Raw genomic sequence first — 288,358 nt, 5'->3', positions numbered from 1 at the left:
TAGAATCTGAGGCACCGTTCTCAACCTCCTGCTAGAAAAATGATCATGCAAATTCACAAAATTTGCTAACTCTTCTGCTTCACTTGTCAAGCTTGTCAAAAAAAAAAAAAAGATGTAGCTTTTCTTTATCTCCACTTTATTATGCCATCAGCCCTCTCTAACTCCCCTGAGCCCACTCCCCTGAAAACACAGCCACTTTGAGCAACTCCACTCTGGTACAACATGACACATTCTAGTTGGAGCGCAAAATGCATTTCTGTGTCATAGCCCAACCATATTTCTCCTGATCTCCAGACCCACCCAAGTGACCGTTTCTCATTCAGATGCTTCAAAATCACCTCAACTCAGTATGTCCAAAAAGGAATTAATAATATTCTCCTAGGGGGAACCTGGGTGATTCTGTCATTAAGCATCTGACTTTGGCTCAGGTCAAGCTGTGCCTTGGGTGAGCACAAGCCCCACTTCAGATGAGCCCCACTTCTCTCTCTCTCTCTCTCTCTTTCCCTCTTCTACTCCCTCCCTCTTTCTCTCTCTCTATCCCTTTGCCCCACCTGGGATTCTTGCTCTCTCTGCTCCTCACTCATTTGAACTGTTGAGCCCAGATTACAGAATCCCAAAATCCTGAGACTACCAGGGAACCAAAGACATGTATGCAAAGGCAAAGGGCATTTATTCGGGCTTAAGCTCAGACCCTCAGACTTCACCAACGCAGTGGATCTGTGCTGAGAGCCCCGAACAATAGCAGGGTAGGGTTTTATGGGTTTTGGAGAGGGGAAGGTACAAGGGTTGGTGACATAGACACAGCAATCCAATCATGGTTATACATTAGCCCAGCAACAGTCTCAACCATATAGAATCTTTAAGGTGTCCATTACAATTGGTGGGACCCAATCATAACACCTTGAATACCTTTGAAATATCCAATTGTGGGGTGAGTTGAGGGCCCCCACATGGGGTTTAGGTGAGCGGCAAGCCATTGGCTAGTTAACACTGAGCCACTATCTAAGATTCTGCCCCTAAGCCCCCCAACCTCAGGAATGTTATACATCTCTTCTAGTTTTCCCTGATTGGGTGTAGTGGAGATACTTTCCTTTTTAGGTAAAAGTCTGACCCTGCTTGGAGAAAACAAGACTCCAGCCTGCTGTTTCTGGGAGAATCTAAAGCCTGTCATGGCGTCAGCCAGGCCTTTCAGAACCCTCTCTCTCTCTCAAAAAAAAAAAAAAAAAATCATCATCATCATCTTCTTTAGCTGAACTCAGGTCCTCTTCTTGTATTCCCCATTTCAGTAAATGACATCACCATGGACCTAGTCTGGTATAAGAATGAAAGCTGAAGCTTATCCAAGTCTGATCAGTTCTGTTTTCATCATCTCTCTTAAATCTATCACTTATTCCGGTCCCAATTTCCAGGACCTCACTTCAGACTGTTCTTAATATTTGCCTGCCTTTCTGGAACCAGCCTCCTATCTGGTTTCCCTGGATCCGTTTTCCACCCCAGTGGCTATACAGTCTTTCTAAAATGCAAGTCTGATCAAGTCACTCCCCTTCAATGGTTTTCCTTTGCCTTCAGGCTATTTACCAACATTTTGGCATACAGTAAAACCTTAGATTGTGAGTAACTTGTTCTGTGGGTGTTCCACAAGATAAGCAAACATTTCTAATAAATTTTAACTTGATAAACGGGCAACATTTTGAAATAGGAGTAGTACGTGATGCCAAACATCACATGATCACAATTGAGCCAAGGGCTCTTGATAGTTGCTTTGATATACAAGTGCTTTAGATTATAAGCATGTTTCCAGAATGAATTATGTTCACAAACCAAGGTTTTACTGTACTCTGCTTTCAAGATCCTCCTCTCTCCCCACCTACCATTCTTCTCACAGGGAAGCCACATTGCTCAACTCTGGAAGGTGCCATTTATCTTAGCCTCTGTGAATCGTGACTGCTGGGTAGTGAGTACACAACGTGTGAGACTAAACATGGCAGCTCTGCATCTTTATCACACTTTATACACTGCGAACAACAGCTTTTCTGATGCATCATATTTCTTCTCACTTTGAGCATTTGCTTACTTCTGTTTCCTGCCTATAATTTACATCCACCCGAATCTTCATCTAGCTAATTCTACCTGTCCTTCGGATCTCAGTCTAGATATCGCTTATCCCATGGAGCCCTTCCTTACTCTACCTCCGAGGCTTGGGTTAAGGGTTTCCCTAAAGTTTATGTTTGGTCCCCTCTACTTAACCTCAATTATTGGACTTATCCCTTGATCCTATAATTGCCTGTTTACTTTCCTGACTCCTCCTTTAGATTGTTGTTTAAATCACCCTTGTGTATCTAGTTCTGGTGCATGGTAGATGCAAAGTAAATACTTTTCAATGAATGCAACTTTGAGGAAATCATTTAACCTAGGTAAGTTTTAATAAGGCTAAAGATTTGTAGGCCTGGCCTCAGTAATTTACAGAGTAATATGACAAAATGTATATACAAATGCACTAATGGGTGTCTGGCTGGCTCAATCAGTAGAGCATGGAACTCTTGATCTCAAGGTTGTAAGTTCACGCCCCATGTTGGACATGGAGACTACTAAATAAATATGCATTGAGAAGTGGGGAAAAATAAATAGATGAGAAAGAGAACAACTAGTATGGCATTATCATAAAAAAAAAGTGACAAGTAATGGGATGAATCTAAGGAAAGGCATGAGAGATACCTTACTACTCTATCAAGGCCTCTCTACTCAAAGGCATTAACACTTGTGCTGTTGAAGTGAGCACAGATTCCGTGGCTCATCTGTGAATGAGCAACTAGGACAAGTTAGGAATGAGAAATATAGTAATGAATCATGCCTTCAATTCATTAACTGGCCATATAATCTGTGATTTAAGATACATATAAGTTTTTCAAAATGATGTAGCAAGGGCTCAGGAATTCACAGGATAAACAGCTTTTCTTCCTGGAGCATCAGTTTCACTTGGTGATTGAGAGAGTTAAATCATTTAACTTGGTAAGCAACTTGAAGCAGTACCTTCATAATTACATAAACAGATATATTATAGCTTGGACTGCAGCATTTGCATCCAACATCTTGTGTTTGCAGTAGACTACTCCACACCATCTCCCTCCACCATGCCTACCAAACCTTCACACTCCCAAGCCCTAGGAGTAAGTTTTTACCCACCTGTGCTCTTCGGGTGCTTAGCAAAAGTTAAATAAGTACTACTTTTGGAAGTTTGGTAAGCTTCCGTGCTGCTGCAATGAAAGAGAAGAACCGTCAGCAAATATGGCAGGTGCCCTTACATCAGGCGCCAAGTTTATAGCTGAGTATTGATTGGTGGGTATGTTCTCTGTTCCTAGATTGCCCACTGCATTGGTAAGCAATTTTGTAAAACTGGTCACTAGTCCCTAGAAGAATCAAAAAGAATTTTAATGCAGAAGAATTAATACTAACCTATCGCTCCACAAGGGAAAATACCTAAATCCATATCCCCTTGATATTTGGCCAGTGGCATCATAGTCTTTGCATATGAAGGTCAACACATTATACATAGCTGATGGAAGAAGAGAAGGGAACTAGCTCTTATTGAGCCTCTACTATGTGCCAGACACAGTGCCAGGTGCTGTGCATTCCCTCACCATTTTCCCTCACCGCCCAGACACAGTTAGTCCTGCCCTTCTTTGGATGATATCTGTACCTTGTACAGGCTCTTACTATTGGACGTGACACTAATTTTTTTAATTTAAATTTATTTATTTTGAGGAAGAGAAAGAGCACAGGAGAAGCAGAGAGAGAGAGAGAGAGAGAGAGAGAGAGAGAGAGAGAATCCCAAGCAGGCTCCACACTGACAATGCAGAGGCTAATATGGGACCTGAACCCATGAACCATGAGACCATGACCCAAGCCAAAACCAAGAGTCAGATGCTTAACTGACTGAGCCACCCAGATGCCCGGGAACATGACACTTTGATGACTTATTTGTCTGTCACTCTACTGGAAACTCCTTGAGGGCAGGCCCCTTTCAAATTCATCTCTGTATCTCACATACCCTCAGTGCCTTGTCACATCATATACCCTCAATTAAATTTTATTAACTGAACTAAAATGATTCCTTCTAATGATTAGGAAGTTAATGTCTTCATACTCCAAAATTTCTTTCTCTAAATCATCTTGTACAATTACATCATCCACTAAAGAAATACAAAGCATAGGAGCTATGTCATTTTCTGCTGTGTGTTCAGGTCTTGGAACATTTCCAAGTCTCCCTCCGAACCCCCAGGCCACTCCCCTGCCAAAAAGATAGGATCAATCTATATAACATATACTATACATACTTGTTGATTATCTTTGCACAGCACTCTTTTCAATAATATATTAAATAATCTATGAAATATATAACAAAAATGAATCACTAAGTGTAAATGTCCCCATTTCAGTGACTTTAACAAGTGACAAAAAAGAGGACCAAAGTCACATTCCTCCAAGAGGATTAAATATGCATTCTGATTTTCCAAGTCTGTAGCCTCAGGATTGTTTTTCTACCCTCCTCACATCCAATGTAATCAAAATATAGAAATTTCTAGGGCCCCTGGGTGTCTCAGTCAGCTAAGCATCCAACTCTTGATTTTGTCTCAGGTCATGATCTCACAGTTCATGAGATTGAGCCCTGTATCAGGCTCTGCACTGACAGCACAGAGCCTGCTTGGGATCCTCTCTCTCCTTTTCTCTGCCCCTCCCCACCCTCTCTCTCTCAAAATAAATTTTAAAAAGTATATAGAAATTTCTTCTTCTCATCACTTCACTTTAAAATGCAGGGGCGGGGCGCCTGGGTGGCTCAGTCAGCTAAGCCTCCGACTTCGGCTCAGGTCAGATCTCACGTTCGTGGGTTCGAGCCCCGCGTCAGGCTCTGTGCTGACAGCTAGCTCAGAGCCTGGAGCCTGCTTCCGGTTCTGTGTCTCCTTCTCTCTCTGCCCCTCCCCCTCTCATGCTCTGTCTCTCTCTGTATCAAAAATAAAATGCAGGGGCACTTGGGTGGCTCAGTTGGTTAAGTTCCAGGTCATGATCTGATGGTTTGTGAGTTTGGGCCCCATGTGCTGACAGCTCAGAGCCTGGAGCCTGCTCCAGATTCTGTGTCTCCCTTTCTCTCTGCCCCTCCCCCATTCATGCTCTGTCTCTCTCTCTCAAAATAAACAAACATTAAAAAATGTTTTAAAAACTAAAATAAAATGCATACAAAGTAGACACTGTACAAACACACACACACGTACACACATGTATTAAAGAGGAAAAATAATTAGATACTAGGGGATTCATCAATGCCCTGACCTAGAACCAGCTCAAATTTATGAATTCAAAAGTTTTAAACCTATTCAAACTTCTCTCAAGTTCAAATTCACTCGACATTGATTATATTGTGACTTCCTGTTTTTGCAGATGAGGAGTTTCGAAAATGGTTCAGTAAGCTCTCTGGACAACATCTAACTCCCAGAATTCAAGCTTTGGAACACTCAGTGGTAAATGGATAAAGAACATATGCAATACATTTCTTAAGATGTGGATATTTTCAAAAACTCAGGGGAAAAAGTGGTTGGCTAAGTCTATCTGTGGTTTCATTGAATACTTGAAAATTAGCTAATGACATTTAGAGACACAAAGATACAGTTGGGTTTTCCCATTCAGTCTACAGAACACATAGCTGTTAACCAGTGATGATTGAACCCATAGGAAAGTACCCTCAATTTTTGTAGAAACGGGAAAGAATTAAGATTTTGTGTCTGGAACTGTGGTGCTGGGATGCATCATTAACAAGAAAATCAAGAACAAAACAAAAGAATCTAAAAATATGCTTGGGTGTTTTACATTGACTAGTTCTCTGTTGTGTAATTGCTAGTGCGTGACCTGTGGTGAAAAATATGCTGGCAAATATCAAACCCACCAACTAGTTTACTGGCAAGTCTTTTTTCTTTTAATATATTTGTTTGTTATTTGTTTGTTTATTTTGAGAGAGAGAGAGAGAGAGAGAGAGAGTCCCAAGCAGGGTCCACACTGTCACTGAAGAGCACAATGTGGAGCTTGACCTCACAAACCGTGAGATCACGACCTGAGCCAAAATCAAGAGTCGGATACCTAACTGACTGAGCCACCCAGGTGCCCCAAAATTTATTTCTTTTTAAGTAAGCTCTGTGCCTAATGTGGAGTTAGAACTCATGACCTGAGATCAAGAGTTACATGCTCTGCCAACTGAGGCAGCCAGGCACCCCTCACTGGTAAGTCTCTAGGAACCTTGGTGAAAATCTACAATAAGTCTTATTGACATACAAACATTTTTATCCCTGGGAAGTCACCAGGGTGTCTCACAAGTGTTCAGGAGTAAATCAACACACACTAAATGCTATTGTTCTCTCTTGAGGGCTTGCTGGGTACCCACTAAATCTGCTGAGCTTCTACAATTTCCTGCCAGCTCTGTGGCTTTACTAATGTTCTGCTGAAGCTCATACAAAATATCCTGCCCAATTTTCCTATAAACCCTCTTTTCCTATGAACCTTTGATGTACCAAATGCCATTGCTTCCTCTTCAGGCCACACTGTGCCAACACTGTGCTCTTTGCCATGCAGAAATGCAGATACCCTGCCTCCTTCCAGAAAGTGCACATCTACTGGATAGGCCTGGCGGGAAGAGGGAGTGGAGGACAAGCAGTGTGCTATTCTCTCGCTCCCCCTACACCCCTTTCTTATCTGGCTCTAGGAAACCACTAACAGAACTTCCTGCGGTGGAATGTGAATTGACACCACTTAACCAATCTCAGCTCAGATACAGCCAGAATCATCCACTATAGTTGTTGCCAAGAGGTTCATTTTAATTTGATAACTTTGTGTAGTTGAACAGAATTGAAGTCTTATTGTGGAAGAATGTAAGGAAAAGGAAATTAGAAAAATACAAATAAATTGTATCCGTTCTAATGACTCCTCATACTATAATACACAATGGTCAAATAATCAAAAGAAAAGCATATAATCAGTAGGTATCCAATAGATATATATAGAAAAAGCATTTAATAAACTCAGCACTCATTGATGATTACAAAACAACTCTTAATACTATAAATAGAAAAGTAGAAGAGAACTTCCTTAACGTGATATTTGGTATTTACCAAAAAATTGAAGGCAAACCTATTAATTAATGTTATAAGATTATAAGCATCTTCTTTAGAGTCAGGAACAGGGGCACCTGGATGGCTCAGTTGTTTAAGCATCTGAGTTTGGCTCAGGTCATGATCTCATGTTTGGTGGGTTTGAGCCCTGCATTGGGCTTTGTGCTGACAGCTCAGAGCCTGGAGCCTGCCTCAGATTCTGTGTCTTCCTCTCTCTCTGACCCTCCCCCACTCATGCTCTGTTTCTGTCTCAATAATAAATAAAAACATTAAAAAAAAATTAGAGTCAGGAACAAAGCCAGGAGGCCAGCTGTCACTGCTTCTAATCAACATTTTTCAAAAGAACCAAAAAGAGGGGTAGCTGGCTGGCTCAGTTGGGGGACCTGGGTGGCTCAGTCAGTTGAGTGCCAGACTCTTGATTTTGGTTCAGGTCATGATCCTAAGGTCATGGAATCAAGCCCAGATTGGGCTCCACATTCAACGTGGAGCCTGCTTAAGATTCTCTCTTTCTCCCTCTGCCCCTCTCCCCGACTTATGCACTCTCTCTCTCTCTAAAAATAAAAAGAACTTAAAAAATTAAAAAAGATTTATTGTAACAGTAACTAAGGCAAGATAGTATTGGTAAAGAGACAGATAAATTGATTAAAAGAATAAAATATAGGGACCCAGGCATAGACCCACTCATATATGGAATATGATATTTGACAGAGATAGCACTGAAGATCAGTAGAGTCAAAATTGAGCATCCAATAAATGGTACATAATAATCACTTATTGCATGGTAAAAACCTGAAGTTCTATCCTAACCTCACATTATGCACAAAAATCAATTCCAGGTTGATTAAATATCTAAGTAGAAGTCATCAGAGTCATTGATCCCAGCAATGATCAGAGAAATGAACTTTAAAATCCCAATGAGCCAGTCATCAGATGAACAAATAATTTAAAAGTCTTACAATGCCTCCCAAAGTAGACAAATGGATAAGAAAGATGTGACACTCACACACACACACACACACACACACACACACACACACACAGGAATATTACACAGCCATTAAAAAGGATGAGATCATAACATGTGAACAATATCGATGGACCTAGAAAATATTATACCAAGTGACATAAAGTCAGATTGAAAAAGACAAATACCATATATACACTCATAAAAAAATGAAGAAACAGAAAGCAGAATCAGACCTATAAATATAGAAAATAAACTGATGGTTGCCAGAGGGAAGGGGTCTTGAGGGATAGGCAAAATGGGTGAAAATGAGACAGAGATACAGGCTTCCACTTATGGAATGAAGTCATGGGAATAAAAGGCGCAGTATATGAAATATAGTCAATGATACAGTAATAGTGATATATCAAGAAAGATATTCACTTGTGAGATTGCTTCTTGGCCTTTTGGCTAAGATCAAGTACAGATGTTCCCTTGTGGTAAATGTAGCATAATGTATAAACTTGTCAAATCACTAATTTGTACACCTGAAACATACTATAACATTGTATGTCAACTAGAGTCAAATATAAATAAATAAGCAAACAAACAAATAAATAAAATCTGACAATGCCAAATGTTGGTAAGCATGTAAAGCAACAAGAACTGTCCTGTTTGCCCCTGGAATTATAAGCATTTATAATTTTGTAACATTTAGTAAAGTCACCAGACATTCCACTCATTGCAGCCCATTTATAATAGTGAAAAAAATGAATACAATCTAAATGTTCACCAACAAGAGAATGGATAAATAAACAATTAAATACTATACAACAGGAACACTTGGCTGACTTAGTCAGAAGAGCATACAACTCTTGATCTTGTGGTTGTGAGTTTAAGTCCCACCTTAGATTTAGAGATTACATAAATAATATAAATACATACATGCGTACACACATACACATATATACTTTTAAAAAAACTTTTCAATACTGTACAACAGTGATAATGAATGAACTAGTCTCATGCATCAACATGGATAAAAGCATACAACAATATGATATATTTCATATGAAGTTTGAAATATTCAAAAAATACTTCAAACATAATAGTAGAAATATATACTATAGTATAGTAGCATAAATATTTCTATAGTAGTAGAAATATAAATATATTCATTAGAATGGTAAATATAAAATTATGGTCAATGATTGCCTTTGGGAAAGGAAGGGAGAAAGATGGAGTCATGGAAGGTATACAGAGGCTTGAATTTTAATTCTAAAATCTTAACTTCTTAAACTGGGTATTTGGCACACATGTCACTATTCATCCTTTAATCTTTTTTTTCTTGCATGCTTGAAATAGTTCATTAATTAAAAAAAGAATTAGCCAACAAGAGATCATTGAGAGTTAATTCTACGCTGACACTGTGCTAGGCAATGAGACATATAATTCCAAGATAATAGAATGCCCAGTGACAGGCACTCAATGAACATTCAATTCATTCATGAAATGAATGACTGTAAGATAAGACAGTCAATTCCTAATTGCAGAAACCAGAATAATAGGCATGAGCCAAATAGAGAAATGTGCATGATTCTCAGTGGTCGCTAAGAGAGAGATTTGTAACAAGAGGCAGGTTTTGGGAATGGAGATGATGAGCTCAGTTAGAACTGGGGTGTCTTTGGGACATCCAAGTCAGGACATACATGGATAGAGCTGGAGAGGAGATTCAGAAATGAGATTTGTCAGCATAAGGTTGATAATGAAAGCCATAGGAGCCAATGAGATCATAAAGGGAACAGGAAAAGAATGAAAAGAAAGGAGGCCTAGACTCCTGATACTGGCTCAGGTCATGATCTCCTTGTCATGATCTTGGTATCATGAGATCGGGCCCGGAGTCCAACTCTGCGCTGAGCATGGAGCCTGCTTGAGATTCTCTCTCTCTCCCCCTCTGCCCCTCCCTGCTCACTTTCTCTGTCTCTCTGTCTCTCTCTCTCTCTCAAAAATAAATAAATAAATATCTAGAAGAAAGAAAGAAGGAAAGAAAGGAGCCCTGAGGACAAGTAACAGTAAGAATGGGGAACAAACTGGAAAAGAGAAACGGTCAATATTCCAACTCCTTGAAAAAAAATACTAAGGTGAACCATCCTAAGTGCTGCCCAAGGACATAAACAATATAACTTTTTGTTGTAGTGAATTTTAAGCAAATACTAAAATGGAGAGAATAGCAAAATGAACTCCTATTTATCCATCACTTGGTTTCAACAATTATCAACTCAGGGATAATTTTACTTCTTACATAACCCCGTCTGCTACATCACCTCTTCTTATTCTGAAGCAACCCCAGACATCTTACTTCCATCCACAAACATTTCATTATGGCTTCTTAAAAAGTAGTGACTCTTATTCTAACTATAATCACAGTACTATTAACATCACTGGTAAAATCAATAGTAATTCTTTAATATCATCAAACATTCAGTAGTTAATTTCCAATCATTTCATAAGGGTCATAAATTTATTTTATAATTTGTTCGATTAAAGCCTACATTTTTTTAAGTAGGCTTCACACCCAGCACAGAGCCCAACACAGGGCTTGAACTCACGACCCAAGCTGAGATCAGAGTCAGACGCTTAACCAACTGAGCCACCAAGGCACCGCTAGCCTATATATTGCTATTGGATGAAAATGTCTTTAAAACTGCAAGTCTCCCATCCTTCACCCCATCATCTCTTTTCTTTATTGCTGTTTTAAACTATAATTTTAGGGGCCCCTGGGTAGCTCAGTCCATTAAGCATCAGACTTCAGCTCAGGTGATGATATTACAGTCCGTGAATTCGAGCCCCACACCAGGCTCTCTGCTGTCAACACAGAGCCCACTTTGGATCCTCTGTATCCCTCTGTCTCTGTCCCTCCTCCACTGACACTCTCCCTCTCGCTCAAAAATAAACAAACATTTAAAAAATTAACCAATCAGTAAATAAGCTACAATTTTAAAGTCCAGTTAAAATAAGTCAGGACAAGAGGTCATCCCCATGTTTCCTGGAGAGCCATTTTGATGGAAGATGTTTGAGCGGTGTGGCCAACTCATTTCTGAGCTGAAATTGGAACTAGGACTGTGATTGCACAGAGCACCATCTTGCATTAAATCAAAAGCTTTGATTCTGTTAGACTATCATGAAAAATCCAGAAGGTCCGTAGGATAACTTTACCACTACAGTTATTTCTTCTGACAAATTAAGGAGCATTCATTAAACCCTTCTTTAAAGAACAGAAGAGACTGGCTTTTGAGGTATTCCTTTTATACTGACAGATTTCCTGAGGATTTATGTCTCCTAAATGAAGCAACTACAAGTCAATTTGACTTTAATGTAGATAGTTGTCTTCAGTAAAAACCGTTAGTCTAACAATAAACTCAGAATCATTTTGCATTATTTACTAAAACTGTGGATAGCAATCCAGCTCCACATAGCAGTTCTTAACACACATTTGATAGTTTTGGCTTTTAAGGCAATGATGAATTTTACTTCTAGTATTTAGTAGCTTTTTTTTTAAGATGCTTAAACATATGTTCACTTTAGCAACTTTCCTTGAGTCCTTAGAAATGCTTATCACACAACTACCATAGGGTTCCTTACTGACTCTGAATTCTGGTTTTCCATATAAGAAGTCAGTATCTTTGAAATTCTTACTGTTTAATCCCCTGGGTGGCTCAGTCAATTAAGCATCCAACTCTTGATTTCAGCTCAGGTCATGATCTCACAGTTCATGAGTTCAAGCCCTGTGTAGCACTCTACATTGATAGCACAGAGCCTACTTGGATTCTCTCCCTCTCTCTCTGCCCCTCCCTTGTTCTCTCTCTCTCTCTCTCTCTCTCTCTCTCTCTCTCTCTCTCTCTCTCCATTTCCTGTTTGGTATTTTTCTGTTTTGACTGACTTCTCCTTAGCCCAAACTTATACAGGCCCCAGAAGCTCCAGGCTCATATTAGGCTGACTCTGGCAATCTCAGCAAAAAGCATACATTTCTTTCCATTTAGTTAAACTAAAGCCCCAAGATTGGAGCTCATTGACTCAAACTGTATCCCTGTTTGTGCATGCACCAATGATGGTTAGAAGAACGGAAGAGTGGTCGGGCCAGTAACACAGAGGATGGCATCTACCCTATCCAAATGCATGAACTGAATGTAAAGGAGAGGCAGCTCCTCCTAGGAAATCAGGGCACATCTGCCTGGAAGAGGGGAGGGTAAACAATGAGTAGGCAAAACAACAAAGGTGCACAATAGCCACCATGTGTAAAATGTGTGATGTTTTTAAGCTCTTCACAAGTGGTCAGGTAGGGTGTAGAGTAAGAGTGGATGCAGGTCTCTCCCCAGGAGCAGATGGGGCTGGTGTAATTATGGTTCCTTGTGTAACGGGGAGGGTTTGTATGGAGAAGAAGGAATGCACGGGGGAGCAGAGAGCTAGAGATGGTGAGATCAGGAGGTATTAACGAGGCTGCCCTGACATTCTAACTAGAAATGGGATGTATGACACTGGGCTGAAAGAGATGAAGGCAGATTCAGAAAATGTATCAGTTAATATGCTTTTGGTTACATCGGCCAGGACACACAAGTGAGAACATCGCATTATTCCATTAGACGATTACAGAATTGGTTGATGCAGTGACATGACAATGTCCAGGTCTCTGGATGGCTTTTGTGGGATTCTCCTGGCTTTACCCTCAAGGTTGCAAGATGACCACCACAGCTCCAAGCACCACATTCTCACACATCAGCATTCAAGGACAGAAACAAAGTGAGGGCATAGGCTCTCTTCTTGCTTGTCTCTCTTTCAAACACACACACACACACACACACACACACACACACACAAATCTTTTCTAGCTACTCAGCAAGTTTCCTTTTATATTTTAATAGCTACTTTGAGTAGTATGTCCAGGTTCTTACTGCAAGGGAAGCTGAAAAGGAAAAGAGTATTTAGCCCTTTTGGTGGGTAGGAAGGCTCTGCCAACAAGGAGATCAACTGAACAAAACTGGGAGTCAAGGCCCAGGAATCGGCTGGGAACATGCTGCCCAGTACAGGAGGCGGGACTCCATCAGGCCCGGAGATGTTGCCACAACTGCTGTTCACCCCCCTCCATCTTCCATGGTCCTCATATTGTGGATGGTTCATGAGGGCAATTAGTTCTGTTGTTCTAAGTTGTCACATAATTGCTTGTAAATAGTATATACATTCTCACAAACTATGAAATACAGGAATAAGGATATCTTTATTAAAAATTTGCATGGTATAATTTAAAAATTTTTATTGATGTTTATTTATTTTTGACAGAGAGAGATGGGGTACCAGCAGAGGAGGGGGAAAGAGAGAGAGGAAGACACAGAATCCAAAGCAGGCCCAGGCTCTGAGCTGTCAGCACAGAGCCTGATGTGGGGCTCAAACCCATGATCTGTGAGATCATGACCTGAGCCGAAGTAGGATGCTTAAGCGACTGAGCCACCCAGGCGCTTCCCCATGGCACAATGTTTAATGCAAATCCAAGTTAAAGAGATACATGTATTTGCATAATTGCAGAGACATATTATGTTTTTAGATATAAAAATGAATACTGTTGGTATGTCTCTAAAGGCAAGGGCAATAAAAGCAAAAATAAACTATTGAAACTACATCAAAATAAAACTTTCTGCACAGCAAGGAAGCAACCAACAAAACTAAAAGACAATCCCTGAATGGGAGAAGATATTTGAGAATATCCAACAAGGGGTTAACATCCAAAATAAATAAAGAACTTCTACAGTTCAACACCAAAGCACCCCCCCCCAAATAATCCAGTTTAAAAATGAGCAAAAGACATGAACAGACATTTCTTCAAAGAATCCATAGATGGCCAACAGACACATGAAGAGATGCCAACATCACTCATCTTCAGGGAAAAGCAAATCAAAACCATAATGAGATATCACCTTACCCTGTCAGAATGGCTATAAACAAAAACTCAGGGGGCTCCTGGATCACTCAGTCAATTGAGCATCCAACCAACACGTGATTTCAGCTCAGGTCATAATCTCTTGCTTGTGGAACAAAGCCTGCATCAGGCTCAGCGTGGTGTGTGTTTAGAATTCTCTCTCTCCCTGTCTCTCTGCCCCTCCCCCACTTGTGTGTGCTCTTTTTCTCTTTTTCAAAACAAACAAACAAAAACTCAAGAAACAACAAGTGTTGGTGAGGAGGTGGAGAAAAAGAAACCCCTCATGCACTGTGGGTAAGAATGCAAACTGGTGCAGCCACTGTGGAAGACTGTATGTAGGTTCCTCAAAAAATTAAAATTAGAACTATGCTATGATTCAGTAATCTCACTAGTAGGTCTTTATACAAATAAAAAAACACTAATTCAAAAAGACATATGCACCCCTATGTTTATTGCAGTGTTACTTACAATAGCCAAACTGTGAAAGGTAGCCTAAGTGTTTGTCGATAGATGAATGGATAAAGAAGGTGTGGTACACATATACAATGGAAACAATGAAATCTTACCATTTGCAACAACATGATAAACCTAGAGAATATAATTCTAAGTGAAATAAGCCAGTCAGAGAAAGACAGATCCATATGATTTCATTCATATATAGAATTTAAGAAACAAAACCAGTGAACAAAGGAAAAAAATGAGAAAGAGACAAACTAAAAAAGGACTCTTCGTTATAGAGGACAAAGTGATGGTTACCAGAGGGGAGAGGGTGGGGGGATGGGTGAAATAGGTGAGGGGATTAAGTAATGCACTTGTGATGAGTACTGAGTAATGTAAGGAACTGTTGGGTCACTATATTGTACTCCTGAAACTGATAAAGCTGTGTTCAAAAAAATAAAAATAAATAAAAATGAATAGTGTTTGGACATCAATTTACCACAGATTTACAGGTTTAACATATTTCCACTTTTTAAATCTCATGGAACTTTTGAGGAGATAATGACAGAACTCAAAAATTCATCTACAGGGGCACCTGGGTGGCTCAGTCAATTAAGCGTCCGACTTCGACAAAGGTCATGATCTCATGGTCCGTGGGTTCAAGGCCCGTGTCAGGCTCTGTGCTGACAGCTCAGAGCCTGGAGACTGCTTCAGATCTTGTGTCCCCCTCTTTCTCTTCCCCTCCTCCATTTATGCTCTGTCTCTCAAAAATGAACAAACATTTAAAACTTTTTTTTAATTCATCTAGAAAAAAGGAAATGTCAAAGAAAATTCAGTAAGTACTTTTTCAAAAACTTTTAAATCTTAGAGTGAGCCTACTGAAAACCTTTGGTGGTTAAGACATTTTTTATGTGGTTCAGAAATTTCTTGGGTTTTACTAAAGCATTTCCTTTTGATAAATTCAGGTAAAATTAGATTCAATATTAGTTTTGCTTAATGGGAAACGTATATACTTCCATCCCATTTTTAGAAAACTATTTGACTTGTCCATTCATTGGACAAGCATGCCAGTGCCCTGCTCTGTGCGGGACACGGTTCTGGGTGTGGAGATAGGCAACGAACAGAACAAACGTAAATCCCGGCCCCATCTCTCCATCCAGTCAGTTATGCCACTTTGTCTACTTACGTGGTAATGGGAGTGTTCAAATGGTACAATTTAGTTTGATTGTTCTTTTCCCTGTTGCATCTCTGAATTGCTTTATTATTTAATAAAAATTGTCATTTGTATCCTCCAGGAAGCAGATGTTAAAATGAAGAATAAGGTGCCAGAGATTTGCTGTGGGTAAAACGTGTGAGGAGCCAAGGGGAAGAGGGGGCAGGAATGGGCAGGGAAACCCTTCAGACTGCAACATTAGTCTGACACTCGTGTGAGAAGGGAAGGGAGCAAGACAGGGAGACCAGAATGCACCGCTCACAGAGGAGTCCTGTGTAGGGCACAAAAGGCGGGCCCAGCCACCCGGCCCTGCTCAGGTCACTGGCGGGGGGAGGGGCGCTGCCTGGAAGGAGAGTGGCCTCCCAAATGCTGTGGCAGAGCCTGAGGTGCTGCCGCGAGAGAGCCAGCTCCCAGAACCCCTTGGAGCTGGAAGGTGAGCTGCTTCTGGAAGCAAGGCCCAGGCAGTCTCCATGGCTGCCACACTAATGATGGAAGATTTCTATTTTTAAAAACCATTTCTTCAAAACAATTTTTGGAGCCCACACATAAAGGTAAAAGAGCAGAAAGTAGGTCTGCCTTATTTTCTGCTAAATTATATGAGCTGTGAAAGAAAACACAAATTCAACGGCATAACATTTTATACTTCCTGTATCCCCAAAAGAACAATAAGCAGAGTTGGGAGCGAGCGACCAAGTTGGGGAAGACATCTGAAATAAATACGACAGGCAAACGAACAGTCTTTCATTAGAGAAAATTCATAATACAGATTCATTTTAAAAATCGACTATATCCCAGTAAAGATAATACATAAAAGACATAACTAGAAACGTCAAAGAAAAGAAGATACAAAACAAATCGAACTAGAATATTTTCAACCTTACTGGTAATCAAAAATAGGTAATTTTAAACAGGATTTTTTTAACCTGAGAAATTAACAAGAGTTTAAAAAATTGCATTAGTGATATGTACTGAAAAAAAATTTTTTTAAGTAGAAAAAAAGCTTTAGGCACAAAGATGTTATTTTTAGTGAGGACTCTTGTGAAAAAATCAAGTTTTTTAAGCCAAAAAGGGGAAATTAGATATTCATATAAACAAACCATAAGGCCATGGAAAGTAGGGTTTAGAACAGGCCTCAGAGTAGACTAGAAAGGGGAACTCCACATCATTAAGTCTTTCTCTCTAACACACACACACACACACGCGCATGCGCACACGCACACAAACACCATACCCCTTGTTCTCAAAGCTTTGAGAGAAAAACAAAATGTAAGTGATGGGGTATGTTACTGTTAGGTATTGAAAGACTGTCTTTCCTAGCAATAATCAAAGTGTTTAAAAGGAGCCCATGTAGGATCTCTCCACTTGGTGGGGAATAAGGTAGGCACTAACTTTGGGATCACATCTTTACAGTTTGTGGTCAGAGAATGAGACTCTGCTCTACTCAGCCTGGGTCACAAGCCAGTTCCTGGCCACATTTCCTTGTTCCATCTCTCTTTCAATAACCCCTGCTTGCTACAGTCTCTTTTAGATCTTCATGTTCTCTCACCTAGACTGTCTGTACGATCTCCTAAGAGGTCTCACAGAAAGAGGACATGTCTGTAACAATTTCCATAACAACCACCACCCTCCTCCTCACATGCTCCACACACCCCATTAATCCTGTGCACTGTGACTTGTGTCGTTTGCTTTTTTCCCTTAAACACAAATCTGACTGGGTCGTTCTTTTGCATTAACTTTTCACTGACTCCCTGTTGCTTTTAGGATGAAGTCTGTAAGACTGCACAGTCTCACTCAATGTTCTTTTCTCTGTCTGTTCTCCTTGACATACACAATCCAGGCAGACACACTGCCATTTCCCAAGAGTCTCTGCTCTTCTATGTGCTGTTTTATATGCTACCGTTAGGACAACCCGCTCTGAGCAAGTACAGCCCAAGGCCATCTTGTTTCTGTTCCACACCAGGAGTCTTTTACTTTATGCCTGTGGCCTCTCTAACCTCATGAGGTAGGATGTCCACGAGAACCTGCTGTTAAGTTAATTAACCAAGGAGGCCATTGGACTGAGATGGCTCTAAGGCCATGACAGCCTTAGAACAAACCAAAATCTAAACCTACAAAAGCTCAAGGTTAAGAAATGGAAACCTAAGGGCAACCAATCACGGCCAATAGGCTTTACAAATAATTTCCTTGCTTTGCATCCACATCTTCTCTATAGACATCATTCCCCTAGATCAGATGGCAGACTGTTCCTAACCTCTTCTGGTTTGGTGCTGCCTAACTGGAATCAGTTTTTGCTGAGATAAGCTCTTAGAAGTTTAGAAGGTTTAAAAAAAAAATTTTTTTAATGTTCATTTATGACTGAGGGAGACAGAGCGTGAGCAGGGGAGGAGTAGAGAGAGAGGGAGACAAAGAATTTGAAGTAGGCTCCAGGCTCTGAGCTTTCAGCACAGAGCCAAATGGGGGGCTCCAATTCACAAACCACAAGATCATGACCTGACCTGAAGTCAGACGCTTAACCGGCTGGCCACCTAGGTGCTCCAAACTCTTAAAAGTTTTAATATGCCTCAGGGTTCCTGGATGGCTTGCTCAGTTAATTGTCCAGCTCTTAGTTTCGGCTCAGGTCATGGTGTCACCATTTGTGGGTTCAAGCCTGTGTCAGGCTCCGTGCTAGCAGTATGGAGCCTGCTTGGGATTCTCTCTCTCTCTCTCTCTCTCTCTCTCTCTCTCTCTCTCTCTCTCCTCTCTCTGCCCCTCCCCTACTCATGCTCGCTCGCTCTCTCTCTCTCTCTCTCTATCTCTCTCTCTCTTTCTCTCTCTCTTTCTCTCTCTCTCTCTCAAATATATAAATAAGTAAACTTTTTTTTTAAAAAGTTATAAAATGCCTCAGTTTAACTTTTAACATTGGTAAACTGTCAGGGGAACACAAGCCAAAAGCCCAGATCAGTGAATGCCTATGAGGCCACCCTTGACCATTAGAATATTGGAGCCAATGGAAAATGGTTTCCCTTTTTGTTCCCTAGGAGGACAGTTTTGAGAAACATTTCATAAAGCTCTTCAGAAGCTCCCACAGGATCGAACATCAGTCACCCATCCCAGTGCTGGCCTCAGTGGTCACACACATGTACTGGCTGATTCTTCCCTGTTTTATTTGCTCTGGAATCGCACTCCCAAATAATCTACTTGAACTCAAATCTTTGCCTCAGGATCTGCTTTGGGAGAAATCCAGGCTAACACACAAAACTACTTCCTGGCCAACAACTTCCTGGAAGATCATAATCTGACAAAATCAGGATGGAAGCTCCACAACCTGTGGAAAGAAGAGACTTCAGTGGGGGAAACAACTGCCTTGTTCCAATATAAGACTCAAAGTCAGAACTGGAGTCCTAAGAAGCCCAATCTCAGAGCTGCTGGGCACTCAGAGAAAACAGTTCAGCAACCAAACTGATGTAAATAAAATCATTACTATCATCTCTCTCAAAAAGCATCAAGGATATGAGAGTATATGTCTGATACAAAACACTGCTTTTTAAAATTCCTATCGGGGTGCCTGGGTGGCTCAGTCGGTTAAGCCTCCAACTTCGGCTCAGGTCATGATCTCACATTGGTGGGTTCAAGCCCCACGTCAGGCTCTGTGCTGACAGCTCAGAGCCTGGAGCCTGCTTCAGATTCTGTGTCTCCCTCTCTCTCTGCCCCTCCCACTCATGTTCTGTCTCTCTCTGTCTCAAAAATAAATAAAACATTAAAATAAATAAAATAAACAAAAATAAATAAATAAATAAATAAAAACCCTCTCTCACCGCTGTGCTTTCAGTGGTGTCCACATGGAAAAGATCTGCCCTCCAGTCGATATTCTCTCTCCTGACCCTCAATTCTGTTACAAAACTCTTTAGGGAACAACATAGTCCTGGGCTTTCCGTTCTCCTCCTGCCCCCTTTAGCCCTGCTCTTTCTCCTCTCCAGTAAATAAATCTTGCCCTTTTTCCATGAAAATACCCCACTCCATCTCTTCTATGTTCCATCTATTTTCTACCATTGTCCCAATTCTGCATCTAAAGACCCAGAAAACAACCTTGCAAAGACAAAATCTCCCTCGGTGCTCAGGGGAAAAGGAGAGATGGAGGTTGCCAGACTCAGAATTCTCCTTCGTGGGCAAAAGAGGCTGTGAAAAGAGGCTGTGAACCTCAACATTAATATGTGTGTTCCTAGTCACCTGAAACATTAGCTAAACTCAGAGGAAAGTGCATCTCAAAGCTCCTCATTCCTCCACAAAGAAAAGAATAAAAGATGGTGAAGCCAACAGCCTGTAAAGATTGAAGGTAACCCAGGAATTATCACGGTACATGTGCCATCTACCTATACTTTTGGATTATATATTAAATATTCTTTATTTTTTATATTCATTATATCTCTTAATGTATCTTTGACTGAACTCATTGTCTGGTAATTCAGATATTCCCAGACTTGCTGGAAGTGGGGACTCTCTTATGCCACAATATTCCAATAGCACTAAATGGGAGGTAGGCAGGACCTGGCTCACTTTGCTGCCAACACTGGAAGTCAGGTTATAATCTCATGCTGCCTGTAGAACTCAAACCCAGGACCATGTGAGCATCAAGGAGCTATGATCACTGGACACTTTTAACTCATCTCTAGGGTTTGACCTGCCATACAGGTGAGCTCTGCATCCCAGGTCAAGGTGTACGCCGTGCAGAAAAGAACTTGCCAGCGTCCACCTCCCCATTTCCCTTCTTTCAAGGCTAGCAAATCTCTTTCTACTTGGATCTTTCTTTGGATAGATGAGTATCTTTAGTCAGGCCTTGTCCTATCAGGGACAGAATGGGGTGTGGCTTAGGCATCACTTTCACAAAGGGCTTCAAGTGGAGGAGGCTGGGGCTGAAGAAAGACATGTATAATATGCCTTGAGGCTTGAACCCCAGTACCATTCCACCGTGCCTGAGTGTACCAGGGAAGAATAATTTAATAAATCCTATAATTATCTTGTGAGTAGCAAATTATATTGTATTACATGTTAAAGTGTTAACTGTCTCAATGTAAATAAACATTTAAAGTAGCACAATTTTTCTAATTGTTTTGCATATGTTTGTTTCTTTTACTGAGTGGGAGTCACTTAGGCCTCTCAAATTCTTAAAACAATTTTTAATGTTTTATTTATTTTTGAGAAAGAGAGGGAGAGGGAGAGACAGAGTATGAACGGGGGAGGGGCAGAGACAGAGACAAAGACAGAATCCAGGAAGCAGGCTCCAGGCTCTAAACTGTCAGCACAGAGCCCAACACAGATCTCGAACCTGTGAACCATGAGATCATGACCGGAGCCGAAGTCTGACATTTAACCAACTGAGCCACCAGGCGCCCCAGGTCCTCTCAAATTCTAAGCAGTCCTGGGTCAAGTAGCTCTTGTCTGGACATTATATCTTTACAGATGGACTTTGTAGATCTCCATACTCTTCAGCTCTATCTTAACTAATGAGCAAATGAGAGAAATTAAACAATTATTACCTGAGTGCCTACTCTTTGTAAGACAGTTGGCAAAAATGAAAAAAATGAAAAAAATAATGAAAAAGTTCACATTCCAGAGAGAGAGAGAGAGATGGACATGAATCATGGAATCACATAATTTATGTAAAATTATATTCATGTTAAGTTAAAATAGGGGAATTTGACCTTTGGTGGGAATCAGAAAAATAATCATGAAGAAAGGACAGATACCTGAGAGGAGACTAGAAATAAAGTAGGAAAAAGTGGCAAGGACAGGGAATAGCATCCTGAACAAAGGGAAGAATATGTTCAAAGGCCCTATGGTAAGAAAGAGCAGCACAGATTTTGAGACATTGAAAGATGATCTGACCCCCTGGAGCAGAAAGAACAGGGTCTAGATGAGGCTGGTTGAAAGGTATTACTTTGGGGGTGCCTGGGTGGCTCAGTCAGTTAAGTGTCTGGCTTAGGCTCAGGTCATGATCTCATGGCTCATGGGTTCGAGCCCCATGTAGGGCTCTGTGCTGACAGCTCAGAGCCTGGAGCCTGCTTCAGATTCTGTGTCTCCCCCTCTCTCTGACCCTCCCCTGCTTATGCTGTCTCTCTCTGTCTCTCAAAAATAAATTTTAAAATGTTAAAAAAATATTTAAGAAAAGTATTACTTTGAATCTCCAGGTTTTTGGTTGGAGATACTATTTGCACACACACATCACCTTCAAGCCCTACCCAGAAAACCACTGCTCCCTACCCCATATCCAAATCCTAATTATCTTTCAGAGCTCAACTTGAGCCTGAGCTTTCCAGAATAAACCAAACTAATAACTTATTGCCTTTGAAGCAGGACTTTATCCCTGTGCTTCAGGTTTTGAACAGCAATAAAACAGAGAAGTAATGTAATTGGGAAAAGTATTATCCAAAGGAAGGGAATTCAAGTAACAATAGTAAAACAAGTTTATAGAAGCAGACAGAAAACAAGGAAATACACCCACACAGGAAATTTTTTTAAGTTTTTCCAGATAAGGGGACTTTTCATTCATTCAGAGCAACAGTTTTGAGTTATGAGGGGAGTTTTCACATACAAATATTGCAATGCATGCCAAGGCATGTGGTGTAAAGATGGATTATAAAAAAGCTAATGTAGAGAATCAACCGAGCCAAAATGTGGCTCTTTTAGAAGACATTTTTAAAAATAGACAAAACTGGCTTTTAGAAGACATTTTTAAAAATAGACAAAACTCCGGGCACCTGGGTGGCTCAGTTGGTTGAATGTCTGAGTTCAGCTTAGGTCATGATCTCATAGTTCATGAGTTTGAGCCCCACATCAGGTTTGCTGCTACCAGCCTGTCAGCACAGAGCCTCTTTGGATCCTCTGTCCCTCACTCTCTGCCCATCCCCAACTTGTGCTTTCCCTAAAATAAGTACAATTTTTAAAAAAATAGACAAAACTCTGTCAAGTTGGTAAAGAAATTTAAAAAAGCATAAATAGGCAATATAGGAGTAAAAAGGGAACATGGAGATAAATTATTTTTCATGTTTATTTTTATTTTTGAGAGAGAGACAGCCAGACAGACAGACAGAGAGTGAGAAGAAGAGGAGCAGAGAGAGAGGAGACACGGGATCCAAGCAGGCTCCAGGCTGTGGGCTGTCAGCACAGAGCCTGATGCGGGGCTGGAACTCATGAACTGAGAGATTGTGACATGAGCTGAAGTCGATGCTTAATGACTAAGCCACCCAGGTGCCCTGGAACATTACTATAAATACAAGGATTTTTAAAGATAAGAGAATACTAAGAACATCTTTTTGGCAATAAATGTGAAAACAGATTAAGTGAATAACGGACTAAAAAATATATAATTCACCAAAACTAATTCAATAAAAAAATTAAGTAGAGAATATGTAACTGAAATTAGGTAGAGAAAGTAGACCTGACCTCAAATAATATAGCACAGGTTAGCACAAATGACAGAAAAGACATTCAGGAATTCCTTTAAATGCAAAATGGGTCTTTTCCCCCCATGCCTATACTGTAATGTACAAAAAGACTTAGTAACTAGGATTCTCAATAACTGAGGCAGACGTTTTCCCAGAAATTTCCACTAATAACATTACCTTTAAGGGCCTCTATTTTAAGCAGGTGTGTGCATTGTCACTGGCCTAAAGCATTATGGTGGCATCCTGAAACTTCCTGGTTTACAGGACAGTTTTGAATACCAATGGCACACTTGAAAAGAGTCTCAGACAACACTAGACGAAACAGCAATAATTATACCACAATCATACTAGAGAGTAACAATGTCACTGTGGTTGTCAAAGCAGCCACAGTTACAATTGTCACCCTTCAGCACCATGTTACTATTTGAACAAACCCTTTTAATGCCCAACCATGCTCCGTTATATGTTTTTAAGGCAATGGCCTTGTGTCTCACATCCAAGCAACAGAAGAGCATTCTCTGGCACTGGCTTGCACTCTTCTGTCTTACCCACAGCGAGTTCTGTGCCGTTATGTATCAAACGTGATGTCTCTGTCAACTGGAATAAGGTGCAACGGAGATTCGTTTTCCAAAGCATGGAATACACCTTATCGGGGGCCAATGAGATGATTGTGGACAGAATTTTTCCCATTTTGATAGTTATAAATTTATCTTTAATATGTATTAGGAAGAAATGTAACTAGCCCCTCAGACTGAGATTTTCACACATACTAATTTAATGGAAACAGCACAGCAGAAAATAGAAACAATAGTAGAAGGCAAACTTGGTATTAAAGATGCAAATGCGCCTCTTAGGAGGATGATGACATTAACAAATTTTTTAGCAAAGCAATAAACCAAGCGTAGCCTTTAAAGAACCTAGGAAAGGAAGATATATACTCACAATCCGATGAATCTCTGTTACATTTTGTTACAGAGAAATGTGGAGAAGGGCTGCCTATCACGGCAACCAAAGGGAGTAGCAATTGCCAAATCCTTCAGAAGTGTTGAAAGCAATTTCAAAGCAACAAGAGGCTAATGTGACTGATCAATAATGACACAGAACTATCAGGTGTCACAGGTCTTTCTGCTTTCTGGTATGTATAATAATGGTGAATCTCACAGTCATGTTGTCTTAGATTCGACAACGCTACAGTCATGCTTCGCTGTGCCCTGGAGCTGATAGTGCCGGGCAAGGTGGGAGGAAATGATGCCCCCAGGAAGAGGCAGGACAGAAAGGCCAACCTCATGCACCTCACCCTGGGTGGCAGCAGAGAGCCAACATTGGAACTGGCTTATGACTGATGCGAAGGAAACCTCTAATGTATAAAATAGAATAGCTAGACATGGACTATAGCAAAGCTATAAACTCTAGGGCAGGCAGCCCGCCTCAGTCCTGTGATCACCAGGCATTTCTTCTTCTCAGGGGTGATATGCAGAGAATTAGTGATCCCCACACTGCCCAAACAGAAGGCCCTGGAAGGCTTCTGAGGGGCCTCGCTGGACCAGGTGTGGCCCCTCTCGTTGCCACATGGGGGATGCTGGGTCCTGGAGAAGGGCAGTGGAGGAGCACAGGGGAGGCGGGGAGAGACTAAGGCAGCACTTTTTACCAATTAGTGTGGAAATATTTTAATATTTAGAAAGCCACTGTGGCCACATTGTGTGTTTACCAGTTGAATATACCCCTGCTAATACGCTTTCCTCCACATCTCTCCTTTCCTGGGTAACATGCAGGGCCTGTACTACAACACAGAAAGAGCCAGCTGTGGACACTGCCGTCGGCCAGAATCCCTACTGGATGGCCTTAAGCAAGCCATTAACTTCTCATGGTCTCAACTTTTCTATTTATGTAATGGAGACAGCGCTTGATTCTGTAGGCTTCTTAGAATTAAATGAGATAAAGTGGTGCCCACCACATAGTAAATTCTCCACAAATTGGAGTTATCGGCATAGTTACCTGTTTCTCATGCTCAAAGGATCCGAGCGGCCTTGCCCGGGCATTACTGGATGACTCACATTAGCCGGGCCAGACTGAGGATGTGGGTTTTAGGGTTTGACTGCTGATAGCCATTAAATACAATCACAATGAGAACATCTGGTTTCAACTGAAATTCTAGTCCCTGTGTTCTGTGGATCAGGTTAGGGTTTCTTCCCGCCCCCCTCCAAAACAATTGAAAGCTTTGTACTAAATTTACCATTTCTAAATGGGTTTAAATATGTTCTTCATTTAAAAACAAACAGGCCCCAGGACAATATGGGAGACAGCTATCTATTTGGCAAGTCGCCTTTCCATTAAGTGCATATTACCCAGTCAGCTCACCATGGTAAAGCCGTTAAAACATTTCTCACTGACCTTTCTGGCCCCGAGTATCTAATGCACAGCAAAGCTTTATGGAAAATATCATCACAATTTATAGCTAATGGGTGAGCTGGGCACGCCTATATCTTTAAAATATGCCTCTTTATCCTACATTAATGCTCACTTAGTACTATTTTTTACTATGATACATACTGTTACAGTGAACGTGCTTGTAGTTATGTCTTTCTGCCTTTGTCTAGTTATTTCCTTAGAAATTCTTAGAAATAGGATGCCTGGGATAATGTTAAACAGATTTTTTTAATTGAGCATATACTGCCCTCCATAAAGTTTTTAGCAATAGCATATTATAGTGCCTTTCTTCATGCTTTCATCAACATTTAAATCTTTACCAAACTGGTAGGTGAAAATATCATCTATTTCAATTTGTGTTTCTTCAGTTACTCATTAGTAACTGAGGCATCTTTTTGCTTGTTTATTAACCTAATGGATTACTTGCTCTGTTTGGGTCCTTGTCTTATTTTTCTATAGATAATGGCATGTTTATTGTTATAAACACTTAAAATATATATATAAAACAAATATAAATAAATATTATTTATAAAGATATAAATACAAATGAAGAACTCATAATTATATAGAAAGGGTAATTTAATATTTCAGTTATTATAATCTTGTAGAAAGAAATTAAAGTCATTCTTCCATTTTCATTTCAAATATATTATTTATAGTAATATAAATAATTTTTAGTAAAACCCAGATAATTTTGTACTAGTCAACAAGACCTAGCCACAATGTACTAGTTAGTCCTTTAGGAATCAAGATAAGCCAATGAGCCAGTAGTAGTTAATCTTTGTTCCTCTGATTAGGTCAAGGAGTAAATAAGGTCCTGCCTTTGACGGAACCACTTCAGGGAAGGGAGAAGGGAACAGACCGGCAAAGGTCCGACCTGACTCGTATGTCTCTGCTCTTAATTGATCAGGACATAAAATTAGCACCTCTTGCCCCATGTCATGGATCCTTCAGTACTTGTCACTGGGGGGAGGGGTATGGTGGCACTCATCCACCACCTGGTTTCATCTTGAGTGAGGAGGAGCAGGTGAGGCTGGGAGGAGAGATAGGACAATTCGGATCCTCTCTGGGGAGACAGGAGGTTGAGAGTAGGAGGAGCAGGAAGGAGGAGGGCTCAGGTGAGCGTCCTGCATACCCAGCAGCTTCCTCCAGCTGCGTGGTAGGAGCCAGTGAGCCTGGGCGATGGCCATCCTCCACAGAACCTCAAAGCTCTGGGTCGTCTGGTAGGGCCGAGGTGGTAGAGGTAGGTAATGTGTCTCATTCTCCATTGATTAAGTCCCCTGAAGAGTAAATCTGTGTAAGGTCATGGGTCCTTCTCTGGTCTTGTTTCTGTGTAGTGATGAAATTATCATTTTGGTTTTCTTTTTATTGCTCACCATGTCATTCATCAGTTTATATGTGACTCTCCATTCCTTTGCAGCTGGATTATGAACGACTTTAAGGTGGAATTTCTTTGTAGAATTCTTACTATTTAGCAAAGTTATAAGTACACAATAAATAATCAAATATTTATATCTACATATCACCGAGCCCACTAATATAAAAGAATTTTTAAGATTAAATAAAACTATGTAAATTAAATATTTTATTAATGAACTACCATTTATTTACCAGATGTGTAAAATGCTAAGAAAGAAGAGAGACCACATAGGAAGCCAAACGGAAAACAAGGCATTCTTTCTAGGTCACAGAATTTTATAATTAGAAGGAGTTGTAAAAATTAACAAAATGAGGGGGCTCCATAGGTGAGCCTGCAACTTACAGCCCCACACTGGGTGTAAAAATCACTTAAAATTAAAAAACAGGGGTACCTGGGTGGCTCAGTCTGTAAAGCATCTGACTCCATTTCAGCTCAGGTCATAATATCCTGTTTCATGGGTTCGAGTCCCACATCAGGCTTCATGCTGACAGTGTGGGGTCTGCTTAGGATTCTCTCTCCCTCTCTCTCTTTCTGACCCTCCCCCACTTGTGCTTGCATGTGCACATACACATGCTCTCAAAATAAATAAACTTTAAAAATAAATAAAGATTAAAAAATAAAATTCATAAAAGGAAACCTCATTCAGAATGGAGTCAGGAGGCTGAAAGGGAGATCTCTCACACACCCCCAAACTCATTGTCAATTGCAAATCCAACAGGAAGAGAAAGATCTTGCACATCCTTCTGACTTTACTACCCCAGCAGGAGAGAGGAAGGCTTTCCTCCTCCACCACCAGCAGCCTAGCCAGTGAGAGAGCCAGTTAGAACCACTGTCGTCCAAACTCCCAATTTACTCCAAGGGACCTTTTGTTCATAGGCCCTCCCAACTTCCCCCTTTTCTCCATAAAAGAGTGTTTCTCTCTTTTGTTATGAAGACTTGCTTGTGGTGCTGCTGTAGCTTGCCTGTTCTGGATTGTAATTCTCGCTGTCCCCAATAAACTCCTCTTTTGCTAGTAAAATAACTGGTAGTTTTGATTTTGAGGATAACAGAGTCTTTGACATTATTAATCTAATACCTTTATTTATTGGTATGGAATCTGGATTATGTGGCTTCCTTTAAAAGTGTTGAGTTTTTTCTGGCAAGTGGTTAAATTACTGCCAATTCCTCTTTGTCAGGTCAGATTTAATTTTAGGAGTTGTTGGGGTGGGATTCTTTTTGTCCTGACTCTACTGTGATTGTTATTCCTATGGCGTGGCGTTTCCAGGGCCTTAACTGAATCCCTGAGGTTTTCAGAGACATCCCTCCACTGGCTTACCCAGAGCTCCAGCCCCTGCAAGCCCTGCCCTGTGTCCAGTAACTTTGGTTTTCTCCACCCTCATCTCTATCTCTCTCTCTGTCTCTCCCGCCCCCCCCCCCCAGGCACTGTGGAGTCTGGCCTGTGAGTGAACGCTCTCAAAGATCTCAGACGCCCTCCCCTGTGTCCAGCTCCCTCCTCAGTTTTCTGCTGCACAAACTCTCCCTCAGCAGTTCTGGACACTGATCTCTGCCTTCCCAACTCACTAAACAGATGCTCAGGGAGAGAATCACTCTGTCTGGGCCCCACCTCTGCACCACAGTCCAGAACATGTTCCCACACAGAAAGCTGGGCTGAGGCTGAATGGGGAGTCATCTTTCATGTTTCTATTAAGGATCACAGTCCCACACTGTCTGAAGTGTAATCCAATGACTGAAAACAGTTGCTTCATATTAATTTGTCCAGTTTGATCACCATTTACGGCAAGGGAGTAAGCCCATTATCAATTCTTTTTTCTTAATATGAGTAGGCTTCACACCCAGCGCAGAGCCCAATGTGGGGCTGGAACTCATGACCCTGAGATCAAGACCTGAGCTGAGATCAAGTCTCAGATGCTCAACCAATGGAGCCACTCAAGCACCCCTCTAATACTTTTATTTTACTGAAGAGGAAAATGAAACTCAGAAAAAAGTGTTGACTAATCCTTTTTCCTTTTTTTAAAAAATAAAATCATAGATACCGTACTGTAGAACCTCTCCCCCCACGTATACAACATGAGCTATTCCCCACGTCATCATATATTCTGTCGTGGCCTCATTTTTAATGACTGTGGTATTTTAGTGTAAACTTATTTAGCCAATCCTGGGAAAGCATTTTAACAAACAATAGAAATATTACAAATTCTGAGTCATAAAAAAAAACAATAAATAATGAAAAACTGTTTTTAAGAGAATGAATATTTTGTCACCTTAGTATAAAGATTTAAGCTAGGTCCACACAGAATGCAGACTGGTATAGTCACTCTGGAAAACAGTGTGGAGGTTCCTCAAAAAATTAAAAATAGAACTACCCTATGACCCAGCAATAGCACTACTAGGAATTTATCCAAAGGATACAGGACTGCTGATTCATAGGGACACATGCACCCCTACATTTATAGCAGCACTTTCAACAAAAGCCAAATTATGGAAATAGCTTAAATGTCCATCAACTGATGAATGGATAAAGAAGATGTGGTTTATATATACAAGGGAATACTACTTGGCAATGAGAAAGACTGAAATCCTGCTATTTGCAGCAATGTGGATGGAACTGGAGGGTATTATGTTAAGTGAAATAAGTCAGAGAAAAACATATCATATGTTTTTACTCATATGTGGAACGTGAGAAACTTAACAGAAGACCATGGGGGAAGGAAAGGGGAAGAAATAGGCTCAAACAGAGAGGGAGGGAGGCAAACCATAAGAGACTTTTAAATACAGAGAACAAACTGAGGGTTGATGGGGGGATGATGGGGAGGGGAAAATGGGTGATGGGCATCGAAGAGGGTACTTGTTGGAATGAGCACTGGATATTGTATGTAAGCAATGAACTACAGAAATCTACCCACCAAAACCAAGAGAACATTCTATACGCTGTATGTTAGCCAATTTGACAATAAATTATATTAAAAACAAAAACAAAGACCTAGGCCCACCAGTGTTTCCTAGCAGAGGCCATCAGAGCTTTTCTTTCACAGAAGATGACCAATACGTAGGGGATGATTATCTGTGTATAAAAGAAAACCATGGGTTCCCACCGGTTTTGTTTTGCCTTCTGTCAGTCCCTCCACATCTCATTCAACCCTACAGCTTAATTTGCCCTAAAAAAAATTACCCTAAAAATAAGAGCAAATACTCATTTGCTACTATTTGAAAGTTCTTTGTTCACCTGGCTGGGCCCACCTCTCACCCACACCTGTCCCCTCACTACCCGCTAGAGTCCTGCACTCCAGCTCCTATGATGTTCCCAACACCCCCAGCAATCCACCAGGTCACTTGGTACCTGCTGATCACATTGCCAGCAAGCCCATCCCCGAGCCTCACATGCCTGTATTCAAGCCCAGTTCACACATTCCTTTGACTGAAGGCCTTCAGTGGCATCACACCAATTCCCACCTGGGTGGGAGCCAGCTGCGCCCACCCTTTTCTGCACTATGTGCAGCCTGTGCTTTCTCTCCACGACTTAGCACATGGAATTATAATGTTCCCTTGTCCTTCTCACCCATTTAATTATAAATCCTGGGTACTGGGGTCCTCAGCATCTTGTGCATGCCTAGTGTGAAGTGAGGTGCTCAGTCAATGTTAGGTGGATGAACTGGCAACTGCTCTTTTAAACTTCTCACATCTTTTGAGTCTTTAGCTCCTTACTGCACTGAGTGCAAATATCCCTGTCTGGTTTTCAGTGTCACAGTGGGTCCATCCAATAATCGTATTCCCCTCCACCCCCACCCGGGCAATCTGCTTGTCATTCCTGATCCCACCCACCTCATTCCCACCTCAGCTGCCTTTCAGCCTAGTTTGTTCTCTGCATAGCCAACATGCAAGGGCAAACTCAAGACCCTCCTCCTATGTAAAGTGGTCCATGATGATTCTTTTCAATTTGTTTAATGATTATACAGATTTTCTTTTTCTAAAAGTCTGGATTCAAATACTTGGGTTAGTAATCTTTGATTTGCATTCTGATATTGTATTTGTAAACCATGCTGTCACTATATTCACTTGCCCCCCCTTTTATTCTTATTGAGTTTTTCTGACAATTAGCACATTATTTTCTAATTTCACTCAATTTTGTAAATACTTAAGATACAAATAAACATAACTTCTGTTTCACTTATTGCCTCATGATTTATCAGATTTTCCTATATCAACTTTGACTACTTTCTAGGGAATGTATTTTTCTTCTACATTCTTTTCTTCCAATTTACAGTTGTAAAATATATTTCCATTTATTTGCATCTTCTTCAATTTCTTTTATTTATTTCTTACAGTTTTCAGTATACAGGTATTTCAGTTCCTTGGTTAAATGTATTCCTAGGCATTTTATTCATTTTGATGCAGCTACACTCTGTTATTGCTCCATAAAACTAGAATACTGCTATATACATAATCAATAGTAAATTACCTTATTAACTGATTTTAGATGGCTAAAATCTAAAATGCTTCTAAAATATTTTAGAAAACAGTTTAGAAAATGCTATAAAATAATATTATAAAATGTTATAAAGGAATTCATCCCACCCTACTAATAGGATTTATACTCATTCTATTTTTTTACTTTTTATTTTTTATTTTTAAACATGTTTATTTTATGAATATAATTTATTGTCAGATTGGCTTACATACAACACTAGTGCTCATCCCAACAAGTGCCCTCCTCAATGCCCATCACCCTCTCCCCCACCCCCATCTACCCTTAGTTTGTTCTCTGTATTTAAGAGTCTCTTGTGGTTTGCTTCCCTCCTTCTGGTTGTAACTATTTTTTCCCCTTCCCTTCCCCTATGGTCTCCTGTTCAGTTTCTCAAGATCCACATATAAGTGAAAACATACGATATCTGTCCTTCTCTAACTGACTTATTTCACTCAGTATAATACCTTCCAGTTCCATCCACGTTGCTGCAAATGGCCAGATTTCATTCTTTCTCATTGCCAAATAGTATTCCCTTGAATATATAAACCACATCTTCTTTATCCATTCATCAGTTGATGGACAGACATATGGGCTCTTTCCATAATTTGACTATTGTTCAAAGCACTGCTATAAACATTGGGGTACACGTACCCCTATGCATTAGCACTCCTAAGGATTTATACTCATTCAAAATCAATGGAGGCCAAAATAATGGAGCCTCCATTACATATATATATATATATATATATATATATACACATATATATGTGTATGTATATATGTATATATTTTTTTTAATTTTTTTTAAGAGAAAGTGAGAGAGAACATGTACAAGTAGGGGGAGGGGCAGAGGAAGAGAGAATTCTAAGCAGGTTCCATGCTCGGCACAGAGCCTGAGATGGGGCTCAATCCCATAACCCTGGGATCATGACCTGACCTGAAATCAAGAGTTGGATGCTCAAGTGACCGAGCAACCCAGGCACCCCCAGTAGGGTTATATTTTATTTCACAAAATCAGAGACTTACAGTAGGAAGGGAACTTTAAAACTACCTAATCCAACACACCCATTCAGTAGTTAGTTCCCCTCCTACAGCTCCGCCATGAAGCTTTGCAGCAAAACATCCAGTGACAGGGAGCCAAGACAGCTCAGTTAAAAAGGGCTTCCTTTATTTTTAAGTAGGCTCCACGGCCAACATGGGGCTCAAACTCACAATCCCAAGATCAAGAGTAACATGCTCTACTGACTGAGCTAGCCACGTGCTGCAGAAAGGGCTTCCTTATGCTGATACAAATTTCCCTGCAACTTCCTCTCACTTGTCCTGGTACTACTTTTTTGGGAGCAGACAAGTCTAATTCTTCCACATGGCAGCACTTCTGGTATTTGGAGAGAGTTAGGGTGGGCTTTTATCCACTGCCCCTGGCCCATCTTCTCTAGACTAAATCTCTAAATCCCTCAGATGGTGGCTGCTGTTTCTCTTCCTTTGCCATCTGTGTTGTTTTTTCCTGAATATGATCTAGTTTGTCCAGATTCCTCGAATGCTGGGCCCATAACATTCTTGAGCAGGGGTTGCAAATTCAGATACTTTCAGAAGCCAGATCCCAAGGAAAGGTAAATGTGTGGCACAATGTAAAGACAGGAGTTGTAGGAACTGGACTTAAAGCCCCGACTTCAGGCTTTCATGTTCAAAACCTTAAACCAATGCGCTGGCAAATACTATTGAGGCCTGTAAGCCATAGCTGCTCAGGGTAGGTAATCTGACCATGACCTCCCTGAGGCTAAAGAGGCAGCTGATTACACTATACTAGCTATTATATGTACGTGTGCATGTAACATATATGTATACCTTATATACATATTTTATACATAATACCTATATATTATAAAAATTGTGTACTATGCATTACATAATTTATATGAATTTATATAAATATAAATGTTGAATTTTACCTGACCCCCTATGATCCTGGAAAACAATGAAGGTTAAGAAGCCTCCTTCTTTTGTTCTGGAGAATAGTTTACTATAAAGAACCACCTTTTCCCATATGACTTTGATAAGACCCATGAATGCCCCCTTGTTTACAAGGCCAAGCACAGACCCTCAAAATTCCCTTTGCCTCATAAATGATTAGCTGAATTGCTCTTCCCAAGTAAACTTTGGTTCTCTCCTTCCTCTGGGCCTCTGAACTTTGGCCCTTCTCCACCTGAGCCATGCTGAGCCAGCATATAGCCCCTCCTGAGGACTGACGGGCCTCAGGGTAAAACATTTTCTCCTCCTCTACCCACCATACCACCCCTTCTTACATCCCAATTCCTCACACTTGGTTCTTGTTTACTTCTCTCAGTGAAAGGAAACTCTTTTCACTCAACTCTGGAGACGCTGTGGTCAAAGCATTCTCTCTATGGCAGCAATGGTCTCCCTCCCCTAGTTGCAATTATCTCTTCCCCGCCTTGCAATAATCCTTTTGAATAAAGTGTCCCCTTACTAAGTTTGGATTTGTTTTTTAGTTAAACATAGTCATGAAAATATATTAGCAATTAATAATATAGCAATTATTAGATTAGCCCTAAGTTTACTTTCATCTTAATAAACATAGCATACCACTGAGTCACAGGGATTGTAATTCTAAATGTTTCCCAATATGTTACCAAGAAACCTAAGTTCCCTCTTAGAGCAGGTTCTTTTACCAAATAATTCTTTCTCTTTGGTAGGACATCTCATTACTTCATGCTGGTCAAGACATTTTAGAATCCTGATTCTATATAATATCACTGCATTCAGTGGTTCCCCATCATTTACTAAATTGGTCATGAAACAGAGCCAAAAACCAAGACCTAAGGAATGTTTAGAAACCTCTCTTTTGGTCCCTTTTATTAATAGTTAATGTAGAGTTAACTCTATAGGGAAATATAGCTATAACACATTAAATATGAAAAATCATTGGCACTTCCTTAAAGCAGAGGTACTTCATAAATACTTGTTAAATAAATAGTTTAGGAAGGAACCACATTTCAATGTAAAATTATTTGATTTACTTGAGAATTTTTATTAAGTTTTATACTTATAAGTAAAGTACCAGTATATTCATGAAAAAAATAAACACTGCCCAACTAGCTGTGATCCACTCATTAGTCTTCTGAATAGATGATAAGTGAATCATTTTTTGAAGCTCTTATTCATTCAGCCAAAAAATATTTATTAATAAATATTTACTACTGATGCCAGATGCCATTCTGGACGCTAAGGGTAAAGAAGTGAACAAAAACTTTTTTAAAAAATTAACAAAATTGATAAACCTTAGCCAGATTGACCAAAAAGAAAAAGGACCCAAATAAATAAAATTACAAATGAAAGAGGAGAGATCACAACCAAGACTGCAGAAATACAAATAATAATAAGAGAATATCATAAGCAATTATATGCAAAAAAATTGGGAAATCTGGAAGAAATGGACAAATTCCTAGAAACATATAAACCACCAAAACTGAAACAGGAAGAAGTAGAAAGTTTGAACAGACCCATAACCACGACAGAAATGGAATGAGTAATAAAAAATTTCCCAACAAATAAGAGCCCAGGCTTCCCAGGGGAATTCTACCAAACATTTAAAGAGTTAATACCTATTCTTTTGAAGCTGTTCCAAAGAATAGAAATGAAAGGAAAACTTCCAAACTTGTTCTATGAGACCAGTATTACCTTGATTCCAAAACCAGACAAAGATCCCACTAAAAAGGAGAATGACAGACCAATCTCCCTGATGAACACAGATGCAAAAATTCTCAGCAAGATACTAGAAACCAAATCCAACAATACATTAAAAGAATTATTCACCACGATCAAGTGGGATTTATTCCTGGGCTGTAGAGATGGTTTAATATCCGCAAATCAATCAATGTGATACTTTACATTAATAAAAGAAAGGATAAAAACAACATGATACTCTCAATAGATACAGAAAAGCATTTGACAAAATACAGCATCCTTTCTTGATAAAAGCTCTCAAGAAAGTAGGGATAGAAGGAACATACCTCAAGATCATAGAGGCCATATACAAAAGACCCACAGCTGATATCCTTAATGGGGAAAACTGAGAGCTTTCCCCTTAAGGTCAGGAACATGACAAGGATGTCCACTCTCACTACTGTTGTTCAACATAGTGCTGGAAATCTTAACCTCAGCAATTGGACAAGAAGATGAAGTAAAAGGCATCCAAATCATCAAGGAAGAAGACAAACTTTCACTTTTTGCAGTCAACATGATACTCTACATGGAAAACCTGGAAATCTCCACCAAAAAACTGCTAGAACTGATACATGAATTAAGCAAAGTCTCAGGATGTAAAATCAATGTACAGAAATCAGTTGTGTTTCTATACACCAATGATGAAACAGCAGAAAGAGAAATCAGGGAATCAACCCCATTTACAATTACACCAAAAACCGTAAAATACCTAGAAATAAACTAACCAAAGAGGTAAAAGATCTGGACATTGACAACTATAGAAACCTTATGAAAGAAATTGAAGAAGACACAAAGAAATGGAAAAACATTCCATGCTCATGGGTCAGAAGAATAAATATTATTAAAACATTGATAGTACCCAAAGCAATGTACACTTTCAATGCAATCCCTATTAAAATAACACCAGCATTCTTCACAGAGCTAGAACAAACGATTCTAAAATTTGTGTGGAAGCAGAAAGGACCTGAATAGCCAAAGTAATGTTGAAAAAGAAAACCAAAGCTGAAGGCATCATAATCCCAGACTTTAAGCTGTATTACAAAGCTGTAATCATCAAGACAGTATGGTACTGACAAAAACAGACACTCAGATCAATGGAACAGAACAGAGAACCCAGAAATAGGCCAACAAATCTATGGCCAACTAATCTCCAACAAAGCAGAAAAGAGTATCCAATGGAAAAAAGTCTTTTCAGCAGATGGTGTTGGGAAAACTGGACAGTGACATGCAAAAGAATGAACCTGGGCCACTTTCTTGCCCCATACACAAAAATAAACTCAAATGGATTAAAGACTTAAATGTAAGACAGGGAACCATCAAAATCCTAGAGGAGAAAACAGGCAACAACCACTTTGACCTCAGCTGCAGCAACTTCTTATTAGACATGTCTCTGGAGACAAAGGAAACAAAAACAAAAATGAATGGTTAGGATCTCATCAAGATAAAAAGCTTCTGCACAGCAAGCAAGGGAAACAGTCAACAAAACTAAAACACAATAAGAGAATGGGAGAAGATATTTGCAAATGACATATCAGATAAAGGGTTAGTATCCAAAATCTATAAAGAACTTATCAAACTCAACACCCAAAAAACAAATAATCCAGTGAAAAAATAAGCAAAACACATGAATAGACACTTTTCCAAAGAAGACATCCAGATGGCTAACAGATACATGAAAAGACGCTTAACATCACTCATTATCAGGGAAATAGAAATCAAAACAACGAGATACCACCTGTCAAAATGGCTAAATTTAACAAGTCAGGAAACAACAGGTGTTGGCGAGGATGAGGAGGAAGGGGAACACTTTTGCACTGCTGGTGGGAATGCAAACTGGTGCAGTCACTCCAGAGAACAATATGGAGGTTCTTCAAAAATTAAAAATACAACCACCTTACAACCCAGTAATTGCACTACTAGGTATCTGTTCAAAGGACACAAAACTGCTGATTTGAAGGGGTTCATTCACCCCAATAATTATAATAGAACTATTGACAACAGCCAAATTATTGTAAGAGCCCAGATGTCCATTGACTGACGAAGGGATAAAGTTGAGGTGGTATATATACACAATGGAGTACTACCTATGATCAAAAAGAATTAAATCTTGCCATTTGCAACAATGTGGATGGAACTAGAGTGTATTATGCTCAGTGAAATAAGTCAGAGAAAGATAAATATATGATTTCACTCATATGTGGAATTTAAGAAAAACACTGATGAACATAGGGGAAGGGAAGGAAAAAGAAGATAAAAACAGAGGGAGGCAAACCATACGAGACTCTTGAATACGAAGAACAAACTGAGGCTTGCTGGAGAAGTGCTGGGTGAGGGGATGAGCTAAATAGGTAATGGGCATTAAGGCAGGCACTTATTGAGATGAACACTGGGGACTATATGTACGTGATGAATCACTAAATTCTACTCCTGAAACCATTTTTATACTATGTGATAACTAACTTGGATTTAAATAAAATTAGAAAAAATAAGAAAAAGAAAAAAGAAAATAAATAATAAATTAATATATACAAAAAAAAGAGAAGTGAACAAAACCAAGTTCCTTCCCTTGCTGAGCTCATATTCTAGAAGAGAACATATAATAAATAAGTCAACCAATAAATTTATAACATAATGTCGGCTTTAAAAAGGGGTCTTGAGGAAACATGAAGCAGGTTAGAGGACAGAGAATGGTGGTGGTGGGGTATGGGGGGGTGATACTTTCTTCACACAGGGTGGTCAGGAAAAAACTCCCTTAGAAGGTGACATGCGAGCAGAGACCTGAATAAAGATAGGAGCAAGCTGGTGGCTCAGTCGGTTAAGCATCTAACATAGACTCAAGTCATGATCTTATAGCCACATTGGGCTCGACACTGTCAATGCTTAGGATTCTCTCTCCCTCCCTCTCTCTCTTTCCCTCTCTCTCTCTCTCTCTCTCTCTCTCCATCACTTCCACACGCTCTTTCTCTCAAAATAAATAAATAAACTTGGGGAAAAAATTGAAGCAAGCCACATAAATACCTGAGGATAGAGAATCCCAGGCCAAAGGAAAGGCAAGGGCAAAGGGCAAAGGCCTGAGATGGAAACATGGTTGGCTTGAGGGACCAAAAAGAAAACCAGAATGGTCACAGGCAGAGTGAGGAGGGGTCGAAAAATGTGAGAGACAGGCGGAGCCCGGATCACATAGGGCCCTGAAAGTTATCGGAAAGAGGATGAATGACTAGACGCCACTGGAGGACTGAGCACAGAAGCATGCTAGCCTCCTTCTTGTTTGGAAGGATCACTTTAGCTGTTGCATAGAGAATAGACAGAATATATGGAGAAGAACAAGAAATGATTTTTGTCTTTGCACCTTTCTTCTTTTCATCTCTTTTACAAGTCTAGTAACAACACTTTTAGAGTTTTTAAATATTTAGAAACCAATGAAATGGATGGGATTAGTCAAGTGTCCAATCAAAGATGGATGAGCTTTTAGAATAGTTGCTTGAAAAGTGATTGTAAAGTTCACTGATCCATGAAATGTGAAATGCTTAGGTTGAAAATTACTTCCAGCTGTTCATGAAGATATATGTACCAGGAAACTAATGACATGTGCATGTCAGAACCCTCAAGGCAAACAGCTGGGGTTGATCTTGACAGTGCTTTCTTCTTTCTTTTAAGTAATCTTTGTGCCCAACGTGGGATTTGAACTTATAACCTGAGATCAAGAGTCATATGCTCTATCTACCAACTGAACCAGCCAGGACCCCATTAACAATGCTTTTTTTTTTTTTTTTTTAAGAAAGTAGGTGCCAATGACTATTTCAAAGAAAAATGTACAGAAATCATAAGGCTATCAAACTATAAGGCTATTTACCTTTATCAGAGGTAAAGAAGCAAGGAGAAATAGTAAGAGTCTCTGCATTTTAAATATGCAGTACTGGGGTGCCTGGGAGGCTCACTCGGTTAAGCATCCTGCTCTTGGTTTTGGCTCAGATCATGATCTCCCATCTGTAAGTTTGAGCCCACAATTAGACTCTGTCCTGACAGCATGGAGCCTACATGGGATTATCTCTATCAAAAATACATAAATAATATAAAACAAATATGCAGTGCTAACAGTAACAATCACATTGTATACACTAAATTGGAACTCCATTGTGTGATATATAGTGCTAGTGATTACTCAAAATCCACGGCTACCCTCCATCTTCTACCTTGTTGACAGAACCCTGATTTGGCTTAGAGCAGAAATGTTCCCAGTCTCAGGTGGATCAATATTGGGCTAAATGAATCATGATAATCTCTCCTTGCTTTCCCACCTTCGTATGCAGGTGGAAGTGGTCATGCGACCCACTTCTGGCCAAAGAGGCATAAGCAGAAATCTGCTGGGGGGCATGGTCTGAGAAAGCTTTAGCTTTCTGAATAAAAAGCGTTGGTCACAGCTGGCCTCCCCTTACCCTACCATTCTTCCTGCCTTCTGTTTGGGCATTTTGGTCACTATTTGATGTAGTGCAACTCTAAGGGAAAGGCCCAGAGATTTACCAGGTCACTGGCCACCGTCTTCAACTGCTAAACCACCTCCTCAAACTCCTACCTCAGAATTATGATTAAGTAAAAAATTGCAACTCATGTGTTTCTAATAAACTGGGTTTTCTGTTACTTGTGGTCAATAGATTTTTTTAAATTTTTTAATGTTTATTTTATTTTTGAGAGAGAGAGGGAGAGCGTGGGTAGGAGAGAGGCAGAGAGAGAGGATTCACAGCAGGCTCCTTACTGACAGCAGTGAGTCCAATGTGGGGCAAATCCACAAAACGTGAGATCATGACCTGAGCCAAAATTGGTCTCTCAACCAACTGAACCACCCAGGAGCACTGGCCAAATAGATTTTTAGTTGACATGCTTGAAATCACCAATACTGTAGGTGAATAAAATATCCATCACTATCACTTAGATCTAAATGAACAAAATACATCTGCCCATGTTTAGCAATAATTGAGAAATCTCATTCATACTAACTAAATCTCTTTAGAATATCATCAAAGAGCATCTATTTTGATCTTCCAGGCTTCTCTTAGATTTCTTCTGGCTTATTTTTTGTTTTAAATGCCCAGTGGGAAAGGTAGCTAACTACAGTGGAAATTTACTGCCAGGCTGAACAGGGCATGGGTACCTGGTATAAAGAGACAAATCCAAGAGTAGACTTTCATCTGCTTTGACTAGCTTGGTAGGGTCAAGTCCTAATCCTCTGACAGCAACTAATTAAATTCCAACCCCTCTCTATACTGAGGATTCCGAGTCTGATTCTAGATTTGTGAAGAAAGAACCTGTAGGTCGTGAGCACACACTCTGATTAGTCAGAACTAGGATGAAGAAATCTTCTGAATACAATGCACATGTCATGTGTACTCCATTGTCATCTGAAAGTGAATACATACTCAAGGATTCTAGTGGACATGTTATTTATTAGCATTTGGTTTCTTTTACCTGGTTGATATGGAAGGTGGAAAGGTATACCCTGATTTAAAACTGCCTTTTTCTGTTTTCTCTTTTCTTTCTTTCTTTCTTTCTTTTTTTTTTTTTTTTTTGGTGTGTGGCCTCTGTAAAGCGTTTCAGTTTCTAATTGTGGATCACATGGTGTTTTCATGGGTCATGTTACAGTCTTTCAACTTGCAGTCCCTTTCCCCCCCCCCCTTAAATGAGAAATAAAATGAAAAAGGAAGCCAGTTGGAATTTATTCTCCTCCTTCTGTTGCAGATGTTCAATGAAAACTTTTTAAATGGGGGAATATTAAAAGAGCCTTCACTTTATCCTAGAGCAACTGCCCCTGTATCCAAAGCCCCAGTCTCAGGAGGAAATCTCACTGCTCTTTTTCTCCAGGGAGCAGACAGAGGACCCTGGAGCTCAGTTCTGGCTCAGCCACCTTCCCATCGAGCGCCTTTGGCTAGACTTTGAATCTCTCTGGGTCTCAGTTTCCTCACTGGAGTGGGGTTGGATGAAAGAATCTTTAAAGTTATTCCAGCTCCTAAGAGTGAATGAATTGCCTCCAAAATTCAAATGTAAAACTACTGACCATTTTTATGAGAAAAGTCACTTTCTCTTCTTTTTTCCCAGTTCCTTTTCTCAATAACCAGAAACCATCTCATTCATTAATTTGGTTTTATGAGGGATTTGCTGTTAATCTCAGTCACTTGGGGTGAAGACTTGCTGTTAAAGTAGAAGTTTGAGAAGCTGCCTCTTTAATTCGGATATGTGGTTTTAGTCTGTTGAGAGCTTTACATGACAAATATCAATACATCTCTGCTCTGTTTGAATACTTTTGGTGTAAGAGCTTTTATTGTTTATACTTGATCAGAGCACCTGTATGTTATTAAATTCTACTCCCTCCCCCCATACACACCCACACTTTTGTCATGATATTTCTAGCTAATTCAGTTTTCCAAATTGAGGTCAAGAAGCATTTGATTTCCCTCCTGCCTAGCAGCTCCATCTGATTCACAAGCATCTGTCCTGTTTTCTTCATTCACGGTCTCTGATAAATACCATTACCTGACAACCCTCAGACTCTAGATCCTCATGGATGGAATTTCTGGAGTGTGCCTTTCTAAACACCCTAGCCATATCCTTCCTGAAATGGTGGGCTAGTGAGGAAATGAAAGGTTAAAGAACTTTCTTTGCTCTTTCTCTTTAAAGATTAGAATTGTAAGTTTGAGCACTTTTGCATATGGTCTCTGCCCGCTGTGGTTGGAGACAGTAAGAAAAAGCAAGATCCTCATTCCTGCAATTCTTTTTAATCCAGAAAATGCCCTAGGCCAATTCACTTAAGACTTACTTAAATTTTATAGCTCATTTTTACTACAGCATCCTGAAGCTCTGACTCTGCCCAAATTTGTCACATTTCAACAAATGAGATGTGACTTTGCAGTTAAGCTGCCTAAAGAACAGGAACATTTGCTCAAGAGAAAAACAAGAAGTCAAGGAACACAGGCTTGGCTCATATTTTTCATCATCCTCACCCAAGAACATCTAGCACACTATTTTTTCTTCTTCCTTGTGGGGAAGCTTCAAGGCCCAAGTCAGAGCCACACGGTTTTCATTTCCTGGCCTCCTCCCTCAGCGCCTGCAGCGCCCACAACACACAAAACCCTCATCCTCTATCTGCAGACTCAAGATACCGCCACTTGTGCATTTTTCACAGAAGCAGATGAAGCATAAAAAGTCAATACTCCGCATATATATCAGCCCAAATAATAAATAGCTGCCTGCTGGCTCCATTTGGTCCCTTGATTTGTACTAACCCTTGCATTTGCTCAGAGCTTCACAGCCTACAAAGCACTTTTACATTCATTAATCTCACAGAGTCCTCACCCTGAGCCCAAGAGAAGGGCACACCCTTCTCTTCACGTTATAGACACGCAAATGGTTGTGTGAAGGTCTGCACAAAGTCACACAAGTTTGGGGCAGACCCAGGACTCAAACCTCAGTTCTGGCTCCAGGTCCAGTGCTCATTTTTCTGCCCCGACCATAATCTGTACAGTGCTCTTTCTTGTTGGATATGAGACATACCTGAACAGGGCCTGACTGGGCAACGTTATGTTTTAGAAAAGTTGTCTTGAGAAATGTAGTATGAAGGCGCACTCAGAACCTGGGCTGTGAAGCCAGGCAGCCTCGGTGTGCATCTGAACTCCGCCTCGTAATCATTTTGTGCCATCGCATCATTCTAGGGGGCTTCCCTCACACGGGGCTTCGTGTGGATGGCATCAGTGCAGCTAGCCTGGGAAGTGCTTGATTGTACCGTGACTCAGTAGTCCCATCTGAGAAATGGGCATAATGATACCTACATCCAAGGCTGTTGTGGCAACTGAATAATATAAAGTACATAATCCTGGCCCAGTAAAAGACACCCCAAAATGTTCAGTGCTCCTGGAAGACCATCTGCCTGATCTTCACCTTCTTGGTCATGCCTCCACCCAAATCCCTTTCCGTCAATATCCTCCATGATCTCTACTAATCCCATGGCTGGGACACCTCATAATCCCCGCTTTGGCACTGTGCCACATACTGAATACAGCACTGAGCCAGGGACCGCACTAAGCCCAAACATGCGTATCTCCCCTTGATCCTGTATTTCAGGATCTCCTCCATGCACTGCTGAACCAGGCCCAATTGATGAGCGAGCATCAAGAGCTGCTCCAGAGGAGTCTGGATAAAGGGATTCTCACCCCAGTCCTACCAGTCTAGGCGACACACAGGCCCAGAACATCCCCTCTCTGAGTCTCATGTAACTCATCTGCCAGGAGAGACTTCTTAACACGAGTCCAGTCCCTTAAAAGAATCCCTGTCTCTACAAACAGGATGAATCATGTGAAGCTGCTATGCAAAGGAAAACAAAAAAAAGGAGAAGTCAATGTAAGAGGCTCTGAGCTATTATTATAAGAAATGGTCAGGGGCGCCTGGGTGGCTCAGTCGGTTAAGCATCTGACTCTTGGTTTCAGCTCAGGTCATGATCTCACAGTTCGTGGGATTGAGTCCCATGTTAGGCTCCAATGCAGAGCCTGCTTGGGATTTCCCCTCTCTCCCTCTCTCTTTCTGCCCCTCTCCAGCTGTCTCTCTCCCCCTCTCAAAATAAATAAACTTGGAAGGAAGGAAGGAAGGAAGGAAGGAAGGAAGGAAGGGTCAGCCTCTTACTAGCTGGCAAGAACCCAGTTTTGAAATCTGCCTCTGAGAATTATGAAAAGAACCTAACAGACAGGAAAGTGGGACAAAGGTCTAACCATCAACATAATAAAGGGATAAAAAGTGGAAAGCCCTGGGGCACCTTGGGTGGCTCATTTGGTTAAGTGTCTGCCTTCGGCTCTGGTCGTGATCTCATGGTTTGTGGGTTTGAGCCCTGAGTTGGGCTCTTTGCTGACAGTTCAGAGTCTGGAGCCTGTTTCAGATTCTGTTTCTCCCTCTCTCTCTCTCTCTCTCTCTCTGCGCCTCCCGGGCTCACCTGCTGTTTCTCTCTCTCTCTCTCTCTCTCTCTCTCTCTCTCTCTCTCTCTCTCTCCTCTCTCTCTCAAAAATAAAAGTAAAAACATTTAAAAAAATAAATAAATAAACCAGTTCTGTAAGCCAAATTACCAAATTATTGAACCCAAGGAGAAATTTGTAGGAACCTTGATTTGTAGCCAATAGGTCAGAAATACAGTAACAATTTGGGACTTGAATCTGGCATCTAAAGAGGGGCGGGGGTGTCTTGTGAGACTGAATCCTTAACCTGTGGGAGCTGTGACAATTCCTGGTAGGAGGTGTCAGAACTGAACTCAGAATTGTTTGGTGGGGGAAAAACTCATACATACTTAGTGATGGGAAGTGTCTGAAGTAAAGTGTTCTGTGTAAGTAGTAAAGGAAAAACACACAGGAAGAAGGATGAGTTTTTCCTACTTAGTAATAAAGTAAGAGATATGGTTATTTGCATTAAACAATAATAAACAGGTTTCTCTAAAAAAACAAAGACAAAAACAGTAAATCCTTTGTAGTGTCTTCAAAGAATATTGAATTAACAAAAAGCTAGCCTTTACAGACTTAAAGTTTGTAATTCCACAGTGAGGTTTGTCAAATATCAAGGGCTGGTTTTTGCTGAAAACTGTTAAATAAAGGTCTGGCTCCAAAGTTTTGCAAACCACCAGTTAAAAGCAGTAACTTTTGTTTTCGTGGGCTTTGCTGCCCCCTGTCAGAAGCTAAGAATGTTACAGGAAAAAATGTTTTAAACAAAGCTTTTCATAGAATAGCGATGATTTCCTCAATCACATGATGACACAGGATATTTTCACATCTTATGAATTAATATCAAAGAATTCTTTGTCTGGAAATGTGCCTGCCTTCATACAACTGTCTGAAATAACTCAAGAGGCTGTCTCTTGCACTGAGCAGCAGACAAGCGTTGGGCCCCATCCACGGGCTCGCGCCTTTCACAGACCACTGGGGAAGACACACGAGCAAATGAACAACTTTATCACAGAGGAAGAAGGGGCATGTGGACAGCAGGTGCTGGGAGCACATCAGTGCAGCACCTTGACCAGTGGGCTCCTTCATTCCCAAAGACAGAGCAGGATCCAGACAAACGAAGAAGGAAGGGTTTTGTTTTTTTTTTTTTTTTTTTTACCAGATAGCACCAACCATATGTACCAGGGAAGGGAGGCCCAGAAGAGGGTGGCAAGTTCAGGACGCAACAAGAGGGGACCTGAACCGTGTGGCGAGCTTACTGCCAGCAGCGCAGGTGCTCAAGGACAACTGGCCGGGGAGTCGCTTCATCTTCACTGCCTCAGAGGACAGCTGGGCCAAAGGAGAGCAGATAGAATTCCTGAGGTGGCCATTTGAGCAGAAAACCCTAATAAGAGGCCAGCAATTGCCCTGTGTTCTGCATGCATTCCATTTACAAGAGGCAAAATATTTTGCTAGCTAACTTAGGACACTATCTTCAGACCTGAATGGCGAAAGGGGGCCATTCATTAGTCCAGAAAGGTTTGCACATCATCAGAGCTACTGTTCACAAGGCAGTAGAAAGAAATACCAAGTGAAAAGAAACCCAGTGATCGTCCATGGCATTTGAAAACTCAACCTATGGGAGATCCTTAAAACTGAGTGCTCGTTTCCCCTACCTTCCCTCAGTGCTGGGCGTATTGCTTCACTGCATCAAAGCAGTTTTGTCTTTGTCAGAATACACGTGCACCAAGGCATTAATCATTTACAGACTTCCATTATTTATCTCTTTTCCATGTAGCGCTTCATCTTTCAATGAGTCCTATGTTTTCCCTTTGGACAGCCTTTTGGCAAAATTTTTCCATTATTTTTTCTTTCCTTTTAGTTCACTCTGTATCAAACATTAAATATGCATTTATTTCTATACTCTATAATAAGGTTTTCCATTATTCTGGTGTCCTAGTGGCTTCTTTGACTTTATCCGTTCTAAAGGATTTTGGTAAAAAAAAATGACACTCCTCCAAAAAGGAAAAAGTAACAACATACTGTATTTCTTGTTAGCCCAGAACAAAAAGATCAAAACTTATTTCAATAGTTAAAAAATTACACTGAACAGATGCATCCATAGAAAGAGCAGCGGCCTGGAGTCAGGCCAGCCATGATTCACTGCCATTTAACCTCACTGAGCCTTAATTTTGTCCTCTGTACAATGGGCATAATAAATGCCTACCTCATAAGGCTGTTGTGAGGAACAAATGAGCAAAGAGACGCTGAAGTGCTTTGGAAACTATAGAGCACTAATCACATGTAAGGTATCGTTGTCAGATTGCTTGCTTTTTGAACACCAAGGTTCTAACCATGACATCATTGTTTGCCCATACCTCACTGTTTTACGATCTTGCCAAAATCAAAAATGATTCTCTTCTCTCTACTAGGCGTGTGTGATTCAAGTGATTCCTGTTAAAACTAGCAAGACAAAAATTTCAGCACACAGGAAGAAAATATTGCATTCAAACAGGGGTTTTCTTCATGTCCTTTCCTGCATTTATTTTTATTTTAGATAAAGAGAGAGTGTGTGAGCAGGGGATAGGGGCAGAGGGAGAGAGAGAGATGGAGGGAGGGAGGGAGAGAATCTTCAGCAGGCTCCACACTCAGCACGAAGCCCAGCACGGCCCTGGGATGGTGACCTGAGCTGACCTCAAGAGCTGGATGTTTACCTGAGAGTCACCCAGGTGCCCCTGTGCCCTTCTGTATTTTATACAAGATAATATTAAGTGATATTAAGCATCCATCCCTTTTCAGGCCACTTTTTTCCAAATCATTTGAAACTCCTGAGTGGACAGAGAGTGTAGGTATGCCATGGTAAACCGCTGAGGACTGAACTCAGTAACTGCATCAAAGAGACGAATAATAACATTCGCATCTGATTACAAACTTCTTTTCCTTTTAGAGCAAAAAGAGGATTTATTTTCCTCTAAGAGAAATATTAAAAGTAGGATCCATATATAATTTCGCATGGCGACAGAGAAATATCATTGACATTTGCAAAGCATTAACCGCTTCTGTTTCCTTACCTTGTTATGACAGGTACACACGATCTCTTGGGGCGGCTGGCCAGAGAGAGCTGAGGTTCCACGCTCCAAGAACAGCACGGACAGCTCATCCATCCCAACACCTCGCGGGGAAAATGTCCAGGAAGCCTCTCAGTCTGCAAGTCTAATTAGCCATGATCTTTGGAAGGTTTGCTATCTACCACTTCTGCCTGAAATATTCAGAATATTCTAGATCCCTTTGTGACAAAAAGTAATCATTTTTCTAACACCCTCCAGAGCCCCCAAAAACATTAGACTTTTAGGAAAGAAGCAAACAGGAAAGTAACTTGAAGAACACAAGCCCAGCTTGATCATCGATTTCTGCCACAACTGGCCCATAGTGCTGGGCAATGACCAACAGCCACTGTGCCACAGTGAAGGAGGGAAAAGGATGTAGGGTAAGGGGCATGATTTAAGCAGCCTGAGTGTCTTCTTTGAACTAATTCTGCCAAGAGAACGCTTGCTGAATATACTCATATAAATCCATGCTTTGGATCAAAGAAATGAACCTAGGGATATTAATCTCCCCATAGGATGATTCAATTCATGGTATTTCCCTACTTTAAAAACTTCAATAAATATTTGTTGAAAAAAATGAATGCTGACATATTAGTGATTACTCAGTTCCTCTAAAGTTTACAGAATGCCCTTGGAAGCTTTCCATAAACTGAAGCCAATAAATATTTTATTCATTCATTTGTTCAATAGAGATGTATTGGGTAGCAAGTAAGGGCGGAACGTTTCTCGGGCTGGAGATCCAGATATGAACAGACACAACACACTTGGACGTCTCTTCTTGGGACTACATCCAGCCTTCCACTATTCGTTATCACTAGGGCTGCCCGCCCAACCACACTTCCTTAGACACAGCCCCAGCTTCCACTACTTTGCCAACGTTCTTCATTCTTCCCTTGCAAGACCATGTAACTCCTAATTTTTCCTCAAAAATTAAGTTCAATGCACCTTCCTCCTCAAGCTCCCCCCAACCACACTCTCTCCCCTCCATCTCCAACACGAAGGAAGCTCTGTTCTCTGAACTCACTGAGAACTTGCCCTGCAGCTTTCTTTGGCATTATCTCCTCTATTAATGTTACTTTGATATTTTCTCCACTATCTTTCAGAGAAGGACCTTTTCAACTGTACTTAAAGCAGCTGGCCTAGTAATAGTTGGAACTTAATAAATAGATAAATGTCTCATTGCCATGTATGAGAATGAAATCTGGCCATTTGTAGCAAAGTGGATGGACCTCGAGGGTGTCATGTTAAGCGAAATAAGTCAGGCAGAGAAGGACAGATACCACATGTTTGCACTCATAGGCCGAACAGGAGAACAGGAGAGACCTAATGGAGGACCAGGGGGACGGGAAGAGGGAAAGAGAGTTGGGGAGAGAGAGGGACGCAAAACCTGAGACTATTGAATACTGAAAACGGACCGAGGGTTGAAGGGCGGGGGGAAGGGAATGGTGGTCATGGAGGAGGGCACTTGTGGGAAACAGCACTGGGTGTTGTATGGAAACCAATTTGACAAAAAACTATTAAAAAATGTTTTTAGTGAAACAAAACAAATAAATAAATAAATGTCAAACAAACGAATGAACTACTAAAGTCCTTGTGACTTAAGTTGTAGATACTGTTTACACACTTGAGAATACATTCCTAAAATCCCCTTAAAGGTATGATTTCATAAACTCAAAAGCCAAATAGTCCTTTGTTCAAGACTATTCAATGCGACAAAAGTGTAAAAATGCCCATAAGAAAATAAAAATATGTTGGCTGCGTATCTCATTAAAGTAGTTGAGGCAGAATCATACACTTCGCACCAGAGAAATAAAATTTGAAGAATGTGCTTCTAACTGCTGAGTGACACCAGTTCTTTCTGAAATAATTTGAAGGTTTGACAGCAAATCGGTACTTTCGAGACTTCAACTGCAGCCATGCCAAGCCCCAGTCCTCTCACTTTAGCTGCACCTGCAGACCAGTCCAACCAAATACCTTCTCCATCCACTTGGGCTGTTAAGCAATACTAGAGAATACTCTGCAATACTGTCAGGCCCTCTTCTATCCCTGACGAGTTTCTTGTGTCCTCAAGAGAGTTTTTCCCCAAAGTACTTCTTCTCAAGCCACCTACCAATCTCTCTCTAACTTCAGCAATCACAACACAGCTCCCCTCCCTCATGATAATAAAAAAAGTACATAAACAGCACTTAAGCACTATGTTTAGACATTTTACCTTAGAGGCAGTATCTCAGTTAACCTTCAGAAGGACTGTCAATCATTGAAGTGGGTGCCATTATACCTATTCTATAAATTAGGAACCTGTGCCCAAGGTCACAAAGTCACTAAGTGTGAATCCAGGACTTGGATTTATAAATTTGGATGTGACTAACTCCAGGGCCAACTGATAAGCCTATATACTATGTTGCCTCCTTGTTCTCTTCCTCCCTTGGGACATGATAAAGGCAGGGAGATGGTTCTTTCCTTCTTTCCTTTCCTTCCTTCCTTCCTAGAGAGAAAGAGCATGAGCAGGGTGAGGGGCAGAGAGAGAGAGAGAGGGAGAGAGACAGAGAGAGAGAGGGAGAGAGAAGTGCCAAGCAGGCTCCATGCTGTCAGTGTAGAGCCCTACATGGGGCTTAAACTCACACACTGTGAGATCATGACCTGAGCCAAAATCAAGAGTTGGACCCTCAAAAAGCCAAGCCACCAGGTGTCCCCAGGGAGAGGACTATTAATAAGCCATGTGGCTCTGCCCTAGCTCATACTGGCCTCTGGAGAATGACTTCCATCTCTTACGTACACAGTCCTTCTACAACCAGTATCGAGTAGTCCGTAGGAGGAGAAACCATGTGGCTATACACCTATGAGTTTTATTAATTGCATTGAACCTAACTAGCCTTAGTTCAGGTTGCTATAGCAGAATATAACAGACACCATAGACTGGGTAGCTTAAACAAACATTTATTCCTCACAGTTTTGGAGCCTGAGAAGTCCAAGATCAAGGTGCCAGCAAGATCCAGTGTCTGGTGAGGGCGGACCTGCCTGCTTCCTGGTTTACTGGCCATCTTTTCCTGACAAGGCAGAGTAGAGACAGCGTCAGCTCTCACAGCTCTTCTCATGAGGGCACTAATCCCATTCACAAGGGCCCCATCCCTAGGACCTAACCACTTCCCAAAGGATCCATCTCCTAATACCAACATATTAGGGATTAGTTCCAACAGGAGTTTGGAGGGGGACACAAGCTTTTAGTTCATAGCCTCGCCTTATTGGAAAAAGCAATTGATTTTACACAAAAACAAAAAAATTTCTCCTTTTGTTCCTTCTCTTCTAATCTCACCTAGGAAAGAGTGTTCTACCTGTGTCATTAGGCCCACTTACTCCACATCTGTTTCCATCCCTTTTATTAACCATATCCTTACCACACTGGGAATGGAGTGGTGCCCTAGACAATCACTTCTCAAACTTAAACGCATATATAAATCACCTGAGGATCTTACTAAAATGTAGATGCTCATTTGGTAGGTCTGGGGTGACCAGCAAGTGACACTATGCTGTTGATCTCCAACTCACACTTTTGAGTAGTGATGCCCTAGATAGTTGGCAAACAGTTCTTCCTTGGTGACCCTGTGAGTGCTAAGTGATCTTCTCCCCATATGTGTAATTACATTTGATGATCAAAACTATGCAGAGTAGCAGTTGCATGTATGTAATACACTATAGATACCAGTGGTTAAGCTTCATCACATTTTAATTTTTTTGAATTTTTTATACAAGTTTCACTTTCTTCATTTAGGTCTAATCGTTTCTGAGGTAGCAGTAACACTGATTAGATTTTGCTACTTTGATAGGCCACGGGTGATTTTCCATGCCTACATCCCACCACCACACTGTCTTCCTTATGGACTCAGGGAAAGATGTTCTCTTCCTGTGCAGGAAAATCCACGTGTGTCCTGACGTGCACCTCTTCCCACCTCACAGGAAACTCATTCGGCTAGCTACCTTCTTTCTCTTGCTCCTGGGCCCCCTTGTTTTATAGTCCCAAATTTCTCTACAGTAACACTGACAGAAAGCCTTCCTAAAAATACACTATTTAAAAAAGAATAGTTTAGCAAAATTTTAAGTGCTGAGTTTAGGTGGAGGATACACAGGTGTTTGTTGTGCTACTCTTCCAACTTTTCTCAATACTTGGAATTTTAAAGTTTAGGTGTAGTTGGAACCAGGAACAATTATCAATTTTTCCTATTTGCAAGTTTCTTCCCAGGGAAAACGTATTACAGGATAAGACTTCAGACTCTATAGATGTTCTTTCAGAGTTTCTCAGTCACTAACTTATTACAAATCTATCCAAAAAAAATGTATTAGGCCATTAAAAAAAAAAGCCTGTGTCCAACATGACATATAAGCATAGTCTTCCAGTTATAAAGTGTTAAGAAATTTTAACTTAGTTTTTCTAGAATGGACACTAGAAATGTTACTGACCTACACTCTCTAGTTTACTTACTCCTTCCTGCCTATGAACCTTGAATGCCTTGCAAATCTAAATTCTCTTACCAAATCTGCTCTGAGGACCAGATGCTGCTGGTCAGTCAGCATCTTACATGCTTTCAGCTTGCTTTCCCCAACACTGATGAGGCACTTAAGCCAAGGAAGGTGTTTAAGTATTTGTGAAATAGCATTTCTAGTCACTTCCTAGGCAACTGCTGCCCAAAATAAAAAATGCTTTTTACATCATGCTTTATCACAGGAATCCTGTTTAAACAAGTCTTACTCAATCTAGGGAAATTTTGCCCCACAAGACAGGAGGCATGATCTGGAGGCATTTTTAGTTGTCACAACCCAGGGTGGGTGCTACTGGCATCTACCTGAGCAGCACGCCCACAATGAGAAGGTTATCTGACCCAAGATGCCGGTCAATAGTGCCCAAACTGAAAAACTGTAATAGCTGCAATTTCTATTTCTTTTAACCTAAGAAGCACTAGAAATCAAAGAACCAATTAAACCCATAGGGCTATACATATTGTTTTCAGTTTCTTATTTAAAGAAAAAAGTTCTTTGACTTTGCAGTATTAAGTTCCCGTCTGGAAAACAACCCGAAGAGCTCAGTATTATTTAAATGACACACCACAACACTGCAGCACAATAACGATACAGTCAACTAGAATTAAAAATTGGTCTAAGACTTTAGATATAGTAAGTTTTATTCATCTGGTGGTACTTGATGCTCACAGGGCACCGTACAACAAATTTTAAAAATACAGTATGAAAAAATTGAACAGCCAAAGAGATCAATTCCATTAGAGGGCCCACAGAGAAACCAACAAAAGCCCACAGAAAAACCCACCCAGTCACCCCTTAAGAACATTTTCTTCCTGCTTAAGTTTGGCTTTAAGAAACACCAAAAGAGAGAAAGAAAAAGTCTTTGAACGAGTTAAAACTTCACATAGCGTCTTTCACATGGGTATATCACAAAATGCTTTCCTTGTTCAATAATAAGGATATAAAATTATCCAAACGTCTATGAGCCTCTATTTGGTCCCATCCTTTAAGGTCATAGCTGTATTTCCTTCACCTGTCTTCAGATTATTTGCCATCAGTAAAAGTCATATAAAGCAGTCTCCTTTGCTCCATTTTGCCACTACAAAGCAAATATATTTTCCATAAATAGTAAGGCCCAAGCAAATTGAAGTTACTCAACTACTTGAAGTGAAACTGTAACTAAATTTTTTCAAGACCGGTTTAAAACCAAATTCTGGCTTGAAACCATTTTCTTCAGTTTTCATGATTAGAAATTACTGAACGTCATTTGATATTAACTACAAAGAATAGCAAAATGTAAAGTTACAGGGGGGCTACTGTTACAAAAACTTTCAAGAATAAAAAGGGGATCTGGAAAATTGTTTTAGGACACACTGACACGTTGTCACAACATTACACAAGGAACAGTAAGGAGTTACAACTTTCTGCCTGAAGAGTCCCTTACTGCTCAGTATTAATTTTGTAAAAGTCAGCCAATTACAAAAGGTCATGTAAGCCTCCAACACAGGGTGTTAACAGCTAGAGGCACAGACCCCTAGTCGCAGTGTTAACAGTTTTACTTAGAGTAGCAAAGCCATCCCGTATTTACTCAGCTGCAGAATCTCATTTCCCATTCGAGTTCACCAAAGTATTAAAATAAGGAGGTAAAACTGCTATGGGTAAAGGACTAAAACGAAGAAATTTTTGGTCAGGAAATTTCTAGGAAAAACTGAAAATATAAGTAGTTGCCAAAACATGGTAAGCACTACCTTAATGTTTGGTTCCTCTAAAATTAAATGGTTTCCAACTTATGGTTGACATCTACAGATCCATTTACATAAACCTAGACATTTCAGCTGCTGCCAGTGTGTAGTATCACAGCACATGAGTAATATGCAACTAGATGTGTCTTCCCTTTTCCATTATATTGCATTTCTTAAGGGCAAGGGGCAGGTCAAAAGCACCTTTGCATCCCCCACACTAAGCACAGTGGCTGGTATACAGTAGGTATTCAACAAGTATTTACTGAATACATTGTTGAGTACTGGCTTATGACATGGGAAAGAGCCCAAAGATTGTCTTATTCTATTAGCAATACTTAGGTAGAAAGCAGTTTCAAAGTAAAGATACATTCCCCACTTTCTAAACAGACTCAAGAGTTAAACAGGACTTGAATCATTTCTCCTTAACATGTTCATAAAGCATTTTGAGAAATCAAGAGATGAAAGGCGCTATGTAAGTGCAAAATAGTATTATTCAAGACAGGTTAGCAAAGGTGCTATATTCTCTATGGTGATGGGACAGTTGTGCTAATTTGAGGTGAACACCTCCAAAGCTACTAGTCTTCTTGATGTCATTATCAACAGAACAATGGAATTTGACAAAGATACCATCACTTTATATAGTTTATATTCTGCTAACTACTTTCTATAAACCAGGTAACAGAAAATAAAATTAAGCCGCTTACTCTACACAAACCAATACGTTATCAAAGTTCCGCATTTTACAAGTCATGTTCAAAAAACACACACAAGTTAGCATTTTGTACACAAATGTTTATTTCTCAATTAAACATTCCCTTTAAACACAAGGAATGAATTCTAAGTTTTCATAAAGATGATTAAAAATGAAATCCCTCCAGTATAGTGTGTGTAATCGCTGTGTTCTTGGTCACTACTGGCATTTACTGTTTAACATCAAAAACAAAGACAGGTTATTTAAAAATCATGCTACTGGATTTCTAGCTCTTCCTCTATGACCAGTTCTACACTGATCTGCAATGTTTAAAAGTTTACATCACCAAATCGAAGCAAGTTTAAGAGGTGAAACAGCTGTGCATTAAACACAAAATAAACAATAAAGTTATAAGATATAGTCGAGTTCATAACGAATATAGGTGTTCTTATCATCATTGTAGATTCTTGGGTAATGTGCTATGAGAGCATCCTGGGAACCAATGTAGATGGAGTTGTAAATTTTCCAGTACACGTCTCTGACTTTCCGGGCCGGGTGAAACAAACCCTGGAGTAATGAGAAGGTTGTATTATTTCAATTTTCAATAAATTGGTTAGTGCACCTAACCAACAAACCATAAAGACAAGATTCCAAACCGGTCTCTTTGAGAGAAAAAACCTGACAAATGCACAAAACTGCAACAAGCTAAGATAAAATCTAATTTCTTCTCCACCCCCACCTGTTTTCCCATATGGTATAAACTACTCTACTGATAATTGTAACAGCGACTTAATTCAACTAAATTACTTTTTTCACTGAGTAACCCTTTAAAAATCTTAAACTTACCTGTAAACAGTACTGTAACATTCTACATGGTCCAATAGCAACTCTCAGGCCCTCCAGGGCTCCCATAACTGCCTGAATTACATGGGGTGAGGTCTCAAACACATTGGGCCATACATAGTTCAACAAGTGATTCAGTGAATCTTCACAACCAAATCCATAAACCCCAAGTGACATGTGTTGCACCACTGCGCTAGCGGTCTGTCTGTGTACAAGGTCCCTGTAGTGGGGTGAAAAACATGCTTTGTTAAAATAGTCTTAGTTTTACAGGAAATACTTGCCAGTCCTAATTAGAAACTAAATTACAAATTCAGTGCAAGAAGCAAATACAAACCTCTCGTACTTATGTACCTGATATAAAATGCCTTTGAATACACAGCATTCTGTATCAGATACAGGATTCCCTTTGAGATCTTTTACTTTAATGACTCACTGTGGTTCAGAATTAAACCATCATTCCCAATTAACCTTTGAAAGAAATATGAGCAAGAGAACCCTGAGCAGTGCATTTCACTACACTACTGAACATGGAATACATGACTCTTGGATATGAATAACAGCAATCTCATTTTAAGCTCTAACAATTTGATAGATTTGAAAAGTAATTCAATACTGCTATATAAGGTAACTAAAATTAAATCCCTTCCCTTGTAAATTTAAGTTTCATTCAAAAAAGCAATTTGGAGAGAAGGACCAAAATTTTTTTCCAAACCTACAGATTAAGAATTCTATCATCCCATGTTAACTGATTTATGACAAATCATTGAGTTATTTATTCTATAGTGACTCAACTGGGACAAACACCAGATAACGAGTACGTGATTCACACACTTGGCCCTCAAAGGTAACAACACCTTAGAGACATTAAAAAAAAAAAACAACACTGAATTTATTAGCATCTTTATTTCTTATTTACTATAACACTTAATTGATCAGACTTCATAGTAAAGTAGTATCACTCATTAATAAATTTCCCAAAAGTATTGTTTCTTTTCATTTAGTTTTCGACAAGTTGCACCTCAACTTAATATAGTATACAGAGGGGCGTCTGGGTGGCTCAGTCAGTTAAGCAGCCAACTTTGGCTCAAATCATGATCTTGCAGTTCATGGGTTCATGCCCTGTGTCAGGCTCTGTGCGGACAGCTCAAAGCCTGGAGCCTGTTTTGGATTCTGTCTCTCTCTCTCTCTCTCTCTGTCTCTCTCTCTGCCCCTCCTCCAATAGTGCTCTCGCTCTCAAAATTAAATAAATGTTAAAAAAAATTTTTTTTTAATAGTACACAGAATAGAAATTTTAACTGCAGGTCACACACTTTGATAGCTGCACTCTGAATAACTTGCTTCTGACTTACTAGGCTCCAGGTGGCCAGGCTTTTAAGAGCCCGATTCTTATTCTGTCACTATGTCTTGCTTTTATACCTTGCTGGTAACCTGCTGATCTTGTTAAGTCTCCCTTTTGGAAAGTCATGAGTGAGTGACTTTAATCTGTACACAAAACTAATTGAATGGTTTCTAATTTGAATACCTTATCTTTCCTGAAATATAAAGAGCCAAAACAGTCATTTCCCTTACTACTTGGACTTTAAGTTTATTCATTTTGAGAGAGACAGACAGACAGACAGACAGACAGACACAAAGGGTGTGGAGGAGGGAAGTAAAGAAGGGAAGAGAGAGGATCCCAAGCCGTCGGTACAGAACCCAACATGGGGGCTCGAACTCATGAACTGGGAGATCATGGCCTGAGCCAAAGAACAAGAATCAGATGCTCAACTGACTGAGCCACCCAGATGCCCCTCCCTTACTACCTGGACCTTAAACCTTTCTTTACCTTATTTTTGTGTTTAAAGCTGTATGTCCGTCCAGATGATTAAAAGTATCTGTCAAATAACTCAAGCAGTACTGTATCAGTGTCACTGTCTGAATAGCTGAGGGCCTGAACTGGGAACAGTATAGCCATGTTCAGTAATTCCAAAGCCTAATGATAATCTCTGCTTCACATGCACTAATATAAAGCTAAAAAGAGCAGGTCTGTTTGCCACACCATTAAACTCACTCATCATTTCTTCTAACTATATTTGACTTTAATTTCTTTCATTTTCCTTTTTTGTTTGTTTATAGAGAGTGAGCACACGCATGGGAGAAGGAGAGAATCTCTAGCAGACTCCACGCTAAGCGTGAAATCAAGGTTTGATCACATGACCCTGGGATCATGACTTGAGCTGAAATCAAGAGTCGGATGCTCAACCAACTGAGCCACCCAGGCACCCCAAGACTTCTATTAGTTTTTAAAACAAAAGTTTACCAATTACTGCTTTTCAAAATGTATTTAGTATAAAGATATGAATGGGGGGACTAAAAAGAGGAGGGGCACCTAGAAGAGAAAATTTGGGAAACCACTACAGCATATGTATTATTTGGAGAATGGTCTATTCACTTTCATAAAAAAATCCAGTCTTGTATACCCCCTTCTTTAACTGCATCATTAACAAGTAGATCACTTCTTAATTATTTCAATAAGCTTTAAAATAAAGGAAGAATTATAACTACTTTCTTGCATTTAATTCAGGTCACTTACCTATCCATTAAAGCATCTTCAAGTAATGGTGTTACAGCATAAATGTAGTCCTTTCCCATCTCACCAATATATTCAAATAAGAAGGAAAGGGATTTTAACACTCCATTTTGAACATTCAGCTCAGGGACTCTGTATTCATTCATTAAGGCAGGTAGTACCGTGAAAGGCGAACATGTTTCAGCGACAATAGCTATTGCTACAGTGGTACAAACTCTGTTCTGCCTTTCCTGAACTTTGAGGTTGTTTAAGAGTGTAGCCAATACATCATGAGGGCTGAAAAAAATAAATGTGTCAGCAAACTGTCAGATTGTAAGTTAAATTTTGGAAAGAAAAAAAATGCAAAGGAATAAAACTTTATGGTAAATAATTATTGGTAACTTTGTAACTTTATGATAAAATACAATAAAGTCACTTGGCACTAGCACTTGTTTCTACTTAAAAACTTCATTTAAATTAAAGTATCTGTTGAAGAAAGAAATCCAAATGGAATCATTTTCAAATGTAATTCTGTCTTTAGTGAACTTCCTAAAATATAGTTTAGACTGAACAATTCTAGAGTGGTCAAAACATTGCCACTGGAGTTAGGCAGCAGTATCTGAACTATGGGCTCTCATGCCTCAATACACACAATCTAGTTTCCTTTACTTGCCTTCCCTCCCACACAGCTTTGTTACATCTATTCATTAATCATTTACTTCACCACAAACTTAAGACACAGAAGCTAAAAAAGCACAAAGGCTACTCATTGCAAGTCTGAACTATATCATCGCTGAGATAAATTATTCTATTACTGCTATCAAGGGAGAGTGACAGGGTAAAGAGATTCTAATTAATCTGGCTTTTATGTTTTATTGCTTAAAAATATTTTCTTTGTTATTAAACCACATGTATGTGTGGTATCTCATTTTGACCAAGATGACTTCTTCCAGTTTGGTTCTGATTAGATAAAAGCAAATAACCACAAATCATCTAACAGTTATAATTTCAGTTGTCTGGGGATTCACTTCAGAAAAACATTTTAAAAATACAAAGCATTAACATGACACCTGAATTATGTTGTTTTAAGAACTGGCCTTAACATTTTAAATGCCTAAAAGGGACCAACTAAGATTTAAAATTATTCTAAAGATGGTACTATTTCCCTCTCTGAAAATTCCTGAGGTGTGATTAAAATAAATTTTAAAACTCTCTATGTACTTTAATTCAACTGGAAACTTAAGAAAACATCTCAAAAACTGGAGGTCAGTAGTTAAACAATGTGCTTTCTCAATTGCATTTCTCACACCACACCTCTAGAGATTAATATAGAAATATAGAAATAGAAGCATTTTCCAACACAGTGGGTTTCTTATAAAGTTAAAATACATGCATAAAAGCAAATAATACTCACCCAATGGCCTTTGCAATATAACCAAATGTGTTGACTGTAGCTCTACGAATAGCTTTTTTGTGAGCTTTTAAGAGCTCCAGAAGCTCAAAACAAATCCTCATCCATTCTCTTGCAGACACATATTCAGCTCCCCTATTTTAAAAAGAAAAAAGTTAATTTTGATGATAATTTTAGAAGATAAACTTGCAAATTCGGTTCTCAAAACATGACTACCTACTCAGTTTAAAGAGTAAATAAAAATATAAATCTTCAGAAATGATGGTATAACCTTAAACTATATTGCCACTTCCCATCACCATCTAAAATTGAAATTTCACAGAAAATTTCAGTGGATAGTCTTACCATATATGTTTATACTAGCAACATTAAGTATATTCGCAAAATGAATAAAAAAGTAGCTAAATGTAAAATCCTATACTGTTCATAAAAATGTTCAGGTAATCTGCTTACCTGTCAGCAATACGTCCAACAAGATCAATACAATTCTCTTGTACTTTTTCATGCCTGTTCTTTAAGATGGGGGTGAGTCTAGGCAGGAGATCTTTAATTGGTGGGGTCATCTTATGCATACCTATTTAACAAAAGTCAACACACTATCAGTAAACATTTGAACTATACATAACTTGTTTGTTTTACCTTTTACTTAGCAATTTAATATACAAGACTAGGCATAAATATAAACTTACAGCTGCCTATGGAAAGAAAAAAAAAACCATATTCTGATCAGGCTCAGAATTTTTTTAACTTTTCATTAACAACTTCTGATTATGCATAGAAATGAAAGAAATTAGTGAAGTGATTTAAAAAATGATGGATACTCAACAACAAAAGAGTTTTATTTGGTTCTGAAATGTATTTGCAAATTCATATTTAAATATGGGGACAGTTTATGTTCCGGCCATACACAACAATATAAGCCAGAGGTAGACATGTAAATTAAAGCAAAATTTTCCAGAAAAGGGCCCCCTTACCCTTTAACTGCAAAACAAACAGATCTCCAGTCTCCCTGCAATGCAGGGCATACTTGGATGGTATTTACACCTATGAAGAGAGAAAAAAGGAGGCAGCTGGCAGGGGCTCTTGCTCTAACTAGAATTGCTTGTTCTGATTCTCTCTCCATTTCCCTAACCAATAATATGGTTTACAACTCCCTGCAAACCAGAGCCCCGTAAATGGCCAAGTAACTGATTTTTGGCAAGTAGCTATCTTCAAGTATAGAAGACAGGGCTAAGTTGGGGATTACGTGTCAATGCAACGGTTCAAAGATCTCCTACACTGCATAAAAACCCCTTACTAAAATGAGAAAATGTCAGCTATTCTGACCTACTGCTAGGTTATTTTGGCTCCTCTTAACCACACAGAAAGTTACTTCTGCAGGAATCATGTTCGACCACAACGAAAGATTAAACAAAGAGACTATTCATTTGCTACATCATAATGTTCTTAAATAACGAAAGCTTTGCTCTCCATGCCCAAAAGGGCATTTGTAATATACTTGTGTTTTTGCTTTGGGTTAGAAAACTGAATGGATACAGAACTGGATATAAATATAGATGAAACAACTCGAAAAATTCACTTTTCTCCCTGGTTATGTTCCTGAAACATGAGAGCAAACAGAAAAACCTGCCATAATCATTCACTAATTCAAGGTTAAAGAAATCTACAATATTGTCCTAAAACTAAAAAAAAACTTCACTGTTTCCTCACACTCCTCAAACACATTCATGTGAGACACTGTTTTTATTAGGATTCTCTATTTCATAACTTCAAAGATTTTGGGGTTGGCAACTACTCCCATCTCTCTTTACAGGTCCTCAACTTGCTCTCCTTTCTCTTTTTGAAGTATAATATTAATGAGTTTTAGAAAACATGACTTTTGTGACATCCTGAGTTAACTCTAATTTTGAGGTACTTAAAAAACGCTATCAGAAATCATTACTCAATTCCTAAATACGATTCTATGTATTACTTAAAAAAAAAAAGTTAAAAAAACAAAACTAAAAAATTCTTTCATGACCAGCAAATTCCATACCTATTACATTTACAATGGCCTTCAGTGCTCCAAGAATGCTGCCCAATACTTCAGGGTACTCTTCACCCAAATACTCATACAAAACAACACCCAAGTGCCCCATCAATTTTTCCTGTAATAATAAAAAAAAAAAAAAGGTTAAATGTTACCATTCACATGAAACTATTTGGTGAGAAAATAAGAAACTGACAGAAAAGTTTACCTCTTGACAAGTCTTCATGACAACAGCAGTTCGAGAAATCAAGTCAGCTGCCTGTTGCCTAACTTTCGCTGATTTGTTATTTAAACGCCACAAAACTGTACCACAGATCTGGGGCAAGTACGGTTTGACTCGTTTGCCAAGAGCATTGACCACTGTGCCAAAGCCATTCAACATTACAGAGTCCTAAAAAAGAAAAGCGAAGTTAAATTTAAGAACTACATTCACTGGAAACTAAAATTCAGTTTGTGACTGAAGAGTTTAAATATACTAATATTCAGAGGCCCCTAGGTGGCTCAGCCGGTTAAGTGTCTGACTTCGGTTCAGGTGATGATCTTATGGTTTGTGGGATCAGGGCCCGTGTTGGACTCTGTACTGAAAGCTAGGAGCCTGGAGCCTGCTTCAGATTCTATGTCTCCCTCTCTCTCTGCCCCTTCCCTGTTCGTACTCTCACGCAAAAAAACAAAACATTAAAACAAAATTTAAATATACTTTTTTAACAAAATCAAATATAAAAACTTTAAAGCTAAAAAATTTAAATCATAGACAACTGAAAGAATATAAGCATTTTTCAAAATTCAATTACTTTTAGTAATAATTATTTGCTTGAAAAGTAGTATGTTTTACAAACATGAAGGCCAGTAGCAATTTGTTGTAATAATCTGTATCATTACCTCTGTTGTCTGTTCTTGGAAAGCATAAAGAATACCATCAATCAGCTGTTCTTCAAGTTTATGATCGATATCTGCTGCTCCCAAGTTGCCCATAATTTTCTCAATTGTCTCCATCACCATTTTTCTGTACTGTTCAGCTTCATCTTTCAGATCATCCACAATCCTGGATATAATTTCTGCTGCACCTACTTTGTTTGCCAACTCCACGGTAGTATCAACTAACTAAAGACAGGAGGAAAGAAACCCGTTAGACATGTTCAGGCCAGCAAGTAGGCTGAGAACAGTTAACTCCTGTTTTAGAAACTTTTAAGAGAAAGGTAAGTCCAAAAAAACAGAAATGTGAGTATAAGTCAAAATGATTTAAGGTAGGATTATAGTCATGTTTCACCTAGCCCAGATTAAGTACTTCTTTTAACCAAAGATTAATTCATAGCTGAGTATTTATCCTAGTATGCAAAACCAAAATGGAAATTAATTAGCTGACTAAAATACACCTCTTTCGAAAAGCAAGCACATATTTTGAGACCAGGGCAAAAAACAATGTGTTATAGTCACTCAAACTGACCAAAGAATTAGTTGAAAAGGATATTTGGAAAAAAAAAATGTTTTAGGTAGCTTCCATGACCAATATGAAGCTTGAACTCAGAACCCTGAGATCAAGAGTCACATGCTCTACCAACTAAGCCAGCCAGGCATTCCTTGAAAATATTTTTTACGGGGCACCTGAGTGGCTCAGTTAAGTATCCGGACTCTTCTTTTTGGCTCAGGTCATGATCTCACACTCCTGAGATGGAGCCTCTTGAACTCCAGTGGGCTCTGCGCTGGGGGCTCTGCACTGGGTATGGAGCTTGCTTAAGATTCTCTCTCTCTCTCTCTCTCTTCTCCTCTGCCCCTCCCTGACTTGTGTTCTCACTCTCAAAACAAACAAAAACAATATACAATATTTTTTACAGTAAGTTTACCTGTCGGTAATTTCTTCTATCCAAAGCCATTCTGTGTTGCCAGAAGTGTTTAAAAAAAGGAGGAAGAATCTCTGTTTTAATGTAGTTTGCTTCTACACCATCTGTTCCACAACACTGCTTTACCACCTAAAAAGTTATTAAGAAGTAATAGTAAATACAGCCTTGGTTTAATGATAAATAGTTTTGGGCTTAACATTCTCTCTGAAGCATCCAATTTAGATGAGCCAAACCAGGACAATAATTTGGAAAAATTACCTTCAGCACGATTTTCTTCATTTCTTCATCAGGTGACTGAAATTCTCGAATAAGGATTAACATCACTTCTCTAGTATAGTAGTTGGCATATTCTGCATCCATAAGAGGAATAAGATACCCAATAGCCTTTAAGAAAGCAGCCAGACCCTATTTTAAAATAAAAGATATGTATACTTAGTAAATTAGATTTTAGATGCCTTAAATTCAATGAGTGGAAATGCAAAGAGAAATAAAATCGGTCTGGTGAACCAAACCCACCTTTCCTCTGTGTTGACGGATACCCTTCCATAGAGGCTTTAACACAGAATCAAAAGATTCAATACCATAAGGAGTTGCTGCTTCAGCCAAGGCAGCAATGGCCAAAGCACTAATGGTCCGAACTTTCTGTTGCTCATCCACAAGACCTAGAAAACCAAACACAGGTTGTAACTAAGTGACAACATAAGCCAATTTTCACAATCTCATCATTTAGTCAAAATGCAGAAATCTGTTCATATTAGACACAATTAGGCAAAAGCCAGTATGAATCACAGCCTATTAGCAGATGATGTTATAAGTCCCATCACAAATTATATCAAATTTTTGTAGGTAGCACCCCTCCATTTACCTCTCTAAATCAATAGCCCAAATATCAGGAACCCTGTCTTAAAAAAGATGAAGTTATAGGTTATGGGGCATCTCGGTGGCTCAGTCAGTTAAGTGTTCAAGTTTGGCTCAGGTTATGATCTCACTTCTCCTGAAATCAAGCCCTGTGTTGGGCTCTGTGCTGGTAGCTCAGAGCCTGGAGCCTGTGTCACATTCTGTCTGTCTCTCTGCACCTCTCCTGCTCAAACTCAATCTGTCTCTTTCTCTCTCTCTCTCAAACATTAAAAAAAAACTTTGTAATAAAAAAAATTTTTTAAAGATGAACTTATATCACAACTTACCATGCTCAATGATTTCAACTAAACTTCTGAGATGAGGCAAGATGGCACAGCCCATAAGAATAGCTATCTGCTGCACAATCTTAATACCAGTGTGCCTCGCTTGCCAGGACTTCTTGCTTTTACACACAGCTTTTAAGAAGGGCAACAGTGAAGGAATGCCCAGGGCAGAGGCTACAACAGCAAAAGCTCTAGCTGTTGTGTTACGAACATACTCATCCATGTTATCTATATCAGGTCTCATGGTAGAGATCATAGTAGCCAGACCAGCAGCCTAAAAAGTCAAGAAAAAAGGACAGTCATCAGCTGATAACATTAACCTTCAATGCTTTCCTTCTAAAATTAAATATATCCCCATCAATGGATACAAAACTTTCTTTTCTAGAAATATAACATAAATACCTTTGCCAAATTAGAAATAATCTCTCGACCTTCCACTCTAGCATAGTAATCTTCATCAATCAGCAATGGTTCGATGACCACAAGGATCTGAAAAAGAAAAAAAGCTACATTTTCACACCAATTACTAATGCCATACTCCTGTAACAAAATTAAGCACATATTGAGAAAATTTTCTTATTAAAGGTCATTTATGTAACAAACACACAAGCATACAAAATATATTTTGCTAGGATACTTAGAATTACGGGACTCTGTAAATCAAGGGACAAATTAAAATTTTTAATTACATAATTTCAAACCCCATACAAGAACCGGGGAGAACTATTCATCACACAGAGTAACAAATATCCAATATTTTAAAAAATAACTTCTACACTGATCTTCATTTAACAATTCTAAGCCATTATTACCGCCAGCAAAAAGATGGGTCCTCAACACTAAATGGCATGGTCCAGACATGTAATTTTCCTTATCCTAACATAATACCAATAAAAGCAAATGAAAAAATAGGAGTAATCTGAATCCATTTTAGCAAAGATGAGAAAAAGTTCCTTCAATATATGCATATGCAATATACGCACACACACATCTGTGTACTTGTACAAAGAAAAAGGTCCAAGAGGACATGTAAATGTAATACTGGTTAATCCGAGTGTCACGGAAGGGGGTGAAATTTCCCTTTTTTTGTTGTGAAAACATGCATCAGCTATTACTTTTTAAGAATTTTTTAAATTTCACAAATAATAAGTGGCTTAAGAAATCCATTAATTCTTTTTATATTAAAAAATATCCAACCATTAGAAATACTACTTGAGGAGAACAAACCTTGTGCACATATGGTCGAACTAAGTCATCAAGTTTGTATAATATTCGATCAATAACTTTCACAAGTAAGTGACGCTCTTGATCCTCAAGTGTGGGAGACATCAGTAGAGGAAGAATCTGATTAAACAAAGGACCAGCTCCAAATTCACGAGCTTTGTCAGTAATCTGACGCAATGCGGCCTGGGGAAAAAAAAGAGTAAAGCATACTGAACAAACTAATTACTCCATGATTTTCTTTTTTTTTTTTTAAATTAAGTGTTTACTTAGTTTTGAGAGAGAGTGCGAGAGAGTGTCCACGCACGCGAAGAGGGGCAGAGAGAGGGGGAGACAGAATGCAAAACAGGTTCCAGGCTCTGAGCTGTCAGCACAGATCCTGAGTGGGAGTTGAACTCAGGAACAGAGAATTCATGACCTAGGCTGAAAACGGACATGTAACCAACTGAGACATCCAGGCTCCCCTCATGATTTTCTTTAACTTACTATTTATAACGTGAACTTCACAAAACATCTTACAAATAGCAGCATTAAGTACATTCCCATCGAATTACTCTGAAGTTAGAAAAGTGTCTGAGTGGCTCAGTGTCACTTAAGCGTCTGACTCTTGATTTTGTCTCAGATCACCATCTCACAGTTTCTAAGATGGAGCCTACATGAGATTCTCTCTCCCCTTCTCTCGGCCCCTCCCTGGCTAGTGCTCTCGCGGATCTATCTCTCAAAATAAATAAAAATTTTAAAAATTTTATGAAAAGGCCCTCAGAACAAAAAGGAGAATCTCATTTTACAGCATAAAACTATTTGATTAAAAAAGTAAAATCTTTCATACTACACCTTTCTTTCTCTTATACTATGCCCTTGGTAAAGATAAAGAGATTATTTATTTCTAAACAAAAAGTTATAGTGAACATGAGGATGTAGTGAACTGGTACTCACCTTTCTCATTGGAGGTGTTCCATTCTTAATTTTTAAAAGCAGCTTCATTATTTTTCTCTCTTTTTGCTCCTCTGGACTAAGTGTTGATTCATCAACATCAACCTAACAATAAAAAGAAAGAAAATGTAGTTTGATTAAGATACTGCAATTTGTAAGTCCTAAATAAAAAGTGATATTTCAGTTATGCTATTTTCACTTACCAAAAGTTTATCAAAGTACTGAATATCATCAGGTTTTAAAAATGGAAGATTTCCAGATGGTTGGTCATTAACACTTTTCATTGTTCTGTCTTCAGTTTGCATGTGGAAACCAGTCATACCACCCAAAGGCGTTGGAGTGGCCGTCAGCTTTCGAGCTGGAGTTCGAATGGGAACATAACCAGCTGGAGGGGGAAGTACCTAATACATTAAAAGACAGTTTAGGATTTTGACATTATAAAATAACATAGTAATATTTGTACTTAAAATATCTTAACAGTTTATTGGCTACGAAGTTTTCTGCCTATTCTGTATGACAGGGGTGCCTGGGTGGCTCAGTCAGTTAAGCCTCCAACTTTATCTCAGGTCATGATCTCACAGTTCATGGGTTTGAGCCCCGCGTCAGGCTCTATGCTGGTAGCTCAGAGCCTGGGGCCTGCTTCCTGGTTTAGAGTCTGTGTCTCCCTCTGTCTTTGCCCCTCCCCTGCTCATTCTCTCTCTCTCTCTCTCTCTCTCTCTCTCTCTCTCTCTCTCTCTCTCAAAGGAATCAATATTTTAAAAAACCTTTTTAAATCTGTACAACAAACATTTCTCATTTGGTGATTAAAATACACATTAAGAATATTAGTAATGTTGGGAAATGAGGAGATACACGAAGCAGGCTTCTAAAATTCTGATCACTCTCAAACATTCATCTGTATGAACATGTTGGTGAGCTGACATGTCATAAATGGAAATAAGTTCACAAAGTGCACGTGATATATAAAGAGTTAATTTTAATAAAATTAAGATTTAAAATCACATAAATCTCTGCACTGTAAAAGCAAGAATCTTAAGTTGCTTGACAAAACTCATAAAAACTAAATCTGGGGTGCCTGGGTAGCTCAGTCAGTTGAGCATCTGACTCTTGATTTCAGCTCAGGTCATGATCCCGTAATGGGATCGAGCCCTGTGTTGGTCCACTAAGCACAGAGCCTGCTTAAGAGTCTCTCCCCCTCTACCCTGCTCATGCTCTCTCTCTAAAATAGTAAAAACAAAAAACAAAAAAACTAAAACCAAAAATATTTACCAAACCCCTATAAAATACACCATTTGATTAAACCAAGAAATTCACTTAAGATTCACTAAGAAAGACTTTTCTCTCCTATGGATACTAAGGAAATCAAGCAGTCTCAACACTAAGTTGTAGAAATGTTTATACCCACAGCACTATGTGGAAGATACAAGAAGTGTAAAGCAGAAATTCATGCACACTTGAAACACTCTAATATAAGCCTAACAACCGGGGAAAACACACATACAAACTCTTAAAAGCAATGGGCACTGGCAATATAAGGCTCTGTAAAGGCCACTGGAACCTAAGTTCTAGCTATATGACTACCTTTAGACCAGCAAAATGGTCCCTGAGTACCAGGTACCTAGGAAATTTTGTAATTCAAAATAAACTTCCAAGTTGATACAGTGAAAACAGAATATTCTTTGTGTTCATTTGCAATCCATGAATTTCAATACACAAAACCTTGTGAAGCACAAAGTAAAATAACCATGATCTAATATGATCTTAATCCTGGTACTATAATAAACTGAAGCAAGAAGCTATTCAATATCCCCAAGGCCCCAGCAAGTTCTCAAAGTATGGTCCTAGAAGTCCAGGAAATTCCTCACCTTCCAAAAGTAATAAAAGCTTCGTATCATTCAGTTTTTTCATCTCTATTACTTTTTGGAACTGAAAAAATACTTGGAAATAGCTGAAAGAATTAGTAATAGTAAATTTGGGCAAAGCCAATGCAAACCTGACCAATTAATTTTTTTGAAGAACATTTAAAGAAAATTTACATTCTAAATACCACTGTCATTACCTTATATCCTTCTGGAAACATGGCATCTAATTCTTCATCAGAAAGTGGGCGGTTTCTCTCATCAATTTCTCTTTCCCACCTCCAAGCCTGAAGCTGTTCAGGAGTCATACTCATTATATGACCTAACAAAAAAAGCAGATTTCTGTAACAATCTACAGCATTAAGTCTTTATTGTTACATAGGTCCCTGGAAGATAAAACAGTTAACCTCAATTCTAATTGTTTTATATTATAAACTCAAACAAAGATTTCTTTTTATATCTGATTATTCTTGCTAATAATAGGCATTAATAGCACACAGAATACCTCAGATAAAAACACTCAGCATATTTCCAGGAGAAAAATATTTCCACTGGGAGAGTTTCTACCTGGAGTAGGGGTAGCCATGTTCATGGCTGGCGTGCCAATCGGTGTCTTTCCAGGCGTCAGAACAGGAGTGCTTCCACCCATCTGACTAGCTGGTGTTTCGTCCCAACGGGACTTCCGTTTACTGGCTCCAGGAGTTGGTGTTTCACCAATTGAATCTCCACCTCGATCTGTTCGAGGAGTCTCAGCCCATCCACTTCCATGCCCAGGAGTATCTTTAAAGAAAAAAAGTAAATAAATACAAAATTTTAACCAGTCAAAAAATTATTTTATTCTCAAAGAACTAACATACTGAAACTGATCAAATTCAAAAACAGGATATTCTTAATATGGAGGCCCATTTATTTTAATTTTTATTTCATTTTTATTCTCCTTCATTTTTTCTTTCCCACTGATTACCACTGAGGAATAGGAAGAAAAAGTATTTTTTTTAACCATGCACAGTATCACAACCCAGAGACAACCACTTTATGCATCATGAGCCTCTATTCATTTGTCCATATAGTTTAGATTACTCTGCGCACAAAACTCTATACTGCTTCTTTCATCTACTGTATGTTTAAGCACTCTCCCACAGCACTAAAAATTCTTTATGAAATTTTAATACAGCAGATGTACTTTAAGTTTTAACATGCCATGCCTTAGCTCATAAAGAACTAACAAAACACATGGCAAACTGGTGCAGCCACTCTGGAAAACAGTATGGAAGTTCCTCAAAAAATTAAAAATAGAACTACCCTACAACCCAGCAATTGCACTACTAGGTATTTATCCAAGGGAATTAGGTATTTATCCAAGGGATACAGGTGTGCTATTTGAAGGGGCACATGCATCCGTATGTTTATAGCAGTGCTATTGACAACAGCTAAAGTATGGAAAGAGCCTAAATGTCCACTGACAGATGAATGGATAAAGATGTGTTGCACACATGTGAGCGCACATACATGTGTACGTGTACACACACACACACACACACACACACACACACACACACACTGGAGTATTACTCAGTAATCAAAAAGACTGAAATCTTGCCATTTGCAAGTATGTAACTGGAACTAGAGGGCATTATGCTAAGCGAAATTAAACACAAATATCCTATAACTCCACTCATATGAGGACTTTAAGACACAGAATAGATGAACGTAAGGGAAGAGAAGCAAAAATAATATAAAAACAGAGAGGTGGACAAAACATAAGAGACTGTTAAATATGGAGAACAAACAGAGGGTTACTGGAGGGCTTGTGGGAGGGGGGATGGGTTAAGGCTAAATGGGTAAGGGGCATTAAGGAATCTACTCTTAATATCACTGTTGCACTATATGCTAATTAACTTGGATGTAAGTCAAAAAATTAACCAATTTTTTTAAAAAAATGAATGTACTTAACACCAATGAATTAAAACGGTTAATATGGTTTATGTTATATATATTTTATCACAATAAAAAACGAAATGATGGTCTACAAGCTTTTCTATGTTCTTCCTAAAATAAATCTTAAACATTTTCAAAAAGGTAAAAGAATTAGGCATATGATCTGCTTAGTCCTTTATCTGTCCCCAAAGCAGCTGATTATTTACCTGTCTTCCCAGGACTAGAGATGGAACAGATAATCCTCTTATAAACATACCACTCATCAAATCAGTATTTAACTCAAACACACCCCCCAACTCCACTAGAAGTACCTCGTTCTGTTTTGGGGGTCTCATCCCATCTGTTTTTGCGAGCACTGGAAGTTGCACCTCCATGGCCTGGTGTTGCGTGGCCTGGCGTATCGCCGCGTCCAGGAGTAGCAGCTCCCGCTGGTGTGTGACTAGGTGTAGGATCCCATATTTTTGAGCCTGGGGTTGCTCCAGGAGTCTCACTTCCCTTTGCACGACCTGGTGTCTCATCCCATCTTAAGGAAGGGGTATGGCCAGGGGTCTTAACAAAACAAAAAAAAACCTTTTATTTCATATGTACACATTCACATAACAATAACTAGAAAATTGCTATTAAAAAACAGTAAACAGATAAACAGTTTGTCTTCTGGATAAATGAATGTTAAATTACCCTATTTAAAAGATACCTACTTCATAGCAAATACATTTAAGGACAACGTAAGGTTTTAATTTTGGGCAGTTTTGAAAAAAGCTCTAGCTTTAAAAGAAATGTATTTTGAGTATGAGCCTTGGATATGCCACTAATAGCTCTGTAGCTTTGAGAAAAATCACTAAGCTTTCTTTTTCTTTGTCTACATCTGCAATCTGAAAATTACAGCTTTAATGATACCATCTCCACTTCCCAAACTGGGCTGAGAGACGTACACCTAGGTGTTCTCATTGAGAAATACTATTTCTGTGTTTGTGTTCAATTTTGTGTGTGTTTTTAATGTAAGTATGTTTTGTATCACCTGGGTCATTATAAATAGATATTGCCACATGATTTCAATCCCTGAGATGTACAATCACATTTGTAGTATAACTATGAAGCTGCCAATATCGGTGAAACAAGATCAGAAGTAGAGTGAAGTAATCAAAGGTTCCATTACAGTTTGAACAGAGCCAGGTGGTGGGCAATGCAGGGCATCAGACAGCTCATGATAACAGAAGAACCTGCCCAGTGGAGACAACAGAGTATCAAACTATCAGGTGGTTCAGTGTAAGTCAAACAAAATTTGGCTTAAGACTCAAATATTCCATATAGGTTTTGAAATATACCTTTATGTATGTATTTTAAAGTTGGATGCTTTCTATCCAACACAAAAATTCTATCCAGCTTTACACCTGCAAATTTGCATAAACACTATAACAAATTTAAGCCTCAGGTTTTTTTTTTCTTTTAAAAAGATTTTATGTATCACTCAGGGTTGAGAAATTTTCATTTAGGCGAATGAAGCACATAAATTATTCAAAATCTCATTTTGGCAACTGCTTCTCCTGCTGAATCAGGTAAGAAATAAATTTTTTCTTTATTTATTTTGAAAGAGAGCACACTACACACACAAGTAGGCTGAGAGAGAGGGAAAGAGAATCCCAAGCAGGCTCCATGCTGTCAGCACAGAACCAGATGCAGGGCTCAATTTCATTAATCATGAGATCATGACCTGAGCTGAAATCAAGAGTTTGATACTTATGTGACTGAGCCACCCATGTGCCCTAGAAATAAATTCATTCTATTATTCATTATAATTCCCACAGTCTTGGGGCACCTGGGTGGCTCAGTCAGTTGGATGTCCAATCTTGATTTCAACTCAGGTCATGACCCCAGGGTCACAGAATCAAGCCTTATGTTGGACTCTGCACTGAGCATGAAGCATGCTTAAGATTCTTTCTCTCCCTCCCTCTGCCCCTCTCCCCAACTTGTGCTCTCTCTGAAATGAATTAAAAAAAAAATTAAATGCCTATTAAACATCTAAATAAAAGTGTTAAGTTCAAGGAACTGAGGACATGTATGGGATAGATTTGTCAATCTGGGAGTAGTCTCACAGAGATGGTATATGAAAGACAGGAATGAGAGAAAGGAGTATATTTAGACAGAAAAGAGGTCAAAGGACTGAGCACTAGAATACCCCAAAGTTAAAAGAAGCTGAGGAAGATCTCACAAATAAGACAGGAATCAGTGAGGAGAGTATTAGGAGAATCAAGAGAAACTCAAGTTCAGAATCTAAGAAATGGTATATCAGGTGATAGCAAATGCCACTGACATATGATACGATACATGAGATGGTATAATGATATATGTAGGACATGAGGATCGATGTTATGATGATACATATAGGGTATAAGGATTGAGGCTTGATCTTTGGATTTACCAAAAGGAGGTCAAATGACCTTGACAAGAGATATTTTGGTGGAGTGGTGCAAGTAATAGACCAGATAAGGAAAAAGCACAAGTACAGACAACTCATCCAAAGCATTTTGCAGTGAAGAGACAGAAATGGGATGGTGGCTGGAAGGGGATGTAAAAATCCAAGGATGGTTTCCTGAAGTTTCCCACTTTTTTAAAGGAAAACAGGTAAAATGTGTTTGTTGATAATAACCCAGAGAAAAAACCTGATGTTACACAAAAGTCTCTGAGTAGTAAGAAGGCATGGGAAATAGTGTATAAGCAGAAGTTGTTCAACCTGCATCAACAACTCATTATAGAAAGAAAAGAGTGGATGAAACCAGATACAGGCATACTGGTAGATTTCATACTTGGAACATGTTGAAGTTTTTAAATTATTTATACTTTTACAAAGAAAAATAGAAAACAGTATCAAAGGCTGTTTAGAAGACATTACAGGATTGAAATAACATAAAGCAGTTCTCCAGGAGTAGGGGGGGACAGAGAATTATTGCTTTAATGATTAGAGTTTGCTGAAGGTAATGAAATTTTGAAAATAGTGGTGATACCTGTACAACACTGAGTATAATTAATGCCACTACATTGTACACTTAAGCATGATTAAAATGACAGATTTTACATTATTAATGTTTTATCACAAGTTTTATACATTTTAAAACAAGGGTGCTTGGGCTGCTGAGTCAGCTGGGTGTGTCCAACTTTGGCCCAGGTCATGATTTCACAGTCACGAGTTCTCATCCCACATGGGGTCAATTGCTGTCAGCAGAGCCGGCTTTGGATCTTCTTCCACCACTCTCTCTTCCCCTTCCCCATTTGTGCTCACTCTCTCTCAAAAATAAATAACATTAAAAAAAATTCTGATGGGCACCTGGGTAGCTCAGTTGGTTAAATATCTGACTTCAGCTCAGGCCATCAACTCATGGCTTTTGAGTTCGAGCCCCGTGTCAGGCTCTGTGCTGACAGTTCAGAGCCTGAAGCCTGCTTCAGATTCTATGTCTCCCTCTCTCTCTCTCTGCTCCTTCCCTGCTCATGCTCTCTTTCCTTCAAAAAAAAATTTAATTGTTTTTTTTTTTAACAAAAGTAAAAACAACCCTCAAGTAGGTTCTCTAGGAAAATAAACTGACCAAGGAAATGCAGTAGCATTGCCCATGTGACCATGTGACACCTGTGGTCAGATGCTTAAATTGTCCACCTAGAAAAGAAATATTACTGTATTGTACTTAACCTCCACAATGTAATATACTAAAATATCTATTTTAATACTCCAAAAGAGACATTCAACTCCAAGTTATGGACTGAACTGTGTCTTCCCCAAAAACTTAGGTTGAAGCCCTTAACCACCCGTGTATATTTAGAGATTGGGTGTTTAGTGAGATAATTACGTTAAATAAGGTCATAAGGTTAGGGCCCTAACCTGATAGAACCAGTGTCATTAGAAGAGACACCAGAGGTCCCTTGCTCTCTCCACGTGCACACAGAGAAAAGGCCACGTGAGGATACGGCAAAAAGGCAACCTCATCTGCAAGCCAAAAAGAGAACTCTCACCAGACATCAACCCTGCTGGCACCCTGATGTTGACTTCAAGCCTTGAGAACTGTGAGAAAACAAACAACTACTATATAAGCCAGCCAGTCTGTGTTATCTTGTTATGTCACCAAGAGGAGACTAATTAACTCCTTGTGAGAGGGAAAAACTAAAACTGAGAACAATCATAAAAAAAAAAAATTACCTCTGCTTGATCCCAACTTGATAGCTTTTTGGGAGTGGCACCAGGAGTCTGATCGGCAGTTTGATCCCAACGACGTTTTCGTTTTGAGGGAGGCTGGGACGCTGCTGCTCCATTGACAACTTTTAGTTCTCCAGCTTTAGCTTTTTCTGCTAGCTGCTGCCTAATTTCTCTCTAAAAAATAATTGAATAAGCACTGAGTATCTCTTAAAATATTTTCAACATATTCCCACATAATTAGCACAATCATTTCCATTTAAAGGTCATTTTCTTCCTCATTCTCTGTTCTATACTACTAATGGTAGTCCCATTCTTTATTTCTCTTTCTCTTCTGTATTTCTAATCTTATACAATGTCTTTCAGCACAACAGGTAAGTATAGAATTTATAACACAGACCACCTTATTTTAAATACAGTTAAGTGAAGTGAAATCTTCAATGGTGGAAAACCAAAATTTTTTTTTAATGTTTGTTTATGTATTTATTGAGAGACAGAGTGAGCAAGTGAACAAGTAGGAGGGGCAGAGAGAACTGAAGCGGGCTCTGCACCAATACGGGGCTCAAACCCATGAATTGTGAGATCATGACCTGAAGTGAAACTAAGAGTTGGACGCTTAACTGACTGAGCCATCTAGGTGCCTCCAAGATGCTTTCGTTGAAAAATAGTCTTATTTAAGTTTGATTTAAAACTCACATAAATAGCAATTGAGATCACACAGTAAGATAGAAAAGTGGCATAAAGCAAAAACTTTAAAATTCTAACTATGCAAAGGTGCCTGGGTGGCTCAGTTAAGCATCTGACTGCTGATTTCAGCTCAGGTTGTGATCTCTTGGTTCGTGAGTTCAAGCCCTGCATTGGGCTCCGTGCTAGCAGTGCAGCACCTACTTGGGATCCTCTCTGCCTCTCCTCTGCTCACACTCCTGCTCTTTCTTTCAAAATAAACAAATATTTAAAAAACTATATGTATATATTATACATAATGTAGTCATAATAAATGCATTTAACTTATCCTACGATTTTAAAGTTAAAATTTTACTTTTACTCCACTTAATCCACATAACAAATTATATAATCATAATGAAGTTATGAAGATTAACTATTAAAACAAACTGGAGCAATCATTATAGGCCATTAGGAATCCTTCAGACTTCTCCACCCATATCCAAACTGAATCTTATGGGAGAATTGAAGAGGTTTTTCAAGGAATGATTTAACTATCTGACTTTGCCTTTACACATCTATTTTGAATATACACCATCAATCCTCCCTACAAATATGGCCACCATATGACACATGTCTTTGTGTGTGTGTGTATATACATACATGTGTGCACATATACATACAGCCAAAAGGCCAAGGGCTAGAAAAAAATATAGAAATATGTAAAGTTTAATTTGGGAGGAGGCAGAATTTTGCATAAGGTTTCCTTCTCAACTTGATTTTTCTTAATACTATTAAAATATTACTTGTATAGCAAATAAAAAAGAAACATAAAAGTACCAATTTGAACTTTCTTTACATTCTTTCACACCATCAAAATAAAAATCACATACCTCTTCTTTGGTTAAATGCTGTTCTCGCATTACATCCATGTAAGTCCTAGCATTCATTTTAGGATCAGGGGTCTTCCCTCCTGCAGAAAAGAACAGCAACAGGACAAGAGTACAATAAATAAAAGACAATTAGGTTCAACTGATTTATTTTCCCTGCTCTAATATTATGTTATTCCATAATCATTTAATTTATTTTTTGATGGAAAACTTTAATAATTATACATCTTACTTTTTATTGAGTTTGCTGATCAATTTAACCTGTTTGAACACAAACATATCTACGGCAGTTTAAAACAAATATTTTAATGCATATAAAAACAAAATGACAGCACAGTTTAGAGTCTTCAGTAGTGATGGGTTCCTGGGTTGCTAATCCGGAATACGTACACTTTCGTGCCTTTGTCTCCATCAGCAGTTCTGACTTCAAGCAGCAGAATAGAAGCCTAGAAAATTATCTCTTTACCATTAGTAACACTTTGGAAAGATATTTATATTCAAAACATTACCTGTTGCAAGCTGTTAAAATCCTGACTACAAATAACTATAACTAGATAAGTTCTCCATACAATGTTCTAAAAGTTATCGTTTAGAAAATCTGACTTTTAAAAATACACCTGTGATCTGATTCTGATCCCATGTTACTAAAAAGGGCTTCATTCTTTGTAAGTTTTGTTGACTCCAAAACATTTTTATTTTCTTAGAAAGTATAAATTACATCTGGAAATACATTACTTGAAATATATTACTTCTACCAGTTATGTTGCACACAGGAGAAAAGTGGTATACAAAGAGATGTGTTAGTCTCTTGGTCAAAGTTTCAGTATTTGCTTTTCAAACTTCAAAATATCTTAAAGAAGCCCAAACAGTACATAATAAGACTCAAAGAGGCACACTGTGTTTTAGTAATGTGATAATTTGCTATACAAGTAGTATAGCATCAAAATTTAGGAAAAAATAATAAAATTCTAAGACATTTCCTATGCTGAAGATCATGCCCAATTGATAGTGTCATTCTTTCTGACACTAGCTCTGATAAGACTTCCTTTGGAATACTTTTTCACCATAATCTAGAGAGGATGTGTTGAACTGCACCCTTAAGAATGCAGACAGGACTGGCATATAGCAGTACTGCTGTAGGAAAGAAATTAAGGACAGTTAGTATGGGCCTGTGAATTCTGACATACATGTTTAAATCAATTACAATTATGCAAGTAAAAAAAGAATATCCCTACTAATTCATGCAGGCTGAAAGTCTAATTTGTAACCTGCAGCAGAATCTATTCTAAGAAACAGGCACCTAATTCTGCTTTTGAAACTCACTCACCTGAGGAAAGCTTCCATCAGGCTCACTATGCCCCTTGTGCTGACCTGCACACTAAAATTACCAAAACAGACTCCAACTATTAAAAATATCAAAGTCTTTTTGTATACATACTTTTCTGTTAACTTTAAGTATGCTTAGAGCAAAGTAGGTGCATTTACTAAACTATATTTAGAGCAATACAGGGGAGCTCTAACGTGAGAAACAGTTCCTCAAAAGTAACAAGCCTAAATGTCTAGGATTTGGAATGAAAACTTTCAATAGTTTGAAAGTATTTTGAGCAGAAAAACACATTTGTTCAAAGTATAGAAAGCGTACCCAAAACAAAAGTAAAAGAAAAACCTTTAACCCTTTGCGTTTCTATGGCATTGGCTCATTATTTTCTTGTCCTTCTACCTGGAAAGAAAACTTGCATTATAAAGATGAAGAATATGGCATCTGTGACTTCAACCAAATCTATACAAATCTATAATAAGGGGGATTTTAAAAAAGAAAAGCAAATTCACAAGCATGCCAAAAAAAATCAAAGGGCTAAAGACAACTTAAGACAAATAAATTCCTGAAAACTTATAGAAAAGTGGGAAAGAATTACCATCTGCAAAAGGATCAAGACGCTCTGGGGATATTATCATGGTCCGCCTGTGCTTTTTGTATTCATCTTCCCGGTCAGCAATCTTTGGAGGTCGATGCTCAGCAAATGGATCATACTGAAAAGAGGTAGGTCTCATTTAATATCCACTTTATTAAATACCGGAAGAATATCATAAACAAACCCAGAACATTATAAAACATGTAAAAATGTTTAATAAATGCCCACTAAAAAGAAAAATCTTATATTTTATGGATATTAACATAAAAAAATAGGACATGGAAATTAGACAAAACATGTCCACATTTCCATAGTCCAATTCTTCATGAAATGATTACCTTTATAAAATAAACTATTATTTCTATTCCTCCCAAATCAACTCAAGACAATACATTCTAACCTGCTTTCTAAAATATGTCAGTTTCCATGGGAATTGAGACAGTTTTCTTTATAAGTAAACTCTGATTTTAATTTTTAAAAGAGGGAAGAAGAAGAACAAGAGAAAAGAAAAGAATCACCTGTTCTGTTGATTGTGGTATATCATTAAGCAATGCCACAGGGGCATGATATCCTGGCTTCTTCTGACCAAGCAAACTTGTAGATGATGAGTAGTCATCGTCATCCTGCAATGAAATGCCCCCCCCAAAAAAACACACAACAAAAGTCAGAACTTAAAAATGAGAAAGAACATGCAGATTTAACATGGTATCAAAAGATTTACTGACAGGGGTGCCTGGGTGGCTCGATCAGTTAAGAGTCTCTCGGTTTCAGCTTGGGTCCCGGCTTCAAGCCCTACATCTGGTACGCACTGACGGCAAGGAGCATGCTTGGGGTTCTTTCCGCCCCCCGGCCCCCACCTCCTCAAGTGTGAGAAGCCACTTTCTCTCTCTCAAGATTTAAAAAAAAAAAAAAAAAACCTGAAAAACTTGGTTTTTTTAAAATGTGATTTAATCACACAAATAAAATGTGACTCATTAAATGTATTTGTTTCCCTAGGGGTATGTTTAAACAGACCAACCAACATTATATTCCACAGAAGGCTTCTGGAAATTGTGCCTTTGGAACTTTTATTAAATTTTTCTGAAAAAAGTGCCAACTATAAAATAAAATGTGGCTTGAATTTCATAAAAACAAGTTTGATAATCTATATACACAAAATGGTTGCTACTAAATCACACAAAAACAAGTAACTGTTTCACACAATATGGGTGTCTGACATGGTTTGACAAAATAAGCTTTGTGGAATATATAAAAACATTTTGAGGGATGGATTTCAAAATGAGAGGTGGGTGGTCATCCTCCAGAATAAATGAAAAATGTCCATTAGCATCATTCCATTCATATTAAGACACCAAGGAAAAAACACACAGCATTGAGCACAAGTCAGAAGTCAAAAGTGGCAAGGACAGATGGCTATCTACAATAAAGTTGACTCACACTTGCTACTCTAGAGCTCAGTGGGTCACAAGAGGGATTTATTTTACAACGGTTAATGATTTGCAGGTCCTTTGCTTAGATAATTTAACATAAAGTCACATAACTTAAGTGTTTATGTGCTTAACATAAACTACCTTCAATAGTTTTATCCTTCAAAAGAAAGATTTCCCAATGCCCCAAATCTTCCTAGATTAAATGAGAGGATTAAAATAGAAAATTCTTTTATATTTCTTGCTCTTCATTAAGAAAAGTTCTTGACCCCTGTACACTCGGTAACTCACATCTTCAAGTTCAGTTGCAGCAATTGATGTCACGTATCCAGCAAATCGGCTGTCACTTCCACCATAAATTTCCTGGTCATAATAACCTGTAGAATCAAGGCCCACTCCTTGAGCTTCATCAAGAGCTGCTTTCTTGCCTTGAATTTCTCGAATCTGTGCTTCAATATCTGTAAGAAAGTTAATACGGATTTTCTTAATTTCCCAAAGAGACCCAATACAATTCAGTTCTCTAGTAAAAATAATCAAAGTAGTCTTCTGGATACTTCAAAATAATTATATAAGGAATTAGTAGAACTATTCCTAGTACTGATTTTTAATACACTTAATATACCTCAACAGACAATACTCATATACTGAAGAAATGCTTACCATTTCATCAACCTCAAACTATTCTTACCTTAAGAATGGGTTATCAAAGTTTAAGTTACCAAAGTTAAAGTTATTGTTGAACAAGGACCAAGAATGATAATCAAGATCATTTAAACTCAACAATAGCAGAAATGCAAACCAACAGTACTATGGAATGTGGTTCTCAAACTAGACAGAATGTACAACAAATTGTCTCTAGATTCTGTCAAAATGCAGTATACCTGGATCAGACTCGTTTCTGCATTCCTAACAGCTCCCAGATGATGTCCTAAACATCTAGGATTATACTCATAAGTAAAATAAAAAAGAGTAAAGTCTAGGGGCGCCTGGGTGGCTCAGCTGGTTAAGCCTCCGATTTCAGCTCAGGTCAGATCTCACGTTCGTGGGTTCAAGCCCCGTATCAGGTTCTGTGCTGACAGCTAATCTGGAGCCTGCTTCTGGTTCTGTGTCTCCTTCTCTCTCTGCCCCTCCCCCTCTCATGCTGTCTCTCTCTGTATCAAAAATAAATAAAATATTAAAAAAAAAAAGAGTAAAGTCTAAATTCTTTAGCCTAGAATTTAGAGCCCTACAGTTTGGCTGCAACTACATGACATTAGTTTTATGATTAACTGTCTGAGCTCTGGAACCAAAATGTCTGCCTTCAAATAAAGGCTTTCTCTACTAATTAATATGTTACTTCACCTCTATGTCTCAGTTTCCTACAACTTGGAAGTGTTTTTTAAAAATTAAATGATATATTGAACATGAAGCACTTAAGCACTCCACGAATGAATGAACTCTTGCCATCTCTCACCCTCTAAGCACTGTGTTCTATCCATTGGTTTGACAGAGAAGATGTACATTTGATGAAGTTATCAACTCTTCTCAACTGATTTCCCAAACTTCCCACCATTTTTTAGTTTTGAAATCTTTCAAGACTAAAAAAAAAATTAAAACATACAATTAATACCCACATAGTCTTCACCTATTTTCAACAAGTGTTTATGTATATGATATAGCAAATATTATGTACATACATATGACTTTTCTACACCATTTAAAACACCTACTACTTCAGCAAGTATTTACAGACCTAAGACACTCTCCTATATTATCAAAATAGTATTAACAGGCTCAAGAAATCATCATCCTAGTAACATATCCTTTCTAGATGTTCTCTTCATTGATCCATGATCCGATCAAGAACCTGGCAAGGCACAGAATTGTAGTCTCTTTTAAATAGACTAGTCTTCCAAAATTTTTTTGCGGTCTTTCCCAATACCAAGTAAATTTCAATTCCAAACTAACATCATAATCTGAATACTTAGATGTTTTAAGAAACAAAGATTTTCTACAGCTTCTGATTTCTTTTGTGGCCTAACAAATCAATGCTTCAATTCTTGCAGGCTCATTACCTTCAAGTGAATTAAAAAAAAAAAAACCTTTGACACCAGGCATTTTAAAAAAGCTCATTTACTAGTTTACAAATACCAAAAGAAAAAGATTCAAATCACACAATGCAATGCCCAACTCCACACTCTCAGCAAAGGAAGAAAACCCTCCATTGTTCAATTGGGTATGGTTTAAAGTAGAAAATATAATAATATGATCTAGTCCCAAGTACAGCTGGGCCATCTAACAGTGGGACCAAGTCTCAGAAACTCAAAGTAATGGAATACGGTTTACCACCGAACTTAGCAGCTCCAGTTTGTAACCACATCTCAAAATTCTTATGATGTATCCACAGCAACACCACCTCCACAGTTACTACTTTTTCCTGCATCTCTCCCCTCAAAACTGCTACAGTGGCCCAGGTGGCCAGTGGCCCCCACAGTGACTAATCATGAACAGAAATACTCTCATGTGAGCTGGGTGATTTATTTTACTATTATTTTACTGTTCTACTTTTGTTTCTACTTTTAGCATTATATTTTTTTAAAGTCTTAAATCCACATTTGCTCTCCTCTGAAACTTTTTGTCCTGGAGCACAGAAGAAACCTCAGTGGTTAACAAGACTGGCTAAAGAGTGAGTACAGATTAAGCCTTTTTTTTTTCTTTCCAAACATTTCCATTTCTTAAATGTTTGAGAAAACCATTTAAAATGTTTTTTCAAGAAAAACCACTAGATGCATGGATCACCTTTAAGTAAATAGGTTCTTTTCATGGACCACAAATGCTACATCAGAAACCAGACAGGACACCAAAAAGTGAATTGGGCCAGGCAAATAATCTGCAATCTCCCCTCTACAGCACCAGTGTAATCTACTAACAACCTACATTAAAGTCATCTGGGACACCTGTTACAAGGCCTGACTCCCATTCCTCGGACCCATTAAGTTGGAACCACTAATGTAAGAGCCCAGATTTCTTCATCAGTATCTATTTTGTGAATAAATCCTATTTTACATTTCCATATTTCTTTACTTCTTTAGCATTTATTTTTGAGAGACATAGACAGAACATGAGTGGGAGAGGGGCAGAGAGACACAGAATCTGAAGCAGGTTCCAGGCCTTGAGCTGTCAACAGAGCCCAATGCAGGGCTTGTACTCATCAACCACAAGATCATGACCTGAGCCAGAGTCAGTGAGACGCTTAACCAACTGAGCCACCCCAGGTGCCCCATATTTCCATTTTTCTTAAAAAAAAAAAAAGAAAAAGAAAAAGAAAACAAAAAAACAAGAGCCCAGGTTTCTACATTAGCAACAAACACCCAAGGAAATGTGTATGGCTCTCGACTTCCAGCTCAAGCCCATCTTTACTTTAAAATTTTCAATTTAGGACATGTTATACTTTTTTCTAGCTTATACACAACATTAAAAGCAGGAAAAAGGTGTTGTTTCCCAAAACTACATCACACCATACATATTGGGCAGCTTATCCTCCCCCGTTCACACACACATTACACACTGCAGTTTTATTTTCCTTTGAAAGGATTCTAGTCCAGAATTTGGATAATGCACTTATTCAGAAACTACTTTCATCTATTCAATCTTACCTACTGATTTTATGTACTTAAGGATTAGCAAGAGAGCTTTCTAATTATAAAAGTACTCAAATATAAATTCTACGTATTTCATGACTGGATTCCTATTAAATGTAGCAACAAAATTACCTAAGGTCTAGGCAGCTCTTTGTAAATTCTGAAGGAATTCATTACTAAATTTCTACAAGTTGTATATGCAAACCAGGCACTATATCTATATCTGCTTGAAGTTATGAATAAAAAGTCTACATAGCTAGTAACTTTTGTTTATGCATTGTAAACTGCAGCACAATTACACAAGGATCACATTATCCACAAAATTAACACAACAGATTCCCCAACATTCAGCAGTTACGCAAATAAATGACAGAAAATCTAGTAGTTTAGTAAATTATGTGCCAAAATATGAAATAGAACACAATATTTATAAGCAAGCAAATGTGTATTACATTTATAAAATGTATAATCAAGTTATTATGAGTGATTGTTTACACAGTAAGTAAAAACTGTGGCACAAATATAGCAAAATATTGAGAACTGGTAAATCTGAAAAATATTCATTATTTTCCCTGTACTTTTCTGTAATGTTACATTATTGCATAATTAAAGGGTAACTTTTAATCAGAAGTCACTAAAGTAATTTTTCCAAATTTTATAGACATTTTGCATCTCTGGGAAAGACAAGGTTGTCCCTAATTTCTCATTTTCAAAACTGTCACACACAAAATTATGGCTACTGGCATGCAGTACTGGCATGTACTTTCTTTAATATGAATTGACTAAAGGTGAGTAAATAGATCATTTCTGACAACAATGCTAGGATTTGTTAGCAACAATGGGGGGAAAATGAGGGAACATACCAAAAGAATAACCAAAGGGCCGAAATGTTAAAAGACTTAATCTCTCCCTACTTCAATTATAACCAACATGAACAAATCCTTGGTTCCTGCCTAATCCCTTTCCAATTTAGAGTCCCTGTAGTTGGGACATTCAGATGTGAAGGTGAAAAATGGATATGATCTGCTAGTGACTGGACAAGAGTCTAGGAGCTCCTCATGGGCACACATACAACTGCCAAGAGCTGGCACTCTAATCCATCTGAACCCTTAAATATTCCAGTCTTCAAGATATGTTTATCAGTATTTCTCATTATCAAGTGGTATTCCTATGTACAACAGCATTCAGGTTGCTTACAGTCTGTAAAGATTGTAAATAAGGCTGCTATAGAACATTCACATACAGGTTTTTATGTTAACACGGGATTTAATAGCACTTGGGTAAATACCTACTCATAAATATCTAGTCTGCTAGGTCTTAAAACAGTACGTGTTTAAAAGAAACTTAAAAGGATGTCTGGGTGATTTGGTCGGTTAAGCATCCAACTCTTGGGTTTTGGCTCAGATCATAATCTCACAGTTCATGAGTTCAAGCCCTCCTCTCTGCGCTGACAGAGCTCAGAGCCTGCTTGGGATTTCTCTCCCCTTCTCTGACCCTCTCTGGCTTTGAGGTCACATGCTCTCTCCCTCTCTCTCAAAAAATAATTAAAAATTTAATAAAAAATAAACTTATAAAGTCCTTTTGGTGAATTTACTTACACAAGTTTGAGCACAGAAGAGAGCTGAACTATTCTGTATAACAAAAAAAATCATTTTAAGAGATGAAATGAAGACATTAAGAGAACAAGCAAAATGAAGAAAAGCTAATTCCAGTTTAATGGTGTTGAAAAGGGGAGGTTATCAGGAGGCAGATATATCTAGTGTGAATTCCTAAATTATCTCATTTTCCAGATCAAAGCTTCACTTCTATTCCCCATCCAGCCCTCACCCATTTTAAGTAAAATCTATGAAGAAGTGAGAGGAGGAGCAGCATATACTGTAGGACTCTTGGTTACTGATGCTGAAAACATAAAAGCAAAGTAGGAATTCCCTATCTTGAGAGCAGATTTGGAATACTAAAACTGAAGAAGTTATGGATTGTCCTTCATCTCCAGAGATGGCATCGTCTGGTAGTGGTTTAAAAATAAAGAAAAAAAAAGTCTTAGACAAGAAATCAAAGTACTAGTTAAGCACTAGACTTGCATACAAGTCTGTAAGAGCCTCACTAAAGGAGGATCCCTGGGTTGAGAATGAGGATTTTCTTAAGTTGATATTCCTATTTTTAAGTACAAATATCTTAGGGACTCAGGCAAAACTACTTCAGGTAGAAGGTAAGCCTGTTAGAAAAACAGTGACAGTACATTCATTGCCATTAGAATTACAGAGGGAGGAGCACCTGACTTCACAAATCTTTTTAGATTTCCTTGCCATGGCTAGTCCAACCTAACCTTGAAGTACTGATTTCAGACCTGTGTTCATTCCTAAATCCAATAATTTTCTTAGCACCTCCCTTGCTTGGGGGCCTCCAGACATCTTAACTGCAGCAGTAAAGAGGAGAGAGTCTAAGAGGCAGTCATGGGAGTTTTCACTGTCCTATTCCCATTTCCCTGCAGACTATGGGAAACTACAAAGCAAGGGTTCTGCAACAAATAAATTGTTAAGGAAAAAGAAAGACGGAGGAGGAACAAAAAGGTTTAAGACTAATCCTTGTATGGGGCTTTATTTGGAATTTAAACTGAAAAATAAAATTTACAAGGCACTCAACAAAAGTGAATACTAACTGGATATTTTGTTACATTAATTTTAGGTGCAAATATGGTATGTTTTTTAAAAAGTCTTTACATTTTAATTGCCTGTGTGGCTCAGTCAATTGAGCATCAGACTTTTGATTTTGGCTCAGGTCATGATCTCACCGTTCAAGGGATTGAGCCCTCTCCCCGTCAAGTTGGGCTCTATGCTTACAGCACTCAGGCACGCATGCTCATTTGCGTGCGGTCTCTCAAAATAAATAAGCATTAAAAATAAAGTCCTTAAAATTTTTTAAGTTTATTTTGAAAATAAGACTGCAGGGGCGGGAGCCTTGGTGCCTCAGTCGGTTAAGCATCCAACTTTGGCTCAGGTCATGATCTCACAGTTCATGGGTTCGAGCCCCACACTGGGTTCTGTGCTGACCGCTCAGAGCCTGGAGCCTGCTTCAGATTCTGTGTTTGTCTCTCTCTCTGCTCCTCCCTTGTTTGCACTCTCTCTCTCTGTCTCAAAAGTAAACATTAAAAAAAAGTTTTTTTTAAGGTAAAGTGTATAAAAAAAAAAGAAAGAAAATGAGACTGCATGTGCAAGTGAGGGGCAGAGAGTGGGGAGACAGTATCTCTGAGCAGTCAGTGCCAAAGGGGGGGGGGGGGAGGTGCGGCCATGACTCCAGGAACCAAACCACAGCATCATGACCTGAGCTGAAATCAAGAATCAGACGCTCAACCAATGGACCCACCCAGGTGCCCCCAAAGTCCTTACATTTTAGAGACACACACTGAAAAATGTATGCATAATATGTCTGGGATTTGACTCAAAATAACGGGAAGAGTGATAGGGATCAGAATACAGATTAAACAAAAGCAGGCCCATGTTTATAACTGTTGAAGCTAGGTGATGGGTGCAACATGCAGGTTCATTTCACTGTTCTATTTTTGTTATGTTTGCAGTTTTCAATAAAACGTAAAAAAAAAAACTTAAGCACGTTTTTCTAAAGTTTCTCCCTTTTTCCTCATTTTTGGTTCTTTCTTCTAGTCCCTTGAAACCAAAGCCTCTGACCCCATGAAACAAAAATTAAAGCTCTCTCTTCTTTGAAATGGAAACTTCTGCTGGATGTAAACATATTTTTAAGCTTTTTAATGTAGTATCTTCAATGTTAAAAGTCCCAACTCTTCTCAATCTTTGTCATTCCTCTTCTAACTTTACTTTGTTGAAAATGTAAAATCTTAACAAACGTTAAGATATAAACATACATTTCAAAAGTGCCAATGATCTACAGAAAATAAATGTCATTATTTAATCGAAACTCTCTTCTTTTTGCCAGGGATTTCGGATCTTTTGCATGCTTTCAACTATCAAAGAACAAATCCTTCCCTAGAATAGAGACATTAATTAACTGTGTATATTAGTGAATTTGTGAGGTAGCTCGCTTGGTTTAAAATTCATTTAAAAATAATTTCCACTTTTCATTTTCTTAAAAATCACCCTATTACTTTTATAATCAGAAAAATGTGATGTTAAAATTACAAACATTTTTGACATAAATATGTCAAATGTTTTATCTAGGAATTGACTATGACTATTGTTCAAGGAGTACTGCAGAACTAGGGGTCTTTTAAAAGAGGGTCAACATGTAACCTACTGTCTATAATCTAAACTAAGACCTAACTATCAAACTCTGAGATAAGCCACTGGCCACAGTCTGATACAACTGTTTAACTGCTCCCCACCAATTCTGTCTCTCTAGTGGTTTCTCCTTCTATGCCTTTTTTCCATGCCCCTGATATTACTAAGTCCAGCATGTAGCACTTTCTACTGCTTGATGTGTCTTTTTTTTTTTAATGGTTTTTTATTTACCTGGGGGAGGGGGAGGGCAGAGAGAGAGAAAGAGCGGGCCTGTCTGCGCAGAGCTTAACACGGGGCTTGATCTCACAAGCTGTGAGATCATGACCAGAAATCAAGAGTTGGATGCTTAACCAACTAGGCTACACAGGTGTCTCAGATGTGTCTTTCATTCTACATTTTTAATTTGGATGATCTGCAATATTCTAGTCACTGTTCATTATATGTTACAGATATGCAGCCTTTGGATGTTACTGACACCTCTGTCTGGTCCATAAATGTTACCTATTCTCCCAAAAGGCAGAAGTAAGTAGTGAGCAAAGATTTCTTCCATGTGATGCCTCTAAAAGACATCCAGAAAACAGCAAGTATATTCTGTATCGCAAATTTCAGCCTTTTCCTTAAACAAAACCCCAACATGAAAACACACTATAGTGGCAAATTATTTTACTGAACACTAGAGGTATCAATTTATAAACAATTAATTCCTAACTAGTGTTACTTATATCAATCCTTAAATGATTACACAGGAAAAAATGTTTTTCAAAATCTTTAAGCAATTTGTTTTCATTTTATTTTTACTAGCAACATTCACACTGGTAGTCTACAAAACCAAAAGAGTATTCTGAGCACAAAAAAATAAAAATCTCAGAAAATGAAAAGTAAAATGACCATTCTGGACATTCTGAATACAAAAATTTAAGGGAAAATAAAATTCAGCTTTGGGATGCCCCCCCCCTCCAAAATCTATTCAAGAGACAGTGGCAAAAAAAAAAAGCCAATATATGAGATTTTAGGATAATCCACTTTCCCCTTTCAGGAAGTAAAGACTATGTTTCCTTGTTTGCTACAGTTAACAATATACGAACTGCTGGATAGCAACATATTACACATTAATAACTGTATGCCCCTGACACAACTTAATATGCAGAAAGGTCCAAAAGACTTTATTGATTTGAACAAGTCCAGCTCTTTTTATAGTAAATGCAAGTCACCAGGATAAAAAAAAAAAAATTAGGTTGGTTAAAAAGGATGTCAAGGGCTGAACCTAATAGAAATATTTAAAATTAATAACACAGCCAAGAAAAAAAAAGTTATCAGTTTGGCTCAATGATGGGAACTAAATGTTGTGTGGAAAGAACAACAACCTACTTCAGTTTGAATACAATATTACTGGGGTGCCTGGGTGGCTCAGTCAGTTAAGAGTCCAACTCTTGGTTTCAGTCCAGGTAATGGTTTTGTGGCTTGTGAGTTCAAGCCCAATGTTTGGCTCAGAGCAAGCGGTCTGCAAGCCTGCTTGAGAGTCTGTCTGTCTCTCTCTCTGCCCCTCACCTGCTCAAGCTATCTTTCTCAAGATAAACTTTAAAAAGAAACAGGAGGGGTGCCTGGGTGGCTCAGTCGGTTAAGCATCCGGCTTCGGCTCAGGTCATGATCTCACAGTTTGTGGGTTCGAGCCCCGTGTCGGGCTCTGTGCTGACCGCTAGCTCAGAGCCTGGAGCCTGTCTTCAGATCCTGTGACTCCTTCTCTCTCTGACCCTCCCCTGCTCATGCTGTCTCTCTCTCTCAAAAATAAATAAAAATATTAAAAAAAAAATTTTTTTTTAATAAAAATAAGAGGCGCCTGGGTGGCGCAGTCGGTTAAGCCTCCGGCTTTAGCTCAGGTCAGATCTCACGTTCGTGGGTTCGAGCCCCGCGTTAGGCTCTGTGCTAACAGCTAGCTCAGAGCCTGGAGCCTGCTTCCAGTTCTGTGTCTCCTTCTCTTTCTGCCCCTCCCCCTCTCATGCTCTGTCTCTCTCTGTATTAAAAATAAATTAAAAAAAATTAAAAAATTTTAAATAAAAATAAAAAGAAACAGAAATACAATATTATTTAACTAACAATTCAAGGGGTGCCTGGGTGGCTCAGTTGGTTGAGTGTCCAACTTCGGCTCAGGTCATGATCTCAACAGTTCATAGGTTCGAGTCCCACATGAGGCTCTGTGCTGACAGCTCAGAGCCTGGAGCCTGCTTCCGATTCTGTGTGTCCCTCTCTCTCTCTGCCTCTCCCCTGCTCATGATCTGTCTCTCAAAAATTAATAAATGTTAAAAAAAATTTTAAGTTACCCCACTGAGGCTCAAATTCAAGTTCTTCTATCAACTACTTCTCTAGCCTAAGAATTGTTCCTCTGTCATTCTTTACACTGCAGTCAATGACTTTCCTGAAGTGCAGAAGTAACTTATGTGGGAGGAGGTGGCATTATGTTCCATAGTCACTGGAAAGCCAAAGCAAACCGAGATCAGTGTTTAAAGCCTTCTTGAATTTGACGATTACCTGACCTTTAACCCAGAAGGTTTCCAATACATGACTAAGTCCTATTTCCCACCTACCTCAGCCAAACATATATATCCAAAACGACTCAATCAAAGGTCAGTCACCCCCTTCCGTGAAACTTTTAATATTTCCAGCATAATCTCTCAATAAATCAGTACCCATTATGCACTAGCTACTGGGGATATGAAGCTACAGTTCCTGTACACAACAATCTCAAAGTGGAAGAAACAAACTTAAACTCAATATTCTAATATAATATTTATAAGGTTTTATAGTAGCATCAAAATGAAAACAAACAAAAACCTCACCAAGAATTCTGCTTCAGATTATCAGAGATGACTTAGCAAGGGAAAACAGAGATGCACGATAAAGGACTACGGTTGTCCAGGTATATATCATAAGGGAGTAAAAAACTATATAAATATTATGTGTATTTCCAGTAAACAGTCATCATCTTCAGTGTCTTACTCAAAGTGATGGACAGTGTCTTTTACACACTGCTCTGATGTTAATGGAACACTCCTATACTTTTTTTTTTTTTACCAGCATCAGTTATTTCATGTTGACAGCATAGTTCCAAATAAAAGGACAAAAATTTGGCCAATGAATTTCAATCTTCTGCAGATCAAAGCTTTCAACTGAGTTTCAAAAAAAAAAAATGCAGCAAAACTGATCAGAATTTTCATTTTCCTGTTCAAAAGCATCTTATAAGGATACCTATAAACAAATAATCAAAGCCACAAAATGCCCCAAATGAACAACTACTCCTGAAGAACAAGAATAGCAGTATCTTTATATTTTCTAACTATTTAGCAAAAAGTACGTCTGAGTTAGTCTAAAGAAGAAGAGTAAATGCCTAAAAACACTTCTGAGTTACAAGTGTATAAATCCTAAATACCTACCAAGAATAAGAATATTTAAAGCCACTGCCAGTTAATTAGCATGTTTTAGAAGTTGCAGAAAGCTGGATTTCAGTTCTAGCGGGTAACACTATTTGATGCCATTCACATTCTGGTCCCAACCAACCTTTCCAGATCCATCTACATTTGCCCTCCCTGTACCCTCTTTTCAAACACAACTTTCATGACTCCCTGCTTCCTTACAAGATGTCTCTCAGACTCAAATGTCCTCCCCTATTTTAAAACGAACTCATCTTTTATACACCAGGGACACGTCACCTCCTCTATGGAATAGTCCTAAGCATAAATTAATCACTCCGTTACCCAGGATCCCAGAACATGTTACTTATATTTCTATTTAAGCATTCATCTGCCTCATTAAAGGATGAAAACGTACACTCTTCTGTTTCCCTACTAGACTGTAAAACTTCTGACGGTCTTCGTCTTTGTTATTCCACTATACCGAGCCAGACACCTGGAAACGACGAGTCAAATAAGTGACTCTCTTAGAAGCCTCGTGTTTTATGAGCACTTCAGATTCCACGTTAGAAATCAAGGAATGCAGCTTCAAAATTCCCACGCCTCATCTTTTCTGAAGTGACCCTATTACCTGCCATTTCTGGATGTTCCCTAAAGGACTCCAGCATATTCTCAACATTCTCCTAATTTTATATTCTCCATCTTTCATAAAACGATTAACTACTAGGAAGCTTTCGCCATTAATATAATGTGCCTTTCCCTCTTCCACCAATAATCCAGTCTCCAAAGAAAACGACCAATATACCACAAGCTATCAAGGGATTAAAAAGGTACCAGATTTTATTCCCAAACCAGTTCGTACAAAAATATCAAAGTATCTTAGACACCTGAAGACACACGAATTAGCCAAGGTTAAAAGTAATGGTTAGGTTAAATGCGATTGGGGGCCGCCCAAACTGCGGCTGCTGTTACCTCAGGGCTTTCCTGACTCTCCTTTGCACAAACGGCGAATAGTACTGAGAGGCGAGGAAGACTTTCGCTTCCACGCCCGTTTCCCGATCCCTTGCCCTGGACCACTTCTTAGCGAGCCGTTTAAACAAGGCCTCTGGTCAGAATAGAGAAGCAACTCTGAAGGAGCCAGATCAAAACACGGAACAAAGCGCCTGCCGGCGGTGTTTAAGCAGGACGCCATTACGTGGGGCAGTGGCCTGCGCCGCTTGAGGGAAGGAGACGGCCAGGGCCCCAAAGAGCGGGCTCGGCACCCTACAAAAGATACCACAGGACGAGGCGAAGCCAAGGAAAAGTGACTCTTGGCAGGCTGGGCAGCAGAGAAAACACATAACCAGGCTAAGACGGCTTACCTTCGTGAGTCTTGGCGATCTTCGCCATTTTGTCCACTCGAACACACAGACGGAACTGGCGCTCCCAAGAACTTCCGCTCGCCGCCGCTGCCACGGAGAAAAATAGCTGGTGGATGCTCTCTGCGCATGCGCCAAGCGGGAGCGCGCTCTGCTGGCTGACACGTGACAGAGCTGCCACCTAGAACAGAGAGATGCATTGTGGGGGTGAGGGAGGAGCTAATGTTGGGTCGGAGGCGGTTTTCGTGGTGACGGAGAAAATGGCCTGGCGAGCCATAAAGCCTTTAAGGGAGTAACTTTGCCCTGGAGGAAGGTGGATTGCGCGAGAACAGTTTACAGTTACTGCAAGAAACACTACGGGTTTCATGCCCGAAAGAAACCTCAGACCTCCAATTTCTTTTCTCCAAATTGACCAGAAGGTGTCTTGGTGCAAGACAAAAGCTTTTTTTTAGCATCTGTGTCAGCTGTTGCAGTGGTTAGTTGTAGAAACAGTTTTTTAACAGTAACATCCTACGCGCTGAAATTCAAGATCATTTTTCTTAAAAAAAAAAAAAAATTACCACTTGGGTAGGAGTTTCGTTTACAACATATTTCCAAGCACTATTGTACCTTACAAACAACCTGGTAGACAAGTAATTGCTAATCCCATTTAAGAAATGAGAGAAAAACTAGAGCGGGGAAATATGTAAGACGTGCAAGGTCACACAGTTGTTATATTACACGGAAGGAACTTTGCCACCCTTTTAAAGCCTTTTAACGTTACAGGTTCTTAGAAAACCACTGGTCATCAGCATTAACACTGATGAAATACCTCTCAATGCTAAATGTCATTCTTAAATCAGGAATTTTTAAAAGATCAGAATATGGCTGTCTTTTTTTTTGACAGTTCATAAAGGTTTTATTGTTGTTGGTATTATATTGGTTTATTACTCTGTGTAAAGGGTGATTATTCATTTATTTTAATTTAAATCCAAGTTAACATATAGTGTAATAATTTCAGAAATAGAATTTAGTGATTCATCACATATAACACCTAGTGCTCATTCCAACAAGTGTCCACCTTAATGCCCCTCACCCCTTTTGCCCATCCCCCACCCAACACCCTGTATTTGTTCTCTGTACTTAAGAGTCTGTTATGTTTTGTCAACCTCTCTATTTTTATATTTTTATTCCCTTTCCTTATGTTCTTTGGTGTTGTATCTTAAATTTCACATATGAATGAAATATTTGTCCTTCTCTGACTTATTTCACTTCGCATAATAGACTCTAGTTTCGTCCACGTTGTTGCAAATGGCAAGACTTCATTCTTTTTGATTGCCAAGTAATATTCCAGTGTGTGTGTGTGTGTGTGTGTGTGTGTGTGTGTGTGTGTGTGTATGTACCCCACATCTTCTTTATCCACTCATCAGTGGATGGATATTTGGACTCTTCCCATACTTTGCCTATTGTCAATAGTGCGGGTGCACGTTCCCCTTCAAACCAGCACTCCTGTGTCCTTTGGATAAATAAATATACCTAATAGTACAATTGCTGGGTCATAACGTAGTTCTATTTTTAATTTTTTGAAGAACCTCCGCACTGTTTTCCAGAGTGGCTGCACCAGTTTGCATTCCCACCAGCAGTGCAAAAGGGTTCCTCTTTTTCCACATCCTTGCCAACATCTGTTGTTGCCTGAGTTGTTAATTTTATGGCTGTCTTTTTCTATGCATCATTACACTAATATAACTTTGAAGTGTCAACACTGGCCTTGGACTTTAGAATTCAAAAAGAACATAACTGAGAAGGGAAGTTGGTACAGGCTGGAAGCAGCCTAGGAAAACAGGTAAGGATTCAGGCCAGAGCCTTCACAAAGAAAAGTTTAGTTAAACTACTAAATACTTAGTAGAACTTCAGTAACAAATCAGTGAAAAAAAATCAATTGATGAGATGAAATTTTCAAATTTTAATTTGTTTTAATTAAGTTATAGTTAGGGGAGGATGGAGATGAGAGAATACGTAGATTATCATACAAATTATCGATAAATTCTAGTTCTTGGATTGGAAGAGGGCCCACAGATATTCCTTACATGGTTTATAACCTAAACATTGATTACATATACTTCCATATGTACAAAATAGCATGTTTTAAAACAATTAAAGGAGGGGTGCCTGGGTGGCTCAGTCGGTTAAGCGTCCCACTTCAGCTTAGGTCATGATCTCACAATTCATGAGTTTAAGCCCTGTGTCGGGCTCTCTGCTGACAGCTCAGAGCCTGTAGCCTGCCTCAAATTCTGTCTCCCTCTCTCTCTGCCCCTCCCCTGCTCATGCTCGGTCTCTCCCAAAAATAAAATTTTTTTAATTTTTAAGATTTTTCAATAATGAAAGGAAAAAAGAATGAATGGGAAATAAGGAATTACAGAAGGGTGTTACTTTCCATCAATAACAATTATCGAAAAAACTCCATCCGCATTGACAAAAAGAATCACAAAAACATTGCATTTCTTGGCTCTACCTTTTAAAAAAAGAAAGATGAATTTGTATATCCAAGGCAGTTACTGTCCTGTAAAATATGCAAAGGAAATTCACTGTAGCATTAATAGTGGATGTTTATGATGATTATGAATTTTTAAAATAATTTTTGGTATTTTCTAGATATTCTGCCAAAAGCACATATTATTTTTATAAACACACACAAGAAATGTATTAAAGAAATGAAAAGCATCTGCGAAGTAGGTATCACATGTCCTTTATCTTTCCAAGATAGAAGCTGCACCTACTGGCCACTTTGTATTATATGCATATTTCTCTAGGATTCCTAGGTATTTGGTTACTTCTATAGGGCAAAGGCATATATGAGATAGTAAGATATGAGAAAATTTGCCAAAGTATCTAGGAAGATTCCCTTCTTGTAGTCTTTTTTATTCTTTTATTCTTCTTCTAAAGACTAGTCTTCAATAAAACAATGACTTGGACATTCAGACAATAAGTAACAAGGGTTTTTCAATAAGCACTTTTTACTTTCCATTTTCAATATTAATAAATAATACTCAGACATCACTTAAAATACATTTCCTGCCCTTTTCTGGTGAGGTTTCTTTTTTGTTTCAAAAGTTAGAAAAGGTGATCTAGGTTTTATAATCTAAACAACTGACAGTGATGACATCCAATTAAAAGGAAAATCCATTCCTTTTCTCCCTTTGTTAAGTATTTTAAAAAAATTTTTAATGTTTATTTTGAAACAGAGAGAGCATGCACGCAAGCACATACACGTGGGGTAGGAGCATGAGGGAGAGGGAGACAGAATCCAAAGCAGGCTCCTTGCTGTCAGCACAAAGCCGAACCCACAAACTGTGAGATCATGACCTAAGCCAAAGTCAGACATGCAACCAACGGAGCCACCCAGGTGCTCCAATTCCTTTTCTTTTCAAGTATGCTCTACACCCAATGTGGGGGTTAAACTTAGGAACCTGAGATTGAGAGCTGTATGCTCTACTGATGGAGCCAACCAGGTGCCCTCATTACTTTTCTTATCAGGAACACTAGGAGGCTGGCTTTTCTAAGACTCAAAAAAATATTGCAAAGCAGCAAACATAAAAACAAGATATAATGATTTTTCAGAATGTTAAATGCTAGCTGTAACTTGCTCAACTTACCTCTGGGAATAAAACTATAAAGGCCATGAAGTTCTATGCTTTAGGAAAAACACCGACAGTTTATCCAGCCCATTTTTTCTTAGGTAAAAGAAAGACTGTCATGGATAAATAGGTCCACAATCTTGATGTGCAATGATTCTTAAAAGTCCCTATGACAAAGAAGTATCAGACTCTACCTGCTCTAGGCCAAAAATCTAAAAACTTCTATCTCCCTTTCAGTTATACCTAAAATCTCCAAACTATAGTCTTATTTCTGAAATTTTAATGCATTACTTAATTTAAAAAGAAGATAATGTTGAGACGATGTTCTAAATACATCCATCGATGTACCTATCGTGCCTGACTTTCCCTTCTAGCTTCAACTTCACTGACCAAACTCTTGGCTCAGGGAAACAGCACTGCGTTGTTCTCCTGGAAGAGATAGGCACCTGGCCAGTTACCTAGAACCTGGCCTAGAATACAGGAAATTCTACCCACAGAAATAGAAGTTACTGGCTAAGCCAGGATTCCTTCTCTTGAAAATCTGAACTGGAAGTATGAAAAGAACTTGCTGGTTGCCTTTGAAACAGAAAGAATCAAAGGAAAATGTCACTTGAATGACATAAGACTGAGGAATCATAAACTCCTGCTCGAGTTCCCACAGCTACCCTAAATCCAGAACTATTTCCAGCTCCAACCTTATTAAGGCCAATTCTTTAAATAATACTGATTTTCTTGAACTAACTTGGGTAGATGTCTCTACCTTCCAGATATACCAGGCCTAGCTAGAATAGAAGAGTAACATATTAACATCTTACTGTGAATTAATTAACTAGCTTCTTTTTCTAGTTAAAGGACAATAGGGAGCTCTCTCTGATTCATAATAGCAAATACCTAGTTAAAGCAAATATAAATCAAGTCTGAGTAGGTGTCCCAAACAGCTAAGAGACTGGGATTGTGGCACAGAAACATTAGGTGCCTGGAATGCTGTGATGTCTTCTAATGAGAATTTGGCTGAGCTACAGTCCTTACTTATTCAAACAAATACCAATCTAGGTGTTTGCTATAAAGGCTTTTATAGATATGCTAAAAGTCCACAATAATGGACTTTAAGGAGATTGTCTTAGATAAGCTGGGTAGATCTAATTCCATCAGTTGAAAGGCCTTAACAGCAGAACCTAGGTTTCCCTGATGCAAAAGAAATTCTACCTGTGGACAGCAACTACAGTGTCTGCTGGAAGGTTCCAGCCTGCCCTTACTGATGGTCTGCTCCTCAGATTTTGGACTTGCTTAGCCAGTGTCCATAACTGCATAAACCCAATTCCCTGCAGTAAATCTCTTAATATGTATCTCCTACTGGTGTTTCTCCAGTTAAAACCTGATTAATATAAATGCTAAAGGTAAACTTCACCATTCATTCATTCAAAAAATATTTATTGAGGATCTACCAATAAATATTTAATGAGGACCTAGTCTATACTAGACATTATTTTATTTTCTTTTAAATTATTGAGCACATTGTATCCACAAAGAGTGTGTACAAATTCCCATGCAGGTCCTACTACTCAAGAATAGTATCAGTCTCCTGTGTGTTGAACTCCAGTGTGCCTTGCCTCAATTATCATTCCACCAGGCGTATTTGAAATACCCACTGTTTTGAATTTTTTGTTAATTATTCCCTTGTACTTCTTTATACTTTTACGATATATGTATGTAATCATCAAGTATATTGTTTAATTTTACTTTAACTTTTATGTAATAGAACCATCCTAGTTACAGTCTTCTATAACTTGTATGTAGCTATCACTTGTTCTTTTCTTAATTCCAGTATAATTAATATGCAGTGTTATATTAGTCTCGGGCGTACAATACAGTGATTTAACAATCTGTACATTACTCAGTGCTTATCACAGTAAGTGTACTCTTAATCCCCTTCACCTATTTCATCCATCACCTACTCACCTTTCCTCTGGTAACCACCAGGTTGTTCACTATAAGAGTCTGGTTTTTTGTTTGTCTCTTTTTTCTTTATTTCTTAAATTATACATACCAAATGAACTCATATGGTATTTGTCTTTCTCTGCTTTATTTCACGTAGCATTATACCCTCAACATCTATCCATGTTGTTGGAAATGGCAATATTTCATTCTTTTTATGACTCAGTAATATTCTATTGTATATATACAACCACATCTTTTTTATCCATTCATCTATTAATAAGGGATAGATGCTTGGGTTGCTTCCATATCTTGGCTATTGTAAATAATGCTGCAAGAACACAGGAGTGCATGTATCTTTTAGAATTAGTGTTTTCATACTCTTTAGGTAAATACCCAGTAATAAAATTACCAGACATTATTTACTTTATACTTTATATAAAATTTTTTTAACATTTTTTATTTTTGAGAAACAGATACAGAGCATGAGCAGGGGAGGGGCAGAGAGAGAGAGGGAGACACAGAATCCGAAGCAGACCCCAGCTCTGAGCTGTTAGCCCAGAGCCCGATACGGGGCTCGAACTCAGAGTGTGAGTTCATGACCCAAGCAGAAGTCGGACACACAACTGACTGAGCCACCCAGGCACCCCGCCAGACATTATTTTAGATGCTGGGAATACAATGCTGAACAAGACGCTGTCCTCATGGAGCTTACATTCTTTGAGGGAGAGAGATTAAAACCTGGGGGGTGGGGGAGATGAGCCTGGGTGTTCAGTCGGGTAAGCCTCCGACTTCAGCTCAGGTCATGATCTCATGGTTCTTGAGTTCAAGCCCTGCATGAGGCTCTGTGCTGATGGCTCAGAACCTGGAACCTGCCTCAGATTCTGTGTCTCCCTCTCCTCTCTGCCCCTCCCCCACTCATGCTCTTGTCTCTTTCTCAAAAATAAACAAATATTAAAACATTAAAAAAAACCGTGTGTGTGTGTGTGTGTGTGTGTGTGTGTATTTGCATAATTTCAGGTACTGTCAAACACTATGAAGAAAAAGCACAGTAAGTGGGAGAAGTTGGCAGGATGAAAGGATAGGGTGGGGGTACTAGCCGCCTCAGTCAGTGGAGCATGCTATTCTTGATCTCGTGGTCACGAGTTTGGGCCCCATGTTAGGCACAGAGATTGCTTAATAACAAAAAAAATTTTTAAGAATAGGATGAACAGAAAAGGCAAGATCTCTGAGAGGATGACATTTGAACAGATACACTTAAATGAAATAAGGAAATGAAGAGTGGGGAGAAGAGTATTCCAGACATAGAATGAGCAAATGTTGTGCCAAGTTGGGAATAAGCTTGGGGTCTGTATGTGTCCAGTGTGAAGGCGGAGGGGGAGAAGAATGGCATGAGATGAGATGGTACCACAGGTGCCTGGCAGTATTTCATTGTTGAATGAATGAATAAATGTTGAATGAAAGTTATCTTCCAAACTTTCCTGCTCTATACTGCCTTTGTTAGCTAATAGAGAGAGCAGCCACATAGTTTTTGCTACTAGATTCTCAATGATAGATGTACATTAAGAGCAGAAAACATTCTCACTAATGATTCACCTTAGGCTGACTGTTTTCACTAGCTAAACTAAGAAATTGGTAGAAGGGAGAGGAAGGTGGTATGTGAGGACCAGAGAAATAGGATTTGTGAAGGAGGGTAAAGAATGTTGGGCAGATTAGGGCCTTGGGTCAATGACAGGTGTTGTATAATCAGCAAGTACCAGAGTCAACAAGTTGGCAATAGCAATGTTAACCATAACTACAGTACATCAGTTTTTGATGCCACCTAGAACCCAAAGAAACCTACTATGCATAGGAGATACAAGATGCAATAGTTATCCATTACTTTAGAAGGGATGTCCAGGCATGCCCCAGGCCACTATGGCCCTAAAACAGTGTTTCCCAACTAAGAGTGATTTTTGTCTTCCAGGGATACTTTGGCAAGGTCTAGAGACATTTTTGGTTGTCACAACTCTATCATCTTTCTAGAGGATCCTCCTTCCTTTTTTTCTTTTAATTTTTTTTTTTTATTTTTGAGAGACAGAGAGAGATAGCGCGAGCAGGGGAGGGTCAGAGAGAGAGGGAGGCACAGACTCTGAAGCAGGCTCCAGGCTCTGAGCTAGCTGTCAGCACAGAGCCCGATGCAGGGCTTGAACCCACGAACTGCGAGATCATGACCTGAGCTGAAGCCAGACGCTTAACCGACTGAGCCACCCAGGCGCCCCAGAGGATCCTCCTTCCTATTCCCACCCCCATTTCCTCTATTCTCTGTCACTTGGTTAAGTTCTCATCCTGTAAGACTGGCCCATGTCACCCCAGCCAGAAACCTCATGCTTTGATATCTGTGCCATGCTCCTAAAATACCACAGATATCTCTAAGTAATTACTTTGTATTATCATTGTTTCTGTGTCTATCTCCCTCAACTGCACTGTAACACCCACAGCAACTTAAAGGGAGAGATTGCTGGTATCTAGAGGTCATGGATACTGCTCAACATCTGTTGTTGCACAGGAAGCGACCCCAAACTAGAAATTTTCTGGCCTAGGATGTCAGTTGTGACACAGCTGAAAAACCCTGCCCTAAAAATATCACCAATGGGATAGACCCTTTCTTTCCTTTGAGTTTATCTTCCACCTTCTGGAACCTATATGTCTTTCCAAGCCCTCCAAGTATTGATTATTTCCTGGTCATTTAGTCTTATTAACAGGATTAACACAATGCCATCAATATAGTGGACCAATGTTTCACTGTATGTCCAGATGTCCATGTTGCTTAAGACTACATTATGATAGTTATTATGATAGACTCTATCAGTGGGGGAGTTAACATAATTCAGATATAAAAGTTAAAATGTATACTGTAGTCTAGCCCAAGAGAATGCACAGTTTTAAATCCTCCTTATTGTTGGGAATGGAAAACAACTCTCATCAGATCAATACTTGCCTACCATGTACCTGAGGTCATGTTAATCTTTTCTATTTTTATTTTTTTAATGTTTTATTTATTTTTGAGAGACACAGCGTGTGCAGGGGAGGGTCAGAGAGAGAGGGCAATACAGAATCTGAAGACAGTCTCCAGGCTCTGAGCTAACCATCAGCACAGAGACTGATGTGGGGCTCAAACCCACTAACCGTGAGATCATGACCTAAGCCTAAACCGGACGCTCAACCGACTGAGCCACCTAGGCGCCCTATCCTGTTAATCTCTTAATCTGCTCTAGTTACCCCATCTGCCACAGTAACTGCAATTAAGGCTACTACCTGGTTGAATGCGATAATTCACTGTCATCCTCCAGGATCTGTATAGCCTTTGTAAAGGCCTGACATTACTGTAAATATACTGTGGAGCACCATCCTTGCATGCTTTAGGTCTTTAAGGCACTCATCTCTGCCACATTTCTAGGGTATAATAGTGGTTTTTATTTACTATCTTGGCAGGGTGTTGGGGGAGCTATTCGGTATCCTTCCCTGCTATGTTCTTATCCCATAGGCTATGGAACCTATATGAGTTTAACAACTGTTAATTATGTTCATCACAATTATACATTTAGCAACTTGGGAAATGACACTTGGTATTGTGCACCAGACCTGGGCCAGGACAACATTTATGACCCTATTAACCACCATTCTTTTTTGTTTTTTTAATCTTAAAAAAAATTAATTAATTTTTTTTTAATGAGAGAGAGATACACACACACAGAGCATGAGCAGGAGGGGCAGAGAGAAGAGACACAGACTCCGAAGCAGGATCCACGCTCCGAGCTGGGGCTCAGACTCATGAACCGTGAGATCATGGCCTGAACCGAAGTCAGACGCTTAACTGAGCCACCCAGGTGCCCCTGTAAACCACCATTCTAACAGAGGCCACTATAACACTTTGGGTATTAGTATCAACTTGGACACTGTGTCTACAGCCCTCAAAATATTTGGTTATTCCAATTTTCCCAATGTATAGTTATAAGAACAAATGATAGGTACTTTTGGAGAAGTACTAGGAGATTTCACTAACACATACTAGCTTCACTTTCAATCACATGGTGTATAACCAAATCATTCTAAGTTTGAAAACTAGCACAGGTCTGAAAACTAAAGGACCATTTTTTTTCCCCTAACTGGAGTAATTATGTTCAACCTCCTGAACATCTATCTCTGATTTCCCTTGGTTGTAAGAGATTGAACAATACCCCTGTACACTACCCATCAATTTGCCTCTAAGGAAAGCCTACTGTATCAACCATCTAAATATCATTCTGCAGGTCAGAACTTTCCAGGAAGCCATTCCAACCTCCTGCTAATCATAATTGTGCCCACCTTGCTTCTAATAGTTAAGCATCACCAGGTGGCCTCTATTTGGGGAATCCCATCATCCCATTGTTATCATGGAGCTCAGCTCTATAACTTTATCTGCTACTATCACCAAAAGCCTACAAATAACAGTCACCATGACTAACAGTGCGTTGCTGGGCCATATTGAGTCTGACGCAAAAAGAAAAATCAGAAATACTGACTCTTTCAGATTTTGATATCTTGTTCATATGGATTTTTCTGCATGACTTTTTAATGTTTATTACTTATTTGGTTTTTTTTTAACATTTATTCATTTTTGAGAGACAGAGTGGGGTGGGAGAGGGGCAGAGAGAGGGAGACACAGATTCTAAAGCAGGCTCCAGGCTCTGAGCTGTCAGCACAGAGAGAGAGAGAGAATGAATGAGCAGGGGAGGGGCAGAAAGGGAAGGGGACAGAGGATCCGAAGTGGGCTCTGTGCTGATAGCTTGAACTCACAAATTATGAGATCATGACCTGAGCTTAAGTCAATCACGTAACCAACTGAGCCACCCAGGCACCCCTCCATTAATTTTGATTTTTAAAAATATATTAAAGGATTATTTATATTGGTTATTGGACTTTTCGGTACTCTCTTAAATTGTGCACCTGAGGCGAGTACATCATTCACTTCACCTTAGTCTCAGTCTTGTTCTCAGTCTTGTTCTGCTGGTGCGTCTGTCACATTCCTTACTGCTTTAGGAAACAGAGTATCCTCTGAGCCTTCCCATGGAACATCGTTTTCTGCTAAGTTTTCTGGCCTTAGCATTGAATATCTACTCTAGCATAGCCACTTCTTTGAGTCTTTTGATCATTCTTTCTTCCACCATATGCCACAGTAGTCCTGCCATTCCTGTCACGTAATGTGTGCCACTACTTTCTCTGAGTTTCTAAGAGCCATCCTAGTAGAGGGTTAGCACTGCCTTTCCAGATCCTTGTCAGGGTATTTCATATCATGGAATAATGCTATCCAATGTTCTGGTATCTACCCCTGCCCCTTGATTTAGGACCCTCAGAATTTAGTTATGCCATCTTTCAGCTATAGCTGATACCTGATACCTATTGGCTTGGTCCTACCACCTCTTTGAGGTGCCCCTTTCCTCCCTTAACAGCTCCAGCATTTGCTTGGACAGGGAGAGTATGATTTAACCCTGTTACTGGTCTAGGGTCCAGGAGGGAGAGTAAGGAAAGTTCCTCAGCATGGTACCTTTTATTTTGTAAGTCAGAAGTCTCTGTATAGTCCTCAAGTTAAGAGGAAGGACTAGTTTTTTTTAACAGGGACTTAAATATATAAATGTTTTAGAGAGAAAGTATGGGCATGAGGAGGGGCAGGGAGAGAGAGGAGGGCAGAGAGAGAGGAGTATAGAGGATCCAAAGCAGGCCCTGCAATGACAGCAGTAAGCTGATGCAGGGCTCAAACTCATGAACCATGAGATCATGACCTGAGCTGAAGTGCAACTCTCAACCGACTGAGCCACTGAAGTGCCCCTATCCAGAGATTCTTAAAGGGAAGACTGTGTAAGAAGGAAGTGTTGGCAAAAATTACACACTATAAAAATCACAAATTATTGCAAAAAAAAGGAAAGAGTCTGAGCATAAAGATGCTAATATGAATTAAAAACTTCTTGATAAAGTCACTTTAACAAAAAGGAGAAAAGATGAAAGGCCTGCATAAAAAATAAATCAGGAGCTTCTGGGTTGGTAAACATTGGCCACTAGAAAGAGCGGTACACTCAGCATGGAAACTCCAATTCCCTTCCCACATATTTTGCCCTATGCAGTTCTTCCCTCTGGCTGTTCCTGAGATATCCTTTTACAACGAACTGGTACTCTAAGCACGTACTGAGTAAAGATGCTGAGCAATGTGCAATACGCCTTGAAGAACTACAGCAGTGACATTATACCATGAGCCTTATCTATACATATCTGTCTTGTTTGTATATCATAAAGGCTGCACTGATGGTTCGAGATAAAGAAATCTTGCCCTCATCTCTTTAATAGATGATGCCTGAAAAAGTGAAAAGATATGAAGATCTGCTACTAGAAAAATGAAAACAGAAATGAAAGCATACTCAGCCAGAAATCTGAGGTCTCTAAGATTCGGTAATAGAGAGATGGACAATCATACAGAACTGAGTAACATGCATACAAAAGACACATGGGGATGTAGATAATTCTGCATATCCCTTGATAGTCATCTACATAAGTAATACTGATAAACATTTTATATTCAGATGCCAATAAGAACGGATTTAAAACTTCATTTTTTGGGGCAACTGGGTGGTTCAGTCGGTTAAGCAACCAACTGCTGCTCAGGTCATGATCTCATGGTTTGTGAGTTCGAGCCCCACATCGGGCTCTGTGCTAGCAGCTCAGAGCCTGGAGCCTGCTTCAGATTCTGTGTCTCCATCTCTCTCTGCACCTCCCCCACCTCATGTTCTACTCTCTCTCCTAAAAATAAATAAACTTTAAAAACAAAAAGGTAAAATGAGATTTTCTTGAGTGGGGGAAAAAATTAAAAACAATCTTTATGTTTATTTTTTGAGAGAGAGACAAAGTGTGAGCATGGGGGGAGCAGAGAGAGAGGGGTACATAGAATCTGAAGCAGGATCCAGGCTCTGAGCTGTCAGCACAGAGCCCAAGGCAGGGCTGAAACTCACAAACGGTGATATTAAGACACAAGCCAAAGTCAAAAGCTTAACCAACTGAGTCACACAGGTGACCACCCCCCACCCTGCAAATAACTTTTAACATGGCAGAAACATCTAAAAACAGTGTAAGAAGGGCTAAACTCTCAATGAGCTGAGGCTTATGGTAAAAAGCTAAAGAAAATACAAAGACTTTTGTTTGGAACAAGAATAATGAAATTAGTTCTGTTACCTCAGGTAGATAGCTCAATATAACAGAAGACAAAGTGCACTCCCCAGTTTCTTTCTTTTTTGTTAAGAAAAATAATCAACCCCAGGGGTGCCTGGGTGGCTCAGTCAGTTAAGCATCTGATTTCGGCTCAGGTCATGAGCTCACAGTTTGTGAGTTCGAGACCCGCGTCGGGCTGTGCTGACCTCTCAGAGCCTGAAGCCTGCTTCTGATTCTGGGTCTTCCTCTCTCTCTGCCCCTCCCCTCCTCAGGCTCTTCTCTCTCTCTCTCTCTCTCTCTCTTTCTCTCTCTCTCTCTCTCTCTCTCTCTCAAAAATAAACGTTAAAAAATTTTAAAAACACGAAATGAAAAATAATCCCAAAGGTAAAAGGAAAAAATGTAAGAGGGGAAACAGGCTTAATTTAAATGAAATGAGGTGACAGTAGTAGGAGACTAACTGACAGTTTTAAGTGAGGGCAGGTGTCCTGGCCTACCCAACCACATCCCAGGTGCCAACAGAGTTTGCCATTGTAACAAAAGCATCTTTAAGAGCAATCTCGACAAAATGTACTAGTTGTGAAGGACACAAGAGCTGAAAAATCTGAAACCCACATGATATACAAACTGACAAAAGAAATAATGTTTAAGGGGCACGTTGGTGGCTCAGTTGGTTGATCTGATTTTGGCTCAGGTCATAATTTCACATTTCATGAGTTCCAGCCCCATATCAGGCTCACTGTTGTCAGACTGTCAGCACAGAGCTCAATTCAGATCCTCTGTCACCCTCTCTCTACTCCTTTCATGGTTGCACTCTCCAAAAAATAAATATTTTAAAAAAGAAATAATGTTTCAAAAAAAAAAAAGAAAGAACATTTCACACCAAAAAGAGACGACAGGAGATCAAAACAATGTCTCAGAGTTTTAAAATGGTAATCCTAACATAAAATATTTTGCCTATTGTTTTCATATATTACAGAAATACCACAGAAACCACAGTATTTCAGCTGCTTTATAGTCCAATGCTGCAAAAAAGACACATTGAAACAATTAAAATACAAAGTGATTAAAACAGATATATTTGTAGGATTTTAGGACTGTACAAAAATATCAAACCACGCTATCTGTAACTATATGTAATTCCTAAGGTGAGACTTTCTGGACGGGGCTACCCTTGATCAGTTTCATAGGGTGAAGAAAGAATTAGCCAGGTGAAAGGGAGCAGAGAAGATAGAAGTGGGAACAGGAAGGAAGACCCTCTAGGAAAAGAGGACAGCATAGGCAACAAACACCACGGGGTCTGTAGAATCTGGAGGTAATTCTGTGACTAGATGCCACGGTGTGCGGCAGGGAGTTGCAAAAGGGGAATTCTAGGGTTGGATAAGAGGGTGGTCATATAACTAGGAAGATCTATTTCTAAACTCTGAATGCTCTAAACTAAAAACCTCTGAAACTGGAAAGCTGAGAAGAGCCCCTAAACTATATTGTTACCTTCTGTGGCCCTTCCTGGGTAGTCAATTATACTCTTTTCTCTTGTTCACGTTTCTAGTTTGAATCACTTGCTCAAGTTTCCAATTTTGACTCACTCTAATTGAGCGGTTTTAAAAATCAGCTCTAATATTTTAGTATTACAAAATTGCTGCTTCATCTTTCAAGAAGTCATATAATACAAAGCACCATTCTCTTAAATTTTTTAATGTTTATTATTTTTAAGAGAGAGAGAGGGAGGGGGGGAAAGAGAGAGAGAAAGAGAGGAGGAGAGAGAGAGAGAGAGAATATGAGTAGGGGAGAGGCAGATGGAGGGAGACATAGAATCTGAAGCAGGCACCAGGCTCTGAGCTGTCAGCACAAAGCTCAAAGCGGGGCTCAAACTCACAAATTGTGAGATTATGACCTGAGCTGAAGTAGGACATTTGACCAACTGAGCCACCCGGGGACTGCTACAAAGCAGCATTCTTGAGTCAGGGTCAGAATAAATGTTCACTTGTTGGCCACGCTGGTTTCTAGTTTGTGCAAGTCACTTATTTTTAAACTGTTTCCTATGTTCTTAGTAAATGTGTGAAGGATTGAATGAAAAAGGCCTCACTGATCCCATTAGATGCCCCATTATCAAGCAATGTCTCCTCCTTGGAAGCCTGAGTCCCAGTTCCGTGGGGTTTGAGAGTAGGAGACATGTGTCCTTTATGCTTCTTAGGCAGTATCATCAGCCCAGCACTGGCCTCCCCTCAAAGATCTGAGTCCCAGCATTTTGGGATGCTTCCACTAAGTTTCTAAGTTCTGATAACCCTGAATTTTTCCTTGTTCCCTCAGTAGGAGGGGAATATGAAGAAAAGTCACCCTGGCCTGCTATTCTTTGAAAAACTTGCTTAGAAGGTTGGTCTTTGGCCAGCATTTGGAAACTTGTATTTCAGGTAAGTTTTACTTACATGAGCCTCACTGCTCCTAAACTGTGCAAGCAGTATGGTTTGTGGAGTCTGAAATTTGGGTATGTGCAGTCTCTAATGAGCTTATCTGGTTGGTAACATTTCATACATGTGGTCAGAATGTCAGAAGCAAGTATAACCTGTGTGACTGTACAACTTCACAGGGAAAGGACCCTTGAAGTTTCACCCAGTTCCTCTAGACAACCCACATGCTCCTTTTCCCTTTATTCATTTTGCCTTATACCCTTTTGCTGTAAGAAATTATAGTTGGGAGTACAACTATATGTTGGGTCCCATGAGTCTTCCCAGCAAATCACAATCTACCAGTGGTCTTGGGGACACAGGGTGGTACCTACTTCTTGCAGTTACCACTGCCTTCTTATAGCGGTATCCACTTTCTGTCACTATAGTTTTGGATTCCCTGTTTAACAATATCCCTATATTAAATTTTCTGTTTAAAATAACTTGTATAATTTTCCTGACTAGTCCCTGACTGACACAGCCAGTCAGTAAGGGTAAACTATCTAGTTAGTCCCCTTTCAGAGTCTAATTTCATCAGCAACTAACATTTGTAATAGCACTAATCTCTTGTAACACAGTTCCTAATTCAGTAAAGGAATGTGTTCTTTCAACCATTTTCATGAAGATAATCCCTGCATAAAATATTTAGCATACTGGAAATATTATTTTGCTGATCAAGAAGGTACCAATAATGAGATTAATATAAAAATTTTTGCTTTATTTCATGAAAACATAAGAGATGTTTATATAGGTAAAGGTTTTGTTCTGTGGTTAAAATTTATTCAATATTCATTTGACTGGAGGATTGATTATAAATAGTATTAGCACAAAGTCATAGCCATCTCTATTTACCTGAAGCCTTTTTGGTTCTATTCAGTCTACATTCAAGGTTCTGAAATGAATAAAAGATCAAACAAAGTGATATTCTAAGTAGAAGTCAATCAGGAGGATTTCATTTGGCAAGATCACATGAAAACAGAAATTAAATGTGTGTATATATACATATATGGTTTTATTATAGAAGATTTCAAACATCCATGAAATTTAGATTTAATATTATTATACACTCCATATTTACTCATCATCCAGATCAATAATTATTAACAAATGATCAATTTTGTTTTACCCACTCTATTCCTCCCCCCCATTGGATTCTTTAATCTATTTTCTTTAACGTTTTTTATTTATTTTTTGAGAGAGAGAGAGTCAGTGTGAGCAGAGGAGGGTCAAAGAGAGAGGGTGACACAGAATCCAAAGACAGGCTCCAGGCTCTGAGCTAGCTGTCAGCACAGAGCCCAATGTGGGGTCAAACCCATGAAATCAGGAGATCGTGACCTGAACTAAAACCAAGAGTCTGACACTTAAACTGACTGAGCCACCGGGCGCCCCCCTGACATTATTTTAAATCATATTTCAGACATCATATTTCACTTGTAAAATCTTCAATATAAATCTTTACTGAAGTAGAGATTCTACTTTAATTTCTTAGGCTTGTATACATGTCTTTTTATATTTAGTTTGTTTGAAACAAAATCCACGGGCACCTGTGTGGCTCAGTTGGCTTAAGGGTCTGACTTCGGCTAAGGTCATTATCTCACAGCTCGTGAGTTCAAGCCTTAGGTCAGACTCTGTGTTGACAGCTCAGAGCCTGGAGCCTGCTTCAGATTCTGTGTCTCCCTCTCTCTCTGTCCCTCCCCTACTCATGCTCTGTTGCTCTCAAAAATAAACAAACATTAAAACATTTTTTTTTAAATCCAAATAATGCCTGTTTAAATCTTTTAAATCTGGGGCGCCTAGGTGGCTCAGTCCGTTAAGCGTCCAGCTTTGGTTCAGGTCATGATCTCACAGTTCATGGGTTTGAGCCCCGCATCGGGCTCTGTGCTCACAGCTAGCTCAGAGCCTGGAGCTTGTTTCAGAATCTCCCTCTCTCTCTGACCCTCTCCTGCTCATGCTGTCTCTCTCTCTCTCAAAAATAAATGAAAACATTTTAAAAATTAAAAAAAAAACTAGTTAAATCTTTTAAATCTAATCAGTATGGGTGGTAGCTACACTTATGGCGAATATACCATAATGTATAAACTTATCCAACTTATCTAATGTAACACTGTGTATCAACTATACTCAAAGGAAATAAAAATCTACCTCAGTCCCATGCCCCCTTCTTCCTTACTTGACATTTGTTGAAGAAATTGGGGCATCTGTCCTGTAAAATTTCTCATATTATTTGGCAGATTGTATCTCCATGGTGTCATTTAACGTATTTTTCTATCCCCTATATAAACTGGCTTATTTGAAAGGCTCACCAGATTCAGATTCAATTATTTTGGCAAGAATATTTAATATGTCATATTGTATCACATATATTTTTACAGCATAGTTGGTTTGGACTCTAAGATATTGCTTCCCATTGGTCTCTGCTGAGTTTGAATTTATTACCAATCTTTTTATGTTGGTAGACCTTTTGACCCCTAATTTATGGAAGCACTGTCATCTACTGAAACTGAATATAGTTTATTATCAACTTTAAGCTTATGACATTATTTCCTCCTCTGAGAAGTCAGATGAGTACCATACACTGTCATTGATTACAACAATTCTTTTATTTGCCTTAAAAGTTTTTTTTTTAATTGGGGGACACCTGGGTGACTCAGTTGGTTAAGTGTCTGACTTTGGCTCAGGTTCATGGGTTTGAGCCCTATGTTGGGCTCTGTACTGACAGCTCAGAGCTTGGAGCCTGTTTCAGATTCTGTCTGTCTGTCTGTCTCTCTCTCTCTCTGCCCTCCTCCACTCATGCTCTTTCTCTCTCAAAAATAAACATTAAAAAATTTCTTTTTAAGTTTTTTTAAATTGGGAAACTATCCAATTGAGTGATCCAATTCAGTAGGTATTTCCATATGACTGGAAAGAGTTGAATGGGAATATGTTTGGCAAATTTAATAAAAGAAAGCCTTGGGGCATCTGGGTGGCTTTGTCAGTTGACCATCCAACTCTTGATTTTGCCTCAGGTCATGATCCCAGGGTCACGGGATCAAGCCCTGCGTTAGGCTCTGTGTTGAGCATAGAGCCTGCTTAAGATTCTCTCTCTCTCCCTATGCCGCTCTCCCCAACTTGAGCTCTCTAAAATATATATATATGTTAATAAAAAGAAGGTGTTGCAGCACTTGGGTGGCTCAGTCAGTTAAGTGTCCAATTTTGGCTTTGGCTCAGATCATGATCTCACAGTTCATGAGTTCAAGCCCCACATCAGGCTCTGTGCTGATGGTGCAGAGCCTGTTTGAGACTCTCTCTGTCTCTCTCTCTCTCTCCCCCTCTCTGTCCACTCTTCCCCTACTTGCATATATGCGTGCTCTCTCTCAAAATAAATAAGTAAACAAACAAGGCCTTATATTAAGTACTTAAGCACATCAATTACTGATAAATATATTTAACAGGCTTTCTAGTTAACAATACCAATAGTTTGAAATAGAACTTAGAAGGAAGGTGGCAGTGTAATGCTTATTTTTTTTTTAATATTTATTTTTGAGAGGCAAAGAGAGACAGTGTGAGCAAAGGAAGGTCAGAGAGAGAGAGGGAGATACAGAATCTGAAGCAGGCTCCAGGCTCTGAGCTAGCTGCCAGCACAGAGCCCGACACGGGGCTTGAACCCATGAACCGTGAGATCATGACCTGAGCCAAAGCCGGATGCTTAATCAACTGAGCCACTCAGGTGCCCCACTGCTTATTATTTTCTAGACAACTGGTAACAACTGATTTGTGAGCAGAGGAATAATATGATAAAAATGTGTTTTAAGAAAGACATTAGTGGAAATATTGCAGTCAAGAGTAGCAGGGATTGTGTATTTGAAGGTAATTTAATATAGAATCATTTGGATGCAGCTACACAACCACCTCAGCAAGTCCATTATGTGTTGTACTGAAAAATGTTTGATAAATGTTGTAGCTGATGATTTACACTCATTCCACAAAGCATCTAGTAAGGGATGACTGCAATGAACAAAGCAAGAGTAGAAAAATAATAAATAATAATAACAAACTCCTTATATCATTATTATCACACCCCAAAATAATCATATATGCACAGAGCAGCTGGAATATTTCTGTGAATGTAGATCAGATCAAGTCACTATTCTGCCCTCAAACTTGCATGACTTCCCTTCACACTTAGAATAAAATCCAAAGTTACTACCATTGCCTCCAAAGCACTATGGTAAAGTCCTCACTATCTCTGACCTCATTTCTTACCACACTCCTCCTCACTCACTGTGATCCAAAGCCCTTGTGCTTCATAAAACTAGGCAACATTATTTGTTTGGGGCCTTTGCACTTGCTATTCCACCAGCAGTTACTTTCCCCCCAAATACTCACATAGTTCATTTCCTCACTTTAGGCCTTTGTTCAGTATCACCTTCTCACAGGCCCATTTGACCACCCTATATAGAACAGCACCCCACCTTACCCCTGTCCACCTCCTTACCCTGATTTTTTTTTTCTACAACACATGCCCGATATTTGTTGATCATATTTAATCAACTCATTTACTCCTCAAAACTATATTCAGTAGGTAGTACTGCTTTCCAGTTTACAGGACATTGACGTACAAAGATCAAATGACCTGGGAACAATGGAGGAGAAGAAAATGCCAGGACTTGATTACTAGTTTCTGAAATGGGTAAATTAAAGCAAGTTGTCTGGTTCATCTGGACTTTGGGAAACCCGCATTATACACGAACAGCAATTAAAATGTTGGCCACACACAGGAGGAAGGCATGTCTTCCCTAGGGACATGACCTTATGCTGACCTTGCAACAACCTCATGGTGTACGTACAGCAAGTACTGTATTAGACAATCATTAAACAGCAAGACTGACGGCCAAACTTCGCAGCCAGGAATGATGGCGGTCCGACTCAGCACTCACCGGTTTGGACAGTTACGTAATGAACACACAGAACCTCGAGCTTTTTCCCGCCCTTGGGCTGGGCTCACGTGCGGAGCCTCGCGACCTGAAGCAGCGCCCAAGACAACGATGGCCGTTGGCGAATCCGGAGAAGAGTTCTAGCGCGGGAGGTAAGGTGAGAGGTCACGGTCAGTCTTACGTAAGAGACGCTGAGCGCGCGGCTGGAACTGGCGTTCACCCAGGGAAGAGGGGTGTGTCAGGAGGCCCTGCGCTCCCTTTGATTGGCTGGAAAGATGACGAGGCGTTTACAGTCGCCCTCACGGCAGCGGAAGCTTGCGTCAGTTATGCGCTTTCGGGGTGGGACGAGAGGGCGTGTCTGGCGGCTCAAGGGGCCTGTCGATTGGTTGGAAGGTGCGGGAGCCGGGCGGCTCCACCCGCCGCAGGAGGGCGGTGCCCGGGGCCAGGTCCCGGAGGTGAGGACCGGCTTCAGTGAGACGATCATGGCAGCTCGGGCCGGACAGAGGGCCCTGAGAAAGGTGGTTTCGGGATGCCGTCCAAAGTCGACAGCAGCGGCCGGAACCCCGGCTCCAGCGCAGGGGCCTACCCGGAACATCAGGTAATAAACAACAGGGATGCCGATGTGAGGGTAGCCTTCGGCCCCGAGGTGCTGAGTTGGGGGACCGAGGAGACTTGGGGCAAGGTAGATGTATTTCCGTGTCTCCAGAGGATCTCCTGCTTTCGGCATTTGAGGGATTCAGGCTTTGCGCCCATCACCCCGGGCCGAGGTTCACGGGCCTGTTCCAGACGGCCCGTCTGGGTTGGTGGCTTGCTACCATCGCGAGAGGTAGTGAATCATCGGCGGAGCGACTTTAGCAGCAGCTGATCGAGCAATTTGGCCACGGGTAACTTGGTGCTCTTCCGGTCTCCTCCCCTAACGCCGGCTGCTGTTGCTGCTCTTTTATCTTTGGGACACAAGAGTGACTAGCTGCCCTGGCTGTGGGAGTTTGTGGCCGGGCGGTGAGCCCCCTTTTCTTCCAGCGTGCCAACTCGCCTGACGTACTTTTCCAGTTTGGGCGGTGGGGGGGGGGGGGTCTTTGCTTCCACCCTTCGGTGCTTACAAAACTAAATGTAGCCATAGTAGGGGACCTGGGGTTTTTTTTCTCTCCACTCGACTGTAACTTAGAGGTCCTGTAACCTTGAACCAGCCTTGGATTTTCCTGATTGGCAGGTGGAGACATGAATGATCCCATACTTCCACCAATTAGTTTCCTTTTACTGACGACTTTGTAATAAATTAATGCTCGAAAATTAAAGTTAGTGTTTAAAATGTATTCAGTGGTAAACAGTACGGGATGAAGGGAGAAAGCACAAGCGCAAATATTGAACTCCAGGAATTTAGATTTAAAGAAGAATTTTTCAAGTATCCAACCCCTAGCCGATTCTAAATCCTTTTCAGTAAATATTGGTTGGAACCGAATTAAAATAATCTCATATTTAGATTTAGTCCTGCTAAAGGAAATAACTTGAGAAAGTAGTTCTAATCAGTTAGTTTTAAGAAAAATAATTGTTTTAGTGATCACATTAAGGTTTAAATTACAACACAAATATTTACTGTTTATAATAATGAAGAGGGAGGCAGTTTATGAGATCATTTTTAGGCGGAAGCATTAACATAGATTGTGGCATTTATTATGGTAGAGTGAGATATAGTATTGGAAGGTTAGTAGCAAAAAACTGCCCTTCCTCTGATTCAGTTTTGATTTCATGGTTTAACGATATATATGACTGTATGGCTCTTTCTTACAGCTAAAGGCGTTATTCTTTCTTTCTGTCTGTCTTTCTGTCTTTCTTTCAAGACGTCATTCTTGATAGTGTGTGAAAATAAATGTGCGGTCCAGGGCTTGTAACCATAGAAACCATCAGGAAAACAATTAGCTTGCTTTAAACACAGGTATTTCCTTTACAATTGTAATCAGATTGTATAAGGGTGTGTGTGTGTGTGTGTGTGTGTGTGTGTGTGTGTGTTTTCTTTTGGGGGAGGTAAAGGGGGAGGTTGGGGCCATGGTATTACATAAACTTGATACAAAATTCAAAATCATATACAGTGAAAAGCTTCATAGGCAATCAGTTCATCTATTTAGGAACAACGGTCTTTTTTAAATAAAGGTTTATCTCAGAGATGCTGCCGTTTCTGATAATGATTTATCAGAAAATTATTAATCAGTGTGTTCAATATCTTCTGATAGTAGGTGACAGAGTACACAAAAAGTGGGGAAAATAGGTAAAACTGTTATAACAAAGCCCTCTAAAGAATGTCCTAGAAAGGAAACAGGTGATCAGGTATTTTGTATACCAGATTTGGTTTGTAATCAACTTAGCTAACAGATCCTAAATTATTTTATGTGGCTTCTTTTTTTAAAGGGAGAAGCTGTGGTACCTGGGTGGCTCAGTCAGTTGAGTCATGATATCACTAGTCGTGGGTCCAGGCCCCACGTCAGGGTCCATGCTAATGGCTCAGAGCCTGGACCCTGATTCAGATTCTGTGTCTTTCTCTCTCTGCCCTTCCTCTGCTTGTGCTCTGTCCCTCTCAGTCTCTCCGAAATGAATAAACGTTAAAAAAAATGTTTTTTTCTTAAAGGGTGAAGCTAAATTTATTACCGAATTATGTTATTTACTCTGAGCTGCTTCATTTAGCAGAGTAACTGTCATTCACTTACATTGGTATAATTCCACTTTTTTTTTTTTTATTCTTGAGTGAGAGAGAGAGAGAAAGCCAGAGCGTGAGCAGGGAAGGGGCAGAGAGAGAGGGAAACATCAATTCCGAAGCAGGCTCCAGGTTTCTGAGCTGTCTACACAGAGCTTGCTGTGAGTTCTAATTCACAAACTGGGAGTTCCTGACCTGAGCAGAAGTCAGAAGCTTTACTGACAGAGTCACCCAGATGCCTCCTTATTATCCCACTTCTAAGAAAACTCTATAGGCTTACTCTTAAAAAAAAAAAAAAAAAAAGCCTTCGTTTATTTCTTTATTTTGAGAGAGAGAGGAAGACACAGGATCCCAGGCAGGCTCCATGCTGTCAGCGCAGAGCCCAGCGTGGGACTCTGTCCCCCCACCCGTGAGGTCATGACCCTAGTGAGATCAGGAGTCAGATGCTTAACTGACTGAGCCACCCAAGTGCCTTACAATAGGATTATTTTAACATTATCTCTGCCTTTAAAATAAGATTTACATAACTAATCATATTTTTAAAGATTTTTGGAAACACTTAACATTTTTATTGTTTCTAGATAAATTTATCTAAATTGGTAATGTATTTTTCTCTCTAGGAGATGAATTTATCTAAAATCTCCTTTGATTAAAAAAATAGAGATATCTTTAAAATATGCTCTTACCATCATTATAAAATCAAATACCACTTGTGATGTCCTAGAAAACCTAGAATTCCCAAAGCTATTTTGTTTTGCAATATTATCCCCATTGTTCACATATTGAAGTGTTATTTACAGTTGGATGAACAATTTTAAAGTCGTAAAAGGGGCCAATAAGTTCATCTATATAGTTTGTATGTTTGATTCTTTACCATTACATTTGAGAAATAGTCATGCAGTGTTTAACTTAACCATTTTCATTGACCTCTGTTTCATTGTCTGGAATAAGACCACCTAATTTTTATAAAGAGTATTATTGTTCACAAGTTCTTTCTTGGAGCACCTGGGTTAGTCATTTAAGCATCTAACTTCGGCTCAGGTCATAATCTCACAGTTTGTGAGTTTGAGCTCCACGTCAGATTCTGCTGCCAGCACAGAGCCCACTTCAGATCCTCTGTTCCCTCTCTCTGAAAAAATAAATTAATTTTTAAAAAAAGAAATCTTCAAAAGTTCTTTCTTGTACTATGGAGCTTAAAGTTGTCTCCCTCCTATTGGGCTTCTTTTTTATATTTTGGAACCATATCCTCAGGTATCATCACTATCTTCTGGCTAAATATTCCCAATTTCTTCAGCTATTCTTCGTTTAACTTGATTATTTCTTCCTCTCCAGCCAAATTGTAGGATGTCTGTCCAAAGAAATTTATTTATGTATAAATCCTATTTTGTAAAGCAAAGTTTATGTATGATAATCTAAGGAGATTTCACCAGGCCATCCATTCCCTTTTTTAAAAATAGTTTGGAAGATTTGATCTAATGAAGTAGCACTCTTTTACTTGGAATTCTTCAGAAGCTTTTCATTGAGGATAAAATCCAAATTGCTTTATCCTGGCTAATAATTCTCAGCATGACCTAGCTCCAACCAGTTTAATATTATTTCATGGTACTCTCCTGGCTTGCTATACTGCTGCTACACTGTTAGTCTTCTTCGGTCTGAAGATACTGCCAAGCTCTTTTCCTACTACCTGAAGTGCCCCCTCTCTACCTCCCCTCCTTCCATATACTACACTCACATATACTGTGTGTGTACGCACACATACATTTATTGTGTACATACATACCTATTTCTCTTTACATGGCTAACTCCTTCCATTGTGTCTCAGCTGAATATAACCTCAGAGGACTTCCTAGACTGCCCTGTCTAAAGGAGCTCCTAATTACATGACCCCAACCCCACTTCTTTTGAATCCTCAACTACAAAGTAATCCTCATACAGTTAATTTTTATTTTTACCATTATATCCCTAATGCCTAGCACAGAACAAGATCTCAGTAAGTATGTGAACTAATACATGAATAGTAGTATAAAATAGTTATGCAATAATCTTATTAGGGAAAGGAAAAATATTCAGGTGAAAAAAGTGTATCAGGCATCTGTATTTAGAAGTACCCAAATAATTAATATTCTAATTTCTTTAACATGTGTTTTTACATATATGCATTGAAAGGGAGACTGAAAGGTAAAGGAGTGTACAGCAACAGTCCTGAGAGGGCCCCTAGATCTCCAATCTCAAGTCTCAAAGTAGATCAAGAATTAAGAAACCTGGGGCACCTGGCTGGATCAGTCGGTTAAGGGTCGTACTTTGGCTCAGGTCGTGATCTCAAGGTTCTTGAGTTTGAGCCTGTATTGGGCTCTGTGCTTATAGCGCAGAGCCTGCTTGGGATTCCCTCTCTCTGCCCCTCCCCCACTTTTGTGTGCACACTCTCTCTTTCCCTAAATAAATAAATAAACTTAAAAAAGAAAAAGAAAAGAATTAAGGAACCTCTGTGGATCCAGCTGAGAAAACAACCTGGATAGATGAGTTAGAAAATAGATGATGAGGGGCACCTGGCTGGCTCAGCCAGTAGACCGTGAGACTCATGGTCTCGAGGTCAAGAGTTCAAGCCCCACATTGGGGATGTAGTTTACATTAACGAAGAAAGAAAGAAAAAAATAGATGATGAATATTCTAGCAAGTGTATAGGAAGAATATGTTGGAATACGTGACTGTAGACTGAAAGTCAACTTTCTGGGAGAGATCCCTTTTGTGTCAGGAACTTCTAACCCAAACTGTAAGCTGTTATTTTCAGTTTTCTTTATGATGCTTAATAAATTTTTTTCCTGCATGCCTGTGCATGCACATGCACACAACTCTGCATGTGTGTGAGTGTGTGTGTGTGTGTGTGTGTGTGTTTCAGGAATATTCTAAAGTTGCAAAGCCTTCCAAAAGTGTGATAGTCTGGCTCACATGGTGGACCATGCAACTTCTGATCTCATGGTCATGAGTTTGAGCCCCATGTTGGTGTAGAGATTACTTTAAAAAAATCAAGTGTGATAGTATTTTACAATCTATAATTTGTGTTTCCTCTTAATTTTCAGTGCCATTCTAAATCAGGTAATTTTTGTCTTTTTAGATATTTAGCTTCCTGTGGTATACTGATGAGCCGAACTCTTCCACCACCTACCGTAGTTTTGCCTAAGGAGATATATGCAAGAACTTTCTTCAGAATTGCTGCGCCATTAATAAACAAAAGAAAAGAATATTCAGAGAGGAGAATTATAGGGTTTGTATAAAATAATAGTTCTACTAAAAGAGCATGTTCACAACTTTCTTATATTGTGACCTTTTTTTCCTGGATTTTCTTCTTACAGACTAAGCTCTGATTTTTCTGGATTGGCCATACCATAGCTTTCACTGTTTTATAAATCTGTGTTGAATGAACATAATTATATGGTGACTTTATAGGATAGATTTAAACCTTGACACATAAAGGAAGTAACTGAACTGTTTATGACCTGAATTTTTGTACACTGTCCCAACATTAATGATACATTGGGCCCAATGTTTTTATATAGCTTCCTCACATACATGCGTGCATAGATAAGTCACATACAGATGTGCTGACAGGCTCCTATCACCTAGAGTGTAGGTTGGCAAGTTTTTTCTGTAGAGGGCCAGAGAATAAATTTAGGTTTTGTGGACCATACTATCTCTGTAGCAACTACTCAACTCTGTCTTGTAATTGTAGCCCCAAAGACATAGTGCTATCGACAGTAGTTAATAAATGGGTGTGGCTATGTGGGAATAAAACTTTATTTACAAAGCCAGGCACTAGGCCAGGTTCGACCCCTTATCTAGAGGCATACACAGGAGAGAATACAGAGACTGCAGTTCTGCCAACCAGAAATATGGCATCTGTTCATAGGGCAGTTTCTACAAGGGGGTCTTCATTCCCAACAGGTTATTAAGTATTACATGAATTCTTGTAAAAGTGCATTTCATGAATTTTTTCACTTGTTTTTTCCTTTCTGATTTTTCTGTAGTAAAGGACTTTCAGCAGACTCCACTTTTGTCACTGAAATTACCTTTATTACTGGCTGAGTCACTGTGTTGGTTAGGGTAATGCTAGCAGCCATATAGGTAAAACATGAAAGTTAATTTCTTCCTTATGTAAAGTTCAAGTGAGTATTCCCCATCTATGGGCAGCAATTTAGGAACCCAAGCTCCATCTAACTAGTGCCTTTGTAATTCCTTAGTCCTCAGAGTCTCTTGAAAAGATATACCTAATTCTAAACCATATTGATTTGGAAGGGATTATTGGAAAAAACTAGTTTTTTCTCTTCTAAATGTAAGAGAGGTACTGGGACTAATAGCCTCCTTTTTAATTAATTAATTTATTGTTTACTTTACAGCCAAGTTAGTTAGCATATAGGGCAGCAATGATTTCAGGAGTAGATTCCTTAATGCCCCTTACCCATTTAGCCCATCCCCCCTCCCACAATCCCTCCAGCAACCTTCTGTCTGTTCTCTATATTTAAGAGTCTTTTATATTTTGTACCCCTCCCTGTTTTTTATATTACTTTTGCTTCCCTTCCCTTATGTTCATCTGTTTTGTATCTTAAATTCCTCATGAGTAAAGTCATATGATATGTCTTTCTCTACTAATTTCGCTTGGCATAATACCCTCCAGTTCCATCTACATAGTTGTGAATGGCAAGATTTCATTCTTTTTGATTGCTGAGTAATATTCCATTGTATATATATGCCACATCTTTATCCATTCATCCATTGATGGACATTAGGGCTCTTTTCATGCTTTGGCTATTGTTGATAGTGCTGCTATAAACATTGGGGTGTATGTGCCCATTTGAAGTAGCACACCTGTATCCCTTGGATAAATACCTGGCAGTGCAACTGGGATGTAGATAGTTCTATTTTTAATTTTTGAGGAACTTCCATACTGTTTTCCAGAGTGGCTACACCAGTTTACATTCCCACCAGCAGTGCAAAAGAGATTCTCCTTCTCTGCATCCTTGCCAACATGCCAACATCTTTTGTTGCCTGAGTGGTTAATTTTAACCATTCTGATATGTGTGAGGTAGTATTTCATTGTGATTTTGGTTTGATGAGTGATGTTAAGCATTTTTTCATGTGTTGCTTGATTATCTGGATGCCTTCTTTGGAGAAATGTCTATCCATGTCTTTTGCTCATTTCTTCACTGGATTATTTATTTTTTTGGTGTTGAGTTTGGTAAGTTCTTTATAGGTTTTGGAAACGTACCCTGGTATGTCATTTGCAAATATCTTCTCCCATTCTGTCGGTTGCCTTTTAGTTTTGCTGATTGTTTCCTTCGCTGTGCAGAAGTGTTTTATTTTGGTGAGGTCCCAATAGTTCTTTTTTACTTTTGTTTCCCTTGCTTCCCGAGATGTGTTGAATAAGTTGTGGCTGAAGTCACAGAGGTTTTTGCCTGCTTTCTCCTCTAGGAGCTTGATGGTTTCCTGTCTTACATTAGGTCTTTCATCCATTTTGAGTTTATTTTTGTGTGTGGTGTAAGAAAGTGGTTCAGGTTCATTTTGCTACAATCTTTGTCCAGGTTTCCCAGAACCATTTGCTAAAGAGACTGTCTTCTCTTCTATTGGATATTTTTTCCTGCTTTGTCAAAGATTAGTTGGCCATATATTTGTGGGTCCATTTCTAGGTTCTCTAGTCTGTTCCATTGATCTGAGTGTCTGTTTTTGTGCCAGGGAATAGTAGCCTTCTGATGAGCTTCTTCTTCCCAGCAAGAACACCATGTAAAGTGAGCCTAAACAATTGGATAGATAGATATCTTTGCCAGAGCTGGTATCAGTTAAAGAGAGACATGGCAATAAAAAGATAAGTAGTGAATTGGTCTACTTTTTTTTTTTTTTAATGTACATTAATTTTGAGAGAGCGTGTGTGTGAGCAGAGGAGGGGCAGAAGGAGGGGGAGAATCCCAAGCAGGCTCCACACTGCCAGCACAGAGCCTGATGTGGGGCTCAAACCCAGGAACTGTGAGATCAGGACCTGAGCTGACAAATACTAAACCAACTCAGTCATCCAGGTACCCCTGGGTACTTTACTTTTGAATCACTATTAATATCTTCTTTTCACTGTGTACTTGGTATTTGATAGCTATTACTGGGTACTTCATATTTATTGTTTCATTTAATTCTCACAGTAGCCATGTATATTAGGTGGTGTCATTCCCATTGTAGAGATGAGGAAACTGAAGCTCAGAGAGATAAAGTACATGAAGTATGATTCCAAAGATTATAAGATGATTTTTTTCAACATATTTACTTATTATTATATTTACTTATTATTGCTTATTCTTTCTCAGGCTAAAATTATTTTTATTACTAATTAATGTAATCCAGTGATCTCCACCTTATCTTTTTCCCCCATATTTGATATAAACACATATTAGCTACTTAGTTTATTAAGTCCTTATTAAGCATTGTGAAGTATGGCAAAATGATTTCACTTAACCCTCAAAAGAACCCTGTAGAGGTACTTTTCAGTTATGGATGAAGAACACAAAATTGAGAGGTTAACCAGCCTACCCAGGGTCATGTGACTTACTATGTTTTCAGGTTGATATTTGAGCACAATCCTTTCTGACTATGTAGTCCATCCCCTTGACCACTATGCTATATGTACTGCTTTCTTAGTTGTTGTAGACTACTTTTATTACAATTAAGTTCCAGGCTACAAGGTTTCATACTTCTTCATGTGACTTACTCTGGCATTTATTTCAAAGTAACTGAAAAACTAGGTTGGTAGGGTTATTTTCCCTCCCTTCTGCTGTGGGCCTCATTTCATGGTCATAAAGATTAATTTAAACATTTATAAAGACTCATTCTCTCTTATTCCAAAACTTGCCTTTTGTAATTTAGATTGGGATCATTTAAATTACTGTATAATTTTTCTTTGTACACTTTTCACATATTACTGGCCACGGGAAAGAGGCGTCCTCCCTGCCACTGGAGGTGCCCACAGTTTCTTCAGCCACTCCAGGCTTGGGCCCTGAAGGTCCTGGGGGTGGCTGGACACCTTGGGCATGTTCCCATCATCTGGGAGGGGCACTGGGTAGTTGTAGGGCATGGCCTGGTTTATTGTGACCATGTACTTGTTGAAGGGATTGAAGAGGGGCAGAATTATAGTCACAGCCATCATGGTCTTGGTGGTGGTCTAAATTCCTTTCATTATTTTGAGGTGAATTATATTTTTTAACAGTGTTGAGTTTTTATAAGAATAATATGTATCTGGCTCTCATTATTCACTCATCTTTTACCTGTATCCATAGACTGTTGTTGTTTCTGTTTGTTTGTTTTCCATTTAGGGCCTTAAGGTTTTTTGTTGAATTTATTTGTAGGTATTTTGCAATTCTATGCTGTTGTATAATTGGTTCTTGTTACTATAGGAAAGGTATTTATTTTTAAAGTTCTGTAACAGGTTACCTTACTGAATTCTGAATTGCTTCTCTTCTGAACTGATAGTCATATCACCTGCCACCTGATAGTCTTGCTTTATTCTTTTCCATACATATGCCTCATATTTCACACTCTTATTTACTTCAGCTAATACTTTCAGAACAGTGTTACATAACAATGATAATTAGCATCTTTGTCTTATTTCTAACTCTAATGAGAATGCTTTTGGTATTTTACCATTTATGGATAGAATCACAGTTTTTCTTCTTTTGGTTAATATGGTTGTAATATCATTTTTAGTGTTAAGCCACCTGTGCATCTTTAAAAGGGTTGCATTTTTTTGCTAATGGTTTTTTAAATGTATTTCTGGATTTTATTTGCTGATAATTAGAATTTTTGCCTGAGTAATCACAGGTGACATTGTTCTATAGATATTATTTTTTATGTTCTTTGTCAGATTTGGTTTGATGGCGTGTTATGCTGGCACATAAAAAGAATGAGAGAGTCCCTTGGTGTCCTAGAGTAGTTTCTTCTTTATTTTTTTAATTAGAAGAATACTACATACTTTTATAAAAACCTAAAAATATAGAAGAATATGTACTCAGAGAGTCTATCTTTATTCTTACTTCTTTTTCTTGAGTTGAAACTGTTTTTTAATCTGTGTTCTTCCAGGGCTTTTAAAATATATTTTTATTGCACATATTCTGTTACCACAACAGTTTTAGGAAAAAATAAACATCAAGTATTTAAAAGTTAGAAATAATCATATTTATTTATAATTTTTCTTAAATGAATAATAGAATTACACATATCCTGCCTGCTTTGTAATGTGTTTTTTTCCATATAACAATATATTGTAAACATCTTTGCTCTAAAGTATATATTTGATCTTAAAAAAAAATAAACTTAAAAAAAGGGGGGATGTCCAGCTGGCTCAGTCAGAACAGCATGCAACACTTGATTTCAGTATTGTGAGTTCGAGCCCCACGTTGGGTGTAAAGTTTATTAAAATAAATGAATAAACAAACTTTTAAGTATGTATATGACTGTAATTCTTTTATTTTTTAATTACTTTTTAAAAGTTTATCTATTTTGCGAGACAGTGAGTTGGGAAGGTGTAGAGAAAGGAGATAGAGAATCCTAACCAGGCTTTGGACTGTCAGTGCAGAGCCTGATACAGGGTTCAATTTCACGAACCACAAGAGTCAGATGCTTAACTGACTGAGCCATCCAGGCGCCCCTCATTTCAAATTAAAGTATATGTATGCCATATAACTAGGTGCAGTTAATACCTCTCCTTTTTTTTTTTTCAAGATATTCTATGCAGGAAATGTATGATGTGGTATCAGGAATGGAGGATTACAAGCATTTTGTTCCTTGGTGCAAAAAATCAGATGTAATATCAAAGAGAACTGGATACTGCAAAACACGATTAGAAATTGGGTTTCCCCCTGTGTTGGAGCGCTATACATCAGTGGTTACCTTGGTGAAACCACATTTGGTCAAGGTAATAGTTTAGATTTTTGTTGTTTTTAAATCTTTCCCAAATGTTGATTGTATCAAGTGAGTTAAAAGTATAATAGCTTAAAAGAATCAGAGAAGAAAGGAGAAAACAAATGATTTCTTACGTTTTCTAACTGTGCTGTTTTATCCAATATTAGTGTTTTCTTTCCAAATAGAAATTTGACTAGAATATGGAAATAAAGTTTCCTCTTTTTTTTTTTTCACTTGAGGACTACTGCCCCTTAGGAAAGATCGGACCACACATGTAACAAATGTTTTAATTTTTGCACTAGTTATTTTTTAAATTAAGGAAGGAAAAGTGGTGAGAGGATGAAAAAAGGTAGAGAAGATATAAATGAGAATATAAACCCTGTCTAGGTCATACTGCCATTTGGTTACTGAAGTGCCACATACTGTAACGCGCGTTCTGTTGGTCATCTTCCTTGTCAGAGGAGAGTATCTGTATAGAAAAGGTACCAAGGCTTAAATACACAAAATGGCAGAATTCCATAGAGTTCTTTTGAATTCCTAGAGTTTGGTGGCTGAAGACTTAAAGTTTAGTTGTGTTTTATGCCCACCAGATGCCATTTCTGGTAACTGGCCAGTTAGTCTTCATCAGCTCATTGTTAGGCATTAAATGAGGTGCAGCCCTCATATCAGAGAGTATACTGTCCAGGGAGGCTAAGACTTTGGAGTCCACCCTCATCTTACTCTCAGAACTTGAACTCCAAGTAAAAGGGCTGTGCCTCACTCTGGGACTTTGCCATTATGAATATTTCCACCTATATGCCTTATAGTTTTGGAGTTTTTTACTATTATACTTCACTTCTTCTCACATTAACTAACATTTATTAGGCTCTTTGTAGTGCTTTATTTGAATTACTTGTTTAGTCCTCAGAACAGCCATTTGAGATTCACTGCTCTCCATTATACAGTTGAGCAAATTTAAGGTTTAGAAGAGTTAGATAACTTACCCAAGGTTACAGATCCAAGACTCTAGCTCAGTCTTTCTGACACCACTGAATATCTATATAATCTTAAAATGTTTTTCTGTTCCCTGACCTCAGTCTCTCTTTTTTTAAATGTTTATTTATTTTGAGAGAGAGAGAAAGAGCATGAGCAGGGGACTGGCAAAGAGGGGCGGGGGGAGAGAATCCCAAGCAGCCTCCATGCTGTCAGCACAGAGCCCAATGTGGGGTTTGATCTCACACACCGTGCATGACCTGAGCCAAAATCAAGAGCTGGATGCCCAACTGAGTAAGCCACCCGGGTGCCCCTGACCTCAATCTCTTATAACTTAAATCCTCATATTATGCTATATCTAAGTAAAAGAACTCTTGGGGAAAAAAATAACGCTCAGTTTTCTCCCCCTGGCTTTTTTTTTCCCTTCACTGGTTTCTTTTTATTTTATTGAAGTATAGTTGACACACCTTTCCTTGCTTCTTAATATATACAAGTTTAAGTCTGCTTTATTTTTGCATGCACACACACACACACACACAGAGATAATACTAAATGTTCAGGTAATACCTTCCATCTTCAAGTTCCATGAATATGAAGTACTCCGTATAGTACTTACTATGCAGCCCTGTGCCTTTGCATACTCCTCACTTTTCCCCCTGTAATGAACTTAACTCTTTGCCTAGTAATCCTTCAAAATCTAGCTGTCTGGTGTTTCTTTCTCCCTTAATGTAAATAATCAGTCCTACTTTGGTGATTCTTTAGTGTATGTGTTTTGTTTGTCCTTTCACTCTGTAATTTAGTTCTTCATCTGATTTCTGCTTGACAAGGTTGAGCTACTGGAGTGGGTGGAAGCTCTTCTTTTTCATCTTTGTGTTTCCTTAGCACCAATACTACAATGATAGGAGTCATGAAAATCTTTGTGCTTAAGTTCTCACGACTGTCTTCTTGGATTATTACAGATCCAGAGATGTTTCTCATAATCTTGGTATCTTTTAGCACTGCCAAGGAGAGAGGAAACTGTATTAGAAAAAAAAATCTTGGGGTGCCTGGGTGGCTCAGTCGGTTAAGTGTCTGGCTTCAGCTCAGGTCATGATCTCATGGTTCATGGGTTCAAGCCCCGCATCGGGCTCTGTGCTGACAGCTAGCTCAGAGCCTGGAGCCTACTTCAGATTCTGTCTGTCTCTCTCTCTCTGACCCTCCCCTGCTCGCACTGTCTCTCTCTGTCTCTCAAAAATAAAAAACATAAAAATAAAATTTAAAAAAATTATTTAAAAAAATCTTTATAATAACATGTATGAAATGATCATTGCTATCTCAATTTTATGAAGCTTAAGAAAATTAAGAACCTTATGCAAATACACACTGTATGTGTCAGATTCCAAAGCTATTTTTCCATTAAAATAAGCTGCCTCATAGGGATGCCTGGGTGGTTCAGTCGGTTGCATGTCTGACTTCAGCTCAGGTCATGGTCTCATAATCTCTCAGTCTGTGAGTTCAAGCCCCACATTGGGCTCTGTGCTGACAGCTCGGAGCCTGGAGCCTGTGTCTGATTCTGTCTCTCTCTGTCTCTGCTTCTCCCCTGCTGACGCTCTGTCTCTCTCTCTCTCTCAAGAACAAATAAACATTAAAACAATTTTTTTGAAAAGATATATTTGAGCTTAACACACAACTATATGTGTTCAAATTTCAGTTGTCCCTGGATTCACGTTTTGGATTTCAATATCTCATACACACATGTGGTATAGAATAAAAATCATTATAACCAAGGAAGCAGGAAAAGCTGTGTGACATTTTCTGTGAATCACTAGTTGCCCTGTGATGTGTCACTAGTTGCCAAGTATGCCTGTGATATAATTCTACTGTACATGAATCTATAATGGCCAGAAGCCCTTGGAAGTTTTCAGCGGATTTAATATAGGCAGCCGTTCACTGAATCTTACTGCCTGGGTCACAATATAAAACTTTGTATGCCATAGTTTGTATGGTCTGGTTCAGTTCAGTGAGAACAGCTAGTTGTAGATCATCATCATAACACCTCCTGCTGTGGTCAGCATCTCTGCTGTTAGGAATAGTCCTCTGGCAATATTTAAACACACCAGTAAAAATCTGTGAGTCCTTGGGCTAGATGACTGATATGAGTACCGCACTGCCACAGTTTGTGACAAAGCAGTTGGAGGGAGGTGGTATATTGTGAGTATTCCCAGTAGCAGTTTTCCCTTCATTGTTAAGTTGCCTATAAGCATCTTAATTTTTTTTTAATGTTTTTATTTAGTTTTGAGAGAGAGACAGTGTGAGCAGAGGAGGGTCAGAGAGAGAGGGAGACACAGAATCCGAAGACAGACTCCAGGCTCTGAGCTAAGCTGTCAGCACAGAGCCTGATGTGAGGCTTGAATCCACGAACCGTGAGATCATGACCTGAGCCGAAGTCAGATACTCAACTGACTGAGCCACCCAGGCGCTCCAAATTTCCTATAATGTGATTGTAAAGAAGAGTAGAATATATTACCTTTAAGTTGGATAACTGGAATAATAAGATTTTATAATAAACTTTTGATGGTGTTGAAATTAGATGCTCATTAGTGAACTACCTATAAAACCAAACTCTTTTGGGCACCTGGGTGGCTCAGTAAGTTTCACATCTGACTCTTGATTTTGGTGCAGGTCATGATCTCACTGTCACAAGATTGAGCCCTGTATCGGGTTCTATGCTGGGTGTGGAGCCTGCTTGAGAGTCTCTCAAAACAAAACAAAACAAAACAAAACAAAAAACCATTTTCACTTCACCCCAATGACATAACATAATGTGACTAAATTTAGCTGTTAAAGTAGTTAGCTGAGGCGCCTGAGTGACTCAGTCTGTTGAGCATTCAAGTCTTAATTTCAGCTCCAGTCATGATCTCATGGTTGTGGGATCAAGCCCTTCATCGGACTCTGCACTGAGCATGGAGCGTGCTTGCTCATGCTCTCTCTCTAAAATAAATATAAAGTAGTTAGCATTTTGATGACTATTATTTTATCATGTCTAAATAGATTTTATTTTATCATCCCTTCCCCTAAATAAAGTTTTGAACATGCACTGTTTTCCACCTTAAAAATTATAATATTTTCTTTTATGAATGTGAAAATAGAGCATTTCTTTATAAATGCTTTTTAGTATGGATGCAATTGATCTTTATAATGATCCTACCATGTTTTCATGTGATAAGGAACTCAGAAGGCTTTAGATGAAGTGAGGAATAAACAGCAAATATATTTTAAGCTCTTTGGCTTCCAGTTTGAACTATTTGTGGAGATATGGTCAGATATAGTAAAATAGTCCTGCATTCTGTGTTTAGGGAGGCAGAAGCTAGGGAAGAAAAAATACACTTTGGGGAAAAATGTTTATCTATGCAAGTCCTTTTGCTAGTCTGTAGTGTATAAGCTCAGAGCAGGGACAGTCTAAAGTGTTGAGAGGAAGAAGTTAACAGAGAAAAGAGGTAGAGGGGCTTAATCATTTATTGGTCCCAGGCTTAACTGGGGAGGGATGTGTTGACTTTGAAACCAGGATTTAAAAGATGGTTTGCTGCTGAGGGAAAGTGATACATATTCTTTTTTTTTTTATTTCAACATTGTTTGAATCAAGTATTATAGCTGTTTGAAACAGGAAATTTTAAGAATATTGAATAGATCAAAGCAAGGATTAATTTATTAAGATAGCCTCTATAGGTAAAACTTTCATTATGTGGATTTGAATTCCATTGTAAATTTGCACCAGACTGAACACTGTCTCAGCCAAAATTTTCTCCTTAGTGTTTAGAAGCCTGAACAGGTTTTCTTTCAGATTAAAAGAAAGGGGTGGGGGCAAAAGCTCAATAACAAAACCCTATTAGCTTGACTTTGGGTATGCTGAATGCACCTTGGCCTAAGTCACCACTATCTCCTGTAGAATTTCAGATAATGAAAGCAAATTCGCCTCTGGCAAAGAATTGTAACCTAGGTGAGATGCAAATTTGCAAACATTTCATCACTTTGGTGTGACAAAGCAACATTCCCTCCAGGTAGGTGCTCTGTTTCACTCATCAATATTGACTGAAAGGCAGAGAGACCAGTTTGCAGGTCTCTAAGACAGATTACTTGATTTTACTTCCTTAAAATATCAAGCTAACAAGATTTTATTATGTCAAATGTTTGTCTAATTTCCAATGTGAAAAATTCTTAAGATACATTTATTAAAGTCTCATTATAATCTGTGAAGATAGATCACAGACAAAAGAGATATAAGACAGTGCCCCTAGCAAAATTAACCCTTTGGATTTTTGATTCCTAGTGTACTTTGTGGAAAGGAGTAAATGGAACAAGTTTCTCCCATAAGAGGATTTCTCAGACAGCCATAACCCTTATCAAATGAGTTTAGATGAGCTAAACAGCCAAGGAGTTCACCAGCAAGTTCTTTCCAAATCTAAACCTCAGGATGCGCTGGGGCAGGCCCTAGCAACCTGCATTCTGTTGCCATCATCAGACTTCTTGGGTGTCTGGCTATATTCAACATGAAATTAAAAACACTTTAAGTTTTACACCAAAATATAGACTTTAACTGCAAGTATACTTTTAGCTTGTTTTTAAATAAAACATTTAGGGGGGAAAAATCAAGTTTGAGACACAATAACACTTATTTTGGCAAGATAGCAACCAAAACCTAAAAAGCACAAGCTACTAAGTATCTGCATGTAAAGGCATCAAACAAACCATATTATCAGGAGAAAATCCATGATGAACAAAAGATACAGTATGCCTAAACATTTGAAACTGTAATTAAACCCTAATAAGAGTTGAAAAATTATGCTCCGTTTTTGCTAGAGATTAAGTGCACCTTTTCCTGCTTCCGCCCAATAAAGTCATAGTTTACTACATACTAACACCTGAGTTTCAGAATTTTCTCAGTATAAAGCAACAGCTACATACACATACAATGCTTATTTGTTAATGTAATCATCCACCTGGCTCATCCAGTGTCATGTGACTCCAAAGACTACACTTTGGGGTAAATATACACGAACTGAAGAAACACAATTCAAGTTTCAAAATCTCTTAAAATTATTTATAGGACACTCAGGTCATTTTTACTTCTCAGTAAGATAAAGATGTCACACTGCCATTTAATGATCAGTCCACCTTGGCATGGGAAGAATGTACATTACCAGATGCCAACGGGAGGGACTGAACACTCGAAGTACTTATTGGCTGATGAAGATAATTAGAAGCTCATGTTTACATTCAGCTGAAGACAGCTTTACAGTCTCAGCACTAAAAGGCTCCAAGAATCCTACCAGGTTAATGATGGTGCAGTATTTTAAGGAGGAGCCATTTCAGCTTAAGTCATTCAGAGCCAAAATCTTAAGAATGATCAAAATCAAATCTTTATTAAACTGTATAAATGTGATCCAAATGTGTCCACCACTAATTTTTCAAAAAGAAACATGCTATAAATAAGCAAACTATATCTGCTCACTGATATGTATATGGACTCCCTAGATGTCTTATTGGGCTTAATTACAGACCACTCACAGCAATACATTTTTAGTAGAAAGTGTAGCATGATGTTAAGCCATTTTAGCTTTTCACATACATGTTGCACTTGTGGCTGATGATGCAGAAAGATTTGCAGCATTACACTGTTAAAGCTGGGCTGCACCCACCCCTTTAAATGGCAAGCGATCCATATTCTTGAGGTCAGTTGTCTTCTAGTGTGAAGTCCTAGATATCATTTTAGGATAGTAAGTAAAGTAGCTGAACTTCATTCAGAGTTATAACCAGTCCTGACAATAGACTAGTGACTCTGAATCTGGCCACCATTTTTCACATTGCAGGAGGCAACTCTTTTAGTGGCTCTGAGTCAGCTGCCTTTTAATGAGGCAGAATGGGAACCATCAAGATGCACTATACATAGTAAATGCTAAGTATTATGCTTTGGTGTGTACATACACATATAAAATAAACATGAGCGCTGAAGAGATTAGATGTTAGAAAGCAGTGGATCTGACACTGGTCAGGGTCAGACTCTTAGGAAAACTAGAACCACAGATGCCCTTAGAAACAGAATAATGAGTGAATGTAACTGACAAGAAAAAAGTTGTTGGGCAGGAAAGAAGTTAAAATTTTACTTGGGGGGGTGCCTGGGTGGCTCAGTCAGTTAAGCATCTGGCTTTGGCTCAGGTCATGATCTCATCGGGCTCTCGTCGGGCTCTGTGCTGACAGCTAGCTCAGAGCCTGGAGCCTGCTTCAGATTCTGTCTCCCTCTGTCTCTGACCCTCCCCTGTTCATGCTGTTTCTCTCTCTCTCTCTCTCTCAAAAAATAAATAAAAAACATTAAAAATTTTTAAATATTTTTTTAAATAAAATAAAACTGTACTTGGGATTTGTGCCAGATACCTTATCAATATTTTAGCTGTATCATAATAATATAAAGTAAGTATTCCACTCATTTTATAGATTTAAGGAAGCATGATACTGGGTATTAACTTGTTTAGGATTACTTATAAGTGGCAGAACTGGAAATAAACTTCAAAAAAAATCACTCCCTGTTTTTCTGCTTGAAGAGAAAACTCTTAAGCACAGTAGGTGTCAGCAGTGAAAGTGAGAACTGATAATCTTGGGGATCCCAGGAGGGAAGAAAATGGCATATATTGGCAAGAGGTCACTTCCTGTTACCAAGCTGAAGATGAGATGTTCTTATCACCTATGGTCTGACCTATAAACATATTTTAAAAAGAAATCATCCTCACTTGTAAATTCTGGACAGTCCAAATGATATTTCACTGTGGTTTTATTTTTTTTTTGTCCTAGGCATCCTGTACCGATGGGAAGCTTTTCAATCATTTGGAGACTATTTGGCGTTTTAGCCCTGGTCTTCCTGGCTACCCAAGAACTTGTACCTTGGATTTTTCAGTAAGTCTGTGATACAGTCCTTAGTTTGTTCCAAATATTAGTTGAAGTTTAATATAGAAAGAATAATCCATTTATTAGAACGAAGCTGCCATAATTAATCTTAGGTGCATAATGATTACTGAAAGACATTTTCAGAAAATCTCAAATTTCTGAGTATTGAGTACCTTTTTCTGCACTAACTTTATAAGAAGGAATACTAATGAATCTTTCTCTTTTTCTGTTCTATTTCTTGAAAACTTGAATAGTCATTCCTTCTCTATTTTCAAGTTTTTACAGGTCCATAGAGTATATGACACATATTAAGACTTTACTAACAGCCTAAACACTAAATGGAATCTACACATTGATTTCTACATCTTATGGTGCAGAGATAAAGAGCAAAGGGGGAAAATTGTTTTTAATATAGGGACTATGGCATTTTCTTGTTCCCATTACCTTAGCTATAGAAAACTTAAAGCCACTATGGCTTTTCTTTGCCAACAGATAATACATGAGTTGTTCTCTATATTTGCAACTCAGACATTGCATTTCAAGAAATAGCCATAATGTTTTTAAATTTTTTTAATGATTATTTTTAAGAGGGAGAGAGACACATAGAGTGCGAGCGAGGGAGGGGCAGAGAGAGAGGGAGACACAGAATCCCAAACAGGCTCCAGGCTCTGAGCTGTCAGCACAGAGCCTGATACAGGGCTTAAACCCACAGACTCAAGATCATGACCTGAGCCAAAGTTGGACGCTCAACCAATTGAGCCACCCAGGCGCCCCCGAAATAGTCATAGTTTTCATGCTGCTGTTCTCAGCTCTTGAGTTGATTTCATGAAAAAATTAGTGGACATTAATGGGACAGTTGGGGAAATTTGAATAAGGCTGTGTAGATTAGATAATAGTGCTACTATCTAGTAGCCGTAACTCTCTTTAATTTTCTGGCTTTAATAATTGCACTGTGGTTCTATAAAACATTAAAATTGGAAAATCTGAGGGTGCCTGGGTGCTGTAGTCAGTTAAGCATCTGACTCTTGATCTGAGCTCACGTCATGATCTCACAGTTCATGAGTTCGAGCCCCACAATTGGTTCTGCACTGATGGTGTGGAGCCTGCTTGGGATTTTGCCCCTTCCCTGCTTATGCTCTCTAAGTAAATAAATAAGCTTTTTTAAAAAATGTATTTTAAATAGAATCTGGGTAATGGGTGTATGAAAAATCCTTGTAGTATTTTTGCAGCTTACAAATTTGAAATTACTTCAAAATGGAAAATTAAAGCAATTTTTAAAAAGTCAGTGGATATTTGGTTCTTATAATACTCTTTCTCAAACCACTTGCCTTGACTTCTGTCTTGAAGAGCTATAAATAGTTTTCTCCTCTCCTGCTGCCTCTTCTCATAGGAATACCTATCAGAAGGGTTATTTCCCTTCCGTATTTCCTTTTGGGAGATAGGATAGATCTAAAAGGGGCACATTAAAAAGAAGCCAGACCAAAATGGTATTCATTCAGCAAAGCTTTTTTCCAGTTTTATCTTTAACTTAACAAAAACAGATTCTTTGTTCTGAAATGAAACTCACTGGCCTTGTTTACTTAGGCTTATTGTGCCAGTAGCTTATTGTGCTTACTGTGGAAAAGAAGTCTCCGTCTGGTGAGGGGTAGGAACAGTCTCCTCTGGATATGCCCATACAGCTCTGCCTCACAAGCCGGGCAGCCCGTTTCACAGTGTGAATACCATTACATTGACTGAAAGAAAGATCCTCCTAAAATAATTAACATTTTCCTACAGATTTCTTTTGAATTCCGCTCCCTTCTACACTCTCAGCTCGCCACACTGTTTTTCGATGAAGTTGTAAAGCAGATGGTAGCTGCCTTTGAAAGAAGAGCATGTAAGCTGTATGGTCCAGAAACAAATATACCTCGGGAATTAATGCTCCATGAAGTTCATCACACGTAAAGGGAAAAAAGAACTGGTCACCTGTTTGTAACTTTAGTTTATTCACTTGTAGGAAGTGCTTTTATCATTTGCTTTCAGAAGTTCGAAAGCATTTGTTAAACCCAGATTTGATTATAAACCTACACCGTTGAGAATTTGCACTTGGAATATGGAACCACGTGTACACAGAATTCAATCAAGTGTAATTCAAAGTGATATGTATATTAGTACATTTACAATAATGGGGTGTCATCACTCTTAACCAGAAATTGAAACTGTAAATTTAAACCGTATAATTATGACCTTACCTGAAGGGGGTTAGTTGAGATACTCACACAGTATGTATCGTATTAACCATTATCACCTTTAAGTTATTAAATTCAGACTATTTATAACTTATTATCATAGGTCCTGCCTCTTGGCTTAGGATATTTGAGTAATCATCAGATATTTAAAGTAGAAACTTTACTTTAAAATACTGTTAATGAAGGTTCCTTGACACTTTTCTTATTTTTAAATTGTTCGTATTTGTACTAGGTAATTCAGTGCTATATGTAGTGAGACTGACTCCCAGATTAAACAGTGACTATGGTTTGGTGAGTGGTCCAGAGCTTGAGGCTACTTTTCTTGTAGTTTGCAGCCCTCTCAGGTACTCTGACTGCTTTTTCAGTAAGGCTGATTACGTGTCAGATTTTGTCTACTGCGGTGGGTAACATATGAAGATAAGTTGGTATATGTCTCCAGCACCACGCATCCCTATTTTCTATTTATTTGTGTATTCACTTGCAATAATGTATTTCAGACATATTTTTGTAAACAAATCAGTGTCTAAGGACTGAAGTAGTAACTTAATAAAGATAATTTGTTTATTTTTTGTATTGTTATTGAAATCCTATTTTATTTCAATGAGTATTTTACATAGACATAGTAAAGTTTAATTGTGGCACTTTATGAAACAAATCTAGGCAAAATCCAGTCTTCCTTTAGTCAGTGTTGATCTTCTTCCCTCCTTTCACTCCACACCCAACAACCCCCTTTGTATTACCTTTCCAATAAGGGTGCTAATTATTTCCTCAGATCAACAGGAGATCTCAATAATTAGTTCGCTACCTAAAAGCATGTTTGCATCAATTTTTTCAGTAAATTTGTTGTGAGTGCCTACTGTGTGCTGGTTGTACAGCGGTGACTTGCTCCTACAGTTCACTCATGGAACTGGTTGTGGCTTCACACAGGTACTTTCCAGAGTATCTGCAGTTTGTATATAATTGCCTTTTACTTTTTTTTTAAATTTTTTTGTGTCTGTATTTTATTTTGAGAGAGAGAAACAGAGAATGAGCAGGCGAGGGGCAGAGAGAGAGGGAAACACAGAATCCCAAACAGGCTCCAGGCCCTGGCCTGACGCAGGGCTCAAACCCATGGACTCTGAGATCTTGACCTGAGCCGAAGTCGGACGCTTAACCAACTGAGCCACCCAGGTGCCCCTACAATTGCCTTTTAAACAAAGTGTTTTTATTTATTTATGTATTTATTTTTCAAAATGTTTTTAAAATGGCAGAGATAAGGTCCAGATATTCTTTTTATCCCTGTACATAAAACTTTTCTTTTGATGGAAATAAGAACTTGTACTTTACCACTACTCCTATAAATACCATAGATAAACTCTCAGGTTCAGAATCTGACTTAGTGGTTGGGATCTAACTGCACTGGTGTTATGAGTATGTGGAAAGTATTTTGGTCAGGGAGCCCAGGAATACACAAATAATGCCTTGATCTAGCCATCCGTCTAACCCATGAGGTTTCCCAGACAGAGTCAGAACCCAGATTACAGTAAGCTGTAGAGAGACCAGATACAACATACCCAGGTGTACTGGCCCCAGTATCTCTGCTCTTGTGTTTGCTTTACCTAGTATAACACTCTGGAGGCCATGACCTGTGCACTTGTTTGTCATCAAGGAAAACAAGACCCTTATAAGCTTTCTAAATTTTTTAAATTTTTTTAATGTATGTTTATTTTTGAGAGAGGGCAACATGAGCCGGGGGGGGGGGGCAGAAAGAGCGGGTGACAGGATCTGAAACAGGCTTTGCGCTGACAGCAGAGAGCCTGATGCGGGGCTCAAACTCCTGAGCTGTGAGATCACGACCTGAGGTGAAATTGGCTGTTTCACCAACTTAGCTACCCATGTACCCTTGGTTGGTTTTCTTCCCCTTAAGTTTGTTTATTTTGAGAGAGAGGGAGAGAGAATTCCAAGCAGACTCAGGCTGTTAGCACAGAGCCCAACTCGGCTCAAACCCATGAACCATGAGATCATGACCTGAGCCGAAATCAAGAGTTGGATGCTTAACTGACAGCCACCCAGGTGGCCTATGAACTTTTCTTCCTTTCTTTTTTTAATGTTTATTTTTGAGAGAGAGAGAGATTGCAAGCAGGGGAGAGGCAGAGAGAAAGGGAGACAGGATCTGAAACTGGCTCTGTGCTGACAGTCGAGCGCAAGGCGGAGCTCAACTCCTCAACCCTGAGATCCTGACCTGAACCAAAGTCAGTTAGTTAACTGAGCCACCCAGGTGCCCCACCCTATAAACTTTTCTTGAAGTGACATCTGGTCATTGGACTCCTAGGGGAGGACTGATGGGATAGCACTGCTAGAGAAGGTTTTTCTATCTGTGGAAAGCAAGTTGGAAGAGAAACGGTCTTTGCCTTGGTTTTTGCCTGATTGCGAGGACATGAATTTTGCAGCTACATGTGCTACCTTCTCAGAGAAGAGGTGGTAATTCCAGAGAAGCCAACTCGGAGAACTCTGACGTCAAGTGCTAAACGAACCCACCTTGTACTTGTCGACTTTGTCCTCCCGGTAAAACAGACCTCGAACGTGTCGGAACTACTCAAAGTTCAGTTGTTGAGTTACTTGCAGCCACCCCTGTACCCTCCCGTCTGAAGTGGTTGTTCTTAGGCTGTTCTGCAACTGTAATCCTAGGGCTCCTGTGCACTCAATCTAGGGTTCTCCTTCCCCTCTCTGGGGCTCCCTATATCTTGGATCTTGGGCTAGTTTTGATTTACTTTCCAAATGTTGAGGAAATAAACCCTTTAGTGGTTTCCTAAGAAAAGGCAAGTGGGAGCTAAAGTTTTGGAATCCCCGAGTGTCTGAATATGTCATTGTTTTATATTCACACGTGAGTACAGAACTTTACATTAAAAGTAATATCCTTTCCCTCCTTCTCCCCAGTGTGAAGATATAACTTCATTGTATTCTGGCATCTAGTACTATTCTTGAGAAGTCTGATGCCACTGTTATTACCATTTCTTTGTAAAGCATCCTTTTTTTGGTCTCTGGAAGTTTTTATTTTTTATACTTTTTAAAAAAATGTTTATTTGTGAGAGAGGGAGATAGTGTGGGAGGGGGAGGGGAAAGAGAAGGAGACACAGAATCTGAAGCAGGCTACAGGCTCTGAGCTGTCAGCACAGAGCCCGAAGTGGGGCTCAAACTAACGAACCACGAGATCATGACCTGAGCCGACATCAGATGCTTAACCAACAGAGCCCCCCCTCTGGAAGCTTTAAAGTCTACTCTTTATCCTGGGTAGTCTGAAATTGCTGTCCAATTGCCTGGGCCTAATTGTGCTGGGCTCTTGGGAGGGAGCCCTTTCCTTCATTCCTGAGGAACTTATTTCAATTATTTGTTTATTTCCTCCTCCCCATATTCTCTGGTTCTATCATTGAGGTGTTCCTAAGTAATTAGACATTCTACCTCTTGTATTGTCTTTAAAAAAAAATTTTTTTTAACCTTTTGGAGCTTGTGGGTGGCTCAGTCAGTTAAGCATCTGACTCTTGATTTTGGCTCAGATCATCATCTCAAGGTTTGAGTTTGAGCCCGGTGTTGGGCTCTGCTAACAGCCTGAGTCTATTTGGGATTTTCTCTCCCTCTGCCCCTCTTCCCCACATGTGCTCGTTCACGCACGCTCTCTCTCACTCTCTCTCTCTCTCAAAATAAGAAAAATTATTTGGGGGACACTTGCATGGCTCAGTTGGTTTGGTTAAGTGTCCAACTCTTGATTTTGGCTCAGGGCATGATCTCATGGCTCATAAAATCAAGTCCCACATTGGGCTCTGCACTGACAGCATGGAACTTGCTTGGGATGCTCTCTCTCTCTCTCTCTCTCAAATTAAGGAAGCAAACACCTAAAATAATAAATAAAAAATATGTTAAGTAATCTCCACACCCAACATGGTTAACAACCCCAAAATTAAGAGTCACATGCTCTACTGAGCCAGCCAGGCGTCCCTAGTATTAAATCTTTGTTTTTCCTGTCTTCTAAGTTTTTGTTCTGCCTTTTAGACTTCCTCAATTATCTCTTCCAGCCCTTTTCGTTAATTTTACATTTGCCAGTATTAATTCCCAGCAATTTTTTTAATTTAAAGATTTAACTTATTTAAAAAATTTTTGAGAAACAGAGCAAGCGCAGGAAGGACAAGGATAGAGGGAGACAGAATCCCAAGCAGGTGCCACGCTGTTGGCACATAGCCCGATGTGTGGCTGGAACTCAGGGACCATGAGATCATGGCCTGAGGCAAAATCAGGGGTCAGCCACTTAACCGACTAAGGCACCCACCCAGGCGCCCCTATTTTTAAAAAAATTTGAGAGAGAGCGTGAGCGTGCCAGCAGGGGAGAGGGACAGAGGGAGAGAGATTCTCAAGTACACTCAGCATGGAGGCCAACCTTGATTGCAGTCAATCTCACTTCTGGGAGATAATGACCTGAGCCAAAATCAAGAGTCGGATGCTTGACTGACTGAACCACCCAGGCGCCCCTCCATGAATGCTAATTGTTCCCTTTTTTTCCTTTTTAATGTTTATTTTTGAGAGAGCACATGCAGGGCAGGGAGAGAGCAGGAGTCAGGTTCTCAAGGGAGCTCTGCGCTGAAAGCACAGAGCCCAGATGTGGGGCTCAAACTCATGGACCATGGGATCATGACCTGAGCTGAAGTCAGACGCTCAACCTACTGAGCCACTCAGGCACCCCTAATTACTGTTCTTTTACAGCTTCCTTGGTTTATGGCAACAAAGTCTTTTAACATATTATGATTTAAGTTTCCCTTAGGTCCCTTATGGTTTTTGTTATCCTCCTTCATGTTGAGGCTTAATGGTTCTTGTTTTTCCAATATCTGAAGGATACTAAAAAGCTTATTGGCATTAAGGTAGAGTGCAAAGACTAGTTTCACTGTAAGGTGACCAGGTGAGACAGCCTTTTCATTGGGGGACTCGCAAATGGCAGAATCTCGAGGTCTTTTCTGTTTTTCTACATGATTCTGTTTCTTGTCCCAGAGAAATATGGGGGTGGAGAGGAGCAGAAATTCCTAGCTGCTAGCATTCTGTAAGATTAGTGGCAGAGGGAAAAGGTAATTTCCCAATCCATTGATTTCTCCAGCTGCACCTTTCAGAGGGTTTTACAACTGCCTCGATCCAGGCTTAGTTCATTCCAGGGTACCTCTTAGGTTCAGGAGCTTCTCTTCAAACCTGGTATAAATCTGGGGTCTCCCACTTAATAACTCTTGAGACTTTGTATAAACTACTTAACCTTTCACAGCCTGTTTACATTACGTGTAGCATAGGTTTAATAAGTAGTCCCAATCAAGACTGTTGAGTTAATGCAGTACTTAATTTAGTCCAGTGTCTACTACAGAACACTTTTTTCCTCTTCTGTGCTCGTCTTTTCTGCTGGTCATTCTAATAATCTTTTAAAGTGCAGGTGTTTCTCATCTCTTAACGTTTTCGTTAATCACCAGCTTTGGATTCGGTGTCTGTCTCTACCCCTGCCCTGTTCACGCTCTCTCAGAAATAAACATTAGGGGTGCCTGGGTGGCTCAGTCAGTTAAGCGTCTGCCTTCAGCTCAGATCATGATCTCACGGTTCGTGGGTTTGAGCCCCGCATCAGGCTTTGTGCTGACAGCTAGCTCAGAGCCTGGAGTCTGTCTTCAGATTCTGTGTCTCCCTCTCTCTCTCTGACCCTCCCCTGCTCATGCTGTGTCTCTCTAAAATAAATAAAAACAGTAAAAAATAAAAAATAAATAAACATTAAAAAGAGCTTTAAAAATTGTTTTTGTTAATTTTACTTATTTTTGAGAGACAGCACAATCAAGGGAAGGGCAGAGGGAGACCCAAAATCCGAAGCAGGCTCCAAGCTCTAAGCCGTCAGTAGAGAGCCTGACCCAGGGCTTGAACCCATGAACTAAGATCATGACCTGAGCTGAAGTCAGATGCTTAATGGAGTCACCCAGGCGCCCCAGGCTTGGCCTTTAAGATAATAAACTATATATACTTTTTCTCTAAGATTTCTCTTTTAATATTGGTTTGCCTTTTGGTACTTCTGTAGCCAAAACTACATTCTAGGCAAGTTTTGTTCATTTAAAATGCCTTTTATCTAGTCCCCTTTAACCTATGGTCATTCTTTATCTAAACCAAGGAAAACACAGGTATTTCTAGGCAGATTTCAATTGAACATTGCCTCAATGCCTCGCTTATACCAGTCTAAGCAGCAGCCCCCAAACCAAACTGAGCAGCAGGAAGATCCTTCCCTCTAGAGCAGATTTACATTCTGTAGCCAAGACAGACTAGGTCCTTGGCACAGGTGAAGGCAAGATCTTAGATGTTGTTACACAAGATCTTGTGCCTTCAACTCATGAAGTAGTAAATCTAGAAAGCAAAGAAATGTCTTACAAATCAATCTGCCCCCAATAACACTCAGGTATTATTTTAAAAATAGGCCACATTTCTGGGTGCCTGAGTGGTTCAGTAGGTCAAGTGTCTGACTTCAGCTCAGGTCCTCATCTCACAATTAGATGGTGGTTTTAAGCCCCCACATTGGGTTTTGCATGGACAGTGCAGAGCCTGCTTTGGATTCTGCCTCCCTCTCTCTCCACCTGTCGTCTGCTCACGCACTCTGAAAAATATACATTAAAAAAAAAAGCCACATTTTTATACTGTTTTCTCTAATAAAGATCAAGTACATTGAGCAAAAAATCTGCTTTAAGTTCTTATGAAATAAAAGTGAAGACACTAGGCTGAGCCCATCAAGCAAGGATGCCCTTCCTCACTGTGCAGTATGCCTGAATGGCATACTTCCCTTTCCACTGAAGCACTCTTGTACAGACCCTGCCCTCCTCACTTGTGGGTACGTAACGGGAATCCATCTCTTACTATGCTAAGGCTTTGAAGCAGTAACTATAACCTCCATAAGAAACGACAAATTGGCCCTTTACAACCAGATCTCAACACCTAAAATAGTTTCCACAGGAAATCAGTTGTCACCTTTAACAGTTTCCATTACCATTGGGCTGGCTCAGTCGGTTAAGTGTCCAACTCTGGCTCAGGTCATGACCTCACCACTTGTGGGTTCAAGCCTTGAGTAGGGCCGTGGACTGACAGCTCAGAGCCTGAAGCCTACTTCAGATTCTGTCTCCCTCTCTCTGCACCTCCCCTACTTATACTCTTTCAAAAATAAAAATATTAAAATAAAACTCCATTACCCATGTAGTACTGTAAGTGTAGCAAAGAGAAACAAAATAATACTACAGGCAGAATGCTTTATGCACTTGTACCAAACCCTACCTCTACCCCTCTTTGTCTATTGGCTTTCATTTATCTTCTAGGTCATGGAAAGGCTAATACCACAATTAACTTTAAACAAATTTTTATTACACAAAGGTTGTCACATAATTGGATATTTCTCTACTTTGTACACAATTATTCTTACTCTCCACAGAAAGGCTGCTTCTTAACTTTTCATCTGGTGATGGCAAGCACTAAAATCCTGATTTTAACAGAATAGTAGTAAAAATGCCTCGGTGATTTAAGTTGAAAGCAGTACATTGGTACATGGCTCTTGCATTCAGTTATCAGGAATGTACAAATGTCTTTTTATTCAAAAATACAAAATAAATTATCTGTAGGCATGGACAATGACAGCAGTAAACCATTATATGTTGTCAACTGAAACCAGTAACTGATGGTTATAGTGATTTTCTTAAACATCAGCCAGCCTTTTCTTCAGTCATTTCCTTCAACTGACTTCTCTGAAGTTATTGAGGCGCATTGCCTTGAGCTTCCTCTCACAGTTCATTAACAATGGTAAAGCACTATTCTAGGAATTAGAACATGCCACCTCCCATACCACCTCCCATTCCGCCCATTCCACCCATTCCAGGGTCCTTCTCTTCCTTAGGAATTTCGGTGACTACAACTTCTGCTGTAGTTAACAGAGAGGCCACGCCAGCAGCATCCAATAAAGCAGTTCTTACAACCTAAGAAAAAGGTTTGATAAAATATTACTTTTCCCTTAAAAATGAACAAGACTTAAACAGAGGATTCTTGAAAGAATTTTTAGAAAATGGTCAACCATTTACCTTAGTTGGATCAATGATACCCTTTTCTACCATATTCACAAAATCTCCAAGCATAGCATCATAGCCGACTTCTGAGGAACTCTGCATAATTTTCTCAACTATCAATGATCCTTCAACACCTGCATTCTTAGCAATGGTCATTGCAGGGATTTTGAGTGTTCTCTTAATGATTTCTATACCTAAAGAAAACAAATTTTAGCAAATTTGGTTTCATTCTTTTGTAAAAATTAAAATACAATTCTATTTGTGAGAGTAATGATACAGGAAAACCCCAATTGGGAAATTCCACAGGTCAAATAATTCCTCCCAGAAAGATGTGATTCCATCTTTCATCTATATCCTCTGTTTATCAGTGCTATTTAACAGGCAGCAACAATATTACAGCAGACTAAAAATCGAGCTGCAAATGAACATTTGTAGGGCAGTTTTTTACCAATTTTTTGATCTTCATTAGCTGGAGTTATTGAATCCAAGGCTGGAATGCACCGAAGTAGGGCACAACCTCCTCCCAGAACAATGCCTTCTTCAACAGCAGCTCGAGTAGCATTGAGGGCATCTGTAACTCTGTCTTTCTTTTCATTCACTTCAACATCACTTGTGCCACCAACCTAAAAATTAAAAGAATTCCAATTAGTACGGGCTTCTCCCATTCAAGATGCTGGCTGGCAAGAGTCATTAAGAAGCACTGGGTTTACTTTATTAAGTTTGTTTATTTTTGAGAGAGAGACAGAGGGGAAGTGGGAGAGGGGCAGAATAAGAGGGGGAAGAGAGAATCCCAAGCAGGCTCTGCACTGTCAGCATGGAATACAATGTGGGGCTTGAACTCACACACTATGAAATCATGACCTGAGCTGAAACCCAGAGTCAGACACTTAACTGACTGAGCCACCCAGCTGCCCTGCACTGGGTTCAATTAAAAAACACCAAAATAAGACCATGTAAAAAAGGTTGCCTATTTGTTAAAAGTGACTGCATGACTAAATAGCTAACAGGGTGAGTACAGTGTCCTATATCAGCCCAATGCCAGACTGATCATTAACAAAACATCTTTTTCCACAGCAACTCCCCCAGTTCAAGTCTGGTTTTAAGGAAAGAATATTCCAACAAAGAAATTTTGTACAATACATATCTCCATGACAAAGTTATTTCCCAAAAACATTCTAGTTACATAGCCCTTTGGGGAATACCACAGAAACCAAATCATTCTTGGGCTCAGAACCCAAGAAGCTCATTTACAACAAGGAATCTTACCTTTAGCACAGCTACTCCATCTGAGAGTTTTGCCAGACGTTCATTCAGCTTTTCCTTTTCATATTCACTAGTTGTGATATCTAATTGCTCAATGATTTCTTGGATTCGTTTTTCAATTTGAGCCTTGTCACCTTTTCCTTTTAAGAGCATGGCATCATCTTTGGTCACAATGACCTCTCCAACTTTTCCTAAGTCATGAGGCTGAACATCTTCAAGATTTAGAGTCAACCCTTCTTCTCCAAACACCTACAAAAACATTTAAAATTAAACCACTTGCAGCTTAGTTTTTCATTATACCAAATTTATCGATAATACATCACATGGGTGTTTTGATGAGAAAAGCATCTTATAATACTGTATTTCTTTGAAATGTTGAGATTTTAAGATTATGGCTCGTCCAGAGAATATCTGATCAAGTTTTTCCACTGCATTTCCAACTTCTCAGTCAATTAACAACATTAGCTTTTTGAAAACAACTCATCCAACGTCATATTTTTGGTGAAATCGGGACTCGATCTAAGGCCTAAACTCTTTAAGTCCCATGTCATTTATACAATTTTTTTTTTAATTAAAAAAATTTTTAATGTCTATTTTTGACAGATAGAGAGAAAGCACGCCAGCAGGGGAGAGGCAGAGAGAGGAAAGAGAGACACAGAATCTGAAGCAGACACCAGGCTCTAAGCTGTCAGCACAGAGCCCTATGTGAGGCTAAACTCACAAGCTGGGAGACTGTGACCTGAGCTAAAGTCGGACACTTAAAATCGCCTGAGCCACCCAGCCAATTTTCTTAAAACGAAATTAGTCAAATAATCCCATTTTGGGGCTAGACTCATGGCAAGTTAGAGAAGGGACCTTAGCACTATTTAATCCAACCTACACCTCGCAAACATCCAAAAAAACCACGTTAAGTGAATAGTTCAGACGATGGTGGAAAATAGAAAATTTATCTATAAACTTTAGCCCTAGAAGTATAAAACACTCAGTAAACCAACATCACATTTATTGTACTTACTGCACCACCAGTAGCAATAGCCATATCTTTAAGCTGGTTCTTTCTATTGTCACCAAAACCTGGAGCTTTGACGGCAACAACCTGAAGACCAACTTTGAGCCTGGTAAGAACAGTTATTAATAAAAATCAGATTTAAATCTAATAAAAGTTCTTAAGTTCTAAGTTGATTACTTTGGAAACACACTTTTATTTATTTTTGAGAGAGAGCACACAAGCAGGGGAGGGGCAGAGAATCTGAAGCAGGCTCCAGGCTCCCAGCTGTTGGCACAGAGCATGACATAGGGCTCAAACCCACAGTGAGATCCTGACCTGAACCGAAGTCAAACACTTAATAGATGGAGCCACCTAGGCATCCCTGGAAACCACACGTTTTAGAATTATTTGCTTTCTTACAAATTTTGATCAAATTAAGACAGGAAAGGGCAACGTTCCATTCATCTGTATTGATCCAATTACCTTCTTAATAAATTGCTGACCTTACTCTCTGGTTAAATAGAACTCAGGAACAAAAATATTACTGTAAGCAAAAATCCTTTAGGTTTAACATAGTCACAACTATTTTATACACTGCGAAAGTCAGAATAAACTTTAACCTTAAAATATTTAAATATTAAATTTGGGAATCTAATAAGTATTTACTCCTATCCTAATTTAGGAGATCAAGTTACTATTTAAGTGACATTTGAGCAAGCAGGGTTCTTAATCCAGTTCCTTCATAAATGTGAATCTTACTGATAATAGCATTAAGCTCACCTGCAATTTTACCAAATAATGAATACCTAGAATATATAATCAAATAAATGTCCACCTGAGACCATACAGACCAAACAGAAGTAGATGAACATTAAAACAGAGGTGGTCTATTTTTTTTGAAGACCAAAATAAAAATCAGAGGGTAAACTCTCATAATATACCAAGAAAATCAGATCTCCAACTTTATAGCTATCAGTAAAATGGCTGTGAAACTCTGTAGGTCTACTGTTTTTTTATTATGGTTTCAAATCCCACTATCTCATAAGACTTTTCATAATCCAAAAAGCAAATCCAAGCTAACGAACATTCCAGGATAAGTAAACTCACTCAGAGCGTTTGGTTCAAGCTATATAACTGTCCTACATACCTGCTGTTTCATTTGTGCATTTCCATTATAATAAAATTGGAAGTTATTACTTCTAATATACCTCCATTCTAGGATTAGGAATATATATTTTAATGATATCCAAAGGAGCTCCTGGCTGGCTCAGTTGGAAGAGCATGTGACTCTTGGGTCTCGGGGCTATGAATTCGAACCCTACACTGGCTGTAGAGACTTTTTTTTTATTTTAATGTTTTATTTATTTTTGAGACAGAGAGAGACAGAGCATGAGCGAGCGGGGAGGGGAAGAGAGAGAGGGAGTTACAGAATCTGAAGCAGGCCCCAGGCTGAGCTAGCTGTCAGCACAGAGCCCAACGTGGGGCTCAAACCCACAAACGTGAAATCATGACCTGAGCTGAAGTCAGAGGCTTAACTGACTGAGCCACCCAGGTGCCCCTAGAGACTATTTTTTTTAATGCCCTAAGATTCTGTTTATAGCATTAAATACCTGCCTTAAAATCAAAAGTAATACATTATAGATCAAAAACATTTATCTTAACCTCAATTTAGATTGAGTGCCAATTTCTCTATTTCAGACTATTTGTTAATTTTTTAACAGAATATGTAAAATACTAATGGCTAAATACATTTTGATCTAATGTTTAAAAAATGATAGTTTACTTCTCATTCAAAATTATAATTGTGAAAGCATTTTTCCAGAAAAAAAAATTAGTCATTTCTTCAAAACAACTGTAAATATTCATAAGAGACACCTTACAAAATTAGGCTATCTGACAACAAAGTTGCACAAAATACTATGGACTTTCACACAGAACCCATTCAAAAACAAAGGATCATTATAACTGGACCCAGAGCTCAGGAAGCACACCCATATTACACATAATCCTAAATACAAACACAAGCGGCTCCATGTGTTTGGGCCCCATGTGGGGGCACATAATGGAGATTTCAAATATCAACACAAAAAACTGCCTCTCCTCTGCAAATGGAAACCACAAATACCACTGCCTATTACCTATTCAAAACGAGTGTACTCAGAGCTTCTCCATCAACATCTTCAGCAATTATGACCAAGGGCTTACGGTGAGCATTGGCAATTTCAAGAGCAGGTACAATGGACTGGACGCTAGAAATTTTCTTTTCACTCAACAGAACATAGGCATCTTGGAATTCACATTTCTGCCCTGCAAAAACAAAGAGAATTTTAAATCAACATTAAAACGTTAACAGTATTTTGAAATAACTGCCATTTCTTTAAATGAAAAAGCTATAATCCAGTTCTAGTACATTTCAAGTGACTGCAGAGTTCATGTTTTTCTGCTTTTATTTCTCATTTACAGTAACTTAAGGAATATGAAAATTTATTTTCTTAGAAGTATGGCCTAATGTTTACAGTCTGACACATGGCAAGCTCTGTTTTTTTTTTAGTTTCATTTACTGTCTTGCTCTTTTTATGTGTGTTTATTGTTGAGAGACAGTGAGAGGCAGAGTGTGAGGCGGGGGATGGGCAGAGAAAGAGGGAGAGAGAATCAGAAGCAGGCTCCAGGTTCTGAGCTAGCTGTCAGCACAGAGCCCGATGCAGGGCTTAAACTCATGAACCGTGCAATCAAGACCTGAACTGATGTGGGACGCTTAACGGACTGAGCCACCCAGGTTCCCCCTGCTCTTACCTTTTGATGTATTAATAAAATATGGAGAAATATAACCTCGGTCAAATTTCATGCCTTCAATAATTTCTAATTCATCATTTAGTGTTTTTCCATCCTATAACAAATCAAACAATTAACTGTATGAATTTCATTAAAGAAACACAAAAAACTTTATATCCAATATATGAAACACAGCTTAAATTTTTGTATTTGGAAAACTGTTTGGATCACCAGGCAACTCATACCAAGCTATCATTAAAAACACACTTGCCTTTACTGTGATGACACCTTTTCTTCCAACCTTTTTCATTGCATCAGAAATGATGTTGCCAATTTCTTTGTCTCCATTTGCAGAAATGGTAGCAACCTAAAAAAATCAAGTTATTCTTCCAAGTTAAAAACTTAAGGCCAATGTCCTCATTGAACTCCTCTACCTTTTCCTAGTAGCTTCCAAATTGATACATTCACAGATTGGGGGGCGGGGGGGGCAGTATGGACAAGGAGATAAGTGTAATAGTTTTAATCAAGTGTTGGTTCTATTTTCAATTTAACATTTGACTGCACTGTTTTTAAAAGATGAAATAAACACAACTACTCTTAAAAAAAAAAAGACTTCTCACCTCTCCCTCAAAAAAAAGTGGTATTATTCTAACATGACAAAAATGATGTACCTTTTGACAAATGACTGAAGAACATTTTTCATACAAACAAAATGAGTTTTACTCAGAGCCATATAGAGAACTAAAGTGACAGCCACTAAAACTCCAGTTATGGTCACTGCGTTATTTTCAAATGTTTTTCGGCAGTAAGAAAAATGCTTTCATTATTAGTGACTGTTTGGTATTGTTATTCTAACGATGATATGTGATTATGGAATAAAATCACATTTGTCATAAAATATGACAACTCCTTACCTGAGCAATTTCTTCAGGCGTTGTCACGGGTTTAGACTGCTTCTTAAGTTCAGCAATTACAGCGTCAACAGCTAACATCACACCTGTTTCAAGAATAAATGCCATTACAATGCTTATTCACCCATGGTTCCTGGTCAAGTAAAAATCCCAATTCATATTAACTCCTTCAATGTGGCAATACTCCTGTGCCAGCACTTTTCCTACTCACATGCAGTTGGATGGCACACACTCACACACAACTTTGATAAACGAAGAACCAGAGGCCAAAATTATTTTGAAAACTGGACTAAGGAAAAAAATTATGGTGGACAATTTCAAGAATCTCACCATTCAACTCACTCTGTGTAAGTGATTCCCAATCCAATCATGTTGCATGTCTCCACCCAATATCTCTCTCAATTGAAATAAGGGGCTATATGCCTACAGGTTTGTTTGTTGAGAGAAAGCGTGTCCGCACACACGTGGGTGAGAAGCAGAGATAGAGGGAGAGAGGGAATCCCTCAAACGCTGAAATAGAGTGGATGCTGATACCTCAGTGTGCTGGGGTGACAATTCTGTCAAAATTGTTACTGGCATCCCACTTTAATCAAGTCTTTTGACAATTTGGACAATAACACACCCTATAGATAAGTAGTAATTACATTTTCAAGACAGAAAAATCACGTTTTAGCACACAGCTAATTAACAGCAGTGACATGCCTTAAGTCTGTATCACCATGAAGCTCATGCTAAGGAGCAGATCTTTAAGTCGTGGCCCAGTTCCCTAAAGCAAGCAATAATGAACAAAATGAAGACCAATAGTGTATTATGTGCTGTTAAGGGACAAAAACGAAATCCTGCTTTTATGTATACACACACTAAATTTGACATGCTGGAGGAATGACATAGTTTGTTTAGCCCTACTTTGTAAAATTTCAAAACCGTGTAATCTCTCCCTGCTCTAATCTCCACCAAGTTTACTATTGTCGAAGTACACAGAACATGCCAGATCTTCCACTAATCTGTTCCTTTGCCGGGAGTGGGAGGATCCTCGAGGCCCAGGGAAGGCAAGGATAACAAAGAATGTCTCAGTCCTATTTCCCTCCTGGACCCCTAGCATAGTACGCATCACATAAGCCAGGCATCCAACTGCTACTGGCTGAAGGAAAACTACTCCGTGTTTAAGATTTTTTTTTTAAGAGAAAGGAGAAATAAGAATCAACTTTCTGTGGTGACAATGAAGAGACATTCCTACCTCTCCTGATTTCCACTGGATTAGCACCTTTGCTAATCTTCTCGAAGCCTTCCTTGGCGATAGAGCGTGCCAGGACAGTAGCAGTAGTGGTGCCATCACCAGCCTCTTCATTTGTGTTATTGGCAACGTCTTGAACAAGTTTAGCGCCAATATTTTTATATTTATCTTTTAAGTCAATTGACTTTGCAACGGTCACACCATCTTTTGTTACTTTGGGACTGCCCCAACTCTGTTCAATAATCACTGTTCTTCCCTATAATTGCAGAGAAAAAAAGTGACAGAATCACATATTCTAAGTACTATTTGGCTTAAAACAGGAAGAGTTAACAGGGCTATTACTTGAAAGCTTCAACACAAATTGTCATTTTTAAATCAGATCTGCATGTATCTCAAAGGCAGGTTCATAGGATTCTTAGCTTACAGACAAAAGGACCTCTCTGTTGCCAAGTGCATAACTTTGGATGATATTTTATGGAAGATAAAAATCCTAGAGAAGGTAAGATGTCATCTCATAAAAAAACAGTAACACAAGATAACCAAATAGACTTGGTAGATAATGAAATGTCAAAATACTCTTCACATAATTTACAGTTTTGTCCATTGCCTGCTGTCTTTGAAAATACTGTGAAAACTTATCAGTTTACTCTTCCAAGGCCGGTTCAATGTTACTTCTCAAACATGGTGCAAACAGTACTGGCAGCTTCTGGATTTGAATCAAAGCTGCTACTTGTGAGGCATGCAAATGCTGCATTTTATAAACTATATATCAATACTTAGATATTGGAACTGTTAACCTGAAATCAAGCATCACCACAGTTGTGCATCATCTTCAAAGGCCTCAAGGTATTTTTTACTCCTCACCAACCTCTTCAAGTTAAAGACAACTTAACATTTTAAGTGGGCTTTGGAACAGAACCAACAGCAGAAAAACACTAGGTAAAACTAGTACCTACAAGCACATACTTACTGGGAAAAAATCCAAAACTTAAGTAGACAAGTGAGATTAATTCTACCTTCCATTTGAATCCACCTTGAGGTGTGAGTTACCACTGGATTACATCACACATTATATGAAATAAACTTCCGCGAATTTGGAAAAAAAAACCAACTTAAGTTTTAAGACCGTTACATCAAGTAAAAAAAAAAAAAAGATATTAGTGATTTGGAACTCTCACATGTAAATTGGGGTTTCTCAACAATGGAGACTGAAAATATTTACTATTTGACATCATTAAAATATTCCTTAATTCAGAACACTAAAAATTATAAGACAATAAAAATACGGATACCTTTGGCCCCATAGTAACAGCTACAGCATCGGCTAAAAGGTCTACACCTTGAAGCATTAAGGCTCGGGCATCTGCACCAAATTTTACATCTTTGGCATAAGCCCGAGTGAGATGAGGAGCCAGCGCCCTGGACACTGGCCTAATTTGGCGAAGGACTGCGGGTAATCGAAGCATTTCTGTTGGGGGGAAGACAATCAGGTTATGAGTAAATTTATACCAGCACAACCCGTCGTGCATTACAGTACAGCACAAACATGACACCTGTACACCACAACAAAACAAAAAACGTTAGATGTAAGCTGTATTAACCCCTTCGAGCCACTACACGCGGCCCACGGTAATATAAACTAACACAAGCTTGAAGAGGCCGCCCCCACGCCTAACCTATAGAACTAGCACAAAGTTCATTCATGTCCTTCCTCACGGCCACCTACCCCAGCCGCTAAAAACGAGTTAATCTTTCACCGCTAAAATAACCTCTAGAGCAAATCCACCCCAAAAGTGCTCCCAAAAAAGCAAAACTGCGGGGAAAGGGTAAATTATAATCCAAAATGACCAAGGGAAAAAAAATACTCCGGAAGGTGCAAAAAAAAATATCGTTTAGTAAGAGTCTTCATGTATCTACTGAAGGCTACTGTATCAAGTGAGCCCCGCACGGCCGCGAGGCTTGCGGCTGGGGGCCGCGGCCCGGCCCACCGCGCCCGACCCCACGTGTCTTTCTATTAGGACGCCCTCAGCAAGGTCAAGGGTGGAGATGCCGTAACCCTGCTGCCCAAGGGGCCCAGACCGGTTCCCACGCGGCTGCGACCACCCTCCCGGACGACCTGCAGCCCACCAGGACAGTGCTGCAATGAGAGCTCACGTGAACATACTCCCCGGATTGCACACAAACTACCGGGCAAGCCCTCCCTCCTGCGCCCTGCCCGAGCCAGCAATCCACGCCGCACGTGATGGACACCAACATGGACCCGCAAGGCCTGGCCCAGCGGGCCCGGGCCTGCGGCGCCATAGGAAAACCCTGGCTCTCCCCTGCCGCCTCAATCAGGTAGGACCGCAGCGGATGGGGGAAAGGCCCCTCCCAGGTCCCAAGAGTCTGGGGGAGGCGGCGCGGGGCGGCCGTATACCTGCGGGGCAGCGGCAGGGCGTGCGGGCGATGAGACAGGCCGTCGGAGGCAAGTGAGGGACAGAGTGCACGGCGCACACAGCAAAGAGCCCGTGTCCCCTCCCTCCGCCGCTTCCCCCCGCCCCGCGGCACCGCGTGCGCGGGCGGCTCCCACCCCTTCTCCCCCCGACCAGGGCCCCGCAATCTGCAGTCGCCGCGCGCCAGCTCCGCCCTTCCCTACCCGCGCAGGGCCAGGCCAGCGGGCTCAGCCCTCCCAACCCGGCTTAGGCTAGTTCCGGGGCTGTATTCGGTTCGAGAACTTTCCGGGAAGCACTGCGCTCTCCGTGGGTCAAGGTTCAGAGCGCGTCATTTCCGGGAGAGAGGCGAAGAGCTAGTACTTTCACCCCAGCAGGCGGCCTAGAAAAGCCTAGAAAGAGCTCCTCTTTTCTTCCGCCTCCCGGTCTTCGCGTCAGTGGCCGGCGCACAGCCCTCAGAACGAATCGCGCGGCTCGCTGGTGCGGCCGCCCTCCTTTGGGGGGAGGAGCGGGGGGCGGGAGCGAGCGCGCCTGCGCGTTGGGTGGCCTTTCCCCACGTTCACGTGGCTCGGGGGTCGGACTGCGGGTCTCCTTGCAGCGGCGGCAGCTCCAGGGCAGAGTAGGAACTGCGGCGGTCGGAGTGATGGTGAGTCTCGCGTGGATTGGAGGACGGGAGCCCCTCTCTGCCTAAAGCGCCCGGGTACCCGGATACTTCTTTTTACTCCTACCGGGAGGGGCAGGGGTCACTCAGAGACCCGCGCCCGCAGTAACCGTAGAGAGGCAAGGCCCACTGACCCTTTTCTTTGCGAACCGCCCTGCACGCCTGTGCCCCGCATGCTTGTGGGCCTGGCGCGGGAACCCTGACGCACGCGCAGCGGCAGACCCACTTCTGCGAGGTCTTTGTGGGTGTGTAATAGTATAGAAAAGCGTGGCTCTGGGCAAAGGGGTTGACTTAAGATTTGCTGAAATTTTCCAGAACAATGGAGGTAGGAAAATATTTGACCTTGAAACAAACTAAGGTTATTCTTAAAACTCGTCTTCTTGCTGATCGGAGGAGCACTAACGCCCCCATAACACACGGAATGGGAAATTAAACTCGGAATGTAAAGCAAAACATTCAAATGGTTTTCTTTAACGAATAATCGGAATTTTGGCGTTAATTTTGAAAGTCACATGTGCTTTTTGATGTGCAACGCTTAGAACATGATTACATACTGCATTTACTAAATTTAACACTTCTTGTCTTACAGGCAGGACAAGCGTTTAGAAAGTTTCTTCCCCTCTTTGACCGAGTTTTAGTTGAAAGGAGTGCAGCCGAAACTGTAACCAAAGGAGGCATTATGCTTCCAGAAAAATCTCAAGGAAAAGTTTTGCAAGCAACTGTAGTAGCTGTTGGATCAGGCTCTAAAGGAAAGGTAAACGGGGCTAAAGTGCAACTAGTTTTATGTGGAGGAGACAAAAATTCTTGGTGGTTATTAAAAGTCTCTTAAATAGCTTTGTGTTACCTTCAAGATCATTCCTTAATCAGTCACGTGTAATATGCCTCTTTTATGAAAATGATTGTAAAATAAGTTTGCTTATTTTGTAGAATGGAGAGCTCCAGAGTATTAAAATTAGTAGCCATTTGGTAGCTGAATATGACCAGTGTTTTCTTTAAAATCTAAATTTTTGATTAAAACAATTCTTCAAGATGATCTGTGGGTGCTTTGCCTATTTGAGAGGAAATTTAAATCTTGTTCTAACCTCTAACCCTGTTACTGCCATAATCTTTTTAGCCGTTTTTGGCCTTAGTTGGCATACTTTAAAGAAGAACAGGTTGGACCTAGCTTTAATAGGCATTCTCCAATGACTGGTTAGACTTCAGACCTCAAAGTCAGCCAGAATACACCATAAATGCTCTTGGGGTCAAATACATTAATTGCATTGTTCCAGTTGCCTCTAAGAAAGTTCTAGGAATGAGCTATCCCAGAGTCAGGAAGAGAAAGGCTGCTAGGAGTGGGCACTGTGCTGCAGTCTCTTCTTAAATTTGTACTTTAATGAAAAGGAATTTGAGCCATGAAAAAAGAAGTATATGTTCCAAATTCTGGAAACACCTTGAATTTCTGTTTGGAAGACGTTAAAGATAACATCTGTATATCTGGTTTTAAAACTGATTTATTTCATATAGTCTAGAAGTTAATGTTAATATTTAACAATTAAAAAGTTAAAGTTAGCTTTCCAGTATAACTCCTTGAACTTTACACTGAAGTCAGGTTTTAGTTTAAGCTCTGTGTATGCATTATTTCAGAATGCAATTCTACAGTGTATTTTCGAGTGAACTAAGATTGTAGTGTAAATCATACTGCTTGGCCACTAAGTCCTTTTTTAATAGTTGACTTGAATGAGCACATTTGATTAATAAAAGTTAGGTGTAAGTTTTTGGTGATCTAGATGTCTTTACCAATAAATATCTTTATTTTCTTAAGGGTGGAGAGATTCAACCAGTCAGTGTGAAAGTTGGAGATAAAGTTCTTCTCCCAGAATATGGAGGCACCAAAGTAGTTCTAGATGACAAGGTATATAAATTTGGTATTTCCTATAAGTTAAGTATTTGTTAATTAACTTTCTTAACTAATGGTTTTCTTTATTTGCAGGATTATTTCTTATTTAGAGATGGTGACATTCTCGGAAAATATGTAGACTGAAATAAATCATTATTGAAATGGCATGAAATGAAGCTGCCCATTCCAGTGAAGTTGTGAAATCTCTCATCATGTAAATAATTTTCATGTCTCTCTTTTATAATAAACTAATGGTATCCAAACTAATATATCGTGTCTCTAAAATTTAGTTATAGTGTACTGATAGAAATATTACAAAATAAAAATGCATAAATGAGTGGTTAATCTTTATTTGGTGATTTAAGATGGTTTTAGGGTTCTCCAGTATATGTTGGTTTTCTTTTTTTTTTTTTCAAGTAACCAGAGAATTCTGGGAAGTAGGCTTTCCATTTTTCACAATGAATGTAGCTTTATTACAGAAATTGTGCTGATGACAGGGGTGCCTGGGTGGCTCATTTGGTTAAGCTCAGGTCATCTCCTCATTCTTGAGTTCAAGCCCTGCAGCTAGCTTTTTGCTGTCAGAGCCCAATTTGGATCCTCTGTCCCCTTCTCTCAGTCCCTCCCCTGCTCTCACTCTTTCAAAAATAAACCTTCAAAAGAAAAAGGAGATTATGCTGATACAAAACCATGGACTTACACTTACATTTTATTTATTTTTTTAATGTTTTATTTATTTTTGATACAGAGACCGAGCATGAGAGGGGGAGGGCCAGAGAGAGAGAAGGAGACACAGAACAGGAAGCAGGCTCTAGGCTCTGAGCTAGTTGTCAGCACAGAGCCTGACACGGGGCTCGAACCCACAAACGTGAGATCTGACCTGAGCCGAAGTCGGAGGCTTAACCGACTGAGCCACCCAGGCGCCCCATTACACTTATATTTTAAATGGTGCAATATTCAGGGACACCTGGGTGGCTTGGTCTAAGCGTCTGACCTCAGCTCAGGTCATGATCTAATGGTTCCTGAGTTCAAGCTCCATGTCAGGCTCTATACAGACAACTCAGAGCCTGGAGCCTGCTTCACATTCTGTCTTTTTCTGCTCCTTCCCCCACCCCCTCGTCTCTCCCTTTCTTTTAAAAAGAAATGAACATTAAAAAAATTTTTAAGATACCACTATTCTAATTTCATGTATAACAAGCTTTTATTGAATATACTTTTTTATGTATGAAATCTAGTATTTAAATGTCTTATTTCTGAAGTATTGCAAAAAACTTAGTGGACATTTCCAGTTTTTAAAACTTTATACTATTTCATTATTTACTTTGCAAACAATTCCTGGCAAGGTTTAATACTGCCATTGGTTGAGTGCCTTTTATGTGCCAGGTGCTGTGTGATGGGGATTATAGCCAAGGCCTCGAGCTTTTTCTGGGTACTGGCTACTGTTGTGGGTACTTGGTGTGTATCAATTGGCTTAATCTTTGAACAATGCTGTGAGCTAGGACTATCATTCTCCATCTTGAAAATGAGGAAGGTAAGGCACGCACTCCACAGTTAAGTGATAACCAAGCACACCCCATAGGAAGTGGCAAAGCCAGGATTTGAACATAGTCCATCTCCAGATGCTGCTAGCCAGAACTTCATCTGTGGCTGTTTTGTCAGATAACTCTAAGCACTTGATATACATTATTTAAGTCTGGTTGATAACCACTGTGGTATCAAAGATGGGTGGTACCTGAGTGCTAATTTTATCTGGTATATAATTTATTGAATTTGACAAATAGGAAATAGAGCTGGATAACGGCTTGATTTAGTTAACAGCTAGGGGCAGTTAAGATTTGAACACAAACAGTCCTACACGGACTTGATGACCAACTCCTAAACTTTACCTCTCAGACCATCTATTCTTGATGGTCAAATTTATTTTCCAGTTTTAGTTACCTACAAATGAGTCTATAATCCTGGCTTTTAAAATTAGGCCCTGTATTTGTCTTGTGGAATTGAAAGCTAACTGAAATTGTAAATGGCATGGAATAATAGTCTCAAGTTTTGGTCATATCCTCATCAGAAAAGTATGTGCATATTTATATTAATGTATGTTAGTGTCACTGGTATACTAAGGCTTAATTTTTGTTATACTCCAGTAAAAGAGTTATGATTAAAAGCTCTATGAGGTCATCAGTTTCCTACGGTGCCCTAGGCACAGCTAGATAGTGTGCTTTGTTAAAACCTTGGGGAGCATGGATGTCCCGTTTTACCAATAACAAAATTTGACGCAGAGGAGATGAGGAAACATGTTCAAGGCTTTCTAGCTAGTAATTTGTAGTTAGGAATCCAGCCCTGAGGCCATGACTTTCCCATTTCCCAATTGTTCTTCGAATACCCAAGCAAATGAGTTTTGAGATTGAAGGTGGTAGTTTCCATACCTTGGTTCATTCTTAGAATTACCTGGTGTATTTAAAATTCCAGGGCTCCATTTACAATCTAATTTAGAAGGATGGGGGGATTTTTTTTTTTTTGTATCCTGGAAATACTCCCATAATGCTTCTCTAGCAGAATTGCTAAAAAAAAAAAAAAAAAGTAATTTTAGATTGTGACATAACTGAGAATAGGGAAAAGGATTTTGGCGTGAGAAATTAGGGCCAAATAATGGTGTGGAGGGTATGGAACCACATGTTTCATAATATGCTGTCATTTACCCTTTGGTCAACAGAAAAATAATGAAAGGATTAAAATAGGTAAAATTCCAACTGGAATTTTTGTTATAATACTATTTTTGAGCATTTGCCAGGTACTATTCTAGACATTGAACATAATCTTGTTTAACTGCGTGTAATCCTAGCAGCCCCGTGAGGCAGATACTCCTTTCCTCATAGGTGAAAGAATAACTTGCTCAGGTGACACAAATTTTAAGTCATAGCCTGGGATTGACTCAGGTTTGTTTGACTTAAAAGCATGGCTTAAACTATTCACATGAAGAATTTGGGAAATTGATAATAAAATTCCCAAGGAATTATAGTGTTATATGAGCATTATCATGAAGATTTTTCCCCCTCTTATTATTCCATAAAATGTATGTTTTACAAAACTTTTTATTTGAAAAGTTGGGATTTTAAGATTTCATTTGTATTTTATTGTTATATTTATGTAAGAACACAACATGAAATTTATCTTAACAAATTTTTAAGTTTACAATACAGTATTTTTAATTATAGGCACAGGATTGTACAGCACATCTCTAGAACTTTTTCATCTTGCGTATTTGGAACATTATGTCTTGATGAGCAGTTCCCTGTTTCCCTCCTCTCCCTAGCCTTTGGCAACCACCAATTCTACTACTCTACCACTTAGATAACTCCTAAGTGGCATCATGTAGTATTTGTCCTGTTTTCCTGGTTTTTTTTTTTTTGAATATTTATTTTAGAGAGAGAGAGAGACAGAGACAGAGCACAAGTTGGGGAGGGGCACAGAGAGAGGGAGATAAAGAATGTGAAGCAGGCTTCAGGCTCTGAGCTAGCTATCAGCACAGAGCTCGACACGGGGCTTGAACCCACAGACTGTGAGATCATTACCTGAGTCCAAGTCGGATGCTTATCTACTGAGCTACCCAGGCGCCCCAGGGCTATTTAGCTTATAATGCCCTCAAAGTTTCGTCATGTCACATATTGCAGTATTTCCTGGTTTAAAGCTGAATAATAAATATCCTATTGTGTCTATACACCATATTTTCTTTATCCATTTTTCTGGTAGATGAACATTTAGGTTGTTTCCACATCTTAGCTCTTCTGAATAATGCTGCCATTATGGAAGTGCTACATCTCTTAAAGATTCTGATTTCAGTTCTTTAGGACAAATATACAGAAGTGGAATTGCTAGATAGAACTATGGTATTTGTTTTTAAAGACTTTATTTTTGTAGGTAATCTCTATACCCAACACAGGGCTCCAACTCAAAACCCCAAGATCAAGAATCACATGTTCCACTGACTAAGCCGGCAAGGTACCCCTCTAGTTTTTTTTAAGTTTATTTACTTTGAAGGTTGGGGGTACCAGCAGGGGAAAGGCAGAGAGAGAGAAAGAGAGAGAGAGAATCACAAGCAAGCTCCATGCTGTCAGCACAGAGGCCCACGTGGGGCTTGATCTCACAAACCATGAGATCATAATCTGAGCTGAAATCAAGAGTTGGATGCTTAGCCAACTGAGGCACCCAGGCACCCAGCTCTCTATTTTTAATCTTTTTTTAAAGTTTATTTATTTTGAGAGAGAATTCCAAGCAGGTTCCACACTGTCTGTGCAGAGCCCAGTGCAGGGGCTATAACTCAGAAACTGTGAGAACATGACCTGAGCCCAAATCAACAGTTGGCTGTTTAACAGACTGAGCCAGGCATCCCTCTATTTTTAATTTTTTGGGGAACCTCTATGCTGTTTTCCATAGTGGCTGCACTATTTTGCATTACTACCAACCAACATGGATCATAAGATTTTATATATTAGAGGTACTAACTTGTAATATTTATCTTAATTTGATGTGCAAATTTTATAGCTAGTCAAATCTCATTCTTGTAGTTTTTTTCTTTTGAACATTTAATCCATAATTTATTTACTGTATGGTCTATGTTTCTGACTTTTATTTTTTAAGTAACGATTGGCTTGTCTCTGCTTTATTATTTGTTTTTACCCACCACCACTACCCCACCTTGAAGTCTGAGGTACCACCTTTGTTGTAATTAAGTCTTCCAAGTCTATTCCTGGGTTTTATAGGATTGTTCCATTGATTTCTCTATTCTACCACATCATACTCAATATAAATATAAACTTTTTTATTTAAGTTTGATATTTGATAAGGCAAGTCCTCTCTGTGCTCTTTCAACAATGCACTTAACCTCGTTATGAACATTTTTAACCTTGATAAGGACTGCCAGATTGCTTTCCAGAGTGATACCAAATCATGCCTCTTCCAGCTAGTCAGTTGCTGTTTTCACTGCATCCACATCAAAATGGAGTGTTGAACTTTTGATTTTAAACATTTTTTTAAATGTTTATTTTTCAGAGAGAGCGTGGGGGAGGTACAGAGAGAGAGGGAGACACAGAATTGGAAGCAGGCTCCAGGCTCTGAGCTGTCAGCATAGCCTGACGTAGGATTTGAACTCGTGAGATCATGACCTGAGATGAAGTTGGATGCTTAACCAACTGAGCCACCCAAGGGCCCCATTTTTTTTTTTAATTTTTAAAAAGTATTTTGATTTATGTGAAGAGTGTTTACATGGTTTCTTTTGCCATTAAGCAACCTTGAAGAGAAAGCCCAAATTTAAGCTCTGATCCCGTGTTGTTTACATACAATTAAATGACATGTGACAAATCACATAGTTCCTGTTAGTTTAAGAATGAACTATAGGGGGGCACCTGGGTGGTTTAGTTGGCTGAGCCTCTGACTTCAGCTCAGGTCATGATCTCATGGTTCATGAGATCAAGCCCTGCATCAGGCTCTGTGCTGACGGCTCAAAGCCTGGAGCCTACGATTCTGTGTCTCCCTGTCTCTCTGCCCCTTCTCCACTCCTACTCTGTGTCTCATGCTCTCAAAAATAAACAAACATTAAAAAACTTAAAGAAAAAAGAATTCACTGTAAAAGGAGGGCACCAGACGTCCCTTAACAGTCAGGCCTGTTATTTTTTTTCTTAAACTTTGGTTTTATTTAAAAATATGTAACATTCTTATAGTTAAAAATTCAAAGGACATACACTAAAAAGATACACAGTGAAAAATATCCTTCCCTTCCCTGTCCCCCAGCCACACAGTTCCATCCTTAGAGGCAACTAGTGTTACGATTTATATTTTCAGGGATATTTTATGTATATATTTTGTGGGTGGGTATATGCATGCAAGGACATACATACATATTATGTATGTGAAATTTTTTTTTTCAAAAAATAAAATTTCATACATACCATTTGGCACCTTTTTTGTATTAAATTAGAATTAATAAAGTACATAAAGAGCTTTTTTTAGTTCTCATTATAGCCATATTATGTTCTGTTATATGGATGAACCGTAATTTAAGCATTCTCCACTGATGGATATTTATTTATTTATTTAATTTATAAATGTTTATTTATTTTTTTAATGTTTTATTTTATTTATGTTTGATACAGAGAGAGACAGAGCATGAGAGGGGGAGGGGCAGAGAGAGAAGGAGACACAGAACTGGAAGCAGGCTCCAGGCTCTGAGCTAGCCAGCAGCACAGAGCCTGACGCGGGGCTCGAACCCACGAACGTGAGATCTGACCTGAGCCGAAGTCGGAGGCTTAACCGACTGAGCCACCCAGGCGCCCCTAAATGTTTATTTTTGAGAGAGAAGGGACAAAAATCCCAAGCTCCACACTGTCAGTGCAGAGCCTGACACAGGTTCAAACCCGCGAATTAAGAGATCATGACCTGAGCTGAAATCAAGAGTCAGACGCTTAACTGACTGAACCACCCATGTGCCTCTACACTGATGGATATTTAAATTCTAGTCTTAGGCCATTAGAAACACTTCTGCATTGAATAAAATGTTGCATATATTATTTCTCACATGTGAACAAGTATATCTGTAAAACAAATTCCTAGATAGGTAATTGCTCTGTCAAAGGGCATGTGGATTTTGATCAAATATGTATATACACAACGCATATCTCCAAGTTGCCCTTTATAGAAGTTCTATCAATTAACAGCCTAACAACAATGTATGAGACTGATTTCTTCCCACTCTCAATAATACAGGATGTTATAAAGGTTTTATTTTGCCATTCTTAAGATTTTGCTTTTAGCATTATGAATGAGGGTGAGCATCTTGTGTTTGACAGCCATCTTTATTTCCTTTACCATTAACTGACAGTACCTACTGATTGTCAGTATCTTCTGCCCATCTTTCTAATGGATGACTGGCCTTTTATAAGATGTGTGATATGTTTATTTACTAGGGAAATTGGTTCTTTATCATTTTGGCTTTAATTTTGTTATTGTTTTTTGAACTTGCAGGAGGCCATTTTGGGATAGCTGGATTAATGGCTTCTGGGTAATTATGTCAAACTGAAAACTCTTCTCCAATACTTACATGTTCTTCCATTGGTGCTTTTACAATTTTTTTAAATTTCAATGTTAGCTTAATCTGGAAATTCTCCTGTTACAAAACACAATTTACAGATTAAGCCTCGTTCTTTAAGACATGTTAAAATTTATCCCAAGTGTTGCAAAATGGTCTTTCTGTATTATTTAGCCTAGAGACTTGGCAAATGCATCATTGGGTTCTTACTTATCTCACTTGAGTGTCAGTTCAAAAAGGCCATTTCCTTTTAAGTTGTTTGTTGTTGTTGTTGTTTTTCCGAATAAGTGCCAGGCACAATTAGAGATACAGGAATGAATAAAGTTGGGAAGGGAGAAATAAACAACAAAATTAATAGCATAATTTCATTTTATTTTTTAATTTTTCTTTTCTTAAGTTTATTTTGAGAGAGAGCACCTGTGCAGGCACACACACGCGGGGAAGGGGCAGAGAGAGAGAGAGAGAGAGAGAGAATCCCAAGAAGGCTCCATGCTGTCAGTGCAGAGCTCCATGTAGGGTTCAAACCCGTGAGATCATGACCTTAGCTGAAAACAAAAAGTCAGTGCCTGAGCCACCCAGGCATTCTTATTTATTTTTTTTTGAAGTAAACTCAGGATGCTTGGGTGGCTCAATCAGTTAAGCAGTTAAGCGTCTGACTTCAGCTCAGGTTATTATCTCATGGTTCGTAGGTTGGAGCCCCACATCGGACTCTGTGCTGACAGCTTGGAGCCTGGAGCCTGCTTGGGATACTGTCTCCTTCTCTCTCTCTGCCCCTTTCCTGCTCACTCTCTCTCAAAAGTAAATAAACATTAAAAAAATAATAAAGATAGAAAGTAAACTCTACCCTCAATGTGGGGCTTAAACTCATAACTCCGAGATCCAGATCACATGCTCTACCAACTGAGCCAGCCAGGTGGCCCAGCACAATACCAAGCAGAGATTAGCGTCATCAAGGAAAATAAAGAAAGTCCTGCTAAATTCATGAAAGACATTAGGTGACCTGTTGAAAAGAGCAAATGATAATAGTCTGTTGTGACTGATCTCTCCTGATCATATTTTCTCTTCCTAAAAATTTAGGAACTACTGTATTAATTAACTATGGCTACATAACAAATCACCCCAAATTTAGTGGCTTAATACAACAATATACATCTCATATAGTATTCATAGGTCATAAATTTGGGAGCTTCTTCTTTGGGTGGTCCTTGTTGGTAGGGGCTGTCTCTGCCATCATCCAAAGACTTGTCTGGGCCTTGAGGCTATTCTTCCAAGATGATTGGTTCACTCTGGCAAGCTGATGCTTGATTTTGTTAGGAACCTCGTTTCTGCACCAGGACCCTCCATAAGGCTACTTAACTCCCCTCACACATGGCAACTTTCTCACACAGAGCAGGTGAGTTAAGAGAGCAAAGCAGAAGGCACAATGTCTTTTATGACCTAATACTAGAAACATACATCATTTTCACAGTATCCTATTATATAGACCAGCCCAGTTTAGTATGTTAAGAGAACCACACAAAAATGTACATACCAGGGAGGCATCTGGCTGGCTCCATTAGAAAAGCATGTAACTCTTGATCTCAGGGTCATGAGTTTAAGTCCCACATTGGGTAGCCAGATTCCAAAAAAAAAAAATAAAGAAAGTGTACAAGGGTACCTGGTGGCTCAGGTGGTTAAGTGTCCCACTCTTGATTTCAGCTCAGGTCATGACCTCACAGTTCGTGGGTTCGAGCCCCACATGCTGACATTGCAGAGCCTACTTGGAATTCTCTCTCCCTCTCTCTCTTCCCCTCCCCCATTTGCATCGTCTGTCTCAAAATAAATACACATACTTGAAAAAATATAAAGTTTGGGGTGCCTGGGTGGCTCAGTCGATTAAGCAACAGACTTGATTTTGGCTCAGGTCATAATCTCATGGTCGTGGGATCAAGCCCTGCGTCAGGCTCTGCACCAAAGAGTGGAGCCTGCTTGGGATTCTCTCCCTCTCTCTCTTCCTCCTCACCTGTGTGCTCTCTCTCTCTCTCTCTCTCTCTCAAAATAAATAAATAAACTTAAAAAAATAAAAATAAAGTTTACCTATAAAAAGCGTACATACAGGCTATACTAATAATTGGGGACTACCTTGGCAGCTGACAACCACAAACACCGATTTGATCAAATATCCTAGAATCTACAGAGAAAGGTGAAGTGCCATAGGAGTTTGGTATCTTATTCACCTGTAGTTAAAGTTGTCTGAGTTTGAACTCTTTTTAATACACTGAAAAATGTATAAAACCAGGGGCGTCTCCGTGGTTCAGTTGGTTAAGTGTCTGACTTTTAGCTCAGGGCATGATCCCACCATTCATGGATTCAAGCCCCACATTGGGCTCTGTGCTGATAGCTCAGAGCCTGGAGCCTGCTCCCAATTCTGTATATCCCTCTCTCTGCCTTTCCTCTGCTCGCACTTTGTGTCTCTCTCTCCCAAAAATAAATAAACATTTTAAAAATGTATAAAACCATATATAGGCACTAATTTGTTCAACTACGAACATACAACCCCATGTTTCTCTGCCGCTTCATCTCTACTTGGGCTGGAATGAGATCTCCATGCTTTAAGGCATATTTTGACTACTTCATGCATCTTTGCTCTTAGGCTTGCTTTTTTCAAGTGAACATGGTTGGTGTAGTCCCAGACTTAGCAATATTCATGGGAAGAAAAAGGGGACCATCTCGACCATCTCTTTTGGTATCTCCTCAAGAACAAACCTTTCCCTAATGTCCTCCATTAGATATCTTTTTATATCTCTTAAGGCTATAATGGAGTCAAATGCTTACCCTTTAACTCAACATTGGCTTAGGCCGATAGGGAAGTCCCTCAGCTAGAGGTGGGTTTACCTTTCCCTAGTCATATGGGAAGAGATGGATACTGAGCAAGATCAAACTGTTTTGCAAAGATGTCTGTTTTGCAAGCCACAGACTTAGGACATTTTGCTTTGTAGTTATCTACCTATCATCTTTCCCCATTCATTTTTAAGCTCTTTGAGGAAAGTAGTTTATACGTCTTATTCATGTTTCTCAGCATTGGCTCATTGTCCTACACATAATGGGCATTCACTATTTTACTTGAATTTTTAAATTCCCCAATGAGAATTTCATATAGGTTAGATATTTTTGAAATTGCTCATGATACTTTAGATTTATAAAATATTTTCTTCTAAACTTTAACAAAAGTCAAGGAATATTTACTATTTTTTTAAAGATCTTTTTTTAAGTAATTTCTATACCCAATGTGGGGTTTGAACTCACAACCATGAGATCAAGGGTCACATGGTTTACCAACTGAGACAGCCAGGTGCCCCAGGAATATTTGCTTTTATACTTATTTTCATCATCTATGAGGTAGAGAGAAAAAAACTTCTGTGTACTATTTTCAGTACAAATAAGGAAATGTCTCTCTTAAGAAGGCAACAGTTTGGGTGCCACTTATCCTAGATTTTTATTTGATAGATCAAAGTCTTACAGTCAATAGGCAAGAGAATCTAGATTTTCTGAATCCCATCCCATTCTTCTCCATTTGTCCATATTACCTTTAAAAAGACTACTCCTGGGGTACCTGGGTGGTTCCATCAATTAAGTATCCAACTTCACTTAGGTCATGATCTCACAGTTCGTTAGTTCAAGCCCCGTGTCAGGCTCTCTACCGACAGCTCAGAGCCTGAAGCCCACTTCAAATTCTGTGTCTCCCTCTTTCTCTGCCCCTCCCCTGCTCCCACTGTCCCTCCCTCCCTTTCAAAAATAAAAAAAATTAAAAAATTAAAAAAGACTATTCTTTCTTTAACTGAAGTATTCAAGTAACCCATTATTACATGTAATTGTTATTATTACTGATCATGCTCTTTTCTTCTTCTTCTCTCCCTTCCCCTACCCCCCAAATTAACAGTTTAGAAAATTGGTTTTGTTTGAAGGTCATAATCTGCAGAAGGAATTAAATGTGAAGGTTATGAGCTACAAATATTTCAAACGTAAAGAACAAGGTTCTTCCTGTGAACAAGGCCAGAGTTGACATCATCATGCAACTTTATCAGATTTTTCAGAGATGAATGCCTATTCTGTTCCTGAATTTAATTCCTACTTACTCACTTTTTCTCTTGTGCCTTACAGATGAGCTGAAACAATGTAACAAATATGGACTTAAGAGAACATTAGGATGAGTCCCTTAATTGTAGGTAGCTGTTATTTACAATTCACAGACATTACCACACAATTTAATCCTTGGAGTAAATCAGGTAGAGTTGTTCACAGATTTATAGTCCTACATAGGACTCTGCTCTCCCCAGACCTACCCCATGTCTCTATTAGGGAGACAACACTCTGAGTGCCACCTATCCTAGATTCTCAGTGTAGTTAGTAAGAGAAGTGGTGATTGCACACCTTCTTCTCTACTGCTAGACTCTAAGCAATTCATGGTTAAAGATTGAGCCTTTTCATACATGTACCTCAGTGCTGAACACATAGTGGGGCTTAAATATTTGTTGAACGAATAAATCTCTTGACATCCTAGGAGGTAGTGATGGAATTCAGTTCCTTGTTCTGGAAAAGTTACAGTCCATACATATTTCAAAATGAATGAATCTTAAAGACAAACCAACTTCCTGTTGTCAGGCCCCTTTGAGATCCAAGTTCAAGTCATTGATAATTATTCAGCTTTGCACCTACTCAATTTAACCAACCTCTCTTCCACTCTTCCCTCCATTTTGAAGGCTTTCTGTGACATAGTTCTCCTCTCAGCATTCCCAATACACCTTTAGGCGTATTTGATGAGATATCTGATGTTTTATTCTCTTGAAAATCACCCTAGCATATGCAGTTTTTACTCTTTGAGCTGGCTTTCTATCTGGTATGCTATGGCCTCCCTCAACCCAGATCAAAAATTTAACGTTTCTAAACAGGAAACAAAAGTTTGCCAAAACTGCCATGATTTCATAACGTTAAGAGAACACTTAAAACTTGCAACAAAGGAAATTTAGAATCCTGTAAAGATGTACAACTCCCGCCATCTGTCAAGGAGCACTCATTTTCTCCCCCTGCTTCTGACTTGCAAAAAATACGGGCTAATTTTGTCTGCCTAATGCACCGTACCAGATGTCCACTCTCATATAATTAGCGTCTCAGCCTTTTATCTATACAAACTCGTCATTGAAAAGGTCCTTGGCTTTGAAGTCGGAGGATGGCGGAAATACCATTTGACAATCTAAGCCCTAGTCTTGAAATTGGGTCGGTTTCATGCGGGGTCTGTGGAATTTTCCGACTGTTGGCCTGTTTTTGCACTTTGCCTGTCTGAGGATTTCGGAACAAAATTATATTTCTCTGGCTATCTGCTTGCACAAGGGTTTACAGAAATGGTCACCGTTGTGCAAGCTCTGTCCTTTGAGTGTAACTAACCTAAACCCAGGGAGATGCACCAATGTGTTACGCAGATATTGCTCACTCCGAAGCGGCCTTCGATGCAGGCCCGTGGACTTCCCCAACGCCACTTCCATCCTCGCGGCCAGGTCTATCCCTTCCTCCACGTCGCGACTTGAGAGTCGTCGGCTGTTACTTCTCTCGTGTCCCTCCCTCCGCTAGCTGTCCCTTCCCGGGACTCCTCGCGTCCTCCCGCCCTGCTCCGTGCCGGCTACGGCTGATCCTTTAGTTGCCGCCCCTCCCCGGCGCCCGGACCCAGAGCTCTGCTCCTCCCCGTCCCGCCCCCCCCTCCCCCACGCAGGCTGACTTCCTTTACATCCGGGTACCGACTCCAGCCGCCTAGACTCTGGCACTATGGTCATGGCGGAGGGGACGGCAGTGCTGAGGCGGAACAGGCCGGGCACCAAGGCGCAGGTACCATCTCTGCACCTTTTCTGCGTGGGGACTCTCGGTGGCGAGCCACGCCGCACCTGGAAGCTGGCCGCCCCTAAGAGAAGATTGGGCCGGGGCGGTAAACTGGCGGGCAGGGGCACCCGTGCCCGGCCTGCTCTTCCGGAGCCGCAGTCCCTGGGTCTCGCTGAGGCGGCGGCGGCTCGGGAGGCCTGCCGAGCCCTGACTTGAGGGTGGGCATGAGGGGTTGGGTGCGAGCCCTGGGCGGTGACCGCCGGGACAGCGTTGCGGGAGCCCGTCGGCAGCGACTGCTTGTTCTCGTCTTTCCCCGAATTACAGCTGACCATCGCCCGAGGGCCGCGTCCGGCCGTGGGGAGACCCTTGGGTTTTGTGTGGGTCGGTGCCGCCACGGCGGGAGGGGGTATAAGCACAGCCAACCTCGTTCTGGCTTCCGGTTCCTACCTGGCTTGTGACGTGCCTGCCCGACTGCTGCCACCCAGCTTGTCTAGCCGGATCCTGGTAGCGATGATCCTCCTCCTGGAGTGTGCCTTTGACCATTTCTCGCTGCAGCTGTTCTCTGGCCCAACAAGTTTTCCTCATCAGGTTCCTCTTGTTAGATGTCATTCCTTGTTATGTGTGAGGCATAGTCAGGGAGTAAATTGATAATTTTATCAACTTTTAGTAGGGCGGTATCTGGGGTGAGTTGGTGTTCGTTTAGGTATTGGTTCTGGGGGTTTTCAAAAGACGGGATACCTCATCTTCAAAAAAAAATCAAATAGGCATTTGGGTTTGATGTCATTAATCCACCAGCTGAAATAGACTGCTGTTGAGTAGATGCTCTAAAATCAGAGATGTGTTAAAATGTGATTTTTAAAGTGATATAAGTGGGAAAAACAAACTGGAAAAAAAAAAAAAAACATGGAGCTCTGACTGTATGCCAGAGAAAAGATTTTAATATACTGCACAGAATTTTGGAAAGGAAGTTCTTTCAAAGTATCTTGTAGATCCAGACACTTTTCCCAGATCCATGTTACAGATAAGGAAATTGAAGCCCAGAGAATTGACTGCATTTGCTCGGGGTTACATTGTCTCTGGTTCATTGGTGACCTTTTCTCTTCAACAAGTTGCTTTTAGTACTGAATTTTAGAGAGTTTAGTTTAAATGTCAGTTACTTTTGACAGTTTTGGGGACATATCACTGGGAATTTATATGTTATATATGGTTTCTTTTTTTTAAGTTAATTTTTTAGTGTTTATTTTTGAGAGAGAGAGTGAGAGAGACAGAGACAGAGCACAAGGTGGGGAGGGGCAGAGAGAGGGAGACACAGAATCCAGCAGGCTCCAGGCCCTGAGCTGTCAGCACAGAGCCTGACTTGGGGCTCAAACTCAGGACCTGTGAGATCATGCCCTGAGCCCAAGTTGGAGTGTAACAGACAGAGGTACCCAGGTCCCCCAATATTATATATGCTTGCTTTTTTACTTTTTCCAAACTATCTTTATAAATGCTCTTTTTCTCAGATAACTTGATTTCTTATTCTCTGGGAACATTGTTTCTGATTCTTAAGTGACCAGCTTTTATATTTTTATATTGAGGCAGACTTGTGTTCTCACATTCTGAGAGTCGCCATCCATTTTTATTTACTCATTTCTTAATTTTGAAGGGTTAGAAAGAATATACTTTAAGTTAATTTGTAAAATTTGTTTCCTCAGTTACGAGTAAGTAACAAGAATTCTCCTTTGATTTTTTTTTCCCGCATTGTCATAGATCTAGGTTGTTAAATAAAATGTCGCAGAAAAGGTAAGGATTGAAAAAAAAAAACCAGACTGCTGAAGCAGCATTCTTTCCTATTTCTTGTCTGTCACATTGATTTCCTTAAGTGAAATAGGTCTATTCTATATTATTGATTTAGAACTATAATAGAGTAGGTGAGGTATCTTCCTACCGTTTTTTTCCCTAGTTATGTATTTTTTTAATTGGTTACATTGGGATATAGGCACAGAATTGGTTTTCAGTAAATGTTCATTAAGCCAGTTTTTGGTTCCTTTTATGCTTTAAGCATATGATAGTTATGATGCGACAAAACATTTGATTACCAGCTAACATTTTTACATCTTTTCTGTATATTCCTATGTGTTTTTTAATATTTTTAAAACAATATTTTACAAACTATCTTAATTTTTTTAAAGGAAAGAATAGTCAAGGTATATTGATGGAAACCATTTTCAGCATAAATTGCATGGAAAGAATTTAAAAAACTAGTCTTTAATAATATTTGGATGCTGTCTAGGATAAAAATATTGTGGAACAATTTCTAGAAAGTTATATTTGTTTCTTGACCTATTAAATGAGAGCATATTAAATAATATGAGAAAAAGCACAAGTGAACTCCAGCAGGGAAGGGGCAGAGAGAGAGAGAGGGTGAGAGAGAGAGAATCCCAAGCAGGGTCCTCGCTGTGAGCACAGAGCCCAACAAAGAACTCAAAGACACTTAACTGCCTGAACTGCCCTCCTGACATATTAAAACAAAGTCCGTTTTCATTAATACCAGATAACTATAAAAAAGAAAAATATGAAAAGTTTAAGACACTTAAGGTACATACCTATCATCCAACCTCATAACTAAGATATTACTAACGTAGATAAATCTCTATTCTATCACATTTGTCTGTCTTCTACCCACTTTTTCCACCCCAATGATAGTGGTTATCATTCCTTTTCTTTTCTGCATACTTTTGCTGGGTATGCATTGTATCCATAAGTATGCTTTGCACTTTCTTTAACTTTTATTCATGTGGTGTCATACGCTGAATTCTTCACTTTGCTCCCGTTTTTGCTTAAGGTGTTTGGAGACTTACCCATGTTGATTGATACAGGGTTATAGCTAGATCATTGGTTCACTATTCCTGTTTCCCTCAGTTTTACCCCAGAGACATTTATCAAGCAACTACTATATGTTAGGCATGTTCTGCCTGCTAAGGGTACGTAGGTAGACTTTGCTGGAAAAAATCAGTCGGATGGGAAGGTTCTTTAAGCACTTAGGGGAATGTCTGTGAATTAGACTATCTATAGAGAATTTCAGAACCAGTATAAAGCAATCCACAAAAGTACCAATCACCCTTAATAAAAGCTGGTTGATTACTTTTTGGTGGAACTCATATTTTGATTTAGAAATTAAAAAAAATTTTTTTAATGTTTGTTTATTTTTGAGAGAGAGAGACACAGAGCATGAGTGGGGGACAGTCAGAGAGAGAGGGAGAGAAAGAATCAAAAGCAGGCTCCAGGCGCTGAGCAAACAGCACAGAGCCTGACGTGGGGCTCAAACCCATGAACCATGAGATCATGACCTGAGCGGAAGTCAGCTGCTTAACTGACTGAGCCACCCAGGCGCCCCTTGATTTAGAAATTTAAAACACCATTTGGAATTGGAATGATAATTTATAATGTCTGTCTAAAGTAGTACTTCTGGAACAATAACTACTACTAGCACCACCACCACTGCCACCACCATCACAAACTATCCTCTGTAGGTAAAAATTGAATCAGTGCTTGGAGATTTTTTCTTTTCAGCTTAACTTTTTGAGAGATATTTAGCCACCATAAAGAAAAAAGTGATAGATTTATCTCCTCAGGTAATCCATGAAAAGTTTAGGGATTTATGGTTGAAAATTTAACTTGTAGTTCAGTTAAATAAATAAATTTTGGTGTTCATTTAAAAACATTGAATAAAGTTCCTTTAACTTACTGATAATCATGTTGTTTATAGTATGAGAGCTTTCTTTTTGAGTGTAACTTTATTAAGAATTGCAATTAATGAAAATAATGTTGCTTCTTTGTTAACTTTGTGTTTTAACCATGAATTTTTTTATAGGATTTCTATAATTGGCCTGATGAATCCTTTGATGAAATGGACAGTACATTAGCTGTTCAGCAGGTAATAACAGTAGTTTTTTGCAACTCCACTAACCTAAGCATTTTATCTCCCGTGGTATAGTTAAATATTCCTATATTTTTTAGCACAAGTCAGAATCCATGGAAATAACAGAATGCCTGTTTAAAACTTTTATCATTCATTTTGTTTTAAGATAGCATAGTAAGCTATATTGAAGCTTAAGTACATTTTAATATCTATTAATATGTACCAAATTAGGGTACCAAATTTGATTTTAGAGTGAATTTAACTCAAAGTTAGTTGAATGCTCAATTAGAATAACATAATTAAGTAGGAAGAAAAGGCATACTTAGTTGGTTACTAAAACTTGAAAACATGTATCTAAATTTACATTTTTAAAAATTTTTTGAAGTTTATTTTGAGAGAGAGTGAAAGTGCAAATAGGGGCAGGGCAGAGAGGGAGGGAAGGAGAGAGAGAATCTCAAGCAGGCTCTATTCGGTCAGCATAGAGCCCTGTGTGGGGAACTGTGAGATCATGACCTGAGCCGAAATCAGGAGTTGGATGCTCAGCCAACTGAGCCACCCAGGCGCCCCTAAATTTACATTTTAATTTTAGTTACCATTGGTTCTTAACTTTTGTGCTCCTCTAATATATTTGAGGGCTAAGATGCCTCCCTTTAGGTTATTGCCACTGTTAAGTAGCTCACAAAGGCAGTGATATCATGGAGATGGACTTCTGTAGTATGTGTGATTTGAAAAACCCTCAAGGAATTCTTAAACATTCTTGAGAATCAACCTATATTGGGTTTAAAAAAAATGTAGTTCTTCCAAAATGAGTAGAATCTAGGGAAAAAATAATTGCTATGGCTAATTATTAAAAGTTGCATTAAGAGGTTAACAAAAAGATAACTAAAATTAGGGTATACTGGTAAATGGGACTAGGCATTGGTTAACATTTTTTCCTGTTTATTTATTTATTTTGAGAGCGCATGCACGCCACAAAAGAGGGGCAGATCGGTGGGGGGGGGGGGGGGGTCCCAAGCAGGCTCCACACTGTCAGCTCAGAGCCCAATGTAGAGCTCTAACTCACAAATCTTGGTATTGTGACCTGAGCCAAAGTCAAGAGTCAGACAAAGTCCAGAGTCAGACACATAACCAACTGAGCCACCCAGCACCCTAGTTAACTAACATATTTAAAGGAAAAATATGCAATAAAGAGGGGTCATTTGGCTTTATCTTGATAGTGAGATAATAAAAATAGCTATTTGGATTTATTGTATTATTTGAAGATTCTGGGAAATCAAACAAATACAGTTGAATTCCTTGAGCATAGAAATAATTCATAATATTAACAAATACTAAAAACCTTTAGAATGAACTCAGTATAATATTTAGCACAGGAAATGGAAGAGTATTCATGAATGAATGGCTTTATTTGTTCATTAAAGAATGTATTGTTCGGTCAGCAAATATTTATTGGGAAATGAGACAGGCCTTATGAAAGATAACAGAAATGTCTTTAATAGAGCTTTATGCCTGGAAATTGGGACAAATTAAAAATGTGTGGACATTTCTCCCTTTAAATTTTTTTTAAGGTTTATTTATTTTTGAAAGAGATAGAGTGAACTGGGGAGGGGCAGAGAGCGAGCAAGCGAGCGAGCGAGAGAGAGAGAGAAAGAGAGAGAATCCCAAGCCAGCTCCACACTGTCAGCATGGAGCTCAATGTGGGCCTTGAATTGTGTGATCATGACTTGAACTGTCTCCCTTTAAAAGTAGAGGTTGTGTGCTGCTACTTTGTTGAATTTATTAGTTGGAACTTTGTGTGTGTGTATGTGTAATTAAGATTTTCTACATATCGAAAGCATGTCATCTATAAACAGTTTGACTTCTTCCTTTCTAATCTGGTTGCCTTTTATTTCTTTTTCTTACCTAATGGCTCTGGCCAGAACTTCTAATACTCCTTTGAATAGAAGTAGGCATCTTTATCTTGTTCTTGATTTTAAGAGGAAAGCTTTCAGTCTTTCACATTGAGTATGAGGTGCATTGTGGGTTTTTCATACCTGACCTTTATTATGTTGAATTATTTATTTTACTGGTTTCCTTCTATTTCTAATTGTTGACTGTTTTTGACTTAAAAAGCTTTCACATACAGCAATTCAGATGAACATGTGACTTCCCCCTTCATTTTGTTAGTGAGGTGTATAGATCAGTTTTTGTATGTTGAACCATCCTTGCATTCTAGAAATCCCCCTTGATAATGATATATAATTCTCTTGATTTGCTGCTGAATTTGGCTTCCTAGGATTTTCTATATCAATGTTTATAAGGGGTATTGGTTTCTAGTGTTCCTCAAGTGTGTTTGTTTGGCTTTGGTATCAGGCAATGTTGACATCATAGAATGAGTTAGGAAGTATTCCCTCCTTTTTGATTTTTTAGAAGAGTTCGAAGAGGGTTGGTGTTCTTTATTTTTAATTGTTATTATTTTTAATCTTTATTTTTAGAGAGAAAGACAGAGTGCAACCAGGGGAGGGCCAGGGAGAGAAGGGGACAGAGGATCTGAAGCAGGCTCTGTGCTGGCAGCAGAGAGCCCAACATGGGGCTCAGACTCATGAACCATGAGATCATGACCTGAGTAGAAGTCAGATGCTTAACTGACTGAGCCATCGAGGCATCCCAGGATTGGTGTTTTTGAAATGTTTGGTAAAATTCACCAATGAAACCATTGGGTCTAGGGCTTTTCTTTGGTTGCACAGCATTGTGAAGGTAATTAATGTCACCAGACTGTACACTTAAAAATGGTTTAAATGGCTATCCTCATTGAATGGTCTTGGCACCCTTGTCAAAAATTATGTGGCTACATATGTAAGGGTTTATTTCTCTGAGAGCATTCAGTTCCATTGGTCTTTATGTTTGGTCTTCATTCCTTATACCAATACTACATTGTTCTGATTACTATAGCTTTTGTAGTAAGTTTTGAAATTGGGGGGTATGAGTCGTTCAGCCTGCTTCCTGACTGAGCCAGCCAGGCACTCTGTTTTTTTTTTTTTTTTTAATCAATACTGAACCACCTTTCGTTCCTTGCAGCCTCCTCTTAATTGATGTTTGTGTGGTATATCTTTTGCCATCCTTTTACTTGTAATCTACCTATATCATATTTGAAGTAAGTTTCTTGTGGACAGTGTATACTTGGATTGTCTTTCCTTGTTTTTTGTGATAGTCTGTGTCTTTTAATGGGTTTATTTAGGCCATTTAATATTAATTTAGTTGTTGGTAGATATGTTTATATTTAGGTCTACCATCATATTATTTGTTTTCAGTTTATTCCCTATGGGTTTTTTTTTATTGTTCATTTTCTTTTTTCTGCCTTTTTACAAATTGAACATTTTTAGTATTTTATTTTAATTCTAATTTTGGCTGTGTTTTTATGTAATATAGTTTTTTAAGTTTGTTTATTTTGAGAGAGGGAGAGAGAGAATCCCAGGCAGGCTCCATGCTCAGCACTGAGTCTGCCACAGGGGTCGATCCCACAACCACAGGATCATGACCTGAGCCAAAATCAAGAGTCAGATGCCGAGCCAACTGAGCCACTCGGTTTCCCTGTATAATATATTTGAAATATATATACATTTTCTTCTGGTGTTCTTTAACCCCCTTCTGTCTAAAGAACTTCCTTTAGCTGTTCTTTTATAGTGATCTACTGGCTAGAAATTATCCTTCATTTTCTTTCATCTGAAAATGTCTTTAATTTATTTTCATTCCTGAAGGGTATTTTTGTTAGATATAGAATTCTGGGTTGACAGTTCATTCTTCAGCAGTTTGAACATGTTGTATCCGTTCCTTCTGTCTGCGGTTTCTGATGAGAAAGTTGCAGTTTTAAAAAATATTTTGTAGGTCATGTGTCATTTTTCACTGGCTTATCTTTAGTATTCAGCAGCTTCATTATGTGTCTGGACATGGATTTCTTCGGGTTTTTTGTTTGTTGTTCACTCTTTTCTCTATTGTGGTAAATATATTTACCATTTTGCCACTCACAAGTGTACTTTTTTTAAAGTTATTTATTTATTTTTTTCAGTAAACTCTACCCCAACATGGGGCTCGAATTCATGACACTGAGATCCACCCACTAAGCCAGCTTAAGTTTATAGCTTTTACTATAAAAGGGCCCCTTAAGTGTATGGCTCTGTGGCATTAGGTATATTCACATTATTGTACAATCATTACGACCTCTATCTGTAGAACGTTTTCATCTTTAACAGCTGAAACTCTGTTTCCATTAAACAATAACAACTTCCCACTACTCCCTTCCCCCAGTTCACTCATCTTCTTGAATTGAAATTTCACATATTCTTTGTATACCAAGTAATTTTGGATTGTATTATGGACATTAAAAAAATTTTTTTAAATGTTTGTTTATTTTTGAGAGAAAGACCGTGAGCAGGGGAGGGGCAGAGAGAGAAGGGGACACAGAACCTGAAGCAGGCTCCAGGCTCTAAGCTGTCAGCACAGACCCTGACGTGGGGCTCAAACTTAGAAACTGAGATCATGATCTGAGCCAAAATCAGCTGCTTAACCGACTGAGCCACCAGGTGCTCCTGATATTTTGAATATTATGTTGAGACTCTGGTCTTATTTAATGCCATGGAGAGAGAATGTTGATATTTTTGTTTTAGCAGGTATTTGACCTGGTTAGATATAGGTTGCAAGTTCCAGCCAGACTGAGGTTCCAGCGTTGGTTCAGATTTCAAAGCCTTTGTGCTACTCCTTGAATCTTCTGTGTGGACCAATCTGTGGTCAGCCTGGGTGGAGGTATATCCATTAGTTCAATTCTCAAAGTCTGTCGTATGCTAATTATGATCAGATCAATGCATGTGGGTATGCGCAGATTAGGATTGAGCCCTGGAGTTCATAGACACTTTTAAGGGGTCACATTTCTGACTTTTGTTCTCCTTAATATCTCTAAGAGAGAAAAAGAAACAGGGTTTGATCCCACCATCAAATGGAGAGGAACATTTCTTGAGAATTTCGTCTCGAATTTTTCTGTTGCCAGCTGTTTTTGCTGCCATGTGGAATTGTCTTAGGCATAGGCTATGAAAGTGGAGAAAAAGCAGAGGGCAGAAACCCAGCAGCTGTCATTCTTTTTGAGCTTTAGGCGTGCCATTTTCCTCTCCCTGAGCCAGAACTATGTAGTTTTTCCTGGATCTATTAATATCAACAAAGTGCATTTTTTTGGGTGTCATCCTGGATTGAGTTTAGGCCAGGGGATAGCAGAGGGAAAAAGAAACATCGCAGACTTCAGTGCGACTTCAGTGATACTTTGAATTCTGGTGTTCATTCCAGCTACTCTTTGATATTTTCTCTTCAAAGATCTCAAATTGCCATACCATGCAGTCTGTCCAGATTTTATGATTAAAACAAAATTTAACATTTTTATTTATTATTCAGAGACAGAACATGGGCATGGGAGGGGCAGAGAGTGGGGAGACACAGAATCTGAAGGAGGCTCCAGGCTCTGAGCTGTCAGCACAGTCCCAGATGCAGGGCTTGAACCCACAAACTGCGAGATCATGACTTGAGCTGAAGTCGGACACTTAACTGACTGAGCCACTCAGGTGCCCCCAGTTTTTATGAATTTGTACAGTGGGAAAGAAAAGTTGATGTGTGTTTACTCCATCTTACCCAGAACTGGGAGCCGTAAGATACTTTTGCATGGTATTATACTGTGCCCAAATGAAATCTAAAAACTGTTTTAGGAAAAGTCTTATATAAAACACAGTACTAGATCTTTGTAATTATTAATCATTATAGCCTCCAGGAATAAATCACTAGAAAGGTATGTTTCTGCCTTTTTCATAACAGAAGGAAGAATTTCATGCCCTTTTTTTTTTTTTTACATAGTGTAGAAATTTGGTCTAGTATATTCCTGTACTGAGAAGACTTGAAAGGTCTGGGAAGTTAAGTACGAAGAGCATCTGAAATGCTAGTGAGCTTGATCAGGTAACAGTATCAGGTAGAAGTGGTAATGCCTTTGGAAGCTACCTTTAAAAGATTCTTTTCAGGAAATGGTAGTAAGTTAGGATTTTAGAGTTCTTGGAAGCATAAAGAACACTTTTCTTATGAGGTTTTCTGGATTTTTTTTGTTAGAATTTCTTAAAGATTACAATGCTAGTTTCTTTAATAGTTGTACAGTTTACTCAGATTCAAAGCCTCTTAGCATTAAAATTCAGCAGCAAAAGTTTTATGTAGTAATGGTATTACTTCTCCATTTAACTAAATTACTAAATAACATATTAAAGATAATATTGAAAATGTACGTAAGAATATTACAGCTTTTCATGATAGGACTAATTCTTGTTTTTTTTCCTATTTCATGTTTGTCTATCTTGTGATGCACATGAAAAAATTAATCTTAATTTAGATTTATACCACATTAGGTGTGACAGGGACAGGATACAGTAACACTGCAGTTTTCAGATGTTTTGAGGATGATAAAAATAACTTTTCAGAATAAACAAATTGCTGATAGTACTAATTAACTCAGAAACAATATAAAATTTTCCATAAGGTAAAAGTTATATTTAGGGAGCATTAGGACATTTATTTTTCTTTATCTTTATTTTTATTTTTTAATGTTTTTATTTATTTTTGAGACAGAAACAGAGTATGAGTGGGGCAGGGGCAGAGAGAGATGAAGACAGAGAATCTGAAGCAGGCTCTAGGTTCTAAGCTGTCAGCACAGAGCTCAGCGTGGGGCTCGAACCCATGAACTGTGAGATCATGACCTGAGCTGAAGTCGAGTGCTTAATGGACTGAGCCACCCAGCCGCTTCTAGTTCATTTACTTTTCTTAGCTCATTTTAAATGATCGCTGTTTCTATTTCCATAAAACTTTGGAGGACTCACATTTTTGCTTTCTTTGGAAATTAAGGATTCTGTTCTCTCTCTTTTATTAAGTTTTATTTATTTTTGAGAGAAACTGAGAACATGTACTCGCATATGGAAGGGGGAGGGACCGAGAGAGAGGGAAAAGAGAGAATCCCAAGCAAGCAATATTTGTGTCAGCACAGAGCCTGATGTGGGGTCGGAACCCACAAACCATGAGCTCATGACTTGAGCCATAACCAAGAGGCAGACACTAAACTGCATGAGCCACCCAGGCGCTCCTGTTCTCTCTCTCTTTTCTTTATATATTTTTTGAATGTTTTTTTATATTAGAGAAAGTGCGTGAGCAGGGGAGGGGCAGAGAGAGACAGAGACAAAATCTGAAGCAGACCCCAGGCTCCGAGCTGTCAGCACAGTTTGATGTAGAGCTTGAACTCAGGAGCCAAGAGATCATGACCGGAGCAAAGTTGGGCCCTTAACCGACTGAGACATCCAGACACCCCCTCCAGGTGCCCTTTTTCTCTTAGTTGGGTTTTTTTTTTTTTGAGAGACAGAGAGAGACAGAGCATGAACAGGGGAGCATCAGAGAGAGAGAGAGAGGGAGACATAGAATCTGAAGCAGGCTCCAGGCTCTGAGCTAGCTGTCAGCACAGAGCCCAACGCAGGGCTTGAACTCACGAACCATGAGATCATGGCCTGAGCCGAAGCCAGATGTTCAACCGACTGAGCCACCCAGGCGCCCCTCTCTTAGTTGTTTTATATGTATTGTCATTAATTAAAGGATTCTAGATTCCCTGAAGATTGGCAACTTGCTACTCTGCTTATAAGAAATTTAATAATTTTGAGTATATTTAGTTACTAAATATGTAGTTAAAGAACTAGTATTCATCATGAGCCAGCTGTATTGCAGAGAATATATTTTTGTGTGCCTAACTACCAAACTGTTTTGGCGATCACCAGAAAATTCCAAAGAATCAGAGAGTCTTCACTCCATTTTTGGTAAATTTTTTCATCCCTAATCCTCCCGGTTTTAACATTTCAGGTAATTAGTATCTTTATCCTTGACTTCAAGTAATGTAGGAAAAGACCATGAAAATTTGTTAAAAACCTCCTGTGTGCCAGGTCCTAATACTAAAATTTAAAACTAAATCTGTTTTTTGAGGGAGACATTCAAAATAAATAAGTGCTATTTATTAAATATAAACAAATGTTTTTAAGAGTACTATAGATGGTATAATGGGAGCAGGAAAGATAAAAGTGCATAGACAAATTGCTAATTTAGATTATATAGTGACAAAGTGGTAGGAAATCCGAGTTCTGTGACCACTACAGTCATCAGGAAAGATGAGTGTGTGAGGGGAAAGGGAATTTGGAAAGAATTGTATGGAATTTGAGGTGGCCAGTGGAAAAGGTGAAGAATTTGGTTCTGTCTGCTTGAGGAAAGAATCAATTTCATGCAGAACTTTTGAACAGGGAGAGTAGCTTAAATAGACATTAGGGAGTCATTAAAATCTTTTGAGCAAGCTTTTGACATTAGAGTAATTTTCAAGAAGGGTTGCCTGAAAATAGGCAAAATAAATTGGCATAACAAGCCCTGGTAGTTACTAAGTTTCTCTAATTAGGTATCTTAGTCTTATTTAGCCTATTCAGATTAAAAACAAATTTTTTTATGTGTTTTATTTATTTTTGAGAGACAAAGAGAGATTGCATGAGCAGGGGAGGGTCAGAGACACAGAATCCAAAGCAGGCTCCAGGCTCTGAGCTAGCTGTTAGCACAGAGGCTGATGTGGGGCTCAAACCCACAAACCATGAGATCGTGACCTGAGCCAAAGCCGGACGCTCAACCGACTGCACCACCCAGGCGCCCCGCCTATTCAGATTTTAGATTATTTAAATCATAGATTGCATGAAACATTAAAAAGATCTGAAATTTTTATTTAATTTTATTTAAATTAAAAGTCAATGTCCATGCCTTTTTTATTTTTAAACTTAGCTTTTCTGCTAGTCATTTTTTTAAAATAACGTTATTGAACACCACATACCGTAAAATCACCCATTTAAAATATACATTCATCATTTTTAGGATATTCACGGGATTGTACACTGTCACTATCACCACAGTTTAATTTTAGAACATCTTCATTCCCCACCAAAAGAAACCTCACTCACATTAGCAGTTATTTCCATTCTCCTTTGTCTTCCTTTCTTTCTCTAGTCCTTAACAACTACTGTTTTTTGTCCATAGATGTGCCTATTCTGGATAGTTCATATTAATCAAATCATGCATTATGTACCACAATTATACTGTTTACATAGTATGAAAATCATAGTTTCATTTTGATCCCACATCCAATCCTAGTAAGTACCATATCTGCATTTATGTGATATATCTTACCCCAAAGAAGTTGGAGAAGCATAGGTAAGGGTTACCTCATTTTTCTGAATTAGTAACTATGATTCTGTACTTGATTTTGTAATTTGTGTATAACCCAAAAAAGTTGAAACATAGGAGCAATCATGTATTCAAAAATTACATATATTTAAGATTTGCCATGTAGTATATTATTTAATTAACGAGAACTTTTTTATTATAGTATATTCAGCAGAACATTAGAGCAGATTGTTCCAATATTGACAAAATACTTGAACCACCTGAAGGCCAAGATGAAGGTGTATGGAAATATGAACATTTAAGGTAAGTTTTTACGATATATCAAAATAGTATTTCCATTAGTAAAATAACCTTTAATGTTGATGATTATGAATCATAAAATCATTATGTAATCAGAGACTAAAAAGCCAAATTTTAAAGCTTCTGTGTTTTTAGTTTTATAAAATTTTCAACTTTGTTATTTACTGATTGTTTTCTATGTTTATGGATTTGGGCATTATTATCTTTTTACACAAACTTTTTTTAAAGCTATTTTTGAGGGAGAGAGAAAGCACACACAAGTGGAGGAGGGACAGAAAGATAGAAGGAGAGAGAGAGAATCCTGAGCAGGCTTCACATTGTCAGCATTGGGCCTAATGTGGGGCTTGAACTCCCAAACCACAAGATCATGACCTGAGCTGAAGTCAAATGCTTAACCAACTGAGCCACCCAGGCACAACTCCTCTCTCTTTTTTTTATTTTTTTGAAGTAATCTCTATACCCAATGTGGGGCTCAAACAAACCCATGATCCCAAGATCAAGTTGGTATCATGCTGATGCCCCCTATACGGTATTCCTTAACCACAAATTATTCCTTAACCATAAATGCATTGTTTCTATTTTTTCACTCATGATAAATTTTATTTCTCTATAAAGGGACAGAACAAGGTTCTAGTCTAGGCTTGGTGTCTGATGAGATGCCTATTAACTACTGTGAACTTTCAGTCTTCCCTTTGGTAAATAAAGATTAACTGTAATTCTGAAGCAGTTTGGGAACTTTTGGTGATGCCCTTTGAATGAGAAAATTGATGACTAGTGAATGACTAGTTAACAAGAGTTAACTTTAAAAGCAGCTTGAATGGAAACCAATTTGACAATAAACTATTAAAAATAAAAAATAAATAAATAAAAGCAGCTTGATCCTAGAGGAACTTGGGTGGCTCAGTGAGTTGTGTTCAACTCTTGATTTTGGCTCCGGTCATGATCTTGTGGTTTGTGAGAACAAGCCCTGAATTAAGCTCCATGCTGACATCTTGGAGACTACTTGGGATTCTCTCTCTCCCTCTCTCTCTACCCCTTCCTCTGCTCACATGCACTTGCTCTCAAAATAAATAAAAATAAAAACTTAAAAAAAAATAAAGCAGCTTAATCCTGAAGTTACTGAGATACTTCCTGACGTTGTAAACCTCTCTGTAAATGGGAGCTGAGATGAATTGGTAGGTTAAATGTAAAGAATATAGCATGAGATAAATGTTCACTAGGGTTTGTTACTTTTTAAGTTAATTTTAAAATATAAGTGAAATAGAAATAGCACTTTCCCTGAATAACTTAGACTACTTTTTCTGTGATAAGTGCCACAAAGTGTAGACAGGGCACTGTTTTTCAGTTTGCTTTGGTTTGGTTTGGTCTGGTGAGGTTTTGTTGTTGTTGTTTTGGGGTTGTTTTTGGTTTTTTGCTCTTTTGTTTTTTGTTTCTTTGATGCTACAGGCTTGTTATCTAGACATTGCTTAAGACATAATATCTTGTCTTAACAGTTCAGCCATTTCAGGATGCTAAGACTTCTTTGTACTCTGCTGGTTTCTTGGACAAATCACTTGACTCCTTGATCTAGTTTTTTAAAAGATTTTATTTTTAAGTAATTTCTACACCCAGCATGGGGCTGAAACACACAGCCCCTGAGATCAAGAGTCGCATGCTTGAAGGACTGAGCCAGCTGGGTTCCCCTGACATAGTTATTTAAAAACTCATCACAATGCATATTGAAAGTATGAAAACACATATTTTCCCATTCTTATAAAACAAAATAGCACTTTTAATGTATATTAAATTTTTTAAATTTTATTTTGTATTAAAAAGATTTTTTTTAATGTTTATTTATTTTTGAGGGATAGAGACATTGTGAGCAGGGGAGGGACAGAGAGAGGGAGTCACAGAATCTGAAGGAGGCTCCTGGCTGTGAGCTGTCAGCACAATGCCTGACTTGGGGCTTGAACTCATGGACTATAAGATCATGACCTGAGCCGAAGTTGGACACTTAACCAACTGAGCCACCCTGGTGCCCCCCTCTGCCTTATTTTAATCAGCTTGGAAAATAATGATTTACTGATTTACTTACCTGTTAGGATTAATGATGAAAATTAGTGGGGATTTTTTTTCACTACATGCATAATTCCTAACAAGCTAGGGCTGATTTTATAGTATATAAGATGTTAATGCCAGATCTAAGAAAACCTTTTCTTCCATATTTAATTAGATTATAAAATATGCAATATACAAAACTTATATATAATCTTTCTGATGCATATTCCATTTGTCCTGGAGCTGTTGTTTTTACTTTTTTCCCTGAATATTAGCCACTTTATTTTGGTTTTGTACTTATGCATTAAATATTACATATATATTCTTTTGTATCTTCATCATAGTGTATACATCTTTATAGTTGATCAAGAATTTCAAAAGTAGGTTTTTGATTTTTTGCAAATGCTTGATGTAATTGATTTGAGGCTTAATACTTGCTTTTATTGGGTAATATAGTTGATTATATTATGTTAATGGGATTTCATTCAAATCTCACACTAGCCCATATGGAACCTTTGTAATTGGAAGAGATGCCCCTTCTTAGTGGATGCAATGCTATGCCAGGATGCATGGTTTAGAGATTAGAGTCTAGGCTAGATTTCAGCTCTACCTTGTCTCTTCAGCTGCAGAACTATACAAGTTAGCCCTATACTGAATTAACTGGAAGCTATTAGATTTGCACTGTGTGCCACAGATTGTCCCCATAAACACTGCCTAATCAGCGTAATTTTGCTTTTGGCCATACGTGAGTTAAACTAGATGGGAAATTTATTTTTCACCACCTGTCTTTATTACCAGTTAGTGGAAAACAACTCGAAAACTTGGCATGCAGCCTGTAGATATGGGGCAGTAGAGGGTGATGTGGTGATTCAGAAATAGTGTTATTTTTGTGAACTAAGAACAGCATTATTGTTAGGAATCTGGAAAGGAAATACACTTACAGACAACTGAAAATTTTACTCTTTATTTGCTTTCTTCTATAGTTTTTCTTTCATGCATGTATGGGGTTCCCCCCCCCTTTTGGAACTCTCTTTTATCTTCTGAGTAGGTTTTAGCTTTGCATTTTTAGGGAACCAGACTGTTCTCATTTGTTGGGGAAACATAATAGTGGTTAACTAATTTGGTAAGATTTTTAGAGGGAATGCATTCAGTATTTTGACTGCTATTAAAGTAAGCTATCTTAGTGACATAGAGGATTAATGGTCTTTTCATATAAAATAACAAGTTTGTCTAAAAATGTTGATCTCTATGTTATGCAATTTCCTCCATTCTTCATTTATTAAAAAATGTATTTTGAACATTTACTATGTTCCAAGAATTGTTCTAGGCTTTATAATTCTATTTGGCAGTTTTAGAAGAAGAGTATATCATGAAAAAATGTGTACAATCTATTAAGTGACCAAAAAGCAAGTTAAAAAATTGTGTATGATATGATCCCAATATATTTTAATCTTTGCATAGAAAATCAAATTTGCATGTAAATAATAACTTTTGGGAAGAGGTGGTGGAATTATGAAGGACCTTATTGTACATTATATATTTGATCATATTTAAAGTTTTCATAAGGAGCATGTTGTTTGTAATCAGAACAAAACTTGTAAAATGTAAAGATACTTAAAACATCTAGTTTTTTTCTTTATATACATTTGTATTAGATAAATACATGATATATTTTTAATTTTTAACGTTTATTTATTTATTTTTGAGAGAGAGAGACACAGAGTGTGAGCAGGGGAGGGTCAGAGAAAGAGGGAGACACAGAACCCAAAGCAGGCTCCAGGCTCTGAGCTGTCAGCACAGAGCCCGATACAGGGCTTGAACCCACAAACCGAGAGATCATGACCTGAGCTGAAGTCGGCCGCTTAACCAAGTGAGCCTCCCAGGTGCCCCTAAATACATGATATTTAACACAACCGGAATCTTATTGTGAATATAAATATATATCCTTTGTTTATGTATATACCAACTGATTTGCAATTGCTGATTATTTGGAATGATTCAAACATTTTTATATTTTCTGTGAACATGTTTGTACATTTATCTGCATGCAATTATGATTATTAGAATAGATTTTTAGGAGAGTGACTTAGTAAAAAAATTTACATACTTCCTAAGCATTTTGGTAACTGTTTCCAATTTCAGAAAAATTATACCAATTCCCAGTGCATAATTATGATCAGCTCACTGAAGGTTGATATTGAACATTATTCTATCAGGGTTGTTTTGGGTTTTGCTGAGTAATCTATATGCCTTTGAATGAAATATGCCATGTAAATTCAGATGGTATTGACAATGGTGACAAGAAAGGAAGGATGGTACTGATGGGATTCTGTTCTTACAATTAGTATTCTAGAGATAATGTGGAGAATGGATGAGATTTTTCATTTATATATTTGCATTTTTAGGCAATTCTGTCTTGAACTAAATGGACTTGCAGTCAAACTTCAGGTAATATTTTCTTTAAGTTAAAACTATTATTGAAAGTTCTGATTTTTTTGTTTTTGTAACTTTAGGTGCTTCTAAAGACTTAACCAACATTTCTAATTATTCTGTAGTTTTACATGGGAGTGTAGTAACCCAAATGATAAACTTTCTCATTGTTTTTACATATTAAGAAATATAACTATTTCTAACAGAGTGAATGCCATCCAGATACATGTACTCAGATGACAGCAACTGAACAATGGATTTTTCTTTGTGCAGCCCATAAGACTCCAAAAGAGGTGAGACATTATGAAATAGAATGACTAATAAAATCATCATAACCTATACCTCTTCCAAGAGAGTTGTCAATAAATTTTTAGTGTTAGTTCACTCTTCATTTTGCTATTTGGTTTAGAGTTCTTTAAGTTTATTGACACAGTGCTATTTTAGGATTTATGATTATTATTTTTCAAAATTGGATAATATCATGGGCTAATGATATTATCCTAATGATTCGTCCTGCTGATACCTAATATATAATGGATGAGATACACATGTGTAGTTTTTTGGCTTAGTTACATTTTTTTAAAAAATGAGAGCGCATGTGCAGGGGGAAGGAGCAGAGAGAGAATCCCAAACAGATTCCATGCCCAATGTAGGGGGTCAGTCCCATGAACCATGAGATCATAATCTGAGCTGAACTCAAGAGTCTGGTGCTCAACTGACTGAGCCACCCAGGTGCCCCATAATTTCTTTAGATAGGAATAACTACCTAAAGTTACAAGTTGATTACAAATTGATATGTTCTCTATTAGAGAAGTGTTGCTTTTGGGCTTTTTAACTTTATAGGTCAGTATTTTTTCCCTACTTTTTAAAATATTTCTTTTTTTTTAATGTTTTATTTTATTTTTGAGAGACAGAGCATGAGCAGGAGAAGGGCAGAAAGAGAAGGAGACACGGACTCTGAAGCAGGCTCCTGGCTCTGAGCTGTCAGCACGGAGCCTGAAGCAAGGCTTGACTTCACGAACTGCGAGATCATGACCTAAGCCGAAGTTGGCCACTTAACCGACTGAGCCACCCAGGCGCCCTAATAGTTCTTTTTTTTTTTAATTTTTTTAATGTTTTATTTATTTTTGATACAGAGAGAGATAGAGCATGAGAGGGGGAGGGGCAGAGAGAGAAGGAGACACAGAACCGGAAGCAGGCTCCAGGCTCTGAGCTAGCTGTCAGCACAGAGCCTGACACGGGACTCGAACCCACAAACGTGAGATCTGACCTGAGCCGAAGTTGGAGGCTTAACCGACTGAGCCACCCAGGCGCCCTTTTTTTTAAAGTTTATTTATTTTGAGAGAGAGAGAGTGGTGTGAACAGCGGAGGGGCAGAGAGGGGGAAAGAGGATCCTAAGCAGATTCTGCGCTGTCAGCACAGAGCTCGTTGCGGGGCTTGATCTCACGGACGGTCAGATCGTGACCTGAGCCAAAACCAAGAGTCGGACACTTAACCAGTTGAGCCACCCAGGCACCCCTTATATTTCTTACTGTTTATTTGAAATCCACCATAATGATTTTCCTCTCCATAACTCGTCCCACGTTGAAAAAGTTACTCAGGTTGTTTTCTCCTCATTTAATTTTTATCATGGTGAGAGATAGGAAGTAGCAATTGTTTATAAAACATTTTTAGTTACAAGTAATTCCTTCATATTATCTAATATCCAGTACATATTCAGTTTTCCTTAGTTATCTAAAAAATTAGTTAGTTTGTTTAAACTACACATTGCATTTTTCCTTGATCTGCATTCACTTTTTTTTTGTAAAATTTTTTTTTATGTCTTTTATTTATTTTTGAGAGACAGAGAGAGACAGCATGAGCAGGGGAGGGTCAGAGAGAGATGGAGACACAGAAGCTGGAGCAGGCTCCCAGGCTCTGAGCTAGCTGTCAGCACAGAACCCGATGCGGGCCTTGAACCCACGAAACGTGAGATCATGACCTGAGCCGAAGCCGGCGCTTAACCAACTGAGCCACCCAGGCGCCCCTGCATTCACTTTTAATCCATAATACTTTTTTCTTTGATACCAAAACTTATTGAAAATAATTGGGGTTAGACCAATTCTGCATAATTATAGACTCAAATGATCATTTTATTGATAGAGTTCTAAGGCTTAAAGACAAGTGACTTTTTTTTTTTATTCTTTTTTTTTTAAATGTCTTTTATTTACTTTTTGAGAGACAGAGAGAGACAGTGTGAGCAGGGGAGGGTCAGAGAGAGAGAGAGACACAGAATCTGAAGTAGGCTTCAGGCTCTGGGCTAGTTGTCAGCACAGAGCCCAATGCAGGGCGCAAACCCACGAACCGTGAGATCATGACCTGAGGTGAAGCCAGACGCTCAACCGACTGAGCCACCCAGGCACCCCAGACAAGTGACTTTCTAGTTGCAAAATTAACATCTGATGTTCTTTTATTTGAAATGAAGTTCTCCAAAATAAGGAGTATCTGGTACCTAAGAAAATAGTACTTATTTGGATGACTGATTTCATTCAGGGTGTTACTTTTTTTGTGTTAGTTAATTGAAGCAATATTAAGGCTGTGTATCATTTTATATCTGGGAAAATCTCCATAGCAGTTTCACTGATAGGTTATTGAAATTGGCTACATATAGTATAGTGAATTATCTGATAATTGCAATTAGGAAACTGAATCAAGAAAGTTTCATTTTGGCAAATAGTAAAAATGCATAATTCTCACTTGAGAGTGGAAAAGATACCCAGTTTGTGATGTACTTTGGGATTTATATAGACTGTTATTGTCATATCTCCTTTTTTCTTGATTAATATTAAATGTAAGATAGGATGATCATCAGCATTAGGTTCCTGTGAATGAGTCTTAAAATGTAACGTTGTTTGCTGAAGACTAGCTCCACTGAATTGTGTCAAGGGAAGATGAATGACGGTGGAATTTTCAAGTGGTATTTGTATGTAAAGGGATTTCTATAAAAATACAAAAGAAAATACTTTCTTGAAAAGTACTTGATACTTTCTGAACTCTTGGAAAATTGTGCAGTCAGGAAATAATAGCAACTAACAAATTAGGAACTAAGAAAGTGCTCTTATGGGTTTAAAGAACGAGGAGGATTCTAAAGGGGAAGAGGCAGGGTACTCGGCACCAATGATGATTTACGCAGTGTTCTTGAGAATTAAAGAGTCATTGCAACAAATAGAGTTAATTGTACATATTGATGGTAAGTGACAAAGGTTATAACTTGTTACCATCTACTAGTCCTTTCAGTCACATGCAGACAGTAACATTATAAATATATATTTGGTAAAATAGAATTTATAAAAGCTTGTGAACAAATTACTTATTTTATAATTTTATATATTTGCTAACTTTTTGCTGTTACAAATGATAGAAATATAGGATTAGTTAACTGAGAGTTAATTGGAGAGAGATGAGGGAAGCAGCTAAAACAAGGTAAAACTTCCCCCAACTCCAAAAAAGTTTTTTTTTCCAGAAACCAATCAAAGATCTATGTTTATGCTGTCTGATACAGCAGCAGTCGTGAACCATGCGCAGCTACAGAGCATTTAATGTTGGGAAGTCCAAACTGAGATGTGCTCAAAGTATGAAATAAAATACCCATTTCAAAGAGTACAGAAAGACAACATCAAATACCTTATTAAGAGAAAACTGGATATCTATATACAAAAGAATGAAATTAGACTCCTGCCTCACACCTTATTCAAAAATTAGCTCAAAATGGTTCAAAAACCTAAATATAACAACTAGAATTAGAAAACTCTTAGAAAAAAAACATATGTGTAAATCTTCAAGATCTTGGACTAGGCAATAATTTCTTAAATATGACTCCAAAAACACAAGCAATAGAAGAAAATATTCAGATTTTATCAAAATTAAAAAAATTTTTGCTTCAAAGGACACTGTCAAGAAAGTGAAAAGACAGTCTACAGAATGGGAGAAAATATATTTATAAATCATATCTCTGATAAGGGTCTGATATCCAGATACATAACTATTGCAACTCAGCAATTAAAAAAGACTACACAATTGGGGCACCTGGGTGGCTCAGTCACTTAAGCATCCAACTCTTGATTTTGGCTTAGGTCATGATCTCATGGTTTGTGAGTTCGAGCCCTGTGTCAGGCTCTGTACTGATAGCATGGAGCCTGCTTGGGATTGTCTTCTTTCTTCCCCTCTCGCTACCCCTCTCTTACTTGTGTGTACTTATGCACATGCTCACTCTCAAATAAATAAACTTAAAAAAATAAAGATTACCCAGTTAAAAATGATCAAAGGATTTGAATAGACATTTCTCTGAAGCAGATAAATGGTCAATAAGCGCATGAAAAGATGCTCAACATCATTACTGATCAAAACCACAATGAGAGTGGATAAATGGAATGTATAGAATGGAATATCATTCAGCCGTAAAAGAGAAGTTCTGATAACATGCTACAGTGTTATTGAACCTTGAGGACATTTTGCTGAGTGAAATAAGCCAGACACAAAAAGACAGATATTACCTGATTCCACTTACATGAAATATCTATAAAGAACAAATTCATAGATGTAGACCGTACATTAGAGGTTGCCAGGGGTTAGGGGATAGTGGACATGTGACATTAATGCTTAATAGTTTATAGAGTTTCTGCTTGGGATGACAAAAAACCGTTGGTTGGAAACACATAGTGGTGATGGTTGCACAGTTGTGAATGTAATTAGTGCCATTGAGTTGTACGTCTAAAAAAGGTTGAGATGAAGGAGGGGACACCAGTTGGGGGTGGCTCAGTTGAAGTGAAGTGACTTTAGCTTGGGTCATGATCCCATGGTTCAATGAATTCGTGCCCTACATCAGGCTCTCCGCTGTCAGCATGGAGCCTGCTTGGGATTTTGTGTCTCCCACTATCTCTGTCCCTTCCCCTCCCCCCCACACTCTCTCTCAAAATAAACATTTTTTTAAAAGTTTGAAATAGCAAAAATCATCTTAAATATATTTTACCACATTTTTTTAAATGGAAAAAGTAAAGACATGCCCCACAATGGCATACACTGTACCCACTAGAATAATGAAAGTATAAAAGATAATTACAAGAGTTGGCCAGGATGTGGAGAAGGGAGCATCGTCATACAGTGCTGATAGGACTATAAAATACTGTAGCCACTTTGGGAAACAGTTTGGAAGTTCCTTAAAATGATAAGTATAGTTACCATGACATGGTAACTCCACTATTAGGTATATACCTAAAAGCAAGGAGAACATCTGTCCATACAAAACTTGTACACTGACATAGTCACATTATTCATGATAGCTAACCATGGAAACGACCAAATTTTCATCGACTGAAGATCAATAAACAGAATGTGATACATGCACACAATGGAAAAGTGTTCAGCCATAGAAAAGAATGAAGTCTGTAAGGGATTACAGCATTTTTGTATATACTAAAAACAAAGTTTAAAAACATTTTGAATTAAAAAAAAAGAAATATGCTGCACTGTGGGTGAGCCTTGAAAACATGCTGAGTGACAGAAAAGGCCACATAGTATTCCATTTTTAGAAAATACCCAGAATAGGCAAATCCGTGGAAGATAGAAAGTAGATTAATTGTTGCTTCATGTTAGGGGGAGGAGAGAATGAGAAGTGGCTGCTAATTGATAACTGGGTTTCTTTTTGGGGTGATGAAAATGTTCAGAAATATAATTGATGATGGTTGCATAAATCTGTAAATATACTAAAAACTTCTGAGTTGTACATTTTATTTTATTTTTAAGTATTTATTGTCTAGAGAGAGAGGGACAGAACGTGTATGGGGGAGGGTTAGAGAGAAAGAGAGGGAGACACAGAATCCAAAGTAGGCTCCAGGCTCCAAGCTTTCAGCACAGAGCCCAATGTGGGTCTTGAACTCATGAACCACGAGGTCATGACTTGAATTGAAGTCAGATACTTAACTGACTGAGCCACCCCAAGTGCCCCTAAGTTGTACATTTTAAAAGAAATTTTGCCAGGGTGCCTGGGTGGTTCAGTTGGTTGAGTCCTCTTAGGTTGTGATACCAAGTCCTACATCAGGGCTCAGTGTGGAGTCTGCTTGGGATTTGGATTCTCTCTTTCTCTTTTCTCTTTCTCTCTCTCTCCCCCTTCCCTCCTTCCCCTCCCCCTCCACCAAAAGCAGTAAACATTTTAAGAAAGAGAAATTTTATGGTATGAGAATTACATGTTAATTTTTAAATACCCCAAAGAAGTTCATTAATAATTTTTATATCAATTATATGTTGACATAATTTGGGGTGTATAGAGATAAATAAATTATATCACTAAAATTAGTTTTACTTGATTTACTTTTTAAATGTAGCTTTATTTGTTGTAACAGTGAAATTTACAGTCATTCTGATATTATGTTTTTCTTCAAACCTGCTCGTGTTTTTCAGATAAGACAAGTATATCATAATAGACCTCATGTAAGAGGTAGAGCTCTATGTTGATGCACTTTTTATATCCTTTCCTTTATAGTGTCCTGCAATAGACTATACTAGACACACACTTGATGGTGCTGCATGTCTTCTGAATAGCAATAAATATTTTCCCAGCAGGTAAATAAAACTTGTAAACATGGTGTTAAACTTTCTGGATTTAATTTAAAAGATTGATGTTTTTATTAAAACAAACTAGATTGCTATTTAATGAATTGTGGGTTTTTGTTTTTGTTTTTTAGCTGTTGTATATTTAGTTAGTTTAGAATTACTCAAATTTTGAAATTAAGGTTGTGGTTAAGCTCAAAGCAGCAGGACTTGGCCCGGAAAGCTCACAGGCCCATCTAGTCAAGGGTAGTTCCTGCTGCTGTGCATTGTTCTGCAGGGCGCTCCCTCTCCTGCGTTAGAGTTGTCGTATTTACACACTTAACTTCTTTGAACCTCTGTGATAGAGCTAGCCTTCTCTTATACAGCATGCCTGAAGAGCAGAATTTCCTGTTGGACTGCTGGGTTTTGAAGGATTCCTTATCCTTGCTTACAGATTTTTAGAACTGGGAAGAAGCCTCTGCATATTGTAATATATTATTGGTGAAGTGTGTTAACTGGCCTTTTATTCTGTTAAGATACTTGTTATCAGATGGATAGATTTGGAGATTCCCCCCTTCCTTCCCCATATCAACTTCAAAGAGCTCATGTAAAATATGTTAAAAAATACTACTTTTTGCTTCAGTATCCTGTATACATTTTTAATAACAAAAATATGCAAGCATTTTGTATTGGAAAAAAATCACATTCTGTAGAATAAAGCAATAATTCCTTTTAGTAGTTTTAATCATCTGTAGTGGACAAAGTGTTAATGTTGTAAATGTTATGTTTTAGTAAATTTTGATTTGTTGGGGATTTAATTGCATTGAACTTTAACGAAGTCTCAAAACTTACAACACTGAATACCTTAGGCACTCTGGTTGTGTAGAAGGAGCACTGGCCCTGGAGTAAAAAACAGGGGTCTGCCTCCTGCTCTTGCCACTTAGCAGCACCTGTGACCTTGCACTGGTCATCTTTTCCCCTGAGGTTTAAGTTTCCACACTTGTGAATTGAGAAGATTACACAACTTTGTTCTAAGATATATCCAGCTCTATGAATCTTGATTTCTTTCCTGTTTCTAGGGTTAGCATAAAGGAATCCTCTGTAGCAAAACTAGGATCAGTATGCCGTAGGATTTACAGAATATTTTCACATGCTTATTTTCATCATCGGCAGATATTTGATGAATATGAAGTAAGTATATTTCACTAATTACCCTGATGCATTCTTATCAGAATAACAATGTGCATTGATATATTATCTAGGTTTTTTTGGTTTTGAATAGTAAAATATCTTTTTTTCTTCTCTCTACAGAATGAAACATTTTTGTGTCACCGGTTTACCAAATTTGTGATGAAATATAATTTGATGTCCAAGGATAACCTCATCGTACCAATTTTAGAAGAGGAAGTTCAGAATTCAGTTTCTGGGGAAAGTGAAGCATGAAGGGAATATTATAGAAAAAAATGTACTGATCACATAATTAACAATAATTATGTACTGTATATATATCGTTTAGACACATCAATCATGTATCCATATTATAGTTTCTTTGTTTAGTATAGGTTTTTGTATGCTGAGTGTTGCCTTTTAAAATGGGAAATACTTTTTAAGTTATTCATGAGCTGTATATTCACCAGTGTGGCACTCATGGTTTTTAAATAAGATTAGTATTATCTGTTTATAATGCCTGTTAATAAAAGAATTTACAGTTTGGTAAAATTGCTGCTAAACAATCATTGGATCACAATCCTCATCAGATAAACCCGTCTATGAAATGATGAGTGAGCTTGAGGTTTCGCACAAGCCATTTACTAAAGAAATATTAATATTTTCCTTTGGTTCTACCCCTAGTTTAGATACTCTAGAAAATCCTGTAGTACATTGTTCAGTCCTAACTGTTAACTTTTCAAAAGTGAGAGGAAAGTGTTTTCAAATTCTGGTTATAGTTTTTGATACACATATATGATTATGTGTATAATCCAAATATGAATGCAAATGAAGTATTAGTAATACCTAAGTAATCTTACTGTGCTACACAGAGTATATTCTAGACCAGCATACTTGCAAAGGATTTGCCTTTCTGCAGCAGTGGACTGTTAGTTAGATACAAGATGATGATGATGACAAGGCATGTAAATAATGTTCCCACTGGAAACCTGCCCTGCCCTCCTCATTTCCTTGATTCCTCCCCCAAACCACAGTAGCTGAGAAGCTTTGCACCAGACTGTGAGTTAGTGGCTTATACCTATTTATATTTGGTTTAGTTGCTTACAGATTATACCTCATATTAGCAGTTACATTACACTACAGGAAAGGTGGATTGGCATAGACTCTTGCTTATCTTTGTTTTGCAAAATTGTTCTAATTACTTAGAAAGCATTCTTTAAAATAGTTTGATTCTTCCTGTTAGTAATATTAATCTTTTCATCTAGCCATCTAAGAAACATTTAAAGAATTTAAAAATATTATAGTATTTATTTTACATCCCTTCCCCACAAAGGTAATGTTTGAACTATATGCACACATTAGTCTTTTTGCAAAATTCACAGCTTCCAAGGGTGTTGATAAATGGTCGTACATTTTTTGGACTTTGTTATAATTCAGTATCTTATGAAAGATTCAACTGCAGATTTTACAACTTTATAATCTACTGAATGCAATTTTTAACAAAGCACTGGAGGTCTTATTGCTAAGCTGGCTGTGATGAGGCACTAAAGGCAAAAAGATTATACACGTAGTGAAGGAAATATTTAAGTCTATCTCTTGAACAAAGTTAACAATTGAGAACTTTTTCATTTAAAAGGGTTATTTTGAAATGAAGATGAAAATGTATTCATCTTGATTTTTTTTTTTCAAACTTGTGGAAGTAATTTCTACCATATTACACAACAAAGGACATACAGCAGAAATGTAGGAAGTAGTAGCAAACTGAGTGTGTATATATATTTACGCATTTCCAAGCCTGGCCATGTATTTGGCCTTGAATAGTGCTATCCCAGCAGCCAGTCGTTACTTTACCCACAACTAACTATCTTTTTAAGAAGTTTTACGTTCATAGTGAAAGCAATGTTGACTTTGAAATAATGCATTTATATTAATGTCACTATAAACCAATGGGAATAGTAATTTTTTACACAAACTTGCTACAATATTGAGAGACTAAACTACTAAGTTAATAAATTATATATAGCAATGTAGCTGTTCTCTCTAGACGGTGTCTCACAATGGATTTCTGTTGCTTGATTATTTTCTTAGTAAACCTTTGAACTAAGGCCGTGGCTGGGATTGGTGATCTGGCTAAGTATATTGGAACACATTCTGAATACTATGACTTGGTGTTAACGGGGAAATAAAGTATGTTTTTTCTTACTCATTCCATTTTCCCTGTACTGTGTGTTTGGAGTTGATCATAAAAAAACTACCCTAAGAAGAAAACATCGGTTTGTAGGCTTGCTTTTGGATCCATATTGAGGTGTTGTTCATACTCCTTGTACCATGCATGAGATGGACTCGCTCTACTAGATACAGGACCTGAATGAAACAGGTACCATTTTTCCTTAATACTCTTTACAAAATTCTGAAAATCACATGTGTGTACATAAATGGTACTTAAGAGAATTAGCCTGACAAAAGATTGATGTATACATTACATCTAAGAAAGGAGGAAAAGAAAACTCACGGTTCTGTGCAATAAGGAAATTAGGCTGCACTTTTTTTTTTGATTATCCAATATAGATTCAAAAGTCAAAACTTTACATGAATTTTTCTCCTATAATCAGCTTATTTATAACTCCCTTTCTCCTATCATATTTGGGAAAGTAGCCAACTTAATTTATGTTTTTGTAAGTATCCTAGTTCTTTTGTGTGTGTACATTTTCCCTGACTTGAGGTGTTAATTTTGCATTTCTCAGTTTCTCAGTTAAATTCTTAATAAGTTAATTCTTTTTAATATCAGAATCAAATTGCTATCAAATCAGATCATGATTACATGGGGTGTCTGGGTGGCTCAGTTGGTTAAGTGTCCAATTCAGCTCAGGTCATGATCTCAGGATACTTGAGATTCACCCCTGAGTCAGGCTCTGTGCTGACAGCTCAGCCTGGAGCCTGCTTTCAATTTCATGTCTCCCTCCATCTCTGCCCCTCCGCTGCTCACTCACTCTCTCTCTCTCTCTTAAAAATATTTTTAAAAAATTTTTTAAAGTAATCCACTATTACATTGTTAGCAAGAGTCATGTTCTAGTTTTAAACATACTAACTGATGTGAAATTCATTATAATAAAACTAATTTGTCTTTTCCCTGGTTATTTTGCCCCACTATGTTGACAGTTTTCCCCCTGAACCCTTCCTATAATTTTATTTGCACAGATTCTACATTTTATTTATATACTTTTAGAATGTTTCTTGAGTGTAGTTAAAAGGTGTCTTGATGTTCTTCCATGCTATGCAGATGTTTTAGTAAAATTAGTTGATTTTCGTTTCTTGAATGCAGCTAATTTTTAACTAAGACACTACAGATGTTTAGCACATTTAGCAGCTTATTTGAGATGGTCTAAAGATCTAAATGTGGTTTCAGAAAAAATTGGAATTATTAGTGTCGTATACACAATAAAATCAGATTAACTGCTAAGTGAATCCACTAAAGGGATAGATTACTCATCTAAAAGATTAGGAGCCTCACTCTTAACATTTGGGGATGCCTGGGTATTTTATGTGGACTGGGAATCTAACTGCTTTATTTGTTTGATTTTTCTGCTCTTTACATTTATTTTTGTAGTACTAAAAGCTTTATGTCAAATGTGAGAACCTAATGTAATTAAGCAGAATACTAATTTTGACAATAATCTACATTTCCAAAAGTTAAATACAACTGATATCCTGCACTTAAGTAAGTAGTAAGAAAATGATCATTTATTTTTTTAAATGCTTTAAAAATAAGAGATTAGTGGCACCTGGGTTCAGTGGATGGAGTGTCCAGCTCTTGATTTTGGCTCAGGTCATGATCTCAGGGTCATGATGGTAGCCATGCATCAGGCTCTGTGTTGAGCATGGGGCCTGCTTGAGATTCTCTCCCCCTCTGCCCTTCTCCTCTCTCTCTTTCTCTGTCCCTCCTTTTCTCTCTGTCTCTCTCCCTGTGTCTCTCTCTCTCTGTCTCAAATACATTTTAAAAAATAAGAGGTTGGGCATCTGGGTGGCTCAGTCGGTTAAGCGTCCGACTGCCAAGGTCATTGTCTCACCGGTCCCAAGTTTGGGCCCCATCTTGGGCTGTGTGCTGACACCCCAGAGCCTGGAACCTGTTTCAGATTCTGTGTCTCCCTCTCTCTGCTCCTCACTCAGACTCTCACTCAAAAAAAACATTAAAAAACTTTTTTTTAAGGTTAAATCAAGTAGGAATGATGGGATTTTGTCCTCATATTTTTCCATCTCCCTCAGAGGTAGACTGAAGGGAGTTAAAGGAACAATGAAACCCGTGAGATGAGAAAACAGTGGGGATGGTCGCTATTACAAATGAGATCCAGGGGCATCTGGGTGGCTCAGTCGGTTAAGCGTCTGGCTTCTGGCTTCGGCTCAGGGCATGATATGGTTCATGGGTTCGAGCTCCGGGTCGGGCTCTGTGCTGACAGCCAGCTCAGAGCTTAGAGCCTGGAGCCTGCTTCGGATTCTGTGTCTCCCTCTCTCTTTGACCCTCCCCTGCTCGTGCTCTCTGTCTCTCAAAAAAAAAAAAAAAAAAACCCCAAAATAACAAATGAGATCCAATCCCAGTACCTTAATTTACTTTTTTTTTTTTTTTTGGGAGAACAAGCAAGTGCATGCCTGCATGGCCGCCTGTGAGTGGAGGAGAGGCAGAGGAAGAGAAAAACCCAAGCAGGTTGCACACCTTGCTCAGAGCCCAACGGGCTCAGTTTCACGATCATGAGATCATAATCTGAGCCAAATGGATTAATGGACTGAGCCAGCCAGGCGCCCCTTCAGTAGTTCAACAGAATCCTTTTGGTATTTGAGGGAAATCCCTACTCTGACCCCCAAAAAGTTACAGGTTTTTCTGGTTTTGTTTTTAATATAATTTATTGCCAAATTGGCTAATATACAGTGTGTATATTGCTCTTGGTTTTGGGGATAGATTCCCATGGTTCATCACTTACATACAACACCAGTGCTCATCCCAAGTGCCCTCCTTAATGCCCATCACCCATTTTCCTCTCGTCCCCACCCTCCTGTCAGCCCTCAGATTGTTCTCTGTATTTAAGGGTTTCTTGTGGTTTGCCTCCCTTCCTCTCTGTAACAATTTCCCCCCTCCCTTCCCCCATGGTCTTCTGTAAAGTTTCTCAGGATCCACATATGAGTGAAGACATGATATCTGTCTTTCTAAGTTACAGTGTTTTTAAAACCAGATGTGGATAAGGAAAAAAATAGGCTTGCCTAGATTTTGGGAAATATTTAAACCACTTTAAAATATTTGGTGCTTCTGGTATTTTAAACATAATTTTACAAAAGAAATGCAGATCTTGGATTCTGATCCTTGAGATAACTATTAGTGATTGTATTAATTTTTGAAGTCTGCCATAGTAGATTTAGTGACTCAATATAAATTTCTTCTATTAAAGTTCTTGAGGTCAGAAGTTTGAAATCAGTTTTTTTTTAATGTTTTTTATTTATTTTTGAGAGACAGAGAGAGACAGCACGAGCAGGGGAGAGTCAGAGAGAGAGGGAGACATAGAATCTGAAATAGGCTCCAGGCTCTGAGCTGTCAGCACAGAGCCCGACATGGGGCTCGAACCCACGAACCTCAAGATCATGACTTGAGCCGAAGCTGGACGCTTAACTGACTGCGGCACCCAGGTGCCCCCAAAATCAGTTTTATAAGGGCTAAAATTAGGCTCCTAATTCTTTTTAGAGGCTCAGGAGAAAATCATTCCTTGCCTCCTTTATTGGCCGGAGGCTGCTGGCAGGCGTGCTCTGGCTTGTGGCCATATTGTTCTACTCTCTCCTTCCATCATCACAATTCCTGCTCTTCTATGGTGAGCTCTCTGCTTCCTTCCCGGGACATTGGTGATTTCATCATTGGGCACACTGGGATAATCCAGGATAAAATCCCCATCTCAAAATCTGTGCTCACATTTGCAAAGTCCCTTTTGTATATAAAGTAATATTCACAGGTTCTGGGATTAGGAAGTGGCATCTTAAGGGACCTTTATTCAGCCTACCACAGCAATATTTTCAAATTCATTGTTAATTCTCCATGCTATGCACTAATTTTTAACCTGTGGTACTTTTTATTTCTTGTATGTTATGTACTTGAGATGAACTTGGAAATTCTGCAGCGGCAGCAATCTGACTTTGTAAGCAACCAAACATTCCAGGCCTGTTAAAATTTACCTGGGTTTCCTCAATCAAATCAGTCCAAAATATAAGAGGGTTATCCTCTCCAATATTACAGTTAAAAATTCTCAGATTAGCTTCCCTATAAAACAAGGCTTTGGAATTCCACCAAATTGTAAGATTCAACATGTTTCAAAGAGGCTCTCACATTTAAACAAAACAAGGTAACTGCCAACTCTTACAGCGAAGCTGTTTACAGGGAGGTCAGCTGAGGGGCTGCCCTCCTTTTCCCTTTTGCTCTTAACGTAGCTTTCATCCTCCTCCACGACCCGACCCGACCCAGGGAAAGCAGGTAGTATGTCCCAGCCCTACTCCTCCCCTGGGAACTTACCCGAAGTGAACGTTTTTACTATCACCGGATTTATCTCCCTCCCAAGAAAACAATGGTTACAATTACTGTTAATTGATTTGAAAAATGTGTACCTTTTTTTTTTTTTTACCTTACCTCCTACATTTCCCAGTGGTTTCCCAAACAGATAGCATATCAGAGTCACTCATGAAGCTTTTAAAACTCACATCTTCCAAAAAGAAAAACGAAATTGCCATTTCCTCTAGCCCCATATGTGAGTATGCCCCGTACCAGTTGGTCTGGAATCGGTAGGACACTTAGTAAGGCCATCAGGCTTGTGCAGTCTTGTTTAGCATATTCTAGACCAAGGAACGTATTTGTTTGGGAGCAACACAGACATGAATCCAGCCTTCATATCACTGCCCTTGAATCACTTGGATTTACTTAATTTGGGGAACTGAATCCAAAGTAACAGCTTTTCTTTGCTGGCATTAGCAAATCCAAAGGAGAAAGATGAGAAAATATATTTAGAGCTAGAAAAGAACCTTAAGATTTACTGAGTTGATGCTCATTTTTTTTGTCCTCTTGTTTTATAGATTTAAAAACAAAACAAAAACCTCAACAACAAACCAAGGCCACAGAAATTAAATGGTTGTCCGGAATTTCAAAAGATAGTGCAGAGCTGGGGCCTTAAATCCCTGAACGGTGTGGAACTTAATGTAGAAAAGACGAAGAAAGGAACCTAGGAAACCAGCACCGCTTACCACAGGACTTCTTAGCGGTAGCACCTTAAATGTGCCACCAGGTGATCGCCGTTCTTAAACCACCCAAGTTAAATTGCATGTTAGATAGGATTCTCTAGTTGGGTCCCAAAGTGCTTCCTGGGGCCAGAGCTTAACAATGCAGTCTTTATCTTAGTCTCTGGGAGCAGGTTAGAGTCAGGGAGTTTTGAAATCTTCCATCTACTAGAGTAATTGGTACATCTGAGTGTAGACACTAAGTAGTTGGGATGTCTGGGGACTTCCAGAACCCCTGCTTTCTTTCCAGGGCATATCTTAATCACTACTGTGATTTTGGCTGATTATAAACAGCCGCTTCTCCTGCTTACAATTCTAAATTAAAAGTAGGTCAGTCATCAACTGGCTTAAATCCCATTTGCCTTCAGCTTTCACTAGCTAACTTACAAGGATGCCAAAAGCTTCACAATGTACTCATTCTTCCCAAGGGCTTCCTATACAACCAACCACCAACCTGATGGATCTCTCCAGTTCCACCGAAATGTGCTTCTTTGAGTCAGAATTGTACAGTGCAGGTGTTGTCACTTGGCTACCTATTGCCTTCTCTGTTTACATGGCAAGTGATTTAATATAAAATACGGCATTTCAAATCACCCTTCAAAAATTCAGTTTATGATAATCTAGATCCAGTTGAATGAATAAGCTGAGGTATTGTAAGCTATTAATTCAGATGACATATTTCATAAATGGTTTCTCTTAAAAGAAGCCCTTTTTTTGGTGAAAAATACATTTGCATCTATCTAGTTAGGTAAATGAATGCAGCATTCTAAGGACTGTATTTATGATCTTGAAAGTAAATTATAAAATAAACTTCAGATATCAGCTATGTAGATAGCAAGTTTCTGGAAATTAGAAATGAGACTGCTGGAGAATAAAGAAAGTGTGGTGTCTGTGACCTTCTACCATAGAGGAATGTTATGGAAAAATGCATCTTTAACTATAAATCTTCAATTTCTCCCTTACTAAATTTGGAATATCTTACAATATATAGTTTTTTAATTCTACATTTTAGCATTACTTTGTGAAAACTGTCTTTATAAAGTTAAAAAATTTCACTGAGTAGGGGGTACTTGGGTGGCTCAGTCGGTTAAGTATCAAGATTCTTGGTTTCAGCTAAGGTCATGATCTCACAGTTCATGGGTTTGAGTCCCAAATGGGGCTCTGCACTGACAGCCAGAAACCTCCTTGGAATTCTCTCCCCTCCTTCTCTCTCTGCCCCTGCCCCACTCTGTCTCTCTCAAAATAAACAAACATTGAAAATTTTCCCTGAGTATCTGAAGGTCCTCGGTCTCATAAAAAATTTCACTGAGTAACAAGTAAGATGTGTGTGATAATACAGTAGTTCCCCTCCCCCCACCCCTGCCATATCTGTGGTTTTGCTTCCTGCAGTTTCAGTTCCCTGCGGTCAACTGCGGTCTGGAAGCAGATGATCCTCCCCTGACGTCTCCAGAAGGCCGGTGGCAGCCTCCTGCTGCCTCACGGAGCCTCCGTTGGTCACCTCCCTTCATCTCATTACGTGTTGTATCTTCTCACATCATCACAAGAAGGGTGATTACGGTGTAAGAGGAGACCCCGTTCATCTAACTTTCATTACAGTGTCTTGTTATCATTGTTTTGTTTGTTGTTAATCTCTTGCTGTGCTTAACTGATAAGTTAAACTTTACCATGGGTACATATGTATAGGAAAAAAATAGATTACATAGGGTTCAGTACTCTCCATGAATTTAGGCATCCACCAGGGGTGTTAGAATGTGTCCCCTGCAGATAATAGGGGGACTACTGTGATGGCTTATATTAATGTCCTATTGTGTCTAAAGAGTCTTGGACTTGTCAACAATCTCTGTTAAAATATTTTTGCTAATTCACATTAATAGGAAGTTTTTTTCTAACTTATGTTCATACTCTATCCATTTATCAATCAATTTTCTTTGGTGGTATATTTATGTATAGTTATTTTGAACATCTGAATATAGTTAAATGTGTTAATGCAAAAAGATCTAAAATAACTAGTGATGATTTAGGGGAGTTAGGAGGAGAGGGAGTTTTCAAGAGTTGGTTGGGGCAAGGGAAATACAGTATGGTGTGGGGCAGAATGAGCTTGGTGGTGAGGGCATTACGGGCGAAATGAATAAGGTTTGCTATTTCTGAATAAGCTGTCAACCTTTAGGGCAAGGGTGGAGACTAAGTTTTTGTTACTATAATTAAATATCAGTTCCAGATATAGAGCAATCACTCTGAGAAGAACCCACCAGTACAGAATGGACAGCTCAGATTTAGAAAGATAATAGCAAGTTGAATCGATATTGATTCATATCATATTGATCGATGTCACATTTCTGGGGCATTAAGAGAGGCCAGTCTGCGAAGTGAGAGGTTAAGTGGCAGAAGGGCGGGTCTCATTAGGAGTCGCCTCTCAAGGGTGTCTTTCTGGCCGTCAAGGCCCTCCAAATGGAAGGCACCATTATCTCTGCCACGTCTCAGACGCCGCTCATTTGCAAGATTCAAGGGCTACCAGCACCCTAGAGCTTACTCTGTACTCAGAAATAAAAATCACTGCTTAGCTGGAATCAGAATGGTGTGTGAAAGGCGGTCAAAGATGAGGCCTGGAAATGTGGTGATGGTGAATGGGAGGCCAGGTGGATATGGACAGGACTAGACTTCCCTTGATGTCCAGAGACGTCAGCCTGTGAGCTCCCGATTGCCTACTCTCTTCCAGGGCCGGTGACATCCTGTATCTCCTGAGAAGGGCCCATCCGTAACCCCTAGTCTCCGGTCCTGACACAGCCATCTGCTACTTTGCGCCGTCTGAGGTCCTGTGCCCTGAGCTTCTGAAGACCTTAAAAATCAGACAATTATTTTTGTAAGTTAATAGATTCTCTCCTGCACAAGACCAAATATAATAAAATGTAATCCCGTTTCAAATTAAATGTAACTTTTATATTTGAAAATATAAACTTGGACAGCTTTCTGTAATTGATTTTAAGGACTGGGCTCTCTGTTGGTCACTTAGTCACAACTGCTATGGTTCTTATCAGTAAACGCACATTCTCTGGGACTTCTTGGAACTGAGAAAAGCTAATTTGCACATTATTTTCAAAATTTGTGACTTTTTTTAATATGAAAGGAAATAATGTTGATAAATTTTATATTTTATAACTATTTAAATATTTTAGTTTTGCAGTTTTCATTATTTTTTGAGCCATCATACTTTTTTAACTGGTCTCAAAACTTTTTTGGGACCCCTGAAAAGTTCATAGGACTTCATGTTTAAAATGATCTGCTTATAATTCTCTAACACAAACACAGGCTATTATCAGAAATATTATTTATCAAGTATAATTTGCTTAGGGAAGCCTTCCCTGACCTTGAATATATTAGGTTTGTTCGTTATACGCTCTCCTAGCAAATTTTGCTTTCTATAATAGTATTTCCTTCCATCAACTACAATTATATAATTATTTCTATTATTCATCTATCTTTCTCCTCTGCTAGCTTGTTGGTCCCACAAAGGCAAGAATGCCTGCTTGTTCTCTAATCCCTAGCATGGAGTCTAACCAGAGTCAATAAATATTAAATGAATGAGTGGAGGAGAGAGTGAACCTGCAACTTCTTAGCAGGGGTTCTGTTTCAGGAGGAGGGCCTCATCGCTGACGAGGGCCTGAGCACTGAAAACTAAAAAGCATTCTTAAAATATATCCTCCTCCATCTTTTATTAAAGATGTCTGCCTTTAACGTACTTGTCCTTGGCTGCTTGGCATCTGGCCCGGGATATCCGGCTCTTCTGGAGATCCCGGGAACTACCTCATATACTTGGCAAAGTAGCGATGAAACTTTTAATTAAATTAGAAATACGTTTAAATCTTTATGGATATTCAAATTTTAAAGATGCCCTGTATTTATTCTGGAGTTTCCCAGGAGTAATCTTGTTCACCACACTAAAAGTAACTTTTTTGAAAACTTAAAATTAGACATTAGAAAAAAAAAATGGTTTCAATTTATCGAGCACCCAACTAGGTGTCAGGATCTATGGTAAGTACATTCCCACACGATCCCACTGAATCTTCGTACGATTTGTTTGTTGCTGTCCCAATTTTACATACAAGTAAACTGAGCTTCAAGGTAGTTGCTCAGTGTCTACAGGAACAGGTGGTAGGGTCAGGATCTGAACTCAGTCCTGGCTCTGAAGTTCAGGCTTTCTTCCTTCTGCTATGCTGTGTCATATGTTTCTGAGCACTGCCGCTACCATCTTCGAACACCGCTTTCGTTCTTGTTTGAGTAGGATTGCATCAGGCAGCATGTGTTGAAACGGAGTGGCTTATCCAAATGAGGTATTGCTTTTTCTGTAACAAGCCCAGGGGGGCAGCAGTTCTAGACGAGTGCAGCAGCTCCCAGTCTTTCATCCGTGTCCCAGGCTTCGTCTGTCTTTCTAGCCCATCGTCCGGCGCCTGCATCCTCAGGGCTCATTCCTGGTTTCCCCACGAGAAGGCTGCTCCTCTCCAGGCTCCACACACTGGCCTGCACTGGGCATTATCAATCTTTTTAAGACTGCCAACTCAGTGAGAAGAAAAATGACATCTTTTTAGGGGTGTTATGTAGTTTTTTTATTAGTGAGTTGAAATCATCTCATTTTTTGGTTACTTATGCTTTTGTAAAACTAACTTTTTTGAATTTTTTGCAGTTTTTTCTATTTGGCTATACATCTGTTTTTTATTAACATCTCTTTGTGTATTTAGAATATTGACTCTTTGTCATTTGATCATTTCTTGATTCCAGTTTTTTGTTTACCTTTTGATGTTGTTAATGGAGTGTTTTTCTGCATGTAAGTTTTAAATATTTAGTCTTGCATTTACATAGTCTTTTCCTGGGTTTTGAATTATACCTTAAATATTTGCTCATATAAATACTTTTATAGTATTGTTTTTTACATTTAAATCTTTGATTCATCTGGAAGATATTTTGGAATAAGAAATGAATTTTGTTCATTGTAACTTGGGTCTGTGGCCATAGCTTTTTACATGAAGATGTGGAAAGAAAGGGAGAAACATACATAGACTGTCAGATTGGCTGTATCATTAAAGTTGGACCTTAAAAGAAAAAAAGGAAACCTAATTAATACTTTTGGAGAGGGTTACAAAATAAAAATTTTGAGGGGCACCTGAGTGGTTCAGTTGGTTAAGCATCTGACTCTTGATATCAGCTTAGGTCATGATCTTGCGGTCATGGAATCAAGCCCCATGTTGGGCTCCATGCCAAGTGAGCCTGCTTGGGACCCCACCCCCCCACATCTCTCTACCTTTCCCGTTTGTTCTCTCTCTCTCAAAATAAACAAACATTAAGAAAATAAAAATTTTGAGAATATGGTCTCTCAGAGAACAAATTTAAAAGAATGATATGTGGTTATGGAATGTTTCCAGAAAATACTGAAATGTTAACACCCAATTTTTGTATGTGTAGTGTAAGCGTTAAACTATGCCTCTAGTTTGGGAAAGAAAAAAGATATGTGACTCTCCAAATTTGGTGTGTTTCAGTTTTATATTAATTATTAAAAAATTTAAAAGACATGCTTTAAGAAATTAAAAGTCAAGGGGCACCTGGGTGGCTCAGTCAGTTAAGCACCTGGCTTTGGCTCCGGTCATGATTTCTCAGTCCATCTGGAGCCTGCTTCTCTCTCCCTCTCTCTGCCCCTCCCCTGCTCATGTTCTATCTATCTCTGTCTCTCAAAAATAAATAAACATTAAAAAAAATTTTTTTTAAAGAAAGAAATTAAAAGTCACTGTGCTAACCACATCTATTATGGTGATGTGAGTGTGTGGTTCTCTATTTGAAACTTTTAACATGTTGAAAACAACTTTGTCCCTGAAGATGAACATGTCCATTAAATTACATGTGTGTATTTAGTAGTTTTTTTTCTCACAACGAACAAAATAAATTCTAACATTAGAAAACCTGGACTTCAGGTTTCCCAAATGTCTATTTGGGTGGGTCTTGGCCCGCCCAGGCCAGGGAGCCAGGTCTACCTGCTCAAGGACAGCAGTGATGAAGTGGGAGGCATAATGAACACTCGATTGAAACTTGTTGGTGTATTCAAACTTTCTTGCCTGCAGGCAAGTCTTCTAATGCCCCGTTGGTGTTTTATTCAGTAATCCTATTTTTTTTTTAATTTTTAATGTTTTATTTATTTTTGATACAGAGAGAGACAGAGCATGAGAGGGGGAGGAACAGAGAGAGAAGGAGACACAGAACCGGAAGCAGGCTCCAGGCTCTGAGCCAGCTGTCAGCACAGAGCCTGACGTGGGGCTTGAACCCACAAATGTGAGATCTGACCTGAGCCGAAGTCGGAGGCTTAACCGACTGAGCCACTCAGGCGCCCCTCAGTAATCCTATTTTTGATGAGAAAATACATATAGCTTGGTTTATATGTCTTATTGGTTTGCTTCATTGAACTTCTTTGTCTTAGTATATGCTTTGGGACTTCTTTTTCAGCAACTGAGATAATGTTTTGCAGAGAAATGACTCAATAGGTGAAGGAGGTAAAAAAAATTGTTCTTGTGTAATGAGAACTGATTCTCCTTTGACGCTGCTTTCCAGGTGTGTAACAAGAAAGCGTGGCAGATGCTGTATTTGTGCAGTCTTCGGCATTGCCCTATGAGATCAATGGTATTACCCCCCATTTTACAGATAAAGTAAATCTCAGAGAGGTTAAGCAACGCGTCCAGTAGCGTATAGCTGGCACAGAGCAGATGCACTAGAGACAAGCAGTATCTTACCTTCTCAAATATGTTCCCGATATTCTCAGTATCACTTCTCAAGTATGTTCGTAGCTGGGGATCTCTTCTAATTTGTTCCTATGGGTATTTTTCCTATCTTGTAAATGGTTGGTTTCTTTTTATTCTTTTTCTTTTACTCTTAGGGAATGACCAATCACATGTCCTTCTTGAATTTCTCCCCAGTCAGTCAAAAGTATTGAGGTGGGTTTTCCAAGAAGTATCTTGCCATCCTGGCAATCTCACTGTGGCCTGATGGTTTGTGAGGGAGCTGAAGCATGAGATATAAAAGGAGCTTTCTGAGTTCAGGTCTCTGTTAAAACATTGATTTATAGACAGTTCAGTAGGAAAGAGGAAAGAGCTGGTAGATTAATCAATTAGTAGTTACATTGGTATTTCCTCTATTATCCATTGGATTCCCTCTGTACCTTGAATGACTCCTAATTAAATGCTGGGAATCGAAATGGACAAAGGAAATTCTAGGAAGTAGAGATACGACTTTGAGTTGGTGAATCTAATCACTTTCTTTTTTTTTTTTTGAGAGACAGACTGCTCAAGCAAGTGAATGGGGGAGGGGCAGAGGAAGAGAGAGAGAAATATTTATTTATTTATTTACATTCAAGTTAGCATACAGTGCAATAGTGATTTCAGTAGATTCCAGTGATTTATCCCCTATGTATAACACCCAGTGCTCAACCCAACAAATGTCTTCCTCAATGCCCTTTACCCATTTAGCCCCTCCCCCTCCCCACACTGAGGAGCCCCACGCTCAATGATGACTTAAGCCAAAATGAAGGGTGGGGTGCTCAACTGATGGAGCCACCCAGGCATCCCTCTAATCACTTCTTAATAATCCAGTGGACTTGGAATCAAGCCAAGTTCTGAATTCTAGTTTCTCTACTTCAAAGCTTCATTAGCAATTTGCTGTAACTTTCTAAGTCTCAGTTTTCACATCTATGAACTGGAATCAACCCAACTTGAGGTGATTGTGGTGAGGATGAAACCACCTGATCTGGTAAATATAAGCCACTCAAGAGTTTTAGTCTCCTCCCTTCCTTTAGGGGTTGACATCTTTTGTTAGAAAATTTTGGAGGCTTAAATACAAATATATTATAGCATTCTTAATATCCTTTTAGCATGCTTTAAGAATTCTGGGTAGAATATGCAGGATCCTTAACTAAATTGGTAGAGAGGATGAGCTTTATCTAGCTATCATCCCAGACATTAGTCCCCAAATGAGACCCATAATGAAGACTTTCTAAGTCAGGTGTTTGCCGCTTTATAGCAAACATCACTGAAAGTTACTATTTGTAGTAATAATGTGTTATGTTTTCTGGCTGACTGGACTGGCATCTTTTCTTTTTTTCAAACTTTTTATTTGATACAATTTCAAACTTACAAGTAGTTGCCAGAAGAGTAAAAAAACAAAACTCATGCGGACCCCTGACTGGCTCAGTCAGTACAGCCTGTGACCTTGATCTCAGGGTCATGAGTTTGAGCCCTACCCTGGGTGTAGAATTTACTTAAAAAAAAAGAGGAACTGTCATAAACCTTTTATGCAGCCTCACCAATTGTTTACATTTTGCCCCATTTGCATTATCAAATTTTCCATTTCTCTCTCTCTCAACATAGATACACACATACTATTTTTTTCTGAATCATTTGAGAATCAGTGGCAGGTATTAGTCCCTTTGTGCCTGGATATTTTTGTGTATATTTCATAAGAAATTTTTTTAAATAGCTAAGTACTGTAACCAAGAAATTGAACAGTGATACAATATCATACTCTAATCAGCGGTCTGTAGTCCCAGGTATGTTACATAACTTCCTGCTGACACACCAGCCACCCCTCCCCCCATCTAGGATGCGGTCCAGGGTCACATGTTGCAATTAGTTGTCATGTCTCTCTAGTTTCCCAGAATGTGGAACAATTCCTGTTGTCTTTCATGTCCTTTGTCTATCATGACCTTGACATTTTTTAAACTATGTAGGCCAGTTGTTTTACAGAACGTTTGGGTTCATCTGGCATTTCCTGATGATTTCCTTCAGGTTGTGCATTTTTTGCCAGGAGCACCACAGAAATGGTATTGTGTCCTTAGCATGTGTCAGAAATCACAGGATGCTGGCTAGTTCCATCACTGGCGATGTTAACTTTTGATCATTTGCTTCAGGTCCAATCAGAATTTGACTTGGCACCATAAACAAACATGTGTGCTATGTTGGGGGTCTGGAGCCGGATGAATGCTGCCCTGCCCAGTACTTACAATACTCCTATTCTGCATTCTGATTCTCAAGCTAGAGCACAGGCTCACCCATGTGAGATGCCCATTCACAAGTGAGTCAAGGGAGGAAAAAGTTGAGCAAACGGCAGTCATTTTGCTGAAAAGAACCGTGGCGGAAGCATTAGGGTCGGGGGCTGCAGGCCTGTACTTTGCGTGTACAGTTGCAGCTGCACGCTGAAAAGCTGGATTCCTGGCAGTGGCACTTGGCGCCTCACCAGGCTTGCTCTCTTGTGGAGGTTTGCTTTCTGTCCTGGAAGCTTAGCATTGAGCTTGGTTCTCTAGTCCTCCCAAGAACTCTGTAAACTCTCCAATCAATATTTCTTCTATTAAGACACAATTTACACATAGTAAGATGTACCTGTCTTAAGTATATCGTTCAATGGGTTTTGACAATTGCATATACTTGTGTTACTTTCAACCAAATAAAGATATAGAACATATCTGTTACCCCAGAAAGTTCCTTTATGTGCTACTGAGTGTCTGTGTCCACCTAACATTCATCCAAGTGTTGAAACCCTCATCCCCAGTGTGATGGTATTGAAAGGTGGGCCTTTGGTAAGCGAGTAAGTCATGAGGGCAGAGCCCTCATGAATGGGATTTCTGGCCACACAAAGAGAGCCCTGAGCGCTTCCTCTGCCCCTTCCACCCTGTGAAGTTACAGCAACAAGACAGCCATCTGTGAACAAGGACGTAGGCTCTCACCAGACCCTGAATCTGCTGGCACCTTGCTTGGTCTTGGACTTCACGTCTTCTGAACAGTAAGAGCTAAATCTCCGTTGTTTAAAGCCACCCAGTCAGCCTGTGGTATTCTCAGCCCGAACCGACCAAGTCAACAGTCCCCCCTAACCCCAGCCCCACAAGCAGCTCCTACTCTGATTTTCATCATTAGAGATTAGTTTCACCTTCTTAAATCTGTAAATGTACATGACTCTGACCAGATTTGGGAATTTTCATTCACCCTTTCTACAATCCTCCCCACAGAACACAAATGACAGGACTATTACGTCTTTTGTTGTTTTGTTACAGTCCAAAGCTCATTCAGGGGCTTTTTTTGTTTATTTGTTTGTTTTTAAGTCTGTTTTCTCTCTGTTGTTCAGATGTTCAGATCAGGTCACTTCAGCTGCTCTTTCACAGATACTCTTTCTTTTGTCCCCTTCATTCTGATGTTGAGTCCATCCACTGAGCTTTTTATTTTGGTATTGCATGTCTCAGTTCTAAAATTTCCATTGGGTTCTTTACATCTTCTATTTTTTTGCTGATGCTATTTTTTTCATTTAAGTACATTCATAATTGTTTATTGAAACATCTTCATCATAGGTGCTCCAGAACCTTTTAAAGTTAATTCTGATGTCACTATATTGTTGGCATCTACTTTTTGCATTTTTTCATTTAGTTTGGGATCTTTCTGGTTCTAGGTTTTTATTAATTATTTGTATCAAAACTAAGTATTTTCATATTATGAGATTCTAGATCTTAAATATTTATATGTTCTATGTTAGCTGGATTTTCCTGACACTATGCCAGTGTAGGAATTGGGCGTACCATCTACTCAGTGCTGAGTGGAGCCAGAAGACCAAGTTCCCCACTCACCCTCTGTTGACACATGAGAGGGGTGTTCTCCACTGCCGTGGAGGGGTGGGGGTTCCAGTTCTCTGTGTGGTCTCCACTTACACCTCTGTGGAAGTGGCCTCATTACCACTGGGCAATAAAGTCCTGAATCTTCACTAAGCTTCCTCTGATACCACCACAATGGGAAAGAGAGAGATGCCTCATTAGTACTGGATGGGGGTAACGTTTAAGCTTCTTGAACCTCCACTAACACTTTGGGGTGAGGCCCGCAAGGCCAGTGGGGATGAAAGTATGGTTTGTCTTCCTCTGACATCATCCGAGCCAATGTGTTGCGGCTTCTTCATAGAGCCTTGTGAGGGTAGATATCTATGTTTCCCACTCCATCTGTACTGGTGGAGGTTGGGGTGAGGTCACAGGTTTTTCTGTGGTGTTTGGCTGGGGTAGAGTGGTTATTGTCTAAGTATCTGCTGTCTTGGTAGGCTTTTGCTAGAGTTTTTTGATCTGCAATGTTGGCATTTCTAGATTTCTGGCTTCTTCAGGTCTAAAGTCTGAGATACATGAGGCAAAAATAAAATCAAGGAACTTGCTGGTCATCTTATGTTTGTTTAGTGTATAATGCTCTGGGTTTTCAGTTATACATACTTCACAGGAGGAATATACTCCCATCCTCCTGCAAGCAGAAGTCTCTATATTTTCTTTTATTAAGTGTTTAAGCCTTTTGCCAATTTATAATTGGGTGGTGGGGTTTTTTGTTATTGATTTATTGGAGCCATTTATATATATATTTTTTATTTTTTAATTTTTTTTGTAGTTTACTGTTAAATTGGTTTCCACATAACACCCAGTGCTCATCCCAACAAGTGCCCTCCTCCATGCCCCTCACCCATTTTCCCCTCTCTCCAACCCCCATCAGCCCACAGTTTGTTCTCAGTATTTAAGAGTCAGATGTGAGGGCGATCTGGCTGCGACATCTGTCACCCCATTGATCGCCAGGGTTGATTCGGCTGATCTGGGTGGCTAGGCGGGTGTCCCCTTCCTCCCTCACCGCTCCAGGTGCGTCCCTCCCGAAGCTGCGCGCTCCGTCTAAGAGGACGGCCTTCCGGATAGAGGAGGACCTTTCTTCTGTCAAGGGTATATGAGCAGCTGCCCTCTCCTGCTAGAACCTCCAAGCAAGCTCTTAAGAGTCTCTCGTGGTTTGCCGCCCTCCCTCTCCTGAACTATTTCTTCCCCTTCCCCACCCCCATGGTCCTCTGTTAAGTTTCTCTTGTTCCACATATGAGTGAAAATATGCCATTTATCTATTCTTAATATGAATCTTTTGTCAGGGATGAGCTTTGCAAACATATTCTCCCAGTCTGCAGCTTGCCTTTTCATTTCTTAAACTGTGAGTTTAATGAACAGAAGTTTTAAATGTTGATGAAGTCCAATTCTAGATACCTTTGGAACTAAACTCCTTTACTGCTGAATGAGCCAAGGTCAATTTCTGTTGCTCGCAAGTAAGAATATTGGTTGACAAAAGCCTACAAAGAATCACCTTGATACTTACACATGCAATGATATTAATGCCCCAAACACTTTTGGAATCCATTTTTGGAATTCGCTCCACAAAAAGTTTATGACCATAGCAGAAATCAGGCTCATTATTTTAGAGTTTTGCCTAATACTCCACCATCAAATGCCATCTGAAAATTTAATCATCTGTCAGAACTGGCTGTATGAACTTTAGGTAATTGCACAATAAATTTCACTTTCAAGGTATGATAAGCTGCATAACAAATATTACTTAAATGGATATGCTCTACGCACTGGTAGTTTGCATTTAACTAGTTTTCATACATATCACCAGTATATTGATTTAATGTGTTTAATTACAGATTTTCTCCATTGTTAGCACCTATTCCATTTGAGTTCTCACTTAATTAGCCTTTTCAGACAGGGATACCCCGGGGCCCTGAGGAGCTGAGAGAAGGGAGTCTTTTCTAGCCTGATGCTGAAAGAGCCACAGTCCTTCCAGCCCGAGGGAATTGTAGTGAGGAATCAAGGTAGTGAGCCCAGCCCAGGCTAGGAAAATGAGACAGTCCTCAGCTCATCCAGAATGAAAGAAGTGAAGACACATCTGGTACATTTATATTCAAATACATAAACACCTGCTCCTGATAAAAGATTTGGAGATAATTGTGATTTGAACTAACTATAGCCTCCTGCTTTTATGGGTGTTTGAAGACTCTTGAAAACCTATTTCTTCATTTATTTTATATTGAAGGGAATTGTGAGCTGCTCATCAGCTCAGTGTGGATTTCTCTGGTGAATAGGTGTTAAATATTGCCCATGAAAGATAACAGGGTGACATTCAATCCAAATGGGAAGGCGCTAACAAGTGGTTATTGAGACCTAAGGCAGGAGAAGCTGCACCAAGGAAAATGGCAGAACTTCACACCCACATCTATGATCTTGATGTTTTTTCATCATAACTTACAGATATTAAAAATTCATATACCAGGCCCCTAGAATTACATAGTATTATGAAAAGAACCAAATATACAGTTGACAGATAATGATTGGTCACATTTAACTCCTTAGTCATATAGAGTCCAAATTTTGTTACTTTTTTTTAAAAAATAGACTCAAAGCCACCTATATATATTTTAAATGCTCTAAAACCTTGGTCACTATTTAACTATAATACAGATTAAAAGCAAACTATAAAAAAATGCTTAACACAAATGAAAAAACTTAAAAGTGATTGATGTATTGAATTTTCCTTTAAATTAGAAATATAAATTCCTATCTCTGTGTTTAATACTTCAAATCCCTTCTGTATACTGACAGAATGACATAAGAATCTCTACTTTTGTAGAGACCCGGGCATTGGGAAAACTGACCTTTCTGAGAACATTCTCTGTTTCATAACTCATGGCATTTTATGGGCTGCAGAAGTAATGCTTGTTTCTAGTAAAAACTTACCAACCTTTGAATATGGGACTCAGGTTCATCTGAAAATTAAAACAAAAAAACATTTCTGCAAATATTGTTGACAGCCATTTCCAAGGAATAATAATAAACAAAATCTTCTTAAATTCCTTTATACTTACAAAGATAATGCTTCTGCATGGTAGAAGTGGGATAATTCCATGTTAATCTTATCAACAATTCATGGAGATTGTCCTAATTTAGTTACACATGTAATACGTACCTGCCATATGTATAAAACGTATAATAAGAATTTGTGTTAAAAAAATGATAGCCCAATAACAAATGACATTTTATTATCCAAATGATCTGATAATGTCAACACCAATGCTAATAAAAATATATAATACACTAAATTTACCAATGGCAAAGTCAGTTGTAATTCACTTGAAGCTTCCCAAGTTTCAAAGTAAGCCTTTCATAGGTGAATGAAAATCCTGTATTATGTAGAATTTTAATCTTTACGTTAAAGGCTGGGTAAGGCAAAGCCATCCCTATTAGCAGAGCAGGAAACGCAGAGATGGAACAGATGGGTCTCCATACACATGGAGCTGTAAGTACCTTTCTACTCTTCATATTATCTGTAATTTAAAATAAGAAATTCTTTCTTTCTACCAAGGTTTCTAAATGTTGAGATTGTGGGTTCTTTTCATATTGAATTTTAAGGGATGTTGCTTTGCTCTATTTCTAGGCTATTAGAAGCAATAGAATCAGTATAGAGTTGGTAACATGGTGACACTTTCTTTAAAAGCAAAGACATAGGGGGTAGTCAGTTGAATGTCCAACTCTTGATTTTAGCCCAGGGTCTTGGGATAGAGCCCCACGTTAGGCTCCATGCTAAGTGTGGAGCCTGTTTAAGTTTTTTCTCTCTTCCTCTGCCTCCTGCCCCTCTGCCCAACTCATGTGCTCTCTCTCTCTCTCTCAAAAAAAGAAAAAAAGATATACAAAAAGGATTTTTTAAAGAATACTTTTACAAACAGGAGCTTGCTTTGTATATACATGTTACAATTAAAGACAAAATTTGGATTGTTACACTCAGGAAATAGATATTCCATTAATTAGCCCTTTACATGTATATGAAAAAGAGAGAGGGATTTAGAGAGAGAGAGAGAGAGAGAGATTGCTTTTCCACTTAAGTAAGATTTTGACTTCCTGAGAACTTTCTAATTAGGTGAAATACTGGCTAATATATTTAGTCTTATCAGGAAGTGAATGAAAAGTACATCTTGTACATTCATGAGAAACTGAAGTAGATTATTGGTTAATAACCTAATGAGACATCTGTTTAAACAGATATTTTAGTTGAGAGAAGTGTAAACAGTATTCTAAATTTACAAATATGTTGGTTATTTCTCCTTGTCTGGGAGGTTGAGCCAAAGTTTATGCAGATTAGAGGAAAGCCTGAGTCTGGAAAAATTCAAAGTATTACGTAAATGCAGATAAAGTAACACAATAAAGTCAGTTGGCAATTATTTTACTAATTATTTACAGGGCCCTCCATCGCTTTACTTCGTTGCTCACATACAAGTGACCTGAGTTACTCCATCTTCCTGGTCAAACTGACCATCGTCTAATTCCCGTAGGACGCTGTCATTGCTGCTGAAGCCGGGGAAGCTGCTGTACTGTGTCGGCCTCTCCTTTGTCCAACACTCTCCAGGAGGAGAGAGGAAGCACTCCACAGGCGGGTTTCTGCTGTCTGTCGGTTGTGACGTGGCTGTGTCTAATCCGATGCTCCTGCTGGTGACTTTGTTCCTGTCTTCACCTTTTGTGTGCCGGCTGGCTTTCCTCTGAAACACAAGAGATTGGCAACCAGGAATTAAAAAGATGGGTGCTTTCCTGTCCTTTTGATCTAGCACAGACTGAAATGTACCGTCCTTGCTTCTCCTCCAAATCCTGCTCATCTTTAAGGACCTACTGAGAACCACCCTTCACAGTCCCTCCTCCTCCCAGGTAAGAATGACTGTCTCTCTGTTTCACAACCTTTAGTGGCTTCTTGGCACATCCTTCTCCTCACTGACAGATTGCTTGTGTACATATCTGGGTCCTCAGTGATATCTCTGGGGGAGAGAAACCTGTTGAGATCATACTTTGGGGGAACGAAGTAGGATAGAAATACACTGAAGGTTCCATTTTTCTTCTTGGTGTTAGTTGGGATCCAGTTTCAGTGGCCACCTCATACCCATTTCACACAAGAATAGGCTGCACAGAAGAGTCACAAACAATTCTGATCATTGTTATATTGAAAGAATGCCTGGAGCGTCTCCTAGGTCCAGCAGACCACTCTCTCTGTCCTGGTTCTTTTTATTATTCAAAGGAGGACTCCAGACTTTATTTATTTCTTTATCTTTTTTTTTTTTTTTACATTTATTTATTTTTGGAAGACCAAGAGAGACAGAGTGCAAGGGGAGGAGGGGCAGAGAGAGAGAAGGAGATGCAGAATCTGAAGCAGGCTCCAGGCTCTGAGCAAAAGTTCAGCACAGAGTCTGATGTGGGGCTCAAACCCACCAACTGTGAGATCATGATCTGAGCTGAAGTCGGATGCTTAACCAACTGAGTCACCCAGGCGCCCCAGAAGTATTGAATTGAATACAAGCATTGGAGCCTGACAGATTTACTCTTCAGGAACTAGATTTGAAAATGGCACATTTTCTGTGGCATTGGGACACTTGTCAGTGAGCAGATAGCCTTTTGGCTGCAGGAGTGGCTGATGGGTACTGCCAGACTGGGCTTCTTTCTCAAGCCTGGCTATTGGCTCTCTTTCCCACACGTATAAAGAATTTATTCATTCTTGAATGACCTCTCAATGCTGACTGAAAGAAAATAGAAGCCAGGGGTGCCTGGGAGAACTTGGCTGCCTGAATCTTTCCTTCTTCACCAACACCAAGGCCAAACGTAAGTTTTGCAAATTCCTTATTGCATGCCAGCCAATAGAGACCAACTCTCACATACCCAGTTTGAATTAAAAAAATTTTTTTTAATGTTTGTTTATGTTTTAGAGAGAGAATGAGAGAGAGCGTGTGTGCGCGAGTAAGCAGGGAAGGGGCAGAGAGAAAGGGAGACACAGAATCCAAAGCAGGCTCCAGGCTCTGAGCTGTCAGCACAGAGTCTGACACAGGGTTCAAACTCATGAACCGTGAGATCATGACCCGAGCCAAAGTCGGATGCCCAACCGACTGAGCCACTTAGGTGCCCCACAGTGAGAAGTTTCTTAATAAAATGTGGGTATTATTCAGAAGAGTAAGATAGCCATAGTAATTCACTTATAGATAAGTATTAATAAGTAAACACCACCAAATGTAAATTTCATATACTGAAAGATAACAAAATACCTAGGATGGTAACTCTAAAAAAGTTTTCAGAACACTTTTATTTTCTTTTTTTACCATATGACTCTTAATAAATACATCTTCAGCAATAATATTGCCTCCCCTACTCTACTCTTGGTCCACATGAAGAAATAGCTTCTACAGCAGATCAAATTGCAATGTTCTTCTCACTTAGAGTGTAGGAGTCTGAAGCCCATCTTAGTCCTGAGAGATCATCTGCTTTAATCCCTCATGCTAAAGAGTAAGACCCAGGCCCAGAAGGAAGATAGGATTTGTCTAAGGTCAGGGAGTGCCTGGCCTCGAACTGGAGCCCAAAGATCCTCTTTCACTCTCTTCACACTATATTACCTACAGCTGCAAAAATATGAGTAGGCTAAATAAATAAATAAATTTTTCCTTCAGTTACAAAAATAATACAGGTTCAGTTAGAAAATCTGGCAAAAACGAAGAAAAAAGCACAACCTACCCACAATTCTATCTTGCAGAAATACCATTGTTAAAATTCGTGTATTTTACAGTGATTCTTTCTCTAAATATGTATGTATTTGCATATGTACACATAAATATGTACCACTTACTTTTCTACTTAGCACTATATTTTGAATATTTCTCTAAATCAATAAGGAGAAAATTTCCATGCTACATTGCTAGGCTTATTCAGATATCTTCTCACTTTCTTCTGATATTCTCACTATAAAATTGAAGGAAATTATACTAAGATTTGGATGCAAATCTAATGTCATCCTTGACAAAAGCCATTAACTTTTGAGAATCATCATTTGCTAAAATTGGGCGATCCATTTCAAATATATGAGACCCAGTGGCAAGTCCGTTGAATTTAGGGTGTCCTACCATTCTGGCTTCCATTTTTCACTGTCAGTGTCTTAAAAACAAAAACAGAATTACACCAGCAATCGTAAGACATGGACAGTGTTATGATGGACAGGGTAGAAGAAGAGCTAAGATATGGTTTAGAAATAAAAATATGGAGTGGACATTCAGGACTTCTTCTCCTCCTTGTATGCCACAGGCTTGGGAGAGGATCAGGAGACCACTGAAAGCTGAAGTGTAGCTCTAGTACCACTTGGAAGAGTTAGAGAAACATGCAGAGAGACATTACCCCAGCTTGCCCCCAGAACCTGTTCCTGGGTCATCCCAGCTTGGGGTTGTCAGAATCCTTTGAGCCTGGGAAGGAAAATGGGAGTGGACAACCACCTTTCCAATCAGCTTTCCTATCCACCTTCTTCTCTGCTGCAGTGTGGGCACATGACCCAATCAGATCCAATCAGAGTCCTTCCCTGGGATTGCTAGATGGACTCTATGATAAAGAAGCTCTTTTTTTTTTTTTGAATGAAGTGGCCACACTTACCTCAGTAGAAGCCCTCTGCACATATGCACCTAGAAGCTGAAAAAAATGGATGAAAGAGAGCACCCTGGCAATGTGGAGTCTCTGAAGTCAGTGCCTGAGGGCTTGGTTCTTATAGCTCTTTTTTGATGTTGTAAGCTATGCCAGTATCCTTTCCACCTAGAAGCTAGTAAACTCCCTTATATACACAGGCTAATCTGAGCAGGGGTTCTGTCCCATACATCCCCAGGGACACCAGTAGATAAAAGTACGGGTGGCCTAGAAGAGAGCTGTTCTCCAGCCTGAACCTTGTGCTGTGGCAACAGGGACCGCTCTTCCTTTTCTGCTCACACCAGGAGAAAGCTCATTTATTTTGAGTGGAAATCATTCTCTAGATGAAGAACCTCATTAATGATAAGAGCAAAATGCTTTCATCTTGATTTTACACAATGCTCTTTGAGATACTCAATACCCTGTTTACACTAGCACCTGTTTTGATTTCACATGGATTTCAATCAAGGATACTGACAGCTAATGAATAAAGTATGACCCTTATGATTTCCAGATAATTTCAAGTCAATGTCAAAAGACTGAAAAAGTAAGAACTAAGTTTAATAATTGTTTCACTGTAAGGTAAAGAAAGAAGTCAAAGTGTAGATTAAATATTTCTTAGTATTCATATATGATTTTATTGTAGCTACCTTGGAAAAGATCTGACTTAGAACATTTTTCTGGCTACTGCTCCTTTACTTCTTGGTTGTGTTAGAGATCTGATTCAACAGATGTGCCCAAGAAGTCTTTACTTCTTGAAATCATTCATTTTGAGATATATTTTAAAGAAAAGAATATTATTTTGCTCTAAAGAAGAAAAATAAATTAAAATGGAAACCATTAAAATTGAACTCCTGTCTCCCCAGGCTCTATTCTCTCCATTTTCCTTTTACTAACAGAACTCCTCCCAGCAATGCCTTGCCATTTTGAGCTGGCCATGTGCTATTTCACTGTAGTACCAGCTCACGATTTCCCAGATTACATTTCCCAGCCTCCCTTGCGAATACCTGTGGGGAACATAGATAAGTTCAGGTCAATGGGATGTGAGAAGAAGTATGTGACTAGGGGTTCAGTGCCTTAGAAGCATGCCTGGAATTTCTCTTTCCTGTTTCTTGCTGGCTGGACATGGCAACAACTGTGGCTGCAGGTCTGGGTCCAGAGGCAGAAATCAAATGTGGAGGACAGCAGAGCTGACCCGTCAGGAAGCAGAGCCTTGTCCTACCCTAGAGGGCCTGCCAGTTCTTAGCCTATGATGAGAGAGACCCTTCTGTTGTATTTAAATCATTCCTTATGGGTCTTTTTTGGTATAGCAACTTAGTAACTAATTAGTTACCAATTAATAATGAATGAATAACTTGTTGGGTGATTAATGCTTTTTAGCTTAATTTTCCCCAACTTTCTATTTATGGAAACCAATTTGACAATAAACTATTAAAAATAAATTAATTAAAAAATAAAAATAAAAAATTAGTAAACTACAAAAAAAAGAGAAAACGAATAGCTATATAGTATTTCTTACATTTAAAAAATATACCAAAAATTAACTATTCTTCAAAAAGGTGAAAATTATCATTCTTTATTAAGGTTTATCCCATTTTAATGCGATGAATTATTTTCAAATACATATTATTTGTTCTTTTCTGTAGTGATTAAATGTTGGCAATAAAATATAAATAATTCAATAAAAACAGAGCTATTGTACATGTAAAAAAAATTTCAAGTATAAAGTTTAAAGGATAGTACAACAAACCGCATATACTCACTACTTAATTATAAACTTATTGATATTTTGCCATATTTCTCATAATACATATATTTTTTGGAACATCAAAAAACATTCCTGGGGCACCTGGATGGCTCAGCTGGTTGAGCCTCCTACTCTTAACTTGCGCTCAGGTCATGACCCCAGGTTCATGGGATCAAGCCATGCATTGGGCTCTATCTTAAGTATGCACCCTGCTTAAGATTCTCTCTCCCTCTGCCCCTCCCTCTCTCTCTTTCTAACATTTAAAAAAAGTTAAAACAAATAAAAAAAAGAATTCCTGCATACAAGCTGAAGGCAATTTTTAGTTGAAGAAAATGGAGGGTCATTAGGCATTTTTAGATCCTTCTTCAATTTCTCCATATAGTTAGTAGTGTTTAATCATCTAGTATTGAAAGAAAAAACATCCCTACTGAAAACAAAAGCAGCACTTCACTTCTTATGACAAGGCACTGTGCCAAGCCCACTACATGTTTTCTTACTGAACTCTCCTCACAATCATGTGGAAAGTACCAATATTGTGTGTGTGTGTGTGTGTGTGTATACATACATATATATATATATATGTATGTATATATACATATATATTTTTTAATTGTCTATATTTTACAGATGAGGACATGGAGGCTTGGAGATTGTGGCTGGCGTGCGCGTGCACGCGCGCACACACACACACACACACACACACACACACACACACACAATCCCCTGGCATTTTTTTCATGTTTTGTTTTCTACTCATAAGAATACCACAGAATGGAAACCCTACTTTGAATTAGTGGAAATTAAATATTTTTAGGTGACCTTTGTTTCTTTTAAATAATTATCAAAGGGAAATGGGCTGAAGAATTTAACTGAAAAAGAGATTCTTGGGAAATAAAAAAATTCAATAAGGTTTGAGTCTTCAGAAGAAACAAAGTGTTAAGAAAAACATCTTGGAAGAAAAGTTGGGAACATTTTAATAGATGGAGGTAAAATCTGGTTGGAATCTCTTACTCTACTGAATTTCACATCATTGAATTCATTTAGAGGCCTTTCCAAAATAAAGAAAAATACAAATAAATACAAGGAACAAGATAGAAAGACCTTGGTTTATCACCCTGCATAGACTTACCTCATAAGAATTTGATTACCCAAGGACAGTCTTTAATTGACAAAGATATAAAAAAATGTAGTCTGTGTGATTTATGAAGCAATGTTTTAATTTTTAAATTATTATGTACTAAAAGTGTATAGTAATATGAATTTCAGCACCTATGTATAGTTTTGTATAGCCATAATAGGACACATAACAGTTCCATTATCTCTTGAAATCCCCGGTGTGATCCCTTTATCACTTCCCTTCCCCAAATCCCTAATTCTTAGCAATCACTGTTCTGTTCTCCACATTATAGCTTTATCTCTTTGAGAATATCATATAAATGGAATAAAATGGAACAGAGCTATATTAATTTCAGGTGTATGATGAATCAACAATTGTATACATTACTCAGTGCTCATCATTACAAGTGTACTCTTAATTCCCATCCTATTTCATCCTTAATTCCCCTATTTCTCCGCCCCCCCCCCCCCGTAACCACCAGTTTGTTCTCTCTATATGAGCCTGTTTTTTTGTTTGCCTCTTTCTTTTTTTTTCATTTTGTTTCTTAAATTCTACTTATGAATGAAATCATATGGCATTTATCTTTCTCGGACTTATTTCACTTACCATCATAGTCTCTAGATCTATCCATGTTGTTGCTAATGGCAAGACTTCATTCTTTTTTTTTTTGGCTGAGTAATATTTCATTGTATATATATACCACACCGTCTTTATCTATTCATCTATCAGTGGGGCCCTGGGTTGCTTCAATATCTTGACTATTGTAAATAATGCTGCAATATACATAGAGGTACATATATCTTTTTGAATTAGTGTTTTCATATTTAGGGGGTAAAATACTCAGAATTGGGATTACTAGATCATAATGGTATTCCTATTTTTAATTTTTGAGGAATCTCCATACAGTCTTCCACAGTGACTGCACCAATTTACACTCCCACCAACAGTGCACAAGGATTCCTTATTCTTCACATCCTTTCTAATACTTGTTATTTCTTATCTTTTTTATATTAGCCATTCTGACTGATATGAGGTGATCTCTCATTGTGGTTTTCATTGCATTCCCCTGATGATGATGATGTTGAGCATCTTTTCATGTGTGTGTGTGACATCTGTATGCCTTCCTTGGAGAAATGTCTATCTTCTGCCCATTTTTAATGGGATTATTTGTTTTTGTGTGTGTATGTTAAGTTGTTTAAGTTCTTTATATATTTTGGATATTAACCCTTTATCAGATATGCCTTTTGCAAATATCTCCTCCAATTCAGTAGGTTGTCTTTTTTTCGGTAGATTTTTCAGCCTGTAACCTTTTGAAACTGACTTCCTTTAATCAGCATGCTCTTCCTTTAATCAGCATAATGTTGTATGGTGATGGATGGTAACTACACTTATGGTGGTAAGCACAGCATAATGTATTGACTTGTTGAATCACTAAGTTGTGCACCTGAAACTCAAATAACCTATGTCAACTATACTTTAATAATAAAAATAAAAGAATAAATAAAAGCTAAAATTAAGAATGAAAAAAAGTAGCTGCAGAGGTCAAGATAGACAAGATTGCACAGGTGTGCATTAGGCAATTAGGCAGGCATACTCACGCACAAAAAACCTGAGTACCTGAGGCCTGCAGTACCTGAGGCCTGCAGGTTAAACTAACAAAAGATAAATTAACAGGAGACAAAGTTTATTTTGGATGCACATGGGCTTCATAGAGAAAAGTGAAAACCCAAAGGGGCAGTTAGATCTGAAAGCTTATACATGATTTTAGCAAATGATGATGGATTGTGGAGAAGTGACCGAAGGAACAGGGATTTGGGCTTCTATGGTCAGGAATTGTGGAAAGGTAAGTATGTGGGGAACTTAATGGAAGATCAGGGTAATTTTAGTAAGATTTATTTATGTAGACCCAAGTCAGTGCTGCCTCCAGTGAGGAATCATCTCTAGTGTTTATGAGTCTTCTCTTCCTGGTATAGCAAAGGAGGACAACTTTACAAATCGAAATTTATGTTACCCCCTTGTAAGAAAGATTTTAATTTTAAGTAATCTCTACCCCTAGCGTGAGGCTTGAACTTACAATGCTGAGTCACCTGCTTTACTGACTGAGCCAGTCAGGTACCCTTATGTTAACTTTAAAAAGGTATTTATTTCCTGCTTTTTATGAAAAAGGGAGAGCGTAGAAAGTTACTCCTACGTCTGTGTTTCTTAATTACCTTCAGCTCAAAATAATCCTTTGCCAAAGTGGCAAATTTGGGGATAACATATTTTGATCCCCTTCAGAACTGTCTCATGTCACTCATTACTGACACATTTCCTTTGTTGTTATGTTGGTTTCAAGACTATTTTCATTTCATGTCCACATTTCCTCCTCTGTTATTCACCATTTAGAATTACAGCGTGAATTTAAGGATTAAATGCTTCCACAGAACATTTAGTTAATAAAGCATTGGACGCCTGGGTGACTCAGTCGGTTAAGCGTCTGATTCTTGATTTTGGCTCAGGTCATGATCTCACATTCGTGGGACTGAGCCCCGCATTGGGCTCCACACTGCGCGGGATTCTCTCTCTGCCCCTCCTCAGCTAGAGCCTGCCTTTGAGTGGTGCTTACTCGCGCATGCATGCTCTCTCTCTTTCTCTCTCAAAATAAATAAATGAAACTTAAAAAAAAGCATCAGTTTTACTCACTTCTGGTGTTTGAGCAGCTGAATTCCACATAACAGGTCTCTGAAGGAACACAACCTGCTTTGTAGCCAAATTCCCTTCACTGTAAATTAAAACAATAGCATTAGCATTTGCAAATTAGTAATTCTCTATATTTAGTACTTAGCTAGAATATTCCACCTGTATTCTTTGTAAAATAATCTTCTGATCCAAAAATTATTATAAATATGATTCTATATAAGTTGTAGCTGGAAAAACAAGAAAAAATGCCTAAAAAATGAATACAGTCATTACAAAAGAAAAAATGTCTTTGAAAGCTGTAATCTCAATGTGCTAACATAACTATTTTTATCTTTTTTTGCTCCCCTCTAGTCCTTATCAACATATGAATTTCTGTGGGTCTGTAACTACTACATATTTGTATTTTTGTGTTCTATGCTTTTCACTGAACACCCTTTCCTCCTTTGTGCACTGTGATCATATTTTTAATAGCTGCAGATTATCTCAAAGAACTAAGTTATTAAAATGTATTAAGCCTTTCCTGTATGATCAGAAAATTAGGTTGTTTCCAGTTTTCTGCTACTTTTAAATAATGTTTCTATAAAATATGTATAGCCTTCATTATTTTATGACTTATTTCTTTGAGATAAATTCTTAGGAGTAGGATCATTAGGTCAAAAGGGTATGATTTAAGCCTCTTGGTATGCATTGTCAAATTTGCCTTATAAAAAGAAGAGACCAATTTGGGCTGCCACATGTGAGAGATTTTATATACATTTTCAATTGAAGGACTTGAGCCACAGCTAGTTTTATTTTCAGATGCTTCTTTGTAGTCAGCTACTCAGTATTCTCCTTATTTAACTATCATCATGGCAAATTACCCCTTGCCAAAGACTACTTGGGGTTTGTATTTCTCTGAAATGCTTTTCACAGTCTCCATGGATTTATGGGGAGGAGTGTCTGTAGCTAATGTTGCTCAGTTACGACTTTTATTATGCAAAAAACCCAAACAAAACCTCACTATTAGCTGCATTTTATGCTGAGCTCTTTTTCTGGAAAACAAACGCAACATTGAAACCCTGGCCCTAGTGATATATGTCAGCCCCACACCATTTGAAAATCCCCAGCTTACTTAATGATACTGTTGAATTTTGAGAAACTGCAAAATTTCCCCCAGAGTGTTAATGAGAGACTGTTGCTTTATTTTTATTTTTAAAAGAATGTTTCTAGTCTAATCTCATTTCAGTTTGATCTTAGCTTTGATTAGAAGAAAAGACTTGGTATTAAGTACAGTTGACCCTTGAACAACATGGGGGTTGGGGACATCAACCCTTTCCCTACCACAGTTAAAAATCCAGGTATAACTTTTGATTCCCTCAAAACTTAACTACTAATAGCTTGCTGTTGACTGGGAGCGTTACTGATTATATAAACAGGTAATTAACACATATTTTATATGTGGTAGTATTATATACTGTATTCCTACAATAAAGTAAGCTAGAGAAAAGGAAGTGTCATTAAGAAAATCATAAGGAAGAGAAAATACATTTAGAGTTTTGTACTATATTTATCAAAACAAATCTGCTTATATGTGGACCTGTGCAGTTCAAACCCATGTAGTTCAAGGGTCAACTGTATATTGTAACTTTTGGGAACAATCATCAGGACACACGGGTTATGACACAGGCATCGAGGGAAGGGACCAGCAGTGTACAGAATAGGCTGTGTTTGGGAGATACAGAATATGCTGGAAAAGGCTGGGGCTTTGGAGCCTAAGAGTTCCTGGGTTCAAATCCCAACAATAGCTGATGATACCACCTCATAGCTGGTGACTTTAGCGAAGTTTTAACTTCCCGGCATTTCATTTCCTATCAGGACTTTGTGAAGGATAGATATGTTAATGGGCGTGAAGACCTCCACTGTGCCTGCCACTAGAAGTACAACAAATGTGGTTTCCTTGTACTTTTGCTATTTGTTTAATGAAATATACAGTGGAGTTGAGAGGGAAATGTCCCAGAATCAAAAATACCTTCCAGAGAGAAAAGTCAAGGGAGGATGAGGGTACCCGAGAATATAGGGGACATTTCTGGGTAATGTTCAAAGTGTGTGATTCAGGTAAAGAATCCCATGAGAGGACTAGTCCTTGAGCTATGGAAAGATGAAGAGCGAACAAGGCAGAATTACTCTTCTTCGATAGAAAGCAGAAGAATATCAAGGTAGGGATTTTGAATCATCCTGGAGTGAGTGCTTTCCAACACATTATAGGATGTGAATATATGTGAAATCTGAATGCCCTAGGATGTGATGTTTAACCTAGAGCAGGCTTCTCAACCTTTACTAGTGGGGTGAAGCAGTAAAGGCAGAGGTATCTTCTCAAGGCTGACTATATTAGGACAGTGTCCACATGCCCAGATAAGGCTGTGGAAGGTCAGCATCTTCTCATCTCTTGGAGAGATCCTTAGAAAAAGCTCCTCAACTTGGAATATGTCTGAGACTGCTATGTCCCCGGTTTTCTGAGGGCCATTCTGAGTTTTTTTTTAATAGTTTTAAATTTTATTTTTAAATTCTAACTTTTACATTTATTTATTTATTTACATAAGTCTCTATACCAAACATGAGACTTGAACTCACAACCCAGAGATCAAGAGTTGCATGCTCTTCTGACTGAGCCAGCCAGGCACCCTAAGGCCATTTTGATTTAAAATAGGTCGTACTCATTATCAACAGTAGGATAATTGTGGAAAGAGCCTAAATGTCCATCGACTGATAAATGGATAAAGAAGATTTGGTATATATATATATATATATATATATAATGGGATATTACTCAGACATCAAAAAGAATGAAATCTTGGGATATGTGGGTGGCTCAGTCAGTTGAGTGTCTGACTTCACGTTAGGTCATGATCTCCCAGTTCGTGAGTTGGAGCCCCATATCAGGTTCACTACTGAGAATGCAGAGCCTGCTTCAGATCTTCCGTCTCCCTCTCCCTTCACCCCTCCCCTACTCATGCTCTCTCAAAAATAAATAAACATTAAAAAAAAGAAGAATGAAATCTTGCCATTTGCAATGACATGGATGGAACTTAAATATATTATGCTAAGTGAAACAAGTCAGTCAGAGAAAGACAAATCTATGATTTCACTCATATGTAGAATTTAAGAAACAAAACAGATGAACATATGGAAGGGGGAAAAGAAGAGAGTGAGAGAGAAACAAACCATAAGCGATTCTTAAATACAGAGAACAAACTGCGAGTTGATGGAGGGAGGTTGGCAGGGGATGGGCTAGGAGGTGGTGGGTATTAAGGAGGGCTCTAGTGCGGAGCCATAAATCACTAAATTCTACTCCTGAAACTAATATTGCTCTGTATGTTAATGAACTAGAATTTAAATAAAAACTTGAAAGAGAAAAAAGAAAATAGGTCCTACTATGTTTGGAACATCCAGGAGACATTGAACTCCTTTTGGTTTAGAGAATCTAAGCATGGCAGAACTAATGGACAGAGGTCTGAAGCCTGACACAGAGACAACTAACTAGCAGGGTTCGTGCCTCACATCCTCCAGTGGCTCCAGAGGTAACTGAGCTGGGACAGAGTATTTGTCCCGTAGCACAGATTCTGAATGGATTTGACCGGTGGTGTCATTACTGGACCATGCCTGGATACTCAGAGGACAGGGTCTACATCTCCTATTCCCTACAAAAATTTTCATCCAAAAAGTGTTAGTTAACTGAGTAACTTGGTATTTTCCTGAGAGGAATTTAAGAATCTTCACATCCTCTTCCAGACTATTATTAGTGGGCAATCATGCTTTGACACCATAGAAAATGAAATGTAGAAAATGACATCATGGTGGCTTCTGAGAAATGGCCAATTTTCATAGAAGTGCTGAAACAGTTCTGGCACCACCTGTGTTGGTCAAGTGCATAAGCTTCAAGGATAAGCTGGTCAAGGGAACAGTCTGCAAAGATGTAAAACCATCCACTAGTTCTTCCTTTCTGAGGGAGGCAGATAATCCCTGGTGTGACTGTCATCATGAGGGACAGGTCAGCCACTTCAGGCCTGGAGGGGCTAAGTTCCCTGCAGGCAATGGTGGGGGGCAGGATGAAGGTATAAAAGGGCCCAGACGGGGGAAGGGAAAGGAGGGTCATTAGTACAGAAGGAGGACCAGGAAAGTATCTAAAGGTCAAAGTCCATGTGGGACCTGAGGCATTGGTCCAAACTGAAGGAGATAAAACAAAGGTCAGATCTGTGAGGGCTAGCAGAAAATGTAGTTGGTGGGAGAAGCCAGGTCATGTCCAGGCAGCTCATCACACCAAACCAGGTGAAGTAGAGTGAAAGGGTAAAGCCTGAGTTAGCTCCAGGTTCACACCTAGAATCAGACAAACACCAGAGGGCAGGTGTGGACGGACCTAGAAGCAGAAGAGGCCACCAGTATTGCTGTTGTCTCTGCGACATGGGCTTGTTGCTCTCTGTCTTGGTATTATGTTCACCTCTTAATGTGTGTATATATTAGTATATGATCTGGGGGGTGGGCATAAGCATAAGGAATCGGGCCACAGATGAGGAAGAAAATGGGGTTTTGACCAGCTCTACAGCTTTATACTACAAAATGTGGGAACACATCATTTTTCTGTGATATATTTATTGGAGAGGCAGTCGAGTGTGGGGGGAAACAGCATGGATGGCTTTAGAGTCAGACCAAAGCTGGGTTTGCATATTAGTTTTGCTGCTTACTAGCTATGTAATGCTGAGCTAGTTACCCAGACTTTCTGAGCCTCCCATTTCTCTTCCATAAAACAGAGGTGGTCCAAACAATATCAGTGAAGTAGTGGAAGTAAAGTTCTTAGCACAGATCCGGAGCACAGTGGATGCTTAATAAATATTTCCTTCTCTCTTCCATACCTTCTTTTATGCCTTTCGTATGAAAACAAAAAGAAGACTTTCTATTTGGGTGTTGTTTAAAGGAAAGAGGTTTGCTACAGCATCAACTGACTACCAAGAAAGAGACTGGTTTCCCAACAACAGAAGATCTCATGGACTAAAATAAGAAGGGTAACTTGGATTTGTGTAGTGCTTTTGATAGAATGAGTATTTTCCTTGGTAATGAGCACATTTGTTTCTTATGATAGCCACACCCCCCTTTTTAAAAAGATTTGATTTGTAAGTAATCTCTACACGCAATGTGGAGCTCCAAACTAGAACCCCAAGATCAAGAGTCATATGCCCCATTGACTGAGCTGGCCAGGTGCCCCTCTTACAATAGCCCTTTGGGGTGGGCATTTTCTCCATTTTATGGATAAGGTAGTTGAGACTCAGAGTTTTTGAGTGTTGTCTTTGGTCTTTATTTCCCACAACACCATACTATCTCTACAGCAAGTGTAGAATGAATTCAATAAAGACCTGACTACAGAGAAGAGTGGCCTAATTTAATTTCATTCTGCTAGAACACTTTTTTTTTAATGTTTTATTTATTTTTGATACAGACAGAGACAGAGCATGAGAAGGAGAGGGGCAGAGAGAGAAGGAGACACAGAACCGGAAGCAGGCTCCAGACTCTGAGCTAGCTGTCAGCACAGAGCCTGACACGGGGCTCGAACCCACAAATGTGAGATCTGACCTGAGCCGAAGTTGGAGGCTTAACCGACTGAGCCACCCAGGCGCCCCAGAACGCTTTATAATGATTGGCTAATCATAGACTACTTTGCAAAAGTTCAGAGTTTTATGTAACATCTCCCAAATGTATCATTTCAGCTTATAATGTGCAGGGGTTGTAGTGGAGAATAATGAAGAAAACAAAAACAAGTGTTCACTTTCTCCTGGGCCAATTAGACTATTTAAACAGACCAGACAGGCCCTGGTGTTCATACGGTGAAAAGAAGGAGAGACAGGAGCAAGTTCTTGACTAATGGCATTTAAGTACCACATGTAAGATGGGTCATTGAAAGCTTTGCCTTGAAAATTTCCCCCTTTGGGGGCACCTGGCTGGCTCAGTTGGCTATGTGTCAGACTCTTGATTTTGGCTCAGTTTATGATCTCTCAGTTTGTGAGACTGAGCCACATATTGGGATCTGGGCTGATAGTGTGGAGCCTTCATGGGATTCCCTCTCTCTCTTTGCCTCTCTCCCACTTGTGCTCTCTCTCAAGATAAATAAATAAATAAATAAATAAATAAATAAATAAATATATATATATATTTAAAAATCTCCCCATGAATTCAGTTAAGAGTGAACTGCACTACCTAAAACAAGCGTGCAAGAAAAATAAAATTAAAAAGCAGTTCTGTCACAGTTTGATAATGTCTTTAGTGATATGTAAGCTTTTAGATTATTTTTGCAGGAAGTTATAAGGACAACATGAACTTGTGCTTGGTCCCATATTTGCTTGATTTCAAGCATCTTTGAAACAGACCTGAGTACTTAGACTTTATGGGTAGGTGGGAGTCTTTCTACATTCTCTAAAATATAAAAACCAAGATCATGGTTGATTGTCTTTTGCAAATTGTCATGACTGCACAGTTGCTCATGGCCAGTCTCAGAATTCGTGCTGGCGGCATTCTCCCACCTAGAATGCTCACTCCACCACCTCTGCCTCTTTCCAGGCTGCCCATCTTTTGAGATTTATTTCAAGGGTGACCTCTTTCAGGAAGTCTTTAATGATTCCTCAACTGAAGAGCAACACTTCCTTTACAAGGCTCCCATGGAACTCTCCTATGGAGCTCAGTCCCTTTATTGGGTCCTGTTGTTGCTGGTATAGATTTCCCTCCTATCAGGTCTAAGCTCTCTGAGGATCTTGTCTCCCCATCTCTGCATTTTCCATGTTAATTAGCAGAAAGCCCCCTTTCTAAATGGTGCTCAGTAGCACCAAGACTCAAAGACTAGGAAAAAGTGGTCATTTGGTTTCTGTGATAATGTATTGATTCCAGAACTTGCATAAAAAGATTGTAACAAGTGAGCAAAGTCTTGCAGGTGAAATAAAAGACTTCCGAGGTCTTTTTACATCTATGATGGTCATGGACATTTAGTACGACTCTTTTATCCTTTAACTGTTCCTTTTCCTCACAGAACTAAACTTTAAGGCATACCAGCTTATAATAACTACAGCTTAGAATATTCTATGTTATTTAGAAATACTACAATGTCTCATTACACCCAAATTTTAAAATATTTCACTTCCAGGGCTCAGTTGGTTGGCCATCCCACTCTTGATTTCGGCTCAGGTCATGATCCCAGGGTCATGGGATTGAGCCCTGCATCAATTTCATCCTGAGTATGGAGCCTGCTTAAGATTCCCTCTCTCTCCCTGTGCCCCTCTTCCCTGCTGTGCTCTCATTCTCTCTAAAATTAAAAAAGTAAAATATATAAAAAATTTACTTTTCCCCTTCCTTGACTGCTTCAGGAAAGAGGAAGGTTTTCTTAAAAATATACCAGGAAGGGTAAAGATAGATACATTTGCCTATTTTAAAATTGAAATTTCTGTTAATCAAAAGACATCATAAAAAGAGTAAAATGACAAACTACAAAGAATTCAGAAAGATAATTGAAATACAGGTAACAAATAAAGTACTGATATCTGGTATATATTAAAAAATTCTTATAAATAGAATTTTAAATTCTATTTATTGGGCAAAGGATTTAAATAGGTGCTTTATGAAAGAAACATCCAAATGGCCAATAAACATATGAAAATGTGCTCAATCTCAGTAGTAATTAGGTAAATACAAATTAAAACCACACTGACATCATACTATATACACACTAGGATGGCAAAGTTTTAAATCTGACAATATTTTTTTGTTGGACCAATGGGAAATTCATTTTCTGCTGTTAGGAGTATAAACTGAAACATTCCATTTGGAAAGAGTTTGGCATTTATCTAATAAAGCTAGAGAAATGCCCTATGACCCAGCAACACCACTTCTAGATCTAATCCCTTGACAAACTCATGCCCACTGTGCACTAGGATCCCTGCTCATGTTCATGATAGCAATGCTTGTCATAACCACATAGAACCAATCCTAACCATTGGAGCCAACAATAAAATTCCATTTGCGTAAAATTTAAAAACAGGCAAAACTGAACTGCATTGTTTAGATACACATTCAAGAGAGATAAAATTCTTGCGCAAAGCAAGGAAGTGATTATCCTAAAAGTTGGATGTCACCTGAGTGAAGGGAGTAGATGTTCTGGGGAAATACGTGGAGTGTTTCCAAGGTTCCAGCAATACTCTGTTTCTTGTCTAGTAGAAACCACACAAGTGTTTACAATTATATCCATTTGTGTTTTGTGCACTTTCTACTTGTGTGTTTAAGGAAAATTGCTTTATGAGTACATGTAGTAGAGTGACACAGGAATGGTTGTAGATTTACACATGACAAAAATGCTCCCTCCCCTTTCGCATTTATTCTTTGGTAAAAATCAGTCTTGAATTCTTTGACTTTGTATTAGAAGAGGGCTTTAGGAATTGATTCATCTGTACTCACTTTTCCTGGAATATATCTTGCACTTTCCTGTTTTTTGCTTAAGATTGCCGGAGAAAGGAAATAATTTGTGTTATCCATACTTCAACTTTCTACCTTCTATGCACATGGCAGACATCACTGATTGATTGATTGGGTTCTTTTTTGCTGAGCCTGGTTGTAGTCTCAGACTACTTGGTTTTGTAGTGTCCCAGACGGCCACTACCAACAGACTAGTGCCGCTACGTGAGATGGAATGAAATAATAAATAGTTAGTCCTATCTGCCACAGGGAGTATATTCTCCTTTCTAAAACTGCTTTCAGAAGATCTGTTCTTACCTAAAGTTCCTCCTCAGACACACAGCTTTCACAGACCTGCCTTCCTCCTTCAATGAAGTCCCCTAGAATATTAACCTGACTTATACTCAACTTCATTATTGCTTCCCAAAGAGGCTTTTTAGATATTTCTCGCCAAATTCCCCCCAATCACATTAAATTTTAATCCTAAAGATATGCTATGTTTGTGTTTATGTACCATGACCTTTTGGAGGGCCACAAACCACTGTGATATTTAAGATTTTTTTTTTTACCTCCTCTCATAACCAATTTTCACCCCCTTGGGGCAATATCGCCCCTACTGAGAATACAGGCTCCAGACCGCCACTGCAGGACTTGACACGAGCTGTTCTTCCTTAGTTATTGGTAAAGGTGTTGTGTCTCCACGCCCACTATGAACTCCTTCCTGGAAGCCAGAGTCAGCCCCTCCAGAGTGTGTAAAATATTGCCTTGTACATATCAGGCACTCAATAGATATTTGAGTTGAACTGAAAGAATATTTTTAAATAAAATGCAAAAATGTGATTCAGTTTGAATACAACTGAAATGGTTCTAATTGAGTGGCTTATCTGTAACTGTTTCTTCATTTGCAAAATAAAAATACTCTTAGGAGCTCCAGGGTGGCTTCGGTGGTTAACCATCTGACTCTTGATTTCTGCTAAGGTCATGATCTCAGAGTTCTCAGACCAAAGTCCCACATCGGGCTCTGTGCTGACAGCACGGAGCCTGCTTGGGATTCTCTCTCACCCTTTCTCTGCCTCTCCCTGACACATGCACACTCTCCAAAAATAAATAAATAAACTAAAAAAAACTTTTATAAAGAGCTCTCTTTATGATTCTAAAATCCATTAGACTAGAGGAAACAGAATTGTTAGGTTAATTTGTATTTTCTGATCAATTTTGTATCATCTAATTTATTTATTTATTGCCATGTTTACTGTTTGCAACTCAGAAATAAATGAGTGAATTCTTACTTTTAAAATATAAAATTCATTTTGAAAGCAGAATTATTTAAATTTTAGCATGCACCTTTACAGCGATGTGCTTGGTCACAGTTCCTTTGGCTTATAGCCCTGATTTGTTTTTCAGGTATTAAGATGAGTGTATTAAAAACTAAAAAGGGCACTCCCACAGTTTAACTTCTCCCAACCCTTCTGCCTGACAAAATGTCAAAACTTTAAGTTCAGATGAGGAAATGATGCCTGGAAGTATCTACAATAGACAAATTGACTATTTTGAAAAACGTGCCCTTGGGACACAGTTAGTTAAAGGTCCAACTCTTGATTTGAGTCCCGCCTTGGGCTCTGTGCTGACAGTGTGGAGCCTGCTTCAGATTCTCTCTCCCTCCCTCTCTCTGCCTTTCCCTCCCACTCACGGGTGCGCGCTCTCTCTCTCTGAATATAAAGAAATAAACTTAAAAAAAAGTGGCCGTATCAAAATGCTGCTCACTGCAAGATTACTATGAGCTTAACTAGGAATTACACCATACTAGTTTCTACAGAATTTAAATTAGAAAAGGAAGAGAAGGGCATTAAAATGAACCAAACACGAAACCCTAGCCTTTCCCTGACTGTGTGTAAATATGCAACTCTGCTTTGGCTGCCACTTGAGGATTGAGAGGAAATCATTGGTGCACGGAAGTGTCTCAAGTGACCGGACAGACTTACTCATGCTTCTGGGCTGTGGTGACCATGAGGCTGTGGTCCCTTTCCTGTAGGGGCCTCAGAAAATGGAAGAGGGACTGGGGCTCCCAACGTCACAGCGAGAAGACAATTTTTCTCTCTTTGTTATTCAGATCTTGTTCTTTAGGATCAGACGTTTTTATATTCTCGGAATAGATTTTTGTACCCCAAAGCCCCTGCTTTTCAACTGTCTTCTGGGAAATAAATGAGGGTGTACACCTTTCTTTTATATTGTATTCTAAAATGCTTTCGCCGTTATAATTCAGTGTTTCTGAAAGTACATTAGAAACACTTGGGTTCTTGTTAAGATGCCCCTTTCCCTCATCCCTTTCCAGATGATTATTCAGGGAGAGGAGAATGACCTTGCTGGTTTGAGGGAGCCAAACAGAGAACTTTGGCTCTGCTTCCATTTTATTCTGGTGATTATCTTAAGGACAGTAACATTAGCTGCTAGTTCAGCTAATTTGATCCTCTACCAGATTTTCCTTGAATTGTTTAATGTCAATTTTCATGTTGATTTCTTGAAAAGAAAAGGATTGGGCCCATTTATATAATTACATGGTGATAACGATTAAGAAGGGATGCTGGCACGTTTTCACAGCTGACAGCAATAACCCTGGAATAATGTCGTGGTATCTGATTACCACGTTATCATGTTGCCATGGCAATGTGGCTTTCAACCCTGGTGGTGTGATACTGCCTAGGATAATGGAGCAACAACCTCAGTGTAAGGACACACTGGGAAAATATTTTTATGTCATCCAATAACAGGATATATTTGAGTAATAAAAGAAATGAAGGAAAAATACCTTATCTACAGACCATTAAAGTTATGCTTTAGGTGATAGAGTGGAGAAAAGGTGAAACTGCTAAAGACACGATTGTGTACAAGACAAATATTTAAGGTACAAAGTTTTCACTAGCGATGGTTCTAAGTCGTGTTTTCAGACATGTGGGCCCCAAAAGAAAGGTCATGACAGATATTAGTTTTTTCTGGGTGTGAGTATATATCATATATATATATATATATATATATATAGTATCTCTTAAAGCTTATATCTTTATACTATTGTTATTTATTTCTGCTCCTTTTATTGACTTGTAATCATCAGTGCTGATTTAGTGTATAGTGAATCACAGTATTTACATTTTCTGAAATATCCTGGTTTAGGACACACTGAGTGATCATGCTTGCATAATTGATTTCAACTTTGGGATTTTGGTTCTGCTAAAGGATTAGGTCCTGTAGAGCAGCTGTAATTGATCAGCCCAGTTTGCACAGCACCTGCATAGATACTCTGCAGATACGGACTCAAATAAGCATCGTGATGGTCCAGTGAAGTTGATATTATTGTACCGTTTTCCAGAAGAAAAACATGAGACTTAAGGAGGTTAGGTGCCTTCCAAGGTCACATGGCCAGTTAATGGTGAAGAGCTGTAATTAAAATGAGATCTGTTTAGTTCACAGCCTGCACTCTTCTAGTTTTAGAGACTAAAAATTTTCAGGCTCTATCCTCCACTTGGACCAAGATGAACTGCATGTGGTATCTTTCTTTTTTTTTGTATTTAAATGACATTTTTTTAATATGTAAAGATGGCGTGACTGACGGTTAGTACTATCTTTGTGTATAAGAAGGCAGAGGATAAACAGATTTTATCAACAATCTTTGTTACCAGATAATAACAATGAACCTTGGCCTTCATCCTACAGTGTCTAGCTTGCAGGCACTTGGAAGAATGCAAGTTAAAGACGTAAAGGATTAAAATCATTTAATTAAACATTGCACAATCTTCCTGAGTACAGAAGAACAGTAGACACTGTTCTAGTGTGCCTTGTTGCATAAGGGTGATGATTACTGTTAAAAAGTATTTTTCTACTATTTTCATTTATTTATTTATATATTTACTTATTTATTTTTAGAGAGAGAGTGTGCATGTGTGCACACATACTTGAGACCTCTTTACCATGTTTGATCTCAAACCTGTCCTCACTCCCAAACCAACCAGGAAGGGCAGAGAGAGAGAGAGCAAATCCCAAGCAGGCTCCCCACTGTCAGTACAGAGCCTGATATGGGGCTTGACCCCATGAACTGTGAGATCATTACCTGAGCTGAAATTAAGAGTCAGACACTTAAGTGCCTGGGCCACCCAGGCGCCCCTGTACTATCTCCAATCCAGAGTAAATAGCAGATTCTAACTGGAGATCTGTTAAATGGTGATACTGCTTTTTAATCTCATTACCATGTGAAGATTCCATCTAACTTCGAGGGTTAACTCTCTTTAACCCTCCTGTATAACCTATACTTGCTCAGCTATAGAAGTTTCACCTGCCCTAACCCAAATGCAAGCCTGGTTATATACTAAATATAAGCTTAACCAGCCACAGGCTCCTTCAGGGCAGATAGAGCTTTCATATCCTTTTAGTAATTGACTAATGTTTTTTACTCTTTAAAATTAGTTTAGAAAAACCACAGAATAAATATGTATTCCTTGTAAAAAATCAAATAGCAGAAAATGTATAAAGACAAAGCACAAACACCCATTTTCCCTGCCCCCTACCCATAGTCCCAGAGCTAATCATTCACTAGAATTTGCTATGTAGCTTTTTAGCCTTACCACACACTATTCCTAGTGATAGATATCTATTCTGTGTCCAATTTTTTGGACAACCGCTTAATGAACAGTCCAGCAACCAGCCCTTTTGCTATTTTAATTACACATGAAGATGCGACTTCACAAGGAGGGCCTACTCTGAAAGGCCTACTCTGACCCCACGGCACCGCAAGGGGTACAGGGGCACCGGAGAAGCTAGTGGTGGAGCGGCAGTGGTGCTGCCTCTGCTTCAAGCAATGTACGGCTACTCCTTGTTCCAGTGAGCCTCCCCCTCCCCAGGGACAGCCTGCGACTTCATGCAGCTTGACATGCAGGACAAGGGGGTCCAGTCAGTGTGGCTCCAGGTTCCACCCCTTCCCCCTCACATTATACTCAGTCTCAATCCTGTCCTCATTCCCAAACCAACCAGAAGCAGGAGGTGCTGAAGGAGCTCCAGCTCGTGTTCTCTGGCTCAGCACCCAGCCCAGCAGGCTTGCTATCTAATCACTCATATCAGTCACTCATACCTCAAGACAAAACTTTGTTTTTCATTTTAATATTAAGTAGGTTCCATGCCCGGTGTGGGGCTTGAACTCAACTCACTGAGATGAAGAGTCACATTCTCTACCGATGGAGCCAGTTAGGCATCCCAAGACTCACAAGAGTAGAATCCCTGAGTGCTTGGGAGGGAGGAATGATAAATATATTTTTCAGTGGGGAAAAAGAAACATGAAAGGTTCAGAACTCAAGAGTACTCTTAAGAAGAGCTAACTGTAGTGGGCCAGATGATATCCTAAATTATACTTATGAGAACCATCAAAAAGAGATGAGAAGGCCAATACACAAGTTATTCTGAGGGAGGGCAGGGAGTGGGAAAGACCAGTGCTGGGGCATGGCTGTGAGGGGTAGAAAGGCAGGGAAGAGGAGTTCCTTTCTCATGAGCTCCAGCACAGTTCCCCTAATGTTAATGAGTTTCAGAGGCTCGTGAAAGTGGAGATTCATGGGTCTCACCCTCAGAGCTCCTGACCGTTCCACTGGGGCGGCCCTCCAGCATGTGTACGTGCTGAGGCTCCCCAGCCGGTTCATGCTGTTTGGTCTGAAGTACACATCTTGCGCGTTACTGCTGTGTTGTGACCTGACAACTATGTCACAGACTTAACCAGTTGGGAAACAATGCTTCAGGATGTTGTCGTTCTCAACTTGAGAACAGTTACCAGTAGATCCCTGAGAAGAAAAGCAGATTAATTGCTTATTTCTAACCCCTCTTGAGTATCTTTACTCTGCATCAGCCTTTGTCCCTCTCCCCCTCTGAAGATGTGGCTTTATTGTAAAGCCAACCCAGTCAAATGTTTTTACAGCGTGTGGGGAAGTTGGGATACTGGACAGGGGTAAGTTGCTAAACTGGGAAAATCAGAGAAGGCAGGAGGGTGGGTGAGACTGAGAAAGGCGGTGTAGCTACACCTACTCCTTCAGCTACACCTGACGATTACTGAAGAAGGTTAAACCGCAGTTGACGTTGTTAAAGGTAGTCACTGGCCCAGGCAGGACCACGTTGGCATTCAATCATTTTCTGGAAGCCAAAGAAGGTAGAGGGAACATCTCTGTGTCCAGGGGATAGCAAAGTTCTTTATACAGAAGACTTAATTGGTTTCTCTCTTCCTGTCTCTAAAAAAAAAGTACAATTAGCTAAAGGAAAAAAGGAAAGGTTGGTATTTGTGAAGTGATGGCACTTTGGTTCTAACATAGGCACTTCATGTTAGTGGAAACAGCTGACAAGGTCGTGCTCCAGCGGAGGACTCCGCCGCCTGACTGGAGGGGAGAAGTGAAGGCAGCAGCGCCTGTGCTCCTGCCTCCTTTGGTCTGTGCACACAGTGCGAGGGAAGGACAAGAGGGCTACAGAGGGGGCTGAGTTGTTCTGTTTGCAGATTTACATCGATGCAGTCTTCACTCCAGGCACCTTTTTTTTGTTTTTTTAAAGCTTATTTATTTACTTTGAGAGAAAGAGAGCACAAACTGGGGAGGGGCTAGGGATGGGAGAGACAGAGAATTCCAAGAAGGCTCCACACGCAGTGCAGAGCCTGATGTGAGGCTCGAACTCACGAACTGTGAGATCATGACCTGAGCTGACCCACCCAGGTGCCCCTTGACCCTGGGCATCTTGAGCTGCTCTGAGCTGGGAGTTGGTCAACTGCCCCTGCCTGGCTCTGCCTTGGGAACTCGCATGCTCTTGGGGAGGAGAAGTTATAGTTTTACATCTATAACTTCAGGGGATTAGATTAGCTGATCTCCAAGGTCTATGAAATCAGATTGAAAGTTCAGTGAAATGCTTTTTGTAGGCATAAATAAGCATGTGTTGAATTGAGTTAGTAAGAAATGGACCATATTTTGAATTAAATGAGAGTTTGTAAGGATACTCTGGCATTACCTGTCATGTCTCAGTATAGGTGTAGGCAACACGCTTGTCAGGAGCCATCCAAACTCAGCCAGAGTGTGCAGCAGAGGGCCATAATCCGTTTTGATTTCACAGCCCTGCGTGAATAAGCGTAAGAGCTCATAGCCTTAATGGCAAGATGACCAGCAACACGAGTGATGACAGTACACGTTGGCGGGTGGTACAACAAGGCGAGTTCATGCTCCATTAAGAACAGTTTCATCAGCTGCAGTCTTTCTGGGCTTCATTTTCTGCGACTTGCTGCCTTCTAACCACTGAACCAAGGCAGACATACTGGGGATCAGAGTGGCGAGAGGTTTCCATCTGGTTCTCCAGCGTTTGGGCCTTCCTTCCTTTGTGTTCTCTCAGTCTTGTTCAGGCATCAAACTTTAAGGCACAGGGCTAGGGGATCTGGATTTAGAAAAGCTCTCTAGTGATTTGGATCCAAGTAGTTTACAGACCGTACTGGTTAGAAACACCGGTCCAGGTGTTGGGAAGTGAGGATAAGAGTAGGAAGTGAAGAGCTGGAAGTAAAAGGTGAGTGGGGCACAGATGCGGAGTTGCTTCCCTGCCTTTTATTCACATGGAATTGATTTTTATTAGGAGCTTTACCTCTTCCCCCAATCCTTTTCTCCCCCTCTGTGGGATTTCTAGTTTATTTGAAAATGAGCTCTGCCTCTCTGTATGCCTTTATAAGGCCAGAAAAGCAAATGTGTCTATGAAAGAGCCTGTCAGTGAGGGTCTCATATACACAACACAGTATACCTGAATTCAGTCTGTACACCTCAAGGGCAGTCCATTCGGGGACATCTGAATTCAGAGTGCACAACATCAGCAGCAATGTCATCTCTGATTAGGAAGGACAATGCTGTGTGTACATATTTGGCCTGGTGAGAGAGAGAACACTTTTTGGATATTTTTGCCTTTGAGAGTCAATTCACAAGGCTAAAAAAAAAAAAGCCACATTGATTGCTTGGAGATAAAATAGTAGTTATTGACTGAGGGCTCCCCCCCCCCCCCCGCCCCAGTTTCAACCAGTTGTCATGGCATGTGTAAAGAGAGTCTCAGTGCCAGGGAACTTTCTTCAGGATTAGAATGCCGAATCCTTGGGAATCTACTGCTATTTAGGTACAGGTAATTACTTTCCTATCTTACAACAGAGTTGGACATGGAGTATACGAAATCACCTTTTCACAAATCTGAACAAAGTTTGTTTATGCATTTGTAATAAAATTCTGAACACTGCACAAACATGTGTTTGAAGGATACTGCAGGTATTAGGAAATGAAAATCTTTAACATATTAAACTAAACAGAAAAGTAAAGCTAAACTGTCAGAAAACCGCAGTTTACCTCAATAACGGTCCATTGTTCTACTACGATGGCATCATTTCCTTTCCTACTGGAACCTGGAACTCCAGAACCTTCTTCTTCATAGATAAAGAATCCTTCCAAAGATTTAGGCAAATAGTCCCCTGTGAGGAAAAGGATGCAATTAGGAAGAATTGCAAATACTGAGTGTCTCCTAAGATCACCTAAATCCTTAGATAACACTTTTAGGAAGCTGAAAGGAAAGCATATAAATTAACAAGCACTTGTTTTGGCTGAATCAATAACATCCTCTTCTTTGAGAGTTGTTGTTATTATAGGTTTTTTGGGGGGGGAAAGTCAAGAAAATTTTGTACTTCACTGAATTAAAATCAAACTGTAAATATGAAAACTACAACAATAAAAATAAGATAAAATAATATCATACAGTGAGAAGCAAGTGGATTTCCCTAAGTCTAAAAAGCATTGGGAACTGACCTTCACCCTGAAATCAAATTTTGGTTTCTGACCTATATGTTAATGCACACCAATTGGAGAGAAAATGTAAAAATGTTCTTGAAAGTACAGGTGTGATATTCAAACGAATATGAGGTAAGATTACTTCAAAAAAATATAAACACAAAACAATTCTTTACCTCAAAGATGCTTTAAAAAAATAACGAAAGAATGGTAACAGGAAAATCCTAAGCAGAAGTCATTGTCAAAAGAATTCCTGCTGGGAAGGAAGGTTTAAGGAAGGGCCTCTCTGACACTTTCTTGAATAGCTGACAACAAGCAGCTGGGAAGACGAAACTGGTTTTATGGACGTTCTTTTGTCTCCTATTTTGCAATAGGAGACAATTTTCCCATGGTCACGTGCTGGCTAAACATTTTGGTTTTTATACAAACTAGTGTTGCATCAAAGTCTCCCTGCTGGACAGTTATCTAAATTATAACCTACCACATTTTCAGGTGATCTACTAAGCTTACAAATAAAGAAGACAAACATAATTTCAATGTAATTTTTAGTTTTGATTTTTATTAACAGGCTATAAGTTTTAAAAGAAAATCATCATCATTATTATTTACATCATTTACAGTTAGGGCACAATACCATGAAGAATTTACCTTGTTCAGATTGGTTCCCCCAAACCCAGTAAAGTTTAATTTACTAGTTGGGGTTAGTTTTCTAATTATAGTGTGTGTTCCACTGCCTTTAATGCACTTGTCCACTGTCACACCAAAGTAATCAGTGGAAGTAAATCTTTTTGATTGTAAATTTAGAGCATCACAAGACCATCTTTAAAACTATGTATGTCCCAAGTCCTTTTTAGAATGGGGGTATGAATTTTAGAAATAATTATATACTATGATACTTATGTAATTAATCATAATCTCCCTTTTATTTATTTTGGGGTTCTATAATGTGGTTTTGCGGCTCTGTGTCTGTTTTCTTATTCTCAATGTTGGGGTAGTACTTCTAAATTTCTTTTGGCTTAAAAGAATGAAAGCATGGTACACTCATACAATGTCACACAAGAATAAAAAAGCAAGACTCACTGCTATGTAGCAACACAGATGAATTTCAGAAACTATGTTGAGCAAAAGAAGTCAGACACAAAAGAGTAAATACTGTGTACTTCAAACTATATGAAGTACAAAAACAGGCAAAATTATGGGGCACCTGGGTGGCTCAGTCAGTTAAGTGGCCGACTTCAGCTCAGGTCATGATCTCACGGTTTGTGGGTTCAAGCCCCACGTCAGGCTCTGTGCTGACAGCTCAGCAACACTTCTGATTCTGTGTCTCCCTCTCTCTCTGACCATCCCCTGCTCATACTCTGTGTCTCTCTCTCTCTCAAAAATAAATAAACGTTAAAAAAAAGCATTAAAAAACAGGCAAAATTAATCTATGGTGATGGATGTTAGAATAGTGCTTTCTTTGGGTGGGAGGATACCGACTGGGAAGGGTCATGAGGTGGCTTCTGGGATGTTGGAAATATTCTGCACTGATCTTTTCCCCCTCTGAGTTCCTCCCTCTCCAGCTTTCTTGAGATATAAATGACATATAAAGAGATGCTCTGTATCTTGGACATTTGTTTTTATTCAGCTGTACACATAAGATTAATGCACTTTTCAATATGTATATTATACTTATGTCCCTCCCGTCTCACTTTAGAGCTCCCAGGGCCCTGACTGACCTCCCAATCCCCAGAGCCACAGATGAAGGAGACTTACACAGGAGAAGGTATTTAATATCTCTTGAAGAATTCTCCCTAACAGAAGTGGAGCTGAGGCAGGTGGCAGGGAAGGTCCCATGGTGAGTGGCTTCTTGCTGTGTTAAATCTTCCAGGAAATGGGGTGAGTTGATAATTGTAAACAATTACCTAATAACTGTTCCTAAATTAAGTCACTTCTTCTTTTTAATTTTTTAAAAACATTTTTATTTATTTTTGAGACAGAGAAAGAGCACGAGTGGAGGAGGGGCACAGAGAGAGGGAGAGAAAGAATCCGAATCAGGCTCCATGCCTGAGCTGTCAGCACAGAGCCTGACACAGGGCTTGAACCCAAGAACAGTGAGATCATGACCTGAGCTGAAGTCGGACACTTAACTGACTGAGCCATCCAGGTGCCCCCAGAACTCCCTCTTTAAATCTTCAATGAATACCTTGGAATAAAAATTCTGGCAGGAAACTTAAGATTTTTGCTTAAGAGCACACTCTCCACCTAGTTGCCTGAAAATGGGCACATTTTTAAATATTTCTGTGCCTCAGCTTCCTCATTTACAAAAGGGGGATAATCATACCAAACCAGTAGGTTGCTGTGGGAATTACATGAGTTAATAAATTTGAAGTGCTTAGAACAATGCCAGTGCATAGTATGTACAAATACATGTTAGCTCTTGCTGCATTATTTCAGACTGGCTGTTGTTACCGCTTCTACCTTGCATGGAGCCATTCTCTCTTCATACCCTGCTCCAGCGACACAGACCTTTTCCCTGTTACTCTTTCCTGCCCTATGGTTTTTGTACATCTGGGGTTTTTTCCTCTGCCTGGGATGGTCTACCTGTGGCTCTTGAATGCTGGCTTTCCAGTCTCAGTGTGACTGGTGCCCTGTCAGGTGGGACCTCCTGACCCCTCCTTACAATATGGTGTTAGGTAATGTCACAACACTTTTCTGCGTTTTGAAATTAGATATATTTTTCGGTACCTGTTACTGCCTGACTGCCTGATGCCACATGGCCAGCTTTTGAGGTAGGGAAGATGTCCATTTTACTCATCATTGTAAATCCAGTGCCTGGCACTGGGCCTTGCATTTACATATTTGTGGTGAGCAGACAAATACATTTTCTTTGTCAGTACTCTACCCCACTCCTCATTCTGATACATCTCGTCTGTCTGCTCTGCACAAGCGTTTTTATAGGGGTGAAGAGACTGAAATGAACTTAAGTCTAAAAATTCATTAAAAAAATCCAAATGTAGCCTTAAGATGTGGTGGTACCAAAGGTGGGAAGAGACTATTCTATCAGGATAATGGGGGCATTTGTAGGCTAGTAAAGAATGAGGACCTCAGGGGTGTGTATGTGTGTGTTTTATATCAGCTGGCAAGGCTGCTCATCTTGACCCATGCCAACTGCCCCGTGGATCTCTACACATTCTGGTAAATTGTTTTATCATTGTTGGCTCACTGGGACTATTTGGAGTTTTTTGTCCCACAGTGCAAGCCCCTGGGCGTGTGCAGTGATTCCAGCGGAGGACTGGTTTGGTGAGGACCCAGCACTGCTGGAGAAAGTCAGAAACAGGAGAACATTGCAGTGGGAACCCTCGGGCTGCCAGATCAGCAAGAGGGCTGCTGGGTGGTGCCTCTCCTGCGCGTGGCCTCTCGCAGCAGACGGCTTCGAGAGTGTGTGGGAAAGGGCACTGACGAGGAATTTCACAGTCCTTATGACCCCCCAAAGGAGAAAACCTGTCTGGTTTTGTGCTTCTATTCCTCATGGTGAGCTGACTTCTGACAATATTTTGGAGGAGGATGGAAGCAAGACAAAACAAAATATGCATTGTCCCCCATGTGCATTAGCTGTCAGGCATCAAATGTCCCAGAACAAAGCAGCCGATTCAGTCCTGCTTCCTCTGACTTGCTTCTCACAGTGACACAGGCATGGGTCACAATTTCCCCTCTGCAGCTTCCCTGTGGATTCCTAGGGAAGTTCCGAGGGACACACCCAATTGCCAGGCCACACAGACCATGGTGGCTCATTAGGGACTTGGCATGGCCTGCAATGTAAAATGTCTAATGAGACATTCCAGAGCTGCTGAGAGGGAGAGATTCTCCCCTGAGCTCTCTAAATAGCTTCTGAGGCTTTATGAACAAAAGCTCCACAGAGTCTCTGGCTGGCAACTGCTGTAGCTAATTTTATTTTAGTCAGGCAAGGCCCAAGGCAGGGATGCCTGAAAGAGGTTTTGAAAGGAGTATTTCTTATTTTTCCTTCAGCAGTTAGTCACAAACCAAAGTTTGAAATGGCTTCAACTTAGACATTTTGGAAGGAAGAGAAGGAAGAAGAGAAGACAAGAGAAGACAAGACAAGAGAAGAAAAGAGAGAAATACACGCAGCCTGAGCTGACCCACAAGTCGCTGCCCCAGAGTAAGAGTACTCTAGCTGCGCACAAGGCTGCAGGAAAGAAAACCACCACTAGGGAGTAAGCTCTCGTGGTGGGTAAGGCGGTGGGTTAGGAGCTGCGGGAGTCATTTTGTAGAGACTGTATCTTATTACATTTTTATAGCCATCAAGTAGGGAGTATTTTTATTCCCCTTTTAGGAAGCTGTGGCTCAGTGAGAGCACCTTAACTTCCCCGTATCACCCAGCTAATAAGCAGAGGACATAGGATTTAAACCCTGGTCTATCTGATCCTAAAGTCCATGCTTTTCTTATTAGACTTTGCTGCTTCTGGAGCATGTGGGTGGCTCAGTCAGTAAGGGTATGGGACTCTTGATCTTGGGGTGTAAGTTTGAGCCCCATGTTGGGTGTAGAGATTACTTTTAAATAAAAATCTTATGGGGACACATGGGTGGCTCAGCTGATTGAGCATCTGCCTGTTGGTTTCACTTGGGTCATGAGCTCACAGTTTGTGGCACCAAGCGTGGAGTCGAGTTCTGTGCTGAGTGTGGAGCCTGCTTGGGATTCTCTCTCTCTCCCTTTCTCTCTCTCTTTTTTTCTTACTCTTATTTGTGCATGTGTGTGCACTCTCTCCCTCTCTCTCTGAAAATAAATAAACTTAAAAAAAAGATTTTGCTGTTTCTATAAAAGACCAACTTGGAGGATGTTTTCAATAACCAAAAATACTAAGAGCTATCTACTGAGCATCTGCTATGGGTTGTGTGCTATGGGCCACATTTCTGGGTAATTCAATAGGCTAGATACTTACTCTTGGTTGCTAGTTAAAAGAACTTATTGGACCATGACTCTTGATCATTTTAAATAATCATCCAAAGTCCTAATTCTATTAGTTAAGGTATCCCTGATGTAATATGCTGACTTAATTATGATAAAGAATATTGAAATCTCATTTGCTTTTTTTTGTTATTTCCTCTAACCTCATTAAGTTAGTTAATTCTCTTGGTTTCCATAGCCTTCATCCTTCCTAACGCAGTTTGCAAGTCTGAAATTTAACTGAATTTTTCTTTTCTTTTAGCACTAATCCCTTATTTATTTATTTACTATTTATTAGAGACAGCATGCACATGTGCATGTGCACGTGGGTGGGGAAGGGACTGAGGGAGAGAGAGAAAGAATCTTAAGCAGTCTCTATGCCCATGGCAGAGCCTGATGGCAGAGCTCGATCTCACAACAGTGACATCATGACCTGAGATGAAATCGAGTTGGAAGCTTAACCGACTGAGCCAGCATTAATTTCTTTCCCTAGAAAGTAATATATGCAAAGGTTTGTTTGTTTTTGTGATAGACGTGAGCGATTACATATCCCACTGTAACTAAAAGAGGAAATCTAGGGGAAGTTGAAAGATAAAGGAAAGGCAGAAATAGAGTAAATATAATTTTCTGAGCCAAAGATTATTTTTCTATACAAATCTTAGAGTCAGATATATATTGGAGTATGTGGTTAGGTAGTGGACAAATCTGGGGTTGTGTAAATAAGTTTGGGGAGCAACTGTCACATGCCATCATAACCCTTGTACTGGAGTGTTCTAAGACATCTTATTTGGAAAATCCTACTAGTCAATCACACAGTGGTTTGTCTATTCCCGACAGTTATAACCAAACAGCAAACATTACCACTACAATTGAGCTTTTAAATTAAAGCTGCATAGCTGTGTAACAATTGAAATCTAATTCCTAATGAATATTATAATGAACAATAATGCATAATTCCTGTCCTTTTAGCCATAGATCTTGAGAGGCAAAAACATTTCCACCAACTCTGACACAGGTCAAATTCTTTAGATATCAATATATTATAATATAAAACTCACCTTTAGATGTTTCCCAGCATACAAAAGAATCAATTAAAGACAAGCCTTGTTTATAATAAAATGTAGTTAACTCCAGCCAGTCGGCATCAAGTGTACTAATGACAGATCCTTTTCTTGTTACTTTCATTGATAGGATGCCTTCTTGATAGGTCCAGCAGGTTGACTCATCATCAAAAACATTGAATATTGTATACAACTTGTATTCTGGGGATAGGCATTCAGGAAGAAGAAAAAATTTTATTAATTCCTTTATTTATTGAAAAGATTCCCAAATTTTTTTTATTACTCATGTATTTCAGGCATACAAACAAGCATGGAGAACAATAAAATTACCCACCACTCAGCTTTATTAAAGGTTGACCTTGTGCCATGTTTCCTTTAGGTTTTTTTTCCAGAAAATGAAAAATGGATATAGTTGAGGCTTACTATGTAGTCTTCCCTAATCCAATTCTCCAGAAATAGGCACTATAATGGTTAGGTGTTTATTATTCTCATGCAAGCTTTCATTCTTTTAAAATACTTTAATATACCCATTAATATATATCATATTCTATAGTTTAAAAATTTTTAAGTGGTATTGTATATATGCATCTATATATGATTTTATTATGCTTGGAGTGGAATTAGTACATATAGACCTTATTCATTTAGTTAAACTGCTATATAATATTCCAGTTTATTATTCTCCTATTGATGGACATATACATTGCTTCCAAATTTTTGTCATTATAAACATTGTTCATGTCTCCTTAGATACACATGTGGGAGTAACTTCTAACATATATTTTTAGACATGGAACGGCTCGGTCATATCCACTTCTTTTCCATAAGCTGGCAAATTCTTAACTTGGGGAGTGGTCTGTGGACCCACCTTTATGGTTGTGTTTAGGAAGTCTAAACCCACTTGTACTGCAAAAGTATTTGGGGGTATGTGCAGTTTTCTGGATTGAGTCTCTGTGGATTTCACCAGATTTTCCAAGAGGTCTTTTGTGTGCATCTCCCCCAATCTCATGCTGCCACTACCCTACCTCTGCACCCAAAATTAAGAACTATTGCCATAGATAAATTATGAAGAAGTATAGGATTTAAACTATCTAGAAAGTGGAATCTAAAGATTGTTAATTAGGTAGATAGCATATTGGATTTAGAATTTAAAAGGGCTAGAAATAGACATTCCATCTAATCAACGTTGGGATGGGAGCCAGCAGGAGTTTAAAGGTAGTATTGGGTAGAAGATAGCACATAGGTCTCTGACCATATCTCCAACAACTCTTGTTCCTAAAATTTTTACACTGTAGGAAAATCAGGGTGGATGCTAGCTAAGGAGCTGGTGAGAAAATGGGAGGGTGGTACTGGTGGTGAGGAAGGATAAGATGATGAATTAGAAAGTGCTCCTGGCTTGTTCATTAAAAGATTGTGCTCACCATGGTCGATGGGTTTCTGCCAGGCTCACAAGATTGAGCACATCTCATTACAACCCAGAAAGCCAATGTGCGTGTGTGCAGTGTGTTACACCAGCAGGTACAGTGTCAGCGCTAACGTAGATTGAAAGGTCAGTCAATAGCAGCTAACTTAATCCAGAATTTATTCTATGGCAGGCACTGGACTAAGTTCCTTATCTTTTAGCTACTTCTCATGACAACTCCCTTTCTTTCTTCTTCTTTCTTTCTCTTTCTTCTCTCTCTCTTTCTTTCTCTCTCTCTCTCTCTCTCTCTCTCTCTCTCTTTCTTTCTTTCTTTCTTTCTTCTTTCTTTCCTTATTTTTGAGAGACAGAGAGAGACAGCACAAGCAGGGGAGGGTCAGAGAGAGAGGGAGATACAGAATCCAAAGCAGGCTCCAGGCTCTGAGCTGTCAGCACAGAGCCCAACGCGGGGTTCGAACCCACAAACCATGAAATCATGACCCGAGCCGAAGCTGGACGCTTAAGTGACTGAGCCACCCAGGCGCCCCTCTAATAGTGCTTTTTTAAAGCATGCCTGCAAAGGTATCAGAAACTTTGAGCAGGCCAAAATGCATGAGAAAGTAGTCTCAGTTTCTTGGGAAGATTTGCTAGTTGGCAAAGTAGTATAAAACTAATCTTTAAAGTTATTTTAGGATGCAGGCACTATTGTCATATTAATTGTTTCATCCTGGTGTGCATTTTCATATTCTAATTGATGATCAAAGAAAGCCAATTAACTTCAAAGGCAAAAACTATCCATGAAATGGGAAAGGCCAAAACTAAAATTCTCACGCACTGTTTGCAAAAACAAACATAAATCAGAACAGCTTTCTGTATTTATAGAATCACTTTCTGTATACACACATAGCCTCCAGTTTATAGGGGAGTTGGTGAATGACTAAATGGAAACCAATTTTTAAAGCCAAGTTTCATTATGTGGATGGCATTGTATGACCATTCCAAGGACAACTGTTTGAAAAACTGCCCGATTTTATTTCTGGATGTAATTATTAAAAAAAATCAAGATGAGTGTAATATACTCATTTACTCAATATTTATAATCTTTAGATATTTACTTTGTCTCACATTTTGAAAAAAACCTCAAAAACGTATTTTTACTAAATTGAAACTCATATACTTTCTCTGCTCATCTTGTCTATTACCTTCTCCCTTTCCTGACTTAGGATGGGGGCTGCCATCTCGGTCCACTTGACACTGTCCACTGTCGTGATGAAGTTCTTCCTCAATTCCACTCTCAGATGATTGCCCACTTAGTGTTCCTTCATTCCAACTTTTACAGTTTTCATCTGAAGTGTGTCTCACAGGCAGCGTTGACTCTAGATCTTCATCATGGTTGGTTCCGTTGCAGAATTTAAGTGGTGGATAAGGCTGTGATATGAATCCGACAAATTTCATTCCTTTCTTAGCAGCTATATTAATCTAAAAGAGATTGTAGAACAAAATGTAAAATTCATTTACATGGATCACTTGATCAATTAACCTGTAAGCTTATTAAGGAAATCCATAAGAAGTAAATTGACCACTAACTAAAGACCCATTCATCAACCAATGAATAACCTATAACAAAGCACTACTCCTAAGTCTATGTCACAGTATTATTGCGACATCTTCAAACAGAACTGATACACTTTAGAAATTATGAAAAGAAGCAGATTCCCAGGGGGCTCATTTGGTTGAGCGTTGGACTCTTGATTTCAGCTCAGGTCATGATCTCAGGGTTGTAAGATTGAACGTTGTGTTGGCTGTGCACTGAGCATGGAGCCTGCTTGAGATTCTCTCTCTCTTTCTCTCTCCCTCTGCCCCTCTCCCCTGCTCTCATGTACTCTTTTTCTTTCTCTCAAATAAAATAAAAAAATAAAAATAAAAGAAATTATGAAAACAGGAATCATATTTTTCTTCCAAAGGTTACTATTTAAGAAGAACTAATAATTCTATAATATGGTTTTTGGAGGCCTGTTTCCCACTGAGGCAAAATTAAAAGCTATTCCAAGAAATCCTCAAAAATAACATTACCAAATACATCTTAATTAGCAAAAAAAACCCACCCCACATTAAAAGCAAAAACATAAAGAATTGTTTGCTTGATGTGGGTAGAGGAAAATGTTAGAAGTCTAATTTTTGACAAATGTGTGCATATAATGCATAGGCCCAATTCACTCTTAGGGGGAAGCTTTCCCATCTGCTTATGGCTTGATGCTATTGTCTCCTATCAGGCCAAATGCACATGGTCAGATTTAATCATGTAAGTTAAAGAATAGGATTCAGAAGCACATGACAAAATGCCAGTGAAATGATTTGAGTTATTTTCATGCTCAGCACTTTTCACTTTCTCTGTTTTTGCTTCATTTCTTTGTTCTTTTTGTGTCCACGTCTTTCTCCTCTGTGGCAATTCTTTTGAGGGCAAGGACTATGTCTTAATCATTTTTGTATTGCACTGTTTTGTACCTATAATCTACATGTACTGATTAAATAAGTAAAAATGAAGAAGTAGCAACATCTTTTATTTGGCCACTGTTTTAAAACATTTAAATTAAATGGCTTTTTAAAGTTTATTTGTTTACTTTTGAGGGAGAGAGAGAGAAACAGAGAGAGAGAACGAGAGAGAGCGGGAAGGGGCAGAGAGAGAGGGAGAGATAGAATCCCAAGCAGGCTCCGCACTGTCAGCATGGAGCCCTATGTGGGGCTCGAACTCACAAACTGTGAGATCATGACCTGAGCCAAAACCAAGAGGCAGATGCTTAACTGACTGAGCCACCCAAGTGCCCCTAAATTAAATATTTTGAATGTTACCCTGGGAGGGGAAAAAAGACTTATGATGGAGGTTGCAAATGCAAGCATCTATAGTCAGAAACAAATGAAAAGGGCCAGGAAGTACTGGGGCAAACCAGAGAGCAATACCCACTCAAGGGGGACAATGGTCACTTAGCTCCCAGCCAATGAGGAAAATTCTGAGCAGGACAGAGGTATGGGTGTGTGGAGTTAGAACAGAGGATGAGGCTGATGCAGTATCATTTACTCCTATCAATGAACATGTTGAGATTGTAACAATGCATGAAGCCTAACAAATAACTACAAATTGTCCTTTTTATCAGGTGTCCTGCGAGAAAAGAGGGAGTGGTAAGGGGGCATGGCATTTCTGCAGGTGGAAATAGGTAAATGTATTGTTCTTTCTCTAGGTCTTATTAGTTGATTTGGGTGAAAAAGTACAGAAGGCTTTTTCTATTACTAGAAAGTTTTAGCTGGAAAAATTTGGTAACAAATAGAGTGTTAATGTTTTTTTCCATTTTTTGAGTTGGAAGATTGATATTTTTAAAATGTTATTTTTACTTAGAAATCCTGAGAAACACTTATAAACCTAATTTTAAAAATAAAGCAAATATTGATATAAAGTTAAAATGACCTAAAACCTAGCTATTCAACAATAGACTCTTTATGTAAGACAGCTGTTCCAAAATAACATTTGGCATTCATCTATTGCTCTTGTTCATACATGGGGCAATGTTTAAATAGTTCGTGTGCTATGTTTCCTGAAGCTTTTCTCTTCATGAAATAATTCCATTACTCTGATTGCTGAAATAACAGTACTTTCCTGTTTAAGTAGATCTTTAACTGTGTCCAGGAAGTCAAATGCAAAACAAGGGCTCTGATGGTGATCTATTAAGACTAAATTAGTAGTTAGATTTTTGTTTCAAAAGAAATTTTCTGGAGTGGATTTATTCCCAGAAAAACAAATTGAAATCTCCCAGAACAGTCGTAGTAAACAGTATGTGTAGCTTGTTTATAAAAATCTAGTCTCAAGGACAGTTCCTGAAAACCTTATTGAATCGTGACTTTATATCTAAAAGAGAAATATCACTAGTGCTCTAACTGGCTATATACAAACTATAGATAATCTGACATACACTACCACTTAAACCTTGGGAACAACACTAGAAACAGTGAACAAATGTCAGATTCTTACTTGAAAGGAAATGCCTTAGGTATTTGGCTGTATTCATTTAAATAAAACCTAAAACCTTACAAATATATCAATGCAACTAAGAAAAAACTTTCACTTAAAATCCCATCAATTTAGAACACTTATAAATGTGGAATTTTTCTTGGTCTTTATATGCATATAGTGTTAAATTTTTTTGTTTAAGTTTCAATTAAGTTATATTGGATAGACTTAAAAAAAATATTTTTAATGTTTATTTATTTTTGAGATAGAGAGAGAGAGAGAGCGTGAGCAGGGGACGGGCAGAGAGAGAGGGAGACACAGAATCCAAAGCAGGCTCCAGGCTCTGAGCTGTCAGCACAGAGCCCAGTGCAGGCCTTGAACCCACTAACTGTGAGATCATGACCTGAGCTGGTCAGAGGCTTAACTGACTGAGCCACTCAGGCACCCCTGTATAGGCTTTTCTATCTCAACAGTCAGTATAGTTGTTACGTTTAATCCCCATAAAATATTACATTGTATGGATGTAGCATTGCTACCTCCTCAATTTTCCAGTTATTGAGAATCTGGCCCCTTATTCACTGTTGATTAAATTATCTATAAAAATGGATTTTCCCTTTTTCAATTAATTTCTTGGAATAGATTCTAAATAATAGGATTTATTATTTTTTGACCAGATTAATATTCAGAAACAACTAATTTACTACAATGTACTAATTTATTATGATGCTGGTTGTGATATATGAATGTTTTCTTAGAGCTCTTCCAACACTCGATTTAATACCTTCAATTTAATTTCTTACTTAATAGTGGTGAGGTATTAAATCTCAGTTTTACTTTAGAAATTATTAGTTCGGTTGAACCTTTTTCCAAAGGTCTGTGGTTTATGTTTCCTTTTGTATTTTGCTGTCTGTGGATTCTGTCCATTCAAGACTGGACGTTACTTAAATTGTATCATGTATCTTGAATGTATCATAGATAAGCTGCTATATAACGATCACCACTTCAGATAGCTGTGAAATTAGGTGATTAACTAGTTGTTACATAACCATCTAATTTCTGTGTAAGTCTAATTACATGAAATAGAAGTTGGGGTTTTGATTTTTTACTTTGCTTTTCTGTTTGGAGTGTAATTGTAACTACTGTAGTGTAAATGATGGAAAATAATTGCATATATTAAAAAAATAAATAAGTAAACAGAAAAACAAAACAAAACAAAAAAGACTGGACATTACTTTCATGCATTTGTATTCATTTTAAATATTTTTAAATGAATCCTTCCCCCACCAGGACACATTTGTTGGGGAATTCCTCCCTCCCCATACTCTGATTCTATTTTTAAAACTTAATTTTCCTAGTATATAAATTATATACTCAAACTCCTCAACTTATTCATAATTTACTATGTCTACTCTTTAGATTTCTTCTGGATTATTTATAGGTAAAAAAAATTGCCTCTTATTTGAAATGTGTATACAGAACAAATTGTCCATTTTCCCAGAAGCAGTTGTTAAATGATGGTTGTTCCCCCACTCTATTTCATCAGGTTTGTTACCAAACTTCTTATATGTATGTAAATTTATTGCTGGGATTTCCATTCTATTCCATTGGCCTGTATTTCTGTTTCTAACTGTAAAATTTAGTATGTGTGCTTCAATATGTTTTAACTTCTGGTGGAATAAGTCACTTCCCATTTCCCTGTTATTTTTAAAATAAGAAAGGAAATTGATGAAGAAATACTAAATATTTTTCAATATCACATGAAAAATGTATACATTAAGTACCTTTTCTATCAGTTCTTTTGCTATGTCATTTGTTTGTGTCTCGTAAGTTAGAGGACATTCCTCAATCACAAGCCTTGGGCGTCTTTGTCCAGTGGGTACTGCCGATTGCTTCACGCTGTAACAGAGAATACACTCATGGTTGGAAGTCAGTTGATCATTTTCAGCTAATATGCTCATGTAAAATCGAGTGAGCAATTCACAAATACAGTCAAGGAAATCTTTCTGTTGTTGTTATTATTTTAAGCCTACTAATGATGGTCTTCTTAGGTAAAAATACCAGAAAAACAGGTCGAATTTTCTTAATTTAAACCTCTATTAATATAGTTTTTGATTTGATATGGAAGAAAAAAATTCATCAGTTTTTTAAATAAAAATTATAAGAAATGATTTTAGATCACTGCTATACCTCATAATTGTACAAAAACGCTAGTAAAGGTCCTATTTAAATGAAAATAAATATCCTGTCTTCCTTTTTTTCCTTTTCTGATCTTTACCCCTTGCTTATTCCTAGCCTTCTCAGAGCACTGCTAAGTCCATTTGAAGTAATGTTAAACAAGAAAAAATAATTGTACATGATTTATAGGATTTATAATTAGAAGTGTTGCTACTGTGTGATAAAATGACATGTTTATTTAATAATGCTTGGAGTATCTGATGAAGTTCCATATAACGGTAAAAGCTTAGGCCTGTACAAACCCTCTCAGACATATATAAGTAGGCTTATGCTTATACGTAGCAGACACTGTCCCTTCAATGCACCTTTCTTTGTTTAGCCCTTTCCTTAGACATTGATTTGGTTATTTTCACTCCTCACTGGAAAGGGCAACTGTACTTTGAAATCTATCAAACTTATAAGCTAGGCTGGAAAAATTGTTTGCAATATTGTTTGCAGCTACTAAAACAAGTGAAAAAAATAAAGGATGGTCTTTACATTCTTTTTTTTTTTTTTTGGACAAAGCTAAAAAAATGTCTATCCAATTTGTGAGAACTTGGCATGGTGTGTAGGCCTTTCTGCAGTAAAAGGCTTAAAAAGTAGAGATAGTTTCTGTTGTCACTATTAAAATATTATAGGACAATTAATAAAGAACACTCAGTGAAAGTGGACTTGATTGGTGCAGTCATCTCTTTTAGCCCAGTGACAGGACATGTAGCTGACAGCTACTCCCTCATCTGCTGAATCTTCTAGGTGCTTCTGGAGTCTATTTTGCTTTTCCTTTCTTCACTGACATCCTCACCTAGGACCCATTTATCTGCAAGGGACTAAAATTAAGGAAGAGTTTTAAAAAAGGAGGGAGATGTAAGTTTCCTTCTCTCAATCCGGGTTTAACCACTCGAAAATGCTCTCAACCAACCCCCTTAATTATCCTTTATTCCCCATCATTATGTTCAAACTTTCTTTTAACCAAAGAAAAATGTCTCAACAGCTTCTTAGTCTATTTCCTTGAGCACTAGGCTTACCTTAACTTCAAGCGCAGTAGCACTACCCTGTACAGGTAACTTGCAGGCAGGTGTTTTCGCTGCCTCACAGGTTGTATAACAGGATGAACAGCCCCAACAATATATCCTTTAAGATAGTAGTCTTCCACTTTTGTTACTATATCTGGAATTGAATTTATCTTGATGACTTCTGGGTTCGGCGAGGCTGAAAATATCAAATGCAATGAGAAATTCGCAATTTATAAAATTGAATTATAAGTTATTTCTATTTATGTGTGATAATAACTAATGAATGGGAAGCATATCCATATGATTTAATCTCAGAGTTACACTAACATGTATTATATGTTTTCTAAATTAATTTCAGAAAGAAGAAAAAGCAACCTTATAGGTTGGTAAATATGTAACATTACCAGTATATCTTAAAGTAGAAATGCCTTCTGTTTATTTTTTCAATTAAGGCAGCTTTATTTTTTAGAATTTAATTTGAGTGACTGTATCCCATAGGCATATTTCAACAGTATGAAGGCATACATGTGAGAAACAATATTAAGTTGGAGAGTCAATTGATTTTACAATTCTGAACAAGATGAGATGCATCATTTCCTAAAAATAAAATTCATACAAATCTAAAAATTAAGAGGGGGTATAATGATATTTGTTAAGCAAAAATTGTCATGTGCTTTCTTATTTCCATTACACTTCAAAAGCATCATGTTTTAATTTTCTTTGGGAAACTAAACATGATTTCTTATGGTGCTTAGAGGAATTGAAAAAGTAAAGGTATCCAGAAGTTCTTTTTAATAAATAAAATTTCTAAATGTAGAGGAACTTTAAATGCAATACTGATATACAACTAGCCCTCTGAAGCAGGGAAAATCTGTAGAAATTAGAGAGTAGTACAATGTGTACAGTTTTTAGTAAAAGGAAAAGGGTGTGTTATTTGGGAAAATGTTCTTAATGTTCAAGCAGAGTTAATTTAAAAAACAACTTTATTTTCTGTAACAATATTTTTTGTTTTCTGGAAAGCAATCAAGAATTAATATCTAGAAATAGACCTGCAATTTGATTATCTTTTGAGTAACAAAACATATGAACTTAATTCCAGTGAGCAGTGCTGGCTGTTGGCCTTCTGTCAGTCTGGTCCGTGGTGTCCAGCAAAGAACTGCTGCTAATTGCCTGAACACAGGGAGGAGGTTAAGAAGCAGACAAGGAAGAAGGGTCAGAGGAAATCCCCCACCTCCTCTTACATTAATACCCACATGATGGAACAGAAATCCACCAGCACTGGGTATTCATGCCAATGTCTCAAAAGGAAACAAAACCCTCAATAGAAAAGTTATAGAAATTAAGACAAATCCATTTCCTCAAATTCTCATTCTTTTTTGGATTTGCACTAATCTATTTACAATGGATTTTCTTCATTGTTATGTGTAGGAAAAAACACCAAAGAGAATGATCCTGGACTTTGAAGAAACAGCTGGGTTTCATTGTCCAACGGCCCTATGCTGCATGGGTTTGCGGCAATTGCTCCATCATTCATTTGGTTTCCTTTTTAGGTATTTTAACTATCAACCCTGATTTCCAGACAAAGAAACTGAAAAACTATAAAACACAATAAACTGCTAAGGCTAAGAGGTAATATATACATAACCTAAACCCATTTTTAGAATGATACACTAATTTCCACACCATTTTTTCAAAATGAGGCCTTTTTAATGGATCTTGTTGCTTATTGTAGGAAGTGGAAATGCCTTACTTAGCATGATACCGAAGAATCTTCATAGTCTGGCCTCTTTTTACTTGTTCGGTCTTCACTCTTGTCATCTGTTTTCTTGTAGGTCTTGTTTTGGCAGGCCTATACTACTACAGTTCCTGAACCTCATATGATATTTCATGCTGCCAGGCCTTCATTTCCTTTCCTGCTCCCAGATCCTGGTTAATCACTTCTTCTTCTGTGTGTGCATTCTACTCGTTCCCTTTCAGACTTTATTATAGTTGGTTGTATATATGTTTGTCTCTGCTGTTAGACTGAATTGCTTAACAGCAAAGAATCTACCTTATTTTTCTTTCTATGGTTAGCATGTTCCTTAGGTTATTATTATGTTAAGTTGGAAATACTGTTTGTAAGAGGAACTATGAAGTAAAATTATTACATAAAGGAGGGATAGCCATCCAGGTTAGCTAATGGAAATAAAATTAGCTAGTAAATTCAGAAACAAATGTACAGTTATCTTGGACTTGTCAGAGAGAGACACAACAGGAAAGAACACACCAGCAGTGTTGCAAAACTGTTACTCTTTTTGATTATAAAATTGAAGGTGGTCAAGAACCTAGTGAGAACCCAACCAGGTAGAGTTAAAGGTTATGTTCACTTCAGAATGCTCTAGCTTCAGGCACCATTTTAGGTCCCTTAAGTTAATCAGATTGCAATGAGGAAAAAATGAAAATGAGGTAAAAAGTAATCAGAAGTGGAACTATAATGGATATAATTAGCTCCACCATGAGTGAAATCTGGAGAGAAATTTGGGAGAGGACTTTATCACATATAAAGAATGAGATTGTAGGCGTGGAGAGCTTCTGGATCCCATCAGGCTTGCTTCCCTTGCTGACTTGGTTGGAGTCACAATCTGGTCATATGTGGTCTTACCTATGTCTACTCTTGATACCATTGCTTGGAAGGAAATCCCAGAAATAAAAAACCAAAGGATTGGAAAGAATTTGATTACTTTCGATGCTCATACAAGTAGAATCATATATTATGGTTGATCCTTGAGCAACACGGGGGTTGGGGCACCAGCTCCCATGGTCAAAAATCTGCATATAACTTTTGACTTCCTAAAAACTTAATTAAATAATAGCCTATTGTTGACTGGAAGCCTTACCAATATCATAAACAGTCAATTAACACATATATTGTATGCTATATGTATTAGATACTATATTCTTATAATAAAGTAAGCTACAGAAAAGAAAATGTCATGAAAAAAGTCATAAGGAAGAAAAATACATTTACAGTACTATACTGTGTTTATTGAAAAAAAATCTGCATGTAAGTGAACCTGTGCAATTCAAACCCTTATTGTTCTTGGGTGAACTCTATTTATCTGTCTTTTTTGACTGGCTTATTTTACTTAATGTCCTCCTGCTTCATCCATGTTGTAGCATATGACAGGATTTCCTTTCTTTTTAAGACTGAATAAGATTCCATTGTATGGATATACCATATTTTGTTTATCCATTCATCCATCAGTGGATATTTGAGTTGATTCCAATTCTTGGCTATTGTGAATAGTACTGTTATTAATGTGGACATGCTAATATCTGTATGAGATACTGCTTTCAATGCTTTTGGATGTATACCCACAAGTGTGATTGCTGAATTATATGGTAATTCTATTTTTAAAAAATGTTTACTCATTTTGAGAGAGAGAGAGAGAGAGAGAGAGAGAGAGAGCATGTGAGGGGGGATGGGCAGAGAGGGGGGGGAAAGAAAGAATTCCAAGCAGGCTCTGCACTGTCAACACAGAGCCTCATATAGGTCTACATAGTGCAAACTGTGAGGTCATGACCTGAGCCAAAATCAAGAGCCAGACACTTAATGGACTGAGACACCCAGGTGCCCCTGGTAATTCTATTTTTAAGTATTTGAGGAATGGCCATACTGTTTTCTATAGTGAATGCACTATTTTACATTCCCATCAACAGTGTACAAGTTTTCCAATTTCTCTATATTTTTGCCAACACTTGTTTTCTATTCCTTTTTTTTTTTTTTAAATAGTAGCCATCCTAATGGGTATGATATTTCAATGTAGTTTTGATTTGTATTTTCCTAACGATTAGTGATGTTGAACATCTTAGGCTCATTGGCCATTTGTGTATCATTTTTTGAGAAATGCCTATTCAAGTCCTTTGCCCGTTTTTAAATTGGGTTATTATTGTTCTCAATAGAAATTCTTTATATATTCTGGATATAATATTTACTCCCATTTCATAGACTGACTTTTCACTCTGTTGATTGTGTCCTTTAATATACAGAAGTTTTTAGGTTTGATGTAGTCACATTACCTATTTTTACTTTTGTTGCCTTTGCTTTTCGTGTTATATCTAAAAAAATCTTGGCCAAATCCAATGTCATGAAAGTTCTCCCCTATGTTTATTTCTAGGATTTTGATAGCTTAGGCCTTATGTTTAGATTATTTTTTTGAAAAGTACAGTGGCACTAGGTTATTGGTTTAAAAAGGTATGCTATGCCTTCTTTCTCAAAATGATGCCAGAAAAATAAAAAACTTTGATATTTTTGTATCGGTTTTACATGATTATCTTAGCAAGGTAAATTATAAAATGAATACATAAAAATCATGAAAGTAAAAGAAATTTTAAAGTTTATTGAAAAAAATACTATTTACCTGACAAAAATGAAACACAAAAGTATGTAGACTGTAGTTGATAACTCAAAATAATATGAGTGGAGATGAGTATTTCTTTTTATGAAAAGCGTGTCTTTGTAAATTATACAATTCAATACAAGAAAAAGGGATATGCGTTGGCTTGAAATCTCTCCTGCATTTTAACCACTACCATTGGCTGGGTGTAATTATAGTGGGCATGACAAGCTGTGACAAGTTGGTTGTTTTCCCATTTGGCACGACTAGAGAGAGTGCTTGTGGTTTCAGTCAACAAACCATTCAAGAATCACTTGCACTACAACTGTGAGTTCTGGTTGTTGCCTGAAAACTTGCCAGTGTAACCTCTGGCAATATCAAGAAAGCCCTCGTCCCCCAGTGGGTGTCAGGTACTTCATAGAAAAGTCTAGCACTCTTTTAAGGACTGTGGCATTCCCAATACTCCTGACATCCCAGAGGAAAAAATTATGTGGAAAAAAGGGGACATAAGGGCTCTGAATCTAAAATGATTCAGAAGAATTGGGGCCTGAGTGTAAAGAAGTTTTAGGAATATCTTTATTGCACTTAGTTTTCCTTTTTTATATATGTAGGAGAAAAATAGAAGAAATAACTGATGTTTAAAAATGTCTCAAAGAGCTTTTACCATTGGTAAAAATTAAATTACTAAGGTAAGAAAGTAGTAAGTCATAGTTAAATTTGTTCATTTTTTTCTCTTAGTAGTGCATGAAGTTATGCAAGTGTTTTATAATCAGCAATGTTTTGGAGTCAATGAAGAATGATAACTTATATAACAAAGCAGTGGCTGCAAATACATTGACTAAGAGAATGAGGATTTGGGGTGCCTGGGTGGCTCAGTTGAGTGTCTAACTCTTGATTTTGGCTCAGGTCATGATCCCAAGGTCATGGGATTAAGTCCGCATTGGGCTATGCACCAAGTGTGGAGCCTGCTTGAGATTCTTTCTCTCTCTCCTTCTGCATGCTCAGTCTTTCTCAAATAAAAAATAAAATAAATTAAAAAATAAAAATAAAAAAAGAGAATGAGGATTTGAAGAACTCTTGGTTTGGTAGTCTATATGTTCCCCCTACCCAAATTTGAACAGAGATAAATTCTTAGTTCTTTTCATAGTTCAAAACACAGAATGAGAGAAATATGATTTAATACATGTTCATTTGGTGGGGAAAGGAGGGACCCTTAGGTACTTTGGCTGACAACAGATTAACTATAAGTTAGAAGTTAACCTAATGTGATCATAGTCGTCTGAAAGGCAATTGTCTCCATAGGAAGGTGGCTCATTGGATTCTATGCTGAGCAGACCACCAGGGTGTACTTCCTCTTTATTTTCCTTCCCTTTCATATTGATCACCTTCTAAACAATAATCATAATATACTAGTGTATTCACCTAATTATCTCATCTAATATCTGCCTCTCTCACCAAAATGAAAGCTTCATGAAGGTGGGGATATTCACATTTTGTTCATCTTTATTTCCTTATTCCTGGAACAGTACCTACCACATCAATCCTCAGTTAATATTTGTTGAATTAATAATTGGGTTGTGTTCAATTTAAGGGTCAAATTACAGACAGACAGGATATCCTTGCTCAGGAAGCAGGGGTCTGAAGACACAGGTTCTTCAACTATGTGCTAAATAAGTGAGGAATAGCGAAGATGTATGTCAAGGGCTCTCACACAAAGAAGCTGGCAAGTTTGACACTGAACAGTGGAGGAGACAGGTACATGGAGGAGTATTCACCCAAACTGCAGGTGGCGGGGAAGAATAATAGGACTCTGACAAGCTCAGTTCTTTTAAAATATGTGTGGTAAAGCAATATGGCAAAAAATGAAAGGGAAGAGATTTTTGCGCCACGTAAATGGAAAGCAGACTGCCAGCAACCTCAAAAGTCTAGTACTCAAATAAACCCTCAGCTTATCAAAAAGTTCTCACAAAGACCATCCACTTTTTCATGAGAGGCATAGAGTTCCCCACAACTCCCCTCACTACCATGTGTGTATTGGACTTGGGGTAATTTATTCCACACTTAAGTCATTGAGCACACTTTTAGTTTTTGTCATATCTGAGTACCATCTGTACTTCCATACAGTTCCTCTTTAAATTTTCACTTTAATCTTAAATTTTTCAGGGGCGCCTGTGTAGCTCCGTTGGTTGAGCATCCAACTTTGGCTCAGGTCATGATCTCACAGTTTGCAAGTTTGAGCCCCACATCAGGCTCACTAGTGTTGGTGCAGAGCCTGCTTTGGATCTCTGTCCCTCTCTCTCTCTCTGCCCCTCCCCTGCTTGCACTCTCTCTCAAAAATAAATAAACATAAAAAAATTAAACTTAAACTTATTTCAAAAGGAATTTATATTTCTTATAGGACCATAAAAGCAGAACTGCTTACCATAAGCAGAAAGTTGTCATACAGTAAATACAGCAAAAACATTTATTATATTCTAGTAGATACTGTTATCTACCAAAGATTCTAAGCCACAGCTCTATTCTCTCTTGGTTGAACAGGAAAATTAGCCATTAGAGATGTGTTAAAGACATATTAACTCCAAACTGATTGGAAGGCTTAAAAATTGAAAAGAGCACAACTTTCTATCTGAGACTCAATGTTATCTAATTCTATGCCTGTACGTACAACTTGAAAGCATCTCATATCCAATGCTAAGTGATTTGGTAGAGGCTTAGAGACCCACTAAGAAGGAGCAAGGAGGGAATAAAATGAATGATAAAACTAGATAAAAGAACTATAAAAACTTTACCTACAGTCTGGTGTTACTTAACAGGCTTTCTACACTTCATTGTCCCGAATTGATTATTACAATGAACTCATTCCCTCCATTCTCTTGTTTCAGACATGGTTTTCAAAGGCAGAGTTATGTAACATACTAAAAACAATCACCAAGAAGATAGCTATAACAGAGTAACATTGGTGTGTAAGGGGGTTCCTGTTCAGATGGAGAATGGTTTTCTAAGGAACACCTCATTCTCTGGTGATGTTAATGGAATACATTCAGGTTTCTAGGTCAACTCCACACCCTCCTGCACTCTCACTAAAGTAAGGTTATTGTCTTGGGTCTCAAAGTAAAAGAAACGTTAATGCATTAAACACATACTCAGTAGTTTTGGGAGAAGTCACAAATTGAGAAATCTAGAAAAGTTAGAGAGGGAGAAAAAAATTGTATAAATATATTTTAATATAAGTTTACATAAAAATCATGTTTATTTTGGGCTCAGTGTCTTACGTTAATTATTAAACTGTATCAATGGGTATATTCTTCTATCTGGAGGTCTGCGTCTTTTGATAAATAGTACTCATTATAGACATAACAATAATGGTAAGTGCTTAAAAGATATTTGTTAAAAGATCAACAAATGAAAAATTAGGTGTAACATCAACATATTCAATTAACAGAGCTCCAGGGTACTCATGGAGCATCAGTTTAGAAAACAGACTCTAGAACTGGGGTGCAAATCCCAGGTCTGTCACTTACTAGGTACTTTGCACCCGTGTTTCTCTATTTCCTTATCTGCAGAGTGAGAACAATAATAGGATCTACCCTATAGGATTGTCAGAAAGATGAAATAAGTTAATATTTGTTCCTAGAACGCATCTAGCATGCCGTTGTGCTATACAACTGTTGGTTGCTTTGTTAAATAAACTCCTCTCCTCTGCAAAGAGAGGCAACGCAGTATCCTTACTAAAAGCATTAGGCTTTGGAAGCCAATTGCCTGGGTGCAATTCAAGGATATGCCATTTACTAGATCTGAAACAAGTTACTTTGCCTCTCTGAGATAAGGATAGATAGTAGTAACTCTGTGGAGTTGCTCAGTAGTAACTGTAAAAGAGGAGCCCAGTGCTTAGCAGAAAGTAAACGCTTGAACATGAGTGGTGTGCCTGTCTACTGATGGTCCAGTCAGAACAGAGCTTCAAATGAGGTCGCCTTCAGAGATAAGTCATTGTTGGTTTTAAAAAACTCCAGAAAGAAGATCACTATAGAGATTTGGGTTTAAACCAAACATGAGGCCTGCTCTCAACCTGTAGAATTCTAGAAGTCCCTAACTCATGCTGTGGATTAGGCATTCCTAGCTCACACTCCAAATCAATGGTTTCTGACTCACTGACCTATTTATTACACTGAGTCCTGGACTCAAATGCCTGCAGGCACTAGACTGATAAAAATGAAGAAAGGAGCTGTTCTGGAAGAGGCTGACTTGGAAAAGACTCAGGACCTCATCCAAAGAGAGCAGTAGCCATGGCTCAGAGCTGCCACAGAGGCAGTTTTTATTGGATCTTCCAATTTTTAAGAAGACCCTCAAATCCAGATTTTTATGTAATATTTGCCCATTTTAAAAAAGTGACAGTGAATTCATATTTTAACACTGTATACACCAAGTGAGACCTGTCTGAAGGCTGAAAATGGCCATGTCTCCTTCATTTGTGACTTCTTCTCTGGGTCACCCCGGGGACTCTGCAGACTGGAGACTGCTCAGGTTCAGGCCAGGCCACCTAGATCATGTTAGACAGTGTTCAGCATCCTAGGATGCAACACAACGATCCAATTCTTCCTCACTAGAGGGAAGAGGAGAAGGATGATGATAGAAAGGCTGGAGTTCACTCTTTGAACAAACTGTTCTTACCTGACATTGAGACTTGCTTTAAACATGTTAGCATCATACTCGGGAGCAAAAGGAGGAAAAATAAATCTGGGAATTTTTTTGAGAACTTCCCTTCATGTAATTTTCTCAGTTCTCACTAATGTTTTAAACTGTGCTGAGAGACTAGAAGCCTGATTCAGCTGAGAAATGTGAGGAAGGGGAGAATTGGGCACAGAGTGAGGAAGTTTCATCAGTACTCACCAGAGTGAGTAATTATGTTTCCACAACAGGTTTGGTGTTTGAGGCCAAGACTTTGATTTCATGTCCTTATCCTGGGACAGTAATATCAGAGGGTCAATTAGTATTCTTTTTAATATTTTAAGTAATCTCTATACCTAACATGGGGCTCGAACTCACAATCCCAAGATCAAGAGTTGCATGCTCTATTGACTGAGTCAGCCAGATGCCCCATGGCTCTATTAATTTTTAAACCAGGAAATTCAGGGGGAGGCGGTGGTTGTTTTGGCTAGAATTTGAACAGCACGGGTGGTTAGCAGCAGCTGCAGGCCATCCGTCTTGTTCTTCCTAGCTCTCCAGCCACCATCAGTTCTCTTTCAGCTCTTTGGGAGAAGGAGCAAATGGCATGATAGGGTGTGGTTGGTTACTGTTAAATTGATGCTACATGATTTGTAATACTTTATTATACCTTACAAGAATAACTGCTGAAAATGTTTTGTAATTGCTTTGAAAAAACTATACCAATGTAAAGTAGATTTTTATGATTAAGATTGAAACATACTAAGGTCAAGCAATGTTCTATCACTTATCCTCATAGTTTTAAAAAATAAAATATTAATAGACTTTTTCACACTCATTTGCTTAAAAGCCTCATAGACCAAGAACAAATTTAAAACTGGAAAAATCCACCATCCTGTATAAAGCTATGAAATTGCTCAATGCCGAAAGCTTTTCTCTGATGATGTAACTCTAGGAAAACTGTCCAAGACATATACGTTCTTTCCACCGATTTATTTCTGAAGTTTGGTATGTGTTTTTGAAATATTTATGAAACACTCTTTCCTCAGATAAACATACAATGTACAAACACTGGCCGTAGTTTTGCCGTATTTTCAAAAGGGAATAGACTGTCAATGTCCATATATATCTAGCAATTATAGTAAAAAATATTAAGTAACATACATCAAGTGCATATTTTGTGCCAGGCACTTACGTGAAATGCTTTACATGCCTAGTCTTGATAAACCCTTACAAAACCTTCATAGGGTAGATATTATCATTATTCTCAGATGAGGAAACTCAGGAAGAGAGATTTGGTAACTTGCCCAAACTGCTAGTAAGTGGGTAGGCTATGATCAAACCAGACAGAATGACTCCACAGCCATACACTCTAGTGCCTAGAGAGAAGTAAAACTTCATTGATTTGGATCATGTTAGTATAGAATTTGTGAAAATTTAGACATGAGCTAGGCTAAAGCTTTTGAGCTATACTAAATTGTTAGGCAATTTAGTGTATGGATATTAAAAAGAATATTTAGTTTACTTATCAACATACTTAAAATTATTTAGAAATATGAACTGCTAGATGAACAATATCTAAACTATGTAAACTTTTATGTTTTCAATGAAAGATTCCATTTTTGTAGTTACTCTTAATTGAAGTAATGTAACTGTAGTTTTAAATATGGTAAAATTCTACTGAACTACATGGTTCATTATTATAGGCAGATGTATGAAAGATCAACTTATGACCATTTCAGACTCCTGCAGCCTTAATTTCATTGCTGCCTACTTCATGTGCTACTCTTTGTCCATTCTGTTTTTATCTGTGGTTCTAAGACAGACCATGTAATTTTCTCTCATTTCCAAATCTGTACATCTTGTCTTTCAGCCTTATTTGTCTTACCTGCACTTTCTATACTTAGTCTCCTTCTTCTTTTTTTTAATGTTTACTTATTTATTTGGTGGGGAGAGGCAGAAAGAGAGCGAGAGAGAGAATCCCAAGCAGGTACCACAATGTCAGCACAGAGCCTGATGTGGGGCTTGATCCAATGAATCTGTGATCATGACCTGAGCAGAAATCAAGAGTTTGACGCCCAACTGACTAAGGCACCCAGGCGCCCCCTACTTAGTCTCTTTTTCTTCACTGTTTAAAAATTGGAGGTAGAGGTTGAACTATAACATACGAAAAAGAAAAGAAAAACATTCAAAACAAAACATATTTAACACTATCAACACTTGGGTAACCATCATCTGCTCAAAAATCAGAAAATGATGGGCACTCCAGAAGCTTCCCATTTTGCTCTTTCCAATCACAATCCCCCTCTCCCCTCTGTACTACCTTGAGTTTTATGATCATCATTTCCTTTCTCTTCTTTTAGTTTACTATCCAAGAATGCAGCCTTAAACACCGTAGTTCAGTTTTGCCAGTTTTTTTAGTTTTATATAAATGGAATTGTAAGACATATATTTTTGTGTATGTCTTTTTTTAGTTTTTATTTTTTAAAAGTAATCTGTACACCCAATATGGGGTTTGAACTCACAACTCCAAGATCAAGAGTTGCCTGGTCTATCGACTGACCCAACCAGGCACCCCGTGTGTCTGTTTTCTTTCCCTCAACATTATGCTTGTAAGATTCATGTTGTGTAGCTTGTGTAGTTGTAGTTTGTTCATTTTCATTGCAGTACAGTTAAGGCTGGCAAAGTACTGCATATGGTCTGTTTTGTAATGAATGGTAAGTTGGTACTACGATGGCAGAGCTGAGTAATTGCGATGGTGAGCACATGGCTTGCAAAGCCTAAAATATTTACTATCTGGTCCCTTACAGAAAAAGTTTGCAGTATAGTGTTCCACTGTGTGAGTGTACCACAATTTTTTTCTAGTATTTATGTGTTGTTCATACTTTTGGGTTATTAAGATCTATGAAGAACTTATCAAATTCAACAACCCAAAAATAACCCAGTTAAGAAGTGAGCAGAAGACATGAATATTTTTCCAAAGAAGACATTCAGATGGCTAACAGATACATGAAAGGATGCTCAACATCACTCATAATCAGGGAAATACAAGTAAAACATGATGAGGTACCACTTCATGCCTGTTAGAATGGCTAAAATTAACAACACAAAATAACAGATGCTGGTGAGGATGTGGAGAAAGGGGAACCCTCTTACACTATGGTGGGAATACAAACTGGTGCAGCCATTCTGGATAAAAGTATGGAGGTTCTTCAAAAAGTTAAAAACAGAAGTACCTTTCAACCCAGCAATTGAACTACTAGATATTTACCCAAAGGATATAAAATACTGATTGGAGGGGGCACATGCACCCTGATGTTTACAGCAGCATTATCAATAATAGTCAAATTATGGAAAGAGCTCAAATGTCCATTGACTAATGAATGGGTAAAAAAGATGTGGTATACATATATAATGGAATATTACTCACCCATAAAAAATGAAACCCTGTCAGTTGCAACCACCTGGATGGAGCTAGACTGCATTATGGTAAACGAAATAAGTTAGTCAGAGAAAGACAAACACCATATGATTTTACTCCTATGTGGAACTTAAGGAAAAAATAGATGAACATATGGGGGGAAAAGAGGGAGGCAAATCATAAGAGACTCTTAACAATAGAGAATGAACTGATGATTACCAGAGGAGAGGAGGGTGGGGAGATGGGTGATGGGTATTAAAAAGGGCACTTGTTATGATTAGCTCTGGGTGTTATATATAAATGATAAATCACTAAATTCTACTCCTGAAACCAACATTACACTATACCTTAACTAAAAATTTATTTTTTTAATTAAAAATTTTTTTAATGTTTATTTAGTTTTTTTCCGAGATAGAGACAGAGTGTGAGTGGGGAAGGAGCAGAGAGAGAGGGAGACACAGAATCTGAAGCAGGCTCCAGGCTCTGAGCTGTCAGCACAGAGCCCGATGCAGGGCTCGAACTCACGAACTGTGAGATCATGACCTGAGCTGAAGTTGGATACCTAACTGACTGAGCCATCCAGGAGCCCCTTAGCTAACTAGAATTTAAATAAAAACTTAAAAAAAACATATAAATAACACTTGTATGAAGTGTTTTATGTGCCTCATGGTACACATGTGCATACATTTATGTTAGGTATATCTTCATATAACTAGATAATGCAAAGCATTTGTATTTTACAAATGGTTGTACCAATTTCTTAAAACATGGAATTAACAGTCTTTTAAAATTTTAGCCATTTTGGATGTTTTGAAGTGGCATTTCACTGTAGCTTTAACATGCATTTTTCTAGTTACTGATAAGGTTGAGCACAGCTTCATATGACTATTGGATATAGTCATTGGATTAAGTAGTTTATGTTAATTCAATGACCATATTGGTCAAAACCATTGGACATAATTCCAAATTCCTTGTGCATTTTTATGTTGTTTGGTTTTTCCTTATCAATTTGCAGTTGTATTTTCTAAATTCTGGATACAAATCTTTGTCTAAGTCCCACTCATTCTTTACATCTCAGATGAGGTGACCCCTCTTTTAAGGAATCTTTCTGAATCCCATAATCAGGTAGAGGTGTTCTTCTTTCTGCTCCTATAACCCTCATACTTCTAGGATAGACTGTATCATATACAGTATGTGTATGTACACATTGTAACTAAATGTTTATTTATCAGTGTCCCTCAGTTGGATGCTCATTGGAGTGCAGGTTCATAAGAGCAGGGACTAGGCTTTATTTATCGTTGTATCCCAGCTCTTAGCTCAGTAGGTGCTCAATAAATATTAATTCAATTAATGAGTAAATGTTCACTCAGATATAAGAAATATATGTAGGATAGAAAACATGATTTAGATTGTCAATATCAATGTATATGTATTTTCTTCCAACATCAATATTTAGGTGGATCAACTCTGCTATTACTAGAGATTCTCTTCTCTCTCAGTCTAGAATGAAATATTTTTCTCTCCCAGTTGTCTGGATTTATGAGGTTTTATTATTATTCTAGGCTGAAATATCTCACCATTTCAAAGAATGGAACTCCTTGTATAGGTTTATTCACCTAGTAGGAATTTGGGCTAGGCACTACAACAGGGATTATGTTGATGCCTGATTAGGTTTAGTCCCTTTTATTAAAAGTTCCTTTAGTGTAGCACTTTACCTTTGAAAATCTTTTGACTGTTTGGGGAAATGCTCAGGAATTTATTAGATTCAGACAGCTACAGAAGATTTAGCTGGACCCACTCTTCCTTTCTCTCTTCCCTCTCCCTCCCTTCTTCTCTCCTTCCCTCATTTCTAATCCTTTATTCACTTCTTGTTGATTCTTTCATGCATTCTCTTCAGTGCCACATCTACATTCTTCTTAAAAGTTCTTTATCACCTAAAATTACTGACCACTTCTTGTTTTTTTGAAACCCTCTCTCACCTTGTTCTCTCTGGTGCTATACAGTCCTGACTGTCTTCATTCTTGGTCATTTTATTGAAATTGCCCTCAATATGGCTAAATATGCCTGACAACTCAGCCCAAGATGCTTATACTTTGCCCACCATTCATGCTTTTTAAGACTTTAACTATTTCAGTTCCTCCTGGAAATCATCATCTCCACCTATGTGTCTGTAAGAGTCTCTACCAGGATGTCCACTGCCATTACAAATGGAACATGCCTGTGATGGAACTGCTCACTCACCATGTACTCTCTTTGGGCTGCCCTTCCCACTGTAAGAGGAATCATTATTTCCATAGTTACTCAGGCTCAGTTACACAGTTACTCAGAAGTTGAAGGCATCTTGAATTCCTCATTCTTTCTCTTCCTTCAAATCCAGCCAGCCACAAGTCAGTAAGTTCCTCCTTAATAATGGCTGTTATATTTGCTCCTTGCATTCTCTCCTACCGCAGGTCCTCATTGTCCACTGCCTTCTAAATAAATGTCCATTAGCCTTCTAAATAAATGTCCACACTCTGATCTCTCCCCACTGCAATCTCACATTAATCTTCTAAAAAAACTTCTCTGTACCTATCAACCACTCACTCAAAAGCCTTTACAGCTACTTAATTCCCACAGAATCAAGGAGTTATTCCTTAGCCAGGTCAGAGCATTTCATACTCCATTTATTTCCAACCTTATTCTCTCCCTTTCTCCAACAAAATCTCCCTTAGTTCACTGCTCTAGACAACAGCCCTTGAATATGCTTCAACCTCTTAATCTTTTTCTAATTATCTAAGCCCTATTTTTTCTTCAGGGTCAGTTAAAGTCCTAATTCAAGTTCCCTGACCATATTCAAAATTAAATTTTCCTTTTGCTGACACCTCTTGTATTTGTATTACAATTTTTCATTCATAATTCAACAAAACTTATTGGCCATTGTTCATGTACCAAATACTGTGCTAGAAAGGGGGATACAAAGGTGGATAGGAAATAGTTCCTAACTTGAAGAGTTTAGGATCTTGTCCAGTTTGAATAGTTAGAATATAAAATACTTGAGGGTAGAAATTGTCTTGATCCTCTTCGTATTTCTAGTACTTATCAGCATCTTTTACAAAATCCATATGTCATATGTATGTATTGCTGTTAAGAGTAGTGATAAAAGACAATGAGACTTTCTTGTTTTAATAAGGAAGCAAGTTAGGGGCAAGAAAAACTTTACTTAATATATTTTACATAATTTTACTAGAAATTCAAAGCTACCATCTGTCCTTCTTTCTATTGGGTTTTTAGTATTGTAAGAATTCCTTTAATCATAAAGCTGTATGTGCTTTAAAAATCCTTAAGGCTATTATTATTCACATTCTTTTCTGGGATTTAAGGATGAAACTAACACTTTTGGATCATTTGCAGAGTTAATTTAACTATTCATTAAGAAATTCTGTAACATGCTTGTATATACACTCACACACTCTCATAAATACACATTCATAGATTACTATACCTGATCCAGAAAACTCATCACAAATATTTTACTGAAATCTCACTAGTGCAGTTGGTAGACCTGGCAGAAAGCCAGGAGGGATAATAATAGTTAACTTTTATTAAGTGGATTATCTTGTATTATCCTTCTTAATCCTCAAAACAACTCCATTATGTAAGCACCACCAGAATCCTTATTTTCCAGATGGGGAAACTGAGATATAGCAACATTTATAAACCTGACATAGTGAGTGAAAGAGCCTAGATTCAGAATCCAGGAACTCTGGCTCCAGAGTTTTATGTTTTTAATGACTATGCTATTATTTCTCCCATAGAGATGTAAATAGTGGCCCAAAGTCCCCATGTACTGCCCCCACAAAAGTGTGGGGAAGCAAAAAGAGAAAGGAAGGAAGGACAGAAGGAAGGAAGGAAGAAAGAGAAAGACAAGAAAGAAAGAAAGAAAGAAAGAAAGAAAGAAAGAAAGAAAGAAAGAAAGAAAGAAGAACAAGAGAATGGAATTAAATGGAAAATAAACAAGTTCAGGATAATTAGCCATCCCAACACAGGGCGCTGGAAATTTCAAAGGGTCTCCTTTTGCCCACTGAGACTTTCTCTCTGTCTCATGTCCTCTGTTTGGAAAAAACGGAGGAAAACAAGGTACATGACAGGCTTGTCATGAGCACACACAGCTGTTACCAGACCATTTTATTTCCTGAACGGTTACTCACAGTGGCTTCTGAGAAATAGGAGGTGCCATTATTCAGTACTTACAGCAATCCCAGGACAGAATTGCCAATGCTAAATAGAAGGCTGGCATGTTTTAATTGCTCCCCCTCCCGCCACCGCCTCCAGGACTCACTCCTGTATACACTGGAGTGGCAGGTGGAGGTCAGAGACAGAATAAAAGAAAGGTGATTTGTGCACTTGGGGTGATACAGAGCCTTAGCTTCTGATGCAAAGACAAAAACAAAAACAAAACAAAACACAACAAAAATGTGGAAGAATTGGACAGAGAGGGGCACCAGAAGACTAGGCGTCTCATTGAAATAGGAACCAGATGCAACTTTAAAATATTTGCCTGCTTTTTGTGCTAGCATTTGTAATCTATGCCCATACTTACGCTTCATAGTGTAATACTATTACCTCCTGCAAACACCTAGAGTAGAGGTAGTTACTATACTCCTTTCATGGAGAGAAGTGCTTCTGATAAAAACAAAACCAAAATCACTTCTGATGGAAGGTGTAGATGTTTGATTTGAGCATGATTGCATTTATACTTATTTGTTGGAGACTGCTAACATTGTTAGAAGGAAATAAATCAGAAAAAAATGTAAAGTTACTTTAAGCCCTAAAATCCTATGGTGGATTGTGCAGCAAGTCTTAAAGTGCAGGTCAAAATGGCTCTGGCCTGAAGTTTTGAATAGACAGGTTTTAAGGTTAAGGAGAGTGTGTGTTTGTGTCCTATGGATTGACAGAAATTCTTCCTAAAAATAATTGCCAAGAACAATCAATGGAGAAAACACAGCACCACACCAGAAATATTTTCTCAAGTGATGGGTTTTGAAAAAGTATAGAAAAAATTCACATGATTGGTTAGTTTTCTGATTATCACTATTATCTTAATGCACTTTAAACTTTCATAATTAAAAAGAAAATTAAGAATATTGACATTTTTACCTTTGCTAACCTTAGTCTTAGATAAAAATAGAAATGTGAATATGTTAAAAGTATATATCTGGATTTTGTGTATGTCCCTGGAAGGGGGTTTGCTTGCTGGCTAGCTCCGTTTTTGACAAAGAAAAATGGGCTGCTCTTGCTTCTCGCACAAAGATGCACTGTTCACAGAGGACACCAAAAAATGGAGAATTTGTGTTTAAGTTGAAAATAAATGAATATCCAACATGGTAATTTATTTAGTATAAACTTTCTATTAACTGATAAAATGTGTGGCTTATTAGAATTAAAAGTGTAACTTTGTAATAAAAACTTAAAATACTGATACCTGGAAAATCTAACAGCTAGCACAATATTCTAAATTTCACTTCCAGTACCCCACAATTAAAGATTTTGTTCTGCTTTCTAAAAGCTCAGTTTTATCCACACAGTTGTATACCCCGAAGTTCCAAAAGAAGTGAGGCCAAGTATTTGTGAGTTCGAGCTGCCTCTGTTCTTTCCACAGGGCTGCCATCGGGGCTTGTTTATTTGTGTTTCCAACTTTCTGGACCAGGGAGTTTCTCTGTTAGGGACAGGGCACCAAGCAAAGGAAATGTCTTACAGAAAGACTATCTTTTTTTCTTTTTTACCGTATTTTCATACTTCAAGGTTAGCTTGGTTAAAAAAATCAAATGACTAGTACACTCACAAAATTTTACATAGTTGGAAACCTCAGAATTATCTTAGCAAATACTCTTCCACACGATGCAAATCATATTCCCTACATGCTACGTTCTTGTGACTTTCAGATGTTTTTCAAGACCCAAACTGTCATTAAGGCTATAGGTATTAGTTTGGGAAATCAAGCATTTTTATCTATCCTTCTACAAAGGATCAAATCTGCATCTGATTTAAAAATGAAAAATAATTCCAAGCAGTTTTTCTAATTTTTTGAAGTATATATGATCCCTATTATAAAAAGTGAAGCAAACAAAACAAAAAACCTTCAAAATATAACTAAGAAACAAAGCATTATTGTTAGATTTATACAATCTGATTGTGAAGAATAGTTTAAAAATTCAGAAGCAACACTTAAAAAAACGGGTGCCTTATCTTTGAGAGATTTCATTTAACAAATAAAATAGAAGCAAAAATTACCTTGTAAAGTAAAATCCAGCAATACATATTCGTAAGCAAATTCTGTCTTTGTTTCCACTTGCGGTCTCTTCAGGGTAGAAAATATTTTTCCAGGGCTGCTATCATCAGGGTCTTCTAGCTTTCTAAGTCCGCACCCCATGGCAAAATCTGTAAGGAATTAAATTGCAGGATAGGGGAGGGAGAGCAGCAAATTCTGTTGTTTAAGCTGCAAAAAGAAAGTTACAGACTTAACTGCTTTGATTTTTTCAGCTAAACCATAGACAGTCAAAAAGAAAACATTTGAGTCCAAAGGAAGGAGCTGAAGACGTTTTCTATCCATTTTTCTGTAAAGTCGTTGAACCCATGATGATTAGACTACAGCTCTGGGAGGCTGGGCTTGATTTTAGGGGAAACATGCAAGCTGCTACAACTTAGCGGAGAATTTCCATGCCACGTCAATTTACAGCCAGCCCCCTACCAGAGTTCTGTCGCTCAGGGCACCAACAGTGCTTTGTCTGTCCCAGTTGGCTGCATGATAAAGGAGGTGTCCAAAAACGGAAATAAAAAGGCAAAAGTGCAACTCGATGGAATTATCTACAAGTAGAGGTTATATTCAGGCATATTGGCATGCAATTCTTTTTCTGTTTTGTTTTTTCCCTCTTTCCTGTGCCCACCCCCTCCTTCCTCTCTGCTACTACCAGAAAAGCAAGAGGAGGGAGGAAAGGAGGGAGGAAAAGAATGAAAGAGAGAGAAGGAATGAAAAAAAAAAAAAAAAGGGATTCTCAACATGGTTGGAAACAAAAATTATTTCCAGAAAGGAAGTCAGCTTTAGAAGGAAACTATTTCTGGAGTCTAAAATGAGAAAATAAAGTTTTTTTTTTTTTTTTAACAAAACTTTAGTCTTTAGGTAGCACTTTTGAGGATTTCTTTCCACAGGAAGACTCTTTTCATATACTAATCATGTACTAATTAAAACTGCCAAATATAAAAAATTTATATTAAGATATTTTAGGAATGCCTGAGTGGCTCAGTCAGTTGAGCATCTGACTTAGGCTCAGGCTTGCTGTCGTGGGTTCGAGCCCCACATCAGACTCTGTGCTGACAGCTCGGAGCCTGGAGCCTGCTTTGGATTCTATATCTCCCTTTCTTTGCCCCTCCCCCACTTACACTCGTCTGTGTCTCTCAAAAATAAATAAACATTTAAAAAAAGGTATTTTAATGAAAAGATTTTATTTCTCTTGTGTGGAGAACATCCTTAAAGTTTAAAGTACTCTACTTTAACAGGCTTATGAGAGGAACTCTTTACAATTTTACAGGTCCCAAAGTGTATCCTTAATTAAAAAAAAATAGCAACAAAACTGACTTGATTATTCAGTCTTATAAATTGCCAAAATTTACCTGAAGTCAGGAACAATTTATAATGGACCTATTGTAATGAGTGTTCACTGCATTTTACCATGTATAGCTCAGATAGTATGGTGCACTCACCAAAGCTAGAAGCCCTGGAATCAGACTGCTTGGCTTCAAATCCTGCTTCTAATGCCTACTACAGACGTGATCTTGGCAAGTTACTCGATCTCTTCAAGTTTCAATTTCCTCCCCTAACAAAATGCAGTTAATAATAGTACTTACTTCATAGGCTTGTTATGAAGGTTGAATGAGATAATCTTATTTCATATCTTAACACTATGTTTGTCTAATAGCACAAAATAAATTTGTTAATGTGCATCCATTATAAAACAGGGTTGAGAATAGTAAGAGCAAGGAAGTGATTCTGCCACAAGTCCCATTATTTACAGAATAGACCTGATCACCTATCAGACTCTAGAGAACACAGGCCTGTAAGGTTTTTCAATCACATTGAAGACTGCACATGAAGACTCTCAAAAGGCAGATAGATTAGTTTGTAGATCACTACAACCTCTTGTTTCTATAGTATGCCTACTTGTCTTTAGTCACTTCTCAGAAATGATTTTAACAGAGGAAAATTCTACAGTTCTTTATTCTCATGGATGAACATGGTTGGTGGCAAGCAATTTCAACTTGATTAAAAAGACAGCAGACTCTCACCCAGTGTGACTCATTTGACTAGTCACAGTGCTTTCATGCCGATCATGTCTCATGTCCTCTTTTGTATGGTGTGCTGTGAGCTCCCGGGTGGCAGAAATGGAATATATGAAGTTCACTAGTCCCTGCTGCCATACCCGGAGATGACTTATTAAGTACTCATTATATTTACTAAATGCATGCTATATTCTAGGAGCTGGCTAGGTACACAAGATGACTAAACATGGCTTCTTCCCTGAAGAAACTTATGGTTTAATGGAAAAGACAGAGTTATAAACAGATAGTTTCAATATGATTTGGTAGCTGATGAGATAGAAGTATGCATAGGGTGCTACAGAAACCCAGGAAGGGGCCCCTAACTGCTTGGTGGATGATATCTGAGCTGTCTTGAAGGATGAATATACATAAAATAGATAAAGATGGGGAGCATGTGACCGGGAAAGGGAAAAGCTTGAGGAATGTCACAAAATTATGAAACACTATGGCTTGAACTTTTTTTTTTTTGCAAAAGCAAAGGGCTTTATTGCGGGTTTAGGCTCACCGGGGCCTAAACTCAGGCTCTCAGACTTTACCGGCGTGGTGGATCCATGCTGAGAGCCCTGAACAAAGGTGGGGCAGGGCTTTTATCAGTTTGGGAAGGGGGAGTTACAGGAAATTGTGACATAGGTATAGTGATCCAATCATTATTACACAATATTATTGACAGCAGGTTTATCCAATTACAACATTTAGAGTGTTAACCAATCACAGAGTAGACCCAGGACCCAGGACCCTCACATAGGGTGTAACTAGCCTTAAGCAATAACTGATTACCTATAGCTTCTATTTCTAGGCCTGCCCTCAGGAATGTTAAGGGTATTACAAGGGTGGTCCCTCTTGCCTTGGGCAATGTGTGCCCTTCTATTGTCTCAAACCTGCGTCCTTACATTCCCCCCTCTGTCTTGTAACTGACCCAATCCTGGGTCAGCTGAGTTACCATTGTTCCCCTAAAGCCTGGCATAGCCCTCCTTGGTATAAAGGGGAATTTCTTACCCTGTAAAGGGCATAGGGAAGGAGAGCTTACCCTATGGCTTGAACTTTAAAGATCAAGAAGCAGTTGCAAATTACTAGAACATAAAATTTGAAAGACAACTAAGCTGTAAGAGAGGCAAGAGCCAGGTTGTAATGTGTCTTATATCCCATACAAAGGGAATTTGTACTTCACTTTGTAGGCAACAAAGGAGAATTAAATAATCAAGTAGAAAATCAAAGGAGTAGTTTGAAGCAGGTAAGTAATGTCACTTTGTATTTCTGATGAATCACTATGGCTGTTTTGAGGAAAATGGTTTTAATGGGACCAAGAATGGAGGGAGGCCCAGTCAGGAGAGTATTGTAGTAGTTCAGTTGAGTGCTGATGACTTAAATGAATGAATATGGGACATCATTATGTCCGTAAATACTTTTATAAATCTTTAGTAAAAAAGACCCTGCAGTTCCTTTAGTTTATTATTGAGCTATCGCTATTCTTTTTCTCTCCAAAAGTTGAACAAAATAAAATATTATTTGACACATCATTATTACCTAGAGTCCATAGTTTACATCATGGTTCACTCTAGGTGTTGTACAATGTGTGTCATACACTTGTTAAATGTATGACATGGATCTGCTATTACTGTAATATACAGAATAGTTTCACTGTGCTCCCCCTATTTGTTCCATGCTTACTTCTTATTTAACTGTGATGCATCTGGCCATTGTACTATAAAGGGTAAAATATAGATCAAAGTCAGTTTCTCCCACCCTGACACCCAACTGTCACAACTACATTTGTTTTCATAGATTTTTTTTTTTTTTACCAATTATGTTTTCCCAGGCTTATCATATATTGAGTACCTATAGTAATTAGGATAAATATTTGGAATAAATGTTTTCTATCATTGGCCATTTTTTCTGTATAGAATTATATGTTTGCTGAAAATTCTAGATTTCAGGGACAGTTTTCAGTTCTGTCTTCTCCAAGTGCAGACTCTTACATGGCTAGACATGATGAAGATATATTATTAATTCTTTTTAAAAATTTTTTAAAAATGTTTTCTTTATTTCTGATATAGAGAGAGACAGAGAATGAGAGGGGGAGGGGCAGAGAGAGAAGGAGACACAGAACCGGAAGCAGGCTCCAGGCTCTGAGCTGATGAGCTAGCTGTCAGCACAGAGCCTGACATGGGGCTCGAACCCACGAACGTGAGATCTAACCCAAGTCAAAGCCAGAGGCTTAACTGACTGAGTCACCCAGGTGCCCCTAATTCTTGTCTATGTTCTAGAGTGGGCTTACTTAGTCCTTGAATGAAGGAGTGAACCTTGTAAAATTATTCTCCATAACTGGTAGCAAATTATCCTCATAGTTACTGTGCAAGTTTGCATCACCTAAGTTCACTAAAGTCTTAAAGCTTCTAAGAGATAATTACATATTATCCAACCCATGCCCTACAAAATCTTTGCATAATAACAACTTTTAAATCCAATATATTTTATGTGGCCCTGATCCAAAGAAGCAAATTCAATAATAATTCAACAAGTTTTTATGGAGCACTGACTACATACAGGGCACACGTGGACACAAAGATAAAGTGAGTTTATGTTCTCTAGAGTTCACAAGCTAGCAGGCCAACATTGAGTTTTAACCTAATGCACTGCTAGTTTCATAATGTAGTCAAATTTCCCAAGTAATTAATGACTTATTGAAAGCACTACTTATTAAAAAAAAGTATTTTTTTAAAGTTAAAAAAATTTTTTTTTGTTTTTTATTTACTTTTGAGAGACAGAGAGAGACAGCGTGAGCCGGGGAGGGTCAGAGAGAGAGAGGGAGAGAGAGAGAGAGAGAGAGAGAGAGAGAGAGAGAGAGATACAATCCAAAGCAGACTCCAGGCTCTGAGCTAGCTGTCAGCACAGAGCCCGATGCGGGGCCCAAACCCATGAACAGTGAGATCAGGACTTGAGCTGGAGCCAGATGCTTAACTGACTGAGACATCCAGGTGCCCCGTCTTTTTAAAAAAAGTTTTTAAAATGCTTATTTTTGAGAGAGAAAAAGTAGAGGAGGAGCAGAGAGAGAGAGGGAGAGAGAATCCCATGCAGATTCCATGCTGTCAGCGCAGACCCTGAGGTGGGGCTTGAACTCACAAACTGCGAGATTGTGAACTCAGCAGAGATGAAAAGTCAGATACCTAACTGACTGAGCCACCCAGGCACCCTGAAAAAATGCTTTCTTTAATGATTAGAAGTGCCACACTCACCACATATATAATCATTGTATGGACTAAGATCTCATTTTTACTTTTTATTTTTTTCAATAGTCTGGCTTCTCTATATTACATATTTTAAAGTTTTTAATAGCTCTATAATCTTTACTGTCTAGCAGTTCACAATGTTATTATTCTTTTAAAAAATTATTGACTATCCTTAACTGTTTATTCTTCTAGATCAGAAGTTTCCAAACTATACGTGGCAGAACCCTCTGGTTCTAAAGAGGTGTCAGATTTGGAAGAGAGGGGGCTTTGATCATGTAGGGAGGCCAAGCAGGCAGCGCTCTGGGCCCACCACACCACTCTTTCTTCAAACAGAATTGCATAGATTTTGTCAGTTTCATATACCAGCAACAAACAATTAAACCCCCATAATTTTCAGAAAAGGAAAACATTTATATTATCAATAACTATGTAGTTTCTGGGGATAAATCTACTGAATATAAGCCAGACTTATATATGTAAAATTATGCAACTTTACTCAACAGCATGAAAGGAGAGGCAAGTAAATGGAGAGATACACATAGTCATTTTTAGGAACAGTTAATATTGTAATCATATCTCTAGCTATCCCTTGACACCTGTCATTGAGCTATAGGATTAATGCAATGGTGATCTTATCCCTAACAGGTTTTTTGCACGGAATCTCTCTAGTTGATTTAATTTGATTTGACTCTTTGAAGTTTATTTATTTATTTTGAGGGGGGCTAGGCAGAGAGAGAGGGAGAGAGAGAACCCCAAACAGGCCCTGCACTGTCAGCACACAGTCCGATGTGGTGCTCAATCTTACGGTTTGTAAAGCTCTTGACCTGAGCCAGAATCAAGACTGATTGAGCCACTCAGGCATCTCTCAAGTTATTTTAACATATATGTAGAAGAAAAAAAGACCAAGAATGTCTAAGATACTTTTTGAAGAACAATAAGGATATAAAACCTATATATTAAGACTTATTATAAAGCTATAGTAATTAAATATGTTTTTGGCAAGGCATAGACAAATTAACCAATACAACAGAATAAAAAGCCCAGAAACAGAAGGCTGTATATGTGTAAATTTAATATATGAAGGAGGTGGCATGGCAGATCAGTGGAGAAAATGGAGCTGGGACAATCCTCACTTCATATTGTATATAAAAATTTCAATATTACATGAAGAATTTAAACACCAAAAAACCCCTACATTTTTATATGAAAATGTGGATAAATAATTCTGATAAGCTGAATTAAGAAAGCAGAAAATAAGCATGATTAATCATAATAACAATTATAAGACAAATTTTCATAAATCCTACTATATTAGAATTAAGAACTTCTATTAAGTTTAATGTGAAAGGACAAGATACAATTGATAGATGGTATTTGTAAAATATCAATCAATAAAGGAACAGCATCAAGAATATATAACTATTTCTTGAGAATAAAGAAAAAAACCAAGCCAATAGACAAACAGACACGAAATGTAAATAGGCACTTCACAGGTAAAGAAACATACATGGTTAATAAATACACAGAGATGCTTAACTTCACTTCTATTTGGGAAATTGCAAATTAAGACCACAGTGAGATAACACTGGTTTGCAGGAAAATACACATAAAATCGATCATTTAACCATTTTAAAGTGTACAATTCAGTGGCATTAAGTACATTGACAATATTGTATGGTGATCCCTTCTAGCTCCAGATTTCTTTCATCATTCCATGAGGGAAACCCATATCCTTTAAGAATTCACTCTCTATTCCAATTTTCCCCCAGCTCCTGGCAAACACTCATCTCCTTTCTATCTGTATACATTTGTCTTTTCTAGATAATTCCTATAAATGGAATCTACAATATGTGGTTTTTGTGTCTGGTTTCTTTAATTTACCATAATGTTTTAAAGGTTTACCTATGGGATGGCATGTATCAGTACTTCATTCTTTTTTTATGGCTGAATAATATCCCATTGTATGGATATGCCACATTTGTTTATCCATTCACTAGATGATAGGCATTTGGGGGCATTTCTATCTTTTGGCTATTGGGAATAATGTTTCTATGAACATTAGTGAAATAATTTTTTATACTTATTTAACTGGCAAAAAATTAAGAAGTAGCTAATATCAAGTATTGGAGAGACCTCTTTAATTGTATGTTGCTGATGGGGATACAAATTCGTTTAACCAGGTTGGCAAACAACTTGACATTGTCTTGTGAAATTGAACTTTCACATACTGTATGATCTAGCAATATTACTCCTAGATATATACCTAGAAAATTTTTGAATGTTAAGTACCACAGGATTTATACAAGAAAGTTAATAGTAGTACTATTCCTAAGAGCGAATAACCTGAACCACTCAGATGTGCATCAATAGGCATTTCTTTCAAGGAGTCTGCTATAAAGGGAAGGAAAGTAATGGAGGAGTAGTGGTGTTTGAGTTTTTTTCGGTTTAAAACAGAGGAAAGAATTGTATATTTGTATGCTAAAGAATTAATTCCATGGAAAAGGGTGTGGGGTGGAGAATTACTAGAAAAACTAGAAATTTAGTCTGAATTTACCTTCTAGTTCTGGAGGGTGCTGTATATACCCTTCAGTTCTAGGTTTTACCTATTCTTCACTTTCCCTTCTTAAACTCCTGATCAGATAGAGCATATCAACTAAGTACTCAATAGATGTACCTATTCTAACATCTATAGATAATTTTTTGATCCACTTTCCATATCACCACAAATATCTGATCCAATTTACCAAATGCCTGCATTCATAAATTATTGTTCATAAGTCAAAATGAAGTAACTAGAGTTACAGAAAGAAACATGAATGAATCTTAGTAACAAAATGTTGAGTGCAAATGGCCAGTGGAAGAAGAAAGACCACATGTAGTATGATATCCTTTTTTAGACTATTTTTTTCTTTTATAGTTTATTGTCAAGTTGGTTTCCATATAATACCCATGCCCATCATCCCTTTTCCCCTCTCCTCCACCCCCATCAACCCTCAGTTCTCAGTACTTAAGAGTCTCTTATGGTTTGCCTCCCTCCCTCTCCTGTTTTTTTCCTCTCCTCCTCCCCCATGGTCCTCTGTTAAGTTACTCCTGTTCCATGTATGAGTAAAAACATATGGTATCTGTCCTTCTGTGCCTGACTTATTTCACTTAGCATAACACCCTCGAGTTCCATCCACGTTGCTACCACTGGCCAGATTTCATTCTTTCTCTTTGACATGTAGTATTCCATTGTAAATATAAACCACATCTTCTCCATCCATTTGTCAGTTGATGGACATTCAGGTTCTTTCCATGATTTGGCTATTGTTGAAAGTGCTGCTATGAACATTGTGGTACATGTGCCCCTACGCATCACCTCACCTGTATCCCTTGGGTGAATCCCTAGCAGTGCTGTTGCTGGGTCATAGGGGAGTTCTATTGTTAATTTTTTGAGGAGACTCCAGACTTTTCCAGAGCAGCTTTACCAGTTTACATTCCCACCAACAGTGTAGGAGGGTGCCCACCTCTCCACATCTTTGCCTGCATCTATAGTCTCCTGATTTGTTTTTAGACTGTTTAAATACAATTAAAATTAATGAGATCCGCCGGCGGTTGTGTGAGGGGAGATATCTGTGTGCAGGCCACTACGCCCCCTGGTGACTCGCCACCGTGAGCAGCACCTTAGCCAAGATCATGGAGATCGAAGCCGAGATGGCTCGGACTCAAAAGAAGAAGGCCACAGCACACCACCTCAGGCTGCTTAAGGCTCGTCTTGCTAAGCTTCGTAGAGAACTCATTACCCCCAAAGGTGGTGGTGGTGGTGGGCCAGCAGAAGATTTTGATGTGGCCAAGACAGGTGATGCTCGAATTGGGTTTGTGGGCTTTCCATCAGTGGGGAAGTCAACACTGCTTAGTAACCTGGCAGGAGTATGTTCTGAGGTGGCAGCCTATGAGTTCACTACTCTGACCACTGTGCCTGGTGTCATCAGATACAAAGGTGCCAAGATACAGCTCTTGGACCTTCCAGGTATCATTGAAGGTGCCAAGGATGGGAAAGGCAGAGGCCGTCAAGTCATTGCAGTGGCCCGAACGTGTAACTTGATCCTGATTGTTCTGGATGTCCTGAAACCTTTGGGGCATAAAAAGATAATTGAAAATGAGCTGGAAGGCTTTGGGATTCACTTGAACAGGAAACCCCCCAACATTGGCTTTAAGAAGAAGGATAAAGGAGGCATTAATCTCACAGCCACCTGCCCTCAGAATGAGCTGGATGCTGAAACTGTGACGAGCATTCTGGCTGAATACAAAATTCACAATGCTGATGTGACTCTGCGTAGTGATGCCACAGCAGATGACCTTATTGATGTGGTGGAAGGAAACAGAGTTTATATCCCTTGTATTTATGTGTTGAATAAAATTGATCAGATCTCCATTGAGGAATTGGATATCATCCATAAGGTGCCTCATTGTGTCCCCATTTCTGCCCATCTGGAATTTTGATGACCTATTGGAAAAGATCTGGGACTATCTGAAGCTAGTGAGGATTTACACCAAACCCAAAGGCCAGTTGCCTGATTATACATCCCTAGTGGTATTGCCTTACTCCAGGATCACGGTGGAGGATTTCTGCATGAAGATTCACAAAAATCTTATCAAAGAATTTAAATATGCTCTGGTCTGGGGTCTGTCTGTGAAACACAATCCTCAAAAAGTGGGTAAAGACCATACTTTGGAAGATGAGGATTTCATTCAGATTGTGAAGTGAAACCTTCCCCTCTGCCCATCTGCCGGGTCAACCACAAGAGCTTTCCCCAAGACTAAGCACCCTACCCCAGGCCCCTTCTGGCTTTGGCAGCCAGTGGATCAGGATTCAGGGGAGGAATGGAGGCACCCAAACTGGAACTTTACCTATCTTAACTTGGTGTCACCTTGTAAATTCAACTGCATAAAGGACCTGGTAGGCCAGCCAAAAACAAACAAAGAAACAAACAAAAACCAAAAACCAATTAAAATTAACTTGTGATAACATTAATGGAAAAGTACAGAATTTAGGACAATGATCACCTCTGGGAGGAAAACAAGGAGAAAAGGAGCACATAGGTCTAAATCATTGGTAATCTTCTAGTTCAGTGGTTCTCAATCTTGAAATGTTCACCAGAATCACCCGGAGAGCTTATTAAAACCTAGATTGCTGGTTTCCACCCCCAGAATAGGTGTAGGAGGTTGGGTGTGGAGCCTAAAACATGCATTTCTAACAAGGTCCCAGGTGCTGCTAATGCTGTTCTTCTGGGTCCACACATAGAGAACCACCTCTAGGTCTTAGATTGGGTTGTGGGCTCACTGGTGTTGCACTGAATTTTGTTTTGAAATGAATATAATATTTAAATTAAAGAGAAAAAAATGATAGTCATAGACCAAACATTAAAGTGTTTCACGAAGCAAGGATTAATATTAATCCAATTCTGGGCTCCGGAGGCATTCACCCAGAAAGAGGTAGAGTTCCATTACTAAAAGCAAACTTGCAAAACACTGCTCTACAAGTGTTACTACTTTGAGAAATAAAGTTGAAGGTTGATTCTTCCTGATCAGTGACAACAGCCTGCATTTCACCTCTCTGGAGCTCAATAATCTTTGGCACATAAGATATCTACCTCCTTGTTCAATTCAATAAAAATTGTGTTTAGCGAAAACATTTCCCTTACTTTGCATGTTTTTCTTACCTCATGTTCTCTAGGTAATTATTTTTCTTACTCTCTACCCCCCTTTCCTGATTGATTGTGTCTGCTAGGTTCTGAGATAAAATTTAGATATTTCAGATCTCTACATTGACCAAGGCATAAAAAGCGAATACTGTGTCCAGTAACGTGCCAGCCATTGACTGGGGTTTGAGAAATGGCTGAACATAAAATTCTTGCCTCACAAGCAAGTCAGCCTAGAGAGGAAAAGAGACCCACAAATATAAAATTACAACCCAAAGCAAGGTGCACAGGACCTTAGATTTATCTGCTTTCAGAACCTCTCCTAAACCCAGCTCCCTTTAAGCATTCTCGCGCGCTTCCACTTTGACAGCCCCAACGTCCAACGCAGGCGCGGAGAGGAGGCGCGCGCAGGGCGGCAGAGGGCCGGCGCTGCAGGCCCCACCTCATTGGCTTTCCGGCAGCCGGAAGCGGCAGTGCGCTCTGGCTGCGCATGCGCCCCTCACACGTGCTTCCAGAACGCCCCCCTCCGCTCCTGCGGCCAGGTCGGCGTCATGGTGCGAGTTTCTGCCCTGCGGCTGCTAGGACGGCCGGGGACCAGAGGAGTCTCGCTCCTGGAGTACTCTATCCCGCGCCAATACAGTTCGGGCCCTCTCCGTGCCCGCGACGATGCCCACGACACGCGCGCCTTCTTCACGACACCCATTTTCTACGTGAACGCGGCGCCGCACATCGGGCACCTGTACTCGGCGCTACTGGCGGACGCCTTGTGCCGCCACCGTCGCCTCCGACTTCCCAGCGCCGCCGCTACGCGATTCTCCACTGGTACAGATGAACATGGCTTGAAGATTCAGCAAGCAGCAGCCGCTGCGGGCCTGGCCCCGACCGAGCTGTGCGACCGAGTCTCAGCCCAGTTCCAGCAGCTTTTTCGGGAGGCTGACATCTCCTCTACCGACTTCATCCGAACCACCGAAGCCCGGCACCGGATCGCTGTGCAGCATTTCTGGGGATTGCTGAAGGCCCGGGGTCTGCTTTACAAGGGGCTGTATGAAGGTTGGTATTGTGCCTCCGAAGAGTGCTTCCTGCCGGAGGCCAAGGTCACCCGGCAGCCAGGTTCTTCGGGGGATTCGTGCCCTGTGTCTTTAGAGAGTGGGCATCCCGTAGTCTGGACCAAGGAAGAAAACTACATTTTCAGGCTTTCTCAGTTCCGAGAGCCGCTTCAGCGGTGGCTGCGGGGCGACCCTCAGGCAATCACCCCTGAGCCATTTCATCATGCAGTTCTTCAGTGGCTGGAGGAGGAGCTGCCGGACCTTTCCGTCTCTCGAAGGAGCAGCCACTTGCATTGGGGCATTCCTGTGCCCGGAGACGACTCGCAGACCATTTACGTATGGCTGGATGCCTTGGTCAACTATCTTACCGTAATTGGCTACCCAAATGCTGAGTTCAAATCTTGGTGGCCAACCACCTCTCATATAATAGGCAAGGACATTCTCAAATTCCATGCTATCTATTGGCCTGCCCTCCTCTTAGGGGCCGGCATTAGCCCACCACACCGCATCTATGTCCACTCACACTGGACGGTCTGTGGCCAAAAGATGTCTAAAAGCTTGGGCAACGTGGTGGATCCCAGGACTTGCCTTGATCGCTATACTGTGGATGGCTTCCGGTACTTTCTTCTTCGGCAGGGCGTCCCCAACTGGGACTGTGATTACTATGATGAAAAGGTGGTTAAGTTGCTAGATTCTGAGCTGGCAGATGCTTTGGGAGGTCTCTTGAACCGGTGTACTGCTAATAGAATAAATCCTTCTGGGACCTATCCGGTTTTCTGCACTACCAGCTTTCCTAGTGAGCCAGGGTTGGTGGGGCCATCAGTTCGTGCGCAGGCAGAGGACTATGCTTTGGTGAATGCAGTGGCCATACTGCCCAAGCAGGTAGCCGACCATTATGATAACTTTCAGATCTATAAAGCTCTGGAGGCAGTGTCCAGCTGTGTCCGGCAAACTAATGGCTTTGTTCAAAGGCATGCACCATGGAAGTTGAACTGGGAAAGCCCAGTGGATGCCCCCTGGCTGGGTACTGTGCTTCATGTAGCCTTTGAATGTTTGCGAGTCTTTGGAACTTTGCTCCAGCCTGTCACTCCAAGCCTAGCTGATAAGCTGCTATCCAGGTTGGGGGTCTCTGCCACAGAGAGGGGCCTAGGAGAGCTCTATTTCTTGCCTCGATTCTATGGACATCCATGTCCTTTTGAAGGGAGGAGGCTGGGACCTGAAACTGGGCTCTTGTTTCCAAGACTAGACCAGTCTAGGGCCTGGCTAGTAAAAGCCCATAGGACTTAGAAACTTAAGTTTTTAAATTGGCTTGTGGTAAAAATGTAAATGTGTTATTTTCTTATTTTGTATTTTTAGGAAAATTATACTAATGTTTTCTAAAGTGTTGCATCATATGAGCACATAAACATTGTCACTATTGTAAGAAGTTGGTAACTTTCAGGTGTCTACCTGCCTACCCCGTAGTCTTCGGTTCTCTGTGCCCATTAACCACTATCCTTTGCACACCAGTGTCTCTAAGATATCTCCAGGGTAAAAGATGGGTGAGAGACAACTTTGCTGATACTATTCCTTCTCATTGTGCCTCCTTCCAAATCACAGTTAATGTTATTTGCCCAGACTACCTCTTATGGCTTGTTTTTCATTGGCCTGGCCTCTGCTGGGCAAATTAGCAAAGATTGGGGGTTGGAGGCCCCCTACCTCAGCTTTTACATTGTCATCCTACTTTGTTATATATGTTAGGTGTCCTGTTAAAAAGAAATAGGTTTCTTTATTAAATCTTTAAAAACCAGTGTCCTAGACAAGATGGTTTTTACCCATGTTTATATTTTAAATTTTTACAACTATGCCTCCCTACCAATTCTGTTAATGGTCTGAATAGTTGTGCTTTGTAACATGACACTTCAACCAGTAGATGGCTCTACAGTTTCACAAATTTAATCACTTAACATTGACATTTCAGAATATTTAGAATAAATTTGTTTTCTGTTAATTTTGCAGAATTTAAAGAAAAATTTTACTGCTTTTCTTAAAATAAGGAAAACTGTAACCACTGCTGTTTCACATAAAGCAATAAAAAAAGATCAGAATCCTGTTTTTTCAAACTACTAAAAAAGGACATTTACTCTATTAAATGTTTAATAAGCTAATAAGTAAATGTATCAAATGTGTTTGGTCTATCTCTGATAAATTATAAAGTTTTTGAGTTGGTTATGTTAAAAATGTTAAACTTTAGTAACAGGTTTA

General features: G+C 38.8%; 6 protein-coding genes, 2 long non-coding RNA genes and 1 pseudogene across 17 annotated transcripts; 4 read left to right on the top strand and 5 right to left on the bottom strand.

The window, feature by feature from the left end:
- Positions 1-52,389: 52,389 nt before the first annotated feature.
- Positions 52,390-91,857, bottom strand: SF3B1 (splicing factor 3b subunit 1). Of its 6 annotated transcripts, XM_029934158.1 has the most exons (25): positions 91,685-91,857; positions 79,341-79,507; positions 78,141-78,245; positions 77,626-77,740; positions 75,713-75,792; positions 74,163-74,333; positions 70,291-70,528; positions 68,609-68,821; positions 68,242-68,363; positions 66,386-66,583; positions 66,186-66,287; positions 65,256-65,435; positions 64,431-64,517; positions 64,032-64,302; positions 63,364-63,509; positions 63,106-63,252; positions 62,851-62,976; positions 61,889-62,110; positions 61,218-61,400; positions 61,016-61,127; positions 59,434-59,554; positions 58,984-59,115; positions 57,594-57,866; positions 55,025-55,241; positions 52,390-54,745 (listed from the first exon to the last, which is right to left on the bottom strand). In XM_029934158.1, the coding sequence occupies exons 1-25, from the start codon at positions 91,710-91,712 to the stop codon at positions 54,587-54,589; spliced, it is 3,915 nt and encodes a 1,304-aa protein (XP_029790018.1). In that variant the 5' UTR covers positions 91,713-91,857; the 3' UTR covers positions 52,390-54,586. The 6 variants fall into 6 exon arrangements, 5 of the variants coding, with proteins under 5 accessions (XP_029790018.1, XP_029790019.1, XP_029790017.1 ...); XM_029934159.1 differs by lacking the exons at positions 77,626-77,740; positions 78,141-78,245; positions 79,341-79,507; positions 91,685-91,857 and adding an exon at positions 71,136-71,199 and having other exon boundaries at positions 75,713-77,572; XM_029934157.1 differs by lacking the exons at positions 77,626-77,740; positions 78,141-78,245; positions 79,341-79,507; positions 91,685-91,857 and adding an exon at positions 76,100-77,572.
- A 20,326-nt stretch (positions 91,858-112,183) lies between these two features.
- On the top strand, positions 112,184-134,107 carry COQ10B (coenzyme Q10B). 2 transcript variants are annotated; one of them, XM_029934156.1, is made up of 6 exons: positions 112,311-112,397; positions 113,638-113,732; positions 117,598-117,747; positions 123,234-123,426; positions 131,208-131,309; positions 133,077-134,107. In XM_029934156.1, exons 3-6 carry the CDS (start codon positions 117,623-117,625, stop codon positions 133,242-133,244), a joined length of 588 nt encoding a protein of 195 aa, XP_029790016.1. In that variant the 5' UTR covers positions 112,311-112,397; positions 113,638-113,732; positions 117,598-117,622; the 3' UTR covers positions 133,245-134,107. The 2 variants fall into 2 exon arrangements, with proteins under 2 accessions (XP_029790015.1, XP_029790016.1); XM_029934155.1 differs by lacking the exon at positions 113,638-113,732 and having other exon boundaries at positions 112,184-112,397.
- A 6,782-nt stretch (positions 134,108-140,889) lies between these two features.
- On the bottom strand, positions 140,890-151,504 carry HSPD1 (heat shock protein family D (Hsp60) member 1). 2 transcript variants are annotated; one of them, XM_029934152.1, is made up of 12 exons: positions 151,407-151,504; positions 150,064-150,239; positions 148,775-149,027; positions 147,541-147,623; positions 146,898-146,993; positions 146,648-146,741; positions 145,993-146,161; positions 143,882-143,981; positions 142,870-143,115; positions 142,052-142,226; positions 141,619-141,797; positions 140,890-141,516 (listed from the first exon to the last, which is right to left on the bottom strand). In XM_029934152.1, the coding sequence occupies exons 2-12, from the start codon at positions 150,235-150,237 to the stop codon at positions 141,364-141,366; spliced, it is 1,722 nt and encodes a 573-aa protein (XP_029790012.1). In that variant the 5' UTR covers positions 150,238-150,239; positions 151,407-151,504; the 3' UTR covers positions 140,890-141,363. The 2 variants fall into 2 exon arrangements, with proteins under 2 accessions (XP_029790012.1, XP_029790011.1); XM_029934151.1 differs by lacking the exon at positions 151,407-151,504 and adding an exon at positions 151,188-151,295.
- Positions 151,505-151,763: 259 nt separating this feature from the next.
- LOC115287575 (MOB-like protein phocein) lies at positions 151,764-194,510 on the top strand. 2 transcript variants are annotated; one of them, XM_029934154.1, is made up of 9 exons: positions 151,764-151,846; positions 152,451-152,615; positions 170,516-170,578; positions 180,009-180,109; positions 184,549-184,591; positions 184,780-184,866; positions 191,091-191,170; positions 192,217-192,328; positions 192,449-194,510. In XM_029934154.1, exons 1-9 carry the CDS (start codon positions 151,844-151,846, stop codon positions 192,578-192,580), a joined length of 786 nt encoding a protein of 261 aa, XP_029790014.1. In that variant the 5' UTR covers positions 151,764-151,843; the 3' UTR covers positions 192,581-194,510. The 2 variants fall into 2 exon arrangements, with proteins under 2 accessions (XP_029790014.1, XP_029790013.1); XM_029934153.1 differs by lacking the exons at positions 151,764-151,846; positions 152,451-152,615 and adding an exon at positions 166,564-166,671.
- Positions 194,511-212,943: 18,433 nt separating this feature from the next.
- On the bottom strand, positions 212,944-214,000 carry LOC115286422. The gene is made up of 2 exons (XR_003906054.1): positions 213,308-214,000; positions 212,944-213,208 (listed from the first exon to the last, which is right to left on the bottom strand). It is a non-coding gene; the product is annotated as an uncharacterized LOC115286422 (long non-coding RNA).
- A 643-nt stretch (positions 214,001-214,643) lies between these two features.
- RFTN2 (raftlin family member 2) lies at positions 214,644-275,582 on the bottom strand. Of its 2 annotated transcripts, none has more exons than XM_029934148.1 (10): positions 275,546-275,582; positions 274,079-274,225; positions 255,362-255,545; positions 253,904-254,018; positions 249,325-249,601; positions 246,721-246,924; positions 240,283-240,404; positions 238,925-239,028; positions 223,454-223,532; positions 214,644-214,972 (listed from the first exon to the last, which is right to left on the bottom strand). In XM_029934148.1, the coding sequence occupies exons 2-10, from the start codon at positions 274,215-274,217 to the stop codon at positions 214,703-214,705; spliced, it is 1,494 nt and encodes a 497-aa protein (XP_029790008.1). In that variant the 5' UTR covers positions 274,218-274,225; positions 275,546-275,582; the 3' UTR covers positions 214,644-214,702. The 2 variants fall into 2 exon arrangements, with proteins under 2 accessions (XP_029790008.1, XP_029790009.1); XM_029934149.1 differs by lacking the exon at positions 275,546-275,582 and adding an exon at positions 274,311-274,468.
- On the bottom strand, positions 235,265-238,157 carry LOC115287573. Its single transcript, XR_003906544.1, has 3 exons — positions 237,965-238,157; positions 237,511-237,723; positions 235,265-235,342 (listed from the first exon to the last, which is right to left on the bottom strand). It is a non-coding gene; the product is annotated as an uncharacterized LOC115287573 (long non-coding RNA).
- Positions 275,583-282,170: 6,588 nt separating the features above from the next.
- On the top strand, positions 282,171-284,134 carry LOC115286962 (annotated as a pseudogene).
- Positions 284,135-285,578: 1,444 nt separating this feature from the next.
- Positions 285,579-288,227, top strand: MARS2 (methionyl-tRNA synthetase 2, mitochondrial). Its single transcript, XM_029934147.1, has one exon. The coding sequence runs from the start codon at positions 285,620-285,622 to the stop codon at positions 287,399-287,401; it is 1,782 nt and encodes a 593-aa protein (XP_029790007.1). The 5' UTR covers positions 285,579-285,619; the 3' UTR covers positions 287,402-288,227.
- Positions 288,228-288,358: the final 131 nt, after the last annotated feature.

Source organism: Suricata suricatta, chromosome 3 (genome assembly GCF_006229205.1).
Source record: "Suricata suricatta isolate VVHF042 chromosome 3, meerkat_22Aug2017_6uvM2_HiC, whole genome shotgun sequence".
Classification (NCBI taxonomy): domain Eukaryota; kingdom Metazoa; phylum Chordata; class Mammalia; order Carnivora; family Herpestidae; genus Suricata; species Suricata suricatta.
Note: the sequence above shows the minus strand (reverse complement) of the source record. Positions and strands in the feature narration are given on the sequence as shown.

What these genes read in the sequence shown, in the direction of transcription:
- SF3B1 (XM_029934158.1), bottom strand. Translation starts at nt 91,712, where the DNA reads ATGGCGAAGATCGCCAAGACTCACGAAG. An exon ending in GATCGCCAAGACTCACGAAG is followed by an intron (nt 79,508 to 91,684) that starts GTAAGCCGTCTT and finishes ACTTTCTTACAG; the next exon opens with ATATTGAAGCACAGATTCGA. An exon ending in AGTTGAAATCATTGAGCATG is followed by an intron (nt 63,510 to 64,031) that starts GTAAGTTGTGAT and finishes TTGGTTTTCTAG; the next exon opens with GTCTTGTGGATGAGCAACAG.
- COQ10B (XM_029934155.1), top strand. Translation starts at nt 112,282, where the DNA reads ATGGCAGCTCGGGCCGGACAGAGGGCCCTGAGAAAGGTGGTTTCGGGA. An exon ending in TGAAACCACATTTGGTCAAG is followed by an intron (nt 123,427 to 131,207) that starts GTAATAGTTTAG and finishes TTTTTGTCCTAG; the next exon opens with GCATCCTGTACCGATGGGAA. An exon ending in CTTGTACCTTGGATTTTTCA is followed by an intron (nt 131,310 to 133,076) that starts GTAAGTCTGTGA and finishes ATTTTCCTACAG; the next exon opens with ATTTCTTTTGAATTCCGCTC.
- HSPD1 (XM_029934152.1), bottom strand. Translation starts at nt 150,237, where the DNA reads ATGCTTCGATTACCCGCAGTCCTTCGCCAAATTAGGCCAGTGTCCAGG. An exon ending in TCCAGTGGAAATCAGGAGAG is followed by an intron (nt 147,624 to 148,774) that starts GTAGGAATGTCT and finishes TTCTTGAAACAG; the next exon opens with GTGTGATGTTAGCTGTTGAC. An exon ending in CGCCTGAAGAAATTGCTCAG is followed by an intron (nt 146,994 to 147,540) that starts GTAAGGAGTTGT and finishes TGATTTTTTTAG; the next exon opens with GTTGCTACCATTTCTGCAAA.
- LOC115287575 (XM_029934154.1), top strand. An exon ending in AATAAATATTTTCCCAGCAG is followed by an intron (nt 191,171 to 192,216) that starts GTAAATAAAACT and finishes TCCTGTTTCTAG; the next exon opens with GGTTAGCATAAAGGAATCCT. An exon ending in AGATATTTGATGAATATGAA is followed by an intron (nt 192,329 to 192,448) that starts GTAAGTATATTT and finishes TTCTCTCTACAG; the next exon opens with AATGAAACATTTTTGTGTCA.
- RFTN2 (XM_029934148.1), bottom strand. Translation starts at nt 274,217, where the DNA reads ATGGGGTGCGGACTTAGAAAGCTAGAAGACCCTGATGATAGCAGCCCT. An exon ending in GCTGGATTTTACTTTACAAG is followed by an intron (nt 255,546 to 274,078) that starts GTAATTTTTGCT and finishes TGATATTTTCAG; the next exon opens with CCTCGCCGAACCCAGAAGTC. An exon ending in CCTATACTGAGACATGACAG is followed by an intron (nt 223,533 to 238,924) that starts GTAATGCCAGAG and finishes TTTAATTTACAG; the next exon opens with TGAAGGGAATTTGGCTACAA.
- MARS2 (XM_029934147.1), top strand. Translation starts at nt 285,620, where the DNA reads ATGGTGCGAGTTTCTGCCCTGCGGCTGCTAGGACGGCCGGGGACCAGA.